Raw genomic sequence first — 288,358 nt, forward strand, 5'->3', positions numbered from 1 at the left:
ATCACAAACACAACACGCTTATAGTATTTCCTCGCTTTTTATTTTGCTTCCCTTCAATTTTTTTGAATTTGCAGTTCCACACAAACCCTCCCTGGTGTTCGCCGGTGTTTTAGAAGGTAACTATAGTCAGAGCTTGGCACAACTGTCCCCAGGCTACCTCCAAGCGTCGGCAGAGTGGTCACAGGGATGAGCTGGAGGTTTATAGTCCTAAAGTGGAGAGAGTGCTCCCCTAACCTCTGTGGCATGAACCCACTATATCTTTTTAATGAGACTCTCAGTGATACAGGCCTCCAGGCTGGTGGCTGTAGGGGACGGAACTTTTTCATACTAGCTTTACATATGCACAGCGATGGCTTTGAAGGTACATCGACACAAGCCACTAGGTATCAACAGAGGACCTTTGAACCAACACCCAACACAGTATTTTATTCATTTCAACCTGGGAAAGGTGTTTGAGTGCATATTGCATTTGCTTTCCACTTGCTCCAGGGATTTTATGCAATGTGCAGCATACATTATATCAATATATAGCACAGCGGTGAGTCTACTCGGAGATGTAAACACTTCTCTGCAATCCTATTTTCATCTGTGACAGTGTCGTTCTATACAAGTAATTGAACTGCAAGTTTTGCACGAGTCTTTAGCTTAGCCGTTGCTTAAGGTCTAACCTCAATGTGTCAGGTTTGTGTCAAATCCGTATTCATTTATCTTCATCATACTGCCTACATACTGGGTTAAACCCCAATGTGGTACAGCTCTTTTATATATTATAGAACTATTAAAGCACTGAACATATTAATTATTTACCAATTTTCATGTGGTGCTCTAAGGGTCGAGAACATTATATGACATTAGGAGGAGAAGGTCTTTCAGAACCCAGATCTTTTTACATGGCTGGATAGGCACAACCTATGCAAAACAGTGTTTTTCTTACTTCCTGAACAATACATAATTTAAGTTAAGTTCTTGGCATGTTTACAGAATTTATGAGTCTTCATTATTTGCACCTTTTTAGTGGAGAACATTGTGTAGAACATTGTTGATTAACAGACCTAATTACATCTTGTTGTGACACTCAAAAAATAAAAAAGGCTGCAAGGTGAATGCTGATAAAATTTCCTCAGAGCAAGCTTCTTTTTTTTTGCCTAGACTGTGTGCTGGAAGACATCTGACAGGTGGATATCCAACTAATTATCAAGCTAATCACGCAGCAAAACTATGAGTCATGCATCAGTATCCACGGACCCGAGCACTTGTTTTCGCCACCTTTCGTGACTCACGTGGGCTGAAAAGTGAGAAAAAAATAACAACTTTTGAAACGTAATCATCTGTTGTCGAGTGTCAAAATTTAAAAGGTGAGCCTTGATGGACCTGGAATTACAAGCAAAGTGGTAAACTCTGCAGCACTCTCTTTTGAAGGCTGTGTTACAAGAGTCGGTCTGTAAGAGCCGATTCAGTGTTGATTTGTTGTTATCTCTGAGTGCAGTTTTTGGGTGATTGCTATGCCAAGCAGCTGGGATAGAGAACACATCACTCTTCAAAAACGATAGCTGTTGCTCGGGCCGTATGCTTCAGCATCTGTGAGTGTGGATGAATGCTTTTGTATATGACAAAATAAATCCCAGTGACCTATTCACTTGGTCTTGTAAACAATTCAAAATTGGCAATAAAAGCATCCAGCATCTTTTTTTTTTCACACAACAGATTATTCGCTGTCATATTAGTTTTTATATTCTTTTGATATACTTTGTGTATTTTCAACAGAATTACTCAATAATGCTGGTAAAACTCGCCTCTAATAGTTCATGTTTTGAATATTTAATATTGTTTTGATATAAATATTACACTGGCGGGGTTGGATATGTGGTATAAATTTTAGGTATACTCTACATTCTGTTCAATATTGCTGCCAGAGTTTGGACCAGAGACTTAATTTGAAAGCTGTCCTGCTGTGCTCCCCTTTGGCTTTCCAATGAGTCATCGCTTGCATTTATAGTATGTTCAGAGGCTTTGTAGTCTAAGAGGGGAGCTGAGGTATTTTTAAATCTGTTGAGCAAGACAATAATTGATGAAAAGTGAAGTGAGACTAAAATAAGAATCAATTTAGTTAAAAAGATTAAACGAAGACTTGTCGCCGCCAACGTACTTTATTAGATTGGAGATAAAAAAAATAAATACTGGAAAAAACCCACCCAAAAAACCAAGAAATGTTCCACAGCTCAAAAAACTAAATAGAAACTAAACAATAAATTAATATGAATATCTGTACAATTTTTTTTAGTGTGGCTAAAAAAAGAAGTGTAGTCTCTTAAATTGGTCACTGAGAGTTTTTTAGAATTATTTGTATGTCGAATTATTTTTTTATATCCTGGAGGAGGAACCACTGGTTTCTGTTTTCACACGCCCTGCTTCCATCTTACGTCCTACCCACTTCCAATTTGCATCCATACAGTATATGAACAATAATCATTTTTTGAAGGTTACATGTAGCTTTGATCTTCACTTCGACCGCATATGCATAAACTACATAAACACATGCACCTGGTTGGGATGTAGCCACAGTGTGAGCTCTCCTAACCAACATACTCAAATTTAATCAAGCTCTCTGTGTACAGTAATTGAATCTTGTTAATGCAAAAGGAGCTCAACAGGCCTAAAAGGAGGTCTGCTTTGAATATGCTGGCCGGAGAGCGGATGGGCCAAAACAACAAATGGGATTACACTGTCTGGAGCCACTGCAACCACATCGGAGCAAGACTCCATGTCATCGTGGTTAAACATACGATTACGTGTTCCAAAATGAGGTGATTATAAATCTTTGTGCAGCAGGGGAAAGAGGTGCTAAAGTGATTGTCAATGATAACTTGTCATCCAAGACCCCGATGGAAAACCCCTGTTCAGACAAGACTGAATGAGACCTGATCCCTGTGAACAACTTCTATTATCTAGGACTGGTATCAAGAAAATCACCTAAATATTATATAAACCGCATATTAATGGGATTCATATCTATATCTATCAAATCTATAAGATACCAGATAGAAGCATTCATTACCAGCATTAATCTTGCAGCACTAAATTGCATTATTCTTTGTGCTCAGTTCAAGGAGAAAAGCCAAGAGAGTGCCAGCCTCTGCAGAAAAAATAGGGTACACTCTTGGCGCACTGTGTCAAATTATGAATAAATAACCCAACATGCTGTTAGCCTGGGGATAAAACACACACTATTAGCTTTCTCCCCCAAAAAATAATAAAATAAAGAATAAAAAAAAACTGTTATTCACCACCGCCTGAAACAGATGGCTGCATCGTCCTCTATATGTCAGGTCTGTCCAGCTCTCACAACCTTTGGCTGTGGTCTGAACGTTTCACAATTGCCTGCATGTGCAACACACACAAGCGTGCACACACACATACACTCGCACCGAGTATCTCTTTCTCTCTGGTGCACGCATGTTCTTCCGCTGTCTTCCTCTCTTTTTCTGTCCATCCATTCTCTCTTTTCCCTGGTATCTCCTCTTTCCAAAAAGCCTTACTAATAAATATTAATGTCAGCTCCCGTGTGGCGGGGCAGGGCTTACTCACAGCCAAATGATCCTCACACAGAATAATGAAGCCGCTGGGATCCAGGTGAGAGGACGGAGGGAGGCTTATGTAACTCGGTGCCTTGTCAGGTAGGTTTCATCCATAATTTAACACCCGGGGAAGGAGATTGGAGATATGGGAGGAGACGTGTGGAATTAGCCCCATAACCTGGGAAAGATGTGGAAATGGGGGAAGCAAATGTAATGAGAGAGAAAGCTCACTGGAGATTTAGTGCACAAACAGCTCTGCAGCCAAGTTTTGGGCATTTGATAGATGTGATGAAGTTTCAAATTCATCATGCATGTACCTGCTGAGAGCATTATACCTTCACTGCAAGTAAAACCACAGGATTTCTGCGTATTCATTGAATCAGTAATATCCCTCTCATACACTGTCCGTTTCTAGCGCAGGAATGATCGATACAAAGACATCAACAAACAACTGTCCAACACAGGGGATCCCACAACTCAAGCAATTCAAAGATTCTGCGTTTGTCTGCTCAACAAGTGTCCCCTGTTGACACGTATAAACAAGACAAATGGGTCTGACAGGCGATTTGACGGACGCAGTGGTTGTCAACTTCACATTTTCTGAAGATCAATCTGCCACACACAGAGCAGCCGTACACAGGCCAAACAATAGGGACAGGAAACACCACGTGATTATTGATCCACTTGACCTTTTGAAGTGTACATTTTGACCTTGCTATGATCACACAGTGTAGCTTGACAGATTTGAGGTCAAAATAAGCTGGTGGTTCATCTCTTGTTGCTTAAACCGAATCACACTCTTGGCCAGTCAACGTATTGCAACATTTGCTTACATGCTTACATTTACATAATGCTAAATGTAGTGCAAGTTGGAGGTAATTTAAGGTGCTTTACCTTAGTATTTCCATTTCCACTACATTTCAGAGGGAAATATTGTATTTTTTTCCCCCATATACTTCATATCACACTTTATGACACCTGCAGTTCCTTTCAAATTAAGATTTAATCCACCACTTCTAATGTAATGTAATTTAAACAAAGACAGACAGATACATTAGGTAGGTGCGTGAATTAGACATTACGCTAATGAAATACTCACAGAGGCAACTGCACCTGGTGGTTGGTTATGACTCACACAACAAAGATAAGTTTGAGAGTGAATCTCATGCGAGTTCCCTTCAACAACGGCCCTGTGAAAGAACCATCTACAATGTAAATGATTCATCAACACTTCATTTGTAAGTGCCATCTACTGACAGATCCAAAAAGTGTATATATGTGTGTGTGTGTGTGTGTGTGTGTTTGAAAGAGCGCGCAAGAGGTTGGATAACCTCATAGAATACTAGTTTAGTCAGCTGGGAACACTGTGCTTTGTTTGTGTGCAGATGTTTGTGTGTGTGTGTGCACCTAAAAGCCTGCATTTCCACATGATAATTAACATGGAGATGTGCATATTCATAATACCCACTAAATCTATACACATACAGGTGCCTTTAAGTGCGTTTCAATGCATGCATAATGCATCTATAACCTTGCGCATGTGTGTGCTTGCCCTTGTATCAATAACGCTTGCCAATACCGCGTGTGTGCACAGCGGTGAGTTGAGGGCCGCATATACAGCGAGGCCAAGGGCCAAGCAGGGGCCAGATTGATCAAAGGGCCCCTACAGAGCCCCGGGAGGCCCACTAATGGAGCTGTCATCATCCCACGTCCTTGCTGTCCAACAGCCTCCTCTGCTGTCACACACACATCACACGCACACACACACACAAACATACACACAGTGTTTACTGGTCTCGACAACTCAGCATTTTCTCCTCAGCTGGAGTCAGTACCAGAGAGAGTTCAAAGGCACAACTGTGTCAGACAGGCGAAACATTGTCATCTCGGCGGGATGCAAAAAATCAAGTAACGTAAAGGCAAAAGGCAAATAGAGCTGTTAAAATGTTACATTATGTGTTCAATACTTTTGACCTCAGGAAACTGAAAAGGTCATGAGAGTCAGGGCAACAGAGAGGTTCGCTAAGTCACAAAACACTTTACAGGGTTGAGGTTTTTTTTTTTTTTTTTGCAAATGTTACACAAGTCACAACAAGTATTTTTCAGTCTGTGCTTCTGAGACTGCTTTGTAGGAGGAACATTTGAATTGCTCTTGTATTACGGCTGGTTATTTCCACAGGCGCAGGACTAGAAATAAAGTGAACAGACTGTCTCCCCGTCTGTATTTCATTTGAAGGTAATAGTGAGAAGAATGGCTTAAACCCATTACGTATTTAACTCTAAGTTTTGCTCTTGTGTGGAGCAGATCCAAAAATCAAAAGAGAAGCTTGTATGGTTTAACCTACAGCCTTGGTGCTGTACAGTAAATCCCTGCATCCTCTCAATACCAGGTCAAAGCCTGGGGATTTTATGTAAGGTGGTTTTCACTACTTCAGCAGCTTGTTTTCCTCTTTGTCCTTGGAGAAGAGAAGCTTCCCTATGTGTGCAGGTACGGTGTGTGTGTGTCCATTTGGTCATTCAGTGTTTATTATTGACAAGTTAAGGGAGATAGGTTTGTCATGTTAATATTTGCAAAACATTTTCTCTCTGTTTCCTTTCCTCTCTGTCCCCTTCAATCTCATTCAGCTGACACTAAATGATTGTTATTATAATTTCACTGAGGTTGAGTTCAACAATATCATATTATACTACTCACAGGAAGTACAATAGGAGCTGGGGAGGAATCAGCTCTGTAATGTCTTCTATTCCTTCCTGAACTGAAACCGATTCCAGACACAGACTGCAAGAATTAGCATTTGCCTATCCTGAGGAGGGGATCTGCTGATTCTCAATTAGTCTGTCTCTCTTTGGCTCCTTCCTTTAGGTGTTGACAACCAGGCTCAGGAGTGTCACTGATGCTAATCTTAATTTAGGAAAAGATCATTTAGCAGTGGTTTGGACTAGACGGAAGTTGGTGGAAAGTTGTTGACATGGTGCAGCCCTACAGGCTGGAAAGCAGGATGTTTTACAATGATTTGAGAGTCATATTACTAGTTTCTATTTACGGTGTTAGTGACAGGAATGCTACTGTCTTGTCTTGTAGTCTATAAATATAAGTTATTGACTTGAATAAATCCATCCTATTCATTCATTTTGATATTTTAAATGTTGCATGTTGCACATTTTCATTTTTTTACACCCAAATGTTCCAAAGGATGGCAATATTGCTACTGTCATATCTATTTTCTGACCTCCTATATATCATAGCTATATTATTATCCACAACTTTGCTGCTGCAATAACCCACAAGGATCGATGAACTTTCATCTAAACCAATCTTATAGGTCACTATATGGTCAAGACCTTGGCCATCACATGTTATTTCTATGACAGATGTGGATCACACTAGTATCCATTCCAAGAAAACATCCTGCCAGTGAAACAATATCTAATAACCCATGAGTGCATCCAAAATACATAACAAAGTGAGTCAGACTGGTGTTGAATGGAAGGAAGTGAGCAAAATCGGTATCCTGCGGATACACTCCAAATGTCAGGTCTGGTAAGAAGAAGTCATGGCTGCCTTGACAGAGCAATATAATTTGAACCCAATTTTGTGACTCAACTAGATATATCTGCTCTTTTTCCTTCCGAGTGAGTGGAAATATCTGCCACTGTCATTTTTAGAGGAGAGGAGGGAGGAAATGAGCCGTGGAAAAGACGGATTTGGAAGATGGGATGGTGTTTGTGTGTGTGTGTGTGTCTGTGTGTGTGTGTGAGTGTATGAGAGGGAGATAACTTGTGCATATGAGCATCAGAGACTGTGTGTCTGAGAGAAATGGACTCAGTGTGTGTATGTGTGTGTGTGTGTGATAGACATATATACGATCTATACATGATGTATACTCTTCAAAAATGTAACAACATTTGTCATGGCGTGTGACGAGAGTCTGCGAGAGTGTGTTGTCATCCATGAGGCTCTGTCAGCGCTGGCGTGAGACTTGGGTGTCAGAGTGTCACCCGTCACTTGTCTTGTCATATCAGCCATGATACTGCCGCTGCGTCAATCAGCCATCTCTAGGCTGCGTCTGGGGGCCGCGGCAACAGGAGGAGAGATGACGCCTGGAAGTAATACATCTCCCTGTTGAGAGCGCTGGAAGTTTTGTGGGCCTTTGAGCACAAGACAAATACGAATGATGAATGAGGAGAAGTTATATACACGGAGGGATGTGTGTTTTTGGATCTGCAAAAGAGACAGGCAGAGAGGAACAAGAAGCGAGTGAGGAAGTGAGTGGGCTTGTAATGACATTTGACTGACAGTCGACTTGAAGGAATCATAAAAGATTCAAGTGGATGCACTGCAAAAAAAAAAAAGTACATTCCAGGAATGGAGGTAGGTCAAACACTGACAAACGATTCAGAGCGGTGACACCTTTTACCGATAGCCACGACACCCTCAACTCTTCACCTGAATCAAAACAACCGCCAGCTATTGTCTGTCTTCTTGCTGTCTGACTTCTCGCTTGCTTCCTCCATTTCACAGTAATGTCAAGGCTGCAAAAGACACATGAGGTATCGATCACGGCCCCCTCGAAAATAGCTGCGTATCAATGGTGAAATCGAGAGAGCCGGGGGGGGAAGAAAAAAAAGAGTGAGAGGAAGAAAGATGAGGAGGGGAAAAAAGCTGAAGGAGGGAAGGGGCATGTTAGGTGTAAGACGGGGGGGGGGGGAAACAAGGTAAGGAGATGACAGGGGAGGAGAAGAAGATGGGGAATGCGAGATGGGAAAATTTGATAAATGCTGCCTGTGTCAGCTGGTGCTCTCCTCCTACCGGGGCCAGGTGAATAGATCCACAGCCTCCCACCTGCCTCCCATCGACCGGTCAATGGGGAATCCCTATTACAGTTGCTGCCTTGCTGGCTGTGGATATGGACTTGACACAATGGACCCACGGGAGGTTATTGGCTGCACTCTCCTTCAATAACCGCTACCCATCTCCCTCTAGCTCCTCTCCATCAATCAGTTCTGTCAGCCGAGTTTGTGTTCTTCCCTGTTTATTTGTTTTAGCCTTTTTATCATGCCTTCTGTTTTGTTTTGTTTTTCCTCTCTCCCTTTCTTTCACGCACTCTCTCCATCTTCTGTACCACATTCCAGACATACCTACCTGATTTTCAGTGGCTTTTATTGCCTCAGAAGCTTCTTTTCATCTCCCCCCCCTCGCTGCCTGGCTTCTACACCCTCATTCAATCTCTTCCTCTTCCGCTCGCCCCCTTCTCCTCTTTTCATATCTCTATCACTGCATCCGCTGGTCCAATCCACAGCAAAAAAAGATTCCACAAAGCTCAGTATTTTGTTGCCAGAGAGACAGCAACCCACGCAAAAGTGACCTTTTCATTCATGCCTTACTTCCTGCTATTCAAATAAAGAGTGAGAAGAACATCGTATTGTGCCAGATAACTTCTCGCCTCACGCACACATACAGGCACAAAAAAGTAGGTACAGGATTCCTGCAGCACTCTCCAGTCAAGGTGTTTCTTTGCTAACTTCACTTAGTGTTGCGCTACAGGAGCCAAGGTTAAGAGCCCACTCATAAGAGGTGTGGCTACATCATGGGTCTTGTTTAGAGGAGTGCTGGTAGAAGAAATATTGTATGTGCTGTGGGGAGCTTGGTAACATACAGTACAATGGCTCTGTTTAAAAGGCTGGATGTCACAAGGTCATATTTGGCACATAAAGTGCTGTGCTGTCCTGGGGCTGTAATGTCAGGACCTGTTCTCCAGTAAAGAATTATTGATTTATTTTTGAAAGAAAATAAATCTACAACAATTCTGATAATCACTCATTCATCATCCAGTCATTTATCAAGCAAAAATATTTAACATTCACTGGTTTTAGTTTTGAACTATTGGTAAGACCAGACAAGCAATCTGTAGATGTCAGCTTGAACTCTGGGAATTCGTGATGGGAATTGTTCACTTTTTTTTTTTTTTTTTACTAATTTTACTATACTATTAATCAATTAACCAGGGAAAACAATCAACAAATTAATTGAATATCAAAATATTGAAAATTCTACGCCTTTATTTACCCAATAAGTATATTTTCCAAAGAAGCCTCCCTGTTTTTCTCTTTTTCTAATATAATTTACGTCCCACATCACTAGTTCCTGTACAACAACTGAGATTTGTTGTGCTCAGTTTTTATTCACCATTCATTTTTTTTAAAACTCTTGTTAAGATACCGTCAATTAAATTCAACATTTCCTACACAGATGTTTCACATTAAAAGCCCTCAAGCGGCTCCAAGGGCATAATCGCTCCCGTTCCCGGTAGGCTTTTCATTTGAAACATCTGAGGGAGGTGTTGAGTTTTATTTTATGTTTGAAAATCAGCAGCCGACAGCATTATTAAATTATGCACAATTTATCACGGGACCTATTGTAATAGGATAATTCCACTCCTCCTCAATGTTTTTTACCCAGTCTATCTGAATTTGGTAGGTTATTATTTGAAACTTATTTTGAGACATTATTTAAATATCCTCCTTTCATTGAGAATTTACAATAATCCCGGATACTTTGATAACATTTTTTTTCCTTAAAAAGCCACATTAAAATCTCTCTCTACAAATGACCTGATTGGTGCTGTTGACCACAGTCTGTCACCGACTGACCTGGTGTTATTAGAGCTTTCTTAGTCTGTTACTCTGCTATCAAAGAGCCAGGGATTACATAACTTAAAGTTTTCTTGTCTTACTTGACAGCACAGTGAACCCTTACTTCTCCCCCACCATCACCTTCTACACAAGCCTCAGGCAGTCAATATCAATATTCGGCTACAGACTGTACTGAACTCTGCACTGCATTCAGTGGAAAGAAAAAAAATAAATAAGTAAATAAAACAGTATGTGCGACCAAATCATGCTCATTCAATGAAGAGAAACTAGGACAGATAGATCCCCCCCCCCCCCTCCCTTTATTTATTTATTTTTTTCCCCCTGCAGTTTAATATATTCTACTGCGCCTGGCATAAAACCACCGAGCTCCTCTCCATCACTAGCAAATACAAGATTGAATTTTGGGGGAGAGAAGGGGAAGGGGGAGAGAGATAGATAGATAGAAAGATTGAGAGAGACACAGAGAGAGCAGGAGTAGGAGGTGAGGGGTGGGGGGGGGGGGGGGGGGGGGGTCGTGAAACCAGTAAATCTGTGCATGTAAGCGCACTGGCAGAGGGGATGTTTGATTTTCATATGCCCCCCATCTGCACGGAGAGATTGAGAGAAAAGAAACAGAAATAATAAGGAACCATTCAGTGTGACAATATGAAGCCTATGCTGCTGATATTCAATATTTCTTTAATGCTTTTAAAGTATTATCTTCTTTTCCCCGTTTCAAGGGACCATCACCGGGACACAAATGGGCTGCTTTTCCACAGTCGTATCTCCCTTTACCTCCTCTTTTTTTCCTCCCACTGTGCTCCTCTCCTCTCCCTCATTCTGGGATTATACAGTACTGCGTGTGATGTAATGAATCAGTGGATACAGTAAATATGGGATTGGGAGTGTGCTTGGCGACCTGACAAACCCCCTGCAACATCCCCACACTACTCGCTCTGCTCAATCTCCACCAAAGCTCTGCCAAGAAATAGAAACGAGATCTTATCCAACCTATCCCATCATACACTCCCCCGAACACACACACACACACACACACACACACACACACACACACACACAAGCAGACACACAATTTTGTTCCCCTATCATTTCACGGTGTCTTCCATTATAGCTCCTTCTCTCGATTTCACACAACTGCACACACATATGCGGTGTTGTATGAGCTATACTGTTTCTACTTCCCTACATGCACTGGCTAGAATCACACACACACACTCACACACACACACACATACACAGATCAGCACACATTCATACAATTTTAAACCTGTGATCAAATCACTGCATCTATTGTTAGGATACCAGAGACCAAAGACAAGACATTCATTCAGACAAGACATTCATCAGGAACTAAACAGTAACATTCCTCTTTCCACCACACCTGAAGAATGGTGAAGAAAGCGACTCGAAAATTCAAGTTGAAACAAATGAGAATTAAAATATTATGTCGAACACAACCCACATAATCATAAGCTAACATTAAGTTGTAGAATTTATATGATTCGGTTCTACCTCACTTGAATGACAAGACAACAGGTGGCTTCAGATTTGTTATAGTGGTACTGTACATTTTAAAAACAGCCATACCTTCATCCATGATTTTTCAATATGCTCTCACATATTATCTCCTCAGTTGTTTTGATGTCGTGGTTATGTACACAGCACAGCTCCCTAGTTTCCTGCATTTTGTGTTAACGAGGACAATAAAAATTGCCTAGTTTGTTGAGGGCAACAGGTCTGAGTCACGGTGCAGTTTATGAATGTCACCTGCCTGAGTACAAGGCACAAACTGTTGCACTTGAACACTACAAATTTTGAATTCAGTAGTTTACAGATCAAAAATTTAACAGTAGTTCGGATTTAAAATAATAGGTGACACTCCTACTGTGAAGATAAATAATAGGTAAATTTGATGGATAATGAAAAGTAATGTCTTTTTGAGACACAATATCTTCATGCTAAAAGACAACTTCACAGAACCATTACACTGTTTTTTGGTATTTACTGCAGCTTGGCTCTGATATTTGGATGCATGTTGCAAAGGCACACTGCAGAAGCAGAGAGGGAGATTGAAAATGCCAGAAAGGCAAGACGCCTGTCTCCAAAATAGTGACAAGTGGACAAATAAGTGGACATTGTTTTCCTTCCGCTCTCTCTCTCTTTAATTCTCTCTTTTTAGAAGTCTACTATATAACTTTGTTTAAACATCACTCAACAGGAAATTCACATTCTTTGTCCTAACATCAATACTACTGGTAACCAGTGCGTGCTTACTGTGTGAATGAATGCTGTGTGTCACTGCTGACTAAACCCAGTTCCTTGAAAAAGTACTATCCCTGAAGCAGGAGCTTTCTGGGGGCTGATAAATATGGAGCAAGCACTGTGGCACAGGTACTTTTAGTAAGTTATTTCTCTTATCAAAATTCTACATTCATTTTTAAAAAGTTGGTGGAATGAAGATAGACATCATAAACATAGACCGATCAAAGACTGGATTTGGCAGGAGGAGATCTCGTTATTGCATACTGAGCAGTGACCCCATTCATCTCAGTCTGTCCATCTTGCATAACTTGCTGCAGGATTTTCTAAACAGCCATCGTCATCACACTTTGCAGCAAACACAGAAACTTGGTGAGGTTGTTGGACGTAGGGAAGAAAAAGAGGCTTGATATTTACTGTACCACTTCTAAAAAACAAATATATCACCACCAATTAACAGCTTCATATTATTCATCTTCACTAAAAAATATTATAAGGATGGAGAAATGATATATCTAGTGAGGACAACTTCTATTGGCTTGTAAAATATTACCACCCTCATTCACAATGCATTCAACAAGACTTCAGCGGTGAAAGCTCTATTATGCTATAGTGAATAGAGGGAGTAAAGCTGTCTTCCTCTCTGCTATCTCACTGTCGTAGACTACATCTCCAGGCATTCTGAGTTTAGTTGGCATTCATATGACACAATGGACTTCATATCAAAGTATATTAGTGATAAATGCAAAAGAAAATAAGTCATGACACGAGGTGGAGGTTGTGTATATGTGCAGTTTTGTCCACGTGCGTGACTGTGTGTGTGTGTGCCTGACATAGTACACACTTCCGCATCAGAGGAATCTGCACCGCATCTCATCAGTATTCTGAATGAGTGTGTCCTGTTTCCATCAGACGCCTCATGCCTACCCCAAGCTCCCATCTCCATGACGTCTCCAGCACGTGTTGTATCCATGCGCAGAAGCATGCACACGCATGGTGTGTGTGTGTGTGCATGTGTTCAAAAGTCAGCTTTGAGACAAGTAGAAAAACTGCAATATGATGATGGCAGTAATAAAGCCTGAGAGCACAAACTATGGCTGTAATTTGTACTAGAAATGCAATTCACACAAAGACAGTCTGGAAAGTCGCTGTTTTGCATTTGTTTTCTGCAATTAAAATAAAAAGGTTGTGCTTACTTTTCTATGTGCCAAAGGAAAAAAAAACATAAATGTGAAACCTGTAGATGATTGCATTTAAATCTCTTGCTTTCAGATTTAACCTGAGGATTATATAACATAAACCCAGGTAGACTTCCCAGCAGTTCGTTGGGGAACTTTTTGAAAGGCACTGAATGCAAATATGTTTCATACATATGCTAATAAACTATACAAGGCATACACAGCTGAGCTCAGCTGTAAAACGGGAAACAGTGATACTCAAACTGGTGTTAAACTTTAACCAGTTGTTGGCGGAATTGCTGTATTCTTAACAAGGAGGAAGTTGTGGAAAATGCACTGTACCAAGAATTCTTAGCTCTGGTTAAAATAGCCACTGTAACAGGATTTGATGATGTGGAAGTGAACAATTTAAGGACTGCTCTTGAAAGTTAACCCCAAAAACCATGAGCCATCATGCAACTCAAACACTAACCAAATAATCAATGTTAACAACTTCAGTCACTTAACAACCGCGATCAGTGCACAATGTTAATGCCTCAGCCTTTCCCATAAACAGGGTCTACAATGACAGAACTGAAAAGAGGCCTGTCACACACAGAGCAGAGAATCGCAGGCCTGTGTAATTAGAATCGATAATTCCTTTTCCCCTTTTCTGCCACCGTTCCATTCAAACGACCCCTCACACATCGTCGAGAGAGCCTCCAAATCTCTTCAGGGTTGCGGTAATTGGACTGGGATTTTTGTTTTTTTTTCCATTCCTCCATTTCTTCTCATTGCACCTCACTTAAATCTCATCAACTAAATGCAGAGGAGAGCATTCTTTTTGGGGTAATTGTCTTCGACTGCCATGTGAAGTTTTCGCTGCCCTTTTTCAGGTGCTGGTATTGTTCTTTTTGGGCTGGTTAATTTGGGGAACGGCCAGAGCTTTTGGTCATTGAGTGCATGGGCGCCAGACAATGAGGGTGTCATGCTATTTATCCCCTTGGCTATAATGGAGCCTATTAGAGGCCTGAAACCTAATGCTTGCAGTCAGTAAGTGGATGAGCAATAGGACTTGGATTTCCATGTGTACTGGCTGGAATAATTATAGGATTTCTTCAGTTTCTTCAGTTGGATGGCGGATTTAATCACCATCAACCAAAGAGACGCCCATTGTGTGAACATTTTCATTCAAATTCTTGGTGCCTCCTCTATCTGTGCTTTTGAGCGAAGGTAATTACACCCTGCTGCTAATGTAATGGACTTCAATTGCACATGTTCAAATTCATTTTCCCTTCCCCGATAGTTGGTACAATTTTCTTGACGAATCCATCACGATTAAAATGTACATTCATCATCATCGTCATCATCGCCAGCATGGCCGCCAATATTGATCATCACTGTTACTGTCATTGCCGTCGTCATCACACTCATCGTCATAATAATTTTGACTGTAATCATCATCATTGATCAGCATTTGGTGTGACCATTGTAATCATTGTCATCATCACCATCATCATCGCTGCTGTCACCACCACTGCTGCTGTCAAGCGTAGGACTCGCATCACTTTAAACTTGTGAAGCGAATCACAGTCAGTGTCAGCCAGGAGATTGCTCTGGGACATTGTAAAGATCATGGCTACCTAAACATGTCTTAGCTTCCACAGAGGCACACTACAGCTGCACATTTCTATCTGTGGGTGTCACCCACAGAGACATAGATAATGGCGGTTGTGAATGGCTTCTCTGTCACCCTGCCATTCCCATCTCCCTGGCTGGGATTTAATGTGACACTTATAGCTATTGCATGGCTTAGCCCCCAGATAGCAGGGAACCACGCCTGAATAGAAATGAGATTGTCATCTGTCAGCTACACCCATCAAACCCCTGGAAGACTGACAAAGAGAGTGGGAGAAAGATTGAGAGATATACTGGGCGATGGAGAGGAAGAGGAGGAACCCCATACTTGCCTCTTCTAGTGGCCCCCCATCATTGATGCCCTTATCTGAAGACAGCAATGCTAGCATGGCTCAGATGGCACAGAATACAAATGTGAACAGACATGTATCATTGGTTGACATTGTGCAGGTTTATCACCAGGTGAGATTTTTCATTTGAACAACATGATGTAACAAACTGGTGGAGGGAAAAGAAGCAGCAAGTTTCCAGAGCGGGAAATTTTGTGAATCATTTGTGTCCCAAAAACAGCATCCCATCAAAAGAGAGTGTGAGTACCACAAAGTGATAGCTGACTAACAATATAATACAATCTTTGTTCCTTCCCGATCTGTTGCTCATACAGTGCAGTCGGCAAGTATTTGGGCAGTAAAACATTTTTACTCTTTTCTTTGTTTGGGCTGAACTCCAACACACTGGGTTTGTAATGAAACAATGACTACAAGGTTAAACTGCTGACTTTCAGCTTTAAGGGTATTTGAGGGTGTTCTCATCCATTATTGGATGAACAGTGTAGGACTCAGGCATTTTTATACATAGTCTCCATTTTTTGGACAATGCAGCAGGACAATGATCCTAAATAAGTGCTGAAACAAACTTTTTAGGGTCAAACACTAGAATAACCCTAAGTGGCCAAGGCAGTCTCTTGAACTCAGTCCAATTTGGCAAATATTTTGTTTGCTAAAGACCAGACTGAACATGAAAAGTGAAAATGGCTCCATACCTGGCAGAGCATCGCCAAGGCAGATAACAACTGTCTGCTGATGACTTCAGCTAGTCATTGACTGCAAATGATTTGCAACCAAATGTTGAATTTGATGATGTTATTTAAAGCTACTCTATCAAATGACTATGTTATGTGGAAGGGGTTGCTAGTAGTAACAAACCATTTGATTAATTACTGTTTGATTCTGCAGTGCCCCTCAGCAATAGGGAGTGTTTTAGAGTATTTTAGCTCACTGTTTTGGTTTAGCAGCCCACAACTTAACCAACTAAAAACTCATTTTACGTTACCTGCCCAGCAATAAATGACAGAGACAAAGTTAGCATCTAGCTGGTGAACATAGTGGAGTATTCATCAGTTAAAGATCCAGATATTTCCCTCAGGAATTGGTGGAGAGCAAAACAGAGATAAATGTAGGGTGTAAATATCAAATTTATGAGGTGACAATATGTCAGGTTTAACTTTATGCTACTTTATCTAATTACTTTTGGCCACCTAAAATTGGGTCACCATGTATAAAATGAGCTACAATTCCAATAACGTGACGTGAATTTAAAGACCTTCAAATTAAAGGTGAAAGTTAGCACTCAGTCATTGTTTAATTTCAAATTCAATGTGCTGGATTACAGATCACACAAAAGAGAAAATGTGTCACTGTCCAAATACTTTCAGGCTACCCTGTATCAGTATAAGACCAAGCCTAAGGAGCCTTATCCAAACCTCTTGAAGGTGATAGCAGAAAGGAGTGGGAGGCCAGTGAGACAAAATCAAATTAGCATCACAATAAATCAGCATTAGAAAGACAGTCAGAGTAAAGGTGAGGGAAGAAGGCCATGGATTTTCTGCCAGGGAGGCGACTTGCTGTCAGTCAGCTGCCCAGAGGAGTGCTGTATACGAAGAACAAAACCACAAAGGGACATACACACAAGTACAGTAGATACACATTTGCAAGCTGCATACGTAGGTGTGCACAAGCTACTAAACCTGCTTGTAACAAAAGCATTCACACTGTCTCATGCACACACTGTCTTCCATGCATTGATTCCTCAAAAATAAGAAATCATTGACTGGGGCCAAGTTGACTGGGTGTGTTGACAGGACAGTGATCGATATTGATGTCCCGAGCTAGAGTGAGAGCAGAGCTCACTTATACAGAATAGGTACCTTGAATTGCATTATTGCACAGCGCATACACAAACAGAGATGGACACACATACACATGCACACATGCATGTACCAGTTGGTAATTAGTCAGCCTGATAGAACATCCCATGGCAAGTGAGGACAACTACAGCTGAATTAGACCAGAGAAGCAACTGCTGCAAACACACACACACACAGGCGCAGACTTACACACAGTCACCAGGGAGGGTCTCCACACAGTATGAGGGCCTAATTAAGACAAAGAGATAATTGGGAAATGGAAAGGTGGGGGGGGGTCAGTGTATGTGTGTGTGGTTATGTTTATTTCAAAGAGATGTTCAATTACTCAGAGCAACCAAACATGCGCACAAACCCCAACAATGGTCTCCCATGGGGGGTCAGTTAGAAAAGGAGAAATGTACTGTAGGGGAAAGAGAAAGGACAGCAGGCCACAGATAAACACATACATGGGGAGGCAAAGGCATACACAAAGGGGATTTATGCCAAATTTAGCAAGAGAAAGGCAGATTGAGAGGTCACAGTGAGAGAGTGAGAGAGAAAGAGAGAGAGACGGGGAGAAAGAGGGATGGAGGGGGGGTGGGAGGAGAAAGAGAGAGAACACCTGATGAAAAATGAGGCTTCCTCGCAGACAGGCCTCAGATGACACCACACACTCCCAACACAGCAGAGCCTTGGGGATATACAGGGAATTTTGGGTAATGCGGTCCGACGTGCCACAGCTCAGTGGCCCCCTGACTGGCTGCTCTGATTGGGCCCACGAGCTCACGGGGGGGATGGGTCATGACAGAAGTTGCTGATTGGCTGCGGTGTTTCTGGAGGCAGCCTGTGAGACTGCAGCCTATGTAGGTTTGTCCTCAGTCTAAGGTCGATAAGCAGCTGAAACCAAGCTACCCAGCATTTATCAACAGCAGGAGATAGCATGGTTTCATTCCCCCGCTAAAATTGGACAAGATCTTGCCTTCTGTATCCACACAGACAAACTGTATCTTTTATCTGATAGCAAAATTTTAATATTTGACTTTAGGTCATCATGTTATCTGAGGATGTTTTTGCTGGAGTATATAGTCAACAGGTTCAGGTGTGTACTCAGTAACAAAAGCACTCAACGAGGTACTTATGGTAATAAATGCATCTAACTCCAAGTATCATCTCCTTGAAAATGTGAAAAAATTACCACCTTCATTGAATCACATCATTACACGAAAAAAACCTACTATATTATGCATCATTATTCACATCCACACACTCTTTTCATCATTTCTTCACTAAAAACTCACTAAGTAATGGTGGCAGTATGTGTTTGTATGCATTTATTTATATCCATCTTTTCAGGAATGGCTAGTTGAGGATAAAATCTAACCGAGGATCAAGAGCTTTCATAGATCACTTCTATGTAAGACATCCTTGCACATAAAAATATACTTATTATTATAACAGAATACATAGACCCACATTTACTTCAGTCTCCTTCACTGTACATGTCCTTCTCCTTACTCAGTGATAATATCTTGCAAGCATGCATACATTCATAACCTAGGGCGCCTTGCAGATTTCTGCAAACGCCTCAGAAATGCTTACCAGCACAACCATCAAGCACATGGAGTGATATTAGTTTAATGCAAGGCATGATTAATTGAAAACCAGAGAGACTCTGTGGCCTTGCTCTTAGTTACATTTAGATACATAGACACATCTCCTCAGTACAAACTGGCTGTCCTTTGGTTGCAATGTCATGTATCATGCATTAGCTAACATATTAATCACCATAAAGATGACTCAAATATAATTAGATTTTTCCCCCAGTGCATGCCTGATTTGGTGTTTCACTTCCTCGGTGTGAATTTGAGGTCATCTCTCTCTACAAATCCCCCAGCAGAAGTGTGTGCTCCAAGAAGTGTTAGGGGCTATCCCTCACCTCTTCTTATATTGGGAGTGTGTTTTGTACTCTCTCTCTCTCTACACCTCCATTTCTCTCTACTTCACAGATATGAATGGTGCTTTTATGGATGAGCCGGCTAATGAAGGATCCATCTTCTGTGATTAACATTTTCCCAGGCCTGGGAATCATCTGTGGGTTCAATTATCACTCAGGAGCCCACCTATTGTTCAGGTGGCATGCGCCTGCTAAGTGGAGGTTTATACCTTCAACATTGTGCATTAGTGCACATCAATTATGCAGGTGGCAGCAATTACATATTTATGTATTCTGATAATTACATTTTTAATACAGCAGATGTCAGCCTCATTCATAGCAGTTAATGAAAATGAATGACAGCCATTTTACAGTGGGAAGTTCATAGGAGTGCTGAAAATATGTGGCTGAGAGTCAGTTTTGCATGGGTGAGTTTGGCTGTGTCGTGAATGAAAATGATGTCTCCTTTATTGATTAGGAGAGCTTAAATAACATGAAGTTGTAATTTGTAGGGATCATGATGAATTTGCATAATCATGCACTAAGTGCTTTGCTATAAAATGGCCTCTATGCATACATCCCCCATGTGTGCATGTGATTTTCATTAATGGGGCGAGTGAGGCAGATACCAATGCTACACAGGAGATTCTATATAATACAGTACATCATTAGTCAACCAACTTTGCCGGGTTATGAGAGCTGTAGAATATAAAAATCAGCTCTGACCAATGCTGCAGCACTCTTGCATAACCAGATTCGTAAACTATAAAAGGAATAAACCCGGGCGAAAGTTTGTGGGGAGTCTGCATGGGGGGCGAAAACTCCTACAGAGTAAAAGGACTTTATACCCAAATTCACGATGGCATGTTGTCTAGTTACTGACATCTGAAAAGTGAGTCACCAGCTGTGAGTGGCATCCCCACAAAAGAAGCCCAGGAGAGAAATGGCAGCAATTCAACTGCAATTTGTTCTGATTTCCAGGGGAAACATTGCATTTACTGTCCAGTCATTTGGACCAACGCAGGACTCATCATCGTATCGCCCGTAGGAGAATGAGTCCACACACTAATGTGGTGGTCACATTTCCAGAAATATCTCTATTTCACTCACCCACCACAGGAGTAAAAATAAAATCTGTGCACATGGGCAACGTCATCACAAGCGGTAGCCTCTGAATACTGGATCCCTCTGACATGATTCCTGCTTTGAACTTTCCTGTCATACCTCATCATGACTGCAAACGCACTCGTATACCAGGCACTTCCTATACCCTGCGGTGTGTGAATTATTTGGTGGCCATTAGGAGGACTGCTGTGTTCCTGGGATGAGAATTGTTGTCATCACCGGAGATACTTCTGAGATCTACTCTAAATGCAGATTTCATGAAGCGTTTGACAAGTGCAAAGAGACTAGCCAGTGGGAAATAACCACAACTATAATCAAATAAACACAAAAGAAGCCTTCAGTTCCACTTAGCACTATGACAGGTGAGCTGACCACTGCTATGAGGACTTCATATCAATCCTCGGTTGACTTTTAGGAGGTAGGACAGAGAAAATCTGTGTGTATTCATTGTGCCTGATCAAAATGAATTTTTCATGATTTTCAAAAAGGTTTTTGTAGTGTATTTATTTGACTACCAAATGCCATAAATAAACAGGACTACGCTAAAACACACGTTAACACTTTAAACCAAACAGTTTGAGCCTCCATAAAAAGTCAATTGTTTCTCAAGCTATTGGCATATTTCTTTGGATTACACCATGTTGTGTTTGTCTTCATTTTTCATGCTTTTTCTTATTATAGCTTGTTGTTTCAAAAAAGTACAAAGTCATTTCTTGACAGACGATAAGATATTCTGAATACAGCCTTATCTGTGAAACTTATTGGCTATGAAGTGCAAAATTGGACATGACTCCCCTGGGTGTTTATGGAGCTCGTGCATCACATCCACTTGGCAGAAGAGGGCCCCACACAGACAGAGAAAACTGTGAAAATGAGTGTGATGTTAACGAGACATGCGGGGGCCATTGTGACATCCACAGATTTTTTTGGCTTCTTTTCACTCTGCAATGTCAGTGCTGTGTTGTTGACTTGCTTTGATTGCTGGCAAAGTTAAGGGCATATGTAAATGATTACTGATCGATACCTGCCAGCACTTGCAGAGAAACTGGTCCTCAGCTAGGGCTGCAATGCATTCCTGTCTATCAACCACGGACTTCTTCCCTAAATTGAAAATCCAATACTCGTTTATGGAGCTCCAGATATTGCGATTAATTAAATTTTCGTCATGCCGTCAGTCTTTCACCTCCTTTCCCCACTGGTGATTCATGGGGTGGAAAAGCAGAGTCCATCTTCCTTACTGTCTCTCATTCCCTTATCCTCCTCCCCCAGCCTTCTTGCTTGAGGACAGATTCCAGAATGAAAGAGATGTCAAAAAGAAAAGAAAAAAAAAACATTCAGAAAAATGACAGGCCCGTGTCAAAACAATTCACCCGTGGTAATATTTGTGCAAAGGAGCTTTAACATGGTGACAGAAATGCACATACAATATTCATGAGATGGATCTCAGGAGCTTCTCAGATGGGTTTCATGTGCGAGCTGATGATTGACTGGCTTATAATTGTCTTGGTCATCAATCGAGCAGTACTGACAAGGACAAAAAGGACATTCAACAAAGCCATGAAATGTGAGAGAATGCCAAGACTCACATTGAGCTAACAAGCCGTGCCAGTAAACAATGTTGTCCCAGTATTTGCATTATTTGACGAGGAAATTAACGCTCCAGAATGAGAGATGTGTAATAAATTAGGTAAACAAGAATCTAATCAAAAATGAAAATTATTTTGAATCAGAATATTAATCAAATCCTGCAAAGGATTGTGGCTGATAATCCACAAACATGATGGCTTTCAATTGCAGTTTATTCATCAACCCTCACTGCCTTGTGCTCCGCCAGCCTCCATGGTAAGGCTTCACTGCAACCTGTTGCCTTGGAGACAGTAGAGCTCCAAAACAGTATTGTTAAGGCAGTAATAAGCAGATGGACAATGTTTCATTTGCCGTCTGTTAATTGAAAATAGTGCCAAAGCTGTATTTGTTTCCTGACTCACTCAGACTTAATTGTTTTTCAAATAAATACTTTGACAGGTAAGAAGCTTATCCTATCATACAAACATTAACTTGACACCGGCCATTGCTTTACATCTCACTGTCTACAGCTGCCTTGGACATCATTTCAATTACAACTAACTGGAAGGCTGTCAACTTAGGCAAAATCCACTTATGAAAGATAGAGGAAGTCATTATCATGCTACTGTACCGCTAGTAATTAAGTAAAGCAAATTGCAACTGGTTATTATCTTCTAATTAAGTCAAAGTCACTATTCACCTCCCCCTCTCCTCTTGCATCATCATCAGCATCCTCATCACCACCAGTAGCACCCTTCTCTTCTGTCTCCATACTTTAACTGCCACTCTTTGTGCCCCAGATCCTTCATTGAGGCTCTGCTGCACATTCTATCTTTCACACTTTTCACAATTTAAAGTGTAACTGCACCCCCAGGTCTGAGCCTAACTCCTTCCACTGCATAATTTTAAAAAATGCTAAAAAGTGGGCAAGGGGCTGAGAGGAGGTTGGGGAGGGGGGGGTCTTGGCTGTGTGAAGCAGGAGGGCAGGAGTTGCTCAGCATGACAACCCTTGGCCAAAGAAAAATTATAATAATAATAATAATGAGAGGAAGGCAAACAGTGCGACGACATTTAAAACGAGCCAGAAGTCATTTGTAGATGAACCTGTCTACATTTAACTTTGTTTATTTTCACAGGAAGACGTTTTTAGCCTCAGGAGCTACCAGCAGCGCTGACCTGCTGGAGGAGATGTCTGTGACTGTCCGCAGGCGGAAGAACTGTTGGCAGCCACAAATCAACAGAAATCCTTTTTGCATTTCATCCTGTAGCTCTTTAAGTCTCTGGCTGTCTGTTCCTGCAGTTATCAGCTGGTAAAATCATGTTTTAAAACATTAAATCGCAGTGTAACCGAAACCTTTACTGAACCTGTCCGACCGCAGCTCTGCTCCAGCAGTGGACAGGTTCAGTTGTGGCTGCCAGCTGCTCTTTCTCCTGTGGACAGTCACAGACGAAGAGACCGCCCTTACAGCAGGCCAGAGCTGCTATTAGCTGCTGTTCACTCCTGAAGCTTAAACTGTCTTGATCAGCATATATTTGAAAATGAGCATGGGCAGAAAGGCAGTTTCACAGAGAGGGAGGTGGCCGTTATCATTTTACCATTCCTGACGTAGAGAACTCCCAAACGGTCCACTCTACGTCAGCATTGTCCCCACCTCTTCGGGGCTGATTTTAAACAGCAGATGACAGATTGAGCCATTTTCAACCCATGAAATGCCAATTTTTTTTATAAATTTGGTGTCAATGTCAAGATTAACACCAGCATTGATGTTTTTCATCACAGTACAGTCATATAACTTAGTTTATAGTTCTAACTATTTCTGTCTGTTTTCCCAGAGTCTTTTGGCACACAGTCTTCTCATGGAGCGATGTTAGTTCTTTCCACTGGGGAAACAAGCAGGAAATTGATGGATGAGTGGGCTGGAGCTTGCCATTTCCCAAATCACGTCCTGAGGATCTTAAAAGCAAGAGGGATGAAAACAGGATGGGGCTCTGCTGGTATCAATCTGCCCGCTGCCTGCCCCTGACGGATGGCCCAAACCACTATCCATAATTACCTGCTTGTTAACAGCAGAGAGAACACAGTGGACCAAGGGAGGAAGTCCCTCCACTCATACATGCTTTTCAGTCTCCAAGTGTCATCCTTTTGCTATGGATACATATGTGTAGAGCAGTGGTTCTCAAACTTTTTCACATCAAGGACCCCTAAATTGACATAAATTAGACCCCTATTTGATAAGATCTTCTCCCAGGGTCCCCCATCTGGTAAGATTTTTGCTTTTAGATGTTTTACTACAGAAAGTGTATCAAACCCATGACCAAAATAGTCATACATGGATGGATGGTATTAGAGTGAAAAGAAAACATTCCCCTTTTTGCTTGGGATCCACTGGAACCCCCTCTACGACCCCTGGGATCCTGGGACCCCACTTTGAGAACCACTGTTGTAGAGTGTTTCCCTCATTGTGTCTTGTTCAGCAAGATAGGCATCAGTCATCAAACTTTGGCTTAGGGACAACCTTGCTACGGTCAATGTAATGGAGTGCCGGCCAGCAGCTCTGGACTCACAGATTGATGCTGGTGTGCTGATTAATGCTAGGGCACACCCGCCCAGGTTAGTGGAGGCCTGACAGCTTTATTGATAAATTAAACACATGGCCACATGAAAAGCATAAATCTCTCAACTCCTCTCCTCGCTTTTTTCCATTCTTGAGCATTCCTCAGAGCTAATCTGAAGTGTTGGTTTGAAGTACTGTCAGCTTGGAAGCTACTCAGTCTCTGTTTGTTTTATTGGTGTCTACAAATATCAGTTTGGGATTAGAATTTGACGGCGGCTCAAGGTAGTAAAAAACAAGCCTTTCAAAGTTCACTGAGTTACTGGACTGGAACTTCTTGTTAAATTCAGAGCCAATGTTTAGTCCACTTTGATGTCTTGGTTCACTGGAATCAAATGTAACCCAGTGGATCTGAGTGAAATTGATGCAAAAGAACTTCCTTTAAGTCAAAGTTTTGACTGTAAAATCTGGTCAGGTCTACCGCAGCAAATTAGTGGCGGAACTGCCTATGTAGGTCACAGACACCCTTTTAACATCCACCATCGTTATTTGATCAGAGTTAACAAAGCTGATCAAATAATGAGCCAACTCAAGCAGGAGGGAAACAAATCTTAAACCGAGGGTCTAGACCCAATCCATCAGGGATCCGAACAGGACGAGAGGAGGAGCGTCAAAGGAAATTCAATCAAAGAGAACAACACAAGGACTCAGATAGAGAGATAATATCCACACCCCCTCCCCACACACACACACATCCCTCTTCACATTCTCCTCCATCGTCTCTCCTACCAGACAGATGGATGCACTTTTGAAGAGGAGTCCGAGGAAACTTTTAATGAACAAGAAGCTGGCTGAGGGGCTTTTTGAATTATCTCATGGTCGATAAGCACCCCACAGCGCAAATGGCACTGCGAAGGGCTTTGGTCAGATAAACAGCATCTTTTCAGACAGAGAACAGAGGAGGGAGCTGACACTTGAGGAGAGATTAGCAGGGTCTCTTTTCAGGGCTTGTCTGGCCCATTGGACAAGAATCGAAACCGTGAAAGAGAGCTCTAAGAAAAGGAGGAGGAGCCATGACAAAACTGTCTAATTCCAAAGATGTTTTCACCTTCATCTTGTCATGTCATGGTTACTGTCCATTTTTTTTAAAAAAAGAGATGTTCTAGGTGCAAATTTTGTCAATCAGTCTATTTTCTGTCCCTAGCAAGAAGTGATAGACTTTATATGATCTGTTTAGCATTGATGAATGAAGTTAACATGCTCTTTATTACATAAAGTTTGGTTAAATCATTTTGTCTAGTAATCTGTTCAAATATAAAACTGGGAAAAGTGTACTGCTATAGTCAAATGTTCCTGGTAATTAACATACTGTGTGCGAGATGGGAATCAGCTGGAGATCCTTTGACGCAATTCAACATCGTACATGATTTGCATTTTGGTTTGGGGATCAAAGCTCATGGCCTTTGACCTTTTGGTAGTGCTGTCACAATCTCTCTTTGATATCCTCAGATCAATTAAGGGCTCTCATGGGAAGTGTGGCAATTGCACCAAGGTTAGACATCAAAGGTGGGGGTGATTGATTAGTCGGTGCCCAGCCACGCAAAACAAACAAAGAAGCATGATAGATTCCCCTGTGTCACAACCTGGCGAGACTGAACACATTTACGCTCACACACCAGCCAGTTTGGCACATATGCAGCTTGTGTACACAAGCATAAAAGGTGAAGGAACAAAGAAACAAAGATAGAGACAGAATTTCAACCTACCTCTATGCGGAACGGTCCTAAAATTATCAGTGCCCAAATAAAAATCACAGGGGGTTCTATCATGAATAAACACGCACAGATTCCTGTGCCCACACACACATGCATATACACCTGCAGTCCTGCGTCCTGCCAATATTGAGAATTTTAATATCACACTAGACAGAAGACTTGCAAAGCCGCTTATTATCCTGTGATGGTTATTATTTGGCATTGTGGAGGGAGATGAAAAATGCATGCCAGCATTACTGTCGAGAAGATAACCCAGCATTGTAAGTCATCGAAAAACAATTGTAATACATTCAATGATTTTCTCATAATCTTAAATATGTTTATGGGAGGCCATTCATCAGCATTAGCGATTGTTAAAAAATGCAATAAAAATAAAAAATACATTGCGACAAAGTGTTTGAGTGAATTATGGAAGAGATGTTTGAAGGCGAGGGAGCGCTGTAACATTTCTCACACTGTGTCAGTGAGAGGGAGTCAATCTAAATTTTCTGAAGTCTGTGCCTTTAAATCAGACCTGCCATCATTTACTGCATTGCAGATGAGAAGTCAAGTCATTAGAGCCACCAATCGTACACTTCATTGACCCCAGCAGTATTAATGAGATCAACCTGTTCGCCTAATGGACAGCCTCCCACTGGGAGCTGGAATGGTTGAGTTTGATCCCAGCAAGACCAGTTTAATTGTCTCTGTGTGTCTGTGTGTTGTTTGGGTAGGAGTATGTCTGTGCAGCCCAGGGTAAGTGAGTGGTGAGCCTGGAGAGACCAGCCTCTTAAAGGGCTTTAAAATCTTTATTGACCTGTGAAGGTGAGTGTTTTAATGACCTCTCATAAGCAGGGAGGTATACTATGTGGTTAATGTGGTAAATGGGATGCACCCTTAATTGAGCTGAGCTCTGCACATTAAGTCAGGTGAGATGATATGCCCTGATAATTCTGAAGGAAGAAGCATTTTCATCTCAGAGGTTGAAGATTGAAGTGTGCATAGCTAAATGTGTTATTATAAGGTTCCTGAATGATGAGGAGTATCAATTTAGGGCAGAGTGTCTGAAAAATTCAGATGTATGAATGTTTTGCGATGTCAAAACGATGTAGATGACTTTGAGAAAATTACACCCTCTGTGATTTCTTCTTGTTTTCATTTCCCCAAGGAAACTACTTCACACTTTTCCTCAGCAAGCAGTAAACATAAACTGTCAGCCCGGATTTGCAATTTTACCAAACAAACTTCTATCTCTACGTAAAGCCCGTTAGGCCCAATCAATGCCAACAAACTGACACCCACAGATGAATCTGTTAGAAAAATCCCTTAGCCTGGAGAATAGGCGAGCAGAGTGCCTTGGCATTTCTAAGGAGCTATCCGTCATTGTGATCTGAGCACACGCCAGAAACAGATGATATACAAACATAATATCATTTGCTGGAGCTTATCATGCATGAAATATAATTTTTCAGGGTGGCGGGAGGAGAGAAAAGAGCAAAGAATGCATTTCTTTGGATCATTTCCATGTTTTTTAAGTGATTTGTTTTGTTGCTACATTCCTTTAATAGGCAGAGAGTAATGGTGGTGCTTTAATCAAAATGACAGAGATGTTAGCTGAAATCATGTTAATGCGAATTAATTTTATGGGCCATGTTGAATGTTTTACAAGAACATATAGTCATGCAGAAACCAATCATGGAGCTGAGTTCAGGATATCCTAGCAGGTAAATAATTTTTTAAGACTTGTTTTGGCTGTAAAATGCAACAGATATGTATGTTTGTTCTATTATTATTGAAATATTTAAATACATAAATCATTTTATTAATGGGCATGCATCATGGGCACATGAAGGGAGAAAGGAATGTCTGTTTCTGATAAAAAAAAAAAAATTTTCTCCTGAACTAAAAGTGCAAACTTGATGTAATTCAGATCATCTTAGCCCAGCCAAATAGTGTGAAAGACATCCAAGAGTCCTTCAGATCTGTGTTAGTGCTGCCTCTGTGGATTTAGTGGGTCAAGGGGAGCTGGGCACAGCAGGATGATATGAGCACTGTGGGAAGAGTGCAAGGTACCAGACAAGGTCTGAGGAAGGGCAGCTTTTGATTAAGGCCTTTCTACTACAGTGCTTATTTGGAATTTCCACCTGCACACTGCTGCTTTAATACAGCAAGGTTATAAGTATTGGCAACCCTGTTAGGTTTTAGCTCTGGGTCAGGAGCAGGGTGCAGGGGTGGATGGATTGCAACGAACTCTGTTGGTAGCATCTATTAAAACCCAAGCTAAGCATGACTTCAGATGTAGCTGGGTGTGTTTCTTTTCTGTGGGGCGCCTACTTCACCTAGATGAAGTTGCGTGTGTTATGTGTGTGTTTGTCTGGGAAGGGGAGCATCATTTATTGAGAAAGTGGGTCATTGCTGAAGGAAAGAAAAGGAATCGCATTGCAATACAACAAATTATAAACAATGTATGGGTTTAAAGGTCCTAATAATAATCTCTCCCCTTTCAGCACACTTGCATCATGTTTTTAAACTTTCTCAACAGGAATAAAGCTGCAACCATAAAATATTCAAAAGAACAAAGGCTCTTTCCATTAGCACAGCACACCATTTTAGCCATGCAAATCTCATCATCAAAGTCTGTCCTATGTAACTAAAAGCCCTATTAAGTCACACCAAGTTATTCTGTACGATAATAATTTAATTAAAGCAAAAAATGAACTGCTATCACCAGTCTATGGTGAATGCATCTCTGAACAAAACAATTATCTCATATTTCATCTACCTCTGTTTGGTATTGGCATGAGCTCCCAGTCTGTAAAACAGATTCAGATTCACTGGGCATGCAGTTTTGGGAACTGGGAGGGAAGGGGGAGAGGGGGAGGGGGGAATCTGGCTCTGATGTGCTAACAGATGATACCTGAACTCTACTGTTGTGGAATCCAAGCACTGATGCCCAGTCAGGGCTCAGCAACGCAGGCTGATGGACCACCCCATGGGGACGCAATAGCTGCCCAAGCATGGCAGACAGGAGAGAGAGACAGAGAGAGAGAGAGAGAGAGAGTAGGGAGGTGAGAAAGTTTAGCTTGGAGAGAAAGAAAGGAGGACTGCAGAGCAGAGCAACCAGAGGGGACAAGAGGGAGAGGAGGTACTGTAGAGTAAGGGGGCCCACATGTAAGACAGGACATGGTCAGTTACCCCTCTGCTCTACAGTAATACTAGAAGGTGGAAGGTAAAAGATGGGCTGGTTAAGAAGCAGTGGCATTGCTTGGAGAGTATGGCTGTTACTGAATCACAAAGAAATTATATAAATGAATGAAGAAATCGTCATAGAAACTTCACAGTGGGCTAGGGGGCAAGAGGCATAGCACATAAAAAACTTTTCTTTGATAAATCAATTCATTAATTAACTAATTCATGAAGAAATTAATTAACGATCCAAGGAATCCATCAATCCAACCCGCTAGATAGAAACTGACTATATTACACTGATCACGTAACACCCAGATCCACATAACATTTACCATTTCTTTTCGAATGTTATTATAAAATTCAGTGTTTCTGATATTAGTTGCATTCATCAGGTCACAATGGGGCTGCCTACTCAATTGTTAATGACACAGCCATCCCCAAATCACACTATTGTATTATTTGTCTCAGTTAGTTCCATGCAGTGACATTGATGTTGTACATATTTTTTTTTAATTTGGGAAAAAGAGAGCAGTGGCCTTGGATCAGCATTCAGTATGGGCAGATACCCTGAGGTGAGATATAGGAATGGGTATCGGGAGAGAAAAAGTTGTGCTGGTCCCTTCAAAGTCACTTATTTTTAGGTTTTTAATGACTGGCATACTGAGATTAAAGCTGAAAGCTAGTACATTCCTAGTTAATTCTAAGTATATACCCAAATCAACTCATGACTCACACTGATAAGATGTGTAAATTGAACAAATAACTCTAATCCAACTACCGCAAAGGTCATGTCCATGACTGATGAACTAATAAAAACTAAAAAAAGAGCCACTTAAAAGCTGCTGTGCTAAATTTAAATGTTATGACTCAGATCATCTAATGTGACATCAGTTAACTTTGTCAATGGCCTTTGATTGTTTTATACCACAAGACACCAAAGACATATGAGAGACTAAAAATATGACAAGAAGCCCAGTTTTTTTAGTGGATGGAGTGCTCACTCACTCCCTGCAGAATTAGAGACATTTTTGTGTTTTGTTAAAAAAAACAAAACATAATAAGTAGGAAGTACTTGGCAGGAAATATAATTTAAACTTCTGGAAAGTATCAAGAAACAACCATGCTATCAAGTACAGTACAGTCAAAAGTTTGGACACATCTTCCCATTCACTTGAATGAGAAAGTGTGTCCAAACTTTTGACTGATTCTGTAAGTTCAGCAGCCTATTGGCTACTGCTCCTCGCTTTTCCATCATTTCAGAAGCTCTGAGTCTAGGACAATGGCAATGAGTATGTGACATCTCAGACCTGGTTTGTTTGGAATCGGGCCTGATCAGGCAACTATGGAGATTACGGCTGCACTGTGGCGTGGCCTGCAGCTAAGAGTGTGAGCCCTTTGCCAACAAGGGCTGAGACAGAGACGTGACAGGAACCATTAAGGGGCTTTTCAGACACAAAATATTGCTCAGAAAATCCTGCAAACAAACAAAAAGTGTTCTCATCTGTTATCATATTGAAAGACGACATTTATGGCAAAGGCACAGCTTGCTCTTGACTAAGCAACAGTGTAAGTATGGATTACTTTGGATGATGTTTTCTGTTTCCTTTATTTATTTGATGAACCCAGACAAAACTACCAAGAGAACAGTGAGAACAACATTACTTTGATTAGTCTCAACATTATTATGCCTATACATAATGAAGTACATAATGTCACTTAATTATATCACATAACACTCAGAAAAAAATATAAAATAAAAACAATTGTGATGCCAGGCATATTTTGGGGTGTTGTACATTGTTCAACATTACCTCTGCAATTGTACATCTGGTATTGTTCCAAGGTAGCATATTAAAATACCTTGCAAGGGTGCCAGAAGTAGGGGATCTAAGGGGCCATTGGACCCCCCACTTCACCCTCCTCCCACATTCTTTTTAAGTCATGAATCACTGTATCCCTGTAAATGTCCCTATATTGCAACTGTTACAGTAAAAAGACATTTCAATCATTCCCATCCACTGATGAGAGAGGACCAAGCGGGTAGTTCCAGGTCTGAAAAGTGAAGACAATGCTGAAGTGCCTTAAACCTGCATTCTCTCTAATGGCCATCAGGGGGTGACTCCACTGGCTCCCAAGAGAAGTCTGATTGTATGGAAGTCTATGAGAAAATTACCCTACTTCTCACTTGATTTATTACCTCAGTAAACACTTTCCTAATGAGTTTATGGTCTCATTCGTCTTCTTCAATACAGCATGATGTTCATTTTCTAAATTATGGTCCCATTTAATTTAAATTTGATGATAAAGCAGAGTATGCTTTAGGGTGTCACTACATTGTGATTGACAAGTCGCTACCATGGCGACAACGTTGGTTAGGTAACGTAAACATGGCATAACCCCAGCTTCACAGAATATAGGCATAGGCGTAGCTGTAGCCATCGCTATTTCAGTGTTTTCAGTTCATGAAAGTTATTTGTAACATTTTGGTTGCCTAAAAGAGTTTTGTTCAGCATTTGGTTGTACTAATAGACCCTCTAAGGACTTGGATGTTCAGTTTTTCTGGCAAGTTCACTTTGTTTTAATGGTTTTAGGCCCGTTTTTCCCTAGTGAAAATTAGCAATAGCATTAGCATTATTGCAGTTAACCATAAACTGTAAATGCACTGTACTAACCAAGCTAGCGGCTAGCATTAGGGTCAGCGCCATCCTCTCTTCCAAATATGGTCACTTCTCATCACTTCTGGCCCCAAAAATCCAAGATGGTGACAGTAAAAATGCCAAACTCAACGCTTCAAATGTGAGTCCACAAACCAATGGGTGATGTCACGTTGGCTACGTCCGTTAATTTTATACAGTCTTTGGAGAGGACCATCTGACGTGCTGCTGAAATTTCATATCTAAGTGAAATGACTGTTTCTTAATTGGACACTTGCGCCCATAGGCAAAACATTCGGCGCGCAAGCAACCAGCCAGTCAAAAGACGTTTTGAAAGTTCATGTGAATTGGTTAGTTCATGATATCGCATTGAAACGACAGGTCCAAAACATTTCCTTTTTGGGTATATGCATCGAGGTGCTCCCAAAGTTTATTTAGGCTATTGTAGGCTATAAATGACACTTTCACACCAGCATGGTATGTTGATAATTTGCAAAGGTGAAGCAGTAATGTTTTTTTATTTCTGATTTATCGTTAAACAATGGATTTGGAGCAAGGCTGCTTACAATACAAGGACAACTTTAACATTCGTATTGCTTCCTGTTGTTACTCAGCCGTATAAGTGTTACTGTTCTGTAAACTTGTAGTTTTGGATAATTGAACAAAAAAGCTCTTATCTAGTCCCACAAGCATTAGTTAGCTGCTATGTGTTTGGAATTATACCGCCACCCTGTGGTGCAAGCAAGCTATAGTTACTCCGCAAAAGTTAAGTCAGTCTCCAGTTTATCTATCTCTACACACATGCACACACATACACACACACACTTTTTGGCCCCTGCATTTCTGAAATGAATCCAGCGCCCCTGATACCTTGCCAACCACTGCCAAGCTTTGAAGCATTATAGTACACTGTGTCCCCTGACAGGACATTTCTGCACAAAGCTCTGAATTTTAGTGGAAACATTAGTTAGAAACTTCTCTTGACATTTTCCAGACTTTTCTTTTGGAAATCACTCTAACCGGGCATCGGCACACATTTGCACAAGTCGACAAAACAAAGGCAAATATGGATTAACATATCAATGTGTCTACAAAGCGAAGAGGCTGAGCGTACGGGCTCTAGCTTCAAGGTGCTGCTTTCTTCATGAGTTTGGAAGCTGCAGCAGCAGTGCTCCAATTCCCCAAACTTGCCAGTCCACCTGATAAACTTTGCTTTTGAACAATGCAAACACAGGGTGGAAGCACACAAGGCCTTTGTGTTTCATCAGAACCAAATAATGTCACAGGGGAAAACGCCACAGAATGGCTAGGATAAGAAATTTCAATGTCCTAGTTATATTTTCTTTCCTTTTCAAGTGTGAATAAACACAGGGAAGTGTGTCTTGTGGGCATATCATTTGCTCAATATTTGTACTGTATGTCTGACATGTAACTATCATCTTTAAAGGTGATAGCCTGGCACCATAGTGTAAGCATACATCTGTCCTTGAATGGTGCATGTCTTCCACTTAAAACTAAAAGTGTGTCACCTCTAACACGTGGAAATGTACCTACAACCAGCTCTTTATTCCTCTTAAAGTTGCAAGTTTGTGACATACAATATAGAGTAGATATTTCAACTAATACATTTGACTCTCAGGTGTACGTGCCAAACCTCACACAATGAACAAATGCAATTATATTGCAGAGAATTTTATTGCAGGGAATTAGAATGAGGGATAGAAGGACAGAGAGACAGACAGAGAGGAACGAGCTGACATTTTGATTAAGGTGCCAACAAATTTTATTTGCAGTTTCAAAATGTCTCCTCCCTATTTCCTACAGGACATTTGAGGTTAGACAGGACAGGTATTCTGTCCCAACTTTAGCTGTCAGGCATCGATCCTCCCTAGATTACACATCAGATGCAGCCACAGTTCACAGCAAGACAAGTGTTATAAATTATGGAGTAGCCAACAGATGAAGACTGCATCTCCAGGGCAGATTTGCAATGTACCTAATGGTAGAACTCAATGTACAGTTTGAACTGATGTAAAGGTCAATGGTATCCAAAGCTTGGAGCTGGGATACTATTGACCTTGTGTAAATATCAGATTGAATGGAATTATTCAAAATATGGATATTTGTCTGCTGCTAAGGCAAACTACTTTTTTTTGCAAATTTTGCTGATGCCACATTACCAGTGTTCCATGTTACCCAGCTCCCTCTACTGCTCTATATAATGTAATTTGAACATGATTCAGAGCTAACTGAATGTGTTTATATCCATTTTCTGTGGACAAACAATTTACACTCTATTAGGCTTCTGAATAAGCCACTGAGTATGGCTGCAGAAATGGAAAATGGGAAGTGGGCCCCTGCAAACGTGCCAACTTTGCACTCTGGGAACCCTCTCTGCCTCAAATAGGCAATTATCTTTTGTCGTATTTACTGACTGACCCATCACCGATCACTCAGATTTAATGTGAATCACTCTTACCTACTGTACATTTCCGATTCCTTCTCCTTCCATATGAGCCTTTTTCCATTCTTTCCCAGGTGCCCACTCAAATTGAACGAAAGCAAGTAGGACAAGCAGGATTCGAATAATCAGCTAAACTAAATGGTGCAGAATTCCAGCTGGAAATCATGTTTGTACTGTACTGGACGACCGATGGAGAAAATTGGGGCACAAATTTGATTCCGAATCATCTTCTCCCCATGCACATAAAAGTACTTCAATTTATTCCAGTCAAGCCAAACATGAGTGGGTAATCATGTTTTGTTAGAGATGTGAGTTGCTGAGTTGAAGTAAACTGGAAAGTCATAAACCATAAATCGTCAGATGAGGGTAGATATGTTAACAGTCAGATTTATTCACATGGGGATAAACCCTGGGGTTTATCTGCAGCGAGATTTGTCACATCTTTGCCTGGAAACTGTGTTTATGTGTATCAGGATGTACTTTGAGATTATTCATGTATGGGTGCTTTATTCTTTATGGGTTAGAGTTGGGTTTCTTCATTTTGCCTGCCAGCCAGGAAATGAAACTATGCACTGCTTTCTGTGGCAAGGGGAAACTTCCCTTGCCAAAGACTTAACCTGATGTGCTGGGTGTCTCTCTTATAATTCCATAACCGTGTGCTGCCTGTTCCCCTTAAGCTGTGCCCTCTAGTATGAGCCTGAGAGGATGAGAAAGCCCATCTCTTCACCGCTCAGTCTAAATCTGACAGTCTCTCTTTGCCTTACAGGGTGATGAGGGGAATTTTTTTTTTTCACTCTTCCAAGAGGGAGATGGGTGAGTGCCATGCTCACAGCATATAAGAGGATCACACGGCGATGCTGAGGAGTTGGCCATTTCATGGCAACTCTCTGCCGTGACAGATGGGCAGTATGTTATTGCCATAGCCTAGAGTTTAAAAACCCAAGCTGCTTACTGAGTAAGTGATATGAACGGGGAATGAGATGGTGGGTGGAGCTACTGCAGGAAGTAAAAAAAGGAAGCAGGCAGATGAAGAAAGACATAAAGAAGGGACAAGATGAGAAAAGTAAGACATAAATACTGTAGTTTGACAAAGGGCGGGCAAAAAAAAAGTGTTTCTTTGAAAAGACTTATTCTATGCAAGATGAAGAGAACGCAACATGCCATGACAAGAACAGTTGCAAAAGAAGACAAAAAGCCAGAGAAGAATGAAAGACACAGAGTGGTGACTGCTGAAGCATGTGAGGGAGAAGAGTGAGGGAGAGAAAATACACCCAATCATATAGACAGCCTGGTGGGAAACTGTCTATGTACAGAGTGAGCACTAAATTAGTTTCCCACAGGGAGCTCATCTGCTGCTGAGGAAACCACAGAAAACCTTCTAGCCACACTCCAAATGGAGCCGATGATTTGACTTATTTTCTTATTGACAAATGATTTGCTGTGTCAGAATGGGAGGAAACCCATGGCTGCGAATGGAAGAGAATTACTAGAATATTTGCTGCTGAGCAATGGTAACATATTGTATCTGAGTCCTGTTTTAATATTATTAGTATTCATTAAAGGACAACTGAGATATAATGTTATAATGACCTACAGCTACATTTCAGAAGTGCAAACATCTAATGGTGTCATAAGAAAGACATGTATTTACCACACATTTATTTTATCTTGCTCTTCTGGTGAGGGAAAAAAAGTTATGATGCTTAGCAGCATGCTTGTGTATCCCTCTAGTCCTCCAGGTTTACTGCTGACTTTTATCTGCAGGTGTTCAGATTCATCCACCTCCAACTCTGCTACTGCTGCACGTCTACTAACTTTAGAAATAGCTTTAAAAGGCTGATATACTTTCTCTGCTCTCGTCTTATCCTCCTCTGTCAGATCTTTCCACCATTTATTTGTCAGATTGTCAATTACGTACTAATAATTGACAATAATCAGGAGTGGAATGAAATGTAAATAAAGGGGAGTGATACCACTCAACTCTTCAGATATCAGAGCTATACTGTGATTGTAAGCACTGATTGAATGCCTCTTAACCAACTGCAATGTGTGCTCAGCAGTAATTGTTGTATGGTTGCAGCTATACTGTGCAATCGTCAGGCTGGTGGAGACAGCTTTGGGACATTTGACCTTCTTATGATTTTAAATTAGGTACTTTGGTAAATGCGAAGCAAAAGATAAGCGTGTATTATGAGAGATACACCATACTTACATTGCAGAGGAAGAAAGAAAAGCAGGATAGGAAAGTGAAACATTAAAAGTTGCTCATCCCTCGGGACTATATTTAATATTTGTGTACAGCAAACAGGAGTTATTGGGGCGTTTGACAACAAGTGTTGCAAAGAGCAGCACCAGCAAAACAAACTAAACAGCTGTCCTGATATACTGTGGACTACAGTCATACTTCATTCCACTCTTTCATCTGCAGAACAGAAACTAAAAAATTATTTCATCCGTCCTCATGACATGACCAGTTTTATTGATAATGCAGAATACATCAGTAGGCGCGTCTGTTTGAAGACCTATTCTGTGTGTGTCTGTGTGTGCGTGTGTGTGTTGTTGGGCTAGGTGGAGGGCGTTCTGAGACTGAGGTAAAGTGTGTGAGTCATTGCAATGACTGTTGACAGGTGTATTGGTCATCTGTATTTGTGTGTACGTTCAACGGGAAACTTCACAGTTGCTGACGCCGCTGAGCAAAGGCTGGAGATACAGGCGATTATTTTGTAAAGCTTAGGTGTGATCCTAGCAAGTTGCTGCATGCCTCTGGAGCACTGACAGAATCAATACATCTAATGTAGAAATCAAACCCCAGCAAACTGAGACACTCGCACACACTTCCACCTCAGTGTGCATCCACTCCTGATGCTGCAGAGCATGGATCAGGCACGGTCTCAGAAGACCACTGAGGACTTCTGGTCCACTGACACACACACACATAGTCAAACACACGCGCACATACATACATGTATGCATGCGGAGTCCCATTCACTCTTTTCCACACACACATTTCCCCATCCCCTGCAGGGCAGCTGGCTCTCTTCAGCCTCCAATTTATTGTGAATTACCAGCTGTCCCACCAGCAGCCCCAGCGAACACCACAACTGATCCTCTCTCTTTATCTTTAAACTACTTCCTTACAGATTTTCCCTGTGAAGAAAAAAAAAAACAAACACCACCACTCCCACAACCACCCAAGAGAAAGTCATAATACTGCATGCACAGTGCAACACACTGCAAATGTAACAAAACAATGTGTTTCAAGACTTAATCTCCTGTCCATCTGTTCTGTCACTATTGAGAGGTAAGAAAGGAGGAGAGAGAGAGAGAGGGAGAGGGAGTGACAGGGAAAAGAACAAGGAGGGGAGGATGCAGGATATAGGAGAATAAGAGAAGCATGCAACCTTCATATGCTCCCTATGCATTGCAAATCATGCTTACGTTATGCAGCCATCATCTTTTATGCAAATTGTTTGAGTGCTGCAACAGTGTCTTATACATATTCATGCTGCAGGAGGAACATGGCACCTGTCTGCGGGCCGGCTGGTTACATTAAATCTCTGCGTTAATGTAGAGCATATGCAGAGAGGGCAGGGTGATTATGCACAGGCAGATGAGATGCTTTTTCCAAGGGTGAAGCTTGAAGGGAAATGACTTGCAATGAAACTACTCAACATTCTTATTCTTGATTTTTTATTATTGTGTGTGAAAATACTGCATGCTCATTTCATACATTTAAATACTCACTATGCCTTATTTGCATTTAATTTAATGTAGAAAATAGAAAAAAAACAACATACAGTAGTCCAAACACTATATTGTATGCTACCACACACTCAAATACACATGTAGTGCTTCTGAACACGGTGTTGCTGAATGTGGAGGTGTATTGGTCTGAACAGGTGAAGTAAGTTTCAGAGAGTGGGTGGGTAGTCAGTCAGTCAGCCTGCCAGTGGGAAGAGCAGTCAGACAGAGGTCAGGGTTGTCACGGTCCGATCACACCAGCGAGGGGATTTGGGGCTTGTCAACGGCATGACAGAACCAAAATGTGTCAGGATAAGGGCAACAGGCGGCCTCTGTCTTCCTGTGTGCCGCTGTGCTACAGACTTCCCTTTGGGGGGTGTCTGACTTCACCGACCACAGTTTTTGACTCTTATAATATGCCTGAACACAGACCGTTTACATCAGAAATCTGCAGAGTATGAGGCCGTGTTTTAGGATACATTGCATTGGAAGAAAGTCTATGGTCACATGCTAAGTTCTTCCTGAGCATATCCCTTCTGCTCCGGTCTGCAAATGAATGACATCTGGTAATAGCCTCACTGCCAGGTACGAAATCATGATCCAGACTCTTCTCATTTGTGGTTCCGTGATGGTGGAATTAGCTACTCAGTGCCACACAGTCTGCTGACTCCCTTGGTGCGTTCACTGAAAACTCAGCTTTTCTGCAAACATCCTCTTGAAACTTTAGCACTACGCTGATTCTTGAACTACTTTCATGCTTTCTTGTTGTTTCTTAAGCTACTTCCATTTGTTTTTTACTGTAATAATAAAAAAGAGAAACTTCTGTCTGGCGCTCTTTCTCATTGCACTTGTACCTCTCTTTCAGTCACTGTCCTCTAATGCTCTTGCCTCACTTGTATGTCAGTTTAGATTAAAGCATCTGCCAAATGACAATAAACTTGTCAATTTGTAGTTTGCCATGTGTGGGGGGGTTATATGATAGCAGAAACAATTTAAGTGCGTGGAAACCCAGTGAAAATCAATAAAAATGAAAACGAATAAACTAACAAACATGAACATGAGGGCCTGTGCACCATGTTTGTGCTACTTGGAGCCTGAATTTGGGTTATTGCTTCAGGGAAACTAAGAAAGTGCTAGAGGAGATCCTCGATAGCACCACCCCCTCCCCCCAACCCCCCCGCACACACACACTCGGAGACACTAACAAACACAAACAAATCAACACACACATGCATACACACAATGTCAGACTAACAAATCAACACTGAAATCCACAAATCCACAAAGCACACACACACACCATAGAACAGAACAATGACAATATGACTTACCTAATTAAAAGCTACGCTCAGCAAATTGGACAATGCAAATTGTGAGGACAAAAAAAAGAGGAAGCTTTCGCCGTCCTACACTCCTCCCCTTCGTTGCACTCCTCTCTTCTTGCTTTTGAAAGCCATCTCTGCAAATTTCAGGGCTGTGTAATTATCCCTCCGTTCTAAAGTAGACATTAGTGAAGACATCCCACCACTCTTACAGGGATCCTATTAAGACAGGTAATTAAAGGCGGCGCAAAGGAAAATTGGCTGAGGAATGCATATTGAAAAGAGCCTCAAATATGGGCAATAAATCTCCTGCCTGTCTGTCTTTAGGGTGCTTTTTTTGAGTGTATTATTCAGGAGCCTCTTGTTGGCAAAGGCCTGAGAGAAACATATGCTGACAGGAAGGGGGACGGAGAAGGTGGCCAAGTGGCGGCCATTTTGTAGGTGACCTACTTCTCTTCTGTTTTAATGAATAGAGGAATGGGAGGATGTGAGGAGGGTTTAGCTGTGCCTTGCCAAAGAAAGCCATTTGTCCTTGCTGTGCCTTCAGTATACAGTGTGGTACAAATATTTTAGAGCCCTTGGCATCCGCAGGTGAAAGCAATGCTTTTAAATTACGCTGATGCTGATTTATTCAATTCACACGTCAGCTACGGTAACAAAGGCATTCATCATAAGCACCTGATTTGCATTCTACACAGTGAACGAGCCAGGTTTTCTTCCTTGTCACACCAAATGATGTTTATAACACTAATCATATTATGATATTCCAATGAACATTTTCATCACCTAACACCTTCTGAAAGCTCTATCGCTGAACCGCTGATGAGTGCAGCCCCTCATCAATTGACTGAACGTTCAAGTGGAAAAAAGGCCCGGCTTGAAATCAAGGGCTTGGCGCAGCATGAATATTGACAAATCAGAGATGACATGGGATCGAGACGATGGAAGGCACGGCGTCGATGCGATTGTAAATGGAAACAATCGATATCGCGTTACATTCTGGAAAGAGGGGGTGATGAGAGAAAGCACTCCGATGCACAATCTAACGGATCGCTATTGAGGTATGTGTCGATTCAAAACCTACAGGTATAAGGACTTATAAGAAACTAGGGACCAGCAGCTCTGAATTGGAGCCTGGATTGGATTCTTATTTGGAGTAGAAAGAACTTCTCTGAACCCCCTTTAATATGGACAAATGACTCTCATTATCTTCTTCTCTATTGAATACCAGTTACTGAAGTAGGCCTTTAAGAAAGGAAATCTGATTCAAGAGGGCTCTCCATCTCTCCTCCTCCTTGCCTTTCTTTCGCTCCCTCCTTCACTGTCTGTTATACACAAGAGAGTGCAGCCTGGAGAATACAGGGATGCACACTTCAATTTAGAAAGCATGAATAAACAATGGGGTTTCCATGTGCTGCAGAAATTTCCCCTGGCGACGTTCACTCACACACTCTATAGCCGATACACTTGCACACGTATGGAGCTCACACTCGCTCCGTGGGACGCGCGCAGGCTCAGCAGAACGGATACTGATGCATATATTCGGTTTCATAAACACTGGCAGAGTGTGAGATATCTGTGCACGCGCTATCTGAAAATACTAACTTTCCTTTACAGAGATACTCTGTCACATATGAACACACATACACACACACACACACACAAACACAAACACAAACAAACTGTCTCTCAGACTTTGGCAACCACATAGTTTTATGGGTGGTGAAAGGGAGCACAAAATTACTTGCTCACAGCAGAGAACAGTGTCACAGTGAAAACTGCTGTGAACACAAATTTAGATAATGGTCATACACACACAAACACACACACATAGAAACACAAACAGCCTGAAAGTACAACACAGCAGAGATCTTTGTTGCAATCTATTTGAAGCAGAGTTTCCTTAAGAGAGCACTGAGATGGAAACAAACAGTTCCTGCAATAAAGCCTCCCTCAGTGCACAAATTAGGATAAGAGACTCAGCATGAGTTAGAAGTCCCTGTTTGGAGCATGTGTGTGCGTCTGTGTGTGTATGTGTATGTGTGTGTATGGGTGTGATAACAGTCTACTGTACTTCTTTGAGTGAGATTTGTGTTCTTGAGAGAGCAACAGAGAAAGAGAGAGAGAGAGAGAAAGTGAGAGTGTGTGTGTATGTGTGGGTGTTTGCATGTGTACAGTACGTGTGTGTGTGTGCCCCCTCGGTCCTGGTCCCTTTAATTCTGTGAGCTAAGATAATGAGAATTTTATCTGCAGCTCCTCTGAGGCGTGGGGCTCTGATTGAATGGGAGCAGAGTGTAACGGATGAGACGAGCGATAGCGGGCCGGCTAGGTTACACACAGGCAGGCTAACGCACCGCCAGCGTGCTCTATGGGGAAACATGGATAGTGTGTGCCAGCACTGAGGGAGGTAATGGAATGTGCTGTGTACCTGTGACAAAATGGGAGCCCCTTGGGTTGTGAAGAATGCCATGGCTGTGATAATAATACTCACTATGTGTCTGGAAATAGGACATGGTGCAACGCTGCACCACGCAACTCTTAGCAATGGTAAACCTTGGGCATGTTTATGATTATTCAAGCAGTAAACTGGCAAATAAGTAATTTTAATATTCTCTGTCTCTCCTCTGTAAAACACACACAACGCCATGCTTATACACACTGAACATCTTCAGCCGTACCCTTTTCTTGTAATTTCCACGATTAATCATTTTCCCAGCAAAATCATCTCCTTAATGGCACACCTGATAAGTCTGATGTCAGATTCAGTTTTGCAGGAAGCAGATAGAGAGCCGTAAGGTAAAAATTAATGAGATTAATCAAATTAATTAAATTGCGGTACTTCTCCTAAATGTGGAAAGTCGATGCAGCTAGACCTGAAACAGTCTCTACTGCTCTATTTCTCCAGTGAAATCTTTTTATGGTTATATCTAACAGTTTTATGTCGAAGAAGCAGTAATCCTAAAATCATATCTTGTTTAATTGGCCACCATCACTTTTTATCTATGACCCAGAAAGAGATGCTTATACAGTAAACGCATTGTACTTGCTCATCTAAATGTGGAGAAGAGGATGAGAGGAGATGCTTTGGCTAAAAATAAGTCAGTGTCTGCAAGCCGGAATGTAAATTATATGAGTATGTAAATTAGGGTTGTCAAATTATAAATGATGCTGGTTAAAACTGGAAGGACGGACCTGTCAGTAAAAGCAGAAACGTACCTTTCAACTTTCAATTTTAAGGTGCCTGAATGTTACTTCTAAACATACTGAATAACAAGCAGTACGTGTATTATAATAAGGTATGCATCTACAACTATGATTTCTAAAGCGCTGATTCTGTAGCACATACTGTATGTTGTTTTAAGGTTTTTTTTTCTGGTGAGTCATTTTTAATCTTTTTACTTTCTTTCAAAGGTGACATTGTCCTCTGTGTGTTGAACAGGTAACATGACCCTAAAGTCCATGATACCCCTTTTAAGTCCATTATAGAATGACTAATCTTATTCCATGTTCTCTTATCCCCCTTTGCTTCCCTCGTCTTCCTGTGATGTGGATGCAAGAGAAAAAAAAAGTTTTGAAATGACTTCACAGCTCACTATCAAACAAGGACCCATCTGCATCGAGCCTCTCTCTTTCACGGCAGCACGGAAAATTAGTCTCTCATAATGAAGCAGAAAAATTTGAGTTAGAAAAAGAAAATAGGTACAAAAGCCTCTCAGCTGACTTGTCTGGATATGAACTCAATGCATCTTTGCTTTTGTCTTGTTTGTCAGCTTTTGCGCTATGGGGTGCCTGCTAATCATCAAATCCACTAAAGTTTATGATAAACAAAAACACATCTCAGATTCATTACCTTCATAACAGGCTTTCACTTTTTTTTCACATTACCAAGCATTTCTTCGAATAATAGATCAGAGAAAAAACAAAGATGCGATTTAAATTGGTAAAAACCATGCTGGGAGATATTGACAAATGAGGCTAATGGGGAAAAAAGAATAGTCCAACACTTTCATTACAGAGCAATTGCTTGGCAGTATTAAGGTAACAATGGTCACCTTGGAGGAAAATAATTCATCATCATTCTAGGAATTGCAAACCTTCACTTGAGTAAAGGTAATGTTTGAAGGAGTATGGATGACTATTAAAGTGGGCAATAGGTGATGCTTAAGAGGATTTATTCATAGCTTAAGACAAATGTCAACAGTGATCACTCTAAAGATGAGATATGAGCTAGGCTCACATTTGATGGGCATAGACACATATAGTATATGCATTAAATATGGGTTACATAAAAGGTTTTTAGTGTTCCTCCCATTATGTCAGTAATAATAAACGCTTGTCACTCTATGTGTACATAGGGTGAGTATATAGCTTTCTCATTAAAGGGTAATCCATGAGCCTTCAACACACATTAAATGATTGGCAGAGTCAGTGCATTCCTGCAATGGGAGGAATATTGGAATTACAATGAATAGGGAAAAGCACAAATACTGTAGTTACTGTATCATAGAGGAAAGGAAGGAGATTGAGGAAATTGGTTTGTGATTGTCAGGTTGTTGGTCTTAATCAATCTGCAAAGTCTGAGTTCAGCCAGTGAACACTTGATCAACACACAAGGAAAAACTTTGACTTAATCCCAGCTGCTCAGAGGCTGAGAATAGACTATTCTGGTAAATACAGGATAATACCCAATATGTATGTTTCACAATTGTAATGTATAACCGACGCAAGATTCTACATTAGTGCTAACAAACTGGGTGAGAGATGTAGGAATTTTAACCTTGGTGGGTCTTATACACCTTGATGAGAGTTCAGAGTACGAGAAAAGCAAAACAGACACAAAAATGTGGTCATTCCATGCAAAAAAAAATTATAATGGAAACTGTCTCCAACTGATACCACAGTTCTGTTTTTCAAACCCAACAACATACTTTCAGGTAGAGAGATAAAATACAATCCAGGAAGTCTGGTTTGTTAACAGACCCATGAGTTTGAGGACTTACCAGATGCCAAAAAACTGCATAGTACCTTATAATACTCTGAGAGAGGATTTTCAATTTCTGGAAATTTATCACAGCAGTAACTATTTTATCTTTCGTCATCATGTTCACGAGGTTAACAGTAGAAATATGGCATTAATGTTACAAAGTAATCTGCTACTTCTGTGTGTTTGGACATAGTTTTCAGCTGCTGCCGCACCTTGCCAGATGACAGTGCACTGTAGTCCAGCAAAAGATGAAACATCAATTTCAGTTCCTTCTAACTAAGTATTTCTGGAAATCAAGTTTCGATAAATGTATGAAATATCCTCTTATATGTGCTTTGATATTGTTTTCTCTGCTGTTTGTATGCATTGCTGAACCCAAAAACCCAAAAGACAGAAAATCTTCTACAAAATTTAATTGCATTTTTTTTTTTACAGCATATTAGGACTGAAAACTTTGTGTCTGGGATTTGAAACTGTCAAAAACACTGCGACAAACAATGACATCTGATTCCACCCAGAGCTTAATTTACGACAGTGTGATGCTTGAGCACATGCTCCCATCCTACTTCTTATCACTCTGAAGTGACTGACCTGATGAACACTGCCTCGGGTCCTTTGGTGCAATGGGTTTTGTCATTGTGTTGCAGTTTGCTACTCAGAAAAGCAGATATTCCAGTGGTTCAATCCATGAACTGAGCCAACATTAACCTATTTGTAAGTTCAAACCTTTATTTTTTTTCAAATTGCCTTCAGCCTTTGTCTCTTTTGTTGTGGCTGTATCTACCTATAGTAGTGCATTAACTGAAGAATGAGGATCTTGGTGCAGCACTGCAGAAACAGCAGCACTGAGGTCATGTCCCCCAACAAAAGGTCTCATTTCTCTCTACAATGCAGAGAAAAACTGCTCTTCCCGCTTAGGGAACAATGTTGTATACCGTCTTGTGCAGTTACTTTCCTTTTTCTCTTATTGCATTTTCTTTACAGTACGCAGAACGAATGGTTGACTAATCAAGCCTGAGCAGTGGGATGGTGGTGAGGTTTTTACTGAGGGCTTTTAACAAGGTGGTGTCCCTCTCACTCCTGTAAGCTCCACTTTTACTAGATAATGATGTAAAGGTTGGGGACTGAAGTTCTTTATTATTGTGTGAGTTCTTAAACACTTGTTTTTGGGTCAAGAGTGTGGTATATCCACGTTGTACAAATTGGTATGTAAGATAAAACCTTAACCCTAACTCTAACCTTTTTTTTTCAACAAAATCCTAATTGCTTCTTTGGTAATACTTAAAGACATAGAGCTTTATAAGTGGACCCTAAGGGATAATACTCAATGAGATGTGCTTTTAATAATGCATGACACGGAGGCAGGAAGCCCTTCAAAATACTGCCAGGTTTTTGGCAACAGAGACAATGAAAAGGTTTCTTTTATACCGTCTTGATAACCACATTCAGTCGAGAGAGAGCAAAGCTTAGACTGAGATGAACACAATTCTCTTTTTTTTTGAGCTACAATCATATTTTTCTCTTTTGGATTTGCTCCAACACAGATTATTATATTATATTATTAATACAGTATTCACAAGCCAGTCAACAACATTTGAAAAGAATACATTTGTATAAACTTCCTCTTTTACTGGCGTCACACTTATGCCCACTCATAAAAAGGTATCCAAATTACAATTAGAGCCCAGATGCAAATTCCTAAATATGTATCCACACATGCTGTATCAAATGTGTGAATAACAGTTTGTAAAATATGAATCACAACTACAAATGATTGAGCTCAATAATTTGTCTTATATCCAAATGATTTCTTAAGACTACACAGCGGGCGATGTGTTAAAGCAATCTCTACTTGTTAATTGTGTTAAATCATAATTAAGAAGACAATGGGGGTACAAATTTAGTGTCTGCTCCATTGTTGTGAAAAGACTGTTATTTTTCACTTGTGAATATGTATAATGAGCACTGCTCTGCAATAAATAATATTAAGACAGTCGTATTGTTCTGGCCTTCTAAAATCAAAGTAATTGAAATACTAAGCTTCATCTCTGACTGCAAGCCCTAAATTGCAGATCCATTATTGTCTTCCATAGCCTGTTACTGTAAAAACAAAAAAAACTACTGGGTTCATAAGAATATCAAAAAAATTAATTGGTTTTGGGAAAGTTTTTGTAAGAACAGGGACTACAAAAGCATTGTTCTGTATGTATGGTACGCCTTTATGATGTGTGTGTTTGTGTCTATATATATGTATGGCTTGTCTCCCCAGCAGTATTTGGACAATGTAACTATCCAGATGCTAGACTTTCTCTGAAGTAGATCGATGCAAATGGCTCGCTGTTGCAATCACAGATGCCACAAGCAAGGACAGACAGGCAGCCAACATCTCTCTCCCGCTCTCTCGCTTCCTCTCACACACTCTCTCCGTGGCACAAAATGATCTGCCACTCTGAACAAGAGTCTGCGCTACAGGGCGGACGCTGGCATCCATTTATCAGTGCTGGGCTCATCCAGAATATTGTCTCTCCTTCTGGCAGGAAGCAAATCAAACAAACAGGAGGACAAATGGAGAGCAAGAAGGAAATCGGGAAGAGGAGAGAACAAAGAGGAAAAACAGTGAGACTTCTTTTGCCAACCACTTCAATCAGGTGAACAGATGTATGTCGAACAAAAATGAAAGGCTCAAATAAAAAAAAGTGAATCATTACTTATGAGATCTCAGCTGCAGAGTTAGGCCCATGACATCCTTTCTACAATGTTCCTCTCACTGCAAATCCCCCTCTCACTGCATTCATCTCTGCGACACCCTTTTCTCCCATCATGACTCCTCCTCCAACCCTGATTCTCTATCCACCTTCAATTTCTCTCTCATGTCTCCCTGCTATCACTCCCTCTCTCACTTCTTCCTCCATCCAAACCCCTCTCTCCTGAGCCATTCCACTTGATCACCTCTCTGGTCTCCTTTCCAGCTGCACAAAATAGATCAAAAAAGATCTGCGTTGAGATTCAGAAAACAATCAAAACTGCATTTGTAGATGTACATTTTACAGTACATGCATACATTGACCACTTTTGAAAGAATATCCTGAAACACCACATTTTTATGTGGTTTCATTGTCTTTTTTTTTCATATGGGTCTCAATGCCCCCCACCCTCCTCCAAATATGCAATATGCAGTGGTCTCGCCTGGCTGAGTCGGTGCCGGTGGCCTTGCAGACAGCTAGCTGTGCCCATTACCTTAAGCACGTCTGGCTGGGGTGAGCTAGATTAGGGGAGGAATGAATAAGGCTTCTTGACTGTGAGCGCCCGGCCACCTACCTATAAATCACCTGCTAACTCCCCACAGCCACCGCGCCCCCTCCCGTGTCAAAAGTCTCTGACCCAATCAAAATTTCACTGTTCTTCCCTCTCGCCCCTCCCTTTCTCCTTCCCCATTTTCCCTTGCCTTCCTCCGTACCTGCCTGTGCTCCTCAGCTTTTCTCTCCCTTCCTCACCATCTCCTTCACCTCTCACCATCTATCTCCTTCCTTATCTTTGCTTCACTCTGCTCTCTATACACTTTTCCATCACTCTCTTTCTGTCTGTCTCCAGCACCCTTTCAGCTGTCTTAACCTCGCAGTTATCTTCCTCTTGCTCTCTCCTGCATTCATGCACTTTAACTCACCGCCTTCTGTGTTATTCCTAGTCTTTCCTAGTCTCGACTTCCAATGGTCTGGTCTTCCTGCTGCTTCCAGTGGAGTGTAAAAGGAACAAAGATGGCAGCCTGGGTGGTAAAATCTGTTGTACTTTTGGTGTGAGCACTTGAGATGAAGGGAGGAAAGTCTAAGAAGTTTAACAAGAAAATGTTTAGCACTGTTTGCAATAGAACCCAACTGATAAATTGGCCAATATTAGCTCATTGAAGATACATCAGTAACAACGTACATGTTGACTGATAAATGACAAGAAATTGGAGTGCAAAAATGCTAAAGATATGTTTTGAAGATGTGTCACTATTCATTAGTTTGTCCAGCTAAGTAGTGATAAGCTTATTTTTCAACTGTAAAACATCCTGACCATTACATTTCTGTTATTTATTTAAGGGAACCTTATTTTAAAATGTTTATTTATGTTATGGATTGTGTAAAGAAAATTAATATGAAATTCTTTAAACTCTTATAAATATCAATATCGGTTTCTGCCTAAAAAATCCTATATCAATTAGGTGATAGTTTGATGTAGTATGATTATTTAGCACATAATAAAATGGTTGAGTGTTTTGTAGGATGGCAACAGGCTCTTACAGTTTTTATTCCACAATGCCTATTACCATTCAAAAACATGTGATGAGCTCAAAACTGTAGTCTACTCAAGTACCTTGGTTCTAAATGGAGGTGTTTGGTGATATTAGATTAAACTCTAATGATCCCTGTGGGGAAAATTGGGTCCTTACCACATAAAAGAATAGATACTGTGTGGATATAAATAAGCCGTGAGCAAACAGAGTGCATAAAACAAGTGGCTGACAACTGCAACCAATGGAACATAAATGATCATATAAACGCACATAAAAAGTGTAAAAATCTCTGCAAAACTGATAAAAATTCCTATTTTTGTCTGTGCAACAAGAATATACCCTGAATATGATAGAAATACTTGTTATATTGCTCAAAATGTGACTGAAATTAACAACATGACTTGTGAGTGAGTGAGTGAGTGAATGGGTAAACTTAACAGTAGATGATGAAAACACACAGATACTTAGCCGATTTTTGGAAATTTGCTCAAAAAAGTTCTTCGCTATCTTGCACTAATAATCATTTTAATGGGACCACTACATTAGAAAAATGCAGAAAAATATGCATATAGAGCTGTATTAGAACTGGACTGGGACATTATTAGGAGATTGTCTACTTTTTCCAGCAAATGTCTGCATCGTGAAACAAGACAGGAATGTGAACTAGTCCAACAGGCCTGGTTCACTGGTTTAAATCTGGCTGCTAGGCAGCAGTGATGAGAATCTGCAGAGTAATTTGTAGTCTGAGTCAGGGCATTAGTTCCATTTTCAAATGGAATACTCGCTGCTGTTCATCTGTACACTCAGAGAACCTCAGAGTTTTGTAATGAGGCGATAATGGAAAATGAACCGGGTGAATCTCCCTCTCTTTTAACTTTCTCCCACCATCCCACATTCTCCCGCACGCACCACTAAACCAGATACATGTGCACACACATACACACAAAACGCGAAAAGTTATCAAGTGCTTTTCCATTTCACCAACACTAGGGTGCTGGACTGATTGCATGTTGGCTGAAAAAAGAAAGTGACAAAGTGGAGGATGGAGAGGAGGGAGGTCAGAGATGGATGGATGAAGTGGTCTTGGGGGGAGATATAAATGGAAAGGCAGACAGTGGGAGAAAGAAAGACCCATCATCCAGTGCAGTTACTGCCCACAGAATGACAGCGCAGTTTGTGTGTGTTATTTGTGTCCTGGTGCATGTGTGTGCGATTGTGTGTGTGTGTGTGTGCAATTTGTTTTTGTGTGCAGGTGCATGAGTGACAAAAAAAGCACAGCCTTCTCCATCTGCGTGTATCATCAATATCGTGGCAGCGGACACAGCTAATTGCAATACGTCAGAAATAACAAATGCTTAGGTAACGCCACACATAAAGAGTTCTGACATCTGCATAACTAGAGTGAATGGACACTGCCATTGCCTTGGGAGCAATACAGATGTGTTGTAATTATGTCACTGGCTTAGTGATGAGGTACTATGGGTCTCATTCACCTTCCAACCCACTGTCCTCAATTAGAAACATCACCCCCTGCTGGCTTTAATGGGGACCTAAAACTGATGTAGGTGAAGGTCATTGGCAACTGATTCTTATTCTGACTCTGGTTTGAATTATTTGGACAAATTAAGGTAAAAGTGATAGATACCTTAGTTGAAACTGTCTCACAGCACATAATCATCATATCACCCACCCTACCGGGCTTCACATTTTTTTGTGAATCCTCTGCAAGTACACAGAAACACAGTACACAGTTTTGTCTGTGATGGAAAAAATGAACACAGGACAGGGTTGTTATCCATACCTGCCACCCACAATCTATCTCTGAAGATGCCTCTGTTTCACAGAAGACATCAGATGGAGAAAAGGAGGAGATAAAATAGTTTAGTCACGATCAAGCATTCCCTCCACGGAGGTCTGCTGAATCCCGCAGAATGGAGCGAAGCTAAACTGTCCCAATCACGTTGATGTGGACTTAATGAGCAGCTTTAAATTCGTCTGCCAATCATGCCGCCTTAAGACCCTGAATCCTCGGCCTGAAAGACTCTACCTGCGCATATCTGGGGGTAACTACATCAAAAGTTGATGGCGGAGAGTCCTACGGTGGCTCATTGGTATGAGCATAGGGGTCTGTTCAGCTGCATTAAGCCCCAGCAAGTTCATTAAGCAGCATGAGAGGGGAAGGACGAACAGTGGTGCAGATAGACTGCCTTGATCAATGTAGATGAATGTTCTGCACTGCTGCATGAGAGGCTACAGGGATAAAGTCTGAAGTGAATTAATGTATGTGCATTAAGTGTGTGCATGTAAGTGTGTGTGTGTGGGTGTAAAGAAAGAGAAGGAAGAAGAAGTGTATAAGCACAAGTGCGACAAGAAGTAATGCATATAGACACACAAAGAAAGTATGAATCTCGAATGCATCTGAGTGAAGCTCTGTGACTAAAAAGAAAAACAAGTTTGAAATTTCAATCAGTGAAAGTAACAGGCTAGGAGACATAACATAGAGAATATTTGCCTCCTTATAGTGGGTGTACCATTTTTCCACTTTTCCAGGCTGCAGTTCCTCTGATGATGGCTATCAATTTTGCGTTTTGGACTGCCACTGAGATGTCGGCCAGGTACTTCTCTCGGATCTGATAAGCACAGTTACACAAACAGCCAGAAAACACAATTGAGATAGCGAAGTGGAGGCACAACCTGACGCCTCTTCATCATACCGACGACAATGACAGGCGCTCTGATGATGAGCGAGGAAGAAATTCACTCATTTTAGTAGAAAGAGAGAGACAGAGGGTGAGAGCGAGAGGGAGAACAGAAAAAAAAAAAAAACACCTGTTCTGCCTGTCTCCCAGCCTGCCAAACTGTGTCCCAAGGCACTGTCGTCTCCCTAAATAAGAACACCTCGGAAAATGAAGGAGGGTGCTTGGGGAATGTAGGCGCTGGCAGGAGAAAAGAAACATATCTATTGTTTCAGAGAGAGAGGCATCACCAAAATGAAATGTGTACACAAAACACCAGGAAGGGAGAATGTGTGTGCACAGGGGGACACTAACAAGGTGAAGGAGGGAGTGAAGGAAGTCTATCCGTCTTTAATATACTTAATTTGTGCCGGAAAATCTCAGAGACAGGTGCTACAATATCATCTGAATGCATTTGGGTGCTGGCTGAATTCAAATTACTTTGTTTTTCGCCAAAGGAAAAGCGTGTGCTGAATGAGCCAAATTGCTACCTAAAGTAAGCACAACACAGAAGGCAGCACTTAAGTGTGAGTACAATTACGCCGAAAACACCTAAAAGTTGCTAATAACACATGTAACAAACAATACTCTCGGCAGGTTGTCAGGATCTTGGCAGAATTTTCAAGTCTTTCCCTTGAGGCTTCAATGCTGTATTAGATACCTAAGAACGAGAATCATTGTTCAGTGAATTCATTATTGCGTATTTGATTGTTAAATCAATAAACAATGAGAGGTTACCTGGATGAAGACGTGGCAACAAGTTTGCTAGTCCACAAACAACAGACCAAGCATTTGACAGCAGGGAAAATACCGTAAACAAAAACATCTGCTATTATTCAATTCCCAGTTGTGGCATATCTTGACCTGATGAAAGAGAAATGAATAAATCATGCTCCATTAAATGTCATTACGCCTGTTAGCAAAATCTAATTCTACTAAAGTTCAGCGCCGGTTTACAAATTGAATGTAATTGCCTAGAATGCAAATGGGCTGGGCTGTTGTTTGTGTGAATGTGAGACCAAGCAAGAGAAGAGTGTGACTGAGAGAGAGAAAGAGAAAGAAAAACAAAAAATGTGTGAGGGGAGGAAAACCTTCAAGCGCCAGCATAATGGGCAACACTTCACAGTTTTCATTCAGAAGTCTGAGGGGCTACAACGCTGGGGAATTGTCGATTGTCAAGGCTTTAAAAACTGATGGTTTCATTTCGGTGAAAAAAAAAAAAAGAAGAGAGATGGGGAAAATGTAATTACCCAGCGAGAGCTGTGTGGGAGTTTTACTGTTTGATAATTATCCCTCAAAGGCACGCTAAACTTTTCCTTAGCTATCTATATAAAACTCCACAGAGACGAACAAGTAGGAGAGAGGTCACCTAGCTCCAGGAGGGAACGGGGGTAGAAAAAGTGATGAGATAAATGTGAGAGAGACTAAGGATCAGATAAGTGCAGGCTTGTTGGGCAGCTGAGAACAAGAACGCTCTAGAGAAATACAACAGGAAATAAAATAATACATCACAAAGCACATCTTAGAGGACAAGTTATTGCCTTGGTAACTCACAAAAATGTATCGACTTGTAATGGGTTCTGTAAAAGTAAATGTCGAATTTTGGGATGAGGCATCAAAGCATGCAACATTTTGGAAATGGATGACTGAAGTAGTTGATAGTCCACTTTTCATTTCCCCAGCTCTCTTTACCGTGCTATCTGTTGCTTTTATAGATGTACAAACACACACACACACACATACACATAAGCCTGCACACATGCACACCATACGCAGATACTGTATTTACTGCAGCTCTGCCTCTTCCTCACAAACAAACACGCCTGCACACATTTGCACATATTTGCTGAGTTTCTACCTTGTCCATAATATTCTCCAGTGTGAGGCAATAAATTGAAAGCCTGACCTTATGGCATAGCTGAGAATAAAAATACATTTGACAAAAGGATAAACATTCAAAATCCAAATGAAAACAAATATGAAAGGAAAAGTCAGAGAGGGTCAGGTCTGTTTACGCCAGACTTCCTGACATTTTGTTGCACTGCCTTGCTCTGCAACTCAGGTTGGAAACTTTCCAAAAACTGTGAAAAACAGCATCTGAATATTTTTTTTTAGCTAAAATACACACAAAAAAAAGAAACTGCATGTACAGTTGAGGGTTTGACACAGAATTAAGTACAAACATTCACGATAGGCACACGGTCTCTCTTCGTGGGCTTAAAGAAATGTCACATGAACCTGAAGCAGCTTGTTTCACGTCATAGAAAAGCTTTTCATCTGAGTTGAGGCTGTTTCCATTTTTTTTTTTTTTAAATTCCGTAAGCTCCCAAAATAAACACCAAAACAAAAAAGGAACTGCTTGGATTTGTTACTGCTGGCATCTTTAGATCTTAGCCCGAGTAATACCCATTTATCTCATGGGTGTAGTTTGAGTTCTGTGTAAACCCACGTTCCCTCCCCCTTGTGCACAGAGCCATCAGCTTAACTTCTTTATCAGTGACATTAATCTTGATGATACACTCTTTCTAATTAATGGAGGATTGCCCGATGCCATAAATATGAGTGGTGGATGCGGATACACAAAGCAGATGTCAAACACATGCAACCACAAATTACCCTGTGCACAAAGCTACATACCTGCATACACAATGACTACAGCCATTTTTCCACAACTCTCCGATACACGATAGGATACGCGGTTTCAGTTCCAGGGCTCACTCACTAGCTTGAAAAATTAGATGCATCGGTGTATCATATGTATGTGTGTGTTATTGTCAGTGTCACTCTGTGTGTTTCTCCATTTGCTTGCAGGAAGCTGTTCTATTACGCTAGAGAGCCAATTAGCATGTCTCAGTTTGACACCCGTCTCGTCAGGACCAGCATGCTCATACATGTTAATTGTGGACTTGAACGGCCGCAGAGGTTTTGGCTGCCTTATTATAGCAAGAACATGTAACTAACAACCAGGGGGCTGATGTGGCCAAATCTCAGAGCCACCCACCCACTCCCCTGTCACTACCTCTCAGTCTCTCATTCTCTCTGTCTTCCTCTTTCCCTCCCTCCTTCCTACCCAGAGTTAGTGAGTAACGCCCCCAAGGAATGACCTTCCAGTGAAAGTTGATCTATCTTAATATAGGAAGCGAGGAAGCCACCACTTATCTTAGAAAACAAATGCTGCGTTCAGGTCACATGGGAACAATCATAAGAGAGACTTGACAATTCAAAGCCACCGCTTAAAGTGTTTATCTATATTCACCAATACAACATTGGATCTATTTTGTTTAATTGTCACATTTTGAAGATCTTGGTAAGAAAACAACAGATGAGTGTGATCAAGCTGTGCTGATAGCGATGCCCCATATTGGCAGGAAACACATGCAACATCAGCAAAATTCTGCAAGAGTGTCGTGAGAGCAGAGGGGCACTGGGGAGAAAATATGTTGAGGAAGCAGAGGCAACAATGACTGACTTTAATAGAAGAAAGAAACAAATTGTAAAAAGAGAAATTAACATCTGTTGAAGTCGGCTGGAAGAACTGACTGAATGGAGGGGGAGGAAGATCTAGAATTCAGAAAAGAAGGTGAAGGCATAAAGGAGGGAGAGTCTTAAAATATATCTGCAATCTGCAGTGAAATAATTTTCTTATTCATCCATTTTCAAGTCACACATCAAGTCTTTCAAAATGCCCTCTCACAAAAAAGTAGTGCAGAATAGTACAATTTGTAGTCCAAAAGCTTGTTGCCAAGGTGATATGTGATATGCATATAATAGGCAATGCTTCATTATTATATGATTACCATTAGAGCTACAAAAACACTTTGATCCAGTGTGAATACTGGACTGAAGTGCTGAAAAGGGTGGTCATAGTTGTTTCTAGAGTAAACTGATTGCAAGAGGGTTCAGTCACTGCAAACAGAAATGGCAAAACTTGGGGTTGCTTTCTGCAAAACATGAGAAACAATATTCCCAAAGATTTTAGAAGACAAGCGCAGCATTGCAGACTGTTAATGTGAGTCAAACTGAATCAGTTGAGGGCTTGAACGTTTCCCTTGGGGCAGCTGCTTTCCTCTGACCTGGACTGAGCATTCACCTTTTCAGGAAAGCCACTGTCTCTGACTTAGAAGGGCTAATTATCATCCTGCCTTCATCACACTCACATGTAAACCACTCCAGTGCACATTGGAGGTGACAATCTGACAAACCCAGAAGGACAACATCATCAGCAAACAACAGAGACAACATCTTAATGTCATCCAACTGGACGCAGTCCAGACCTAGGCTGCATTTTGATATCCTGTGCATGAATATGGCAAACATAAGAAGTGACAAGGGGCACACTCATTACAGAATCCACTGCCCACATTCAATGTGCTTGACTTAATGCCAAACAGAGCTCTTGCTCAGAGTTCAAGAGCTGAAACCCATTCTAATGTGGCACTTCCTCAGGGAATATGGTCATAGGACATAAACAAACACATGTTGACCAGATTTCCTATGATTGCTCACAAAGATGTAAGAGGGTAAAAGTTTTGAGAATTGTCCGGAAAAGAATCAGACCTTTCCACTTGTTTAATGATGGAAAAACAACATGATTGGAAGCTTCAATTGGATGGGGAATGGAAGCAAACAGACAACTTATGGACCACCTGCAAAATTATGGTCAATGAAATAAAAAAAGAGTAGGAATGAGACATGAAGGAAGAAAAGTCCTACAGCACTGAGAGGAAGGTCAGAGAAATGCAGGCAGATGTTAGAGAATGTCCCAAAAGTATTCTCTTTGCTGCAGTGTGTGATTCTCTCACACCAATCAGAGAAGGAGAGAGAGAGAGAGAGAGAAAACACAACAATAAAAGACACAAACAAGAAATACTCAGATGGAGGCAGACACATTTGCATACATGTTTATACTGTATATATGGGAGAAAACATGAGTAATAGACACAGACACATAAAGCCGTGTCATTGGCATCACGTATCATCTTCCCGCCACTGCTCAACTTGCAGTATTCCTGGCCCAGTCATGGAACTTTGCGAAAAATATATGCTGCTTAAAATACAGAACGCATCTCTCGGTGCCTCCAGTCTGCAACAGCAACTGAAACACACACACATACCTGCAATAGCTGCGTCAGTCCACCCAAGGACACTCAGCATGTCAGCTCTGATTAAGCCTGCACTCAGCCTGTAGAATAGACTTCTTAGGTGGGGGGAGATGTGTGGAGGAAAAGAAACGACTTGTGTCCAGTAATAAATCGCTGCAGGCAGCCGGGCTCTTCAGAGCCATGGCCCAGCCGACCCCCAGCAGATGCCGGCTGGTTTGGCCTGCCAGTTGCGTCCCGGCCTGTGGGCCAGCACCATCATGAGCGATGGCCGCGGTCCAAAGTGGGGGTCTGCCGCCACAGGCGCAGGTGTAGACATCGTTAACATCCAATAAGAAGAGAGCAGAGCCCTGCAGGTGGGGCAAAGTGATATTGATGGAAGCTTGTCTGCAGTTGCCTGGTTCACTGAGCAAATATGAGAATAAATATGGCCTTTTGTATAGCATGGGCCTTTCATTAATATTAACCAACAGCCTCAATGGTGCACACGAGTGTCCATTAACAGCGGTCACTACAGGTTGACTACTGCCATCTGTTTGTAGTTTTATTTGTGGTTGTTGTTGACTGTTTTACTACTCTCTCTGTCCTCTTTCAAATGACGTAGCCTGTATATGCAAAGCATGATCCAATATATTTTTCTCCTGCCAAGTCGGCAAAGTCAATTATGTTTGTTGTTTATTTGGAAGTTGGAAGATTATGTGACCATTTGCCAAGCTAGAGACATGATCAGCTGCAAATTAATCCTGGGAGGATTCATATTGTTTTGGCAAACACTTTTTTTCTCCTCATTGTGCTGGTATTGCCAGGAAATTGAGTAGTCGTGTGAAAAACAAGAGCATCTGAGACTAAACAGCAAAGGATAAACAAGGGTGGAAATGAACTAAATGATTTGGTTACTGGCCAGCTATCCATTCGTGAATTAGCTTTTCTAGGCATCTAACCTTGTCCAACATCAACCCAATTCTGCAAAAGCAGTCCCTTCCTTGTGTTTAAATAATCCTCATATCACAAGTTACAGTCTGACACAAAGCCTCCCAATGCTGCTGCCCAGTTCTCCATCAAGGCCCAATCCCATGATTCTAGGCACCTGCAGGCAAGTGACATCAGATAAGCTGAGTGCCTCATAGGCTAAAGCTTTAAATTCTCCAGTTTCCTAGAATTAATTCAAGTCATTCAATTCACTCATGGATTCAGACTCTTAGGAGGCAATGACATCATGTCCAGAAGCAGAGCACCAACAGATGAGTGGCATCTGAGCCAGATCTGGGCATGGATTGGGCGTGGATGAGTAGATCTATTCTTCTTACAGCAGAACATTCCCATTCCTGCAGTTGTTCCTGACTCTCCAATGATCCAGACCAGCTGTCTATCTGCACCTCAACAGGAGCCTCCTGTGGTGCTGGACTCTCTCGCATGAGCTGCTTGAGCCCATCGAGTGGATTTCCCTTAATCTGCTGTGTTTGAAGATAGCATTGTTGCTGCCACTGACTTCAGTTTAGCGGATGAGTGATTTAGGTGCCCTGTTGGTCCACTCAGGCTGTCTGCTCGTTTTAGAAGTGGTAATATGCTTCAGCTAAACCCCTTGTTTGTACAGTACATGAGAACATCCCTTTTTTTTAATTCCTTGGTGTTTGTCTGCTACGGTGACCAGAGCTTACAGTAAAGCTACAGCTACAGTCATTCACTGTGTTAAGGCATTTAAAGGTGCAGTGTGTAGGATTTAGTGGCATCTAGCGGTAAGGTTAAAGATTGCAACAAACTGAATACCTCTCTCCCCTTCTGAGCCTGTAGGAGAACCTATGGTGGCCACAAAACTCGTGAAAAGCACAAAAAGGCCCTCTACAGAGCCAGTGTTTAGTTTGTCTGTTCTGGGCTACTGTAGAAACATGACGGTGCAACATGGCGGCCTCCATGGAAGAGGATCCGTTCCCTATGTAGATATAAAGGGCTCATTCTAATGTAACGGATAAATGATTCTTATTTTCAGGTGATTATATACTAATTAAAACATACTTATGAATATTATATTCCATTTCTGCCAAGTCCGTTCCGCTAGTTGCTACTAAATTCTACACACTGCACCTTTAATTCACCTTTGGGTCAACAGGCCTGGATCATCCAGATGCCATTCCTGTACACTCTAACTATATGTTATCACTCCCCACCTGTGGCTATGCTGGTAGGCTGAAGTGGGTGCCAGTTTCCTGCCATTGAGGCTGGAAACCTATACATATAAGCCTATACAGCCCTGTGCAGGGTGAGGTCTGTGTAGAATAAAATGTTAGATATTGTAACTCTGGTTTAAAGTGGCACCCTATAAACTTATCACCCTGCCACTCTTTGGGCTGCTGCCAGTTCAGGTACAATGACTTTGTAAAGGCAGTACAGGGTATGTATGGTGAGGCCTGACCTGGTTCCAGCATCACAAGTACACACAAATTTCATGGAGGGTGAGGGATAAAGGGATAAGGGAAAGACATGGGTTTGGCAAGTGGGCAAGGAGGTCTGGAGTGAGGGGCAAATGTTTTGGTGTGGGATGTGGTCCGGCCTTATGGAGACCTTTGATCAACATGCTCATGTGTGAGTGGGACAAGGCTGGACACAGTGCTCCTGGGAACAGTTTTATGAAGAAGTTGGTGGAAGACTTAATCTTGAGAAAGGATTTGGCGGATGTGATGAAGCTGGAGAGGGTCAGGACATTAAGTGAAGGGACTGAAAGACCATGGGAGGCATGAAGCAATTCCATCTGGTCAGATATGATGAGTGTTCAGGCAATGACACTGTTGAGGATGGCATCTGTGAGGCGATGACAAGATGTTCCAGATGTGGGGTCAGTTGAAGATGGTGGCTGAAAATGGTGGGACTGGAGTCGGAAGAGGGTTGGAGGGCTGGTGCCAATTGTCTGAATTTCTGGAACGAGAAACAAGATAGTGAGTTAGCAACTGCATTATTGTGGTCTGGGATGTGATATGCTCGGATGATGAGCTGGTGCTGGGCCTAAACCAGGGTGAGTCTCTGCATGAACTGCATAATGTCCAGACAATGCGACCGGTCTTTGTTGATGATGTCTACAACAGCACTGTTGTCAGAGTAGATGACAATGATCTTCTTGGACCATTCATGCCCCCAAAGAATGACTGGAGGAAGGCGTAAGAGATGAGAATTCAGGTGGCCATTTGGCTGAGAACCACCTGCTGTCGTAGTAGCTGCCAAAGCCAACGGATGGGGCTGCGTCTGTGGATGTCTTCTGGCTTGGTGATGTAGTCGTCATAAAAGAAGGAGATACCATTCCATCTTGCATGCGTCGTCTAGCATGACATGGGCATGGAGACATGGAACAGTGGTGGCTAAGGATGGCATTGTTGAGGTGGCCTAGCAGCAAGAGTAGTTGGCGCTTGGTGCATTTGTGAGCCAGAGGGAATTCAAAATGAGTAAGGAAATCCCGTGGATTTTCTCAGTAGGCAAGGATGCTTGGAGTGAGATGGAGCCAAGGGTGATGCTGAAAAATTCCAGAGATGTGTATGAAGAGAGGGGAACTCCAAGTTTGTTAAAAGTGGAAGTCAGAGTGTTGAGACCATATAATGGGGGTGAAGACGGTGGCATGACAGTGAAAAAGTCCTCAAGCAGATGGATGACATACAGGATTTTGTAGTTGTTTGTAAGGATCCAGCAGAGTGCTTCAGATAAAGAGTTAAATATTTTCGGGCTACTCTTACACCAGAAGGTCAGACGCACTAAGAAGTAGTGATCAACTGCTACTGTCCTTGTAGCTACGCCAATTGAAAAGTGATTCTGAATAAGAGGAAAGGAGATAGCTGGGGTCAGAGATAACTGACTGTAAATTTTGACATGTGTAGGAGGAATCAGGCATAACCTGCAAATCTGGATGGATGCCAATGTAAAACCTTGGATGAGGAGGTTAACAAACTGGCAGTCTGGGTGGTTCTTTAAGGCAGTAGCTAGAACATTGATTTTAAATAGGGTATTGAGAAACTTACACAAGCCGTGCTTGTTGAATTATGAGGACAAGTTGGTCTAGCATACGCTCCACCACAGAGGGAGCAGAGATATCGACAGCTTAAAGCATTGCATCCTATGCCACTGATAACATCCTACCGCTCTGGTAGAGGACTGGTCTTCCTCTCTTATCCACACCTTTGGGAAGTGGGCCGAGGGTGATCAGCTGGGTGTAGGTTGGTTTGGGGGTGATGGACAGCGGATGGGCTGCGGGAGCCAGGATGCAGAAATCAACGGGGCTTCATCTGTTTGGAGCTGAGACACAAGGCAGAGAAGGAGGGTGCGGGCTGTGGCAGGAGAAAGAGAAGGAAATGATGGGTGTTGGTTTTGGCTGCTTGTGCAAGACAGATATCCATCACTGTCCATGCACATTCACTGTGATATTACACGTTCCCAAATTCATATTTATGTTATGTGGCTCTTTCATTGCTGGTAAACACGAAAACAAGACAAGAGACATCTTGTCAGTAGAGTCAGACCTGCAGGTTGTTCTCTCTCTCCACATCAACAGCAGCTCCCATGTCTCATTAAAATGCCTGAAGTCTTTTGGGTTTTTTTTTCATTGTTTGTTTTTCCTTGTACATCTTAAATGTAAGCTCATTTTAATTGAAGAAAATGGAAGATAATATAATGTAATATATTATACCACAATATAAGATATAATATAATATAATATAATATGAAATTGTTAAAATAGATAAGTCTCTGTGTACATATCCCATATGTACACAGAGGCTTCGGGGGTTTGGGTGGCTTCCTTTGAAGGGGTGCCGTGGTCTAAAAAAGGAAATCACCAGGTTTACAAGACAAGCCTGAGGTCAGCTCTGATCTCTGTTGGTTAAGGTTAAAAATATTATTAAAAATATTAATATTAATTTTAAAATATTATAAACAATCAGTATGTCTCCAGATGCCTGAAATAAGAAATTAATTTTTACAACTGTTTTTAAATTGTTAAATGAAGCAGTAGTAGTATTCTACCTGCATTCAGTGAAAAATTGACTTCAATGATTGTTACATCTGTGCACATGCACTCTGTCATGCACATGTACAGTCTTGGGTGCTCTCATCTTCCCTTTTCTGTCCGTTTTTCCATTCATTAAGACTTGTACACAAAAGACTGTGCTGCCATCTTTGCCTTGCCTGTAGATTCTTTCATCCCTGCCCCTGCAGTGAGTGGCAGCATGCTGAGCCCCCGGCTAGTCTGGCAGCAACTTGTTAAGTTTGCTACAAGGTTCCACCACAGACCTCATTAGCTGCTCACAATCACCTGGTGGCCTCACTTCACCGTGCATGTTGATGCTACATGACTGAGGTTGCCGCTTGGTTTCTCATAGATTCCTTTCCTCTGTTTTGGGACATACTTAGGCCTTGCTATATTGACACTCCACTTTAATAAGGAAGCATTAGCTGTCATATCTTAATTCAAGCACCTGTAAACCTTGATGTAAGGACACAGAAATAATGGTGCAAGGAGAAGTGTCCTTAACATCTCAAGTATTCTGGATAAAAGGAATTAGTTTGTTGGGGACAAACAATCTAAAAATTGCAATATCATGTAATGAAACAGCCACTAATTATACAACATTTATTTAGCCAGTCCACACAAAAAAGGTTTCTGTGTCACCGTTGATCAATGAGCAAGCTCATGCACACACATATTCATTACATTTCAGAAGGGCACATGTCAACAAATGCCTGTAAATGCATGTATGCATATGATGAATGTGAACAGACATTGATGTGTGTGCTAGTTCATGTAGACACATGCATTAATTATTTTTGAGGAGCTAATCTGGGATGGCTTTTAATTAAAGGGATTATTAAAAAGTGCCATACAGATATAAGACATGAGGAACTGTCATTGACTTGATTTATTTGTAATTAACCAATATTTGTTAGCATGCTTTTGGCATGCTGCCACTGCCCACATTATGTTGAAGCCTGTGGCCCTCTGTAGGCTGTACAATGATGCTCACAGTGTAGGGTCAATTCAGCTGCTAATAGAGATATTTCTGTAACAGATAAAGCATTGCACCTTCACAGAGTAGTAATGTTTATATCTACTGTATCTGCAGTAACATATGATTATGTCCTTCACACCCTGATCAATTTGTCTCATTCGGGTTAAATAACAGCAGCAGTGTATAGATTTTCTGGAGGGCCTGATAAATCACTGGTTGAAATTTCATGAGCATCTGCATTTCTTGTGTGAGTTTGGAGGTAGAGAGGCTGGCAGGCACATGCTGAGAAGGATGAGTAATGACACTGAATTGAGAGGCGGAGGAAGTAAACACACTGGGCTGTTGTTTCTATTGGACATTTCACCCTGGGGCTGTCGTCACAGCAACCCCTTCTCCTAAAATTTATTATAGTCTGCCTGTACCTCCTACTGCAAAAGCCAAGTAATTCTAAACCAAGGGGCCACAGAAACTGCGCTTTGCATTTTTAACTCCTGTTTTTCTTTCCTCTCGCTCTTTGTGTCTTATTTGTTTCTCCCTCCTGCCTGGCCAGGTATGGACTAAGTGGTTTCTGTCAATTGAATCAAATTGTTATGTGCTGCACACAGAACCATGGGACACTCCCTGCCTCAGACAAAGGCCTACAGAGATGAACACACTGTTCCATCTTCACAACTCACCCTTAATGCACAGGATGCATGAACTTATCATCACTAACTCTACGCTCTAAAAGCCAGAAGACAGAATCTAGATCCTTTATTTTCTGGCCCTTCTTATACTGCTAGGTCAAGCTACAGGGCTGGCCCATGGCCGAAGTCTCAGGGATGAAGCTAAGCCTGGGCATATCCCCAGCCCGGCTGCCTGCCAGCAGCCCCCACAATCCCAGGAAGTGGATGGAGAGGTTTCTCCCTTTTACTCTGTCCCTACCATTTTTTTTTGTGGATTTAAAGGTTATCTGCAGCCATCCTGTCTGGGGCCTCTGGCGAGTGTTTGAGAGAGCAGCCAGCCCGCCACAGGTGTGAGCGTTGCCGATAAGCGAAGGAGGGCTTGGAGAGGAGGCAATGAGTGAGGGGCGGGGCGGAGGGTGGCAAAGAGATATGGAGGTCTGGCGTGTCCCGAGACTGACCTTCATTCACAATATTGTACACAGATGGAGTGCTCCTGGGATGAGAAAACAAAAAGGACTGTTCCGCATGGCTAAGCCATATAGCAGTAATCTTCCCCACTTAGCAAAGCTGCTTTTTTTTGAGGGGAGACAGAAAATGAGAGAAAGACAGAAACAGATGTAGAGAGACAACACAAGGGTGGTAGTGGTGCTGGTTAGTGTACATAATAAAGTATTTATCATGTAGCCTTTTAGAGAAAGACGAACATGAACTTGACCTCAAAATGTTTTCTTTAAGGTCTGCCACTAATGTGAGGAATGAAGGATCAGGGACATCATCTGTTCTTCCTGCTTTACAGAGTGAAAACACAGCCATGGCTGGGACACAGCAGCCAATCCCAGGGCTCACTAGCTCACTTTCAGTGTGTGTAGCGCCTCCATTAATAACTAATAGGTGGAACATTAGGGGGAAATGGTGAGTATGTCTTGAGGGCTTACATTAGCCGGGCGTACAGCATCTCCTTATCTGTGTGTAGGACAAGAGAGGGAGAAAGACGGCATGCGTCGTCCTCTCTTTGACTTACTTCCTCCATTAACTGCCCTGAGCAGATAATTCAAGCTCTGCTAGAAGTGCACAGAAACACCACAGATGTATTCAGACTGCTGAGCATAAGTACATGTGCAGTCATTCAACAATGCAGGATACACAGGATACACCCATTGAGTACCAAATGATGTTACCTATATGCATGTGATCATATGTGATGGCCTGAACATGTAGGCAAATAACCCATGCGGCTGACTACATCCATGTCAATGCAAATACATGCAAGCACACACATATGCAGACACATGCATACTGAACATAAATAATGAGGAGCCTCATTATCATATAGCCAATAGTAGCCAATAATCATATCACCACATCATCTGCATACATGAAAACTAGTTAGATGCCATTGTGAATAAATTGTAACTCCAGCCAACTGCTATATTAAGTGCCTTGCTTAAAATTTGAGTGTTAGAGAGCCGCAAGACAACATGCATGCTACCTCACTACTCATTATCCACAAAAAGAAAGGCATAACTGCTCAATAAAACTCTATTCTAACACACATTCAAAATAGACTAACACCACTTATATAAGTTCAAATCCTTATTTTGCTTACCGATGAATATAATCACTTCTTGACAAATTGTCACAATAGTGTATTTTTTGTCCTCCTCAGCTGTCAGTTGTTCTTTCCAATGTCATGCTATTTCAAGGTAATTTAAGAGTTTAAATTGAATACTAACAGTGATGATTAAAGATGGCATTGAAAGCTACAGAGACATGAATGGAATAACAATCATTTTATTTGCACTGCAATTATGTTTCATTTACATAAGTAGGCGGGTAATAGAAAGAGGAGCTTTTGATTTGCATACGTATACAAATGTTTCCAAAAACATGACCTTTCAGGGGCTGTAGCAGAAGAGACTATGTGACAGGAAATAAAAGGATTCCTAAATCAACATTTTTGTTACATTGAGCGGAAGATTTATGCAGTGCTGGGAAAGCTACTACTGCTATTTGGTAGGGAATCTGCATAATTATAATAACTAATGATGATTCATGGATTGTTTTTCAGAGATCAGTGATGCACACACATTGTACAGTGATTGGGGAGGGGAGTTGCCCCTGTGCATTCAACTAGAGGGCACCCATTTTTGAAATACAACACTTAATGTAAACCAAACATGTATGTATACACACACACACACATATAGAGAGGAGAGAGAGAGAGAAAGAGAGAGAGAGAGAGAAAACCACTCTTCTATATCTCTGGCTAATTTCAGACTCTGGCTACACAAACATCATTAATCAAGCTGACTAAGATTAGTCACTGGCAAGCTCCCCTTCCTGTTTATTATAATTAAATCGATGTACGTGTCATTGCAGGCGTGGACCTGAACCATGGTAGGGGTGGTTATGCTCACCACAAAAGATGGGCTGAAAAACAAAAAAACCAAGAGAAAGCTGGAAAATACAGAAAAGGAAAAGGAGAAACAAGTGATGGAGGTAAAGTTAAGGCCGGGCGGTGTCTGCGCGTGGGCAGAATTGGATAAGGCTCGCAGATTGAAGACAGAGGTGAGAGGCGCCTTTTGTTGATCTGTACTTTAAAGATAACCTCTGGTGCATCCACAAGAAGGGTCCACGTGGAAAGGTTCGATTCAGCGCAGTTCAGATTGTGTAACCTCCCCATTCACAGCACAGCAGAAAACATCTCACAAAAGAAAGGAGACATGATGGAAAAGCAAGCTGGAGGCCCAGAGGAAAATAAAAACCTCCTTTCAAGAACTAAGCTATGAAAAAGGTAAACCAGACACATTTAAGCAAACACTCCCTTGTGTGAGTTCTACAGGCCAACTGAAACCTTACTTTGTATATTTCTTTCTCACATTGTGTCTGGGGTCCTCTCTGTGACTGTCAGGAAATAAAATTGTACAGCACATTGGCTTTACTCAAGAAACCACTGTGTGCTCAGTGTTATATGAGAGTGCCGCTCCAATATACACCTCTCTTTACATATCCAAGAGAGGGGTAGAATGGGGAGATAAGAGAGGCTGGGTGAGTGGGCAGGCATGCAGGAAGGCAGATATTTGATTTGTGCCTGATACTGGGGGGAGCACACAAGAGATAAAGTGAGTGAAGCCACTAAAAGTTTTTTTTTTTTTTTTTTTTTTGCAGATAACGTGACATGGTAATGGCTCATAAAGGGAAAGTAAATTGGGAGTGTGAGGTTTACGACCGTAGTGGATTGGGTGGTAGAAGGCCAGGCAAAGGAGCAGCAGAATGACAGTGCGTTGGGATTCATATCTGGGCAGAACATACGGATACCAGGCCTGCCATTAAGTTTTTTAGTCAGGGAGTAAACTCATCTCTGCCATAAAACTCCCTTTCTCTCAGGGATTTTGATAACCAGTCCTGAATGTTTTATGTACAGTGATATTCTCCAAAGTCTGCTCATGTTATTTCAATGAACAATGACTACAGAATCCACACAGATGTGATAACTGTACTTACATTTGGCTGTGTTAATGTACGGTTTAACCACTCTTAGGGGGTGAGCCCACAGATACAAAATTATGTCAATTTAACTTTGATTTCAACAAGAATGGAGCACATGTATTAAAACTCTGCATACAGCGAAACTGGACTGCAGATAACGTGGGTGAGATGATTGGCATTTGAATAGAGGAAAGTGAGAGGTGAACCACCGGCATGGTGAATAAAACATGAGGAGTCCGATCGGACCGCACCGACCAAAATGAGACAGCTATGTCTTTGTACTGCATCAACCCTTGACCTCTTCGTCAAATTGGTTGACATCACACACTGCACACACACCTGACTGCAGCATGGGAGTGTAATGAGGCTTGTGATTAGATGGGCTCCCATTTACAGTGCCGCCTCAAGGTGGCAAGTGTAGCACTTTCTTTCAAAATGAATACCACATTTCCAAAGAGGATGTTGCTGCTTGTTCTCTCTCTCTGTGGAGTTGGTCTGTGTGCATTTGCTTTGACGAATTAGAAGACCGATAGAAGCCAAGAACTACCCTTACCAGCTGGTTTTATTTGCAAACTACAAATGGTTTCTGTCTTGTGCTGTTAAGCAATTAAGCTGATGTCTAATGGAATGCAAATACAGTGCAGCGGCCAGCAACAGCAGCCGGTCTTCTCTGTGATGTTATCATTTGATCACAGTAATTATATTAATTTCTCAAAATCATTGTGGCAATAATTTATTGGTGTTAAAAATGCTACATGTAATGCTACTCAAATGACAGATTAAAATGTCATTACCAAACGGATATCCAGTTGGAATACAGGCAAAAATATCCACCACCACTGAGACCTATGGTTTTGTTTGAGAAGCAGTCTCGCCAGCTCGGTTGGGCACTTGGTGATACAATGAGAGAGGCACATGGCTGTCAACACTATCCTCAGGCCAACAGAGGGCAAAGATGGGGACCATTGCATCCATACGGAATCTCAATGACTAGACTTAGAGGAAAATTACTGGGGAAAGATATTCTGTCTTGTTTATTTTACACTCTCATTCTAAAAAGCTTTCCGTTTTTAGTATGCAGGGTCAGTTCAGAATCCGTCTGCAGAGAGAAAGAGAGATGCTCCTGAGGTAATGGACCCCCTGCGGACAGCCAAGAGGGCTCACAGGAGAATATGTTTACTGTTTTCAATTACATACTGTCAAGTGGAGCTTCATGTGCAGATTCCAGGCTCTGGGCGTTGTATGCAGGCCCTTGGCAGGCTGCTCAGCTGCACCCAGCCTATGATCAAGAGCCCAAGCTCTGCCATAAAATACCACAGAAACAGGCTTGGCCAGAGCTCCCCCATCTAACTCTAGGAAGTGGAAAGCCTGCCCAAGGCTGTAAGAGTTAGAGGCTTTTCTTATTGCCAGCATCCATAAGTATGCCATGGATGCAGTATTGGTGTTAATCAGATGCTGCTTTGGAGGGGAGGATGCGTCATGTGCTTTGTGGGTATTTGAGGAGGGATGTTCTTTGGTCAAAGTAGGTCGTGGGGTAAATGGCTATGTATTTTATCTTATGAGTATTAGGGCTGGATCCCTTATGTAGCTATATGCTAATGGATTTGCTGATGTAAGCGCATTAGTGGCACCACTTTCGCAAAGTCATCAGCCCATGGAAGTGCAGCCACGCTCATTGGTTTTACAGGGAGCAGAATGGAGAAAAGGGAGATGATAATATAGGGATGAAGTGCTAAAGTTTACCTACAAGTTGATGAATGCACAGTATGTACTGTGGTAGGTAAGACATGTAATTTCTTTCTATATTGGCCATTGTTGTGTTGTTGGCTATAATGTACAAAGTGATAAATGAAAGTAAAGCCTGAATAAATGAGTAGAGCAGCATAATGAATGCAGATGCTTTCATACAGGGGGCAGTTTAATGACAATCAAAATGATGTGAATCATACTGTATGCTTTGGCCTTCCCACTTACTACAACTAAGTAGAATAATTTTGGACTAACATGGTAGACAGCACTCTCTACAAAATCATCAAAATATATCAGAATATCTTTTTGGATGAATGGTGTTCATCTCTCCAGTAGACTTCCACAGACTTGTAAAATCTATACCAAGGATAAGCGAAGCTGTTAAGGCAGCTCATAACCCAACTCCTCACTAAGACAGCTGGCCTTTCCTTCAATTTGTCATCCATCTGAGAATAAGAGCCCTTGAGGATTCTGCATAAAAGACAGTCCAGTTTATTTTATACCTGTTAAGTGGATTGCTATTATGAGCATACATACAGAGGTAACCTTTTAACTCTGATAAGGTTAAAACAATGTTGGTTCTTGGAACGAGGGCTTAAATAAGCACAAGTTTTGCTGCTCGGTTTGAAGTCAAGGAGGTGGGGGCTACTGAGAGAAAATCATGACACTTTCTCAAGAGCAATAGAGAGAGGAGAGTGAGAGAGAAATTGAGAGAGCGCAAAAGCGGCAGCTCTCATTCTGTAATGGAACATGGTGGCGAGTGGCTTACCACATGTTGTACTGGTTGCCTGGAGCACCATGGCAACGGGGAGAGAGAAGATTGAGAGAGGCGGAGGTTCAAGGACTTCACTTGTTCCAGCAACATTTTAATTACTTTGGGCGCCCGCGTTTAGTGAGACAGATGCATTCTGGAGCTCCAGCAACAACTGGGAGCAAACCCCAGAGATTCTGGTGCTTGAGTTTTTTTAGAGCCTTTCTCCCCTCTCATATTTGTGAAATTACTGCAACAATTGGAAATACAGAGAGATTACAGAAGCAGACTGATAATGAGACAGAGAGAGAGAGAGAGAGAGAGAGAGAGAGACAGGGAGAAGGAGAAGGAGAGGTGGGTGGAGAGAAACAGCAAGAGTAGGAGAAAGACGAATGAGAAGGGAGATGAAGCAAAGTTAACATAGATAGAGATTGACAGTATGGGAGATACAGGCTGTTTGAAGGGGGAGGTTGGTAAGAGATATGAAGAGAAAGGACCAAGGGAAAAAGGATTGGGGGTGGGGAGGATTTGTAGGGATATAAAAGCTTCAATATTCCCTTTTTACATAAAAGTAATTATTTGGAGAATGTAAGGATGGAGAAGAGTTTTGCTTTGGATCGTCTGGCAGCAGATGAGAGCACCTATATCTGTATCATTGTTTGCAAAATGCTTAAATGTATATATATATATATATATATATATATATGCATGTGTATTTTTGTACGTCTGTTTTCGCATGTAGGTTCGTGTGTAAGAATATAGCAGCAAAAGCGCCTTTTTCTCCTGATGCCATGCCTAACACGATCAGCACTCATTAAGAGCTCTCCAGAGCCCAGGCACCTCACAGACAGAAACCCTCTCCAAAAGACAACCCCCGAACCCAGTAAACACACGGCTTCCTGCCTCTAAGCCTCTTCTCCAGTGTAAACAAACTGGCATCCACTTGAAGCACTGGCAAGGTTATTTATATAAAATGTAATCCAAAAACGACATCACATGGTTCTTCCTGCCTGCTTAAAAGAGTAATACAAATGGAATTTGTAGAAGTTTTATCTCTCCTTATCGTATCAGATCAGATATGTAATTTAAATAACATTTAGTATTACAGGGTTCAAGTATTCTTTTCAGCAAACATCTCAAATTAGATAACATAAAGTATAATCTGTCTTTACAAAGAAATCTACCATCATCAACCAGTCATCATCTTTTCATCATTTATTTTTGCCGTTTTGTAACTATCAGTTTATATTATCACTATTTTTAAAAAAAATCTGATTCATCTAATCCTGTTAAATACTGTATGAACCGTGACTGCCGAGACCGGTCCACAGGTGGATAATCCTACATCAAAATGCTACAGGGAATATTGATGTACCTTAAAATACCCTAATTCACTCTGTCACATACAGCACTTCAGCCTGGCTGCTGCATCTCACTGATGGTGGAAGAAGCAGCAAAAAAACCCCTCCCAAAAAAAAACAGGTGTCAGGAAAGGATCAATTTAGCTTTATGCAGTGGTGGAAGGTTGCTATTTTTCATCCTAATGTTAAAGTATGATCATAAGAGGTCATATGTGCACATCTCATGTGCATAGACAAGCCTGATAATGCGCTACGACAACCTAATCCATTACACCTATGGACGTTACAATTGATGCAGTGCTGTAATCTGCTGCTGCATGAGAAGAGGCAACGGAGCACATCAGGGGTACACAATCGTCCTTGTCTGCGACATGTTTCTTTCTTAGCGCAGGAGGGGAAGTATTTAGATCCCCAGGGATACGCTCAAGGATGAGAGCGGCCCGTGGTTGTCCCTTTGTTGCCTGTAATGGATTATTTCATACAAACATGCAATTGGGCTGCGTTGCTGATGGATAGCAGCCATTGTTATGGTAAAGTCACTCTATCGCCTTCCTTGGGTTCCCTATTAATCTCAGTCAAGTCAATGGCGCCATTGTGTAAAATTCCCCATTAAACCGTACCACCTTGACTACAATGAAAGTGTCAGTGCGGCACCTTCCAGATTCTTCCCAGGATGGAAAGAAAATGGAATGTTTTCCTAACAGATTACATGGATTAATGGATGTATTTCTAGACCTGTAAAGAGTGAGGAAAAGAAAAGATGGCTGTGTATCTCGTTTGTAATTGTATGAATGGTTTTTATTTGGACGGTTGATTGTCTGCAGGTGCAGGTTAAAGGTTACTAACCCCATTTCCTCAGTAAGAGTGAACCTGGCTGACCTGCTGTGTTAAACAACATCAGCATATGACCCTGGATTGAGAAATGTGGATGGATGGAGGTAGAGGAGAGGAAGATAGCCTGACAAGAGGAGAAAGAGACAGCCTGAGAGGGAGAAAAAGGCAAAACAGACAAAGAAAGACAGAGCGAGAAAGGTAAACTACAGAGCCACAGTCGGCTATTGTCTGCTGTTGCTTCACTGTGTGACAAGATTTCTCCCTCGGTTTCTGTTGCTCTCGTTTTTTCCTCTTGCTCATCTCTCATTTCTGTTCTCATTCGCTCCTTCCCCGTCTGTCAGTTTGTGAAGGCCCCACATCATTACTGTCAAAAATCACACTGCAGTGCCAATACAAAAGCCACACGCACAATATCACATATACAGGCACACACACTCGTACTTACCACCCACTCATGTGTTGAAAGAGAGTGACTTTTTTTCTCCGACTGGGTTCTGACACTCAGCAGCAAGCTTCTCCCAGAGGAATCCTGAGTAAGACAGACAAGCAGTGTGAACTCAGAAGAACTGGAGTCTTTGATTTCCCTGTCAGACACTTTTAGCCCCCTGGCCCCCAAAAAACACAGTTTGTCTCCATCTTCATCTGATTGTGTCATTGTCTCCTTTCTGTTTTGGTGTGCGTACGCGCTTGTTGCTGTGTCTATGCTCACGAATACTGCAGATTCAGTGGCGGTCGCAATCTGTGCACAAACGCTTTTTCCATCACCTTGACGCATCTAGCATCCTAGATAGCCGCGTGATCTCGGCGACCTTTGGCACGCTCCGTCGCAGAGACGTTTGTTTAAAAGGCCGTAACACAATCATCTCAATTTTGTGCAGAGGGAAAATTATTGTGAAGGAGTGACAAGAGGGAACGAGAGAGAACATTCAAGATCATTTAACTGCAGGGTTTGATGAGGAGCTAAAACCCAAAGCCTCTTGGAGTGAGGAGAGGCAGGTGATTAAACCCTGTCATCAAATCTCACACCTCCTTCTCAAGCCACAGGAAGCGGCTGGAGAGCTCTGATTACCATCGATGACACTCCACCCCATCCATCTGATCCCCTGTAAGAGGCTGTTAAACCCAAATGGGCTCCCTCGTTAAAACTGGTGTCAAGTAAATAATAGATCTTCTTATCTATAGGTGGGGGGACTGGATAAACATAAAAGCAAGCTTATCAAATCTAAAAGGTGAGCGGTTAGAAGGTGCTCTAATCAGATCTGGCACTGATTCCTCTCATATACTTCCCTTGAACTGATGGAGCTGCTCTACATAGGTTGATGGTTTTGCCTTGAAGAGGTAATGCTAACTATGCCTATTGACAATCAGACCAAAGCAATAGGTCTGAGTAATTGGAAGCCACTGATGTTTTACATTTTAGCCTTTTAGCTAAACCCCTTGCTCTGAGAGATTACACTGTCACCCAGTCGGCGCTGTTTCATCAGTAGTCAAAGTAGCCGAATTGAAGGGTGAAAATGAGATGGAGCCATTCCGACGCGCGCACATACAAACAGTAATATTAAATGGTAAATGCACACATACAAAGAGCAGTGGAACTTTTGCAGCACTGCAGAGGATGACGACATTCAGAGACACCCGCCGCAGTGATGTGCGGCCCCTAGGGCTCCAGCTCTAAGTGTCTCAGGCATCCACACACACATACACACACACACAGCCCATAACTCTGCTTTGCTGATAGCAGGCCTGGGGACTGTCTCCACTACCAAGGCTCACCCTCCCCCTTCACTTTCCCCCTCCAATACCTTGTCCCACCGGAGTCGTAAATCGCTCCAGTAGCGTCCGCCAAGAGCAATGAAGCCGACACGTGAGGACGAACACACGGCGTGCATGCAGATACACTTGTTCACACACGTTAGAACATGCTCACACGTATCGAGAGTGTATACATGCAGCACCCCAATCAGGTATAAACAACGGCACCAAATAGGCCGCATGATTAGTACAAAATCCCCACTAGTAAAGCAAGAGATTGAGATTTGTTGAGACTAATGTTATTGGGTGGGTTTCTAATGTACTAGCAGACCTAGTTATTAGTGCTTTAAAAGAAAAACCCGTAGAGATGGGATAGAGAGATGGGAATGAAAGTGGGGGCTGAGACAGACACATTGACAAATGAAGAAAGTGAGAGAGAAGCTCATTAAGCTAGCATGGTTGAGGGAATAGCCAATAAAAAGCAAAAGGATGATCACGAGAGAGCAGGAAAGAAAGAGAAAAACAGATGAGAGTGGAGACTGTAGAAGAAAAGGAGATAAGCGAGGGAGGATGAGAATAGGGGAGAAAGGGAATTGGGGGATGTTTTGAAATGTGGAGAGAGAGTTACAATGCAGTTACTGCAATCCTCTCCTTTCACATAAATCTGTCTTGATGTCAGAATACCACTGAGTGCAAAATATGAAATTTTACCCATTCATGTTTATTTGGATGAGGCATCTGGATGTTGGTTGTTTTTATTTTGTCAAGCTTCATTCAAAGTAGCAGCAGTCTTTTTTTTTTTTTCCTCTCTTTTTTTTCTTTTTACCGCTCCTGTCTGTGCCAGTATGAGTCTCGCAGGGTAGCTGACGTTCAGCTGCGGAGTCACTTTAGTGTCGGACTAGGGGAAAACAGCCGTATCCTATAACAGGTATTACTTTGCACATCACTCTTGCTTCAGTGCCAATGAATGGAAAAACAAACCACTCCGCTGAGTTGCCCACAGCTCATCATCCATTTGCTAGCAACAACAAAGTACGGCCAGAGTGGCTTTTTACTAAGAAAGTGAACAACCATTAGGCATAAAGTGAGCTTAGGTTAAGATAAATGTGTCGGACGGTAAGGCATGATGTCAGAATTGATACTTTGTTACAAACTGGGGGGGAAAAAAGGGGGAAAAAAGGGGAATTTAGATGAATCCAAAAGTCCTTGAAAGGTTTTTGAAAATGTTCAAACTTTCTCAGCCTTAGCTCTATCCGTCTTCCTTGTGTATTACTATAAATCGTGAATTAAAATGTTTTGCTTTTTGACCTCATAATGGAAGCTACAGGCCTTCACCAAGGACAGAAATATTTCTTTTCACGTCGCCTTCTTAATCATCCCACTGCTCACTGCCCTGAGAGACTTGTGACTTTCCTCTTTCCAAAATGTCTGACAGTAGCCCGTTAACAATTATGAAATACGCTTCACGGCGCTTTCAATGGCAGAGAAAAGACAAATTTCTTATACTTTAGGTGTTGAAAAAGGATCAGATTATGAGTTATATTTATATAGAAACATTTTCTCATACGTATAGCAGTACATTATTATCATATTGTTGTACTTATTGGCATTACTATAAACACAATCGGTCATGATACGTTGCAAAGTGCCGTATCACAGTGTTTTTATTTTGACTGAAGACCGACATGAAATCCACAGTGACATGGATATATTTCCACTTTAGTAATGCATTTGATGCATTATAAAGTTTTTATTGACCAATGAATCACCTAGAAAATGTATTTGCAGGTGTGTGAAATTAAATAAGTAAATTTTTAACAACCTGAATCCCATAAAGCTTAGTTGAGATTGAAATCTACCTTGAAATATTGCTCATGGCAGTGTGAGCTGCGTCCTTTCCTGTCTAATATGTTTATTGGCAATACTCGACTGCCTAGATCACCTTTATAATTCATTACGCCAAGATTAAGCTTGCCAGGAAATATTATAGTCTCGATTCCTTTATTAGCTCTTGCTGCAGAATAAAAAAAGATTACATTACATACATACATACTTTTGCTAGGACCTTAAATGATCACCTGTACATATTATCTTAAAATTTCTAGTTATTGGTGCAAAAAAGTTGTTTTTTTCTACTGTACATGTAGCTTGAAAACAAAACTCACAGTTGCAGATGAATCATCCAGTGGAGGTGATGGCTTAAGGCATCAATATGAAGAACTGTCGAACAGCGTCTAAAGCCACCTACCAGAGTTTGTTGGCTGTGTCCATCAATATTTGTAACTTTCCACAACCAACAATGTGCCAAGCATGCCTACTTTACACCATTGTCCAAGTTTGTACAGGTGAGAAAGTACAGAGGATTTTAACTTCTCTCATAAGCTCCCCCTTTCTTCAAACAACTACCTCCATCAATTTTCATATGTACAAACAAGTTCACCATGACTGCCTTTGAGAAGAAAAGATAAGCGCGCTAATCCCCATTTGAGCGATTATTGCTTCTCGCCCCTCCCTGTGACGGCAAGCTTATTGCCTCACCTCCAAGCGTGGCCGTTCGAAACAGTTATAAACACTTTTGCCTTTGGATTGGAGTGAACACCAGGTAGCACAAAACACTTTCTTTCAAGCACTCCAGGCTTTGCTGTTGCATAATAAGGATACACGCTGTTTCTTGGCACATTGTAACTACTTGAGGAGTCTCAGATTGTAAACCAGATTTATAACAGAGTTTTGAGAATAAACATTGAAGTTTTCAGAGGGTTGTGTGTGACTGAGGCATTAACTAATGAGAATACTAATAGGACAGTAAACAATAAACAGTGAGCATGAAAAGAGAGGTCAAGACATCACACTGACATATTGATTGTGAATATTCAGAAATGAATATGTCTGTGCAGTATGTGTTTGCACAGAGGGGATTTTTTTAGATTATACAGGTCTACTTGTTGTGCACTGAGGTTATGTGCTGCTTGTGATTCCTCAGAGTACAAAGCACTCATGCAACCACACAAATTCTAATATTATCAGTATGCTGTGAATGCCTACCAAGGACCACACATATACAACACTGTACTGTGCAGGATAAAAACCTGTTAACCCATGTTTATTTACTAATTTATTAATAGATTCCCAAAATAACTCAACTCTAATTTCCATTTCCTTTAGAACAACAATTTCTCTCCGAAGCAATGAACTCTATTAGGATATTGCTGTGAGAGCAATTCTTGAGCTCCCCGATACATCCGTTATAGAAAACAATATCCAAAACCGCAGTGGTCATTGATCCAAATGACACTGTTATTTACTAACAGCTGGAATTTGAATCTCATGAAATGGGAAAAAGGAGTCACAAAAACAGAAATATCAGTCAATCTGTTAGATTGTTAGAATGAGCAATAACTCAGTTAATAATATTATGCGGAATTTAAAGTTCTCAAACCCAACAAATGTTTCCTCTGTTGTAACCATAATGTGATGGTTTAATTGTATATCGACAAAGCAAACTGATATTTTCCATAAACAAAAATGATGCCGGCCGAAGAAATGCTTCAAATGGTATGGAACAGAATCTGCTGCAATATCAAATGCAATAGTATTTTTCTTAAGTAGTAATATACTGCAAGCAATGAATGAGTATAGAATTCTAACTGCCTGTAAGATTTACTTGGTCATGGTTAGAATGGCATATAAAAGGACTTTTAAAAGAGAGGGTTCAGGAAAAGTGTCAGCATTCCATTTTAGATTATTCAACTGAATCCACGGTCCCCTCCTTTTTTCTGCTTTATTCCACCACTCTCGTCTTTCTCTCTTTCCAGTATGCAAACTCACTCTTTGATCTCAAACAGTGAAAGGTGGCTTTATCTTAGAACAACAGAGAGACAGACGATCAGAGGCTTCGTAGACCTCAGAGAAATCTGGATGAGAATAGAAAGATAGAGGAAGAAAGACAGGAGGGTTTGTGGGGGTGGGAGGGTGGGAAGGTGGGAGGGAGGGACGGAGGGAGGGGTAGGTTGGAATGAGCTGGTTACAGTAGCCGAAAAAAAATTGTCGTCTCTAAGAGGAAAGAAGAAGTAGAGTTTAATATACACCTGGCTAAAAAGGACCTTTACTGAGCTTTTCTCCCAGGACTACAGCATTAAAAAGAAATGATATCTCTAATATACTGTACATATAAATGATGAGTACTAGCAAACAACAGTGCAACATTCTCCTTAATATAAATACTGTGCTAGCTAATTACCATATTATTTAAAAAAGAGAACATTAGCCACCCGTCAGCTGAAGGGCCACAGACTAAAGGTTCAGCCTACCATCATAAACCACGGGGATAACACTGCAAACTTTTGGACAGTTTTTTTTCTTTAAAAAGAACTTTAAATGTGTGGCACTAAGTTGTACACAGGAAAAGTGACAGAAGTATTTGTATGGAGAATGAAAAAGGGGAGCTTGCGAAAGAGGTTTAATCCTTGCCCCTCCTCCTTCACACACCTGGCCGATCGCTGTGAAAAGCAGCTGTGATTGTTGAATTGTCTCACTGTTTCAGAAAGTTACAAAAAATTGCAGCCCCTCTGATTCTGACATTAAAAAAAAAAAAAGATTTCAGACGCTGTTAGACAATACAACAATCACTTTTGTTTTAAGCATACTGAGGGCTTTACCACAGTAACGCTGTCACTTAAGACACAAAGAAAATGTTTTATATGTACGAGCAGAAACTGCAAATATGTATTTGTCCAAAACGGATGAAAACATACCCACCTTCTCTAAGTAAAGAGCTACAGCATGTAAAGAGAAGTCTATCCTGCCGGGTGAAAACAGAGAAATGAATTTGTTTCCGAGTAAACGCCGACTGTCCTCAACTGCAATCAGTTCAGTGAGAACACGACTCTTTAATGACACACAAATCCCCAAATATACGTACTGTCTGGACATATATATGGGTATGTTTGCATGAGCATATGTATCTACATTTTTTATTTGCTTTATTTTTATATTTCATGTCACAATCTTCATTTAATATTCTATTCTTTTACCGCTATTATATCGCTACTATCCATTAAAACCGAATGAAAAACGACTGAAATTGAATTGAACTGACGTTGAGAGATTCTTACAGAGACAGAGAAAAGACAGAGAAACTATAGGCTAAGGGTTTTTTCAAAGCAGAGGACAGCAAGATTGCCCTTGCAGTAGGACCACCTTATCAATTTGATTAGAGTGTGAAAGGACACTTAAGATCTCAATTGCCAACACATTAGTAGTCTACTCAGCCCCCTGCCTTGCAATCCAATGGCTAATGTTTGGGGTAGTGGGGGAGTTTAAAAAGATTATTTGATTTCACTTAGATATGCCCCTGCATGTGAAATCAAATAGCGATTAGATAATATGTGTGCTAAATATGAAAGGGCCTGCTTCATTTGAAAAATTGATTTACATTTCAAATGTTTTTGCCAAGCCAGAAACACAAGAGTCAGCTCTGCAATATATGTAAAAACATTCAGATGGCAGGACCTATTAGATTACAAAGATTACTATATTTCAGCTTCGCCACTGATATAGATTAAACTTTTAAGAGCCCTTAAAAACAGCTTAAAAAGACAAGCTAGGATGTAGATATGAGATAAAGTTTTCTTATTTCCCCTCTGTTCTTGTTGAAGGAGTGCAGCAGTAGGCAAGAAAGTAATAATAATTCACTCTGCAAAAAAATAATTCAGAAAGGATGAAGGGGCTGAGAAGATTTCCTATTAGACCTACTTTATGCTCAGCTTGAAAGCAGAGAGGACAAGAGAAGAGAAGAGAAGAGAAGAGAAGAGAAGAGAAGAGAAGAGAAGAGAAGAGAGTGGGCATCAAAAGGAAAGTATTTTCACTCTGTTTCCTCTATCGTTTGTTGTTCTGGTTTCATCGCATAACTTTTCAGTGCCGCTTTTTCACACTAAGACAATCCTTTCTAGGAGAGCTGGATGACAGTAAGCTTTTAAAGGGGACAGATATATATATGGAAGAAAGACCATCCCCATTGTTTGCCAGGACAGCTATTGTTGAGAATCAAAACTAAAATGTACATAGACCTTATATATTCTGCCACGTATGCACCATGTGAAATGCGTCTCCCTCTTCAACCACAGGACAGAATGAACACAACTTCAAATAAAAAAAAATTGCTAAACTTCTTTTCTCTGTGAGTGTTTTCATGCTGTATACACACGTAATCATCGGCTCCGCGCTCGTGAGTCGAATACCGCGCCGAGCCTCTACATTCTGTGACTCAGTCATCCTCAAAAAAAAATCATCCAGCAGTCAAAACCTCATTAAACTCCTACCTCTTTGACGTGAATAAGGGACTGTCGAAAGTTAGAGAAGAGGCAATTGGATTTGATCTGTCACTTTCCTATAAATACTTTCATTCAGGGCCTGTGGATTGCTTCAGCTGTGGTGCTCATCGCATTCAATTCTTCAGCCCTGGATCCAATTTTCAGAAAACTTATTGGTGAACCAAAATAGCAATGGATCTATTGACTGCAGATCTCCTGGTTAAAAAGGTATGGGAGTCTCTTGACAGGATGCTATGAACAAGGATGCAAACTGTGAACATGCATGCAGGAACACACAGACACATATATGTACACTCAGATGGGAAAAGGTGGGGATGTAGATAACTGTTCCCAAAAGTAGTTTGGGAGCTTTTTATATGTCCAATATTGGTATCCTGCTATATCAAACACACACACACACACCTCATAGTCTCATAGTAAGACTAATCATTACTAACATAGCAGCATATCCAGCCAATAAAGATGACTCAGATCACCAAGGGAACAGAGCAGATCTCCTTCAATGCTATTTCTCATTTTTTCCACTCACAGCCACTCTCGTCTGTCTCTGCTTATCTCTGACTCTCTCTTCACAGGTCTGTCTCACCAATTCCTCTTGTCCTCACCTGCATCTTTCTTCTTTTCATTCATCACTCTACCTCTTTTTTTTTTCTACCAAATCCATAGACCCACCTCTCTCTGTCACAGGCAAACCAAGCTCTTTCTCCTCATCTAAGCGAGCTGATTGGGATCCTCTTAGAAGGGGTAGCCGAGCTTTGACAGCAATCACGGACGGGATGTAAGCTAGGACTGGGAAGACACACACATTCCTGCACGCACCTATACGTACGCACAGAGACACACATCACAGAAAGGCACTTGTGCTAATATGCTGATGGCTGGCCTGGGGCAAGGGTGAGACCGGTCGCCATGTGTACAGTTCTCAGTTTTTATTGGTGTTTGTGATGGGCTGTGCTGCCTTCCCCGCCAAGGACAGGGAGGCAGGACTCGGGGGCAAGCAGAATGAAGGTGTTTAAAAGGAGGATATGTCAATAAACATATACATATATAAGAACGTTGGGTTGCTGGTGGTCATTTATTGAGATAGGACGCACATCTATTCATGCAAAAAGCAAGCAAGGGTGTTGAGTAATATAACAGACATGTCCCCACAAGATAGAAGAATGCGTAAAGTCTGTGTGTGTGTTTTTTGTTATGTTTATGTTTTTATCTGTGTCTGTGTGTGCCCGTTTGTATTGTGCATTTGCATTTCTGCATGTGAATTTATGTGTGTGCGTGTGTGTTTTTTGCTGGTGTGTGTGTGTGTATATATGTGGGTGTGCGGCTGGCTAGTGGTTATGTAAGACACTAATTGTCATGCAGTGCGCAGGGTGCAGACACTAAGCATGAAGCTTTCTCCGAGCCCACAGCATGAATATTAAAATAATTAAGAATAATGTATCCACGGATTCAAGGGAGAGCATGTAAACATCAAAACACTTTGTTTGCATAGATATATGCTCAGTTTTATGTATATATGTACATTTATTTCATCTTGCATATACACCTATGTACTCTTGAGTGTCTAACTGTATCTTAATGTGTCTTTTTTTTATGAGTCCTTGCCTGCGTGTTTGTAAGTCTAAAGTTTACATCAGAGGAAAAAGCAAGAGACGGTTGATCCTTAAATCACAGTGCCTCGAGGGCTCTGAGACACTAACACGGATGTTTGAATTAATAAGCGTGTGCCGCAACTAAACATGATTTCATGAGGTTTCAAGGACGTGTGGATGGTCCAAACATATGCGTGTAATATTTAAAGGCTCAGAATCAAATTCATTTGATGCTAAATCAGCTAAATCCGACAAATTGATGGCTTGTGTTGCTCTTATCTTTTAGGATAGAGTTCACGGTTGGCATAGGTTGTTCTACCATTTATTAGATGAAGCAACTTGGTTGAAAGATTTTGAAAGCTTTGGGATTTGGGTTCTTAATCGGTTCCTGTCATGATATCACAGAATAATTTAAGAATGGAGAGATTTAAATATGGATGAAAATATATCAAAGAGCATAAAGAATCAGATTCAGCATTAGTCAGAAAGAAATGTAATCAATTTTGTATGAGATGTTTCTTAAGCGATTTGCAGTCTGTGTTCGCCAAGACTTCTAAGACCTACCACAATGATGAGCGTTTGTGTCCCTCACTTTTATTTTGTTTGCCCTCTTTTGAACTCCAATCCAAATTATCCAATTTATCTGTGAAATAAGGTTGTCTTTTCCTGCTATGGGGCAATCTTTTGAATCTTTTAATTTATTGTACACAGGTTGCTACAGCCATTAGTCTTTGAGGCAGGAGACCGGGGTCCGGGTCCTGTCACAGACCTGCAATTAATGTTCGCTTGTATAATAACAGTAATCTTTTCCTAACATTTAAATGTTGAAGTCGCCTAACACTAACTGTACCTTACCGTGTAGATATGGGTCACCCTGTGACGTAGGGGTTAAGATGCCAACCATTAACCACAATGACCCCTGTTAATTCCGCTTTTCTTTTAACCAAATTTCCTGTAATTTCTCTATTGTTACATCCAATTAAGGCATACAAACGCCCCCAAAATATATTTAAAAAAAAAATACAGATATTGTGGAAAATTAGAATTTAAAACGTTGGCATTGAACATAATCCGGAGTCTAATACAGGTTAAAAAAAACAATGGAAAATGGTTGAAATAGTCATATAAGCAAGAAAAGCAATTAAACTAACTCTACACTCCAAGGATGTGCAAGTATAGTGGCCATAGCTGTTTGAGCTCCTGCCCTTTTGCCCTCTTTGGCTGAAGTGTAATTCTGGACCAATTAATAATAACAACAATAATAATCATTATTATTACTACTACTACTTCTTCTTCTTGTTGTTATTGCTGCTACTCTTATAATCATTATTGTGAGAAAGCCTGCCAAGCTCCTACTCAACAAGCACTTACATCATTATCGACAGACATTTTTTCCAGTCATTTATGCAGCAGTTTGCCACAAACAGGTTTCATGATCATTTTGTTCTTAATTTGTTAATTAATGGGTTTCATTAATCACAGCTGCTTCTGACAGGCTTGCAGTGGACTTTGGAATTGTGAGGCAACTACTGTAAGCTGCATCCAGTGGACATTCTGGGTAAAATGTGTTTTTGCATGTTTTTTTACTCATTCATTGTAATATGAATCACATATACTGGCACTTCACATTGCTGTTGCCAAATGCTTACATTTTGTATGTGTTTTTTTCCTCCTCCAGACAACCATTAACTTCTTAAACTCTTGGGGCGCTGGTGAAGAAATGCTAAACAACTTCTTGACAATGTGACATACAGTCAGAGCAATGTCTAGTCTACAAAACTTACACAAGTCATGATTTTTCTCTGTCTCATGCTCTGTATCTATCTCTCACCAGGACTTGGGTCTTGAATTGGCCAATAACATGCCAGAGCGGGGTGAAATCACAGCCCTGCAGGAGAGAAGAGAAATTAGGTGATCGGTGCTTCATTCGGGCAATTGCTTATGCCTGAGGCTCCCTGACACTGGGAGGGCACTCTGTACAAATTTCAGCCACATTAGGAGTTGAGATATCCAGGGAAGAGCAACTGGACTCTCTCCTTCTCCTTGGCAACTCAACTGGCTTGGTCTGATTAATTTGCCCTAGGTATGCTGCATTACCACATTCCATTACATGAATGGCTATCTCTCGGGGTTCACACAGTTCATATCGTTAAGTCTGAGGGAAAAAAAAAATGTAACAAGTCAGCAGAGATCAGCAAGTAATGGTGCTGGGAGTTTTACACTGGAAGAGAAAGAAAAAGAAGATGTCATTTTTTTGTTTCTTCTCCGTGCAGCCTGCAGGAATCAGATGACGTCCATGTCGAATTCACAAAGCCATTATTTTTTTTTTCTTTTTGTCACCAGTGTTCATGTTCAATTCATTCAAAAGGTGAGACAGCATTCACTCAAAGTCAATCACAGCACAGTGTCTCACCACCGCTCCTTTTCTATAACCACACAATTACAATATTTATGAGAACTCCTGCTGATGGAAAGACTATTTCGCTGTCTCTTCCCCCTCTCTCCTCCCTCTCCCTATCTCCTCTTTTCTTTGTGGCCCTCATTCTTTTCTGTGGGCTTATTTTAATGAAAAGTGTGGTGGTGAATCGCTCGGGCATTCGGCAGGCTTGTAATTTCCACAACACGATGATGTGAATAACTATGAGCTGATGGTCCTAAAGACACTGACAGCTCCCAGAATAAATACACTGACAAAACACAGGAGAATAAAGGGCAAAATCCTTCTTCATGTGGCCCCACTTTGCCCCTGAGAGCCTCTAACAATAAATCATATAAAATGATTGAAAAATGAAATGTTCATTACAATGACCTTAAACTGTAAAAGAAAAGCATGAGAGAACGAGGCAAAATGACTGTATTTAAAAGAGGAGCGAACAGAAGGGAACGCAAATGTTCCCATCAGGGTGAATATCTTATAATACACCTCCACCGGGGGAAGATTATTGATAGCGAGTGTATGATTGTGGGTGGGGGGGTGGCATTAAAAATACTCCTACCACCACCACCACCACCGCCGCTGCTTCTGCCGCACCGCCTCTCCTTCATTCCATTAAACCTCGCTACTATAATATGCATCAGAATTGCTGCTAGGTAGTCGTTCCCATGCTACAGCAGGCATGTGAAATCGCAATCATTTGAACTTGAGGGTTGTGTCCTGGTGAGAGATGACTTATTCATGGCATAGTGTGCGTACCAGGGGAAGATTATCTACCCATGGGGGCCCACCCTCCTACCAAGGGCATTCTACGGAAATGTTAACCTGTGGGGCTTCTACTCCCTCAAACAAAAGAGAGAAATATGAAAAAAAAAAAATTTCAGAGGGCATGGAGGTTTGTAATGTACTCACACTACAGGATGTGTTTTCCGTTGCACTTCCAGAAAGTTAGGTGATTCACAAGAGACAGATTTTAAAACCATTCTCATGATTAATGCAGCAGAGGACAAACAGCCAGATTTTTAGTCAGTACTATGGGTCAAAAACTTCTAAAATGCTGCATCCTACATTTCCCATGATGCAACCTATAGCATATTTTCTCGTTAGAGACTCCCTGCCTGGTAAATGTCTTTCAGACTCCATGCTTCACATATCATGGGTAATTATGTAACTGTACACACTCACAGGCTGAGTAGTACTCCATGCAATTAGTAAATTGACCCTTAGGTACATAAGCAGTGGAGTGCCCTTTAAAAAAGTGCAATGGGAAAGAAGGCGAAAAAGATAAGAAATGCTGTTGCATACTGTATAACTGGACTTGAAATCTGTCATGATGTTAGCTTTAACATCCCCCATTGTCAGTAAATGTTCAGAAGTGATGATGTAGTGTTTATTCAAATGTTTCAATGGGTGGAATAACTAGACAATCTCAAGATACACACACAAACAACACAGCAGAGTGAGACAGATCAGTGTGGAGAACATGACACTATAGTCCAGGGGCCTGTACTACAAAGCAAGTTCAACATAACTGCGATATCTTTTTGTTAGCTGGCTTCACTGAGCCTAACACCGGCCACCCAGATAACCAGTACTACGAAACTGGCTATCAACTAGCTCAGTCAACTCTGAGTTTTCCTATCCAGCTATGAGCATGCTCATGTGAAAGAGGCGAGGTTGTTCATTACAAGCGACATCATCAGAACCATGAATGAAGTACTTCATGATGATATGATATGAGATGAAATGGTGATACCAAGTAGGCTACCTGTGGAAAAATTCTGTTTTAGGCACAGCAAAAAGTTATATTCAACAAAGTGGAATGAAAACAATAAGCTGTAATTCAACAGAATAAGAAGATGTAGAAACAAAAGAACTAACTTCCAAATATTAACAGTAGCCTGAGGCTTAAAATACATGTAGGTATTATTATATATGACTCAGGAGTTTTTTTGCTATTTAGTTGGATGGTGAAGAAACCGTTCTGAATATGTCATGCACATAAAAAACTTAAAAGTAATACCAGACTGTTTCTGCTGCTGAAGCAAAGAGTGGAAAAGTAGCTAATGACTGATGAAGTTTATCTGACACAAATGTTGCATTTATAATGATGGGAGCCAATTAACAGTGTGTGGATTATTTTTCTAATAAAAGACAAGCTTTGGTTTTTATTTCCAGTTATCATCACACAGTCGTCTCATGTTATTCTGAGCTGCAGTGATGGAATCAGAGTATAAAATCATCCAAACTGTCAGCTGTCACTCTGAGGATAAAATAAACTTTGCGCAATTAAAATGCAGCTAAAATCATCGTTATGTGTTTAGTGTCGTAAACGATCTCTCTGTTTGTTAGAAGCTCTGTTTTAAAACCAGAGTGGAAATAGAAAGCCTGGAATAATAAAATGTTTCTACTGAACTATAAATATATATATTGCTCTTTTTTACTTGTCACTTTATTGTAAACTCAGGACTTTTGTTCATGTCGGGATCTTGTAGGAATGACTTTTTTTTTCCAGTGATCTGATTGGCCAGGTTGACAGGTTATCTGATCCTCTAAAGCATAAGTTACCATGGTGATGTAACCCAGTAAGACGTGAACCATTGTCCTGACCCTGAAAACCCAGGGTTAAACCTGAAGTTACCTCACTAACCCCAAATCTTGCTTCGTAGTACAGGCCTCTGCCTGTACTGAATATTAAAAAGACAAATACATCTGATTAACAAGAGCCGTGACACTGTTTACATAAAAGTTGGGAAACTCTTCCTCAAACTTGTCGCCAAGTGCTTGCTCATGAGCGAATTGTTGGGTCTCTGTAAATTAAAGAGTATGGTCCAGACCTGCTCTATGTGAAAAGTGAGATGACTTTTGTTGTGATTTGGCGCCATATAAATAAAAATTGATTGATTGATTGAAGTAAAGGCGTGGACTGCTGGTCCACCAAACACAAAGCTACTCCACAGTGCCTACTTCAGCAAATGTCAGATGAAGACATGTAAGATCTAAACACCAGCTTCTGAAGGTAAACAAGAACTTTACACAGACTTAAGACGAACACATGGGCGCTAGACACATGCAGCATTAAGCGTACCTCAGGTATTAACTTCAAATGACAGTTTGTGCACTCACCACTAATTGAACTTGTAGGGCTTTTTTTCCCTTCTGGAGGCGATTAAATGGGCAGCCATAACTGTGGAGACAACTATGCAGTAACATTCATGTAACAACTATGAAGTGACACAGTTAATTGCACTTAATTGCGATCACCTGGAAGCCCAGGTGTAAAACAAATTCTGATTAGATTAGATTTCATCCAGCTAGAATTAAAACCAGCGGGACTCTGCTTCTTGAGGCGGGAAAAGTATCACACAAGACAGTCAAATAAAGCTTTCTAGGCTTTGGCTTTCTGGGATAATGAAATAAACCCCCCCCCACACACACACACACACCACAACACGCTCACTCAGGCACATCCCTCATCATCACGACACAATTGTAGTCATTATGTATTGTATGTACATCCATATGTGCAGTAATCCCAACCGAGCTGAGGCAAGAGAAGTGCAGGTAATGGTGGCACCTACTCCGGGGACGGCAGCCATTTCATGGCTGGTCACTCTGGCCTCTCCAAATGCCTTGGTGTGATCGATCCACATACGCACTCTCTCTCTCTTCCTGCTTCTCCCTGCTTCCCTCGCTCTCTCCCAGGACATTTTACGCTGGCTTACGCAGTGATGCATTTGATTACACAGCACCTCACCGGGGCCAACTCATCAAAAACTTGATCCAGGGAGAGGCAGGTGAGGGAATAAGTTTGGTGAAGCTATCTCCAGTGGAAACGTGGAAAAGATAAACTCGGTTTAAAACTTGAGAAACTTCCAAGCAGAACATTTTAACAAATGACAAAATGTAGGGTCATACTATCAGGGTTACCAGCGTTAAATATGTACAGCAGATAAAAGGAGGCATAAAATGGGCACCAAATTCCCACATCTCCTTTTCCGCATGAATAGCATTGTTAAAAAATGTTTAAATGATAAAAAAGCGAGGATCAGACAATCTAGAGACTACACTATATATTCCAGATATATATTTTTAACAGCTTTGCAGCAACAACAGCACCTTGTGCATGTTACAGCTACAGCTAGTAGCTATTGTACACTCATGACAGCTCAGCTACCCCATAGACGCAGTGTCCTTCAGTTAGCCGTGTCACTACTTCAGTCTAGCCATTAAATGATTCAGTGGCCTGTCCCAGCTCTTTACTTAAACTTCTCACAGTGTAGGACTTTATTATTGATGAAACGCTGAGTGCAGGATACTCAAATATGCAAGATTTGCAAACTTCTGTCAAAATGAACACTCCTCTGTCCCGGTGCCTGTACTGTCATCATGAAATGGAGAAACTGGACTTGTGTGTGTGAGTGTGTACCGCTGTCTCCTCTACCTATAGTGCTTGGCAAAGATGACACCTCATTATAGTTCGCGTATCACCTTGGCTCAACCTCTGGCCCCTGGCATAGCTAGCGGACTACTGCACATTCCGCAGGGATCACTGCGGACCTCCTCACTCTCACCTCAAACACACAGACAGACAGCAGAAATAATTAGTTGCCCGTTAGATAACTTTTTCAGGGCTAATAGGCCTTTCTTAAACCTGTACGTTCATGTTCATAACAGCAGGTAAATATAAGAAAGCAGTATGCTGTAAATCTGTCTACATTCACACTAGGAAAGCAAGCAGGGTGCTCTAAGCTGGATTTGGTTGAGGAAACACGCTCTGTGAAATAAAATCTGTTTGCACAAATGTGATACATTGTGCCTGGGTGTGTACAGCTCTTGGTGAGAGAGCCGGGGGAATCGGCAAAATTACTTGTGCACTCTTTTGTAAATGGACAGTCTTCTGCTTCTGTGTCTCCCCCCGCTCTTTTGCACACACTTGCTCGCCTTCAATTTCCTTTATCTTAGGCTGTATGTATCTCAAGCCTTTTCTCTGATCCGTTATCTTGGTATCAAATCATAGGCAGGCACGTATGTATACACACATAGTGTCTCTCTCCCTGGAACAATGGTGTTCCTTGGTTGAGGGAGCATCCAAGCTAGATAAGGGCAGAGACTTGATCCCATCTTTGAGACACTCCTCTCACACAGAGCTCAGCTGTAATTACAGCCTGTGTCCTTGCTGACCATCAGTACCCTGAGCATTTGTGTCTGTGTTTTTGTGTTTTGCTGTAAATACGTACTGCCGGTTTGCTTTCTTTGAAATGTGAGTTGGTCCGATCTTTTTGCAGTGTAACTTTGTGACCACACATAGACAGACGCACAGAATGAAAAATATATTAGCTCTATTCTTGAATGCAAGAGAGGAGTTGACTCCAGGTGAAATCTATTATATATTTTCTCATGTTACATTATTAAATCTATTCAAATCAGAGCAGAGAAGATGTAGATAAAAACCAGCAAAGGAGTTCAAGGATATCTCAGGCCTGAGACAATTTAAGTACTGAAAGTCAATATAAGGAGACGACCTTAATGCTTTATTTTGTAAATATTCAGAGACATTTGGCCCATTGGTCACATTCAGCACGGCACTTACAGATATTGATTTTTCTTTTTCTTTTTTAACTTATAGCAAGCTTGAGGCAAGGGTGAGACAAGGTTAGAATCAATGTGTTTAAACTCTTTGCGGTTGTGGAACTGCATCATACTGCCACAGAAGTGACGACTGGAATCAGGAAACAAACACAAAATAATATTAAGAGGGGAGTAATGTAAGGAAGAGAGCATCAGTCAACCACAGATGCTGATAGATATGAAAAAAGGTAAAGAAGTTTGGTTGACAAAACTTTCACCAAAATGAGAGCATGGTAGGAAGGACTAGAAAAAGGAGATAAAGCCATGTTTATCCCTGAAAGAAAAGCTCCATTAATTCTCCGATGCAAACAATTTGGCACTGGAGGTTTTCTACTCATAGATGCTGATGTTATAGATGAGCTGGGTGGATAAAAGGTTGACTCTGATCAAGATGATTGAATGAAAGAAAAGGGAGAGAAGAAGGAGATAGAGAAAAAAAGAACCAAAGAAAAAGAGTTTTGATATAAAAAGGTTTAAAGCCCAAAATTTCATGCAGGTGTTCAAATCTGTGAGAGCACACATGCACAGCTGGATGAATGCATCTATGAATACACTGTTACAAGTGTACTGGACAAGCTCGTACATAAATACATATAAATCCTTCTCATTCCCAGTCTATTTACTGTATCTACTAGAATAATGATACCACTGCCTGCGGGCTCGTACATACATACTCTAACACAACCTAATACCAACAGAGCAACTTTGTTCTCACCATCTGCTTCCAACCCCTTCTTTCTCTCTGTCCTTCCCTCTTTTGCTTCTCTGTATGATTATCTCTCCTTCTCTTCCACCACAGGCAGAGGAAATAGACGGTTTTGGCCAGAGAATGTGCCTTTGTATGCAGGAGACTGCACAAAAGTGTTTATCATTTACACAAAAGCAGTGTCTGTGTGTATGTAGATGCGCATGTCCGTGTGTATATAGTCGTATAAAGCCAAAGTGTCTTTTGTAAGTAATGCAATTGGATTACAGTGGTGTAGACCTGCTGTTTTCTGTAAGAATCGAGGAGGCTTTTCAAATCCACAGGCCTGTGATTGAATTACCTTTCGTTCTAAGTCGCTGCCTGACACGGCAGTGTTTCCCCTATAATTGCACAGTCCTGGCAGGCCGCCAGGCCAACGAGAACCTCCACCAGGCCAAAAAAAAATATTTTTTAATGCCAAGAATAACGCCAAATATCCATTCACTTGGAAATCAATAATCATTTACGTGTGGGATCCTCTGTGCAGCGTTGTTCCGAAATGTGAGTCGACCTCTGTGTCATTGCCTGGGAAACTCTTGGTAGCATAGCTCCTTTAAGGAATAGGGCAGTGTGTAATGTGTCTGCATAGCAAGTGTGTGGTTGAGTGAGTGTGAGAGAGTGAGCGGCAAAAAAAATGTTGGTGAATGCAAGCAGAGCAGAGGAAAAGGTTAGCTGCAAGTTATCAATATGGCAGTAAATGTACAGCACAGTATTTCAGTTAATAAACGCTGCAGCTTCTCAAGACCAAGTAAAGTCTTGTCTGTTGTTTCTGCAACTGCTGGAAGAACGTAGAGGAAAACACCTTGAGGAAACACTGCACAGTGCAGCGGGATGCGACGTAGGTGTCCCATGTATGTATATTCAAACACGCTTGTGGACTCCTTGGTGGGCTAATGTGGGTATGCGGTATGTGCAGTGCTACCAAGCATGTAATTATCCTCCTGCAGAGGTGTGGTGTCACAATGCTGCATCTATGTTGATGTGTCATCGCCCAGCACTGCCGAGAACAATTACCAAGACTTCAGAAAATACTGAACAGCCTCAGGAAATTAGCCCTAATTTTGAAATTGCCAAAAAGAATAAACTTCTGTTCCTTTGACAGTCACAATGAATATGTGTCAACAAAACAAGATTCATCCGAAGACTGCAATCTAACCAAGGTTAATAATAGATTGGTACCATCTGGCAAACTGAATCAAACTGAAATAAACTGACTACATGAAGGAAAGAAAGGAAACTAATATTATAGTAAAAATAACAACATTCCTTGAAAACAGTCTTAAGAAAACAAACTGTAACTACAAGAGAATTCAGTTTGAAAATACAAACCGGGAGATTGCAGGGGGCAAAGTGTGTGACTGACATGTTTTCTGATCATTCACAATAACACTTTGAAATATGTGATTTTTACTGCAATCATGATTTTTATTTGTTGTCATTTTATTTGATTGTTCCTATGTGAAGTACCTGGGATATTTTCAAACATTTTTAGGCAGTCCAGTAGTGAGTCTGATGCCATGAGGGAAAGGAAGGGGAAAGAACGGTAAAGGCTAGGGGGTGTAACAGTACACAAAATCCTCGGAACAGTATGTACCTAAGTTTTGGGGCAAACGTATGTTTTCAGTACAGCAGAAAAAAAGAAAGGTAGAAAATAATACTTATATACATAAATATACGCCACAACTACTACTGAAACAGTTTAGTTGTGCTGCAGTAGAAAAGGAAAACAACCCTTCTGTTTCTTGCAAGGAGTCAGGACACCTGCTAACAGCTGTTATATGATGATTTATGGTCTAACTGTATATAAAGTAGTTGAAACTAGCTCAACCTCTAGCAGCTACAACAGTAACATGCTGCTTACACACTGATGCTTCAGTATTTATAATATAATGATGGTCCTATATAATAATATATCAGTCAGAGGGACCAAACTACTACTTTTACTTTTGTACTTTAACAACATTTTTCTCTCTCAGAACCAGTTCTTACGATGTGCTGTCTGACCACATGAGAAATAAAATGTTTTTATCGTTATTCTGCACGGTTTCACTAAAAGGAGTGAAAAGCTACCTTTGTGGGGGTATTGAGAAGCTGGGCAGGCTTTAAGGGGAGGGTAAGATATTTTTCAGCTCCTTTACATCTAATTCAAGAGGGATATACATTCTAGTGAATAAAAAAGAAGCCATAACGACTTGACCTCTTTTCAATCCATTTTTTTTTTAAGTTGAGTAGATTAGATGGTGAAGTCGTCATGGGAGGAGACCTCAATTTGACACTGGACAAAAGTATAGATCGCTCCTCTGATAGAAATGTTTCGAAAACTAAGTCAGGATTATGACTTGTGTGAGATTTGGAGGTTTACACACCCTAAATATAAAGAATACTCGTTTTACTCCCCATTGCACAACTCATATAGGAGAATAGACGACTTTATTATGTCAACATCTGTCATACATAGGTTGTGACTACTTACTACTACTACTACTTTTACATTATCCTAAATTTTAAGACTTAATATCCTCACAGACCTTTCTTTCTAAAAATTAACACCCCAACTGCTCCCTCTCCCTCTGCTCTTTGGGAATCCTTAAAAGCATCCCTGGGAGGACAGATTTTATATACCTCCAGGATAAAAAAAAAAAGTCACGTAAACACTTGGAACAATTGGAATCAGACATCAAACAACTAGAAAAGGAGCACTTTCGCTCCTAGATCAGCAGGCTTATATAAAGCTCTCACTAAGAAAAGAAATCAGTATGACATTTCTAACACTTTAAAAGTGGACAAGGCCATGTTCAGAATGAGGCAACACTACTATGAGTTGGGAGATAAAAGGTCACAAACTTTTGTCCTGGCAAATGTCAAACTCCTGTATTCAGCAAGTAAAGAAACCAGATTCTACTCTAACATATAACCTGCAAGAGATCATGGACTGCTTCAAAAACTTCTATCAGCAGTTGTATACATCAGAAAATGAGAATGGAGCTCCATATAGAACATTTCTTGAAATCACTGAAACTGCCCAAGCTATCAGAAGAAGAAAGGGATATTTTAGACCAACCAATAACCGTCACGAGTGCCCTCACCAGTTAATTAGGAAAATCCCCAGTACTGGATGGTTACACAGTTGAATTTCATGTAAAAAAAATTCCAACAAGACTTGGCCCATTAATGGAAATGCATCTATACACCATTTCATTGACAAGGGTGTGTTGCCTCCAACCCTGCAAGAGGCTCTGATCTCACTGATCAGAGAAAGACCCCACCCTGCGTAGCTCGTATCGTCCAGTCTCGTTAATCAACTCTGACTTAAATTTGATTGCAAAGGTTATTACCCTTAGATTAGAGAAATATCTCCCTTTATTAATAAATGAAGACCAGACTGGGTTCATTAGGAATATAATGTCAACTAATAATTTAAGACATCTTTTTCACTTTATATCTGAAGCAGAGCAGTCAAAGGAGCCTATGACAGTGGTACAGTGAAAAAGCATTTGATCAAGTAGAGTGGGTGTATCTTTTCAAAGTTTTAGAGCATTTTAATTTTGGGAAATATTTCATTAACTGTATAAGACTCCTCTATGACAATCCAAAAGCCAGAGTGAGTACGAATGGCATAGTATCAGATCCCTTTCCTATTGGTCGATCCACAAGATATTGTTGCCCCTTATTGTTCACATTAATGTTGGAACCCCTTGCTCAGAAGATAAGAGAGGACTTCTGGCTTTTGGTGGGAGACATAGAGCACAAGATTTCGATGTATGCTGACAATATTTTACTAAACTCTGTCGAAACCTGCTCTCTCATTGAAGGCCCTGTTGAGTGTGATAGATACCTTCAGTCAGTTTTCCGGCTATAAAATCAATTGGTCGAAGAGTGAGGTCCTTCCACTATCTAACTTGAACCCCCCTCCCTCTGGATTGTACCTACCTTTAAAGATCAACAGTTAAATATTTGGGAGTTGTTACTGATGGTGCCAAATTGAAGGGCATATTCTCAAGACACAAGACTTGTCCTACATCCCTTATTGTTTTATATCAAAAAATATTAAGACCTTCACAGCTAACCCAATCCCTAGTCATTCAGTGAAGATTTGGTAGTTCATAAATGTATGAAATGTGTGAAATAACAAATTTCTCACTCCCCCATCACGCTCAATAGCTTCAAGTGACCATTCCTTTGGGGTGGGTCACAGAAGGGCATAAAAAATAGAGTATCTATACCAAGGGGACACACTGATGTCTTTTGGGGACTTGAGAGATCAAATTCCAGCCTCACACTTCTTCAGATATTTACAGGTACAACATTTCATACAATCCAAGCAGGGAGGCTCCCTAGACAGGCCCAAGTACTCCCCATTGGAGTCTTTATTGCTCAAAGACAATCTGAGCAAACATATATCAAATATACAATTTACTATCTGAATATTCTAAGGCTAATACAATAACACTAAAAGAGAAATGGGAAAGGGATCTCAAGATCCAGATCACAGATGATCACTAGTGAGAGATTAATTAGCAATCACAGAGAATTTACATTAACACCAGTTATAAGCTCTGCAATTACAAATTTATACATAGAGCATATCTTACGGCTGTGGCTGGAGATTGAGAATAATCTTGGGGGATTATTATTAGGGAAATATCTTTATCTCTGGTGATTACAATATTGGGGAACTTGACCAATCTGAATATTCCCTTCTTAAGGATAAAGGGTAGCCAAAAGATGCATCACATCTAAGTGGATTCATGAGGATCTCCCTAATATTACTCAGTGGATTAATGAAGTAAATTCATGTGCTCCTTTGGAGAAAATAACCTATGCCATGAGAGGTAGGCCACAGCTGTTCCACAGGACTTGGGATTCATGGATGACTTAATAAAATCTATTTAATTTACTAACTATTTTTTATCTCTATCTTTACTTTGTGGGGTGGGAGTGATGTTGGAGGACCTGTCTATGTGTGGGAGGAAGAAATGATGTGTATGTAGGTGTTAAATGTATAATGCAATATCTCTTACTATGGCACTGGTTTGATATTATGTTGTGTGTTTTGTTATACTGTGAATATGGAAAATGGAGAAAAAAGAAAATACAAACCACTGCAGTATTGTCATGATTGTGCCTATAACTACTAAATAAATGTGAACTTCTGTGAAAAAAAAAGCCAGCTATAGTTTTTCAACCCAATACATCTAACTTTTTCTTTCACTTTAAGTGTCTACTTTAAAAGCATGAGAGTATAATAAGACATGAATCATCTAATGATGACATAACTGGCATCCCCTTAGCAATGGTAACTGAAGAAAAATGTGTGCTTTTCTCTTAACAGTAATTATCTACATAATTACAGCAACAACTGTCACGAAGTGAAGGTTTATTGAGTTTGCCTCGATCCCAACTTTGTATCTAAAATTAAATTGCACAACAGATGCTTTGATGCATACAACACAACTAAAATGAAGGTGGTTGCATAATATGACATTTAATTTTTTGGATGTCACTATTCCTCACTGGTGATTTTGTGTTACATTACCTACCCCATGATGTGTGATGTCCCTGACATTAAAGCTATTTTGTGATGCTTTTTCACTGGAAAAACATTTCTAAACCTGTCCCAGAAAACCACAAAAGAGAAAAGTGCAATTTTCAGTTCAATCTATTTGGTATGCTGTAGGTGTTAGACATACGACTTTCAGACTACGACAAAGAAAACATATATTCAGAAAGCTTGTGAAATCATTACCATCATACTATCATTTAGGAGCTCGTATGGTGATGGTTGAAGGGCAGTCTCCCTACGCGTTCTTCCACCCCGCTGTAAAAGTGAAATATTGCCTCACAGCCACTACTGCTGTAAGTATACTTATCAGTCTGTCTTGAGGTACTATCATCATTGTGTTTTGAATCAATAAATAATTTTTGGACTCTAAAAATGATTGACTGGTTTGCTGCTGCAAATACAGACAGCATATTGCTGCTAAAGCAACAAATATTCATACTTCCAAAACAAGTAAAACATACTTCTGTGACTTATTACAGTCCATTTTTGAAAATGTAGGGAAGCAGTCCGAAAGAGCTGAAGCTATAAATTTATAAAATGGTAAAACATCAAAAACTGTCTGTGCCTCTCACTCTCATATTTTCCCCACAAGAAATACAATTTATTTGCAAAATACTTGATTGATTTCACCATCTCTTCCCTTCTCTTACATTTATTTATTTCACATTTTCTGGGTCCATTTTTTTTCCATCTCTCACAGCTTAGTATTCTGACAAGATAGCAGGCTCTGGTTGATGCATTTCTCATGTGTGTTTATAAAAAAGGGACACTATATCCTTGCATATATGCCACCCTCAGAGCAAGGATAACTGGTTTTAGTAGTGGTGGAGGTGTGCGTGTTAGTTGTGTGTGTCCACTCTGTTATGGCAGAGCCATTGCGGCTGTCCTTCAGTGATGCTGACGGAGGATATAAATTCATTACTCCCTGAAGCAGACAACACATCATTCTCAACACAGTGGTGCTGTATTCACATACAGCGCATATTTCTGTGTGTATGTGTGCAACACTTCTGTGTGAGCGAATATACGCATGTTTGTGTGTGTGTGTGTGTTTGTGTGCGTATCTGTTTGCGCTCCCCAGTCTGGTGCGTGGGTGTCAGAACTGGTGAAGGTCAAGCAGATAGGTGGGGTCAGCTGACTGTTATTCAACAGCAGCCGTAACAGAAGCTGCCAGGAATATTGATTGATGGCGTTTATAGTAGACAGCTCCACTTGGCATGTCATTGACATAAAATGTAAGACTTCCACCCCAGTTGAGGAGCCCATGATTATCTGCCTGCATTCATCACACTTCCAGGATATGCTGTTTTCTGGACCATGAACTGACCACATAGTATATGTGAATATTGATCTGAAGGGGGTATTTGTGTGCGTGTGTTTGTGTGTGTGTGTGTGTTCTTGACCTTCCATGCCAACAAAATGTATTATATGTGGAAATCATCCGCAAACGATATAAAAGTGGAAAAAAAAACGCTAGCGACTCTGTGAGCATGTATTTATAGGCACTGCAGTGCTTTTTAGCTAAATGCGTCAGAATGATGAAATGTTCACAGGGAGATATGCATGTCTGTAGCAAATCTGATGGAAATGCTTCCAATAGTTGTTGAGATACTTCACTGAAAACCAAAAATATCAATCTCATGGTAGTGCTAAGAAAGTTAAGGAATCACAGAAGTCAGTGAGATTCATCATCTGGAGGCCATTTATGTCTTTACAATATTTCATGGCAATTTATTCAATAGTTATTGAGATATTTCAGTCTGGATCAAAGTGGTGGACCAACTGGCCAACTGACATTGCCATCCCTAAAGCCACGCCACTAGCGTAGCTAAAAACAGCACAACTGCCTTAACCTTACTTTAACACCACTAATATATACGCACAAATACAGTGCACATTCTACAACACACACAGCCACACACACACACACACACACACACACACACACACACACACACACACACACACACACACACACACACACAAACAGTTTCATAGATGTTTTGTATGGCTTTCAGTCTTAATTCAATCTTAATAGAGAGTAGCCACTGGCCCATATTAGATTATTCTGCTGTTATTTAGACATCCTTTTGCTGTGCTCATTTTCTACTCTTTCCCAGGTGATTTATGACTGGCAGTGGTATAAAGGATACCACTTCAAATGCACCAAAAAATGGCCTTTCCTCATCCGCCCAATGAAGTTATTCAATTGCCACCCAATATGGCAGGGACAAATGATAGCTATTAGGGTGCCAAGCTTCCAGTTGCACTTTGGCCTGAGCTTCTCACCTAGCGATTATGCTGGGCATTTATCAGGAGGAAGATGAAACTGACTCGAGGAGGATCTGATCACTGGCCAGAGTTGCTAAAAAGATCATTATTTTCTTATTACAGTTACTGGAGCAATATCACATTCTTTGACCCTGGAAATTTCACATGCGCTCACATATACTTTCTGTATTAAGCAGATGCACACATGCACATACTGTATAAAAAAGGGTTTAATACATGCAAAATTACAAATAGAGTTAGATGAGAAGTGTCCTCTGCTACTAATGACTTGAAGAGGCTCAAAGAGGCTTGAAGAGGTCAAAGTGCCAAGACAGATCAGAGACAAAGACTGTGGTATTTGCCCAAAATGTCATTGTCTTTGATGCTATCCACAGTCTGAAATGGGGGGAAAAAAAACTGAATGAGAACTCTACAAACAAAAGGTTTGTTTCTGTCTCTTGTGAGACAGCAAAAGAAAGATAGATAGATGAGGAAATTGGATTGAACATCTGAGTGGAACAGAGGACAAAGGAGTAGAGAGGGAGGTGAGAAATTGTGAAATTGTGAAGAAAGACGACATGTTAACCACATGCTTTACTGGTTTCAAAGACAATTTAATTAACTAGGCAATATAAAAATGCAATACTCTGCTGCTACCAACAGACAATGTGCATTTGAGAGCAATGATTTAATATAGGGAGCTACTAACTGAGACATTACCCTTTTCACCATGTTAATGCTTTCTTATTCTTTGTATTTGAAATTTCCTACAACATGTAACACTTGTGAAAGCTTACAGTAAGTGTTTTTTTAAAATCACTCTGCTTTTAACTGTTGCCCATAGTGATCTCGCAAGACGAAGTGTTCCCTTTGATTAAATTCAATTTTCTAAAGCGAGTTTCAAGTGTCTTCAAGTTGATTTCCATTCCATACAGTATGAATAGAAACCAAGGACTGCCTATGCAACAGAAAAAATGCATTCAGGAATCTGAAAAACCTATAAGGTTCTTTGGAGTGTGTATATTGGTGATGTAAAGTATACATAATTTTTAGTAAAGAGGCTAAAACGTGCAAAAAAGCAGTGTAAATCCTTTCAGGTGCTGCGTATTTATGTACATAACTCATGCACATGGAGAAAGCACAAAACTGCTCACACTTATTAAGAGATCATTGCTCCTAATCCCAACCTATTTCCAGCTGCATCACACATTTCTATGGCCACTAAATTACTAGAAGTCAGCTGCCATGCCTTGTGTTCCACTGATTCCCCAAAGCTGAGCTCACAGAGCCCCCTCATTCGAGGTAAGATGATGAAGTCAGTGAGATCCGTGTGCATCTGCCCATGTGTCTTATCACCCAGTTATATCCTTCAGTCTTTATTATGTGAAAAAAGCAAACAGAAAAGAAAGAGAGAATAGCAGAGCCCAGACAGGCTTAAAAGAACATCTGTTTTCTTTGCCAAAGTGTGCTTATGCTTGTAGGTTTTGTAAAACCATATGGCCTAAGCAAAAGTGTAGCAATGAGAGGAGGGTTATCTTGTAGTCTTAAAAGTAAAACATTTTGTACATTAAGTACAAAGACAGGAAGTTAACTTTTATCTGTTAACTGAGCTAAAAATTTACCTGTCACTTTGCCGGTTTGCACATGGTAACAGTTTTTTTTTTGCAAACGAAAATAACCTCAGAATAATGGGTTTATACCTGCAAGAGAGTAGCAGCATATTGTTAATTTCCCACCTGTGGAAACACATATGCAGTGTAACTGACGACATAGGCCTCAGATATGTGATACTACAAATGTGGTGGAAGAAATTCCCACCAGTGTCTGTGAAGGGAAAGTTTTGAACTTTTGGGGTGGCATGACAGAAATTATCCCAAAGGAATATAAAATTGTAGATGTGGGAGGTGCACCAAATGATGGTATAGAGGAAAGGTCGATTAGAGTTCATCAACAGGCTCCAGACAGTGGCTGTCGGCCAGACTCAGCAGCTTGGGGGATGTGTGGCGTAACAACCGCCGATCCTCTGGGATCTCAATCCAGGGGCAGGTTGGATAATGTGCTCGGCCGGGCGTGGTTTCCACATATGCCAGGGTAAACTGGGAAACCGCCTTCCAATCCACAACATTAAGGCTCCAGATATTCAATATAGAGTAGGACAAAGAAGCCAGATGGAGAGCAGTTCATCTTCTTCACTCAGCTTTAAATTAAATGGGATCAAAGAGAATAGGCTTGCTAGAGTGAAGTATAGTCTTCAGTTAAGTCCAACTAAATACAAATTAAATACATAGAACAAACTTATTTACCTAACTATCTGGATGAATAAATCAGTTGTTATGAAGTGCTTTATCATTTATATTCTTTGTCTCTGAGCCAATGACTGTTGCTTCTCCTTTGATCAATCGTTCATTCTCTCCTAATCTGCTCTCTTTATGTCTTCGATCAAATGTCATTCCTAAATCGTGTTTCTTTATGCTACATTGGCTCATGTTCTCATAAAAGAAAATCTAATCTGGGAAAGAACACAGTCACTTAGAGTGATGCCAGTGTGCTACATTACTTGAGCATAAACATATTTTAGCCCCATAAAGGCAATAAAGCTGACAAAATGTGAGTAAGTAAATTAAAAACCAGAAAATGGATGAAGACAAGGAATGGTTATATTGTAATGATGAAGAATTAAGAGCCTTTGTGTGTCTTATTTCTTTGTGTAATGCCAAGCTCTCTTTATTTTTTGGTGTTTCGTTATCTCACTCATTTATTTCACCCTTTTTGTCTCTTGACCTCTCTCTCTCTCTTCAATTGACCTTTCAGCTTTCTTATCAACGTCCCTTTCCTCCATCTCCTCCTCTCATATCTGTCTTTTTCTTTCAGGAATTTTATCATCCACTCCTCTCACGAACTCTTCCTTTCCCTTAAACACCTCCTCGCTCCCGTAATGCTCAGACTTTTGAAGGGCTTAGCGAGCACAGTGAACAGTAAACATTTTACAGCATTTTGGGGAACTGTAGAGAGGAGTCTTTTCATCTCAGTCCTAAAATATTTTTTTAATAATGTCAGTGACTCACAGCAAAGAGGTACACCTCCTCCTTAGTGGGGATATTTACAAAGTTGCCTCGCTCTCTTCTGCATGCCGTATCGCATGAGGTGTGGGTTGGTGCATGGTTTACAGAGTGGGAACACTTGATTTCATTTAAGGGTGAAGTGTTGAGGGTTTGTCAAGTGTTTATGAGTGTGTGTGTGTGTGTGTGTATTTGTGTGCCACGTGTGTACATAGGCATTCATGTATCTATATGTTGCATTGTAGGCTGATAACATGTTATTACTGCCATATTAATTATATATAATTAATATCCCAATTTTAGAAATTACACAAGTTTTCATTGAAAAGCAGGTTAATTGTGCTCCTGCCCTCTGTCTGTCACTGCATGTTTCAAAGCCTCATTTACATCTTCAAAGACCAATAAAAGCTAAGACATCCACATGCAAAATATCAGTCCTCGTTTATTCCATGGATGTATAATACAAGCTGGATACCTGACTCCAAAAATGGCGATTATTATTTTCAATGAAAATTGCTCACTGGGCAAGGAAGCCAAAGTTCTCTAGCTTTCCAGTTTGCTCCCATGTGATATGGTCAACTACACATCCACATTAGTGTTTCTCTCACTCTGCCCATACACTTTATATTGTAATCATGTCACGCACATAAAAAAAACTGCTTTTCTAGCTTCTGGGAAAGTATATATAGTATATATAAAACCTCCATGGATTTAAAATTTTTATTACTTAGAGTAATAATTATTAATTTTTGGCAGTTTGAGATACTTTGAGATAGTAAATACTTTATGGCGCACAGGGGATTTTTTTAGTTGCAGTACTGTGAGAACTTACCATTTGGGTTTTTTGTCCTATTGAATTCCTCTTACAAGCCCACCTAAAGGCAAAATCAAAGGAATGTTTATTTTGTATTGGTGGGGGTACTTTTAATAAATACAGGATATATAATTTTTTTTAAAAAGGGCACACACCTTAATATCATGTAATTTTGCTGTGCTGACTGACAACTAACCCTCAGTGGAGGCAACCAAGTTAATGTGAGTTTTAAAGATCAGAGGCAGATGCTGTAATAAATGACTACTGTCAGAGAGTAATGAAATCAATAATTTTGACAGTACTGATTTTGACTCCACTAGTGCATCCTACATGTCACAATATGAAACAGAAAAACAAAATTCCAGATGTGGATACTAATTAAAGGAAGAAAGCCATATGTATAGATATAACCCCTTACATAAACAAGACATGTGCACTGTACGGTGCATTATATCATCATAAAGTACTTCTCCCCAGACTATTGACCCTCAGCGTCTGTTTGTAGTTTTCTTCATCAACACTAATGAAACATCTGTCTGCTGTATTTCCAACAGAGGCGGCACAGTTAATTGCAAATAGATTACCCTACTAATTGTGTCACTTTTCAATGTCCGTGTTTTTTTCTTGAAACCTTTTACGTGAAAAAGGGAAGTGGTTCCTCTTTTGACCAAAACTATGTAAACAACCTTTTGAAATGTGTCTGAGAATGTACTTATCTGATTATAGAAATACTTGTATTGGTGTTTGTATTAGACATGTATGCTTGCCTGTCAACCATGTCTGTCTGTATTCTTAACTCGCAACCTTGTTAGATAGATACTGACCTCAGGAGGCTTTGTGTAGCCCCTGTCTTTCTTACTATTTTTCTGATAAGTAATCCTGTCTTCCCTTCGGCACTTTCTTTCATGAAATGTTTCATTTCTTTCACAAGCTCTAGCACACGTCCCTAGTTCAGAGGGCAACCCTTTGCACCAATTTCCTCCTTTTCTTCATGTGTGTGAGTGTGTTGGGGGATGGGGATTGCCTGGGGCAGACGGGGCAAGGGTCTCAGCGAGACGTACAGGACAGGAGACTGCATTCAGTGCTCTCACCTTTCACTCCTCCCTCAGCAAAGACAGAAGAGGAAGAAAAGGGAAGCAAAAAAAAATGTGAAAGAGTCAAAGGTGGAGACACAACATAGTGGTGGGAAGTGAAGTGAAAGAAAACGAGAAACAAGAAGAGGTGAGAGAGAGGTCAAGAAGTCGTGACAGACAAGCTGGGAAAATGAAGGAGTGGAGTTAATGAAACATAGAGTGGTTCACAGATTCAAGACTTTCCCTAGCTAAAGAAAAATTAAAGATGGAAGAGCAGCCATGATGGACAGAGATACTAGGGGTGTAGCAGTATGTGTATTCATCCTGAACCGTTTGTTATTCCCTCAGTTTGGTATGCTCTGTGACCCAAACAATTGCCCAAATGACCCATACTGCAAGAAAAGAATCAAGCCAACTGGATACAGCCCGAGATTGGAAGATGAAGGTTGATCTAGACCAGAAGCTCACCTTCCCAGTGGAGATCATTACAACCAGTCTCAGGTCCAGATCTGATCTTGTGGTCAGCTTCACAAAAGGCCCTGTTCGTCATAGAACTGACAGTGCCATGGGAGGATGTAGTTGGTGAAGTGTATGAACGCAAAAAGCTGAAGTACTCCAATCTAGCACCTGAAGCAGAACAACAGGGATGGAGAACACAAGTGCTCCCTGTAGAGGTCAGCTGCAGGGGTTTTGTGGCCACATCGACCATCAAGCTGCTGAAAGCGATGGAAGTCTGAGGGCAGGCCCTCCAATAGGCTATCAAGTCACTGGCAGAGGCTGCCGAGTGAAGCAGCAACTGGCTCTGGCTGAAAAGAAATGACAAGAACTGGGTGGCAAGATGACCCTCAGCCACCGTTGAGCCCTGCAGAGGTGTCATGGGCCTTGTCCACGAAACACCAAAAGAGAGTACCCACCTGATGACCCCAGTGAAGTGTTTACCCCTACCCCCACTGCTGGTTATTATTTACAGTCTGCATAAACGCAACTGAATCATTGACAGAAGAAACCTGGACTTGACTGATCCTCCTGAAGCTATGTTGCTGTGTTGGCCTATCAGTGAAACAGCAAGGAAGGAGAGTACCCCACCACTCAAGGAATGATCATATTATGATACTGGATTGTAAAACCAAGTTCTTGGAGCTCAACTCAACTGTCAAAATAGTTGAGTTGAATGCAGAACAATAATTTTAGAGCAGGAGTTCCACTCTGAATGTTTTGGCAGTGCATCACTTAGCTGTAGTATGCTCACGGAGCCAAGTTAGCCTGGTTAGCCAAGCTCATGTAGTGTCGCTGCCGTTGGAATGACAAACAAGAGACCGTCAAGAGACTGGACAATCCTCCCAAGATATGGAGCAAGTACAACACTTCAATTAAAATATGAGTCTCCCTGTCCACCTCCTCTCTCTGTGACAGTCGGCTCTTAAATCTGCCTTTGAGTGAAGCTGTTCGGAAACACCTTTGATTTCTGACATGGTCGGACTGCACGTCGTAAGAACGAGTTCTGAGAGACCATGAATTTTGTGTACCGTTACAGCCCCAAGAGATACTAATATCAACTTCAAACAGTACTCCATAACTGTCTGATATGAGCGCTAGTTGCTACAAATAAAGTGAATAAGATGAAATACAGTAACATGAAATGAATACAAATACAGGATGAAAGGAGGCAAGTGAGGAAGCAGAGGTAGAAAATAAAAGGGAAAGAGGGAAGAGAAAGAAGCAGCAGGAGGTAGAGAGACAGAAAAAAGGGCCAAACTTGACATAATCAGAAGAGAAGGTGGCTAGTAAGTCCATAGTAAGCTATATGGTAAGGTGACCCAGCTGACCTTCTGGGTATATAAGCAGGCGCTCGTGTAGCAGCCCAGAGGCACTCGGGGGATGCAAAGCTGTTCTGAGGTCAACTCCACAGGCACAGGCATGGGGCCTTTGCATTGAAAGGGCTGCCAAATCCCCAGGCCCCAGATCAGATGAAATTAAAAATGCACGAGCAGGAACTATACATCTACACCCAAGGCTCAGCTCTAGAATACACCGAACAGTCGGAGGAAGACAGAGGAAAGAACCAAGAAACACAGAAATGAAGAAAAAGTAAAAGATTGAGGAAGGGTAACAAAGGGAAAAAGAGGAAAGATGGAGGGGAGATAACAAAGGGAATTGGTAATATGGAGAGACATAATAATCTCTTTTCATGTAAACTAATTTTACTAAATGTGAAAAAAATACATTATTTAAGCATTTAATGAAAACTCATGCATTTACTATCTTTTAAATTACTTCTAGTGTATTACTTCTTAGTCTTATGGACCCTGGGACGCTGATGATGGGTGAACATATAAAAAGATACATTATCAAACATAATCACCTCAAGCATCATTGGCAAGGATGCATAATTAACTCTACTCATAAAGAGACAGGGTGAGACACAGAAACGATTATTTTTCTGTTTTTAACTTAGATTATTATAGCTTCTGTGATAGCTGTGAGAGTGTGCAGTTTTCTTAATGATCCGTGTGATATTTCAGGAGATCAAAGTACATAAATTCATTAACAGATTGGGTCAAAACTTGATTGGGCAAATGCAATAATGTATGCACACACACAAAGACACAAATCCTTATTCCGTGTATTCTCTTTCTTCAAATTAGATCTGATGTGAGGAGGCAAACTAAAGATAACATGACTGTACTGTGATAACATGACATCCTGATCCCAGCAGTAAGCATAAGTGAAAGAAATTGTGCTATGTTCAACTTTTGGCAAAAAGAAGAAAAGAAAACAGCATAAAGGTTAGAAACGTTAAATTATGTGTTTTGTTTAATGGTGAAGTGAGAAATTTAATAAGAAACTCTAATCACTACCTCAAACCAAAACTGTCACAAACAGACTCAAATAGCTGAAGCGCAACATGCTGCCATTCATTTTCAAAACAACATCCTGACGCCGCCTACTGCGATTCAAGACTCCAAAGCTTCACAGCGGTACGACCTGGAGAAAGTGAGAAACATTTCACTTCATACAAATGTTCTCTGTCACTGGAGCGACAACCTGGAGACAACCAATCACAGTTGTTTTGATTTACTCAGGAAACGGAAACACAGCTGTAAAATGCCTCAACAACAATGAAGGAAAGGTTGATTGTCATGTTCAACAGCTTCCATATTATATGAAATAACTTTAATGAGCTACTGGGACTTGAGCATGAGAAATGATGTGTGGCAACACGACACTCAGCAAATAAACTCCTTTGTCTTGTGCCAGTATAGTGGCGATGGGAGTAAATAACCGCTCAATCAGAGCTGAGTATGTGTTCAACGCTGAACACATCCGCAAGCTTCAGGCTCAAAAGAGGGACGAGAGAGCCTGCCACTTTAAGTCTGTATGTGTGAACGGGGGGAGTAGGATCTGCTCCAAAGATTGCTCTCAGTCAGTTTCTGACACCTGCCTGCTGCATGAAATTTCCTATGGAGACTTTAATATAACCTACCACCTAGTAAGTAGTCCGTAAAACGTGTGAACATGTTACAAGATTGTGAAATCCACAGCAAAAACCTTGAGTTTACCTTTCAAGCCTTGTGAATTGATTGTTCCTGCATTTGGAAGAAGCAGACATTGTATCACATTATTTCTTTCCCTTAATTTATTTTATTTGTAAATTTGGTCAGTGCCCTTCAACCAGGCTACTAGTATGAATGCTCGTAAGAGGAAAAAACTGCATACGTTCAGTGAACTAGTACAGAGAAAGAAATTAAATATGTATTATATACTGTACACTGAACAAAAGAGACAGAGAATTCATAGGCTTGGTTCTGAGACTGAAGAGACGCCTGTGAAATTCCCTGCACGATGTTACCAGGTTTGAGTCAGATATGTAAATCACAGAAGCCTGCATAGTGAAAGTAGTCACAGAGGCTCTGACTCACAAAGTACCTGTATATACAGAGTGACAGTAAAACTCTGCGTCCAGCACACTGTAAGCCTGCAACGAGACATGCGGTAAGCAGCTTAATGTCACAGCAGAACAGAGGAAAGCAGAGGTGGGGAAAGAGAGCGGGATAGAGGGAGGGAGGCATGTGGATGGATGGATGGACGAAGAGAAAGAAAAAGCAGGGATTTGGGCCTGTTATAGGATGTCACAGGATGGGTGAGAAGGGTGTGTGTGTGTTTGAGAGAGAGAGAGAGAGAGAGTGAGGTTGAAGTAGACAGACGGTGAAATGAAAAAGCCCTTCCAGACAGCTTGGTGACAGGCCTAAGTAACCCCCCCAAGTCAGTCTGCACATAATCCAGGTAACGTGGCACGAATAATAGATGAAACATCAAACAGCAACCCCCCTCGCAACCCCCGCCCTGCCAACCTCACACCTTCAGTTAACCAACTATGGCGTTTGCACCCCTGCCTGCCTGCCAGCCAGCCTATCCCATCCAAAATCCCCTTTCATGTTACCGCCGTGTAGCACGCTCCAAAAGCTTATCATCGTTGACAAATCCTCTTTTTTCCAATATGTTGGGAAAAATAAAACAGAAGAATTTTTATTGCATACATATTGGGGGGCGGGTGGGATGCTGATATGTTCATTATTTATTTGTTTGAGTGTGAGGTTGTCATACATTTATTTCCTTTGGTGCAGTGTGGTGGTAGCTAACATGCGGTGAAAGATGTATGGAGTCCCGACACATGGCAGGAAGACAAAGTGTTAGTGCTCCCACGGTGAGAATTTGAGGGGATCGTTACATAAACATGGGGCCCATTAAGTATGGGGAATGCAATTTGTGGAAGTGACAGATCATTCTTTCTATGTTGTCTGGTAATTGCAGATGCTGCATCATTGGGGCTGTGAGTGAGACAAATACAGGTGAGGAGCTTAAAAGTGGATGTGGTCAATGGGCGTGCGTGTGGAGAGTTGTTTATATGCCTGAATGTGCATGTTTGTGTTTACCCACTCTGTCATATACGCTGATGGTATGAAACTTCCTTCTCTCTTAGAGAGCTACTATGGCGCATTGCACCTTCTGGGCCCTAGTTAGTGGAAGCTGCTAACACATAATTGAAAGTGGCAGAGAACTGGCTGAGCACTGCTGGAGGTTGAGAGAAAGTGGGGTTTGATCAAGAGCTGGGGGTCACAAAGGGGTAAAGAAGGGAGAAGTAAGAGAGGCAGGGTGGATGTCCACCTCCCTGAAGTTACAGTACCTGCTGAGGTGTTTTTGATAAAGAATGACTGGAATGATTGGCGCTCAAGGTCTCTTTTCCTTCCTCTTTCCCTGACTGCTACACATATCAACACACAGACAGAAACGGGAGCGCACACGCACTGTTTTGGAAAGTCAGAATTTACCTCATCACAGCAGAGTCCTCTGGGCCTGAGGAGGGTCTCCTCTGCCCTCCTTTTTCCTACCTCTTCCCCTCCCTCTCTTTCTCTTTCCCTCTCACACTTTCTCTTCACAGAGCCCCAGAGCCGAGACCTTAATGAAGACGAATGCGAGGAATCAATTTGCGGCATCTTCCCTCCATCTGGCTGGGGCTCATCTCTGCGCCTCAATTAGCACAGCAGCTGGGGGAGAGCTCCTCCAAAGCAGTCCTATTACACACACCAGCGTCATGCGGAGCAGCTACAGGCTACAGGCATTGCTGAGAGAGGAATGCATTAAAATGGGAGGAATGTGCTACTTAAAGCTTAGCAGCGAAAATCTGTTTTTCTTCTGAACCAGGGAATGAAATGATAGCTTTGCCAAACTCCTCTCTGCACCATTAAATGTTCTCTAACCACCCAGCTGATGAACAATAAAGAGAATGAGATGTTTAAGTCAAGTATTTGCATCAGTATCTGTATTTCTGATTTGTTGCAGAGGCAAATTATCAAAATGTCATAATTTAACTCCTCACTGCATTTGTTGGAAAATGCAGAAAAAAATCTTCCACCTGTTGCATCTTCAGAGATAAAGCTGTTAAACTAGTTTTCCTATGACTGATTCATCACTGAGTATGAGAAAGCATATAAAAGGAAAACAGAACCACTTGTATCACTCCTTGCATTTAACTCTTCACAGCTTGATACATCTGTAATTTTTTAGCAGTTGGGTTTGTTCACGTGCTTGTTGGAAAATGCAGAAAAAAAATCTCCCACCTGTTGCATCTTTAGAGATAAAGCTGTTAAACTACAGTTTCCCTTTGACTTTAAACTGATTCACCACTGAGTATGAGAAAGCATATAAAAGGAAAATAGAACCACCTGGAAAGATCTGAAGAACACTAACATTAAAAAGCATATGTAGTACACAGACATGTGGGAAAAGCTACTAAAAATCCAGACTAAATCCAATATACTAAAAAATCACAACACATAACAGTGTTCGTACAACCTGGCAAGTTTTTAGGATTCACAGTCCTACATAAGTACCTAAAAAGTTAAGTGTATAAAGGTTATGTTGCTCATTGAACTGAAAATTTCTCTCTGGGCTGTGCTTAGTTGTTGATTCAACAGATACTGAATCCGAGTATGGCTGCTACAATCTGCTGTTTCTCTTGTTTATATATCAGTGTAAATCCAGTGTTACACATTGACTAAGGTTGACCAGATATTGACACTGCCACTATCCAACTGTCCCAGCTCAAACTGCTGGCGTCCATCATCCTGCATATCAGATTAGGGTGAAGCTAACAAATAAGGGCACAGCAGCATACTGCCAATATCTAGCTTAATCTTGGGCATTTACACTGTAAGCTTGTTATGATGACAAGCTTGGCAATGGATAGCTGGGGCAGATTTTAACACCAGACTAAAGAGCTCAGGCGAACAGAAGCTTTGTTCGTTGGAGGGACGGCTCGTTCTGAGGGGGGTCCACAGAGGCTCAAATGGAGGACACTCGGTGTGGCCTGGTGAAGAAGATGATCAGGGGACTTCTGGAGGCTATTTGGCAGGCAGAGGCCTAATTAAGTGAAAAAGAAAGCAAGTAAGCTCACTGTTTGCTCATTTGTTTGGCAGTAGCTTGCTACAGGGTAGATTAATTGCCATTAAGGTAAAAGAAAATTGAGACTCAGAGGAAAATTGAACTCTTGGATGAAGTCAAGCCTATACTTTGTCCAAACTAGACTTTTAAAAGCCCTATTTTGTCTAAATCCAGGTAAAGTGTTGCTTTTATAAATCAAGTCACTAGAAAATTTCCTTTCCTCACTCACACACACACACACACACACACACACACAAAAACACAATGTTGACTGAAGCTGTACCACCCTCTCCTCTTCCTATAGCAATGACTTAGTTTGGCAGTAGTGTGCACTGCATTGTTATCATTTTTCACGCTAAATGGTCCCTTATCAAACTGTGTTGGTGTACACGTTCACCTAATAGAGTTCCCTACGTAGGTCACGCGTGTGATTCACAACATGCCTGCACATTGCTCTTTCTGTCTCTCTACTCCTACTCTCTCACCCTCCCACTCTATTTTCTTGATGCTGAGAATTAACACTGTGCAGACATGTTAAAGCCTTAAAATGGAAGGGCACAGTCTGATTTTGACACTGCACAGCACACGGATTGTGATTTTAATGGTGCACAACAATATAAATGGAGGTGGTGTTTTAAGGGAAACTTTGCCAAATTTCAACCAGCGTTGTATAATTACAGTGTGGGTAGTATATGCAAATGAACAATGTTTACCTTCACCTCCATTTGCTGGCAAAAGTCCGTCAGACTTTGGAGATCTGCCTTAGACTAAAAACTACGGTGAGGATCGTCATGGAGAATGGAGACAGACAGGAAACTATGCACTGCAACAAACTTTGCAGCACTTTGGTAAATCTGACTTTGTTTTCTGACAGAATATTATATCTGACTTTGCCAACTCTGAATACAGAACAGCCGTGACTGTGTTACCTGTAACTTGCGGCTGCATCCAGCAGCACCGTGCAGCATGCGATAAATTTGCATTGATCCACATAATGTGACTGACTCCAGCGCACTATTTGTGTTATGATCCTTGCACACCAGTACGATATATCCAGACTCGATCAGGACAAATGTTTTGTAAATGAAAATAAGCCTCAGTAAAGAGTTATAATGCTGCTACTCACTAACTTTGTCTTTGGTGCTCTGTTGGCCCAAAACACACCAGTAGAGTCAGTCAGTCTGATTGGACAGGGTGCGCGCAATGCATTCTGGTTGTTGTAGGATTCCCCCTTAAGAGTGGTATGGGGACTCTCCAGCCTTTTTCTTAGTTTTCTCTAGTCATAGGGCACCAATTTCAAAAATAATTGCACATTTCTACTACATAGGTGACCTTTTTTTAAGAAATCATCATATTCACAGTGGTGAATTTTCCCTTTAAGTGTAAATGGGAGGCATTGGGAAAGAGGGGAAGGCAGCAGGTGAAGAGGCATATTATGTACACACAGCCTGACTCAAACATATATATATATAATGCTACATATATAGATAGCCATGCAGTGTACAGTTTGGCTTCAAAAATCTCTCCCCTGCAGCCTGTGACTCACACATACAGTTCCTTTAAGAGCGTGCCCTGCAGCGATGGATACACACTCCCCTGGAAGAGCTGTACTAAGCTCTACAGGGATGAGAGATGGGGAAGACCCCCTCATGCCAAAAAAGAAGAGGAGCCTCTGACGTCCATGGTTGTGTGTTTGTGTGTGTGTGTGTGTGTGTGTGTGTGTACATGCGTGTGTGTGTACACGTGCTGATGAGTCAGAACGAACACTGAGTCCTGCCTCTGGGGCATCACTCCTTCCTGGCAGCGGCTGCATCAGCATCAGAGACAGTGCAGTCAAATGTCAAGCATACTACCACTTCTACACATCTGTATTTATATTTCCATTGCACATTTGTGTGTGTGTGTGTGTGTGTGTGTGCGTGCAACTGTATATACTGCAGTTTAAATTTAAACAGGTCATTTGTAATTTTATCCAACTGGTGTTCTGGGAAATAACTAATTTTTGCTCACATCTGTCCCAATTTTAATGTAACCAAACTTTCTTCACACAGAGCACTTAATCATAACAAAACATAGGCTTCACTTTGGTTTAGAAGCACATCTGTAGGATCATTTTAAGTTGTTGTGTAACATTCTATTGGTGAATAAAGATCGCACGCGAAGAAAGGCCTTGAGGCATGTTCAGAGTTCAATGTAACAAGTACAAGGCTCAGTATGTGCATTGAACCATCAGGATGCCCTTGATAATGATTAAAAAGGCCCAAGAGGAAGAGACACTGCATGATACTTCCGCTGTATGTCCTACCATGCTCTCTGGCCTTGCCACCTCCCCCAACCACTCAACAACTGAGCGGCTACACGCTCTCTGAAGTCAGTCCACACCAATTAGCCTTTGCTATAAGCTGTGCCTTCACACTGTCAGTGCAGATCACCTGCTAGTTACACACTGCCTATTAAAGACGGAGATGACTGAACATGGAGGTGGATGAGGAGGGTGGCTGTAAAGAGTGTTGCTTGTCTGTTTGTTGCCTGTTTGACTCGAGAAAAGAGATACATCTGCACCAATCTTTAAGAAGAGCTTCTACATCTCCTCAGCCTTGTTTGTCAAATTTAAGGTGAGAAAGGGAGAGGAAGGGAAAGAGACAATGTGTCTGTTGTGTGTGTGTGTTTGTATGTGCGAATGTGTTTGAGAGAGGGAAAAAGAAAAGGATGATTAGTCTTTGTTGGTCTGTGTAAATAGGGGCATAGAAAGTAGCCACAGGAAAGCTGCATCTCTGCTGCCCCTCTCAGGTGATGAAATGTAATTGCACACTGTCTGCTGGGAGTTCGAAAGGTGTTTTACAGACACTCTCACCAATTTTCCTTCACTCCTCACTCCTTATCTTCACTCTGTATCCTCAACAATTCTCTCTTGCTCCCTTTCCTCCATCATTTTGTGATTTTTCTCCACTGTGTTCCCATTTTCATGTTGTCTCTCTCATAGCTTCGTCACTCTCTCTGTGTCTCCGTGTCCTCCGCTCCCTTCCCCTCCCTCTCTTTCTGCTGCAGTACTGTGTAATGGATGCCCATGGGTTATGCGTACCTGCTGCGTACTATGAGCTCATATAATCTGTCAGAGATAAGTCAGCATGTGACATGAACTTTGGTAAAGAAGGATTAAAAAAACATAAAACACTCTTTTAGATAAGGCAGTGATCTACTTTTACAGTTGTACAGAAATCTATGAGCAGTAAATGAATATGTGCTCTGTCATAATGTTTTTCTCAAAACTCTATATAATTGAACTCGAGTCACATCACTGGGCTAAGCCACTGAAGTTCCACTGGAGACCAATAACGAAGACTGCTGGTGGTGACAAAATCTATTAAAAGCTGAAAGCTTTTTGAGGCATGTTTTCACTGTAGCCTAGCATCAAATTAAAGAACTGCTGCATATTCAGAAATCAATCCCTAAAATTCCATCAGAATTATGCTAACCTTGGTAGTGCTAGGTTTGAGACTACAATTAGACCAACAAGTGCTAGACCAAACTACAAAAAAGGTCACTGGCAGGTGCCTTCTGAAACAGCTACACACCCATGTTCCACCCACAGGTGTTTTCACTTATTTAAATTGAACTCTCTTTTAGGACTGTGTGGGCATGTAAAGTGGTTGACTGACATCTCTCTGACCCTCCTATTAGTACTGTTGCACCTGTTTGGATGGGAGATGTTAAACCTTCATCATTGGTATTAGTTTGTGAAGTTTGGTGACCTCATGTAATTCCAGCATTGATCTTTGACGATGGGATATACAGTACTGTGCAAAAGTTTTAGGCACCCTAGATGTTTAGATTCTTATCCATTATGCAATACCATCAGGGAGGTGACTGATCGGTCCCAAATTTATTCATGACATGACAATGACCCCAAGCATACAGTCATAAAGAACTATTTTCAGCAACAAGAAGAATGATGAGTCCTGCAACAGATGGTATGATATGGCCCCCACAGAGCCCTGATCTCAACATCATGGAGTCAATCTGGGATTACATGAAGAAGCACCTGAGATGGCCGAAATAATAAATCCACAGAGGAACATTCTTTCTCCAGGATGGTTACAACAACCTTCCTGCTAGTTACCATGAATGTTAAAGTGTACCGAGGAGAACTGCTGCTGTTTTAAAAGGCAAAGCTGCTCACAGCAAATATTGATTTGATTTGGGTTTCTGCCATTCACTAAACTTTGTCAGAAGTTAGTTGATAAATTAAAACAATTTATTGCAATATTTTTATAAGCATTCTCACTTTACTTTTAGTGCTTAAAACTTTTGCACAGTACTGTAAGTCAAAAACTTTGTGCCTAAAAGTATCCACCCTGATCTCTCTCTTTCCTGGCTTTTTGAGGTGGTGTAGTAACAGCATGCTACTTCTTCCTTTGCTATTCAGAGAGGATAAATATCAGGCTTAAAAATTCAAGTTTCTTGCTTGCTCACTTCTCTGTAAAGAGAATGGGTGCAATGGTGCTGTCCTTAGTGCTGAAACACATTGTCAGAACATGCTGGCTGGGCCCAGAGCTGTCCATGGTGCTGAAAACTGAAACATGTAGAATGACCAAGTTTGTAGCCATATTAACAGCTCTGTGGAGCTAAGTCCCACAAAGTTACATAAGTTAATACTTTGAGTGTGACATATGTGCCATTAAATGCACTACCCATTAAAATTTTGATGGCATATTCCCTATAATCAGATGGGAAAATTCACTTTCTAGTCCGAGACCATTTGTGATAAAGGCAAAAGGTACTGAAAATGTCTGTGCTGGTGCTGTGCTTTGCTTGGGTAGCAGGAGCTTTACAGCAATGCAGTGACAGCACCATAGCTAAGTACAGAGTCTTGGGAAGATGTACTTAGAGCTTTAGTGGCGTATGCTAGACAGCAAAAGCTGACTGCGGAGTACTGAGCACCGCAGGGATGCCAAAGGGAGACACGAGAGGGAGCAAGACAGAGGGAGAGGAGGGGAAAGAGAGGAGGGAAGGAGGGGGATGACAGAGGAGCTTCCATTACTAAACAGAGGGAACATTAAGAAGATTTAATTTGCCTAATGACAAAGGCAGATCCCTAAATGGCTGCGCACTATATTGTAGTGAAGCATATTCCATTAATGCAATACATCTCTGAATATTTAGGTCTGGCTCCCGCAGCTTTTTTTTTCTCACTTCAGCTTTTCCCTCCTCCCTTTTAGCTTTTTGTTTATACCCCTCTGTGCCAGTTTTTTTTTTTTTTTTTTTTTTTTATTACATAATATTGCGGACAAAAAGTACATAGAGCCTGGTGCATGTGCATCCATGCTCTCTTTTCTGTATGTATCTCTTTCTCTCTCTCTCTCTCTCTCTCTACTCTTCAATCCCCTTTCTCCACCACCATCCCAAACACACACACACACAGACAAAATACACAAAGCAAATAAGCTATTATTCATGCACAGATGCACACTAAAACGCACACAGACACACACAAATATCCGTAACTATAACAAGCAAATGCAAATTCTTGTCTTGTTTCACACACACTCATTCAAATCAATGCATTATGTGATTAACATCAAAGCAAAGTTTACATACCAAGCTGCAGGGTGTGGGTAAAGCTTACGCATTCATAATTGACGCCAAAGTACACAACACAGACTCACACACAAAGAAAAGGGGCCTAACTTAATACTGCCAAAGTTGCCATTACTTCAACTGAGCTAGAGGGCCAAAATCCAAAAGAAATCCAGATATGTATTTGCTTGCAAGGCAATATAAATTGATGCATTTATAACTCTACACATACAAGTTCATGCACAGAATTCAAATGCTTCCTGATATCCATAAAACCAGAGTCAGAGAAGAGGAAAGATCATTACTATACACATATGAAAGCTGGATTAGCATATTTGTTAGACTTTGGTTGGTGGGTTTGTGTTTTTGTGAAGCTTCATTTGTTTTAAGGTGGTGCTCCAATTTGTTGCACGTAAGCAGCTCATTCTTCTTCGTTAGCAGGCTGATAAGTAATAAGTCAGAGGACTTTGTTTTGCTTGGCCAGAGTCGTTTGAGGGCTATAACTCTCTATCCTCATATTCTTCCCTGTGTAGCTACACTCGCCTTTTCTTTTCTTTCTGGGATGTCCCATGTGACCTTGCTTTCTGCAGCCGAGTTAGAGATTAGAGATTAGATGGGGGAGAATACAACTGGGGGGATTTAGATTGTTAAAGAGAATCTGCGGTTTTAAGCAGGGATGCCAAAGAGAAAAGAGAGGTCTTAAAAGATACATTAAAGCTGAGCCAAGATAGTACTGGGTGATGAGAAAAAAGGAAGCGGGAATAGCCTAGTGTGTATGCATGTGCGTGTGTGTGCGTGCTTGCCTCTTTGTATGCCTTCGGGTAGAAGTGGTGTGAGGTCTTTCGTTTTTATTCCAACATAGTCGTTAATCCCCTAATTGTTCTTAATTACCTGATGGCTCTAATTAGGGCCCTTGATAGTATGAGAGAAGCGACCCTCCTGGTTGCTCTGAGCGAATCATAAAAAAAGACCCCTTGCTGACTGAAGCCCTCTTAGGAGTTTTGTCTGTGTATATGATGGACAACGGAGAAGAGAGAGGATGGAAAAAATCCTGTTTGAGTGCGCCAATTTGTTGTGAAGTATGCGGTGGAGTTGAAAAATGAGTTGGTATTACATATGACGAGGGTTAGGTGATGATTGTTCATGTGCATGTGGGTGTGGATGAGATGGAGAGACAGAGAGTAAAAGTGTGATGGAGTGAGTGAGCAGGCATATGTTCACTTTACTTTTGTCCCACTCCTCTTCCTTTTCACCCTCTTCTTCTCTCTCTTCTTCCTTCATTTTTTCTCATAATAATGATGAGGGGTTGACATGGCAGTGGGCCTGCTCTGTTAACCAGCTTATGTAACCATGCCCTGGCGGCTTGGAGGATGTGCTGACAGCATGCTTTCTCAGCGTCATTAGCAGAGTTACACAGCTGGCTCCGAAATAGGGGGAGGGGCAAGGGATACGGAGGGATAAATTAGAGGGAGGAAAGGAAAAGAGGAAAGAAAGTGTGACTAGGGAAGTTGAGATCAGAGCAGGGATGGAGTAGAGGCTGAAGATAGGGGGGGTTAGGGGTGTGGGAAGAAAAAGGAGGATGCAGGGTTGCCAGGAGCTATGGGACCTCCAGGAGGTCTATCCCAACTCTTCCAGCTGAGCAACTAACTCAAACACTATTCACACACCTCAAACACACATCTTTTTTCTACACTTACTCAATTTCTACTGCAGCAATGCAGTAGGAGAGCCTCTGTTCCACCTATTGTTTTTGCCTCAAAGGAGACAGACATAAAAGAAGCAAAAAAAAAAAAAAAAAAGGAAAAAAAATTGCTTTTTTCCCATCGGGCGCTCATACAGCATGCTATCGTGCCCCACATCACAGGCAACAGAAAAGCAATTCACATGCAAATACCAATCTCCCTGTGTACTGAACACAGATTAGAAAAACAGCAACCTTGCATCACAGACCCCGAACAATGTCAGGGAAGAAGCGTCAGATAACACAGATGTAACGCGTGGAAAACATCTAACGGAGATGGAAACTGCACGACAGAGGGGGTTGTCAATCAAAATGTCTGAACTCCAGCACCCTATGAGGATCAAACAGAGTATCAAGACAATGTAACACATGGGCCAACTTTTTTTTTTTCTATTCCTTATTCACATTCTGCAGTGAGAAGAACTTGTGCAGTGAGCGGTTAGCGCAGTCAACAAACCCTTTTCTGATTTGGCTGTAAAGCTGCCATGTACGTAAAATGAAATGCCACAACAGGAGTTGAATCAGCAGCCAAAATATCTCGGAGGCAGTTATGAGCAATTTAAATTAAGCTACAGCAGTTATCATTTCTTGGCCACAGAGCAGGGTGGTGATAAGAGGCACACAGGCATCATAACAAGGACAACTGATGATGGAGAAAACTGAGTAGATGGGGTGATACTAAAACACACACATATATTTTCAACTCTGTTTTTCTTTTTTTTTGTTTTAATCCAAGATAGATAAACCCAAACTCCCACAAAACACAGACACACTTTCTGTCTCTCTCCCCTGCGTAGTTTAGCACAAGCTGCTTGGCAGCTGCTGTCTGTTTACGTGTTGGTATTCAAGCTGAGTATGATTGGTGGAAGGCCCAGTCCACCGAGAGCTGCGAGCTCAGGGCCTGGATAAACATCCGCTGGGCACAGCACGGAGACAGAAAGAGAGGGAGAGAGGTGGAGGATAGACTGCACATCTCCAACACCCTCACCACCGGCAACAGCAGCAGCAGCAGCAGCAGCAGCAGCAGAGGAAGAACAAAATCCCTTTTCTTAAAACTTTGATGCTGAAGGAGATGCTGCAGCAATCCAAGGACCCTCGTCTTCAACTGTTGATAAGACAGTTGGATGAAGTTTTGGGTAGAGTAAACTTGAGGAAGTGGGAACAGTTGAGGAATCTAAAGATGTTTTTTAAGAAGCAGAGTTAGTACGGACAAGAGGAATGAGAAGAGAAGTGAATATATGTACAGTACACGGGCAAGAGACACAAACAGAGAGACCGACACAAACATATGCATGTGTTTGGTGCAGTGTATAAAGCTTTAGAGCCCTCATCAGACAGTCAATACCTTCAGCTCAGACAGCTTCCGGCTTTCCAACCTTACATCTCCTGTCTTCTTTTTTTTTACTACTTCTCACACCCTCTTGCCTCAGGTAGACGCACATAAACATTCTAATTTTACTTTCCTCTCTGTGTCTCACTCTCACCCCATTTCCCACAGTCTCTGCCTTCATTTCTTCCATTCGCTACCGCTCCCATCTCTGCTCCTTTCGTCTCTCTCCAGAGGGGGACATCAGTGGGACAAGTGCCATGTCATGTTTTGTGGTTATATAACATCTGTTTTGTTTGTCTGGTTGTGTGTGTGTGTATGTGTGTGCTGTGTGCTACAGTGACGTCACAGACAGATAACAGGCTTAACTTTGACGAGCCCCCCAGATGCCTTAGGGCCGTGCAGTGACACAGTTTCACCTCAAAACCACAGAAACATCCCACAGCAGCGCTTAACACAGAGAGTAAATGCTTTGGGCTGATGGTGAATATGACATCTCCACATACACACAAAGAAGACATAAGAAAAACAACTAAAAAGACTGGAAAAAACACTCTAGGTGAGTACAAACTCATTTGCTTGCTCATGGAGTTCCATCCATAGAACCCAAACAATATTTTGTCAGCTGATATTGGCTTATAGCAGATAGATGGATATAACTGCATAAAAGTTTTATAGGCTGCCTTTTCTAATGTATGTTTGACCTTAATTTTCAATCATAGAAATTTGAAATATCTTATGCTATTTAGGTGTTAAAATGATTTATTATATATTCGTTATTTTTCTGTGACGCTTACTGTTCACAATATAATATAATTTTGTACTGTGTCTGTCATATTTGATAGGTAAATTTACTGTTCAGTGGTAAAATCTCCAATCATTATACACTATATTTTGGTCATAACTGTTTAACAACCAAATCTGAGGTGTTATAGCAAAATGATTGTTACCCTGAGTAACTTTTGAATAAAAAATCAGCACATTTATTCTCATGCAAATAAAAAGAAATAAAATGCACCCATTCTTAATACAACCATTTCTTCCCACTATAATCTTGCTTGTTTGGGTGTGATCACAGGATAATGTAGGCTAACTTAAGATATAAATTGTTGTGCAATCACTGTTACATAGTCTTTAACTTAAAGAGTTGTTTCTATGAACAACAGTTTTAACATATATATACGTATAACATTTTCAGCATGTCACAGTCATATGGAGGATAAGAAAATAAGAAATATGTCCTGTAACTGTTAATATACAGTAAGTGAGTCATCCTGGCAGATGTTGCAATAGACTTTATGAGTAACATTATGATGTTTTTCATCATATGTCAAATACACATTATCCCTTATCACAGACCTTAGTGTGTAGAAGGATTTTAGAGGCCTGAAGAGGTAAAAGTATTTTACAAGAGAAAAAGCAAAAATTTAAGATAAGTCAGAAAAAATAAACATAATTTTATGTTCCAATGTTTCAATTTCATTTGGCAGACACTTTTATCCAAAGCAACCTACATGAGATTTAATACAACACAAGCAAGGATCTAGTCAGGAGAGAACAACACGAGTAAGTGCCATAAAGCTAACTTCAGGTCCGATAGGACATAGGTGCCAATAGGCAGTGCATAGAGGCAATGCATAGAGTGCATAGAAGCGGATTTTTTTTTTTTTTTTTTGTAAGTCCATCAGGTGTGGAGGTGTGAAAGAGCTGGGTCAGATTGAATGGAGTAGTAACTCGTTCCGTATTACAAAGATATGGAATTAGAGGGGTAGCATGCTCATGGTTGAGCAGCTACCTTCAGAATAGGTATCAGTACGTTCAAATAAATAACTTCAAATTACAACTACTGAATGTTACTTGTGGGGTTCCCCAGGGCTCAGTGTTGGGACCACCATTGCTTACTTTGTACATAAATAATATATGTGAAGTTTCTACAATACTAAAAGCTATATAGTATTTTAGTATTATATATATTATTTGCAGATGACAAAAATATATTTTGTTGCAGTAATAATTTGGAACAACTCTTGGACACAGTGGAAAAAGAATTGAAAATGCTAAAGAGTTGGATTGATGCTAATGAACTAACACTGAATTTAAGATAAACGAAATCTGTGAACTTTGGGAATCGTTTAACCAACTCAAACAAGACACTCATGATAAATGGAGGAGAAATTGAAAGAGTGCCTGAAATTACATTTCTTGGAATAATAATAGATAATCACTTTTGCTGGAAGCCACATATTAATTATAACAAAGCTAAAATATATAACTAATACCGATATATAACATATTGAATGGATATGGGATGGACGATCAGAGAGGGGAATTGGCATAGTAAGACAGGGTACTGGATGTGTAGGTTGTTTTTGATTTGTGTTGTTTTGTTTGTTTCATACTGACTGTTTCATTCTTGTTTTTGATCTGAATATTTTATTTTTGTTTGATTTGATCGAGTTGTGTATGGGGTGGAAAGTTGGAATATTTATGTTTAACATTAAGATTATTGATAAAATATTTTAAAAAAGTGGTAGGACTAGATAAGTATTGACTTCTTCCTACTCCTTTTTGGACATGAAATATTTATTTATGTTGTTTATTAAGAGTTTGATGTATATGTTTGCTGTTAATTTTATTGGTTATTCTTGTTTTGTTTTCTTACTTATTTTTTTAACATGTTCGAAATAAAAATCTAATCTAATCTAAATTAATCTAAGAGAAGAGTCTGGCTAGCGATTTAGGTCCCTGTTGTGGTGATACTACCAGGCGCCTTTCATTGGCAGAGCATAGTGAGCGGGTGGGAGCGTAGTCCTGGACGTAACAGAACTGTTTTTATTTTTGTATCCATTTAATCATCTAGTGATCCCTTAGATTGTTCTTGGGACCCAATCAACTGGTTTAGGTTACAGATTAAGTATGCACTTTGTGACGGCCACAATTGTAACAGTCAGTTAAAGTCAAATATTTTACTAATTTCTCCATTGTCAGAAGTGGAGGCCTATGATTTTAACCAGCTCTCTCAAAGTGAGTTGAAAAGTGGACAATAGAGCGACACAGTGTTGCCTCAGGGCCAAAATACTGCCAAACTGGCGCTAAGGCTCCTTCTAAGTCGGTTGGTACTCCCTGTGCTTTGACTGCTGAAAGAACATCCCTTGAAGAGGCAAACAGAGAGAGAGAGGATGATAGATGTGAGAAATGCTACTGATTTTCTATTCTGTGTGTGGAATGCCGCCTGTGTGCGCATGTCTTCTGCAAATTTTTGTGGTTTTCTTTTTTTTTTTTTTTAGAGCTTCTTTTAAGTGGCACACTGCAGGCAAACACAAACATCCCTGAGGCTGGGGTGGAGGGAGGACTTGAAGATGGCACAGAGAGAATCGATTAGGACACACATACATACACAAGAGGGCCCCCAGACACTTCCTGGTTGGTACGTGTGTGCATGCACATTCCCATAGACACACACACACACACACACACACACATACACATACACATACACATGAATAAATGTTACACAACACCTACCCCATCCCTTGCTCTCAGGAACTTGGCCTCTCTCCATTTATCATTCACAGCTTTCTCATTTTGTGCAATTTTCCCTGCTCTCTGTTCTATCCCTCCCCTTTTCTCCTCATCCCAAACCCCCTGTCTCACCATTATTTTTCACAACACATGTGAGCAAGAGAGACACTCTTCCCTGCTCTTTCACTCATCCCAGAATGGATCTTTTCCCTCTTTTTGACTTTGATAAATCATTCTCTCTCCCCCTGAAGAGTCCAATAATATCTGACAGAATAGCTACTTGCCATGCTGATGTTTACCAAACTAACTATCCATCGCCAGGATTGTGCTGCTGGGTGCAACGTGGTTGTCATTCACTTGGCTGAACCGAGGGTACTAAAAGTTAAAGTGGGGTTTTAGCTGCCAATGGCAAAAGTAAACACACCACAGTGAGCCAAAATAGTGACAAAAATGTCATTGTTAAGGAAGTGGAATGGTGACAATGTCCTTTTACAATACCTTCAGTGTTCCTCCTTAGAGCCAGTCTGTAAGTTAAATTCTTCTAGACATTTCTGACATACTGCAGCAAATGGTAGCCTACATCAGTTGAGTATTTTCACTTTGCCAACTCACCTCCCAAGATGACAGAAAAACAAAAACATTAACTAGGATACTTTGAGCTCTGGCTGTGTGGCTGTGCTGGTAAAAAAAAAAAAGTCTTGATTCGGTCTGTTGCCAAGCTGCACTTGCCGTGTTTGTAAGGCCGCTTTTCAGAACACTCTCTGTTTTGTAAATTACTTTGGATAAAAGCGGACGTTAAATTATAGATTAAGCACACACCAGAACTGCCCTTGTGATGAAATTATTTCTTTTTAAGAGACGCTGGCAGACACACAATTGACGTTGGCTGGCTGACAACTGGGTGCAGGTGGTCAGAGCTCAGCAGTGTTTGATTAGGATTTCTACATAATGAGTGGGTACATGCACTTGCATTCAGCCAGAAATTCAAACAGATAGAGACTCGTACATACAAACTGTCTACCTTTGCCAGGACTCTCCATTAAGTACACTAATTTCTTACCCCTTTCAAAACTAAATACTTGACTTTAACCCTTACCCTGACCTTAACCCTGAACCCAAAATAAACTGGTAAAGTTCTGGAAACCACTTTTTCATCCCCAGAAGATAGCTGTGCTACCAGGTTTTGGTCCTCACAATATGACATACGCAAGAGCACACGCACATGCACACACACACTGTATTTGGTACAATGTCCACCTATTGGTATTCAACTCGTGGTGCGGCCTTGCTTTGATCTTTGTCCCACTCGTGTTCTCCCTGTCAACCCCTCTGCTGCACTCTGGCTCCTATCACTCAATTTACCTCAAAGACAGTTTGTCCATATTTTAGTCTGATTTGCATGACAGCCTTGGTTAAGCTGTCCTCTAAGTCAAGGTGGAAGTGGGACTGTTTGACAACTTGATCATATTAATGCAAACTGGATGCGGCCAACAAAAATCAATAGAAGGCAGTGCTAGTGACAAACGCTCAAAATCATGTAAATTCAGTGGTCACAGAAAGGTTCTTGTCAGTTTTTTTACAACTTACAACAGTTATTAGCTCTGTAACTCTCATATGCTGACATGACATGGAGTGAAACCACAGATGATCCACTATAATGTCCTTTTACAGATTTATGTAGTTCGTTCAGTCTGTCTACTGATGTACTCAGTGATATACATCTGAATGGGATTATTTCACTGATAATAAAAAAACAGTACATATACTCTACATTTAAGTTGTTTTGGCTTCATCCCAGCACAAACAACACAAATGAGAAATCAATGCATCCTCCCCATCACTACCTTCACCATTGGGAATCACAAGAAAACAGCCCACAAGTGGATGCTGGTATTGAAAAAACATGGTATTGTGTTCATGTAAAAGCAGAAAAATGCCAAATTACCGATGGCAGTGTGCATGTGCAGCTGACAACGACCTCCTAAAGGACCCCTGGAGCTCCAATTTAAAACCCACTTTGAGCACAGTGTCGCTTAACAATAGAGGTTATTACATAACTTGCCAAGCAACAGGAGCAAAGTGTACTCTCAAGGGGCCGTTGTGTGTTGTAAAGCATGCAGACGTGCATATATTGTATATCTGATGAAAGTGAAAGTAGAGATAACAGAGACATTGCAGAGTGCTCTTCATCAATATGTGCTCAACTGTGGGTTCTTTCCCGTTGATCTATAACAATAAAAAGGCAATTCTGAAGTTAGACGGGAAGAGCATTGATCTGACTTCGTGAAATATCAACTGCGCATCTAGCCACACTTGGCTGAGCCTGGCGATCGAACTTTGGCAAGTCATGAGGTGTGTGTGTGAGTCTGTGTGAACATGTCCAGGTATGTCCGCATGCGCAGGAAAAGATGTGAACCGCAGACCACCACACACAGTATCAGGCTATCCAATAAAACTGGGATTATAGGAATAAGATTGGTGAGTGAAGTGATGGCTGCTCTCTTTGCTTTAACATTACAGCATGGAGCTAAGGCAATCTTTTGGCAGTGTACCCATGCAAACTCTGACAGCCTTGCCCCTGAGTCGCCCATGCCTGGGGAAATGTGCTGAGTTAAGAGTGCTTCATTAAACCCTCACGCACACATATACAGACACACACACACACAAACACTCCGCCTCCTTCAGCCCCCATAAATGTGCAGGTGCACAAACACACACAGCACAAAAAAGTATACACAAGCACAAAGATGTACACACATAGATAGGGCCCTTGTCGCCTGCAGTGAGCTCGCTGGCATACTTCCTCCACCTAACTGTTATTGCATTAGTTGTATAATATAATGATGGGCAAGGTTTTGACTGTTTGCCATCCTTGAGGGCCTAAAGACATTGTAGGCGTTCACACAGCAAAGAGGGACAAACCAAGGTCAGGAAGGATTGAGGCTGACACACGACTATGTAAAGTAAATTAAAATGAAGTGTTGAAGCAGGGCACACAAGGAAAAAAAAAAAGACATGAAAGGAGTGGGGAGGAGGTTGGTGCCTATGTGTGCATGAGGAATTCAGAAAATCTTCAGTATTGATTTGATTGTGTTTGTGTTTACATCAGCAAAGTGTTATATAAAAACTTATAGACTGCAAGGACTACTTTCCCCAGAGCCATATCAGCTTTGTGTTTATCAGACAATCAAAATGTTTTAACAACTAGTAAAATATAAATGAAAAACTCTCACTGATGATGAACAGCCATGACAGAAAGTGTGCTGCATGGCTGTATCTGTCTGTAAGTATTAAGCTAATACTTAATCTAATCGTATCAAATCGACTCAAATCTAGTCTAATCTAATCTAATAAACACTATGCCAGTGTTTATATAGTTTTAGTAAACATTTTAGTGACTTGCACTATTGAAATATTAACTTAACGATGTGGAAAAGCATCAGCGTAGCACCAAAATCCAACCCGCCTCTATAAATTATTATACAAAAATTATAAGTAAGAAATGTTTTCCATTTGTTCTTAACTCAACAGAGAAAAAGAATAACTATAAAAGAAACAATGTCTCATATCTAATAAATAAAACCCAAACTCAAGAGAGAGAGAAATACTTTAAAGTAAGTAACAGATTCCTGAAAGCCAGTCTCAGTGGAAGCTCACAGTGCATTAGTCTCAATAAGAGTCATATTTTTTGGTGTAGTAAACAGTGTAATGACCAGAAGGTACAACCAGTAAATGAAACAGATTAAACAACCTACTAATAAATACATTAATATAGAGGTAACTATTTATAGAGGAAAATAAGATAAATCTAAACTCAGATGTTTTAGACATTAGTTTATTATGTTGCACAGCAGTCAAGTGTGAGTGATTGGTAATTGGTGTTTACAATTCTAAGGCCCAAAAACATCAAACCCTGCAAGGGTCCAACATTGATTGCTCTAATCGATCCTTATTAGCTGTTGTTCAAATCACTGAGTGCACTTTTTCCTTTTCTTTCTCTTACTTTTTCCTCACCCGCAAGCCACAAACAACAAAGCTAAACTGCCAGTTGTTTTTTTTTTTTTTTAATCAGATATGTTGTTAGAGTATAACGTCATTTCAGGCAGAGTACTGAAGTTGCATTAGCGGATCAGATGTTTCATCCATGATTCACTATCAGTGACTCATTCACAGCTTGGCTACCAGCTGGTATTCACATATTCACGTAGGTCTAAGTTGTCGGTATAGTTGATTTATCAAACATTTGGGGGGGAAAGTTCTCAGAGCAGAAGCCTTGTTGCTCCTTGGATTCTTTGAGAGCTTTCTCAAAGAGCTTAGGAGGTTGAGATAAAGTTAATTCCTTGACAAAAGTGTATCTGGTGGCCTAATTAATCCGATTTACAGCAAAAATGGTTGGTTAGTTTCTCACCAATATTCTTTTGTGTACATATACACAAGGCACAAGCCAGCGTTACTTCTTCTAAGTTGGCTTATTGTGTAAGCCAAATGTACAATTACTGCATGTAAAATGAAATAATATAAACTTGAAGCTTTAATAGTTGTGTGCATAATGCATGAGTGAAACACAAGCTTTTATGTGGCCCATGTATACAGCTGTATTGATTAAAATAGATGTATCCATATTTTGAATGTACTGAGAAACCAAAAGATATAACAATATGAGATGCTGCAAGATTTAGATGTTTTTTTTGAGGCTCGCACTGAAGGAACAAGTGACACAAATCATAATCTTGAAATGTACTTTATCGCATTTTGAAATAACATTAACTTACTGAAGGCATCACTAGACCTTGCCGGAAAGAAAGATCATTTTCTTCTTGTTTCCACAGAGAATGACAAAAACAATCTGCCAGTATCATAAATAATTTTTAAAAAGCGATGATGTTTATTGGTAACAGCAGAGGTTGTAATCAGATGATAAGTGATGATGACACATTACTGCTATATATTACAATTCTTATCTCAGCTCCTCAAGGGACCATATCGATTGTTTGAGCACTGGAGTTGAAACAATGAATCCCTTCGCTCACTCCTTTAAACAGGTTTTTCTGTGTCAGAGCAGGGGTGCAAGTCAACTTCTATTGCTCTTTGTTTCACCTCTCCTGCTTCTTTTGCTGTAGGAAAGTGATAAGGGTTGAAGAAAGTCAAAAGAAGAAAAGAGGAGAAAAGATTTACGGGAAGAGAAAACAGGACTCAGCTGTGTTTCGGCATAGTACATTTAGATGAGGCGACTTCTAAAAGTGTCTTTTGATGGAATATAAATGAAACTATAAATCATGTCAAATCAAATTTGTTGAAGTTATTGCATTGCAGTGTGATGGGCCCTCCCGTTCTTGTCATGGCCTATGGGCTGGGTTATGACAGTAGCAAATGAAGGATGGAAATTTCCAAAGAAATGTACAGTAGGGTCCAAAAGTCTGGAAAGACAATGAGTAGGCAATTTTCTTCTTCTAAGATGGAGATTTATTAACAAAATTTACACAAGACACATGCATAAATATAAATACAGACAATGCACTGTCAAATTGGATTATTACAACAATAACCGTATCTATAAGTATAGGTTTAAGATGCAACACTGATGCTATTCTCATTTATAATTGTACTGGCTTAAAGAGTTCCAGACAGACTTACAGACTCATGGATGGTATAAAAGTGGGTGAATAAATGAGTGATCAACCAACTTAAATATGTGAGAAGGAAATCACTTCATATAGTGATAAACTATGACGGTTCAAGGATTCCACCATCTAAAGAGGCCATGTATGTGTGTGGATGTATGGTAAGAAAACCTTGGAAGCTTCGACCATTAGCATAATAATGTATGATGAATAGATGGTACTGAGGGCAGTGTGCATTGAAGACTGACGGTAGGGCGGCAGTGTGTTTTGTTGGCACCCTGCCAGAGCACTCAGGGGTCAATTAGGGCATTTCAGCTGGATTTTCAAACAGCACAGACAGTCGGTAGGAGTTCTCAATAGGCCTTACACACCTCTAATTCCTTTGGGTCCACACAGGCAATTAAGGGTCTCTAGGTGAAGCAGGATTGGTAGAAACAGCTTTTTCTGCATCCACATTGCATATAGTGTAGTGGAATTTGCTTCAGTGATCCAACATTGGTTGGACATGGTTGCTGTTTTAGCTTATTTCTGACAGCAAAGAAAGGGGCGGTAGGGGCAGAGAAACACTCAACATTTTGTAAATGGGAAGTTCTGTGTAGGCAGAGTGGTTCACTGGCCAGAGAAAGGTTGCAACTTCTTCTCTTGTTAAATCTGCTTTGACAGTAACTCTTCTCTGAACAATAGCATGTCCGAACCAGATGTACACTTGCACTGACAGGGTTGGCAACCAAGCGTGTTGACCCTTGTCTTTTGTACCACCCTATATTTGTTATCAGCCAAGCATTACTGATTCCAATTAAATACAGTTCTTTTTAGTGCCATTTTACAATTCATTGTTTGTTTTCTTCAGTGGATTTAGTGTTAGGTTACTCTTTAAATCTGGCACAAGCCTAAAAATTCCACTTTTAGCTGAGAAATGGTGTGTAGATAGAGCCTAACGTTACCTTACACATAGAAGAATGATCTTAAATTGTTCCACAGTGAGGTTTACAGTTGGGAAAAAAAGAGCACTTGTATCAGATTGATCGCTACTCGATGTTGGCCAATATTGAATCTAGGTGTCGGAATTGGCTTTGAGGGATAAAACGTCAGATTGGTGTATCCCTACTCTATTATCACAGATCTCTTACTATTATATTGAGACATGGAGTATTGGGTATTTTATTTTAAGATTTGAGAGTAGTTTCCCCTGATACAACACAATTTATGCTTGGCTGGACATTAAATGCTTATTCTATTCATGTCGCTAATAAGCTTTATGGGACTTTGGAACAAGGAGCTGCACAGCACTCAGATTTTTGGAATGAAACCCATCTCTGAGTCTGTTTCCTTAGGTCTGATGACTAAAGTCTGCAGGAGGGGGAGTGTAGTAATGCTTAGATGGGACACCCTAATGGACTGAAGGTTCTCCAGAGAGAGTCTTGGTGTATCCAGATGTATCTTGTCAGATTTTGTCCCATTTCTCTCATATACTGTCTTGGGTACTCTTAATGCATGAAGGTGTAAGTGAGAGAGCAAGAGGGGTGAAATAGTTGTGAGTTCTGGCTGCAGGAGAAGGGGGGAAAAAGTCAGCCTTATCCACCACACGTCACACTTTTGTGTACGTGTGTGTCACAGTAGTTTGTTTGTGTACACACCCACTCAGGCGTCTTGACAATGACAATGTATGGCACTGAAAGCCTGCAGCCACATCCCAGCTAGAGCAGCATCCTGCATCACTCTACTTCCTATGTGGAGAGCACAGTTAGAGGACACAGCCACACACACACACACACAGACACGCACACTGTACAAACACTGTCACAGGAAGTTGTGTTAAAAGTGTAGAGGACAGATGCATACTCAGCTGGGGAGAGTAAAGCGAAGCTAAAAGCATCGAAGGACACACCTAACACTATAGTCAGAGTCAGAGCGTTGGAGAGGGAAACAGGAAAGGAACAAAATGGACAGCTAATGGCAAGTAAATCAGGTAGCAGAATCCAAAGCACAAACATCAACTTCAACCTTGAAGCTGTGCCACTAAAGATCTATTTTAAAGCCAATCACATCAGAAAAAAAAAAAAAAACGACATCAACAAAAAAGTCCTGGTTAGAGCGGCGCAAACGTCAGACCATCTTCAATGCTTTCCTTTCTAAGAGAAGTAATTCAAAGTGATATGTAATTAATTTCTGTTGATTAAGAAATTAAGGTGAGAAAAAGGGAGAGGCGAAGGGGGGAGGGGAGAGAAAGAGCTGATTTGAAATGACCTTGGAAGAGGACAGAGCAGGTGTTTGTTAGTGGGTGGATGTCTGTGTGTGTGTGTGTGTGTCCCTCTGAAAATAATAAGAATCTGTCCAGGTGTTTGCTTAGCTTGGCAGAGTAACAATGCATCAGATATATAAAAAAAATAAGAATACTTTCTTATATCGTCTTCCTACTTAATTTTAATTTTGTGGTTGAAATGTAACTCAATGTGAGTTACCTTAGTGAGCTAAAGCATGTATTACCTAAACCACATTACTAGTCCTTACTATACATAAAGTATAGGGATGCCACCCAAAATCTGGTTCTGAATTGAAACCGATTCTAAAATTTCAAGAATCCAGGTTATTTTTCAGGTTGGTCCTTTCATCGTTACTTTTTAACATTTTGGTGTAACTCGAGGTCGCGCATCTGCAGGCAGTGAATCACATCAGCGGCAGCAGGAGTAGAACAGAGGAAAGGATGAATGACTGATGGTGACTGATGTCTGTGTTCTTCATTCTTTTTAAACTTCACTCAGTATTTTGATGTCAGGAATATTATTTATTTTACTGACATCAGAGTTCAACTGAGATACTATTGAGTTAAAATAGTGACTTTCTGAGCTAAACATTTCTGTTGCTGCTCTAGAAACAATAATTTGTTATATTTAAAATATAAATCAAGTCTAATCCTGTTCTTTAATAATGAAAAAGAACCAATAAGAGTATCAATAAAGAATCAAAACTAATTAGGAGTATCGATAAGAGAAGTAGTATCCATAAAATCCTAATGATACCCATCCCTAATAAATATTCTACATGCTGAATACACTTCAATACAATTTTATATACCAGCATAGCAGTGTATCAACTGCAGAAATTTTAGCATAGCACTCATACATAGCAGAGTCCATTGCTCACTCAGTACAGATGACTTTTCCTTCAGCTGAATCAGTGCATTCTTCCGTCTTTTTAATTAAAAGAAATGTCTGAAAAGAAGGGCTAAATGTACTTTTTTTCAAACTGCAAACCTGCGAGGAGTGATAAAGTTCACAGAGTCGAACCCACGCTGTACTCCCTTGTATCTATTCAGCAGGCAGGAACAACAGTCTGTTCCATCAGTGTTCACACAACTGGCTTTACCACAGCCGGTGTGTATTGACTCTGTGGCCTTCGAGTCCATTGTGCACACACTTTTCTGACTCATCTCACCCACAGATGCATTCAAAGACATTGATTACTTCCACTGTAGCCCTCCCATTTTTCTTCTTCTTTTCTCTCAGTCCAACCCAGTCTCACAGTAATTTGTGAAATAGTCACGAAATTTAATCTATAGATTTGTTTACATGTACACAAATTTGTCCATTTTTTTCATGACACTCAGCACGACTTTCAAACTAATGTATTTGTTTCGTGACTGCACCACCTTTTTTTTTTTTCAGTCAGTCGGGTGTAGGGAGCACAGAAGCTGTACTGTTTTTCTCATTTGTTATTCAATTTAACTATAACTACTACACTACTCAATATTTAATCACAAGATTTTAGCCTTGGCTTTGCTTTTGCTTTGCAGTAAATTGTCAATCTGGTAGTAAATGTACAGTACAGACTACAGTTCGTCAGTTAATAAATGCTGCAGCTCCTCAAGACAAAGAAAATACTCATCTATCGAAGGGGGTTAGCCCCGAAGTTAGCAACAACGCGTTAGCTTAACTTGACCAGGATCACTTAAGGTGGACTGACTTTTAAGGTGGACCAGCAATTCTCATTTTAGTGTCAATGGCAGCTGCTCCTTAACAGAGAACGGAAAAATGTCTGGCTGATGAGTCTCTGTCTTGAGTTTTTCACGCCCCCACATATGACCCCCCCCCCCCCCCCCCCCCGCCGCTCCAAGGCAGTCAACGTAGGGGAAACACTGACAGTTTTAGATAACAAAAGCTAGGGAAGAGCATTGTGTTGTGGGCGGATGTAGCATTCTCAACAACTGTTTTAGGTTCCTCCTCGATTAATATTGAGCCACATCTTCCAATAAAGCATTCATAATGGGGTTATCAAACTGGAATTTACATCTCACAGCCCTTATTTAATCCCTGCACTTGTCACTTTCATGTATTTCATCAAACTGGACTTTAGATTGTGTATTTCATTCAACCTCCACTGTTACATAATTTAATTATTTATGCACATGTCACATTTCATTTTTGCTCATCTTCATATATTTCATACGCTTCATTTCTTTGTCCATAGCACAGCCCATATTTCCTTTGTACAGTCTATATTTCATTTCAAGTTTTATATCCCATTTAAAACTATTATTATTACGGCTGTAGTCAACCAAAGAAAATCTTGGTCGTCTGAAATTGTACATAATCTTCAACTAATCGATTAGTCGATTAGTCAATTCTCTGTTTTGTGTCTTCAGGTTAGGCTAACCTATTGTTGCTAACTTTGGAGTTACCCTAACTCAAGCACCTCAGGCCTTCCTCTAAGCCTGTAGTAATGCCCTAGACTGTCAGCAGTCTCTGAAAGGTGAGTCATTTTGGTCACTAGTTCCACTGAAAAGAAAAAAAACAAACAAACAAACAAACAAAAAGCTTAATTTTATATAATGGGCCTTTGATGTGCTCTCTGAAACTAGGCCTAGAGTGGCTTGTGTCCATGAAATGAGAAAATTAAAACTTTGTCGTAGAGCTAAATTGTTGGAAAGGTCTCAGCCTGGACAGTAACATATGTCAGTATGAAGATTCTACATGGTTCCTGCTTTGAAAAACTGACCTTTGAACCTTGACCTTGGTGCATGTTTGAAGGCTTACAATTCAGCAACAAAAGGGGCTTCAGACATGGGACCGACTGCTATAGAGAGCTCTTGACCTCAGCTATCATGTGAGTACAGTCAACAACTGGGGACACTGTCAAATATGAATAAAATATGGTTAAAATTAATTTCCACCTATTTAACAATTCAACATTTAAAACCTGATTACACAAATGTGTTTACCATCCACTTAAACTCCTCAGTGTACTCTCAATTCAGTATTTATAACCTTCAGTTCTGGGAAAAAACACTATTATTTCTTAAAAACTACAATTCCCTAGAGCTGCGCCATGCAGCTTGATACAAATCTACACCATAGTTGTAGTTCTTCCGGTTTAAGGTTGTAAATAGGGTTATAAAAAGATATACAGTATCTACTATCAAATATCTAGTACAGCCAAACTAGTAATTACACTGCATCTAGATGATATGTGTTAAAAGTTAAGATGTTGATTTATTTCAGATATTTTAGCCAAGACAGGAGTCGAATGCACCACCCACCCACAATACAACAGACCAACACCATGACCATTTTCCTCTGATGTCACACACAGGGTGGGAATGATACAGCTCCTCCACACCACCTGGACCTTTCAAACTCCTGCTAATGCAACGCCAGTAACACACTGTTAGCTTAGCCTGTTAGCACCTGCTACCACCAAAACCAGGACAAAATATTGTTATTAAGTGTTGAGTAATGTAGTGGTTATAGTTAAAAAATGAATAACTAATGAGAAAAAACAATACAGCTTCTGCGCTTCCAAGTCCTGACTGACAGAAAAAAAATGTGGTGCAGGCATGAAAGACAATTCCAGTTGAAATACATTAGTTTGAAAGTCATGCTGGGTGTCATGAAAAAAATTGTGTCCATGTAAACAAATCTATAGATGAATGTACAAAAGTATAAACAAAAGGCTGTCTATTGGCAATGTTTACTGAGGGTGTGCACTGGAGATATAGAGTGGGAAGCTGTTGTAATAGTTGATAATTCTTGTGACCTTACGGTAGCGTTGGTGATTTAGCTTAAATTAGTTAATATACTTTGCTAGACTCTGCACCTGCTAGCTAGAATGTATGTGGTTGTTGATTAGATAGCAGTGATTGCCTGAATGCCCTTTCTCCATGCTTGTATTATTGAGTGCATTGTTTACATGCCATCCAGTTACACTGCATTAAGATTATGCAATTAATAGTGGTTTAAGATTTAGTGCATATATATACAGCATATATGGTTCGCCATGCATTGTGTATGATAGCTTGAACAATGTTATTGATTTCTCTTTTCAGAACCATGCACACATAATGATTTGTTTTTTAATGTTGCTCAAGTTCATTAAAGTCTTAAAGAGAGATAAGTCTTCTGCGTCTGTGTTTTAACAGAAACACCTGGAGCAAAGTTTTGGAAACAGAACCAGCCCTAGAGAATAATTTTTCCACAGTCCTTTGTTCTAGCTCTCACTAACAATTAAATTTCGTGACTATTTCATAAACTGCCATGAGACTGGGTTGCTCAGTCATGTTCTTGCCTTCACCATTATTGTAAAAATGTTTCGCTTGTTTATACTCTCATTCAAATTCTATGAAAAGGGACACTTGGTGAGGGAGAGGGGCAACAGTCCCTTTTGTACCCTTATCTACTCACTCCAGTTCAGGCAGCTGACGCCTGAGGACTGATCCCAGCTGGGAGTGTAGATGCAGGAACACTGACCGGACATAAGGCCCCTGGATTTCTCTGAGGGGCAAGGGGAGGGTTGGGGAGTCGGGGTTGGCGGATGGCGGATGGGGTCGCATGGGGTTGGGGAGTAGTTGCCCTGTTATATGAGTCCAGACACACTCTCCTCTTTTCCAAGCAGCTCACATTCCCCAGTGGAACTCGCCACACTCCTGCACAGCCAGTATCCTAAATTAACAGTCTGGGTCTGCAGACAGTGGCAGCAAAAAACAGACACACTGTTCGAAGCCACAGAAAAAGAACATACAGACACACACTGCAGCCTCACTATATTGTGAGTACACTTCCACTGACAAGCGAACCTTATCAAGTGCACTGTTCGCACAGTTGCAGTTGTGATTGAATAAATACTGCATGAACTTATAAATAATACTGACACGAGCCTCCCAGTGTGCGATAAATTACTGTCACTACATGGGTCCTGCTGTCACACCTGCAATGCACCCTTGTACTTTGGTGATACACTTGCAGTCACACATTACCTAAACCCTAATCCTTATTCTAAACCTCACTACTCCATCTTTAACCCATACTTAACAGATTAACCCAGACTAAACATGACTCTGATTTTAATACTAAACTTTAACTGAAAGATAAATGATGTAACTTTCATGTTTGGGTCGTTATTTCACTTCAGTGTCATTCATATGCAGTGACAATATCACTGACCGACCAAGTGACGGTGACAAAGTGATGACGTTAAATGAACTGGCACTGTTAATGGGGGAGATGCAACCCAACAAACCTGAATAACATTTTAAATATCAGAGTGGTGAATGTGTCTTCAACCTCATGCGCCATTTACTTGACCATACTAGAATAAATAATGGTGATATACAGAGTGAAACAGACAATTCCTCAACAAGATATACAATCCTTAATTAGCCTTGAAAAATAGCCACAGTCATAAGAAGAAAGTTCAAACTGGTTCTCACAAGAAAGGTAACAAAAGTAAGCCAGTAAGTAAGTAACTTTACTTATATAGCAGCTTTCAAGAGCGTTGATGTCACAAAGTGCTTCACAGAGGAAATAAAGCATAAACATACATACAGACATAAAACACAATAAAAAAAACGAGATAAACAGAACTTAGTAAAATTACACAAAGGCAAGTCTAAAGAAATGGATCTTTAGCTGTTTTTTCAAAAGGTATCCACAGTGTCCACAGGTCTTAAATACAAAGGGAGAGTTCTAAAGTTTAGGAGCCACAACCTCAAAAGCATAGTCTCCTTCAGTTTTAAGCCTGGATCAAAGAACAACCGGCAAAGCCTGATCAGAAGATCTTAGAGACCTGCTGGTGACACAGGGCTGCAGTAGATCTCTAATACAGGCAGGTGCCTGACCATGCAGAGCTCTATAGGTGATCACAAGAACTTTGAATTGGATTCTGACTTTGATGGGGAGCCAGTGAAGAGCAATCATTGCAGCATTTTGGACCACTTGCAAAGGATGTTTTGCTGAGGCAAGTGAAAAGAGAGTTACAGTAGTGATGATATAAAAGTATGAAATAACATTTCAATCTGCACTTGACACAATGGGACTGAGCTTTGCAATGTTTCTCAGCTGAAAAAAAGAACAGGAGTGGGTCAGACACTTGACATGTTGGTCCAGAGTCAGAGCCTGGTCCATAGTGACACCTAGATTTCTTATGGAAGATTTAACCAACAATGTAAGAGACCCAAGACCATCCTTTATCTTTGGGACAAGACTTGGAGGGGCAGAAATAAGGATTTCTGTTTTGTCTGCATTTAGCTGTAAGAAATTATCTTTCATCCAGTTTTTTATTAGCATTTAGGCCGTTATTTATAACCGACAATTTAGCTATGTTTTGGGGTTTAAATGAGACATATACCTTTAAAGTGGCTTATTATCTGTGCAAGAGGAAGCATATACAAGGCAAACAGAATAGGACCGAGGACTGAACCTTGGGGCACACCACAATACAGAGTTTCAGATGAGGAGGCGAAGCTGCCAACAGAAACTGTGAAAATCCTATCAGAGAGGTAGGAGGAGAACCACTGCAGGGCTGACCCAGAGATACCCACCAACTGCTCAAGCCCCTCAACTATACGGTGGTCCACAGTATCAAAAGCTGAACTGAGATCCAACAGCACCAACGCCGAACATTCTCCTGCATCACCATGCATCAAGATATCATTCAACACTCTGAGAAGAGCTGTTTTTGTTGAGTGCAACCAGTGGAAGCCAGACTGAAACTTATCAAAGATATTATACGCATGTACTGCACTTGTGAGCTGCTTAGCAACCATTTTTTTCTAAAATTCTGGTTACAAAAGGCAACTTGGAGATGGGCCTGTAATTTGGGGGCAGAGAGGGATCAAGGTTTGTTTTGAGAAGTGGTTGAATAACAGCTTGTTTGAATTGAGCACGACCAGATAACAAGAGTTGTTGATTATGGAGAGCACAGCAGTTCCAATAGAGCCAAGGACATTTTTAAAGAGAGATGTCTGTAAGATGTCAAGGGGGCAAGAGGAAGTTTCAATACAGTTAACCAACTTAGCAAGATCTTGGACTGTTATTGGAGAATAAATGTCCAGGATTGTAGGCCAAGAAGTGGACGAGATAGTGGGGGAAGCTGAGGGGAAAATGTTTGATCTGATGTCATTAATCTTGCCCACAAAGAAAGAAAGAAATTTACACAAGATTAGAGAAGCAGGTAGCTCTGGCATCCTTCACCACATTATTGAAAGACATTAAATGTTTTTTTTTTCTTTTAAAAGATAGTGGACGTGTAGTTGGGTGGATTTCTATAGGTGTTTGACTCTCCTGTAGTCTCTCTTTAGGAAGCGAATATTGCCATTTATCCAAGGGGAGAACTTGATCAAAGGAGCCAATCTAGTTTTAATAGGGGCCACTTTATCCAGTGCTGAAAGGCAGTGTTCATTAAAAGATTGCACCAAGTAGTCAATATCACTGTGCAGAGTAACAGAGTTAGAATGGAAAGTGTCGGAAAACTTTGCAGCAGAAAGGTGGTTAAGGATGTGAGAGCTAATGATACGCCAGCAGAGTAAGGAATCTAGATTAAATGACATATCAAATAAAATACAGAACAAAAACAAGGTCCACAGTATGCCCTCTGTTGTGTGTAGGGCCTGATACATGTTGAATGAGATTAATAGACTCTGTGATATTAATAACACTTGAGGCAAAACTGTCAGAAATATCATCAACATGAATGTTAAAATCACCAGCAAAGATAAATCTGGATAGCTTGAGGACAGAGGACAAAAAGTTAGTGAATTCAGTTAAAAATGATCTGTTCAGGCAAGGTGGATGGTAGACTACAACGCAGTAAAAAGAATTAGTATGTCCAATTTTAATCATTTGAAGTTCAAAAGAAGAGAATGACCCAGTGCTCACCAGGTGACAAAAAAGAAACACACATAAACTGTACAACACATTGAACACAGACAGATGCTAGTCAAACAACGATACCATTGATTTGTGTACATACGTACACATACTGGCACACAAAACACACACAGACACACACATACACTCTACTCACACACCCCCAATTCTACATGGCATGGTAGAGAGGATCAATGTGTCAACACAACAAAGCCAGGGCGGTGGCCTCTTCACGGCATGACAAGGTGGGAGATATTGAGTGCCTGGCCCCTGATCCCAGTGGTGGAGACAGACCCTCCGGGGACGAGAGAGAAAACGGAAGCAAGGAGATGGAGAGACAAGAGAGCTAGAAGAAAGGGAGGGCAAAAAGTATAGGGAGGGAGAGTAATGATGGGAAAAGAATGAGACAGGGAAGACGAAAGGTCTTACAGGCATAGTTTAAGAGGGAGAGACAGCTGAGAGGAGGGGGAAAGGTAGATAAACAGTACTGTATGAGAGAAACTGTGTGTGTGTGTGTGTGTGTGTGCCTGCTAAAGCTGACAGACAGAAAGTAAAAGGAAGAGAGAGACTGTGTGTGTGCATGCACGTATATGTGCATGTCAGTGTATGTGCACGATTGAAGCAAAGTTGAACCATGTTCTTCAACTTAATACTGCGTGTGAGTGTGTGTGTGTGTGTGTGTGTGTGTGTGTGTGTGTGTGTGTGTGTGTGTGTGTGTGTGTGTGACTGTCCCTTCAGATGTCAATTTCAATTCATCTCAAGTTGATGTTATTGGAATGACAAGACACTTTATATGTTGCTACAGCTTCCGCTAAATTCGGTGTTTATAAAAAAAGCATCAAATAGTCAACACTGTCACAGTCACACAGGTATGTACAAAATCCTTCTCCCTGTAGCATTTCAGTATACAACAGCATAAAAACGGTAATTTACAAGCATTAAATGATAAAACAATAATGCAAAGAGTCATTATAGCAAAGTGCCTGCTTTGATCATCACCTCTTTGGTGTTTTTACTTGCTTTGCTTTTGGCTGCATATTATCTTCAGATTTCACGAGTGAATGAGCACTGAGTTGATGTATTCGCAACCATGAACAAGCGTATACAAGATTCAAGATTCTTGATCATTTTCTTGTGTATTTGCATACACAAAAAAAAACAAATGCTGTTCCTCCCAGCCCACAGCAGTGTAACAACAGAAAGGATAAAGAAAGTACATGTCTCAGTTCGATGTAGACAGCTCTTGCATGTCAACGAGTGAAATAATCCATTTTGCTGTCCAGAGAACATTAGGCAGCATGAATGTTGGACCTGCTGGTTTGTATGGGTTAACAGTTAGCCTAGCTTGCACTCCTCCATGCTTGCCCAGCTTCCACGTACTGTGACACTGCTTTCGATGTTTCCTCTCCGATGCAGCTCCAGGCAAGGCTATGGTCTCCTTTGGGCCCATTGGGCAGAGCAGACCAAGCACGCTCAGCTGATTTAGCTCCCAGCCAGTATTTCTTGTAGCAAAAGTCTTTGTTACAAATGTCCAAAACAAACTGATGATCATAGATATCTTTCCCTTGCAGTCCACACGATGACACGGACGTAGACGTAGACATGGACAAAGACACTGCATAGTTGGGACTAGGAGAGGCCGCCACAAACGCTGTCACGTTGCCATCACACCAGTTCATGGAGAGAGAGAGAGAGAGAGAGAGAGAGAGAGAGAGAGAGAGAGAGAGAGAGAGAGAGAGAGAGAGAATACCACCAACAAGGGCCCCTTCATTTCTCTTCTTATCTTCACAAAATAAGTCTTCTGCTTCCTCAGTGCAGTTTCTCCTTTGGAAGGTTGGTAACAGTGGCAGTTAGCAGTTGACAGGTAGCTAGTTGTTTTGATTTAAAATATATATCCAAAGATGATATTTCCTCTTCTGTTCTTGCTGATTAATGCTGTTACGTCTTCTTAAGTGTCTTTTCTGAAGATTATTTGAGGGTTATTTTGCAAAATGTCCCACTTTTTACATCCAAGTTTGAGATGTATTCAGGAGCCCATTTCTGGTGCAGCCACTCTCTCTCAGAGTGTTTTTAGTTTGATTCTATGTGTGCATGTAAGTGTGTGCGCTATCAGTGCTCAAACTGGTAGATTAAGTCAGGAAAATTTTGATTTACATGCTGATAGATACTGAAGAGTATTTATTAGTATGTAAAACAACAGTGTGTAGGACTTTATATGGTAAATACTGTTGAGTGAGTGTCTCACAACCTCTTTTTTATTTCTAGGGGGTGTTTCTAATCTTAATTTAAGTGCATAATTTTAATGTGCATGTATCTCTGTGATACAGGAAGTGTACTGCCGCTGCAGTAGGAATACATAATGTAATACATAATATCTATATGAGCTTGCATCTGAGGGCTATGGGGGCTTACTCCCCACTACAATACTGCATTGCGGAGGATTCCCCTGGAATCCCTCTACTCTCTACCAAGCATAGAGAACATTAAAGATGTAACTGCTCTCTGTCCAACACTCTCTGTCTCTGTTTTAGACATACTGTGCACTCCCTCTCTCTCCCTCCGTGCATGTTCTGTGTGAAGAGACACATGGGCATTCAGGTGCAGACACAGAGAAGGTTGTGTTTGTCTGAATGAATATTTCAATCAGTCTGTCTGAGTTAGGAATAACAATGAATATAAACAAAGGTGGCATCTGCACGGGTATAACAACACAGCTCATACTGAGTGTGAAGATATGCATAAATGTGTGCAACTGCGTGTGTATATGTGTCCGCGTATGTTTATTGAATGCGGCTGGCTTCAGATCCTGATGGCCCAGCTCTGGGAAAAAGAGAGAGAGGGATTCAGGGAAGAAAGGATAAAAACGAACGGGTCCAATCCTCTGAAGATGATGACTGTGTGTTTGTCAGAGTGAATTTATTTATCACAGATGCAAGGGAAATTAGCATTGAAATGATTCCGGTGACAGAGTCGCCCTGGATATCTCCGATGGCAGACACCCAAAATGTTTATGTTTACAGAACTCGAGGGGACAGTAGAAAGGGATGGTGGTGTGAGAGAAAGAACGAGGGAGAGAGAGAAGAAGAGAGAAAGAGACTACGCAATATGGGGAGATAATAAGAGAGGTAAGATTAGGTAGAATAAAAAGCCAGAGTAAGAAAATTGGAGGAAATGCTGAAAAGAGATAAAATATGTAAGAAGACAGAGAAAAAGAGCGAGACTCTAGAGGACGAGCTCCACTGTAGAAATAGTTGAATTGTGAGTCACGCTTGATAAGGACTTCAGCTGAAAAAGAGTGTGCTCCTCCTACACAGAGGGAGTGAGAAAAAGAGAGCGTACAAAAAAGAATAGCAGAAAAAGATACTTTTTATGTAAAGGAGAGATAGTGCCTTTAGACAATAGATGCTGGGGGAGAGCAAAAGACGTAAGGGGGGGGGGGGGGGGGGATTCAGAAAAATAATAGTGGAAAAAGTTTGGAGAAGAAAAGCAAAGAAGCATGGTCAATGCAGTGAAAGACATCAAAATGAACGCTTCCAGGAAGAAGTAACAAAGCAGAAGGGCACAAAGGAGTGAGAGAATTAGGCAGACAAGGTGGGAGAAAAGAGCCAGTGGTGCAGTTGAAGGCACAGGCAGGTATATAAAGTATAAAGTATATGCACTTTCTTCTGTGCGCATAATGATCTAATCCCACCTATCAGCCTTTTTATTATTAACTAGCGTATCACAGTAGGCCTTCCTCCTGAGCTACTGCTTCACTGCTGGCTAAGGAAGTGGAATGAGAGATTGAGGGGAGAAATGCAAAACAATAACCGTGTCGGAAGAAGAAATGGATGAAGAGAAGGAGAGAAGGGAGGGGAAAAGAGAGAGGAGCACAGAGAGCAACAGTGTGTTTCCATGGTAATAGATATACTAGCGGCTAAATGTGACTATTGATGTGAATGTGAATTCCTGCAATCTATTATAAATAAATATCTCAATAGAATTTTCTCACTTATTGCACCTAAGCTTAATGTCAGGGTCCCTCATCATGATCCCCACCCCAACCAAATTCATGAAAGTGTATTATGTGTGAAGGCTTCCCAGGCGGCATCCCATCAAGGCAATCTAATTGCTAAATGAAATGTGTGCTTTCACAGAATATGATTCAAGTCAAAGTTTCTCTTAAGATTCATGAAGCTTAACAGAATGTTTGGGTAGGATTCATTAATAAGAAATGGAATACCACTCCGCAGATAATACTCGCATCGAAGTGAATTGCTATGATATCTGACTGTGACTAAACAGGGAAAGATGGGGGAAACATTATTCATTATAGAGCTAGTCTGTAAGCAAATCCATAGGGGATCTATGAAACCCTTATTAAATCATGCAATAAAGCTTCAAATTAACCACTTAGCCTCTTCATTTGTGTTGATTATTCAAGAAATCAAAAGCTTTGGCTAATGCTGTTTTGGGCAAGGCAATCAGGCAAGTAATTGTTCACTGTACACTGGCCAATATTATCATCCAAATGTGTACTAATAACATAATCAGTGCACACTCTAATGCAGAATTACAGCAAACACAGACTAAAAGTGAGCTCAAGCTAAAAAATTGAAATGGCTGCACAATACTGCATTAACAGTATGACTTTTTAAACACATAAAATCAGCTACGTTTACTATGGAAGCCTATAGGGGACTATATTAAAATGATAATGTAAACATGAAAATGAAAAGGTAATTCCACAGTAGCATTGTAACTTTCCACATATGTATGTGTTATCTGAGTAAAAATGAAAATAAAATGCAATAATCCAAATTGCGTTTTCATTTTCACATTACTCTTATGAGCGCATCCCGCTGTACGGTTCACAATATTCAAATGTGAATTCATATTTGAAAAATTAAAACACAATATAAACAATGTAGCTAATGTTCCATTTGTGCAAGCATTATTTAAGTCACAATTAAAAGGTTCATCAATGATGACAAATGATCTGAAGTCTATAGTTTTTGAATGTTTATTAGACTCAGTAGTAGTATTTCCTTGATACGATTGGTCTGACATTTACAAGGTTTCCTTTATATTCTCTCAATATTTTTTGAGACGAACTCTTCAGTGTTCTTTGTCGATGTGTTTTTAAGCATAGGATTTCAGATAGTTATACTAAAATGAGGTTTTTAAATGCGGAAAAATGAATATGGGCTGTCAAATTCACTCAGTCAAAGTCGATCAAATAGATTATGTGCTGATAAAATCATTTGATTCCTTTCAAACTTTGATTTGAAGCGCCATTACTGAGTGTCAAGTGGTGCATGCATTATTTGGCAAAACTGATTGTTGCTGCTGAGTAATGCATCCCCTATGATTTCAGCTTCGGTCATTTTTAAATGTATGAAACTCACACTCTCTGTCGAGCCCAAATGGCCCAAAATATGTGCTGGTAAAACCATTTGATTCATAGCTCTCCAGAAATAAAGTTAAGAGTGTGGATATATTATTCGGCAGCGGTGTATTTTATTACCTGCCAAGAACTGCATACCCTCCTTATTCAGGTGAGTGGTACATGTATGAAATTCATACTGTCAAGCCAAAATGCCCCAAAGTATGAGCTGGTGGCAGTGTTTGATCCTAAAGTGTTGGAAAAGAAACTTAAGAGGTGGATGCATTATTCGGCAGAGAGGTGTATCTTATTACCTGCCAAGAACTCCATTCCCCTGTTCTTTCAGCCAGGAAGACTATCCCATGTATGAAATTCACACTGAAATTCGCAAACCAAAATGTGTACTATACACTCCTAGGTCTCCAGAGAGAAGTTGTGTGGTTGCAGTAACCACAGAGGTGGTTTTGCCTTTCATGGTGCATCCTGCATCCTCTCTTTCATTCACTCACCTATCCACCAGCAGCCCGGTCTCTTCAATCTGTGTCCAAATAACACAACTTAACACTTTCAAATTACATGCCGCGCATACAACAAAGTCCAATTTTGCATGCAGGTGATATGTCAAACCTTCCCAGGGAAGTGATGTCAATATAATGCGACTTTCTTTGAAAAAGCAGCAGGAGAGCACTGTTTGAGACCACCAACCAGTCAGGCATTTTAACCAGAGATTTTTAGCGTCATGTCAGGACATATTTTCCCTATTTTATTGTTTTAACCCAAAACATGATATTTCCCTAACACTAACCAAGTGGTTTTTGTGCCTAAACCTAACCAACAGTGTTAAATGACAGATTAACAAAGTTAAAAATGCAGAGTTAAATTGGTGTATTACCTACACACAAAATTGGGACTTTGGCATATGCACTGTATGCAATTTGAAAGTGTAAAGTCATGTTATCTGGATGCAGATTGTGAGACCGGGTTGCCACCAGATGCCTCCAATGAGTAAACCTGGAGAGGATGCAGTTCTTGGCAGGTAATAAAATACAACTCTGCCAAATAATCCATCCACCGCTTAAGTTTCTTTTCAGATGCTTTAGGATCAAACGCTGTTACCTGCTCACAGTTTGGGCTGTTTTGGCTCAACAGTGTGAATTTTATACATGTAACATTCACTTGGTCTGAGAAAGGAGGGGATGCAATTCTCAACATGTAACAAGATACACCTCTGCCAAATAATGCATCCAACCTGTAACTTTTATTTCTGGAGATCTATGAATATGGGGCTTTTTTCTTATCTTTATTCAAGAGCATGGTCTTTCCACTTGACAGCATGATTTATTGATTTCACATTCAGATTTTATAATTCTTTCCTTCAAGCCCTGCCCTCACACTCAAATAGCCCCTATTTGCTCTTAGATTTGCACTGCTTCTGCTCAAACTGTATGCACTCAGATATATTGTTGCTTGCACAGATCTCCTGCTCTAGCTTCAGCCCTTCTCTTCGCACTCAAATATGCATTATACTCCCAAGTAGGTGTGTACACGGACAGCTACTGACACCACAGACACGTAGTAGTTCAGTTTATACTACTTTCTGGAGTCCACTTGGAGGACACATTCCACACATGTGCAGTAGATCGACGTCTACAGGAAGACAGCGTAGTGGCACGGTCGCAACACATTGGAGGTAAGCAGATGTCCACACAGAGCTTATGTGTACACCCTCTGATGACAAAATTTAATTCATGCAGACCCTAGCGTACCCTTGCAAACTCAGAAAGTATAATTTCGGCTTCAGGCTGCTTCCGTGTGCTATTGAAAGGTCTGCTCTCGGATTTCTGCTCTGCTCAATAACCTCGTCAATATTCCCAAACCAACAGAAAGTCAGGTGGAGTGTTGACCAATGAAATGATCCCTGTCTCCTTGCAGGCATGTTGGCTTTACTTATTAGATCATCCTGTATGGGCGGTTACTTTTTAACCAGGTTCCAGGACTTTATGTACCTCCCTTGCTTTCCTTCTGTGCGAAGAGAAGGGCTGAGGGTGGAGCAAGAAATCTGTGCAAGCAACACTAGGCCTATATCTGAGTGCATACAGTTTGAGCAGAAGCAGAGCAAATCAAAGCGCAAGCAGGACCTATTTGAGCGTGAGGGTAGGGTTTGAGGCAAATAATTACAAAATCTGAACGTGAACTCAATAAATCATGCTCTGAAATTGAAAGACCACGCTCTTGAATAAAGATGGGAAAAAAGCCCCATATATGAATCAAATGGTTTTATCAGCACATGCTTTGGGGCATTTTGGCTCGACAGTGTGAATTTCATACATGTCTCAACTGGTCTGAGGAAGGAGGGGATGCATTTCTCAGCAGGTAATAAAATACACCTCTGCCGAATAATGCATCCACACTTATTTCTGGGGATCTTTGAATCAAATGGTTTTACCAGCACATATTTTTGGCCATTTGGGCACTACGGTGTGAAGTTCATACATTTAATAATGACCGAAGCTGAAATCATAGGGGACGCATTACTCAGCAGCAACAATCAGTTCTGCCGAATCATGCATGCACCCCTTAACACTCGGTAATGACACTTCAAATCAAAGCTTGATAGGAGTCAAATGGTTCAATCAGCACATTCTTTATTTGATTGACTTTGACTGAGTGAATTTGACACCCCACATTCATTTTTTTCGCATTTAAAAACCTCAATTGAGTATAACTATCTGAAATCCTATTCTTAAAAACACATCGACAAAGAACACTGAAGAGTACAAGAAATAGAGAGATTAATCAAGGAAGCCTTATAAAATTCAGACTAATCATATCAAGGAAATGCTACTATTGAGTCTAATAAAACACTCAAAAACTATAGACTTCAGATCATTTGTCATCATTGATGAACCTGACAAAGAATGTTATATCATTTTTAAACAGTACTTTGCCTTAAAAATCATTACAATGTCTGATAGGCTAGTTTTCCCTTTAGTTGTACGCGCTCCCGTGAGGTGCATGCAGTTCTCAGCAGGAAGGCAGAACTGGGTATATAGGTAGCCTATGGTGTCCCATGTACAGAGAATGATTGATGTCCTAATTGAAGACCCACCTTGATGACAGATTGCATTTTCATTTTCATTTTAACACCATAAGAGCATGGTGACATGTAAGTGTAAATGCAGTAGACTGGGGGCGCTGTTTCGCTTATTGCATTTGAATATTGTCCACTGTAGAGCAGGTTAAGTCTTTGAAAATGAAATGTCAAATGCTGTTTACATTTTCATTTTCAAATTGTTAGAAATTGCATTTTAATTTTAATTGTGACTTCAATATTGTTTGCATAAATTAAAATTAGGTTACATTTTTTATATTGTGTTTTAATTTTGGAATTTGAATTAACATTTGAATATTGCCCACTTTACAGCAGTGTACAACTTTGAAAATTAAATGTCAGTTTTGCCCTTTTCATTTTAATATCGTCGTAGAACGCCTTTACAAATATGTGAAAATGAAAATGCAAATCAGATTATTGCACTTTCCTTTTCATTTTTACTCAAATAACACATAGCCTACATATGTGGAAAATTATAATTCTATTGTGGAATTAGCTTTTCATCTTCAAGTTTACATTATCATTTTAATATAGTCCCCTATAGGCTTCCATAGTTTACCTTAGGTTGTGTTTAAATGAAATAAAGCAGAAGTAGTAAAGTAAACAATACTGGCGTACAATCTTATGAAGCTGAGATGCTACGACGTAAATCCCTCACAGGCTCAGACATACCATTTATCCCTCTGATTTTGCAATTAGGCAGCATATTAAAAAGAAAAACACTTGCATATTTTTATATGAAAACACATGCATGAATAAAGTAGTACAATAGATAAACAACTCAGGGGGCTACACTCCACACGTGACTTGACTTCACAGTAGACTGCAGTTTTTTTTCTTTGTCTCACATGGTGTACATATATATATATATATATATATACATAATATGGTGGATGCTGAAACAGAGGTAAGAAGTTGCATAAGCACAATGCAAGTTTAACTCTGTATTCTTTGGCTGCTTCTTTTGTTTGTTATCTGTGTTTCATTATGGTAATTAACCAGTGTTTTATGAGCTGAGGCTGAATGTGTAGTGACTCGCTCCCCCTCTCACTGCAGTGATTGCAGCAATGCTTGGGTGTTGGGAAGAGGAGAGGATGTTTCTGGGTCACCAGCTGCCTACGTTTTCTGCAAACACAGCACTGCTAGACCTCACCAGCTGTTTTCTCTCACCATCTCTACCCCTTCGAACTTCCTCTCATTTTCTCTATGTCTTTTCTTTTTCTCGCTACATGTTTCTCTATGCTGTTTTGAGATGCTTGCCTACGGCTAGAGGACAATTAACTGTCTCCTCTCTTACTACTTCTGTGTGTAATTTTTTTTTTGTTGCATATTAATAGAAGAGAGTGAGGGCGCGAGACAAAGAAGGACAAACAGAGGAGATAGAAGTAGAAGACATCTTTTCTTTGATTTTGGATGCGGTGTCATCAGGAGGAAGTGTTGATCATACAGCTCAGAGAAAAATATGATTATTCTCTATCCCCAATTCATTTAATTACCACTCTGTAACCTTGCAATTGATGGGGAGATGGAAAGAGGGAAAGAAAAAAAAAAGAACTACAGAGAGGATAAAAAGGAGACGGAGAGAAGGGGAGAGAGCAATAATGCATATGGAACTGGGATAAGAGTAATTGGACAAGAGTGATAATTCTAATCCTACAGCAGTTAAATATGCATAAATGGGATTTAATCCATGGGGTGGCAAATGTGTGGAGCCACCTTATTTGGTAGTAATTGTGAGTGTGTTTTAATGTATGTCCCATATAATGTATGAGCTATTTAGAAATGCTAATGCACGTAGTGTCTTTGTGCAGGGGGGGGTATGTGTGCCAGCCTTTATTTTAAGGCCTGCTCACGGGTCCACCGGTGGGTAGGTGGGTGGGTTCATACAGTAAGTGTGTTTAATTTTGTATGTTTGTCTGTTCCATCGCCCCTAACCACCACCTGTGTATTTTTTTCCTCCTATAAAAGGACATCCAAAAGCAGAGTGAGTGGATCTCTATCTGTACTCATGAATATGGAGAACAGTGTGTAAAAGCAGGTGTGGAGGGAAGGGAGCAGAGTTGAGTGGTGGAATAGGAGTTGACGTTGAGTAATTACAATTTAAATGCGTCCCCCCATAACTGATGAATGTGCTTTGCCAAGTTCTCGCAGGCCTGCACTCCAAATATAATCTTGATCAATATGTTCTGGGCTCTGAGCTAATCTCTTCATAGTCCGCACGTACAGTACTATTCAATCTTTGTGTTTTGGAGATAAAAGATCAAACACAGTCAAGTACGGGGATTTACGCTTGGAGGTCACATGCACCCACGCACAGATATCCACTCAGATGAGCATCACAATCATGAAGTTAGAGCTGACACATGCATACCGATATACAGGAGGGAGCCTTACAAACTTTTGCACCCTTTGGATAAGTGATACATTTACTACTTTTTTTACTGTACACAGAAACACAGATAAACACATGCAAAGAGGAGATAGTAACACTTAAAGGCAACACTGGGGGGCAATTTGAATTTAAAAACAAGAGATCAATCACTCTCAAGCAAAGATTATCATTTCACACACGCGCTTTGAACCAGGCCTGGTAGAAAATGTTAAGCACTCTGACAGCAGCCAATATGCCCTTGAACACACTTCACACCATGCCACAGTTCAGTAAATCTACTGGGAACAGTTACAGCGAGCTACAGCTGCATCACCTCGCCATTGCACGTCTCGGCTCTTCAATAACGAAATGAAGAACTTTGGTCTTTAAGAAGTCAATATCTCCTGAACCTCAATCACATCAAAGCACTTTAATCCTACGTGACCCTGAATATAGATATTTTCTTATCAGTCTCAGACTTCATATTGCTATTTTCAGCTGGGCTAGCACAGCTGCACACCATACCTCTGCACTACCTCGTGTGTTAATTAAAAGTTTCTAACTTGATCACAGCTAAATCTTAACTGAAGGTGGTATTTATTGAAATGCACTCTGTCAGATGATTTCCACCAAATTGGCTCGCTACTTTTGAGTCAGTCACCTGTTGTTTGAATGCATTAAACTGTTGAAATGGAATCTGAGATATAAAAGCAATGTAAGGACTCAGGAGGAGCTGCATTCCTTTGGGTACATAGTTATTGTACTGAGCACAGAAAGCATGTCTCTGAATACTATTGCAAACCTATAATGATAGGGGACGTGACAACCACTACTTTGCGAAGGAAAGAAGCATCAGACAAATAAACCAGGACCTTCTGTAATAGTGTAGGAATAACACTACACTTGAAATTAATATTAAGTACTCATAAAGTTAATGGGGATGCCACCTCCATTAAGGTAGGAGGAAAAAGAATTAAATTAATCAGTCATATCTGAAAGTTGTAAATTCTGAATACAGGGACCCCTGTCTTCTGATATAAAGGAAAAACACAGATACAACAACTTGGCTATAGATTAAATTAATATGAATATGTGTTAATATATAATTAAATTAATATTGCCAACAGAATGAATGAATGTTAACAAAAACGCAATGAGGGGCGAAGACTCTAACTGCGGCCAATAAAAATGTAATTTTTGAATAACTCTTGCATCAACTCTGAGACAGAAGCATGGTAGATGGTTTTCCTACTGTTTCCGTGGTGATGAAGGCTTGATGATGGGCAAACTTCCCGGAAAGCACCCAGCAAGGCGAAGCAGACACGGGGATCCGATCCAGGTCGCCAGAGTGACAGCCAGATGAGAAGCGCTGCAGCTTCAGTGAAGCGCTCTGGTTCAGAACTTTTTCAGGAGAGTGAACCCAGTCTCAGACTAGCTGAGGCCACGTAGTGGACACACATAGCAGGGAGGTGTTCCAGTCTGGGTGCATTCAATGGAAGGCTGCAGAGTTGGATGCATGGAGCTCTACACTAATCAGAACAGTCCTTGGAAAAGTTTTTAAAAAGTTTAATTGTGATAAAAATAAGAGATTACAAAAATAATAGATTATTCAAACAGAAAACAGTGTGCAATGGCTAAAGATACTTGGCTTGTGGCTTAGTCATCTTTGCAGTCTTTTGCTTTCAGTTGAGTCTCTTTTTGGGGTCTTTAGCCCTCAGAAGAGATGAAAAAAATGCCAAGCCATCCCAGCTGCAGGGCCGAGAGGAACACAGAAAAAGCAGCAGCAGTCAGCGAGCCAAAAGGCAGAAGAAGAGCCCCAGACAAAGAGTTGTAAAACTTCTGAGGGACCGCACTGATTACTAATTAATTCCTTTGTGTGGAGAGAAAAACTGACCTTTAAAAAAAGGGGAATAATTTTATCCTTATAGAACATTTGAAGACTGCACTTGCAAATTGAATACTCACTCATTCTGTTGTCAATGTTGACATATCATGAGAACCAGTGAGAAAACACTTAGATGTTGTGATATTGATTAACCACATAAAATACAGAATAAAATCATTAACTCTTAATTTCCTAATCTGCAATTAAATCTAGTAAGAAGCAATTGACCAATAGCTAAATAATACACTTAACACTGATATCAAGTAAATCAAATGCAATAATATGTGTTACTTATAATTTAATAAAAATGTATAATTTAATAAACTTATAACATCCTTATGGTTTTAGGTCAGAGGTCATTAAGTCTGTGTGTGTGTGTGCTCCTGCACGTAAAGAATTGAGGTCTGTGTAAAGAAATAATAAATATGTGTTCTGAGTTTTTCATACCACAGAAAAATGTGTTATTAACCACCCAGCCAAATTTGAATGATTAAAAAAAATCACCAAGTACACAAAATTAGGTTTCAAAATCGTATTCTGAGCTCTGAAACACAGGGGCCGCTCCCAAACTGAACAGACTCTGAGCATCTGAACCTAACAACGCTCATGCCGAACTCCCTTAACAAATATATAATTTCAAATTGGCCTTATTTGTAGGTGTAAGACATGGATGATATTTCAAAAATAAAGTAACGCTAGGAGCCACTGTTTAATTCGGCACGTATTTTGTAGGTAAATGTGGACTTACTTCAGTAAAAATGCAACTTAAATGACTAGTTAACAAGCACCATTCATCGTTATGTTAAATTGATGTTTTCAATGAAGTTTGGTGCCAACGTTACTCACTTCTTTGCTGAAAAATGCCAGTGAGGGGCTGGATGTAGCAGCCACAGGAGTCTGGCTGTAGCGACAGTGACGGAGTAGCGCCCACAACGCAGCCCGCGGCAGCAAAGGTGAGACTGGACAGAGTGCAGGCAGCCACACAGGCCGCAGTGCTGCACCAACAGAGGAACATAGATATATCCTCTGGGTGGACTAGAGCTTTAACTCAGACTCTACCTGTCAACAGACGCTTCAGCTGGGTTTGAAATAACTCCTTGAGCACTACTGTTGACCAAAAATGGCCCCATTCACCAGTAACAACCCGGCTGTGCCGGCCAAGAGGGAGCGTAAACAAATGAGGGAAGAGAGAAGGGCTAAGGGCTAAGCTAAGACTTACCCCTCACTAGCTAGTCCTTCCCAGCATTTTCCTCACCAATGTACGGTCTCTGGTGAACAACATGGATGAATTGCGACTGCAGATCACCACTCATAAAAGGATTATGGACTGCAACTTCATGAATTTTACAGGACCATGGCTTAACAGCAGCGTCCCCAATAGTGGCATTGAGCTACCGAGGTGATACATCCTCGGGGCAGATACAACAGCTAATGACTCTGGTAAGACCAGAGGTGGAGCGTGGGGTGCGCAGACATCCATTATCGAGAGGCACTGCTCCTCTAACCTAGGATATCTCATAGTCAAATGTAGACCTTTCTATCTGCCCAGAGAGTTTACACCTACTGTTGTGACTGCAGCATACATACCCCTGGACACTAAAGCTAAGCTTACAATGAAATAATTGCATGCAGCCATCAGCAAAAAACAGACTACACACCAAGCCAATGCTAAGGCACTCTAGTTCTTCTGTAGTGTAAGGGGAGGGGTCATACTAGTCACCTCTCCACATCATGGATGCACCATTTTAGGCCCGCCCAAAAAATCCTGAACACAGAAATGGTAAAAGGCAGTGTAATGGTTTAACTCCACAATTCAGTACAACATAGTTCACAGTCTTTTCACATGTTTTCAGCAATTATTTTCTAACATGTATAACGTGTTTCAAAACAAATCTCTGATTTTCCTTTACACGGACTTTAAACTTTTCTTCTGTTGCTGGATTCCTTTCCCTACAATAGCTATTGGAATATTAAATTAAAAAAGACAGCAGAAAAAGATGGTACAAATCAATACGTGTGATATCAGCATGAGGACAGGGGGAAATGACATGAGCACAGAAATTAAGAATAGGAACTAACATGAAAGGGGTCCGGCGTAACAGGAAGGATGAAGGAAGGTTGGAATTAGGAAAAGACATGGAGGATGAACTGTCAAAACCACATAAGCTCTGTCACCATGAAATCCACACTTTCACCAGCTCACTTTACCGCTTAATCAAAGTCTAGCCTGAGTGATTACATGGCCTTTTTTTCATAAAAGTGCCACTATTTAAAAAAAGCTCCTAATACTGCGCTCTAGGAATCATTTCTAATTTATTCTCACCAGTCCTGATCTGACAACCAAAGCTATTATAGAAAAGTCAGCATGATGTGCTGTCAGAAGCCAGAGAAATAGATGTCATCCACAGCAATAAGCCTGTAATAACTACCGTCAAATTATTTTCAGGGCCTAAGTAACTTTTCCCTCATCTCCCCATTTGGCCCCTAGCTCCTCTTTTGCAGCTTGTAAAATGCTTATTATCATAATTGCATAACTACGCATATAGCATTTGAGATGTTGAATTGAGGCAATATATGCCTCTTCTCATCATTAACATACAAGAAGATTACTGAACTCCACTCAACTGCACAAAAATCATCATCTCAAGTGGACACATTTTCTGTAACAGTTGTGACTAATACATCAGCATACATGTTCACACACGCACACAGTCTGGTTGTACTGTACAACAAGCAGTTAATTACAACACATTTGACGGTTCTTGGCATTTATATTTGCCTCTCCAAGAGGATTATTCAGGTGTGCGCGTAAATGAGTAAGTGAGAATGAGTGAAAGAGGAGACGAGAGGAGAGGGAGAAAGAAAGAGCACTTGGTTGTGTTTAGGGTGACTCACTGTAGTGAAAGTGACATTTTGGTGAGATGTGCACTTTCCAAAAGCCCTGTGGGGGTGCAAGGGGCATGCCCAGCCATGCCAGCCTACTCTGCGCAGTCACATTTTATCCTGACACTAAGCACAACAGGCAGGCCAGCCTATGCGCCCAAACACATTATACTCTTTCCTATCTAACACTCAAACGAAAACACATTAATTTTATCATACCTGACATAAACACAATACCCTCTGATAATCTAACAAAAAAAATGTGCCCGCACACACACCTTTAGCTGCTGCACTGTGAGATCACACAAATGTGTCCCTTCATGCCCTGTGGTAGTCCATCTGGGTACTCTTGAGTTTGAACTCAGTTTGTTCCATATAGGCACCACATAATGAAGACTTCATGCTACAGTATGAGCACAGCCAGCTGCCTGTGTTCTACATACCCACAGGGTCTTGGTCCGCGGGCTGGCACATAAATTTAGGTATAGACAAGGCTGAGTGACAGAGTATGAATGGTTGTAAAGTGATGTGATTGAACAGGACAGTGGTTTCAGCACAGTGGTTTTATGGAGGGATTGAGTGAGAATATTGTATGTTTTGAACTTTGACACTCTGTTACAGAATCATCTTGGGTGGATTTAGAGAAGCTGAAAGGCTATGAGGTGCTTTCAATCCCAATGATACACAGCAGGCAGCAGTATTGACTGAAAAATATCGTTTGGTGCAGAGAATACACAAAACACACATACCAATCAGACAGTCTGCTATCCCAGGGGGCTAAGGGGGGACAGTTGATTCTTTCACACTCTGACAGAACCTCTAGTACCAAAATGTCAGCACACTGTTGGGGGACTGAAGCAGAAAAGAGCCTGAAGAGAGGCCATAAAGAGAGAGAGATGAGGGCCAGGGGTAACATGCTAACCGAAAGTCAAAACTCCTCTGACCATAGGTTGGGGTTAATGTTACAGCTGGGCTTCAGTGCCCTGCCAACAGTGGTAGTAAACAAACTATACATATAGGTTCTGACCTAAAAATGTCAGATATTAATACTGAATGTTGTCTTCTCTTTCTCAGTATGTCTCCCGTTGTGGCTGGTACAGTAGTTTCCTACACTAGTCAATAAGAAATTACGAGGGTTCGCCAGATTCATCCCAATATATTTCTTGAAGTGCCTCAACTATCTTGTGCTACAGGGAGCACGTTAACTGTCTTAAAGTAAGTACGCATTTTAAGCAAATGTATGTCAGTGTCCAAAGTCAATCTAACCAATTAACTACGGTGACATTAATGTTGGAAAGAGTGGCATTAGTGTCAGTCACTGGGTACCAATCAAAACACATTAGCATTTCTGCTGCTTGAGCTGCACTTTTAACAACCGCACTGAGCTTGAACATAAGAGGAAGGCATCAGATGAACTGTAAAACACGACAAGAAGCAGCAAGGCAAGTTCATCCATCACAACAAGGTGATTTTTTTTTTTTTTTAAATAACACAAGCCATGGGACTTGGTCGGGAGCCAGATGGATGTGCTGTGCTGTCAACAAGAGCTTTTATTATTAGCTGATGAGAAATAAAGCCCAGTCCATTCTAAGGTGGAGAATACGCAGGGTGATTTGATCTCAAATATGATAAATGGGGATACCCTCAGAACAAGCTATACATTAATGAAAAACAAGGTTCCATTTCACACAAGGTTTGTCCTGTTATGGCGTTAGATTGGTAAGTGTACTCAGGCAACTTGTGTAGTTGCTTTGGTACCCAAATAGACAGCTAAGGTAAGGGTGGTTCAACAGAACAGCAGGGCAGCAAGACAGGCACTTCGGTCATCCGGAAGAACCTGTGGCTACAACACCACCGTAGCCACAAGGAAATGGTTTGAAATGGTTTGACATTTTGAAAAGGTACACTTCTCGCTTTTTGGCTGAGAGTTACATGAGTAGATTAAGGACCTTAAAGGAAGATAAAACTATTTCTTCTTATGTACTGCACAGACCCTGATGACACAAGCTAAACTTCATGTTGGGGGTCATACTCTGGCAGATGACTGAAGACTGCCCCCCTGGCACTGAGAGTCTGGTCTGAACATTTAAAAGGAAAGCTGCGGTTCATTGTTTGAAGATAAAATGTCATTGTGAGCGACTCAATATACAGCTACTATGTGGCTGCAGCCATGATGTAGACTCTCTCTGTCCTCCATTTTATTACTTCAAAAGGTGGCAAGAGTGATATGCCATGACAGCAATATGGTATGAAGAAATGATTAATGCTTTTGCAGCACAGCCCAGGAAACTTCTTCACTATTGGTGAACACTGCCGCTGGCAAGTAAAAGCTACAGGCACAACGCCCAGTCTGGTCCAGTCTCTCAAGGTTTGGCTCTTCAGAGGGACAGAGTAATGGGTCTGGGACTGTCAGTGGATGTTGTGCCGATTATCAAAGATACATGGGTGCAATCCGTCATTTCATGTAAGGTTTCCATAAGTGGTTTGGGAAAGGGGTGAAAGTCGCTCATTGGCTCCATCCTCCATCACAGAGTATCTCTCACAGAGTAATGATACTATAGCATACAGTGTCAGTGTATAGGTGTCATCAGTCTCCTCTTATCATGCAGTACTTGGACAGACGTTCGAAAATCCTCTCCTGAAATGTTTTATAGGGAGCTGGGAAGAATTATTTTCTGGAGACAGTATTGCTGTCTTTAGATCTTGGCAAAGAGTGTGTGATCTGTGTGCCATTTCGGCCAACAGCATTCTGAGGAGATACCAATCCATCAAAATATACCAAAATATGTCCTTCCTGTCCAAGAACATTAAGAACTCATTAGGCCAAGGATGATTCAGCGAAATATATTCTGTCCTTCTCTCAAAAAGGGAAGAGACAAGAGAGGTTGCACTACTGGAATCCTGTCTATAACACAGAGTACTATATGAAGAGTATATACCATAAGAAAGAGTAAATACGGTCAACCCAAACAGACTGTGATAGAGACAATGTCAGCAGGATGGTGTACTATCAATTAACAAACACCCACTGTCCAAAAGAGCAGAAATATTGCCAAATAATAATGTCCTACTAACAAATAAAGTCTTAGAAACTAATTTCAAAAATATTTAGTAATATGCTTCAAAAATGAATTGATAGAAATAACTGAAAGTCACGTTTTCACCTCCTGCTCAAAAAATAAAACATTCTGTAGTCAAGCTGATTACAGACAGACAGAGTACAATAATTTTCTAACCCGTAATCAAAAATTGTTATTTAATAGCATATATTTTAAACAAAGGTTACTGATTTTGTGGAATATTTTCTCTTGCAATGATTATGAAATAACACTGTTCATGCTTCAGCTCCCAGGCTGTGGTCAGAAAGCACAGTGGAAACTTTGATTTCTGCTCCAGGGCTGACGTTGTTGCTAATTTCAGGGTTAACCCCCCTTCACCTTACTCAGCAGTTGGCAAGCAAAACACAGGAACCTGGCTTGGATCTTGAGAAGCTACAGCATTTATTTACTGAGAAACCGTAGCTCAAACTGTGCATTCACTGCTACATTGACAGTTTGACTCTGCTCAAATCACGAGCAGCAAATTCTCACAACACTGTTCATTATGTTTGATTATTGTGTCTTTTGTATTTAAATTCATGGTAAACATCTTGCAAATGCAGTGCTGTTCATCAACAGACTCACACAGATTTTAGAGCTTCTAAACAGCATGTGAAGGCAAGAGTCAGCATCAAACTTTTCTGCACTTTTACCAATAAGGAAAATTGGATGTAAATAAAACAAGATATCACTGTAATAGATTAGCCCAAGCAACTTACAAGTCTCTGTCAGTTATTTATCCTACTGAAATGAAGGGAAATGGCTGTCTCAAAGGTAGGAGAAACACAACAATCTACAAGATCACACTCTGGAAAATGTATTGCGATTTTTTGAAATGAGTAATTATTAGATTCATCCCCTTCTATTTGCAAATATCCCAATGAGGGAAATTCAAACCACTGTTCACAATGTTCCTTCTGATTACTACTGAAAGCTTTGGACCATAGGTGGGGTTTGACTGTACAATGATTAATAGGTATATTCAGAGCTTTGCGTTCACATTTCGGATGTTATCAGACTGTATAAATGTCAGCAATACTAACTTTTTATCTCTGAAAATGATCAAGGAACAAGGACAAGGCCTGACAACTTAACACAGTGTCATATGTAACTTCCAAGAACGCTGGACACCTAGAGAGCACAAACTTTAACATCATGTCTTTTCAGTAAGTTGTAATACGAACAGAAAAGGCAAGGAAAAAAATAAAACCCAATCACCTCTAGTGTTAACCATTGTACAAGGACGTTGCTGGGCTATGACCATCTTCTTAAATTTAATGGAAATAGTTCTATGGTTCAACAAGCACAATCAACTACACAGTGCTAACAACCTTGCTGACCAAGAATGTTCAATTTGTGCTTCTTCCCCTTGTTCCTTTCTTTATACACAGGCCAGAAGTGTAGGCATACTACATATGCACACACCACATACACACATTGGTCTAAGACTCCAGAGACCCAGAGCGCCCTTTCTCTCTCCCTCTTTTTCTAATCCTGGCAATTAGCGAGAAATAATTAATGATAAAAAATGAAAAAGTTGAGGGCAGAGAGCCTTGAAGATAGAGTTCTGCACCGTAAGCATTCAATTCCCCCTCTCAAGGTCCTCAAGGTCCACTGCTCTCTGGCTCTGATCCTCATACAGCTACTGGGGGATGCTTGAACAAAGGCCTCTTTGATATCAGCCCACCCTCCCTCTCTGTATTTCACTCTGTCCCTACATCTTATACACGCTTTCGTTTTTCTTTTCCTGTTTTCAAAACTGTCATACAACTTACTTATTCTCTTACTCTCTATCTTAATCTTCTCCCTTTCTCTCTCTCTCCCCTTAATTTCACCCTCCCAACACCAAGGTTGTGGCCTGCCTACTAAGGGTCCATTTGAAATATTTCGAAGGTTATACCAGACATCTGCTGTACCCCCCCAGAGTAAGGATTTGTTTGATTGCCTCCCTGTGAAATTAATAAGAGTAGCCATTAACAATCTGGTATAAATAGGAAGTCCATAGATGTGTAGCTGTGAAGGGATGTGCGATGCAGCTGAACCTTGATCATGCAGTGCAGCGATGGAGCTATAAGTGGTAGTAGGGGAATGGGGAGGTTGTGACCTTGTGAAGTCACTTCGGGGCCAAATACAAGTGTAATGTGGTCTTGTGATCAGAGAGAAACTGCAATGTCATCCCAGGCTCAGGAGCAACTGTGATGTGATGTCTGTACAGGCATTCTTCTTAATATTTACAATTGTGTGTAAACATCTGTATTTTCCCCACGGAAATCAATATTCAGATGTGCTACCATGTATGTTTGCATCTTTGTGTGTGTTTGCATGCATGTGTGTGTTTCTGAGACAGACGGACAAACAGTTGAAGAGAAAATGTCACAAGGGAGACAGGAAGGGAGTAAAAAAAAAAACACTCCTAAGCACTCCTGCCCCCTGGTGGTAGTTTGCAGTAGCACCTCTGACTGTTAGAGGAAGGCTGCGACTGAGTTACAGTAGTAGAGGGACTGCTGTATGAATAGTCTGGGGGTTTCTGCTTATTGCACCACCTCTGCCTCCTGAAGGATGCCTTTGATCTTTGCATACATTTAAATTCCAAAGAGGCAAAAATACCAAAGGGTGGTAAAGCTCCTTCATTCATAAATGCAGAGACTGGGATTTAGATCTTGAATTACAGAGAGAGTAGGCATCATTTCATAATACTCTTGGAGCAAATTGTGTTTCATTTGCTAGATATTTCAAACGCTTGATGTCAGACCTTGAATATTGCCATCATAGAGATGGTTTATTTGCCAATGGCAGTCATAATTTAACACAAATTTGAAGCATGCAGATATACCAGTAAAAGTCAAAGCAGTGTGCTAGATTCCCTTTCTCACCCTATCTTTATGGAGACATCTGTTTGTTTCATCTTGTTCAAACCACTACACACTTTTTAAGCACAGGAATTCGATGCAGGAAGACTGATGGTGCATGTCTGCGTGAAAACTAAATTGAAGTAGAGAAGGCAGGGGAGGGATTATCACAGTATTAGGAATGCTTGAAAAAACTGCAGAAAGGCATTCGATCTGGTGGATCAGAGTGAACACTGTGTCTGTAGTTTATGCTTTTGGCCAGCAGATGGCATCAGCAGTTAGTGCAGTGTGTAATGGTGTGGTGCAGTGCAACCAACCTGATGTTGCCGCTCCCTTAGGTCAGTGTCTGTGTTAAGGAGACTACATTTTGGGAATCTGCTTGTGGCAAAGATGAGGTTTTCTCATTTGGATTAAACAATCTAGGTTCCAGATATCAGGGAGAACATTACAAATCCATGCACTTAGTCCAACTGTATCCATTTCTCTCACTCCCCATCAGTCTCTGCTTGATATTTCAATCCCCTCAACAGCTAACCCTCCCACACACTTACACTCACACATGCATCCCTGTCAGAGTATCTTTGACCTAGCTGCTCACTAGTTGCTTGTGTGTGTGTGTGTGTGTGTGTGTGTGTGTGTGTGTGTGTGTGTGAAAGAGAGGGAAAGAAAGGGAAAGATCATTAATACACATGCTAACGAGCATGGTAAAACTTGTCTGGGGAATCAATAGAAACATCAGAAGGAGGAAGAGGACGATTAGATATTGACTGAGGTAATGGGGTGAGGTGAGAAAAAATTGCATTTAGCTAACTGGTGTTTTCATCTAGCAGTACTAATATGGCCAGTCTAAATGGGCGGTGAAGAGTGTGTATTTATGCTCTGAACTGTAAAATGTAAAGACAGTATCATCATGAGAATAAAATGTAAGAAGTAGTAGAATATTGTCACTGCATAGTCCCTGCTATATAAGATAGATACATGTAAATATTTGCTTTAGACTGTTTTTTTTAGATCAATTTATGAAAGTTTAATACAGCCAGCATTCATAAAATGTTATCAAGCTTTGAGAAGGCACTATTTACGACTCATGCGTGTGCTCTGGGCTGTGATGCAACATAAACATGCTGACTAACTCAATAATCATAATAATGTGAATATTTTTGTTGTTTAGTTATTGTTATGCATTTAGAAATTCAACAGTTTAACTATTTTGCATCCCTGATAACTCATTTGTTTTACATGCATTTAGTTAATAAATTAATGTCCCTTTATGTAAGTGTAACCATGTGTTTTGTTAAATGCCCCATATGCCCTCCTTGATCAAGAGCAACATGCTCGCGTCTCTTTTCTCAAGGCTGGGTTGAACAATAACAATCGCTGGCCTAGAGTCACTAGAAAGCAACACCAAAAAAGGAAATTCAAGAGCTCACCATCCATTCAAGAAACTGATGAAAAACAAAAATAATTCATATTTTGTTTTTACAGCCTAATGTGCTGTAATCTGCCTCTAGCCTGCTCCCGACATCTATGACTCCAAAAATATGAGAAGTCATAGGAACAAACACAACTAGTCATCTTGTTGAAAGCCATCACAATCATCATCATCATCACTGTCACAACCACAATGCTCCAATTTCAGCCAAGATTCAGAACTTGAGATAAAGCAGAAACAATAAAAGAAAGAAAGAAGAAAGAAAATTAGGAGGACATAGACATTCACTTGGAAATATGGATTCATGGACATATGATTTCAATGGATTTAACATGACGATACAGATATGTGTTGGTATCTTTTCCCAGTTCTTAACACAGTTAGACAAAAAAAAGCATAAAACATGTGAAGTTCCATGAGAAGATTCAGCAATACAGACATGAAGTTGCCCCATTCTGTCAAATCTTTACATAACTTCTTATTTCTTTTTTGTAATTCATTATATTGTACGTTTTGGTTCCTTAATGCATTACAGCTGATTCAAAAGATGAGACCAATAGTATAATGTAATATTACGTATACTAAACCATGCTAGGGGGAAGTTGAGAAATGCGCTTGTATTATAGGTATTGCATATAGATTTTAATGACCCCATTGTACTGGTAAAATGTACCATCATGTTAGTGACTAAAAAATCATGCAACTGCACTTCCATGGTACTGTACCATGGAACTGGTTGCCAAACAGGTAAACCTGCCAATGGCAACCATTGCCACTCTCAATAACTGTACAAAGGCACACTTTAAACCTGACAGCTGTTACTTCCCACACAACTACAGCCTCATACTGTGAAAATGTCAAAGGCCAACCAGGTACAACAACACGAGTGTGTAGAATAGTCTATTAATAACATTTAATCAGAAAATTTTATCCTCAAAAACTACCATAAAGTTTAAACAACTCCTCTCTGACAGTCTCAACAAAAATTGAATCTCATAATATAATAAAAATAGGTTTTATCACACGGCTGGAGTGAGCTGTTCTGCTCCCTTACATTTCCAGAGTGTTGCTGCAACTGTAATAACAAACTGAAACTAAAAAAAAATCGTATCTACACACCTGAGACCCGAAATCTCCACACCTTGACAGGACTGCTCCTCCATGAACATTTTGCGAAGTGGCACAGACCTCTGATGGATACTTTAGGATGCTTTTCTTCTCTGGGGCTCCAGTCACCCGGCAGTTTGACTTGAAGAAGTCAAATATGACACATACCATCACCTAAAAAACATAAATAAATAAAATTAGGAGCCATTTTGCTTTTAGCATATAACCTTCCATTGCTAGCGCGTCACACCCCAGGAGCCAAGGCACCCATGCCTAATCGTGTTAGTATAAAAAGATCATGTTTTTCTTGCTTACACTACTTTTTTCAACAGGTTAAATTACCTTTACCACGTTGTAACTCTTAGTTAACAGTTAGCAGGGAACTAATATTCACTTTTAGCTTCACTTATTTCACAAATTCTTCGCAATTTGGTGGCGACAACAGTTGACATGCAACACGCAGTAAAAACTGTAAAACTAACAAACGCAAGACACTTCTTTAAGTCGTGACTAAATTGTTACCGCAGATTTGCGGAACTCTCGCGAGATTTGTACGCGTTGTTTCTTCATTGTGCGTGTTTTACAAAATAATTGCGTTTTGTGATGTGATGACGCTGTGGTTAAGGTCTGGTTAGGTTTAAGGACAAAAAACACTTAGGGTAGGGTTAGGGAAAGATCATGGTGTCGGTTAAAATGATCACTCTTGTGAGATCTTTCGCGGGTCTGGGGTTACCATCTATAATAACCTTTTATGATTACCATGAATGTATGCATTTACATTGCTTGCAAAGCTGTTTTGGATATGGTGAACAACTTAAGGTGATATCAAGCCATTCAGTTACAGATGGGTGATATGATAGGCCTACAGGTGTTTTGCATTGCACAATTAGGCAATTAACATCCCATGTTCTATATGCATGTTGATTAAGCAGCATTTACAATCACTAGTTCATGCTTATTTACAGTAATGTTTATTTACAGTAGCCTATTTTTTCATATTACCATATAGCCTGTGATATTAGAATTGTATAATCCTAGGTGTATATAGGCTAGGTTCTTGTTAATGAAGTATATTTATGAAGATATAGGCTACTGGTAGCAGCATCTTTATCTGCAATACTACCCACCCTGGTATTACTTAGAATAGGATAAAAAACAAAATTTGTGTCATTATCCATCACTACCCTAAACTGGAAGTCTGGCCACGGCAATAGCATTGCCAGGCAGAGTGCAGCTGCAAACCACAGCACTGTCATACAATCTGGACCCAATAGTATGATCTTGCTTGATAAAAAGATTCAGATGTGGAAGAAGAAAAGCAGAGAAGTGCTTTCTTAGTATGACAGTGTTGGGAATGTGTCCTGCTCAGGTTCTTGTGCAAGTTTCAGGGAGAACCACAGAGACTGTGACTATTCTGGAGTGAGGCAAATACAAACCAGTCCCAGATCCCAGATCTGGCAGACAATGTCTGAATATAAATGCAAATTATTGTACATTGCTCAACTCTGGTGGGAGTGGGAATCTGGGCATCATCTGCACTGGTGAGTAATATGGAGGGCCTTGATGGACTACAGTGTCTCCGAGGTTTAGCCCCACAGGTCTCTGCAGGTTTTAGCAGGGGCCAATCAGACTTCCCCATTGGCTGTACACACTTACTTACTTACTGCTCAGAACTGGCTTCTTAAGGTGGAAGAACATGCATCAATGCATCCAGCTTCATCAGACTGATCACTGGACACCTTAGGAGCCCAGCTAGTCCAACTTTCCAGACATTAGGGTCCTTTGGGTGGTCCAGTCTTGTCTTGGAGAAATAGTCAGAGCTTTTTTGACCCCTCTCTGCTGACCAGTCCTGGGGGAGCTCCAGTTGATTGTGAATCCCAACATGCTCAGGTGCAGGTGATGATGAGGTCATCTTGGTAAAGAAGACACCACTGGGTTTGAATGCCGCACCAACACATTTGGAGAGTTTGTAGGGTGATGAAGTGGTCAATAGAAAGACATACTGAATACAACTGAACATAAAAGTAAGGGACTGTCATGGCTGTAGTGGTAAAAAGCTGCTTGGTGGCACAAGCTCCTGTAGAATTTTCAGTGTGGACGTGATAAAAGGCAATACAGGTATGGAGGCAGTCAGAGGGTCAGAATTTCCCCTTTCTGTTTTCTTTTGCTTTTGTTTTGTTTGATTGTTTGTTTGTTTATTGAAACCACAACATAGCTGGAACTGAGTAATTTGTCTTTTGCAGGTGTAAGGATTGGCTGAGTGGTGGAGGAAGGACACAGAGCTGCAGGAGTAATCTTCACTCTGTGTATGTTTTATTTGCGGATTACACCAGAAAAATAAAGCAGTTCAGGCTGGTTTTGAGTGAGGAGGTGGAAAACTATTTACAAAAAAATGAAAAAACAAAGATAAGCATATAAAAACTTGTCAAAAGAACTTAAAGGAAAACCTAGGCTAGTGGGCAGGTAGCACATGCTGCAGGTCTACAGTTGAACTGATCAAACTCTCTGCCTCTTATACAAGAGGTCCCTCCTTCCACACAAACCACAGTTAGGGTGAATCAATTAAGCAATCTAAACCACATTTCTAATTGAACACAACATGGACAATGTCTACACATTAATCTAGTTTTCCTAACATGGAAATATCAACACATAAGTTGTTCAGGATACTTTAAAAGACTATCCCCTATGATAAAAAAAGCTCCCTGTATTCCAACCCACATGGCACAGTCTGAGATCCCCCTACTATGAAATCCTTTGGATTCTCCCACTTCCTCTTTGGCAGTTTGGACCAAACATTTGAGTAACTGAAATTGAATGTAAATGAATGTGAATCGAATGTATTAATAGATGAAATTGTGTGTTTCTTATTTCATAACACAAATATTATGTGTGTTCATAATGTCAATATGAGTGTCAGGTTAGCATGCTAAACTGTGCTAGCTTAGCCTTAGAGGAGTGGGCTACAATGTCATGAAAGAGTGGTGTGATGGTAAGTTAGCTTAGCTTTACAATGAGAGCTGCAGATCTTTTGTACTTGTGGTGGAGTATATTACAGACCTGCCGAAACTAAAGTGTTTGTGGCAGCTATGCAACCTACTCTCCAGAGGGCATGGGCTAGGCCCATGACGGCCCCTTGAGCAACAGTTCCTGAATCCTGCTAAGGAGTGCGCTATGGTCCATGGTAAGTACACCAGCAATGGTGTGTTTGTGGAACATGACAGACCTGTGTTTGCCCATTTGCACCATTGCCACCACTCCTAATAGTCTGTCAAAGGTTATGAAGCCAGAAAGCAATCGATAACATTAACACACACAACAATCACTAAGGCTCTCTTTCCAGTGGTGGCAGACAGACAAATGAGTATTTCTCCTAATTGTCCACTCTCTGTAGAGGAATGATTTAGAGAAAAAGCACTTACTTTCTCAGGGAAAATAGAAATTTAAGAAGCCTGTATTACCTATCCTGAAAATGGAAATTTGGACAGTATTTTATTAAAATATCCAATGTGACTGGTGCCACAAGGTTTCACCAAAACCACAAACAGATTATTTGATTATTTATCAATGTTTTTTTTAAATTTATGTTAACCTTTCCTTAATCCAAAGAGTGGAATATATTTGTAATATTCAGTTGTTTAGTAAGAATTATCATTCTTATTATAATTTAAAATAATTCAATAAAACTTTTTAGTAGAATTCACTCTCTATGTTTTCTTGGACAGTGTTTCCCTGCTGTGCTGCAGCGTGATCACAGTAACACAAAGAGAGAATGTTTTATTAAAAAGACTGTAGACTTTGAGAGATACTCACTTGATTTGTCTAACTCAGACTTCTGAAGTCTCACATTGAGTTCACATAAACATGTATGTATTCCTGCAAATAAGAAGGACTGTGGATTTGGTCTCCCATCATTAGCATTAGAAGAATCTTAGGGATCTCTTGATGGCCAGTATGAAGCAAAAACGGTTTCAATATGAACACCTGACTACTGTTTTATGACAGAAAATTTGGAAACCTATTCTATAATAATTAAACATTGCAAATGAACAGCCACACACTACTGTTGTGGGCGTTAGAGTTACTTGTTTAGGGAAATCTCCTTGGCAACAACTGGCAGTTTGCCATTGCGGTCCATTGTCATCTCGCGATGCTGATGCTGCCTGAGTGTTTCCTTTCTTATTTCTTTCTTCCTTTCTTTCTTTCTTTCTTTCTTTAAGGCTACGGCGTGAATGCAGCATCACCACTCATGTGCCAGTGCGCGTGCCTCCAGCCGGGTGTCACGAGGCTAGAGCGTGTGCACGAGAACACGTGCCTGTATGTGAGCGGTGGTGCACGGTGGGGGCGCATTGGAGGGGGGGGCGCTGCGCCGCATGTCACTTGATCTCGAACATCAGAGCAGATAGATAAAGCTAAAGCGATTAAATGAGAGGAGGGCTTTGCGTCACTAGAAAGGTGGCTGCCCTGGATATGTGAATGGATTAAGAGAACTACATGAATGAAAGAACAATGAATGAAAACTATAGAGGTAATGCCTACTTTTAATTCGCCTACCTTTTACAGCCCCATCTAAATCTTGTTAAAGGAAAAGTGATTGGATACACTACAGAAAGTAGTCTCAAACTAATGTCAATCTCATGAGGATGTTTTCAAAAGAAAACACAAATGTGTGTTCTTTTCTACATTTTGATGTGTGTCTGTGATTGTTTGCTTTGTTATAATTATTAACTTGAGGTCAGAGGTCATAGTTTACTCACTTTTTAAGCTGATAAGGGATATTTATAGCAAACTTTTACTTCACTGTATTAGAGTCATCATTTAAACATTTGCTTTAAAGGGGAACAAAGCATCATGTTGATATGCTGGTTATATTTTCATTGTTATGATCATTTAGTGAAGGCCATAGTTTTTGCTCCTCTATCACTGCCTATATGCTGAACCCAAGAGGCTTTCAGAGCCAAAATACTTTAAAACTGTAGTTAATTTTGGAAAACTAACCAGATTCCTCCTAGATAAAGACGACTTGTAACAAAATGTTAAGTCAATATGAGACTTCTTCTACAGTTCAGTGTAGAGTATATAACAGATATATACAATATGTATCGTATGCTATAAAGAACTTGTTCAAATATCTTTCTTGAAGCTTTCTACTACGTCCCTACTTTCTAATTTGCCATTTTTAGTTTAAATCATTGTGAGTAATAAATGGATAAGTTGAAGATACTCTTTGTCTTGTAAGGTTCTTTTTAGAGCATGACATGGGGGTGGTATGACTTATTGTTTACTTTATACGACACATTTTTCTTTATCTCTTGGTAACTTAATCTGCTTTTGTTCACACTGATTACAATTTATCCACATTTGCTTTTCAAATAGTTGTTTAAAAAAATAGGTTAAAAAAATACACATAATTGTCCTTTATTATCATTAATATAATCCTGCATAACCATTTGAGTTTGGTCCCGTAGCTCATTTTATAAAAATTGTGATAACTATCATGCTACCAGGTTTGTTTCTGATTTAACCTGGCACTCAGTGTCCCAGGCATCAGCCACTTCCTAATTAGATGGGGAGAATAAAAACCAGCAGTGTTCTGGGTCTGGAGTAACAGGATCTGAAACCCTTGTACTGTATTGATAGCTTTACCACAGCACACTACATAACAATTCACAAGAAGGTTTCAGTTGTGGTGCCTAAAAAGGATTTTGTGTTAAGCTAGATATTGTCATTTTACGCCCAAAAATAGGAGCCAATAGCAAGACAATGTAGGGGACAATAAAGAAATCAGCAAAAACTATGATAAAGTCATTGTAAAGTGATTTGCCACTGAATATCATTGTGATCCACCATAATGAATGAAATATCATATTACAGTTTTATGTACAGTAAGATAAAATAAATGTTAATATATAGATATTTTACTTTAGGAGCTACATACCCCAGACCTACTATGCTTCAGGAGAGTATTATATAGGAGGTAATCACTTAAAGCGCACATACCACAGAATACCAAAGAAATACAAGAAAAAGTAGTGTATATATAGTATGTATAGTATATACCATAGTGTAGTATATATAGTAAATATAGAGTGATGCTAAAAGGGTCAAAGGATGATAAGGTCAACATAAACTCATTTACTACCAGGAATATTTAAAACACCTTATAGGAAATATGATAAAGTGACATTGTCTGTGTGTTGCTCGGTAAGCACTGAAGGGAGACCTAAGAGAAACGGGTGTGTATGTGTGTGTATGGACGGTGGGGGGGTCAGAAGATTATAAATGGATAGAAAGAAATAGTCGCCAAAAACAGCCCCCAACTACCCCTACCCCAACCCCCACCCCCCAGCCTGGGGTTTGAATTAATGTGTTTCTATTTTTGGCTCTCCCGTGTTTCCAGGGGAAACCTAATGACGCAATGACGTCAATGCAGGTCACCAGCAAGAAGCAGACTGGAGGAATTGAGTGGCTTCCATTAGAGGTTTTGCAGCATTTTCCAGAGAGGAGGGAGGAGGACAAAATGGATTAAGATTAAGAAATGCACAGCAATAAAATAAATATAGACCGAAATGAATGGGAGGTAATGCGACTGACGTCTGGGAAGAGAGAGGAAGGAGGGAGGGTAAGAGGGTGGAGGGGGCTGGTTGGGGGGTGGGGGTGGTGGTGGTGGTGGGGGGGACCCTACTGCTGCATATCAATGGGTGCCGTTCAAATTCCCAGGGATTATTGGAGGGAAAAAGGGGGGGAAGAGAAAAATGATGCACGCTTCCTCGGATCGGTGATGACTGGGTGAGCCCATTCTATTTTTATTATTTCCTCTTTGCTTATTGTTGAAGTGAGTAAAACAGCAACCTGCCATTCTGTTTGTGTGGTTATAGACAGTGTTGCCATATAGAGAGCCATTGAGAAATTCATCCCCGAGTTTGACGGTGAGGCGTGAGTGGCCAGTGTTTTCTCCGGAGAGACGTGTTGATGTGTGAGGATAGAAGAAAAAAAAAAACAGCATATAAAACTAAAAGTGTCTTCGTGCTGACTTCCACTGAGTTGATTGCAATTCTTTATCATTAACCGCAGCGGTGGACGTGCTCCGTCTAGAGCCCTGCTATTCCGATGCAATACAAATTCTGCATCCATCGATATATATTCACCGCTGAGCTTTTACAGAGAGTGTGTGCGCTGACGGGAAATGCATTTTAGTGTCAATAATTACAATTTTGAGGACTAGTCGTGATCTCTGGAATATTAGAAACACCATGAGAGGATCAAGGCAATACTTGCGAGCACTGTCGTCTAATTGCAATGCCAATCACTCAACATCTTACATCATTTTGTGTAGTAAAATGTAAACAATTCCTGTGAGTTTAATTAGAATCAAGATATCTATAGCCTAGAAATGGAGCTGGTTATACATCATTTGCCAATCGGCTACTTTTCATAGCCGGGCAGTGTGTGTGTATGTGTGTGTATGTATGTGTGTATTTGTGTGTGTGTGTGTGTGTGTGTGTGTGTGTGTGTGTGTGTGTGTGTGTGTGTGTGTATGTGTGTGTTTGAAGGGGGGGTGGGGGGGCAGTCGTGCGCGTGGAACCTCGAAGAAGTAACGTTACTTCTTTTAGCTTGGAATAGCGAAGATTAGACCGTTCTTCTGACTCGCGCACGCGCGCGCGCACGCACATACAGATATTGCCCACTCGGCAGGCTTTCAATGCGTTATGGCAACAAGTGCCAATTCATGCACGATCAATTCATCTTCAGCCTGCACATCCCATCATGATGCCCAAAAAGCCCGATTTTTTGAGAGAGAGAGGCGGAAAGGGGCAGAGAGACGTAATATGGCTGTGTTAGCAGTTTTTATTCCGTTTCAATGTTTTAGTTTTGATTTATGGTGTTTCTGTCATTTTATTCTACAACCGTTTAACCTTTTTTTTATATACCAACTCCACTTTTTCTTCTTTTTTCAAACTGGGCTCCAGTGCAGGGCGTTCACCATGCAGCGAGAGCTGGTTTCAGCACCATGGACAGATCACAGTGTATTTCAGGACCACGGAGAGCGCTCCCCCCACATTCATCGTGTTAAGGCCGATGGGCAAGTGTCATGCAATCCTCTTTGAATACTGGACTGACCATCCTTTGCTGTAAAGGTGGACCCACCTCAGCAACTTCTATTAGACATAGAGCTTGAAGTAGTTAAGGCCCTGCAGAGCAGCCATTGCGAAAATAGAACAATTTGAAGCTGTTAAAGCAATCGTAGATACACCACATGTTATTTATTTAGTAATTAAGTAATCAAAACACCCATTTCTTATCGGTGTATAATGCATTCCATTGTAAGCGGAATACGGGACAATGTAGGACACATTTAGAGAAAGAGCAGCAGGGGATGTGACACTTTTTTCCCCCCACATATGACGCATGTGGTGAGGTAAGTGTGGCAGATGCCTACGTGTACAGATGGTCCAGTCTGCTGGTCCCTATCCGCTCCTGGCTTGACGTAACACCCATACAGGCATGGGCCCCATCATACAGATGTGGTCATGTGCTGTGCACGCCTCCTCAATACAATCCACAAAAAGCCCCCTTTTAAACCCTCCTTTTATGAACTTGTTCTTTACTGGAGCATGAAATTTCATGATGTAGGCCTGCACATTGAATGGATTTACACTTGCAGTTTAGCTTGTGTTTAATCCTATGTTGCAGGCTCCCTCCTCCCCCCTATTTCCTAGATTTGAGTAAAGAGTTTAGCTGGATCCTGAATTTAGATGCAAAATTTTTATATAATTTTTCTACGTGGTTAATGATGAAAACTAAAGCTGCAAATAAACTCTCAGGATATTTGTAATAACGATTGCTAAAGATTGCAACAATTAAAGGTTGCATCTGTAATGGTCTCTCTAATATTGCCCCAGTTTCACTCCTCCTGCTCTATTACATATATAAGACATCACTGCAAAAGCATTTCAGCAACCACATTTTTTTCTCTTAAAATTGCATTAGAGGTCAAACTAAGGGACCACATGAATTGCTTAGACAAATCATCAAAACAAGGTCCTCATTTACATTACATCTATTTAAGTTTCTTAAAACAGAGAGGACAAAATATGAGGTGGAAACACTTCATTTGTGATATGAACTTTCTAAAACATTCATCATAGTGCTATATAGCCTTAATGTCTTAATAAATGACAATGAAAAACCATGAATTCATTTGTTTCTCCAGTTCGTTACAACAGATGGAATATTCCTTTATTATAAATGCCCCTCAATCAAGATACAGTTCTCATCAGCTGTAAAAAAGATTAAAAAAAAACAAGTTATAATGACAATAGCCTCACAAAAAGTACACCAGAGGGACTAAATACACCCTCAATATGGTGAAAATTCAAATATTTAAACAAGTTAAACTGTTAAACGAGGGGAAATTGTGATAACAATGACTAAATACTGTTACAGAATGTCATAAAAGAGCATTTTATTGTAATACATTATAAACAATGTTGAAAATGAGATAATCACAAACACCTTTGCTGTTAGGATGGAAAACTTCTCTGGGAAATACCCAGTTACACCATGTTAATTGAAACCTTCTATGAAAGAGGATGTAGGCCTGGATCTCTGGCAGGTGCTGGCTTTGCAGGCAATTATTTTGCTATGATAAGGGTGTGGCATGGAATGACGTTTAGAGCAACCACCAGTATCACTGAATCCACTATTAGTATGAAAGATGATGTGTGTTTTCTGTTGCTTTCTGCATATGGTGCACTGGTATATGTGATACAATGGTAGAATGTTTCATATTTTCTGCTTTTTCTTTGGTTTCCCTGTAATCAGTAGGTACTATAGGAAGATATTTTCTCCTGACATGAATCAGCTGATTTGATGGGGTGTGTTTAGAGGTGTTTTTGTTATATGTTTGTGGCTTAATTGGCTTATTCAAACTTTTATGTCGATAAGTGGCTTAAACATGGCCTTAGAGGTCTGACATATTTAAAACTGATGAAGTGGAGTTTTGAATTATCTGCACTGAATGTCAGAGAATTATTGCTGCTGCTGCTGGTGGTGGTGGTGATTTCTAAATCTAACTCTGAACTGGTTGAGTGAGAGTTGATAAAAGGTGGAGACAACAGTTTAAGGTTTATCTTTCCAAATGCAAATATACTCGCCAAGTGGAACTGAAAAACCAGTACTTCCAGTTCCTGTAGCATGTCACACAGTATATAGTCACCCATATTTGTGGATAAAGCAAAGCCAAAATTGTGATATTTGGCTGATTCAAATGATGCCTCAATTTCATATTTTGGGGTATCATTTTTGTACCTAACTTAAACTAGACACCTACCTCTAAACTAGAGGTAGGTGATGCAGTTTGAGAAAAGAAATATTTTAGTAATGTGTTTCAGGTTGTCAAGCAGGTGGAAGCTTTAATTTACACTCAGCTACAACAGTCAGATAAGTTGAAGAAATTGTTTCATGTAACTATAATGTGTAGTCCCCAATATCAGGAAAGGACAACATTTAAGCTGTATTATGTTACATAGTGTTACATACAGTATATGGTTTCACACATTATGGGGATATATGTGTGTGGACATGTTAGCACTGACTTTCAGCTTGAGAAACTAAATTCAAAGGAAATGGAAATTTCAGTTTTCTCTGAATCAAAAAAATGATAATTAATGACAAGTCATGTTGTATTCTGAATGAAATGGCCAGTGCACAGAAAGTGCAGATATGTTGATGGTGAAGGGCAGAATATATCACACAGAGGAGTTTACCACCCAAAGAAAAGAGAACACCTAAACCCTTTAAGGACTGGACTGCACCAGCTTGTTGATGTGCAGAGATGACCAAGGTCAAAAAGGAGTATGTGGTACTCATGACCCACACAGAAGTCACATCTCAAGAGGTGAAAGGACCAGGTGAAGATGCCAACCTGTCAGGTGTATCTCTGTGGCCTGATGGCTGAAGTCTTAAAGGACCACAAAATGGTTGCACACCTGTTTCGCCACAAAGACGTGACAACTTTGGACTCTGGAAATGTGCTGAAGACAACAAAGACCAAGATAGTTCCACAGTGATCAATACTGTGACATGACATCTCATTTTTCAACCATTTTAGCACCTTTAACTTTTCATCTTTCCGGAGACTGAACTCCACTGTAGGGACTACTTTTCCCACAAGATGTCTGGATCTCTCAAGTTAATTTAACATCTTCTAATGTGACTCTTGGACACATTTTAGATGGTTGCAGGTCAAAAAAGTTCAGCAATTCCGTATTTAAAATGTTCTGGAAATAGCTCTCTAGATATTGAACGTGCTGCATTCGTTATCTTTTTCACAAGGGAAGTGGCAGCTTCTTTTGTCAAGCATGTTCCAATCCTCAAAACTCATACATGCTTGACTTGAAAACTCATACATGCTTGACTTGGTTTGGATAAAGTTGGATCAATTGTTTCTTAGATATGGGAATGTCAAAAATGAGGGAAAAAAAATTTATCTGGAAGTGTACCTAAAAATGTTTTTCATAATTTAGGATTCATCTAAGCCCTGTTCTTTTCTCTTGCTAGTCAATTTAAGTACTTTCTGATCTCACATTAACAACAACTACATTATGTTTTGATTCAATTAGAATTCACTTTATAATATGTTAAATCCTCATATTCTGCAGTACAACAAGGCCCACATTTACATATTTAAATTGCAAACAATAATACACCATAAATGTTCAGTTAATCAGAATCTGAACCTCTTAAATGTAGTTTCCTGCTGACCAGGAGTAAATCCCAACTATATAATAGCAGTTTGGTTGTGCACAGTGTTGCTGCTGGTGTTCTGAATGGAGATTAGATTAACAAGAGTCTTAAGACTAACTAGATGGTCTTTTGGTGAAGTCATGACCAAAATCTGATGGCTGGTGAAAGCCTTGATCAAATGTAAGACCCCTCAGGAACCTTTAATCATTTAATTATGATAAAATCACACTCTTGCCCATTTTACACCATATGTGTGCTGGAAATCAGTTGGAACCAGGAAGTTCCTGTCAAGACCAGCTGTCAACATTATGATATTATAGAACGTAGTCTCAGTTTAGCATCCAATGATGATGATACATGAATCTAAGCAGTGTCCAACTCTGCTGAGGGCTAATTATCTATGAAAATCCAGCCACAATATTTGTCTTTATTGTTTCAATCAGGCTGTTTGCAGCCAGGGTGTCTCCCTCAGCCACTCAGCATGCATGCACATACAGTTTACAAATTGATCCCAACCAGATAAACCTGGAAAACATAATTAATGAATCCCTCTTGGTGTATTGTAAGCCCTTTTCTTAAAAAAACAAACAAACAAAAACAAAACAATAACCGTAAGATATTTTGTGAATGGAGCCCATTTGTCTCTCAGTTCATGATTCGTCATCCGAAAACTTGGTGGTCAACAGGAAGGCTTGTTTGAGCTATTCTGGACGGAGGGCGACTCACGAAGTGAGTCAAGAAGTGAGCGTTCAGACAAAAATCTGTTATCTGAGTGGACCAGTCACTAAAACCTTTTTTTTCAAGAAGCTTAGCAGAAATAAGCTGCAGCTGTTTATTGAAGTATGGATCCTGACCTTGACGTGATGAGTGACATTGTCTTTACTTATCTAGACTTGATTTTACTTATAGAGCACTAATCGTCATTCCTCAGTTGGTGAGGTGAAGTAACATTTGGCTCAGAAAAGAAAGTCACAAAAATGTTGTATTGCGTCTTTTTGAGGCTTCATTTTCATGTCATATGGTGTATTTAACAGGTTTATCAATTAAGCATTACGGGGTGGAAGAAGCATGTACACATTTAATGTTTTTATTCTCCTCTTGATACACTGGTGGTGTCTTTTAATGTTCTGTGGTTTACCAAAATTAAATGAAACTTGTAAGCAGAGGGACATATTTTCAGTTAAACACTGTACCATGCACAAATTGTACTCTTTCAAGTGTCCAGGTGTTGCCATCCATATTGAAAACCTCCTGCTTAAAAGTGCACTGATGGCTCATTTTCTTTCTGTAGATGCTGAGGAGATCGCTGCCAGATTGTGGGATCAAAACCTTGTCCTTTGTGGGTCTTTTTGCGGTCTGGGCTTGCTGTTCCTAAGGCAGTAGCCAGGAAGCCCTTACCCCAAAAAGTATCTGCGCTGGATTCTGGCATCTGCATCAGACACCGCCTTTCTCCCTAATGGAGCAGTGAGTATCTCTCATCTCTGTGGGTGTTTTAGAGTGAGGCCACAACTCATTTGTGGCACACACACAGTACTCTGAGGTACTTCAAGATAATCTGAGTGTGTCAGTTGTGAAATACAAGAATATGATTTTAATAGGAAGCTTTTTAGAGGCATATTGCAGGGTGTAGCAGAACGTATGTCTTAGCCAGAGCAGGCAACCTGAGAAAAATCAGACTGCAAAGAGTGTTCTGTGAAAGAAACAGACAACCAGGTGTTACTACTTTACTAGATCAAACAGTGTAAAGCTACACTTCCTAAAGTTAACCCTAAAATCAAAAATTCTGTTCTGGAGGACACGTTAATATAGACTTATGTCAGTTTTAAGTTACCTCACTGTACACAACAAAGAGAGTATCATTAAAACTGTATATAGCATTTACTGTGAATACACAAAATGTACTATATCTCTTTTAATAGGAGAATCCAGGTAAAAAACATTAATCATTTCCCATATTACTTATTAGTCTATACAAATAACAGAGAAGCAGCTGGAGACAAAGAGCGGCAGATGTTGATTTTGGAAAGAGATTCAGTGGGCTTTCTCTTGTATTTTGTACATTTACTGTATGCATATGACAAATTCTACCTTATTTGTGTGATATATTTCTAATATCTCTTCTTTTTTCATTTAAAACACCAAGATTTGACTTCCCAGCAAATGTAGATCTTTCATTTGATGTTATTTTTTTCCTCACCTGGAAATTGTTATAAAAATTAGACACTAACAGGATTTTTTCAAGCAGTTGTGTGTGGACGTGGTTTTTATATCACATCTAAAGAGTTTGAACCTTTTTTTTCTGTTTGCTGTACATACATGAAGGATTTAGCATATCTCTGATCAAGGATTGTATTTAAAACAAATTGGATGTAAAGGATTTGTATGTCGTTGCTTTGAAGCTCATTACTCTATAAAATCAAATTCAGTTATATTACAGAAAGGCATTTTAGATTATATACTATATAAAATTATACTTAAAAGAAAAGAAATATTTGATTAAATTGCATTATGTCATATGTGTTAGAGGATATCTGTTACATTCATTTCTATTTTTATTAGAACATAGTCATGAATGGAATGTACAGTATACACCAGGTCAGATATTTATGGAATTACCTCTAGAAATAACATAAATATAATGTGAACAAATGAGATGGGGGGAAAATGAATGCGTAGCTTCAAGCCTTTGACGTACTATGTGTTACGTAAACGTGATTATTTATCAAAAGCCGTGAGCACACACAATGTGGTTTTTGTACATCAAAACCTGAGGCATTTTCTGCTTCCTGTGCGCTGACGAGGACACTTCACTTACCACACACTAACCATGTGACTTCATTACACAGGGAGCACGTGTGTGTGTGTGTCTGCACTGTACATACAGTACACAAGTGTACTGTACATGTGATGGTCCTTAACCGTATTGTGAGCAAATACAATTAGGAGCACATGTTAGTGAGATTATCCAGATGTGTTGTGTCTCTCATTAAAACCACAATGACTATTACTATAAACTCATCATATCTTCTCAGCATCTTTTTACGCCTAGTTTTATTTTATTTAAATTCTCATCTCCTTCTTTTCTTCAAAGTAGCAAAGTAGTTTGCAATTCACAGACTCGTGACCTGGACATTTTTCTCTTTATTGTTGTGAAAAAAAAGCAGAAATAAAATGAAGATGAAATATTGTACTGTCTTGTTGTAAACCTTTCTTTGACATTGTTTGCTTGCCTCACAGTGCTTCACAAGTAACTGATATTCAGTCTTTTTTTTTTTTTTGATGATACACATTATATTACTAGGGTGTACCAATACAAATGTTACAAGTATTATGCCAGAAATTTTAAAACTGAATGAATAAAATAAAGAACACTATTAAATAAAAGTCCTCACTAGAATTTATTTATAAGGTCTTAAAATAAAATCAAACATTTTAGGCACAAATGCACCACAGATACAACTGAAGCCAATCAAAAAGGACAATACACTTCTTATTTATGTCTAAAGGAAAACAGATTTTTACATTCCAAAAACAGCACCAACTAACCGCAGACTAAATCACCAACTCTTCCTGCCATGTGGGTTGCTATAATATCACACAGACTAATATGAGTGACATGTTTTCCGGTGGACTGGGCCCCCGCATCCGTTAATTGACCTAACAGATCTCCGACTGACCTTCAGACTGGAGCTAGAGATTCCCAGTTAAATCACGGCCGCGGCCCACAATTTGTGTGTCACACATCGCCCTGGGAAATAGGGCAGTGCCTCATCCATGCCGTCAGATAGGGATGTGGGTTGGTGGATGCACTTTTGCTCCTCTCCCAATTGCAAAAATTAAAATTGGTAACCACAGGCAGAAGACAGTATGAAGAGATCACTGCACAATATCTATTTTTTCATATCTGTAGTTTTGAATGTTTAAAATATTTGGGAGGAAGTTATCTTTTTTGGTGTTGTTCATGTTTTCACAATGACATAATATAACATTTTTGCATGAGCTGAACGTTTTTGATAAAAATACTTTTAATGAAAGTGTAATGACTAAAGATACATTTGGAAATGTCTTTTGCCATTAAGCATGGTGAGGAGAATATCAGTCAAAAGACAAGATTAATTAAAGAATATTACCAATAAAAAAAATGAATAATCAAATGAAACATTAGAAGTGAGATAGGAAGAACATAACTTGCAAGTTGCAATGAGATGAACATAAAATGAAAAACATCAAAAAGAATTGTTCAGTTTGGGTAAAAGGAGACTAAATTCTGGCAAACAATGGAGAGTCTTGTTGTTCAATATCAGGATCCATAATAATACAAAAACATAATTAGATAATCTATGAGATCTATGTTGCGTTTCACAGGAGATGCTTTAAGACTTCAGTTAAAAGGAAATGAATAAGGAGGGATGGCTTACACTGTTGAGAGACACTCAACACAAACTAGTGAGCAGCTCCTCAAATGAATCTTTGGGTGAGTAAAGCCCTCCAGAGGTTGTTTTGCAAACTGCAACCAAGAAGACGCCGTACAGCTCCATCACAGAGACAAACAAAAGAGAGTTCAAAAGAGCGCTGAATAAAATTCAAAAAGTGTTCCAGTAAAGTTTTCACAATTCCCAGCTGGAAAGAGAATCTGTTTGCAGCAGGTATTCTCCCCCCCTCCCTCCACTGCACACACACACACACACACCAAAGTTACGGTAAAAGACATTTAATATGAATAATCCAACACCTCTGCTGTCTGCGGACAAATTTGTTTCTCTTGGCATTTGGTCTTCCAAAGTTCTGGTCTGTGTTTTGGTTCTAAGCCTCGGTGTTTTTTGGCACTGCCAAGTATTCTGTTTTAACTCGGCAGGGTGATCAAATTTAATTGCCTGAAGCATACTCATAAAACTGATGTGAGTTGACTTGAGTTGACTCAGCAGAAAATAAATCTTGTTCCAGTCAGTCATGCTGCTGGTCGGACTGGCAACATTATGTTGTTTTTATTCAGGCCACTGGAGATGATGGAAAAAAGGGATCAGTGGAGTCAGGCAGAAGTTCTGGTAGATGTGTCTCATTACTTCCAGGAGCAACCAACTGCTGATATTATAAATACGACTAAAAAAATTTAATAAGCAGTTGTGTTTGCATCTAAATTAAATGACATAAGTTAAATGTAATAAAATGGCATATGATCCAAATAGAGTCAAATAAGCAGCAATAAAAGTTACATGAATGTGATCATATTAACAGGAGAAAATGATATCATTGCCGTGCATTATGACTAAGGATTCACCTCAATACACCACCTGATCTACAACATCTAGTGGAGCTAGAAACCACATCATATGTCTGGGTTCAAATTCTACAACATATTTGCAAAGAGTCAGCCTTTTATTTCATTTAAGGAACTAGAAAATCAGATTTAAGCCCCCCCTCCACTCAAAAATGTGTTTTACTTATTGTCCCTTCAGTTGGATGTTTGAGCTTCACTGTGCAGAATGATGTACGTGCAGAATTTGACATTAGAAAGATGTTTTCATTCATCTGCTGAAGAGGGAAAGTTTCTCTGTGCACCCCTTAAATCTTTCGTTTACGAGCGTGATTTTGTGACATTGTAGCTAGTTTGGAAGCTGCAATGTCATCAATCATGATCTCATACGCAACTTACCTACGTGTGATGTGGAAACCTGAAACCTCTGGCACACATAGGCTACACTGAGACTGTGCTTTTCAGTGAAGCAGTGAAGTTTTGTGTCCAGCTGTTTAACTCAGTGAGGGAGAGGAAGTAGATGTGCTTGATTTTGTTTCATGGAAAAAAACATATCAGACACAAATTATTACTCAATGCAACTTATATTTATAAAAACATCTCTGGTGGGAATCTTTAAAGTTAGTAAAACTATTTTGGTTTGAAATAGTCAGACGTTGAAAAGGGATTAATGAACTCTTTTCTTATAGTCAAATTTGGTTAATAGGTAAGTGACACCACACAAGACCACACTAGATAGCCTACCCTGCATGGGCGCAAAAGGTTTTATTTTATTGATTTATTTATTTCTTCTTAGTTGGCAGGATTCTAAGGAAGATATTCAGCTTTCACAATCTATAACCAATGTTTTGAGATTAAAATCATTTGGGTTGCGCAACTCAGTTTCGAATCAACTGTACAACCATCCTCATTCTTTAGTGTCTACAATTCTCATTTTCATGTGTGTTCAACCACAATCCATTAACAATTTCCTGTTTAGGCGAGTCATCGCCTACAGTATTTGTTCAGTGGTGAACTGAAAAAAATGTTTAACAGAAATGGGATGGATGACTGTTTTCATTTTCAATGAGACACTAAAAAACAGACCAAAAAAAAAAAAAAACTGGGTCTAACAAAGTCGGCCCAGTGCCATGTTGACTTACTGGAATTGACCAAAGCAAGTATTCCAATAAATCACTCCTCCTCAAATTGGTCTCCCCCATCATCTACTTCCGAAGCAAAGTATTTCCATCTGCATCACACTGTTCGTTTGTTTGAGTGCAGTAGGCCTGACGAGATGGGCAAAAAAGTTTGATTTGGCAACCTTATTGTAATCATTATATGATTCTCGCTCGCTCAACAAAACTATTGACATTAATTAAAGTTCTGGGAATCCTGTGCCACTGGGTCGCCAACTACAGAAATGGGTCCAATTAGCATTGAGTTATGGGGGGGGTTTGTAAAAAGGGCAAAAGATCATTGTATTGGGACAGTTCATGGCTCAGTGATTGATAAATATGAATTATCATCTACCCTATTCACAGAGGAAAAATGTTTAGTTTGCATAGTTTGTAAGTTATTAGTTATTAGAAGATGAATGAAAAACCTCCTTTAATCTAGAGTGATGTAGAATAAGATGTAAAATTTCCTTAGAAGAAAAAAACAATCATTAATGCTCAGTGATATAATTTTTTTTTAATGTTACATGATTAAAGGATAGCTTCACAATTTTTCAAGTCTGTCCTAAAATAATAATCAGGTGCCTAAGTGAACCTTGACCCATGTTTTTTTTGCTGTAATCATTCCTCCTGTTCATACTGGACATTCAGTGATCCCTTCATAATGCATTTTCAATATAAGTGATGGGGGACAAAATCCACATCCCAGTTTTAAAGTTTATTTGAAGCTAATATGAGGCTTCAGCCATTCAAATTAGTCAAATCAAGTCAATATCTTTCCAAGTTACAGTCTTTTTAGTGCCAAATTCCTTCTCTTTGTTACCATCCTTCCACTGCAGCTGAACAAGAAAACACTGTCTGTCGAGACACAAAGGGGGAGTTTTTAACTAAAAAGAATGTAACTCTGGAATATATCCACTTTATTTGACTAACTCAGACGACTGAAGCCTCATTATCTTCAGATAAACTTTTAAATACATTTTAGCTCAAAAGGAGGACTGTGGATTTTGTCTCCCATCACTTCACCATAAGAACGTTTGGAGGGGATCTTCTAATGGTCAGTATGAACTAAAGGAATGATTACAGCGAGAAAAACCTGCTTCAGTGTTCATTTGGGCACGTGACTATTGTTTTAAGACAGTCTTAAAAAATAGTGAATCCATCCTTTAAACTTTGCATGCAGTTTCTCACCACAGTTTGTGCATAACAACTACCAATGCGGGGATTCCCTCAATAAGATGTGGGAGACCACATCCTCCATAAAAGGTTGTAACTCAAAATCCTTAACTGTTGACAAGAGCAGTTTAACGTCAGTATACATCTCTGACTGGGGGATTCCACATATTTAAGTGTGTTTTGGAATATCTGTGAGGCATGCAAACAATGCGTGTTGCTTGGGCTACTGTGTTATCACCTCGAAAACAAGACTGGCTGCTTATTTTTGGTGTGTGTCTTTCTGTGTTTGCGTGTCTCCTGTTTGCCTTTTACTCTCGTTTGCTTTTATCTTCTACTGGTGAATTTTTGCTCTCTCTGCTCTGATGTTCATTCATAAATTTCCAGCCTCTCTATCACAAATTGACCAATCCATCTGACTGCATTAATGCAAACTTTTTTTTTTGTTTCTTGGTGGCACTGGAAACAAAGCAATTGGTGACACTGAGAAAGTGCTTAATAACCTTCTGAGCCTTCTGAACCCGTGGAGAAGAACTGCTCCCCAAGGCGTTTGATTTTCTAACTAAGCAGCTGGTTAGTCCTCGTTAGTATGTCCATAAACTGTTGGCCTCTGAGTCACAAAGGCAATAAATCTAGACTGGAATACCTCAGGGGGCTGACGTATCTGTCTATGAAGTAAGCCAAAGCTGAAACCACATCCCGCTTGCTTTCTAAGGTTATTGGTTTTCCTTGTATTCACCAAGGCAAAGGCAAAGAGAACCTTGATCTGTAACCTGTCCTCTCTGGGTATCTTCCAAGCCTGATAGGTTCAGCTTCAAGACTCTTTGGGTTAGCCAGATTAGCTTGAGTTCATTAGTGGCCTATGAAGCTATCCATAAGGGGTTAATGTCCTTTTTTCATGTGTGATACAGGCATGAAACAGCCTCTTTAGCTTTCAGCTAACAACATACTGAATTACTCTGAAAAAAACAACAAAACATTCATCACAACACATTAGCCTGTTGGTCTATAGCATTAGCAAACTAGCATTCAAACATAAGCTAGACTCCAAGTATTTTGCTTAGTTAACAGGCTGCTAAACTAAAAAAAGGTGTGTTATCTTCTAGCTAATCTAGCTAGTAATGCTAAACAAATTAGTCGCCATTCTGACTTAACTGAGTTAACAGCTACACTTAATTATGAAGGTCTTAGAGAAGTGCAATAAGTGTAAGAAGTGACCTTTACTAGACAGTACTTTGTAAAGAAGAACTTCTTTTTAGTGCCAGACACTGGTGACACTGTTCAGTGAAGCATTTCTCTAACAGGGAGCTTAGTGTGAGAATGACCTGGGTTGTTTAACCTTGAGGATATAAAGGTGACGCTGCTCACAGACAGTTCGACTTTGCCGTCATGCTGTCGGTGGTGTTATTTGAGATTCCGTTGTTGTTCACAACAAGAGAATTCCCATTGGAGAAACACCAAATTAAGATAGACAAAGAAGAACATTCCTGCTGTATGCAGTAAAATGGAGAATGTATTCTTTTTCACACATACAGTAATTACATACACGCTCAAAAACTTTGTGGTAAGAGCGTCAGGCCTTCAGACAGAACTTGAAAAACACCTCCGGAAACCACCAAAATTAACAAACTGTTATTATGTTTCCATTTTTCACTTATTGTTGCAGCTGTTGCCAATAACAACGGCAATACAGACAGTTAAAAAACACGTCATAGGCACCACATCCCAGCAAAGACAGATTTCATAGTTCTTGTATATCACGTAGAAAAAAAAAAGATAAATGCATTCACATGTAAAGAGAAAGCAGGGAGGATTTTTAAAGATCTTGAGCAAGATGATGATGACTCACTGCCTTTATTCTGAATGATAAGACTCTCATTTAATATTGCAATGCATTTCACCAATGCATTGCAATACATGTATAAATTGGCATTTACATACATGTTCCATGACTTTTTTGTCTTCTCCTGTTTTTCTTTATTTGTTTGGTTGTATTCTTGGGTTTTAGTGGGTTTGCATGGTGCCAGCACAAGCTATAGTCTACCTACGCATTTTCCAGTATTTAAAAGTTAAGATTAAATCAAAGGGATTATTCAGCAGACAAGCATGCGTACAGGAACGCTAAACTAAGAACACAAAATATGTGTGAGTTCCAAGTAACTGAGTCACAGTAATATACTCTTTTTTATATAATCTTTTTTTTTTAAATGGCATTTACTGTGAATTTCTTGCATAATTTGAATGCATTATAAGTTGACCTGTAAGGGTCAGGCTCAGGTTTGAGTTGGGGGAGGAGAGAGGAGGGGAATGGACCCAGGCAAGATTCAAGTTCAGAGCAGACTATTTAAATGGGGGAAACCTGCAGAGAGGCATTTGTCATCTCTGTCATTCAGTGTAACAGGAGAACAGCTACGAAAAACACAGGTAAGACTATGATATGATTATGATATATATTGATATAATATTTGTATAGGGGGCCATTATGGTGCAGAAAAGAATAATAATATTAATTCAAGTAATTCTATCATTTTTTCTTGTATAAGCAAAGTAAATGAGGAAATTATGAATGTTAAATTACTTTTAAAATCTAAACAAATTCATAACATTTTGCTTAAGAAAAAATATGTAATATGTATGTAACAAGAAATACTGAACTTATTTGCAGAAATGCAAAGAACATTTTGTTAGTTATGGTGCAGATTTTTGTTATGTTTTCTTACGTACTTTGTTCATTTACATTTATTTATTCTACCAGGATGCGCATCCTTCTGGCCCTCCTCTGTGTCTCTGTTGCAGCAGCTCCTGGGTGCACCAGTCTTCCTACAAAGGGAGAATCTACGAGAAACACCATACAGAGTATCATAAACATAGCCCAGATTACCCTGGTCCACATTAAGAAACTCAGAACAAAGGTATGCGTATTGCTTCATATAAACATAGTTTAATAATGTCTCACAGTACAGTCTGTCTGTCTCAGTCTGTGGTTTAAAGAGAGTCCAGGACATGTATTAAACTCTCCATCTGATTATTATTATCTGCTTTGTTACATTTCCAGTAACTTGTAAGCATTACAAGCATAACTAAGTAAGCATAACTTTACTGTAAATTTTCCTTATAGCACAGTCATATAATAGTAAAAAGGAATGCATTACATTAAATCTCCCCCGCAGCAAAACTAAACAACATACTGGCATACAGCTAACATCTTCTTCTTCTTTTCCTTAGTTGCCTGTGGCTCCTCAGATAGAAGTCATCACTCCCTCCATTGAGGGACTAACTAGTATCAGCCATGACCTTGGACTTTTGGATAATGCACTACAAAACCCTTTCACAGAGCTTCTCAGCCAGATCCAGGCTGATGTCTCCAGCTTGGAGGGACGGGTGCGTTCCCTCGCCGTGACGATGGACTGTCCCGTCGCAGCCAGACCAAGAGTAGAGAGCAGTGACAATTCGTTCCCTGACAGCCAACTCTACCTGACTCTGACGAAGGTGCAGCTCTACCTGGAGAAGTTTCTTCACAACAAGGACAAACTCAAGGTCTGCTGACAAATCAAAACTCATGTCACAGGTATGCCGTGTCTTCCCATAATGCAAAAATAAAATTTGCACAAATAGTTCAGTGTAATTTGTCTTTGCACATATTATTTTTTCCTTATCCTTCTGTCTTTTGACTCCTTTCACATAGTACTGTAAAGCATGTAGAAACATTTTCAAATTAATTCTAAATACTCAAGTAATAAGGATCTTGTTCTGGTTGCTATAAAATGTTTTATATAATACAAGTAGCTTTGTGTTTAATGTTCATCCAACAATGATTTGGTAGACTTTTTGGAAACAGATGAATTTTACATGATTTTTAGGTTTATTTATATTATTTGATATATTTAAATGTTTATTGAAAATAGTCATAATAAAAAACCCCGAATTAATGGCAACAGATGTCTCTAACAGTATGGTTTACAATTTAAAACATGTTTTTTTAATATGGGTATGGATATGCGATAATGTGCAATTTTAATGTATGAAAGCTTTTGTGAAGAAATGTATGGAAAACTCTCATGAATGTGCAATGTTGATGGCGTTTCATTTGAAGTGCACTGTTTATTCTTTGATATGATACTTTATAAAAGCCTTGAGCAGAAACATGAAGCTTGTGGTCAACAACAAGGATGTTAAGCTGACTTTGCAATAAAAATTTTAGTCAATATGTGTTTGTCTGTTTCTCATGAAAAAAATGAAATTTGAGAAGAAAAGGCATTTTTTAAATGATCTTCTTACTTGTGTGTTACTCTGAAAACAAATCTTATGTTGTTTTAAAGTCTGGTCATCCCCCTGCCACACAACATTACACCACTGGAGGAAATAAAAATAGCAAATTTAGATTATATTTTTTAAAATGATAATATTCATGTGCTGTCTAAATAAAAACATTAATATAAAACTGATGATTAAACTTTCAGGAGGACATTTCTTTGTTCAATTAGATAAAACAATGAATTATGAATCAACTTCAAAAGGGATGGAGGAAATTAAAATATGAATGATGAATTTTAAATATAATGTGTGTGCTTCATTATAGTAACATAATGTGAATGTTACAGAAACACATGACAAAATATAAGTAGCAAACTCAACACAGGCCTACACCAAATAGCAATAATCAAATTTTAAATTTTACAGATGTAAAATAAGGATTTTGTTACTTAATCTGTGCATAATAATTTTCAATTCTTTCTTCAGTGAGTAATTAACCTTTGTCAACATTTTAATAGAAATTTCTTCAGACACTGCAGTTACTTTACAAAATAGGATTTATAATACCAAAAAGCAGGCATGGTATTAAATAAATCTAAACAGTGTGGCGAGATATTTCTCTGTAGGTTACTAGTTAGCGTTTCGGCAGCATAGCCATTCGGGTGAGGCCCAAAATGTGGCAAAGTAAAGGTTGAACTCTGACCCACACACACACTAACATCATCACGCATCACTGAACACCTCATCTTCCACATGTACGACAGACAGAGGTGAGTATAGTGAAAGTTGCATTTGGCTCATTATATTTTTAGACAAAGGCACATCAGATCGTAATTTTAATGTTATTATTCCAATATTAATTTGTGTTATTATTAAACACAAACAAATTGATTATTACAATAAGAAAATATATTAATTAAAAGATGAATTTCAGAAAAGGCCACTGAGAATCCATCCCTGCTCTACAGGCCACAAGTTGTTTGGGGATGTGACAGAATAGGTATTGATAACATGCACTCAGCAAACTGAAAACACTGAGAACAATGATGGCAGCACAGACAATCATGTTGTATAGAAAATAATTGTAAGAAAAAATGCACACATCCACTACCAAGTAATTACTGTGTAAAACTGGAAATTAAACTACACAGTCTTATTATTTGACTTTTCAGTTTTCTGTTTTTTATTTCAACAAATGAAGCTAAACATAGCTAAATTATTGATAGGAATAAACTGGATTACTGGATTACAAGACTATTCACCGCAACATTTATATTATCATTTGAATAAAGAGCTTAATTTTAATTATAAAATGGATGAAGTGATTATATGTCATAAATAGAATGACCAACAAAACAACACAAACTAATGGCAGGAATATACAGTATATTGCTGAATATATTATGCTAAATTTATAAATTTGATTCCATTTTTTTCTCCTTTTTGTGTGTGACTTGTGGCTTTCACAACTCCCTTAATTAATTCCCTCTGGTTATGTACAAAAGTGAACAGAACTTGGATATAAATCTAAGAATACATATCAGTTAGTTTTAAAACAAAAATGTGTCTTTCAGTGATCTGAAACTGTAGGATATCTTATAAAAGGGATTTAATGACATGTGTATACTTTCATGGTGCTGTACAAATACTTAAGGCAGAGCAGGGAAAGTGGGAGCTCTGGTGAGAAACACAAGACTGCATGTACATGTATTATTTATGCATGTATGTAGTAGAGAATGGTGGTTATAAAAACATGAGTGGGATAGTAAGATGATGGAATATGATATTACAGTCCCTGTGAATATGAGTGAATGTACATGCTGAATGTCTTATGTGTATGTTTTATGTTAGCATGACATCTACCTAGATAATATTGTATGGGAAGGACTATAAAACTGCTCCCTTGAAAGCAAAATCCCACAATACAAGGCATAAAATATAATAAAAATAATTATTAAAGTCTTTATCAGAATTAGAAACAGTCCAATGGCTAAAACTGACAATGATATTAGATATTACATGCAAAGCTCTGCACAACTCTGCTGAGAGATTAAACTGGCGAGATGATCAGCTCAGTTAAAACATCTCTGGTATTATTTAATGCTTCAGTATCACTTCTTACCTCTTTATTTGAGCTGACGTTGTCCTCGTTTGTCTTCATTCAGGGAAAAAATTAGTCTAATCTAAGTACTCAACCCCCTCAGCTATCAAGGTTCTTGCCCAACTCCCATATTCTTGTTATGTCATGTTCATGTGTGTTATTTTTTTCCCTTTTTATGGTGTAAAGCATCTTTTGAGTACACAAAAAATATTATAAATCTTATCTGATGATGTATAGCAGCACTTCTCCACTGAAATAAAGAAAGCAAAGGTCTTGTGTGAATGTTTTATTTCACATTCTGTGCAGAAACCAAATCTCTGGTAACAAGTGTAACAGCTGTTCATTCATAAGCAAGCATTATTTGACAATAAACTCCAAATAAATGTTGTTAAATACTGCATATCACTTAAAGCGTAACCTTGGTCAAAATTGAAACAAGAAAAGTCAAATACTTGAGAATGCTTATAAGGAGAAAAACGTCCTTACTCACAAAAATAATGAATAAGCTGCAAGGCGAAGCCATTAAAGTGCCTTCTCTTTGAAATAACTTACTTACATAAAACATTTTAAAATGCAGTCAAACCAAACTTTTCCTTCCTCCCCTCCCTCCCCCCAACAGTTCACATTTTGGCTTTGAGCAAGGAAACAGGCAGCGAGTTCAAGAATCGTTCCAGCATAGAGAGATACTCTTCCCGGTGGCATCGCATGTGAGCTGCATGTATCGACTCCTTCCACTTCCTGCTCTCCACAGCCACGCCCCTCTTTCTCCAGAGGTCAATAGTCTTTTCCATGGCAACTGGGTCACACAGGGCATCATTTTCACAGAAGAAGAACAGGGCCGGCGCAGTAATGGGGCTGTTGTGGAAAACTCGGACGCTGTTGTCGTAGAAGTCTGCTGTTTGGGTTTTGAAGAGCCAGAAATAAAACAAGGCGATGTTTTTGACCAAGCCCTCAAAACTTGGCAACAGAGTCTTGCCGAGGCCTGAACAACAACAAGAGACAACAGAAAGGGTAAATATAATATAATAAATAAGATATAGATATACTGTATATATATAAAACACAGTCAGGCTGAGTATCAAACTTCAATACTTTATGAGTGCAGATGGAAATGTCTCTAGCACTGAACACTGAAGTTGGCATTGAATGCATTGAATTCCTGATTTAAATAATAATTTTGCATTTTTGACTGTATTTAATATATCAACTGATTTGTATTCAACCTAAATACCGATGCAATTAAGAAGGTTGGCTAATTTTGTTAAATAGAAAAAGTGGTATTGTAAAAAAAAAAAAAAGAAAATAAAGAAAAGTTAAAGGAAAATTCTGGTTTATTTCAACCTGATGTATTTCCTATGTATGTGGCCATTGTGGCTCTATGTGTCATGTTAATCTTGCTGTCTCCAGCTCTGTTATAGAGATTCTGCTGATTCACAAAAAGACGGATTGGATATGACACACAACGATAAACATCGGGGCAAACTGCTGAGACTAATACATCTTTCCAAATAAAAATGATTCGTACATGAATCACTTCAAAAGTTTGTTTCTGAACAAAAAGTAAACACAGAAACTGGCTGCCTTTAGCAGCCATTATGGTTAACTGCATAGAGATCTATATCCAGGGCAACTTGCCGGCTAACCGAACCACCCTGCATATTCATCCGCGCACGCCAGTTTGTTTACATGTATGAGAATGACTTTCACCACGGTGACTGGCTGGCTAAGTGTATTTACTTGAGCCAAAGTACACAGAGATATAACAAATAGAAGAACAACAGCAAAGACTTGAGGCAGAAAGCCAACAGGACTGTCAGGTACGTTTTTTTGTTTAAGTTCCTCAGAGTGAGGTACTTTAGAAAATACTTAGGGCTCCAATGCAACCACACCGCCCTGAGAAATGTGACTTAGACACACTTATTATTTTAATTTACTGCTGAATGTATTTTATGTAAAATCTGCCTACTCAGTTCTCTGAATGCTTTTTCAAAACCTTCCCCATAATGCCGAAGGTATAATTCCAGTGAAGAAATACAATTTTAATTTAAGTCTTTGCCCTAAAAGTATAATTCAACAATACAGGCTGTAAACATATTATAATAAGCCCTAAAATACTCACCATGTGTAACTGTGTATAATTGCGTAATAGCTAACTCCTACTCAGGACTTTTAAATCCCCAGATTTGACAATTACAGTAGTCGATCGACATGAAATTAATCAGGAAAATTAATTACAAAATAAATCCAAACAATAACCAGTTCCACCTTGTCAAAAGCTAAAATTATCTGTTTTAGGACACTTTTGATTGGACAAAACAAGCAAATTGAAGACACTGCCTTGTGGTCTGGAAAATTATGATGATTTTTCACAGTTTTCTGATATTTTACAGATGAAAATGAACACATAAAGTCTTTAATTACAGCCTTGTGTCTTTGTGTTTAATGAAAAACATATATAACTGTTTGCAGGCACTATCCTAAAGTAAGTTAGAAACAAGCTGCCACAAAAAATTCCTGGACTTCTTACAAACTGGAGCAGTAGGTCAGCTGATTAATGAATTATTTAAAGATCTGATGTGCATATCCATCACAAAAGTAACCTGAGCCCCAGTGGGCCTGTGGCAGATCCGTCTCACTCACCTATTGCCATGTGCTCCAGAGTGCCAACCACCAAGCTGTCATATATGTGCCCTATCACCCTCTGAGAGAGGTCTGCGTGTTCTTTCGGTCTCTGGGTGATATGGATGAGTAACTGGGTGAAAGTGTAGCCACCGATGGAGGAGGCGTAGACCAGCACAGGCCTCCCTGAGAACTGAGGCTCCTCCAGCACCTTCAAAACCTGCAAGCCATAATCAAGCCCCCATGGAGGCCACAGGAAGTGTGATGCACTGCTCTGGACCAAGAGGACATCCATGCCACTCTCCAGATACATATCCGTGTACTTGGCCACCGCCCCCGGCTGGGCACCAAGCCAGGAGAGGAAAAGGAGAAGTGGACGGGTGTTGGGCGCTGAATCTGACTGGTGTGTGTTTTGGGAGGATAGGGGTGTGTGTGGGAGTGTGTTAGAAAGCAAAGGAGAGGAGGAAGTGTCAGCAGCAGGGTGAGCTGGATGTGGATGGGATGAGCTTGGCGAAAGGGCACTGGGGAAGTTTTTGGCAGAACACAATGTCTGGCCTTCTGCCTCTGGGACCGGAGTGTAATAATGAGTTATGCCTTTGCATATCTTCCTGGTTATAAACCTTCCTCCACTGCATTGTTCAGACTTGTTTGCACCAGTCCTAAAAAGGCTGGAACAACAGAAATAAGGTTAAAAGATTATAGATTTACATAGTTTACACTTCATTATTAACTACTCAAACTGTGAAGGAGTACTTGACAATTCCACTACATGGACTAACCTGAAGGCTGTAATAGCATCGCCCTTCATATATTTATAGCAGGTTCAGCAATATCAAAGCAACATGTTATTCTTTTACCTTATTGACAGCGGCAAATTCCCCATTTTATGACGCTTTATGAGATTTCCACGGTGCCGACAGCCGCAGGTCCTCCGAGGAAACGTAGCAGAGGGATAATTTGGGAACCTGCTCTTCGCTTGTGACGGACTCTATTTCCTCACTGATATATTTCCTCTAGCCCCGCCCACGTGAAAACGACGACGGAAGCGCGCGGTCAGATAAATGCTCGCCCCCGAGATACTGTGCTCGCACCACTGACGTGTCCCAAAACGAACCGGGAGTGATTTTTATCTGTGGAAAGTTTTATTCTAGAGTTAAAAATCCACATTTCATGCCTGTCTAGTTATATTTTGAAAATTAGGTGACAAACCTGTCTTTGTTGCAGTGTTTTAACGTTATTTCAATCATTAAATGAATTTCTAAAATTTTCTTGGGTGCTTTGTGAAAAGATGTTTTCATTTTGAATATTGAGGACCTCTATCAGTACTGACTTATTCTTTATGCTGTGTTTATTCACATAAAATAACTATGATTTTATAGCCTAAATGTGAAATATATCATCACCATCATCGTCATATATATATTGGTCCTTTTTTACTGTAGTATGTTGGTATGTAAGGAATGCAGTTGCATAATTTGGCCACAAGAGAACTCTGTTGTCCACTTGAGTTCAGCTATTTAGGGGAAACGCTATCTGATGGATTTCTGTCTCAACAAGTACACTTTCACCTCGTAAAGAAGGCCAGAAAAGAAACTGCAGATGGAAAATTTTTTTGGCTTTTTTGGCTTCATGTTTGTCTTAAAACAGCCTTCATTATGGCAGGGGGAACACATCCTGACAACTGGGATGGTCTCAGTCAGATATTGTTCCACTTGTGTTAATGAGAAAGGAAGTTCACATATCAGGTATGCAAATACTGCCGACTCGTTTCCCCACAACAGGAAGGTTCTCTGAGTTTCAGCCTTGTATCACTGAATTTGTCCATTATAGAAGGATTTGCATCACTTTGATAGAGGTGTGAACTTCCTCAGAAAAGTGATAATTCTACTTTATGTTTATTACTGAGGTCGTAGTGGGTGGTGGTGGTGTACTGGAGTGTATTTTAGTGATATTTTGTCTCCTTCATTTATGTAAATGGGGTGGACAAATTATTAGGAAGTTTTCATTACAATGCTCAATTGCATTTCTAAAACTACAACATACTACAGTAAAGTAAAAATAAATTAAAATATAATAATTAAAATATGACCAATGAGGCATTGTGTCTTTTGATAATAATCACATATTTAGGCCATAAAATCACAATTATGTGTATGTGAAAACAGCATAGAAGTCACTATTGATAGTGTTGATTGTGGGCCATAACATTCAAAATGTCTTCTCACAAAGCACCCATGAACATTTTAGACAATGATTTAACGATTAAAATAAAAGTTGGTTGTGTTAATAAAGACATTCCACTGATAAAAATCGCCACTAAAGCTAGTTTTGGGCCTTATCGCTCTCCGTAGCACTCAGTGGTACGCGCATAGCATCTCGCGGGCGGGGCTACCGGCTCTCTCTCTCCTCTCTCTCCTTCTCCGCATGCCGTGAACGCGCCACCTCTCTGCCACTAACGTGCTGCTCGCTCCCGTCGACCTAACTTTACTTTCTTTCAACGTTTATTTAAGATTCTCGGAGAAATCATTGAGGGTGAGCCTCAGTTACAGTGATGCCGAAATAATGAAATGATGCCGACTTAATGAAAGAAAACATAAATAGACCAATAAATGATTTACAAACTTAATTTTACAAGAGTAAAATGTAATAACAAGCACCAATAATACTAACCAATAGAACATGGAGAATTACACGTTGATTGGCACACTCCATTGCAGCTTAGACGGAGCTTATCTCAGTTTATTTATAGCTCAAAGGAGCTCATGGCCAACATATCGTGGCCAAGAACCAGCTATTACTGTGTCTGTAACGTCACAGAGACCTGCCACTGCATCTAAATACGGAAACATTGCAACATCATAAGGGTCATTTTGATTTGACCCATTAGTCGAATAACTGCAATATATTTTAGCGCCACAAGATGGAGCCAGAGACTAACACTGTTACCCAATCACAAGGCAGAAGATGACTTTATTACTCCGTAGAGTTGAGTATGATGAATATGTCCCTCAGAGCTTTTATGATTGGTATTCATTAGTTGGGAAAGTGGTAGATATAGCATACAGTTTCAACCTCAGAGAAATTATTGTTACATGTAATAATTTTGCTTCATATGGTATATTCCAGGACTGTGTTATGATGCTACACCCTCCCCCCATCCCCATTTTTTAGCCCTTGTTCCTCTATTTCAGTTCTTCATTTCATTTTATATTTATTCATCAGGACAACTTTAGTAAACTGCCCACAGAACGGTCTAAATTTGTGCTCCTGAGATGCTAACGTCAGTTGTTTTAGATAGCTGAAAAAAAACCTACTTTTAACCATGAAACTCCATTTTAGCAGCACTGCAAATATCCTGATGTGATCGTCTGCATTTAGACAGCTCAGTGGGAAACAAGAAACGCAATATCTTCAACCAAACCAGTCAGCTGCCAGAGAAATACAAGGTAAATGTTTCAAGAGTGCTTATGAATTTTACCATGATTTATGATATTTGTGGTTTTAAAACACAAAAATGTCTTTCCTACCACATTCATTAATTCAACTAAGTGTAGCTGGCATGCTGTAAAAGTGAGCAGCGGTTGTCATGACAGTACTCTGTGTAGGTGACCGCCACACTTTCCACTCTTTCACATACAGGCAGCAAAGGCAGGTTTAGGTCATCACATTTCTCTCTCTTTTTTTTCCCTTCTTCCCCTGGATCTATTTTCCGCAGTCATTTGCACTTCCCCCCACCAACAAACACACACGTGCACATGACCATACACACACACATACACACACTGTACTTCTATCCCTGTGGGGACCCACGTTGACATAATGCATTGCCCAGACCCTTCCCCTAACCTAAACCTTATTCTAACTTTAACCCTAAAAACCAACCCTCAAACAGCTCAAACAGCTCATTCAAGGTCATGACCGGCCGAAATGTCCTCACTTTCCCAAAGAAGTACTCACTCCCACTACAACTCAAATTGGTCCTCATAAAGATAGACACACAAGTACACACACACACACACACACACACACACACACATTACCTTGTATTTTCCAGCACTGCTGTTCCAAAATTTGACCTTCTACATGAAAGCTGCAGTAAGTAAGTTTAATGTCAGCATTTATTTTTGGGTTTGTTAGAGAGTTTACATGCACATTAGTATCCTAGTTATGATCCTGTTTTCGGTATCCTGGTTATAAACATTATATTTTTGTATCTTGAGCATGTACACATGGAGCTGAAAAAAAAAAACAGATTCCTCACCTGGTGGTGAGAGTGTATGTTTATTCCTCTGGTTTGCTCCTGTGTGCATACGAGTGTGTGTGAGTGTCAGAGAAAGAGGCTGAGATTGCCTTTGCCTGACTCAGCATGATCACTTTCAGACTCAGTCAGGCAGAAAAATGTTTGAGTCCCACAAAAACATAACCCTCGCCCCCTAGGCCATGTGCCTCTGGTACCCTCAACACTACACGCCACCCTTTATTCACATCTTACGTCACCCTCTTCATCACCCCCGTTGTCACCCCCCTTGTCCCTGCTGGTTTTCCATACATTCTCCTCATCAAAACCCTACTTTCCTCCCAGCAAAAGAAAGCCTCCATCACTCTTTCTGACCACCCCCCACCCTTATAAACCGGCAAGGCCCTCTCACCCGTCTTCCCCTCTCAGCACTTCAGACCACCCCCATACTGCTGCTACACAATCCCCGGGCCTTTCCTTTTTGCATTGTTTCTCCATGGCCCCTATTGTCAGAGCAAAGAGAGAAAGATGGGAGGAAGGGGAGGTGGAGAAGAAAAAGAGGGGAGGAGGGGAGAGAGGGAGAATGTGCCCTCTCTGTTCCCTGGGCATGTGGAGTCCACCCACATCAGGGTGTGGAAATTCCATTGCAGCTTCCTGCTTTTTCTCCCAGTCTTTCACCATTACTCCTCTCATCTCTGTCATGCTTTCTGCTGGCATCATGTGCCTCTCTTCATGCATAGGATGAAATTACACCAAGCATGTCTGAGGCATTAAAACTCTATAAGATTTAATGATTTACTTAAACTTCTTTGTATGAGCAGGTAACAACGATGCCCTTTGATGCTAAATGACCCCAATGAAACCGTTTAAAATGCAGGTATTGGTGCTTTTTAACGCCAATGTTGGTGTTATGAATGAGAATTTATTCATATACAACTACAGGAAACATGCTGAAATTTGCAGTTTTATGGCTATTCATGCTTGGAAGGTGTAACAAATTATAATGAACCAAGAGCAAAACAGTCTTGAATGGTGCTTTTATCCATCAGTTTTTTTTTCATGTGTTCTTCAATGGTATGAACACCTGGTAAATGGCACAACTCCATCATGTTCAGCTTAAGTCATAAATTAAAATATATGAGCTTGCCGGATTAATGTCCAAGGGCATGAATCCATGTGACTTGAAGTCTTGCTTTGCTAGAAAACTGCGGTGTGAACCTAGATGAACTAAATAAAAACTGAGCAGGTAAGCTTTTCCATAAAGATTGGAAATGTTATTGTTAGTTACCCGCATTAAATGTTTTTTTGGCCACTTGGGGGCAACGTAACAGGCTGTAAACTCAATATTGACATGCTACAAATTTATAAAGTTGAAATGACAAACATGTTAGCAATTTCACACGTTTGTACAGCTAACACAAAGCAATTAGCATTGATTTGGAATCATGTTTCTGGCCACCTGATGAATCTAACACTCTCCTTTTAGCTCTGGTTTGGTCTCCACCAACTCCTGTTGGCAATAACTTGCTCTTTAGCTACTAAATGGTCCACTACGTTCAACAGATAGCTGTTAACTTTTTCTGTCCACTCCATGGTGCTGGGCTGGTAGTGAACAGAGAATTTACCAGCACTTTTACAATAAAAAAAACAACAGCTGGAAACAAGGTTGATGACTGCGGTGAGACTGAACCAAAGTGGTATACAGTTGCGGGCTGTAAAACCACAACAATGAGGTAAAAGTTGCTAAAATGTGCTGTAGAGCTAAAGGGGACTGCAAAGATGGGTGATAATTCTCTATGGGTTTGTCACATTATACACAGTCATCTGATTCATTGTTGATATAAAAATATTGATAAGCTTTAAGCATAACAATATAATATTACGCAGAAACAAGGACGCAACATTAAGCTTGACACAACATTGAGCATGTTCATCTACCATTTCTTTATCTCTCTGCCTTCCATCAATCTCCTTCATCTATCCATCCATCTCCTTCCACCTTCCCCCCTTCTTTGTGTGAGGGCTGTGATTTGCATTCATAACGTGCTTAGAGGCCGTCGTAGCTCATGTGTGACACCTGTCGTCTGTGGGAGGAGCTTTTTTTTTCTATCCCATCAATTTTCCTCATTGGTATGGAAACCACGTTAAATCCCCAGTAGGTGCACCAGGCTGATGTATTAAACATACAGTCATTGATTACAGATGGCATACCTGCATCTCACTGGACCCAAACACATGTCAGTTAGATCCCATCACTGTTTGAAGCCACTAGATGTCATTGTTAATTTAGGTGCGGTTACACTGGCACTGATAATACTTTGATTGGCAGGGAGGTAACAGATTACATTTTATTACAGGACCAAAATGCACTGATCGACATTTTACCCACTGTTGCTAATCAGCATTACATTGGATGGATTTCAATACTTCTGCTCAATGATACATTATCAGTTAACTCTCACAGTTGAAGCAAATCTAACCATGGGTAAATCTCAATACAAACAAAATGGATGATGATTGGATCAAAGCTTTTTAGGACTATGGTAAGGGCCATAGCATGAACGTGATAATACACTAATAATATGTTCGAATATATAAATTAATGGACATAGTAGAGGGATTATCCTTCTTCACGTTGTGGCATTCTTTGCCTTTGCCTTGTTTGTTACTTTTGGATGTCAGGACACCTTGTTGCGTATTATCACTTACTTAAAGCTGCACTAATTTATATTTTTGTCTTGTAATAATGTGTCAGACTATGGCTATGTGTGAGTGAAAGGTGTCGCTCATAAAGACGAACCACAAAGAATAATCTCCCCATGCTGCAGTTCCCCTCAGCTCTTCCCAGTGTTTTAGCATATTTCTGCTCATTGTTTTCATTTTACAGCCTGAAACTTAACTGTCATTGTTCATTCTCACTGCTATCATCGCTGTCATTTCCTGATACAGCAGGCAGCTATTTTCAGCAAAACAAAACTCTCTGATTAACTCACTCTACACTACTTGCTCGCCACCAAACGGCACACAGACAAAGTTAGCGACTAGTTGGTGAACAGAGTGGAGCGTTTAGCAGCTAGAGAGCAAGATTCTTCCCACAGGAGTTGGTGGAGAGCTAAAGAGAGAGTGAATATTGTAAACTGGCAAGTGTTTGCTTACACATTCACCATATCAGTGTGTAATGGTGATAATACAGTATGTCAATGTTGTGTTGACAGCTTGTTGTGCAAGAGTCCAAAAACATGAAAAAATGGAGGTTTAAAGTGTGTTCAGACTAAACACAGACTGACTAATTTCAAGTGAGTTGACAATTTTCGTCACGTTGAGTCTTGATGGATTGTTAAACTGCGCACTCATCACAAAGACTCCATAAAAGGCACATACTGTAGTACTGTGTGTACTCTGTTGTGAGAGCAAAGTGAGGTTTATTTATATCAGTGGTCTTTCTGTGTATCTCTCAAGTAAATGCAGATGGTTTGTCAACCAAGGTCATCTCTGATCCTCATCTAACAGCCCTAATCAGCCATATCGAATCTGCAGGGAAAGCTGTCTGAGCACGCATTCACAAAAACACGCGCATTACACACACACACACATATATACACTCTTCATTGAGCTTACACATACCAGAAGCAGTTGCATGAGACTTGCAACAGAGACAGAGATGTTGTGTTGCATGTTAAGAGTTACTAAGTCTGTATTGGATTTTTCCTACAGTCAGATTGTCTTTATGGATTTTTTTAAAGGTCATATTTACACGATGACTGCTGCTGTTCCATATATTAAGACCTTGAATAATGACATGCTCCTCTTGGTTTTTGGTGAATTGTAGCCTATAGTATGTAAACATGAAACATCATTATCAAATATTCATAGATGTTAGCATATGGTTGCAGAAAGGCACGCAAGTCACACTCTAAAAATAAAGGCACGACTCATACTCATATAAACATGTTTCTCATAATCAAAGCAAAATTATACCTTTAGTCCAATCATTTTGTAAGAGCAAGACTAATCTGTTGTAGATAATGTTTTTGGGAACTATGGGGTCTTGACCTCACTATAAAAAGCATGGGAAGGATCCATACAGCTGGCAGAGTCAATAAACTATTCATAGTGTCCTTTGTTTTTTTACTAGACAAAGAGACTTTCTTTGATCGTCACAATCTGCTATTGTCTGGCACTTTCCGTGTGCTGGAGCTAGTGGACTGTACAAGGAGAGGACATCACTATGAAGTCACACACACACACATGCACACACACATATACACATACACTGAATTCTTGGTGTTCTCTGGGGGACGCCCATCTGCTCCACAGTGTCCTCAAGACACCAACCAGACCTGTGAAAGCACAAAACGTCCCTTTAACACACTGAAGTCCCCCGCCATTAGTCACACTGATAACGCAGTAATGCAGTATGTGTAAAGGTGCATGATACAGAGGTTATCTTAAATTAGAAGTGGACAAAATGTTTTCAGTAGTCCAGCAGGATACTGGACAGTTAAAATAAGCTGGAGTTGTGTGAGCCTGATAAATGCACAGTGGAAACAAATAATTAACAGATGCAACTAACTATTATTTTTTATCTGACAATTATTTTCTCTATAACTATTTAATTGTTTTGTCTACAAAATGTCAGAAAATAGTGAAAAATCTCAATATCCTAGATCTCAAGGTGACGTCTTCAAATGTCTTGTTTTTTCCAACCAACAGTCTAATATTCACTTTACTATCATATAAAATAAAAGATAAAAGCAGCAAATGTTCACATTTTTGCTTGAAATTTTACTCAAACAATAAATTATCAAAATTTATCAATCAACAGATACTGTTGACTTTCTGTCAATCATTTTATGGATTAACTGATTTACTGCTTTAGCTCTAATTTCCATGTAATTATATTTGGGGCTGTATCTTTATTTGTTTCTAGGAAACATTTGAGAAGATATCTGACACATTTGAAAATAAATGTATTTGTTCAGATCATGATCATTCAATTTTTACGATGTTTAATATTAAACTTTTGCTCAGTCTCTGCCCTCAGTTATGTCTTATGTTTGTATTACTGCAAAAGCAAAATGAGAAACGACAGGAACACAAGAACAGTTTAACGACATGAATAAATAAAGACTGAGCTCAGAGAAGACTGAAGATCTGTAATCAGAGCGCACACACCCGTCTGTTGTTAAATCTGCCTCCTCAGGCGCAGTTTAAAGATCATCTCACTCTGTCATAACTTCATAATACTGAAAATTTTAGGTCTGCGCTGCTTCCAAATGGGGACTTTTTTTTTTTTACCCATCATATAATTCATAGCTCTTAGGCAAAGCTTACATGCTGGCAAGGGGAGCTTGTGTCTACAGTTATTAAAAAAATGATTGGATGTCGTGAAATCAGGCTTTTAACAAACTCGTAACAATATCTATTGTCTCTTATTTTAACATAACACTGTAGATTCTGGGACCAAAACCTTCAAAGACTGAGCTTGTTCCTTCTCCAACTCAGTTTAGTATGACAGAATCATTCTGTGTCAACCCCTTAGACGTTGCAGTATTAGCATATTGATGTGCATTTCTGGTGTTGAGGATATACATCTTTAGACACTATGTCCAATCTAAAATCCAATTATTCTGTGTAAAATCATGACAATACATTGAATTCTAAGTAGAAGAAGAAGGCTTGCAGCCCTGTTATTACAACACCAGCAAGGAAACTAGTCTTTTATCTCACAAGGGTAAAAGTAAAGGTGGTAAGAATAGCAAGGAGAGTCAAGGTCAAATATGTTATTAAGACTGTCTTGCCAGTGCCGGCGGGACTGAGCCGAGCTGGGGAGGGGGCTTCATCACAGGCAGGAACGCTCAGTGCACCATTCAGGAAATTATGTTTCTTTAGGCTGGGAGGTCACTGATTGTTTCTATATTTAGGAAATTCCTGGGGATCATAAAGGCAAAGGATCTGGGGAATATTGTGCCAAAGTTGGTTCACAACAGCAAACATCCTCTGACTGGACACAGCAGATTTCATCAGAGATAAGTGAGGGAAAGCTGATTGACAAAATAATGCTTAAAACTGTGTTAAAGGTGCGCCTCTCGAACCTCATGTACACTTTGGGATGCCGTGAGTTATTGTGTGCATGGGTGGGGTGGGATGAAAAGTAATTACACAGATGGTTTAAAGGATAATTCTAGTTTATTACAACTTGGATCTTATTTTTGTCATTTTGGCAATTTTTTGAGAGCTGGGAAACCTGCAACATCACGAAAACAAAGAAAAGTTTAACAGAGAAAGTATTACCAGAATTGTATGTCATAAACATCCGTCACAGTTTAACTTCCAACTTCCAGATTCCACTTTGTGGTGGTTGAAATATTCTTGTTTACAACCTGCCCGTTTCTCTTATTCCTTGTGTTTTTTTAGCTTGTCAGACTTTGTTGCGGAGATGTCACCATGTTCCCAGATGAGACTGTTCTGCAAATACCTCAAAACGACATTCGTTAACGTTCAAGTGGCAAAGCCTTCTAGCGTCAGTAGCAATAATGAGTCTTGTCTTTCAGGAACAAAGAAGTTAATTGTGTGATGTTGGTGTAGAGCTACAAAGTCTGCACTAGTTGGTTTCTTTTAACCATGACCACAAACGTTCCTTAACCAAGTAATTTTTGTGCCTAAACCATAGACTATATAAAGATGGACTTGGCGAGGTGTAATGTCAGCCATTGGTTTGAATTGGAGCCAGTTTGAAGCCTAGAGTTGATTTTTTCCTTTTGGAGCCAATACCTTCCAAATAAGGAGTGCGGGGTGTTGCCTTTCACACTCCGGAAACACGCCCTGCTACCTTGGACCAAAGCTAACGCTAGCTTACTGGGAACACTGACCAGTACTTTAGCTAAATTGTGCTAACATGGCAGGTGTCATAATCAAGTAATATTAAACTTACTGAAATATTGCGACAATTGTCCAACTCAGTGTGAGTCCCGGAGCTGCGGAGCAAATTGTCAATCACAGCTGTCAATCAGTGGCCGCACTTCAGACATCAAAGCTACTATAAGTCTTCAAATCTTATTAACGGAGCAATAATTTCCAAAATGACCACCAACACACTTATTAGAGGGCCCAAATAGAGACCACAGAGATAGAGACCATTTAGAGACCATAATGACTCGTTGAAAAAAATGATCGACTTAGTATTTCTAGAGAGAAGTTGCTATTTCTGAATGGGAGTCATTTGGAGCCAGGGATTTCTGGGGGCAGCATCTAGTGGCTGTCAGTGATATTGCACTTTAATGTAATTCCACACTGGCCTCAGCCTCAAGCCATGGTAGTTGCCGCTCAGCCGTGGTAGTTGGCCTAAAACATAAAACATACTAAACCGATAGGGTTGTCAGATCAGGAAATTCTCATATGTGGTTTTCTGGAAGTTAATTACAAAGAAGGCATTTTATTGTTAAATTAGGAGGACTTGTTCTATGAGATCTCAACAATTACTTTGGTGGGTGCAATGTTATCATAACTAATAGAAATGGTGACCAAAATTACAAAAAATGAGCCCAAAATTGTAATGAACCCCAATTATCCTTTAAAGCTTGACATAATATGAACATAAGTTTTGCCTCTATTGGGTGGTGGGTGAGTCAACATTAGCATAACATTAGTCATTCTCTGTCTAAATATAGTGCCTGAAAACAGCTCCATTCAAATTTGACCAGCTTTCTGCTTGTGTATGTCTGCACATACAGGTGTTGTAAAGCTGTGCATGTAATTTTCAGCATGTGTGTTTGCATAGTCTGCCCAACTCTGCTTCCCAGTGTCCGCGGCGCTGGGTGATCTCCGCTAATGAACAATTTGCTCAGTGAGGTGTGACCACAGGCATTGTGATGGGAGCCACACAGTGGACTACTGATGCAGTGAGCGAGAGAGATAGGGAAAAACAGAGGGAGAGAGAGAGAGAGAGAGAGAGAGAGAGAGAGAGAGAGAGAGGGAGAGAGAGAGAGAGGGAGGAAGAGAGAGCGTAGAGTGAGGGAGGGAGACTGGAACTCAATTCCACACAGACGAACCTACACTGGCTCAGAAAGACAGTCTCTCCTGCAGCACACACACTCACACACCGCCGGCTGTGGATTCTCCATCTTATTCCTCACATCTGTAGGTAAGCAGCTGACATGTTTTCATCTGCCTGTACACATTTCTCTACCTTTCTCCCTGTCTCTCTACATGTGTGTTTTAATCATTAGGTCTATATCATGGAATAGGGATGTGTGGGTCTGACTCCCATATGCATGCTGTGACACGCTGAGACAGGAACTCTAGATGTAGCTATAGGTAAACACACGCACGCACACACACACACACACACACACACACACACACACACACACACACACACACACATATATACTGTATTCCCTTCCTACTAACACATGTAAGAGGGCTTGTGGTTGATCTGGGTGCAGTGATACTAATTACAATCAGGCTTAAAGAGATCAGAGGGAATCATTCAGGGGTAAATCTATAGGCAAACATCAATGTGTATATGTTGGTGGGTGTGTTTTGTGTGTTTGTCAGTGTGTCATCTGAGTACAGCTAAGTATCTATGACCATGTACGAATGTTATGAATATCTGGTTTAGATTAGCTATGTTATACATGTCTACTGCAGAGGGATGTACAGAATTATGCATGCATGCCTGTTTAAGCAGATGCAAACATGGATTGGGTTGTGTGTGTGAGTGTGTGTGACTAGGCATTTGCATGTGTGTGCAACACACTCCTAAAAGCAGAACAGCGGAGTCCAATAGGTGCTCAAATCCAAGGGATTAGCGAGACGTCTTTGGCTTCAGCTGTCACCATGGCAAAGGCAGCCGGTGGAACGCCTGTGTTCGAGAGCGTCCTTTATAATCGTCAGGTTCACTGCATTCATCAGCTCTGGAGGCTAACACAAGCACTAGCCCGGCACAATTAATGTCACTCTCAAGGATGTAGAATATGTTTCACGAGTGGTCAAAGTGGGGTAGTAAAGAGGTGGAGAAAAAGAGGCATGGAAGATGTTTGTGGAACCAAACAAATTTGAGAAATAAGAAAATTGACAGATTGCAGAAATCAACAGGATTTTTCAGGAAAAAAAAAACACAACTCCAGAGGCTGTTACTACTAACTTGAAAGTCAAAGAGAAATTCTGCATGGGGACATTGGAATTGTAAGATTGCATCACCAGAGGAAACACCACAGATTAGAATAGCTTGGCATTAATCTTGTTTGTAAATAGCACGCTGAATGCTGCTGGGTTGTAATGCAGGATAGTACGTAACCTGTTGGAGTCCTGCCTGTGATGCTGCTCTTGTGGACACATGACCAGGGCATTTGGTTATTCTCGGACATGAGAGCTGCTCTCATTATGGTCAATAATGCCCAGGAACTATCGACCTGCAGCTGGCCATACCATTTCTATCTGTTTCACAGACTTGTACAAGCTATGTCACAGCTCACAATTTAGCTACGGGATGTAAAACGTTATGAGGATCAGCTTGAAATTGGTCTGTGACAGAGGTTGCATGTAGTGATGAAACCCCAGAGAACTAGTTTCACTCAGCTCTATGGAGCTTTATTGCTTCTTTGAGCTCACTGTTTTGGTTTAACTCTCCTGTTTTGGTTCAGTCAGAGTGATGTGAGAACATTTACCACCTTACCAAGAATAATCATACACACTCAGATTTTAATTTTAATTTGTGTCGTTCTTAATGTGCATCTTAACTAGATGACTGAAGATAACTGAAGATAATTTGCTATGACCATTAATGACACCAACATTGATTGATAGATAGACAGACGTTAAGTGCTCTAACACTTTATAAAGCCCTTCGAATGTGCTGCTTTACGCAGAATAAATCCCTGCTGGCTTAAAGCGGCCAGTCAGATTGAATCTGTGCAGTATTGACATCCCCCTTGTAGCGTCAAAGTCAGGGGAGGACAGCAGGAAAAAGCCATAAGTTGACTCCTTAGATGGGAGATAGAGGCTATGATGTTAAAGAGCTGCGATCAAAAATACAAGCCTTCAGCAGCACGTGGGAGGATGCACATGTAAATACACACTCAGATACAAGTGCACCTACATATAACCATGGAAATATAGCAGGGTGAAAACTAGTGCTTGTAAATATGCACACCCACACAGCAGAGTCAGAAAAAAAAACAACCACTGTGACCCATAACAGTAGCCATTTGCAGGGAGGTAAATTACTCCATTATACCGGACTATGTCATTGATCCTCAGGCCTTGCCGTGCTTATAGCAGGTTTGTTAAAACGTAATGACATTGGAGACAGTCAATTTGTCTCCATTTGTGACACCCCTTGGTGTAGAGCCTCTCCATTTCAATCACTCAGGAAGGATACACACCTCTAATTCAGTCACCACATTTCTCCTTCACTTCTCCTTTTACAGCTTTCTTTTATCTTCCTTACGTTCATTATTAAAATACTGTACTTCTCTCCTCATCTTTCTCTCTCAAACGCTTTACTACAGTGGCCTTATTATTAGCACCAAAGTGATCACAGAGGGGCCTGTAAAGCTGTGATGCTGCTATCAGATTAATTTAGAATAGAGAAATTTCCATAGAGAAATACAGTACAGCAGGTTGAAAGCCGATTGAGATCAAGATGGCTGACGGTCCTGAGAGAAGAGAGGAGAGAGTGGGGACACACACACACAGAGACCAATCTGAAAAACAGGAGTCTGTTTACAGAGTTAATAAAAGAGGCTCTGGCAACAAACTAAGATGGGCATTAGGCAGACTGCCTCAGAGTTTACTCTCCCGGACTAAGAATGCCACAACTGCATGTCAATATGGTGCCTCTCTCCCTTTACTTTACTGCCCTTGTCTTTTGCTCTCTGCCCTTCTTTTCTGCCTCTCTTTCTTTGTCTTTGTCAGGAGCAGTGAGACAAAACGCCAGCAAAATAATAGAGGGGACTTATAAATTCCCCACACACACTTTTTATAGTTCCTTTCCACTTGCTCTGCTGCCTGTCAAACCAGACAATGCCTTTACTAGCAGCCATGTATTTGATGTGGTGACAAGTGGTGACAAGTTAAAGACCTCTATCTCCAATTATAGTAAAGCACAAGCGGTGCGGTTTTTAGATTGATTGGTGGCTACATGGCTGCTGATCAATTAGTTTGCTTATTTGTTTCAAATTTTTAACTTTTCTACTAATGAAATTGGGTAAGTTCTGGACAGAGTTTATGAGAGTTTGTGATGGCTAAACACTGGTTCTGCATCGCTCAGAAAACTACAACTGTTTTCTTTACATTTTAAGTATTTAAAGCAGCATTTTTATATCATTAAATGGATCACATGACTACTTGTATGTGAAAGGGGTCGTTCGTAGAGATGAACCGCAGAAAACTATAAACCAACTCTGCAGCTCTCTTTATAGCATCTTTTAGTTCACTGTTTTGGTTTTACAGCTCGTGACTCAACTGTTTCATCCCTCTCATCTGCATTTTTTTTTTTTTTAAACCCTAGCAGGCAGCTGTTTTCCACAGAAACGCTCTAAATACTGACTGTAGGCTAGTTGTCCAGCACCAAACTGCAGACAGACAAAGTTAGCAGCTAGTGGGTGAATATAATAGGGAATTTAACAGTTAAGAGCCATATATATAGCTCAGGAGTTAGTGGAGACCAAAACAGAGCTAAAAGGAGAGTGACTATTAGACTTATATTAAGGTGGCCATAAGCACAACTGCAAATGAATGATAATGTTTAATGTGTAAATAAGCAACTGTTTGCTAACATGTTCCCCATGTCAACATAAAAGTTGATAATGTGCCATTGTTGTGTTTATGGCTTGATTCTGCTGCCCCTGAGTGGCCAAAAAAAGTCAGTTAAAAAAAAAGTCTCCAAAATGAAGCAACATCATAGTGTATTGGGAGATACAATGGGATCTAGGAATATAGCTTATCTTAACTTAGTATATGGAAATAGTTGCATAATAAACTTTTACAAATCCTTCATCAGGGCTTTAAAATTGTAGTCAATTGTAATTTTATGTCCAAGACGGAGCTGCAGTGAATTCTACCTTCACTTTTTTGGAGGTGGAAGACTGAAGACTTAAAACTAAAAACATCTATCTTTAAGAAAACACTCTTGCATGAGTGCCATGCCAAGATGAGTCAGCCATCAACAAAATACCATCTGCTATATTACTTGTGTCAAATCAGACAACGTAGGAATGGAAAGTCTTCTACTTGCCTAGGTAATTGAAAAGAACAGCTTAGTATGCACTCAGTTCTGCACAGAACTGCACACGTGGTGATGTTTTCATAACAAGGAAATATTAGAAAGAAAGCCTTAGTGACCCATACCTACAGTACACAAAATCATTCTGATTAAGTGATTCTACAATCAAAGATAAAGGGAAATATCCTATAAAGTAAGCATTTTGAGCTCTACGTGAGTTTCCTTTTACCACACCAGGTGATACTGAGCAAATGTGATACTGTGGGGTAATGTTAGCCAAAATAAATTATACATATTCCCCGCTGTCTAAATAATTGATCAGTTATGCGTCAAATGTACAAAAAGGCAATCAGGAGTTAGAGATAATTTGCCCCAAGCTTAACAACTAATTGAACGCTTCTACAGATAATAAAATGAACTTGATTCCACAGCAAGCCATCTTATACTTTAAAGGCAGCATTAAATAGTTTATTGGCCTTTCTATAAACCTTTAGAAATTGCTGGCAAAATGTCTTGAAGAAGCCAAAAAAGTGTATCTGTGTGGGTGTGTGTACCTGCGACAGAATAGTACATGTGGGCGAACAAGCACCGAATTGCGCTAACATGCAGAGTCAGATTTAAATTAATCTAGAATCATATCTCTGCACGCATGAAATGTGACTGTGAGTGGGTTGGTTGGCGCAAGCTTGAACAAACAGGCATCTAAAAACAACCTCACCTCATTGGAAACTGATTTCGTGCTGTTCAGTCAAAATGCTAAAACGAGGGAGTGTGTGGGAAGCTCTATGTTTGACCCCCCTTCGTAGTGAGTCTTCATATCTCAGCATCTAACTGTGTATCCAGGCTGGTTCTATCCCTCCAGGCAGGCACAGAGGGGGAGATAGCAGGTGAAGTCCCTGCTCTCCTGATCAGTGAGAACAAGACTGAGACTCTTATGGCAGTGGCTGATTGATCTCGTGTGTGTGTGTGCATGAAAGAAAAGAGAAAAGAACTCGAGAGAGTGGAGAGTACTGGTGTGGATTTGAGAAAAAAGTGAGTCGTATATAAACTTGTCAGAGACATGAACAAAGGCTGACAGTGAAGAAAAACAGGGAAATAACATTCATAAAGAGAATGAGAGCATGACAGAGAAGCTGGAGAGAACTTCACTGTGATTGCGGTTTTCTGTGAATATTGGTGTTTTTTTTTGTCACTCTCGCACAAACAGATCTTTCTCCCTCTGCTTTAAAGACAAAATAAATCTGAGATTGAAAGAGAGCAAGGCCAAAGGAGGAGGGGGAGCCAATGGGGGAGTTAAGTACAACTAAAGCATACAGGTTGTTGTTCTCACAGGGGAAATTCCTTTGGTTCCCTAGTCTTTTCACTGAGGCAACAGGCTAGTGACTTTGAACCACTCAGTGCTCCACAAAAGAAAAAGAGGTCCCTCTATTCTTGTGCTGGAAAGCCAGACCCTAATTCTTCACTAACCTCCCCCAACCCTACTCACACACACACAAACACACACTTTATTTCTTGACCACTCCTCGCTGAGTAGAATACATATGCATAGAAGGTTCTTTCCCTAATTGGTCAGTCCGTGTAGCCGCCCAACAACTGTGACACAGTATGCATGTGAGCAACAGCATGACATAAATACTGACCACCACATCTAACAGGACACCACTAATTGTGGGGTGTCCGTAATATTTAAGTTCTTGTTGTGATTTGTGGTGGGTGACATATTTTCAGCTTGCTAACTTCGGCAGTCGCTTGTAATGGGTGGTAAACTTGATTCACTTTACAGTCTGAAAAAAAAAAAAAACAGCTGAAAAGCAGGTCACACTCTGAGAAACTGAGGCTTAGCCTTCCAGAAATGTTCGATGAAAAGAAAAATCAACAGATGCGAATCCCACCAAGTTTTTGTCAACTCAAACTTAGTTGTGCAAGAATGGACTGAAAGTGTGTCACTCAGTGTCCTGTGTGTTCTTGTTTTCTAGGCCATTTTGCTGGAAAACCAGCTAAACCCGCCTCAGAGAGCTGAAGAATGGAGAACAACATGTGACCGATTCGTACACCACTGTCGACAGGATGCTTCGCCTCCACCAGACCTTTGCGCTCTGCTTCTGGTGTCTTTTGCTACTTCACAGGCAGGCTCTGGCTGACGAAGAGGCCCTCTGGGGACCGACGCCATCAAGAGAAAATCCACCTGAAAATAAGCAGAGCTCTTACTGGTGGACTCCGTCTCTGCCAAAACTCCCGCCCCTTCCCTCACTGCCATTCCATATCCCCTTTTATTCCTCGGAGAATAACGACAAGACTACTGTGTTGACCACAACCACCGAAGGGCTGACAGAACCAATCGATCACTTGCGAGACCACTCGGGTTCGGGGGAAGGGAGCATTTTTGAAGCCTCTGAACCACCCACCACTTCGACTCAGGGGCTGCTAACCAGTGTAACAAAGATAAGGACAGAATCACTTCCCACAGGGACATCAGATTCTCCACGCAGCAGCATAGCGCAGAGCGACAATGATACTCTTGTTTCAGACTCCTACTCTCCCACAAGCAGTTCTATCGGAAACACTGTGTTCACCAACAGTCCCACGAGCACAAGCGCTCCTGAACAAAATGCAACACATACCCACTCACCACAGGGCTCTACACAAGCAGCCAAACCCAGCATGGGTACCACTGCACAACACCTCCCAGAGGAACACACTGATAAAGAGGAAGCGGAAGAATTCTCAGAAAAGATCCCTTCCACAATCGCACCAGAAACTACAGTTCCCACTGCCTTGACGTGGGCAGTGGCGCAAACCACAACAACAAACCCAGGACTGGTGGAGACCACACTGACCAGACACCCTCTAGGACCTGTTACTCCCCCCATGTCCCCACAAACCACATTTGTCACAACACCACAGGACCCCACTGTTAGTTTGAGTACTGAAGCGGCCACAATGGTAAAAATGCACCCCACTCAAAGTGAGACTGACTGGGGCTTCTCTGAGGCCAGGTCGAGGTCCATGGAGGAACAGCTGGGGGTAATCACCACTACCATGGGGATCGATGACGAACTACTGCCAGTATCCATAACAAGCACAACTCAGAGCCAAAAGGTTAACTTCCCAATAACAGAAGGTAAGCAAAAGTTAAACAATCAATAGTGGCTGGATTGACTCAATAGATGTGATCATTCATCTGCAGGCAGGTCTTAAGTGTTCAATAGATGGCTGTCAAAAGACAGACAGTTCAGCTTGATTGATGACATTTCTGACATGGTAAATAGTCAAAGGTCGGACATTTGCAAAAATCCAGATCATGTTGAAACTCTGTCAACACTCATTAAGTACAAGTCTGGAATCAACATTAACATGACTGCATTAATGAATTATATGTTGGAATTTATGCATATTTAGCTTGGAGAAAGTATCTTAAAGGTATATTTCAGATGTTTTACTTAGTGGTGGTTTTAAGGCATGTACATTAGCTCTGGCTACTGATCCTGTGGAGAAATTAATCCCAGCAACATGGCATCTTGCAGAAATCCAAGGTAATCCAGGATAGAGCAACCAAAACATGTATAAACAACACACTACAACAGAATGAAACATCTTTCCAATACTTGATTCTCACAGACTATTCAACAAAATAGTTTTATGACACAGTAAGTCTGACAGGAGAATAAAGCATCAGAATTTGTTGTGCAGTCAGTTGTGGGTGGTTGAAACCTTTTTTTGAGTGATGCATTGTTGTTTACTGGTCTCATCCATTCCCTAAATTCATTTTGAATTTCACAATCACCACCAGTGAGTAATTCATAACACCTAATGTAAAAAAAAGTCTGAAATATCCCTTTAAGAGTCTGTAACGAGTTTTCAAGCTGCAACTCTACTTCAATATTGCATAAGCCATTACCTCAGTGAATGGAAGGAAAGAGTATTTGATTGAATGCTGCTTAGTGGTGGTTTTGTTCTCCACAGTGCATGAAAAGAGAAAAATGATGAGCTAAAACAGCTACTGGTAGCTGGTGGGTTTCTTCGAGACTTTGATACAACATAGAGGCAATACCTCCTTCCTTCCCTGGCCCATCCCCCAATACTGGTGGCAGTCTGGTGTCTGTATGCTTAATGAGTCTTCAGAAGAAGATCCTCCTCCAAGTACAGACACATTCATCATGTAGGGTCAAAGGCTTGGCCAGAGAATGATGACTTGATTATTCACAGCCAGGGAGGCTCAGCGTCCATCTTATGAAACCTTGATGGTTTGGTGGATACATACATATGGTACTACTGCATGAGTACGACACAATGATATTCTGTTTGTGCATTAGTTTCCATATTTTCATGCTGTCGACACAACAAAAGTATAAATGTAATTTTGCAATCAACATTTATTTTAGTAAATAAATAAATACACAAGCAAGTAGGCTAAAACTATTATTGTAAGGCAATTAATCCCAACATACTAATTATGGTATATAATATGTTTATTATTATTACCCCTTTTCTGCAATATATTTGGCATCATATATGATATTTACTGTACTAATGCCAAAGTACAGTACATGTTAAATGTTTCTTAATCCAATTATTTTAAAACTTTTATTTAACTTGAAAATTGTGTTGTATATTTTTAGTTGCTTACTACAATAGATTCATAAATTAATGTCTTTTTTTACATTAGTCATCACCTCTGTTTCTTAATATACAAAATCATATTAGCTTTCTCCCATATTATATTTTTCTTATATGAAGTCAGAAATAAATCTCACGTTCAGAATTCAGACACTTTTGGACACAGTCAATGTGTTTTTGCGTTTGCAGTGTTGGCGTGCAACCATTCCAGATCTTACCTCTCCCATGCTATGCTTTATGCTGCCTGCGCAGGAACTGGTGTAGTGTTTTGTCTGTGTCACCTGGTGTTGTGTCTACACTTGTTTTCGGTTGTGCACCGTGTGGCGGCATAAAGAGGAGGGGGCTTGGCCCTGGACGGGGAAGGCTGCTGTGGCCTTGTATCAGTATTCCAAGCGCACACTCAGCAAAACCACCACCTCTCCTGTGGGACCATCCGCCCGCCAGTCGCTGTTCATGGATGCTGAACATGCTTCTTGCCATTTAGTCTCCTCCCTCCCCCCTTTTTTGAAATCTTTTTGCCTCTGTACAAACACAAATCCCTGTCATTTTGTGCTATGGACAGACATGTCAGCCATGGCTGCTTTGAAAGATAAAATGTTTTGACAGGGATGAGAGAAGCTTCTGGTTGTCCAAGAAGGATGGAAAGCTAACAGAAAAAAAGTGCATTTATGTACCCTTGAAGTCAGACTAGTGTAGTATTCACCAGAGTCTTGCAGTGTTTAAACAACACCTTGCCAAAGGACACAGGAGGAGACTAATATGAAAATGAGAGCACGGCACCCCTGCATTATCATACATTATCCTAATGTGAATGTTGTATCTGTGTGCTGTAATTTACTTTAAAGCTGCACAGGGTGAATCATTTCACTACTGGAGTTGTGAAACACCTTCACAAATGGGAAATGGCTGGGTTTCCATTGATTTAGAGAAGATTTGCTATGTGCTATTGCCCTTGAGGAGGCTAAGAGGTAAAAAAAAAACAACAAAAAAAAAACAAAACAGCAATGCTCTGCATCTGTGTCACATTCTCTACGAAGGGACACTCTGACATCCGATAGCAAGGGCAATTATGAGAGGAGAAAGCAGAAAAAGGAGGGAAAAAAGAACCGGGGTTGAGGATGGTGAGGTATGGGGGTTGAAAATATAGGTTTTCTAAAGCATCCCAGATAGCTGTGGCTGTAATATTTCTTGCAAAAAGCTTTCCTTTATCCTGCACCTTCTTTCCCCTCCTCCCATCTTTTCCATTACTGTATGCTGCACTAATAGACTGTGGTGACACTAGACCCATAACACACTCCATTAATACCTGCAAGGATATATTGTGTCTGTGATAAGCGCTGTACCAAACAGCTAAATTGTAGCCATTGACAGTTTAATTGATTATGGAAATAGTTTTTACGCACACAGTATGTGACATGAATAAATGATGCCCTTGTATAGAATTTAAATGAAAAAAGGACAATAATGCAAAAAAAAAAAAAGAAGACTGTGATGACTTTAATATTATGATAATCCTCTCATAATGACTCCTTTATCCACACTGAATCTGTGAGTTTTAAAAAACTGGATGGATTAGGGCAGTTTGTTTTTAAGATTTGACCCACAGCTCTCAGGCTGAATGAACCACAGGAAAAGACCTGACTGATGCAAATCTATAATTATAGAACAATCAGGATTACTCCTGCCCTTTATTCAGACTGCTGTTAAAGCAAGACATAAGAGTATAATGGGGTTCAGAAAATGCCACAAATCCCTTAGTAACCATCTTGAAAATGAGCCAAAACAGGAGCAACGTGATGTAATTTTGTGCAAGTACATTAACTCAAGATGAGGTATCTCAGTCATGATATCCTATTTTAATGCATCTGATTATGAGCACTGCTATTCACACACTCTGCAACAAACCCACACATGCCTTCTTTCACAAACTCACTCAGGGCTTACGTAGATAAAACAGAGTGTAATGGACGGCAACATTATCTATGATTTTATCTAGTAGCTGAAGATAATGAGGAGCTTCTGAAACACTCCACATTCTACTACATTTTAATAACATATACCACACCAAAAATGGCCGTCATTGCTATATTTTTGCCCGCTGTGGGTGATATTTAAAATTCAAATTAGACTAGATCTCACGATGAAAACTACATTTTCATCCTATGTGCATGTGAAGAAAGGCTGAAAGAAATTATGTATGGACTAATGTATGTACTAATTAAGTAGACACTTAAAATGTGAATTCAGCACTAATGTAGAAGTTGTTCAAGAAGTAAAATGCAGATAGTCCACACACACCTTCTTCTCTCATCCCTTTCTGCTTTTCATTTTGCTCCGTCAGCAGAGTCTGTGTAAATAGCTGGTCATCAGTAATTTTGCTTGTGATGTACTAAAGAGATGAGTCCCACTATTTGGATATGAGTGAGTGAGTGAGTGCATATGTTAATTGTCCTTATGTCTCATTTGTGGCAGATCTCGTTAGCCGTGGTAATTAAATCCAACACTACAGTGTGTCTGAACTGCGTATCTGAGATGCTGCAGTGAAATGATCCGGCTGCGGTATCCGGTGTCTCCGTCCAAGTCACTCGATACACTTAACAAACAACTTAATTACAACACACTGTGAAACAAAAGCATTGAGAGTTTTAAGTCAGACTCTGTCAGAACTCAACTTTCAGGGTATTGGGGTTTTGGGAAAAAACAAGTTTTCGCAAAAGATACTGACTTAAAAAAAAAAGGCTAAACTTCAAATCCCAGGTTTTCAAACTACACACGGTTCTACCAATTAGTAATCTTTTGTTAAGATAAGGTACATACTTCTCCTTTTTGAATAAAATTACCAATTTGTACACACTCAAAATTTTAAGGTTGTGAGTCCAATTTCAGATGTCAAGTTTTGAACAGTTCTAGCCTGATTATCACATTGAATGACAGACTTGACTGCAGACTTTAAGGCAAAAAAAAAAAAAAAGAGTTGCAGGCCTCTGACTTAATCTCACCTTGAAATTTGCTTATGAAGACTGGTGGCTTTAATAACAGCTTCAGTATATTTGTGCAGGTGTGCACACAGTTGTCATTACTCTCCCTCTCCTTTTGGACAAATCTCCAGCTGTCTGGAGGTCAACAGTGCAATAAAGTGACAAAAAAGGTTTTGCTTTAGAGACTTTTTAAACGTACAATTAAAGCGAGCACTGTGTACATGACCTAGATTATAAGATAGTAGCTTACTTTACCCCGTAGCTGTTATGATTTCTTTGTAACTCATTATTCCCCCCCAAGCCCCATGCCTTGCTATCTTTTATTAATATTAATTCTGAAGTTACAGATTTACTCTGTACCTGGTATCTCACGCTTCATCACAGTTAGCTCATTGGTTTTTCCCAACAGGATCACTTCCTGAAAATTGTCCTGACTCTCAGCTAGTTCATCATTCATTTATAAGTACTGTACTGTGTTGTAAAGCACACAATTCCAGTCCAAAGGGTTGACTGTGAAAACATATTTTGTGAGTGTACCAAAGGGAAAACAAAATGATGTGGCTCTGTCATGCTATTCAATCATGCAGGCATTACTCTCGCATTCTCTCTGTCTCTTACTTTCTTTATCTCTTTCTCTCTCTATGTGTTCTATGTGCTGATATGCCTTTTCTTGTTTACCTCAACTGTGGAGGTAAACAAGAAAAGAAAAGGCATTTCATAAAGACAGTTGAACAAGAGGTCCTGGTTCATGATAGACCAGGGCGGACACACCCAAGCACACACACTCATAAACAAGCACACACACATCGGGATGTCAATGTAATTAGACTACAGAGGGCCAGACTACTGTGTTATGGATGACTGGCTACAACTAAGTGGATGATAGGCCGATCCATTTGACAGAACTGGGTTAAGAAATACAGTCCTTCTGCGTTTTTTGCAGTGTGAAGTCTCAGATGTGAGCACAAGAAGGAGAGGGTTAAACTCTCTTGTTGGCAGGCTCCAGATTTGTTAATCTGTTTTTCTTAGACTTCTTTGGAGCTGCAGTGTTGTGTAATTTAAACTGTATTCCTGATCGCTTTGAGATCGCTTGGAGGTTAAATTGCCTGTGTCTTCCCAGAGCTGCCAGCTAAAGAAGATAAGGCGGATGAGGATGAAGAAGGTGTGGTTCCTTCAGCTGCAGACGGGGATGGTGACACGGAGTTGGCAGACGTTTCCACGCCATACACTAAGCTGCTAACAACATCCTTGCCACAGAGCACAGGTGAGCAAACACATCCGTTAAGATGTAAACAAACACTGCAACTAACTTCAAAATCCCATGGCTTTCAAGCATGTATTCACACTGTCATACTGTTACGAAGGCAACTAAAATGACTGCATGCTGTACTTCCAGAAGCCATCCCGTAGTCTGTAAGTAAATCTGTCAAAAGACGAGGAGAAACAATTACCCTGCATCCTTTGCCTGAAGCCATTAATTGCTTCCAAAGGGAGGAGAAATCTGCTCATTCAAGCTGTGAACTTCAGAGAACAGGAAAGATAGGGAACAATGCCCACCTGATAAACAAATATTTCACTGTTCTGCTTCTCAGATAAGTATTCATTGATCTGGCGATAATACCTGCCTTTAAAAAACTGAAAAGACATACAGTTATTGATTAAGACTAGCCAATGACAACCGAACACTTAAAGTAGAGTTACTGCACATGGTAGTTTCAATACATTTTTAAAAAGTGTGAATATTTTTCCTGTTTTGGGTTTTTTATCCATGAGGACATGATAGAAATGTCAACTGGCTCTTTTAATAGATTTGTGAATCTATAAATATCATTACTATTATTATTATCAGATGTATATAATCCCTATAAATCTGTATATAATTGAATATGTGGAATATCAACGGACAAAACCTCATAGATGTATAACTTGATCGACATGAAATTAAAATAGGTTTCACATTTCACATGTTGCCCAGTTCACAGGAGCAGATGTAACCCACATTGCCTCGCCCAGAATAGCAAATGTTGTCAAGTGATTTTCAAAAATAGATTTGTCAAATGTGCCACTTGCTGATGATGGGACGCCACGGGGCTCACTAGTTTGGTTTGTCACGAGTGAGTGAGTGAGTGAGTGAAACTTAAGTGTTATTACTCTGTCTGCCATATAAAGGTGTCGTCCCCGTAGCGAAAATCTGTTATTGAAAATATCAGCTGCACATAAACAAATTTGCAATCATCATATAGGCTTTCTTATTTGCTGGAGCAGGTGTTTTTCACAAACTGCAGCTGTTTAGGAATAAGATCAAACCTCAGTCTCGCGGGCCCCAACACACACAAGTGGCTCCTCCTCAGTATGCGCCATCTAACTTCTCCATGAGCTCCCACTAAATTGCTTTTACTGAGGTGAGCTAAATTGAAAATGAAAGCAATCAGGGGAAAACTAAATGGAGTCCTCAGTTTCACGATGCAGCATCAACACGTAGCCAATTAAAGATGAGTGTGGGGTCGTGGTCTTTGTAACATCAGAGGAATCCCTCACCTTCATTACCTCACCTGATTTAAGGTGCCTTAGGTCAGGCCTTTCAAGATTTATTAGCAAAACCCAAATAAATGAAGAAATAAATAGCCTCTGAGCACTAATAGTGTTTCCACTGAGACCTAAATGAAAATTCTCCTCACAAGAAATGATCTGTGAAGCACAGCGTCTTATATGGGTTTGTTCATTTTCAGCTTATTACTGCTCATTTATCTTTTGGAATGTGTGGAATCGCTTTGTATTAATAATTGACTAAATTGTCTCAAGACAGGATCTAGGATCTGCAATTCTTCTAATTTTTTACCAAACCAGACATCTACAGTAATAGTGACTGTAATCATTACTGTACATATGCTGCAGGCATTGTGAAAGAATGTGGGATATTGTCATGTAGACGTACAATTTGTCAGATGGTCAGAACAGACTAAATATAAATATGTTGGTACAGACATTCATGATTCCCTGAGAATTTTTACAACATTAACTTAATTTAGTGCCGTTAATTTAGGTCAAAATTTTAACCCAGTACCTGAATAATTGACATTCCCATAAGGCCTCAGCTGTACTTGTGTGGAACTCCATCTCCAAGTCTTTAAAAGATTAAATGAGTTCAAATAACCTCTCAGTTGGTGTCCACAGAGGACATTGTTTTCAGTCTGTGTCCGTCTGCTGTAAATGTGTAACTGTCCCTAGCATGAGAGACTTGTTCCCACAGGAATGTGTCAGATGACCGAGCAGCATGCGGCGGAACATAACGCTCTGATCCATCCTTGTACTGCAGCCACCACATACCAAACCCTGTCCAGGCCGCTCGGCCGGGCTCGGCAGCTCAGATGTGACATTAATCGTCATGAGCGAGGCAACAAAACATGGCACTAATTCAACTCCCAGTCTCATTTTTCCCACTCTGCCTGACTTAGTGGCATCCAAATCATCACCATCGCCCTGGAAAGCAAACAAACGGACAGACAAGTCATTGGGATAACAATGTACTGAACTCCACCTACTTTATCACTGGTCCCCACATTCAAAATGCCTGCAGCTGCGTGTTTGTCTTACGCTCCAGCCACATTTCCCACACAGTTACAGTCTGTTATGATAGTATGACATCGTCAGTGCAGTCGTATCTGAACACTGACATAGTTAATACCCTCATTTAAAGCAGCTAATGTCATAATTTTAAACATGATTCAACATACTGTAGCTCTTCCTTATTTTCCCAATATAACACCTGAGTATCAATGAGATAGCTTTCCTGCAATTTATACTGAACTGGACTAATATCCTAAGTAGTCCCCTTATTATTGTAATGTAGGGCTGCAACTATTTATTATTTTTTGAACAACTTTGAGAAATTGGCTTAGTGTTTAGTCCATAGGATGTAAAAACATGTTGAAATATGTCCTTCACAAGTTCCCAGAGTCAAAGATATTGAATTTACAATGATATAGAACAGAGAAAAAGTGGCAAACTGTCACATTTGAAAAGCTAAAACCATCAAATATTTGCTATTTTTACTTGGTAAATTACTTTTTACTTTTACTTGATTATTTTTCTGTCAGTCAACGTATTTGACATCATATTTTTCAGCACTATTTCAAATAAAAACATTTGTTATGGGATTTCCAGACTCCTTTGGCATTGCTGTGATGCTAAATCAATCACTGGATGTGAAATTCAGTGGCTCCCACTTGTCATATTAAACATCAGTATGGAACAGGATGTTTAATCCATTTGCTAAACTGACTTAATGGTTGCACAGCTTGTACTTTCCTGACAGAGCTGCAGCAGTGTGTGAATGTGTGACATATCTGAATGCACTGACTGATGCTCACACAGCTAATTATATATAATATTACTAATATAGTTGAGTACAATTATGAAAGATCATAATGAGAGGGATGCATAAGGGAGGCATCTTGACAGCATTTGTTTTGCTACAAAAGATACATCAGGGCTTAATTAAAAAACAGTGCATCAGCGCAAAAAAACCAGCCTCTCAAAAACTCATCGATCTGTGTTTTTCATCCTGTTCCTGTTGAGGATGCTGTGAAGCATCAAAAGACAACTCTAATGAAATAAAACTGCTGTGTCGTGCTGAGAGATGCACTGGCAGTTGGTGGTGGGGTCATATTTCCTCGAGCTTGACGTTTTCATTACAACCTGGGACAATGATTCAGCTCTGGGGTCAGGAGACGAACGAGGAAAAATGATAAAGACTTTGTCAACAACTGGCAGGCGGCAGGGAAGTGCTAAAGCTTATGCGTAACCACTTGTGAAAATCTTCTGTCACTCATGAGGATCTGAGGCAGAGAGAGAGAGCATGACTTTGCTCACAAAGAGGTACTTCAGTACAGCAAGTGTCAGCCGTACAAACTCCTGCAAATTCACCTATATACAGCCCAGTATAAACACAAACTGACACAAATTGCGCAGCTGACATGAATCCAAGTGAAAAGGGCTTCAGGCTGTTTGCATCTCAGCATCATCACGGTAATGTTAGAGCACTAAAAGCAGACACAACCATTTCACTCTCCACCTAGAGCTGCAGACCTACACATGTTTAACATAATGGACACTGCACTGTCTTTCCGTGCATTGGATCTGTACAACTGGAAAAACAGGCAGAGAGCAGCTGAAGCAGAAAACATGAAGCATGGGTATGAGACTTGTAAAATTCAGGGCAGTCAAAGAGAATCGTTTCCAATAGAAAAACTGTCCCAGTTTAAAAATAACAAACCCACCTATGGGAGTTTCCCCTTTTTGTGGGTGTTGAAGTGGGTGTTGAAAGGAAATCATAAACAAAAGAGCAAATTATGAGGCCAGGACAGGGTGGGATAGGAAATACAAGGATAGGAAACGCAAGAATGCAACCTATAAAAGTTCATTAAAAAGGCAGATGAGAAGGACTTGAAACAAAAATGTTAAACCACATGAGTTCCGCTTTTAGTTTTATTTAGGAAACGAATAAGATATCTTCAATCTATAGGCAACGATTTAGGGGTTTTGTGGTGCTGACGTCTGCACATTAAAGTTCTTAAAGTGGCACATAACAGTACCACCAGATATAATGTATTCCCCAGGCTTCGCTAGATGTATTTAAATTCCCTGCAATGCTTTTGGCTATATTTAACCACATTTTACACAAAAAAACCACACAACACAAAATTAATGCTAAATGTTGTCATGAGCGCATACAGCACTAAACTTGCCTGCTGTGAGATTTACTACACTTTCATATGTCCCTGTCTCTGTGGTCTATTAAAGCGCCTGGTTCTTTATGGAGGAGTGATTGTCTCTGATAAGCCTGCAGCAAAATGACTGATGAGCCCGTATGTGTGCAAATGACAGAGATGCAATTAGAGGCTGCTTCTCTTTTTTCCCCTACATTTGACTACTTTTTCTGTGGCAAGGTTTTGAAGCTGCCATTATTAGACTAAAGGTCTCAATATGTTTTTTTCTGTGGTGAAAAGATAGCACGCACACGGTGACGGTTATGTTTTATGGAAAAGAACAAGCTCCATGATGTGAAGCTCACCGATGTGCAGACTAGGAACTGAAAGAAATGTTTGTCTTTTTGCCCATCTGTGAGGCATTATACTGTGTGAACAGACTCGTGCTACATCCCATTCAAGTTGTCCCCCAATAATTGAACTGCACAAACAAGTACGACGCAGATGAGCTTTGCAGGTGTCTCGGTAATGTTCATGCAAACACATATATACATGGTTACCTCTTAATTTCCAAAGCTAGACCACTTAGAGTCAGTCCTTTCCTCCACAGTGCTAAAACATGTCTAACACAATCATAATTAACTGCTCTCGCATGGAAACTCAAGATGGTTTACGTAATCCAAGAGAAACTTGCTTTGTGGTTCTGAGTGGGCTGATCTCACACATGCACACACGCCAGCCCAGTTTGAAGTTGCCTTCTTACAAGCTTTTAAACAGGATTAGCACATTAAGAGGAAAGCACGCTTTCACCATCCTGGATGTGAGCCAGTTTGTTCTCTTTGATTTTCTTGTTCTCTTCCTTCCTTTTCAGCTACTATTTAAATATCTATCTGTAATCACGATAGGACTGAAATTCTGCTTTCTTTTTAGGCATTACTCCAGAGACTCCACATATTCCTCTGTACACTGACGACTGGATGACGGACCCAGTGGACAGCGACGTCACCTTCCTTCCAGACTGCAATAAAGAACGTTCTGGGATCTGCAACCTCTCTGACACCTGGGACCCCACAACCTCTACCATCAAGCCCACACAAAACACCACTGTCATGAACCACTCGAGCAACCCCTTTCTGATCCCAGCTCCACCCATGTTGGTGCCCTTGTACACTGACTGGAACAGTGCCATGGCAGCCTGGGGCCTGGCCTGGGAGGCACATGTTTATGGCGCCGGTTGCGTCTTTGCGATGCTGACGCTGGCCTCAGCGCTCAACCTGCTCTGCTTGCCTCTGCGATGTCCATCTGGTTGTGGCTACTTTGCTCTGGTTAGCCTGTTTCTACTAGCTGCTGGTAGTACCAGATCTTTCTTGCTCCTGTATGATGCCTACGGTCACCAGGACCGCTTACCCTCCACCGAGGCCTCACTGATGCTCTATGAGGCACCATTTCCCTGCCTGACTGCAGCTTTTGGCTTGGTTTTCCTTCTCCTTTCCATGCGCTCAAGAATGCAGCTCTCTTACTCAGCCTTCCAGAGACCCTGTTTCCTGGCCTGCCTGGTTGTCCTGCACTTTGCTGCTGCATTCGGTCCGGTGACATTACAGAAGTTCTACCAGCAAAAGCCTCCCCTTTGCCTCTTTCTTTCACTAATCTCCCGTGGAGCCTTTGTAGTTCTGGCAACATTTCTGTCTACTGCCTATTTTGTGTTCTACATCTATGTGAGGGCAGACTCGAAGCACATCTACCACCTGAATAACACGTCTCCAACACCTGCTGAGCGATACAACCGTTGTCCCTTTGCTGAGAGCCGGGACTGGGACCGTGCAGCTGTAACCGTTTGTCTTTCAGCACTGTTTTGTTTAGCCTGCGCAGGACTGCAGCTATATGCAATACTCAATGCTATGGGTGTTGCTGGTGGAGAGGAGGTCTTCCACCCTTGGCCCTGGTGGGCTTTTCAGTTTAGCTGCAGACTGTGTGAGCTAGGGGTTTGTCTCACCTTAGCCTTGGTGGTTGCACAACCTGTCTACTGCTCTGACCACCTTCCAGCTGCTGGAAGCTGCTGGACTGAACTGTTGGCGTCCAAATCGCCAATCCTGCCTGGGAGCTACCAGTGGACCCTTAGCCAGCAGGAGAAGCTCGCCATTGTTGACACCGTTGGGCTTGGAGAGACAGAGAGCCTTCCTCTTTATACTCTTATGGATGAGAGGCTTGGTCGCAGTCTTAATGGACTGGATCTCCTGTACCACAGCAACCGGGCCTTGGCCTACAGAGACCTGGACTTGGATTTGGACACACAGGGTTCAGAAAAACCTGAGGACGGAGGAGGCGGAGAGCCATCAGGTGGATCCTCCTTTACCAGTGACTCCACTACTGACCTGCGGCCACCTTCACCCATCAACCTGCGTCGCAGCATAGATGAGGCGCTCTTCAGTGAAGCCCTCTTTCCCATGAGCCTCTTCAGCCCTGCCAGGCCTATTCGCTGCAGTGATCTATCCATAAACAACCACTGTGCACTTCCCAGCAATGGCCTCTGTGATCCTCTCTCAGCTGACCCTGGCCTTTATAGGACCTCTTCCTGCGTAGAGATGGCCTCTAAACCCCAATCCTCTTGCGCTAAATCTCAAGGAGATCCTGTTGTAGGCGCTCCACCATCTCCCTCCCTGTCCTCCTCCTCCAGCTGTTCATCTCCTGAACGTTGGAGGGGCAGTTCTTCCTCTTGTTCCCTGTACCGAGCCTCTCTAGGGGGCTCATCACTGATCCTCTGCCCGAGCCCAGAGAGACATGCTCGGCAGCTTCTACAGCAGGGGGGCTTGGGCCATGAGGCTTCCTCTGGCCATCAGGGTTCCACTGACCCACAGAGAAACTATCATACACTGGGTGCGGCATCACAGGAAAGCCTGGACCTCGACATGTCATCTGACGCAGACCGATCAGTGCAGGAGGAGTTCATCAGTGTTTGCAGACAAATTGATGCTTTGAGCATCTGCAGCGAAACTATTGATTTATAAAGACAGTCTGGTCACACAAGGGTTACATCGAGGACTTGCTAAGAAGGGTGCCTATTTTGTGCAGCAAGTTGACTGTCAAGATTTATACAGCCTATTTGATAGTGCATGGTAGCTTTTACATACATGATAAAATACCAATAGCTGCCAAAATAACTTTTTTTTTTTGGAGGTTTGAAGAGCTTTCTTATGTGGTCATTAGTGAATGTCTATGAGGGTCTAAGTGCCAAGAATGTCAAGAGCCAAAAGGTAATTTGTAACTTTTACATGTTTGATAAAGGTTGGTGAAGTTTGATACAGTTAAAAGAACAGTAACATTTAACTGAATGGAGGTATAACATGAATTTATTTGTACAAATGTTTTTATTGCATTCCAACATTCCAATATAGTACTGTGACTGAATTAAGCACTTATTAAATACTACTGAAGTCACACGCTTTCAAATCTAGCAGAATATCATTGTAAATCTCATGTTGAACAAATGGGATTAAAATTAAAGGTTTGTCAGACTATAAACTCTACATACCAATGAGCAACACATTTTACTTGCAGTAATGATGCAGCAGTGCCCTCTACTGGTAAACTGCACACTGTGTTACCTTCTCTTTCTACCTGTGTCATCAATGAATTGTGCTTCTACAAACTGACTTGCAGAATCTTCTGACTGGCTTACTAAATTTATTTATGTTCAAACGTAACGTTGCTCTACACACACACTGTTTAATAAAGTTTGTTTTATAATATGTGGCTTGTTTTACTCATGTTGAATAAGACAGGAGTCCATACACAGTTTGATTTCTTTATTCTTTTTTTTTTTTTTTTTTTTTTTAACCATATTGAACAGCAAAAGCAACTTTCCTCTGTAGAGTGTTTTACTGTAAACATATTTTGACGTGATATTCCTCAAAAAATCCTACTGGATTTATTGAATACTGAGTTTTTTCTGTCCATCTAAAAAGCTCATTCTTTCTGTTTTGGTTGATGGGTACAGAGGCTATCAGTGTGTTCTGACTACTGTAGCTATAACATAAGAAAAAACAGTCTAAACCTAATATCTCACTTGTAACAATACTTGTGCTTTTTAGATGGACTAACCGAACCCAGTACTTGACAAATAAGACATTTTAAAAACCTGAATTCTCTCTTTAGGTGGGAAACTGAAAACAAGCAGCAGTCATTTACATCTGAATAGAAGTATATATTTCTCCATATATTCTCATGTACATTTTCTTGCAATACAGTCCAATTGCAAGACTTTTGTTAGTTAAGTGAACCTTGTGCAGGGTAAAGCACATTAGCAGGTTAGAGAAAGCAACTCAACTCTTACAATCTGGGGCATTTTATTAAAAAAAATTACACCTGGCAAAAAGGACATCCAGTATGAAAATGTTAGAAAAGCCTACTCCTACATTAGCTGAATGATAACAAACACAGCTATGCTGATTGAAAGTAAGAAAAGGAGGCGAAAGGGTGTATAGCATTATGCACTTCGATGCATTTTCACTGAGCTGTGATGTGCAGCCTTTATCCATCCCTGTTTCAAGGCATATCTCCGGTAAAAAGAAAAGTAATAAATCAAAAATAAAATAAACCTATCACAGAGAACATATGCCACACTGTGAGAGCGTAGGAATGAACAAGTGACAAGCAACTTGTCGCGCTAATTTTGGTTTTGACCTTACAAAAGAAGAGTGTCAGAGGAAGTATAAATACACTTGGCAGTATGTATGCAATTACAATAAAGCGGAATATAAATACAGCCATGTTTGGCTTAGTGAAAAAACAAACATGCATATCAAAAACCCTTCATGCTCAATTCAAAGCCCCCAAGACTATACAGATTTAATATAAAGGTTTTTTAAATCTAAAAGTATTCAAATTATGGACAGAGAATTTGCTATTCTCCTCCTTACTATTTTTGATTGGTACATTTTAGGGGTTTTCTTCCTTCTTTTAAACATACCTACTCCTCAGCTTTTGGTCCCTTCTGTGCTCAACATATGAACACTATGAACTGAGATGGGACACTGTTTATTTGGCTCAAGATGTCTTTGAGGGGGAAATGAAAGTCCACAGTGGCAAAGACTGTGGGTCTGAGTTTTGTCTACTGATTAAGGTGAAACTGGAGGATACAAAGTCAACAGGGTAACTGCCATGGCCAATATCTCGTACCTCGGGATCCACAATACATGACGTAAACAATATGTGCTGAAATATAAGCAGCTACTCTTCATCAAGTAGTTTATACCTGTAATGACCTAAAAATGCAAACCAAAAAACAGGAAAAATGAACAACGTAAGATTGCCATGATATACCGACACTCTGCACATTGAGAGACAAGTGTTTTTGTCTTGTTTTCTGCACACACACACTAGTGTGTTTAAGAACTGGGATGTGTGAGGCTTCCGACAGGGAGCTTGCTGGTTAGCGTGGATCCCAAAAAAGCCTTAAAAAAAAAAATAAAGGATGCTGATGGGATCTGCACCATTGCTGTTTTAGACTCACCAATATTAATAGGACAAAAAAACAAAAACAGTGCACCTTCACTTTGTTTGTCCCAATAAACATTTTAAACTATAATCGCACACTCAGACAAACACTACCCTTAAGTCACCAAACACTCACGCAGTCCATTCTCTCACTACTATCAACACGCACGAAAACAAAAATTGGGATCAGCTGCATACTCAAGATATAGGTGTGTATGTCATTCCGCAAACCCTGATGCGCCGCTTCTTGAGTGCAAAATCCCAGGTGTTCAGAGAGTGGGGGGTGTCAGTTTGAAGATTCTCACTTAGCTACGATGCCTCTTTCTTCCCCAAAGCAGCTGGTTGGGATCAGAGAGAGAGAGAGCAACCGTGGATACAACGCGGGGGAGGGCAAGGGTGGTGTTGTCGGTGGTCCATATTTTAGCAGAAGTGGCGATTTAACATTTGGTCACTGTTAGATTGGGTATGTCACATGCGCCGCCGATCTGCACTCCGTTCAGTAAAGCCGTTTCTCGTAACTGTGGGGGTGAAGACAAATAAAAGAGATATCAGCATTTGCTCTAATATAAACAAGTATTGCTGCTGTAATTATGTTTACTGCAATCCTGTGAACACTGTTTACACAATGTTTTCTGAATGTACTTGGCAGAAAACTCCTAACTTGCATTTTTTCCCCTAAATGTCAAGTTGGGGCCAAAACTTGAGTAACACGAGAGAGAACTTGCATTTGTTCTCTTTGTTAAAGCTAGAAAAAGATCATATTGTTTCTGCTGGTCAAGCTGCTTATAATGCTGATGCTGCTTTATCCACTACAGTGTTGTACAATATCAACGCCTGACATGAAGTAATATCGGAGCCCAGCTGTTTCTTAGCAACACACTGATGAAATCTTCTATGAGTCAACAAAGAACGCAATTTAGAGTTCCTACTTATGTCACCTGCCCCAGTAGTGGAAAAATTCAATCTAACTTCAGATTTTACGTGACGAGTGTGTTTCATTTTTACAACTGGGAACAAAATGCAGGACTGCTGCAATAATAAATCTGTTAATACTCAATGCGGATACTCCTCTGATGTGTCAGAATAAGGTGTGCATGTATACACTAGTGCTGTGATTAAGTATGATCATGTATTGTTTAATGGGACAAAATGTGTTTTAATACTTACGAGTGGAGTCCATGAACTCCTCCCTCCACCTGTGCAGACATGGTCCGCTTCTCAAACTTCAGCTCTCCAGAGTACATCATAGAACTGTGAAAGATGGAAAAAAAACATGTTAAATATAATAAACATAACAGTTTACATCTGTATTATATTGAGCCATTTACACAATCTAACCATCAAACCCAAACTACTCACCGGAGAACAGAGAGACTCTTTGCCCCAATGTCCTGGCAGCCATGTTGAATACCAGCTATCAGGTAAGGTACAAACTTATGGATCGAGCCCTTGTCCTGGACTGACCCGGATACGCCCTGGGCTACCTTCACCTTGTCGCCCTCGCTGTGGAAAGACATCACTGAGTCATTATTCCTCCAGTGGGATCACAGTATTGTAATAGCAGCACTTTGAATTTGGCTATTCGCTACTTTTGACCTCCCACGCACCTAAAATAGCGTTTCTGGCTGCTCGTGCTCTTCTCCATAGCGTCCAGGGAGCCCATACCACGGTATTTTTTCAGCCGCACACCGTCTGAGAAGAAGTACTCCCCTGGAGCCTCAGTGGTTGCCGCTAGCAACGAGCCCATCATAACTAGAGTGGGGAGAAGGGAAAGAATTATCTGTGTGTTCTCTATTACCCAACTTGACCTAATCAGTGCTGGGACTGTTGTCATGAGATTAACAAGATGTATGAAATATGAGGAATTAGATAAGGTCTTCTTTTCACAACGTTACGACATTCTGTGTGTCATAATCTTTGGACTCTCACCAGTCGATGCTCCGAGCGACAGAGCCTTCACCACATGGCCCACGGTCTGAATGCCGCCATCAGCAATGACTGGCACACCAAAACGCCTGGCGTATTCTGCTACCTTGTACACGGAGGTCCCCTGGGGCCGCCCACATGCCATGACTACAAGGTAGAACACATTTTTAACGTGACTGCCATCAAAACAAATCACACAATGTTCTCAGGTAAGGCAGATCTGAACTTGAGACGTACACGAGTTATGTGCCAAAATAAGCTGCATGAATTTCACCGATTAGTCTAACAGAGACATTTCAGGTTCATGTCCTCTCGCTGCAACATGTCTCTTCTATTCTTGTTGGTGAGCGTGACCCAGTCTATGCACGAAAGACCGGTCCCCATGGCAACCCAGAACGGGGCCTTGGCAGATCACCATGACAACTAGGAGTGGTCTCAGGGTATTTGTCACTGTTGGCAACTGATAGCCTTTTCTTCCCAGTGTAGCTCATAGCCAGATGAAGAACAGGTACAGAATGTACTACAGCTGATGATTTATGCCTCTAATTATATATTTTTTTCTTTTAAATATATTTAAAGTCACAGCTAGCAGTCATATATAGTCACAACATTTTATTCTATATTGACATAGTGCTATACTTTAACCTTTTATGTCAAATTAAATTCCATTTCTGCTTTTCCAGGACTTTGATAATGTGTTACAGTGTTGAGGAGATGGCACTGAATAATAAGGATGAATACCTTCCTGTGTGATGCAGATGGAGCCGCAGCCCATGCCGACTCTCAGGGCATCCACGCCAGCATCGATCAGATTCTTGGCCTGGGCTGCTGTAACCACTGCAGATGGGGAAGAGAAGAAGAAAAGTCTGGAAAAGTGTGCAAGCTAGGATATTTGATTTAAAAAGGCATTAAAAGAAAGCTGCCAAAACACATGGAGAGTTACTGTATGTGTACAAAATCAAAGTCCTTTCACCAACACTTAATTCGCATATTTTCTTTTCAACAAACTCACCATTTCCTCCCACCACTTGCAAGTCTTGATACTTCTGTTTAATATAATTTATCATGTTGATTTGATACACCGAGTTGCCTTGTGAAGAGTCCTAGAAATGCAAAAACATATATAGTTTAAGTGCAATGATGTTAAGAGTACAGTAGTCTAAACAAACATTAAGGGCTAAAAAAAAATGCATATTATTAACACAATTTTCAAATGCAGGCAATTTTCTTCATACTGTCTTCAGATTTAATTTACAACACATTCCTGCTGTTGATGTCATACACTTTCCCACATTTCCAGTTAATAAGAGGAACTAATTAGAAAGTTTTATGTATTTTTCAGCAACCTGTGCTGCAACAAATATCTAACATTCATGATAAATTGGGACCGATGATAAGAGGCCCATCAACAGCTTCCATGCATCAACACGCACCAGTACGACAACATCCACTCCAGCCTGTACTAGCAGGTCCAGTCTGTATTTGTCATCCTCCCTGGTGCCGATGGCAGCGCCACACAGCAGCTGTTTGCGTGAATCTTTGGAGGCCAGAGGGTAGTCCCTGTTCTTCTTCAGATCTGTCCTGGCGATAATGGCCACCAGCTCGTCGTTATCATTTACAATGGGAAGCTTTCCTGTTTACAGAGAAAAGTGAGGTTATTAAATGGCACAAAAAGGAAAACGTCAGACAAAAATCAAATAGAAGTTCAGGTACACAAGCTGCATCAACTTTCTTTTTTTTTCTTTCACCTTTTTTGCTGCGCTGTAGAATATCATTGGCTTCTTTCAGAGTAACACCAGCTGGAGCAACTACCAACTCCTCCCTCTTTGTCATAGCCTAAAAGAATGCAAGCACAATTAAAATGTTAAAATATTTAAATGAATGATGCTAATACAGAAATGTCTAGAGTGATGGTAAGACAGTTTCTTAAAAACTCGACATGTTACAATATTCACCTCCTCCAGAGGTTTGCCGTGGTCTTTCTCAGAGAGGAAGTCGATGTCTCTGGAGGTGACAATGCCCACCAGCTTGCTGCCCATCTTGCCTGTCTCGGTGACAGGGATGCCAGAGAAACCATGTCGTACTTTGGCCTCAAACACATCTCCAACTGTGTGGTTTGGACTCATCACAACTGGGTCTGTGATGAAACCTTGCTCAAACCTCTGGAAACAAGAGAAACAAATATCCCTGACATGATGAGTGAGCACAAATCCTGAGATAGTTTCACATAAAATAGTGTACTTGAACTGTTATACGTATTTGAATGTAGGATAATTAGTTTACCTTAACCTTGCGGACCTCATTGGCTTGGAATTCTGGTGTGCAGTTGTGGTGGATGATGCCGATACCGCCCATTAGCTGCCAATTTTTTAAAAAAAGGAATGATATTCAGAATTATGCAATAAAGGAAAATCTGTACTCTTTCCATAATTTCAACAGTTTGGGAAAGCAGTTTCTTACCGCCATTGCAATAGCCATAGCTGACTCTGTGACAGTGTCCATGGGGGAGGAGATGAGGGGGGTTTTCAATGTGATCTTCCTTGTCAGCGCTGATGTCAAGTCCTTTAAAAGACAAAAAGGAAAAAGGAGTGCACATTTTAATAAGAGTTTGTTTCTGTCATTTTGAACAGGATCCACCAGGGGGCAGACTAAACTTAAGAGATATACAGTGTACAGTTGTGGTTAATGCCTCTAAAATCTGTTTCAATCACACATGAGGGCATAACTTCAAATGACATGAGGACAGTGAGGGCAATTTGAGCAGAGTCAAAAAAAAAAGAAGTGGTGTTTTGTTACTCCCTCGCTTGAAGTTAAAGTCAAGTCTCTTGTATTTGAAGAGCGCCAAATCACAACAGAAGTCATCTAAGGACACTTTTCACATAGAGCAGGTCTAGACTCTTTAATTTACGGAGACTCAAAATTCCCCCATGAGCAAGCACTTGGCGACAGCAGCAAAGAAAAACTCCCCTTTAATGGGAAGAAACCTCAAGCAGAACCAGGCTCTAGGTGGGCGGCCATCTGCCTCGACCAGTTGGGATGAGAGAGAAATATAGGCTACATTATTTTATTTAAAGCACATCATTAAGCATTCATCTATGGCTTGAGGTGTCCGTAAACTAAATGAAATGCATGAGCCATTTAAAACAGTGTCCTTCCTCACAGGGAAAGAAACCTGACACTGCCTGGAAAAATGGAAATGAGCCATATGACAGTGTCTCCAACAGCAACATTAACTCTCACTTCTTACAGGTTCCCACAACAGCCAGCACCACACTTTTGCTATCTGCAGCTGGGAGTGTGAAAATAAAGGCATTCCTTGAACATGGGAAACCAGCAAATGAGTTCTATGGTGTCAAAGCTTTTACTCCTTATCTGAGACAGACATAAACTATGGAGGCGACCCGCTGCTTTTCTCAAGGGTTCACGGTGAAGTTGAGACAAATCACCTAACACCCACTTCTCCATTTGGAGAGCACAACTGCACTAACCTGCTAGATTCAACTGAGAGTTTGGAAAGCATGTCAGGAACATCACGACCCCCCAGAGAATTTCCCACAGAGGCCCGAAGCACACGTGGCCCCTCTTCATGTTTAACACCTTTCCAAGTGCATGTGAGCTAGAGAGGATATTAGAAATTTCAGTCTGGTCTACGGAGTGACCGTCTGAACATGAACTCTATTCAAAGTTGTGACTCAAGCCAAATGTGGGAGCATTTGTGTTATTCAAGCTTGAATAGACTCACTATCCAGTGAAAAACTAGGGCAGACCAAGACTCTGTAGAGAACCAATGACAACATGGCGAAGCAGACAAGCATCTGACACAACGATGAGAGCTCTGCTTAACTCTGGAGGAAACGGGGAGAGATTAGAGATATCAATTAAATTAAAACCCTCTGAGATGGATGAAGCAGAAGAGAGGGATTTCATCTAAAGCCCTGAGATTAACTCTCCCATCATCTGCTGAGAGAGCTGGATGAGCAACCAGCCAGACACAAATGTAAACACAAGGGTGAGGGAACAGCCAGTGGGTGACCACGTCGGGCAAAAATAGCAGGGCGGCAGCACAGGAGAAATGATGCAGATGGTTTTAAATGGGCAAAAACAAGACTACTTCTGTACACACTCCAATTATAAAATGAAGTTGAGGTCTGGAGTGGAAAGGTTTGCTTAGAAAAAAGAAAAAAGAGACTCCACTGTAATAAGGCTGATGGTTTAGGAAGTGGCTCTGCCAAGAATGGTCTGTCTGCTGACAGAGGCACTTTGCACATTTATCACTATGTCCATAGCTGCAACAGAACAAATAGTTGAATTGTCCTTCAAAATACCAAGAAAAGTCTCGGCTCAGATGAGACAGCTACTTGCGACAATCCTCTGTAACAATAACAGACCTTGCATGCCCTTTTGTACTCTGTTACGTCCTGCGCTCAAAAAAGAGAAGTGTACTTACCACTTCGTCTGAGGTAAAGTCGATGAAGCCAGGTAAAATCAGGAAGTCACTGAAAGACATAAGCAATAAGCAAAATGCAAAGTAAGGGGTTGATGGTGGCAACTTCTAAAGCATCCACACTGCAGTAAAAATGCCAGAAGCTAACCAGTTCCTCATGTTTATACCAATATGAATAACCAATAATGGTAGTAATTTCTGCAAAATATCTCCAAGCAAAGCAGAAAATGTTTACCTACGTTATGAGTGGCTCACGGCAAACAGGGTGAATTGGAAAACAATCAAATGTGAGTGCTATTGAACACGATGGGTAAACAACAGAGATGTGGTTGTGATCAGCAATCAAGTGCTTTTTATCAGGGTGTAATTAAAGATGTGTGATACATTTCATTACTGTTGCTGACAGCCACTTTTTAAAAAGAAAAATTCTAAGATATGTTTTTGGGGCATTTTTGCCTTTAATTGACAGCTGAGTGGAGAAGCAGACAGTAAACGGGGGGGGAGAGAGAGGGGCATGACATGCAACAAGAGTCCCCAGCTGCAATTATGTGGGATGCCCTGTAACCATTCGGCTACCAGGACGCTCCAGACAGTCACATTTTTAAAAATAAACGTGACCGATGACCTTATTGTCTTTGGGATCATTTTCTACTTATTTTTTTCCATTCTTTAGAACATCTTCAACTAGGACAACACCACACGTTGGGGGCTGCAACCTATTGTTGGATGCCCTTTTATGTCTCTTCATGGTTCCCAGAATATTGCAAAGTGGCATACTGGCTGAGTACAGACACTGAGTGAGGCAGGGTGCGTCCTGTTCTTGATAAAAAAGCTACACTGGACCTCTTTCAGCTCTTGGCCTGTATAAACACAATGAAGTAGAACGGTTGAGGGGGAGCAAGAGCTAGACACAGGAATGACGTGTTTGTTTTTCAACCAAAGTCTGTACGTATTTTGAGGTTTTACAGATGGGTGTGAAAACAGGCAGGGGACAGATGGAAATATGGGTGGAATAAGGGAAGCTTTGTATGCCGGAGGATGTCGGAGGGGAGTGGAGAGGAAACTACGAGGCGAGAATAAGTTAAACAGGTAGATGGTGAGCGGTACAGGTGGACATAACTGAGTCTAAATGTGAGCGGGTGTCGAAAAAGAAAGTAACACTAACAGATCCCTCGGTGTGGGTGTGGGGAGAGTCAGAAATAGACGCGCTTGATGGGACAGGAACTAGATTGGAGTCCTGTTTGTCACTTCAGAGTCTAAACACCCACAGACATCAACGTAGGGACAAGCAGGAAGTTCAGCACACATCTGGTAGCATTTAGCGGCAACCACAAACCTCGGGCTGCATCTACTGACTCAGGGTCAGCACTGAATCCTGAAAAAAAAAACACTGGCTTGGTGATGCCTTATTATGGTTTTCATTTCACTGTTAAATGTAGGCAAAATATCTGGTGATAAGCGGGAGCATTTCAAACTATTATGAGAAGCCACAAATCGGTCTTCACCTGCTTGTAAAGAGGCCTGTTCTTGTCTTGGCCTGGACATTAAAGAAAATCTAGGACATTGTATGCCCACACCCAAAAAACTTGAAAGCCTCTGAAAAACAGAGAATCCAGTGTTTTGTAATTGTGGCAGCAAGTTTAACAATGCAAGTATCCTCTGTACTCTTACTAACGTCGCTTTATTTGGCTTTTGTGTCATAAGTGTAACAACAATCAGACAGACGTGGTTCAATGCCAGCCCTATGCCAGAGGTAATTGACTGTGGTTTACATGACTCTACTATCATGATTTATTGGAGTTGGGTTTGGTTTTGCCACAAAATGTGCCCTTCAGGCTTTAAGAAGATGACGCAGATTTTACGGTAGTTAAAAGTCACAGATCTGGACCGTGTGGATGCTCTCTATCCACTGCAACTGAGAGTAAGAGCAGAAAAGTCCACCAAGCCTACAGATGGATTGCACAGCATATAATTGTGTAGTTTATAGTTTAAATTATATGCTCCAGTTGAAGTTCTCATTTTGTGTGAATGGTAATGACATATGACCCAGTATTTACCCAAAACCGACAGCCTGGGGCTTTTGTGAGAAGGGTGCATTTGAGGCATTTTTAAAAAAAAGAAAAACTTGATTACAAGTAGATGCATATTACAGTGTCTACACATAAGAAAAACACTTCCTGAGATTGTTTCATAACAACCAGGGAATCTTACAATTCGTACACTTTTACTTTTGATGGCATTTCAGGCGTGCTGACAGAGTTAAAAAGTAGATTAGTTTGTGAAACATGTTTACAGTCCTGTCCAGGATGTGATTTTTTTCACCCTCCCAGTTGAAGATCACAATACTTCAGGAAGTTGAGTCTCTCACAAAGCTGTTTCTGTCTTCCTGTGTGTTTGTTTCACTTTCTCTTTGTGGCTTTATTTCTTCATCTTCTACCAGGCAATAAATAATTAACTGTTGACCCTTGGAATCAAAAGATATGTAGGGGAAGTGGTCTGTAAACCTAACAATAAAATTTGAACTCCTACTACTTTTATCTGTATTTGTAAGACACTAGTTAAAAGGTTGAAACAGAGGACAAACGGTCTGCAAAGACTGAGTCATCCTAAAACTGGCCCAATCCACCTCAAATTCCTCCTGTGACTCACATGGTTGTCATGTGAGCAACCTTTCCTTCGGTCGTGATGCACTTCATTACAGGGTAGAGAGGTTATTCAAATCACACGCGGACACACTAGAACACCATTATGTTTTCTATTTAATTAGCTTCAGTAAAGCAGTAGTAGCATGATTAGACCGAGGAAATTGGAGGATTTTCTCTTAATAAAACCTTCCAATTGTATTTGAGTCACTTAAAATATCAGTTTTGTCGGCCGTGCGCAGACATTGATGCGGTTACGGTCAATTATCTACCATCTATAATTACACAATAATACATTAACTAATGGTCTTTCAGGGAACGCTGAGAGGGCATCTTAAGCGTTGACTGCAGTGGTTATTAGGCCCTGTGGCAAACACATTCAAAAGGTGAAGCAATGTGATGAATTTGGGAGATTTTTTTTCAAATGTGGGGGCAAATGCAAGATAAGAGGAAATGGCATTTTTCTCAGTGTCTAACAACCACTACAAATGAGTTGATTCTTTCTAAAGGCATAAAACATTAGAAAAGGGTGTTCAAATGGATTAATCAAAAAGAAAAATGACAGTCAAAATGCATGGTGAGTTAATGGACAAGCATTCCTTCATTTGTCACCAGAATGCTTACCAGAGGTGAGTGAGGTAAAGTAAGAGGTGGGAAGTTATTAGTGATTGATTAGTGCTTTCTTAAAAATCAGAGCGAAGAGTTTGGAGGAAAAGTGCATGGGCTGTTTTGTGACGTGTGTTGCATACACAAGACAGGTCATGCACTTTTGATGGTTAGTTCAAGTTAATAATGTAGTTATGTCCACTGGAAGCAAATTTCATCCCCATGACCAAGATCAGGTTGAGCATTCCAACAAGCCCTCTATTGACATCTGCACTCATGCACTTTCATGACACTAGATTAAGATTTTGGCATGGTTTGTTTAAATGAATGAAGAAGCTTTAGAAGGACAACCATTTGCTTCCCCCTTATGAATTCACTATTTGGAGAGACACAAGAGATTTTTAAAAAAAACAGCACAGTTTCAACATTGTTTGAAGACGACTGTTTTACTCACTTGTAAGTCAACCCATCTCCTTTAGAGCATAGCTCTTCAGCCGTATGACCATCGGAGACAACGCACTGTTGGTCAGATCTGCTGGTTCAAAATGTGTTGGCCATTACAAAGCACTCGTGCGTACACTTCACCTACCACTGCGCGGTGAGGTGAGGTTTTAAAATCAGGAGACCTCACTTTGAATTACTTTAATGTCTTTACTGAGACTGTGTAGAAAAGAAGAAAAAAAAACAGTTTGTAATGTAGGAAACTTACTTGTACGTAAGACCATCTCCAATCGAGAAGAGCTGCTGAGCTGAGAGTCCATCCTCAGGGACGTAGCCTGTTCCACCACTGATTAGGTAATCCGCCATGCTGTCAAATGATAGAGAGAGGAGAAACTTCTGTCACCTGTGCAGCCCAAGATGCAGATGAAGATGTGCATCTACAGCAAGTTAAATGCTGCTTTGGAAGAACACATCCAATTTGCAAGCAGAGCTTTAGTGACCTTCTCACAGGAAGACATAACCATAGCAACATCAACATCCCCCCAGCCAGCCTCAGGTCAGTGCGCCTGCGCGGCAGCTGCGAGATGCTACATCTTCCTCTCCTTGCAAAAACAAACCATTAATAATCCTGTAAAAACGTGCAATAATGCTGCTAACCACTAATTTTTGTGATTACTGCAGCGAAATAGCGGGGTCATTAATTAACATAGCATCACACATTATGTACCACAAACACGTCACTGTAGAAATCCTAATGTGGTTTTGTGACAGGGCAGATTTTCTGTCTCTGCATGTAAAATACTAGGACCGTTATTATTTTAACAACAGAAAACCAGGATCAGGCAAATCCTGGCCGGGTGACCCACTAACATTCAAGTGAACCGCTACAGCGACACGTTTTCGATCTTTTAAGACATTATACTGTTATGGTAAAAGCGTGTTAACGAGAAACGGTACAAAAAAAATGTCGTCTTAACGTCGTATTGTCTCGACTTGAGCGGTAACGTCTACTGGCCTGGTGACCCACATTACATTATCGGTAGCTAACAAACATTAGCAGCTTTGCGAAGCTTTAGTTAACACAATACTAGCTATTCAGACCTGTCTGTGCTGTTTACACAGCAAAAAACACCAGCGCAGCATCCACGCGGATGACGATCATATCTGTTAGCCCCTCGCATCTCTCATTCTTCACAGAGATCCATGTCTGGTTAACCATCGCTGTGTTTTGGAAAACGACAACGTCAGTGAAATGTTTTTTTTTTTTTTTAACGCTAACATATCTTGTCACCACGCATTGCGGTCTAACTAACGTAGTCTACGTATATTTTAGAGGAATAACGACACCAAAAGTTTAAGTTTCATTACAATAAGTGGTCTTTTTGAGTGTTGAATGCATGCCGAATTGAAGAACGGCTCATTTTATATGGTAAATGATGTAAAATAGTCTTCTACCTAATATAACGCCTTACTGACAACAGAGACAACACTAATTTGGCAAAGTTTCAAAGGAATTTTGGTGTTAACATATGTTGGGCTTCGTGCCAACAGCATGTGTGTGTGTGTGCATGCAGATTGGTATATATCTAGGGCCATTGAGAGGTGATGGTATTTTCAGTTAACGTAAATTAATAATAATAATAACGTTAAAGTTTATAGCAAATCATCCGGAGAGCAGTTAATGCCAATTCAGATTTATAATTCAACGCTAACCACGCCAAACATTACACAATGTTTTATGTCTACCTGACCGTTAATGAACCGTTAGTCACAGGATTGGAAATATCGTTGTTACAGCTGCCAGTATAGTTTACAATTAACCAACATCCAGTGATGTAGTTAAGCCGTTAAATTATAACATTAAATTAACAGGAAAGTTAAGTAAGGCTTCGTGTAAATAATTTGACATTGCTTAACACAATTATTTGCGTTTTCACAAGCACAAACGTTAACGTTGCTTGATTTGTACGCTTTTACCGTGAATCCGTTGTCTTCACAGCTATACTAACGTTTTAAGAACGTTAACGTTACTGGTAAATCTAATGTAACGTTGCATTATGTTGGGCACGTTTCGTCACAATTTTCATGTTTCCTCGTTAAAATGTATATCGGCGTAAACGGACGGATAAAATACATTCTATTAACGCCACCATAAAACTGTCACAACTGTTGCAGATGTGTTAATAATCCACAAAAGTAGCTAAGGTACATACAACTAAACTTTTGCCAGACCATACATGAACTGTGGAAATGTGTCCAGACTACATGTGGGGCTACAACTGACTCGTTAGCCAATTTTTTTTCCCAGGACGGCGAAGTCATGACCCGCCCTACTCTACCTCTGACTGGCTAGTATTCGTTGCCTTCGTTGGTTAGGTTTACGTTTGAGGAGTGAGATTGGTTAGGGTTGCGGTAAGAATATCAGGGTAAACCAATCAGAGGCGGAGTAGGGCGGGTCATGACTTCGCCATCCTAGGAAATGAGAAATCTCGAAAAACGTTAGCATTTTGCATTAGCAGCTTGGTTATTTTAGCTTGACTTATTCTTTTATTTTACTGATTATTATTTTGTCTGAGACTTTAAGGCAAGCATATCCGCTCTCAAATTGGTAAGCATGATTTTAAAACTATGTAGCTCCCTCGCTAGCGATAACTCCAACCTCTTTTCCTTGTTCATGATGTCACGTTAGCTAGCTACCTTGTTGAGCTGATGCCCACGTTGACCAAAGGGAAGCAACTTTCCAGCTGCGGGTCTAAAGAAGTCGGGTAATAGAAACGGCGATAGATGCAGTAATTCCCGTTTACCTCGAAGAACAAACAAGATGAAAAGACCGGTCGTTCGTGGCTCCAAAGATGTAAAAGTACGGGTCGGCAGTAAAGTGAATCTGAAGTGATTGCCTGTCGCTGTGTGCAGACAGTGCGTGTTGCTGTTATGTACTCGCGGCGGCGTCACATCCCCTCTCCCCACAGAGGCGGGTTTAACCCTCCGCATCCTGCTTCTGGTAAATCAGGAAAGTACCTCTCACTGCAGTGTGCAACAAAAGTGACTAGTGCACGTGACAATTTTTACTACTGAATAGTCTGCGTTAGGAGGAAGCTGCTTTTACGTTTCTTTTATCCAGCCAAAAATAGTACTATTTTTGGTATTGCTGGTCGAAGTGTCATAATAGTGTAATGAGAAAAGATTCAGAGCAAAATATAGATTAGTGTGTCTGATAAAAATCTTAATTGATCAGTCCTCCTCCAGCCCCAAATCGTTATTTGCTTATTCTTACTCCACTTGGATGTTTGACCTTGACTATGCAAAATGATGTACTGCATGTGCAGAGCTGGAAAATCTGAAGTGTCATGCCTTTAGGGCCATTTTTAGGATGCACCGATCCGACTTTTTCAGTCCCGATGCCGATACCGATTCTTGGGCTTTGGGTATAGGCCTACCTAGTACCGAGCCGATACCAGTGTTTAATTAATAAGCTGTTTGCCTCACTGTGTGGACCAGACATGGATCATTCTTTTATATGTAAGGCAAAATCATGCTTGACTTAAACATTCCTTTGCTAACTAAATGTAACAAATACACATTTACTGAATTGTCATTTATTAAAATAATGGTATCCGATACCACATCAGCCCATTGTCACTGATACCCGATCCAGCTATCTGAGACAGTATCGGACCGATATTTGATGTCAGTATTGGTATCGGTATATCTCTATTAATTTTCCTAAAGAGAAACGTCATGTTGAATTTGGACAGCACTGTCTGAAATTTTGGTCACATGTAAATCATCTAAATTGGATTAAGTGTATTGAAAAGCTGGTCAAACCACATTTCATCCACATGATAGTAGTTGGAGAGAGCGTGCAGACTGCTAGCTGCATGTAACAGACTAAAGCATCTCATTTAAGATCCTGTATTTTCTTCTTGTCTGATAACATGTTTAAGAACATAAAATCTTGATGTAGATCAAATTCACTTTCACTTTTTTGTGATAATTCTTTACATAGATGCAATACACTATACAAAAGTGGACAATAACAATAAACAATAAACAATAAACTTCCTCATAAATTGTGCACCACAATTGGCTGCTTTCAGTGTGTACAAGCGTATGTCGAGGAAAACAAGTACAACCAGTATGAGATAAAGGAGTTCTATTTTAGGCTATGCATCACTGAGGAGAATGCTTGTTACAGTAGATACTGTGAAAGTTTTATTTACTGAGCAGTAATCTCTCACGCTGTATACACTCACTTTACTTTCTGGCAAAGAGAATATAAAACGGCACATGTAGTTTTTCCAGCATGCAGTGCACACACATGTACATTCACATTACTTGACGGTATGTCAGCATGCCGCTCTTGTCATCGAGCTGTCAGCTGCATAAATGGTTGGAATGAGCTGCTGGCAGAAAATCGCTGTTGCTTTCTCACAACTAAAAATATGATGGCCGATATCTATTATCACCACTACAGCTCCATGAATCAGAAAGCTCAAATTAAAACATTTCACATTCACACATTTGTGATTTTAACAACATTAAAAGCTATTTTTACTTGATTTACAGACAGCCAGAGGCCAAATATATGGCTAATAGGCTGTTTTAGGGTGATTTGTGATGGAGCTGCTGGAGATGGCATGATAAGCACAACTGCATATTCATCTGTCAGAAGTTACGGATTATGATTCAGTTTTAGGATTATGGAGTCACCTCTTAGAAGTTTTTGTATTTAGTGTCACCTTTTTACAGTCAGTCACATGTCAGTCAAGTATGTGTGACATAGTAGTGTGTTTATTTAAACTGAACCTACAGAATTGTGTGGGTGTTGACTACAGATGTACAGAATAATTTATGTTTTGTATTATATAAACTATATAAGCTGCATTGACAGACAAGAAAAACAATAGGCGTTACCATTGTATTGCATGAGTTCTTTGTTGATCATGCCTTGCAGGGAGGTTTTTACTGATGTATATTAAATACAATAGACAACCATTTGGTCTTCCCTGTGACCCAATATGCTTCACAATAAGTAAGTCCTCTCTTCTTCTATATTAATCTTAGGTAAGGATTGCTTGAAATGTCTGGCAAGGTGACTCGAGGGGGATCTGTTTCCCACTTTGTGTTTGTGTCAAATTAAATGTGGGTCATTGCAGATATAGGTCAGTGGTTCCTTTATGCGCTGTAGCTATTCTGAGCAGTTGATTCAGCCTTGTTTATCCTCCCTGCAGCATGCTGCACACCCCTGCCTTGATGGTGCATCACAGACTCGTTGGCGTGTGCGAGGGGTAACAGAACCAAGTTAAAAATAGCACCTGACAATGTAAGATTTCTATTGTTTTAACATCTGCTTGTAAGCCAAGAGCATTATCTACAGGGCCTTCAGACAACTCCAAAAGTGAAGTGTGTAATTGAAAGCAAGGGATTTAACCTCAGGGGCATTTGCAAACTGATCTAAATGCAAGTGTGTGTGGACCGTGTAAACTGATCCGATGCCATGAAGTTAATTTACATGTGCAGTCTTATGAAGGCACAGCCGGTGAAAGTAACTATACAGCATGAAAGACAGAGAACTGACATCCATCATTATTTTTATTTTAATGTTGTATATTGAGTGAAACTTGAAATTATTGTGGCATTATTAAGTCTTTCTTTTTTTTAAGCATTACTGATCTTCGATTTGTAATTTTTGCAAAAAGTGGCCTTTTATTACATTTCTTGCAGAGCTCTGGCACTTGCTGGTGAGAAATTAATTTGCATCAGGCGAATATGCAATAAGAAATAGCTACAAAAATCTTTTGTGACACATTCTGTAAACATAATAAAACATATGGATGTATTTCACCTTAGTATAGTTTGAGTCTGACCTAAAGGTGGCTCATTCTGCGTATACTACCCCAGTAACTCACCTCTCTGGGCCTAAACCAGCCTGGATACGTGTGGCGCTGTATCGCTGGGCTGCAGTTTCATGCCCATGGCCATGTGAGGTTTGCCGAACATAATGTTCACCCTCCCGGGATGATACACTGGTACGTGGGGGCTGAGTGTCTCCTACAATTCTTCGATAGTCCACTTGTTGGCTCTTCCTTGCTTCATCGGCCCCAAAGTGCTCATACTCATGCCCCTCCATGGTTGATCCGAGGTCAGTCTCTAAATCCAGTGAGGTTGTTGCCTTTTAGCCTTGCTGTGCAGCTTTTCAACAGATTCTTACTCTTAAACAGAACATGCAGGGTCAGTGGAGAAATCCACCAGCTGAAGGTTACATTTGGACCCTGATTTCTTGAAACCCTGAATTTAAATGAACTTCACATAGCCCGAGTTTAGTTGAAGTGGAGGAGTTACAGTTAGCGGAACAAATGAAAACTCTCCATTTGTTTCTAAATATTCTTATCTGAATTTCAGTATCTGCTCTATTCCTCTGCAGCTGCCTTCCAGACTAGATATGGAGCTGTATAGGTGTTCCCACAGAGAGAAAACAGAAAAAAAAGAGCTGTGAGGCTACTCCGTCTGTCCCTGCACAGGATGCACCTGCCTACAAAAAGGCACCAGCCACCTCCAGGCGTGTCAATAGAGGGCGTCACCTAGGAGATTCTTCCACTGAGAGGGTGTCGCCGTGGAAATGATGTCAGCAGCAGAGCGTTGTCGTTGTTGTGGAGAGGCTGTTGTGCTGATGTCTTCGAAATGTTGGAGGAGATTTCCTGTCATGAATGCAAAGGGTAATGAAAAGGGAGAAGAGCACAGCACATGCCCCTATACCTCTATGTGGGATAAAGCGGTCATTGCCCTGAGCGTTTCTCTACACGTTGAATGGAGTGAGTGGTACTGTCCTGCTGAGTGCCCCATGAAGCTCTCTCTATGTCTTGCTCCCTTTCTATGTATGGGTTAATCCTGCTTTCTATCAGAGGCACCACGTCAGTTTCACAAAGAGGATTTCAGAATTAGAATGAACAGGACTAAAGACAGGCGCTGCAAAGTGAGCAGCACATTTTTACAACACAAAAAGCAAGATCATCACTGTATTATTTTTATTTATCTCACTGGGCTCCTCTAAAACCAAATACACGCAGCACACATAACAGTACTGGAAACATTTGGCACAGAGTGATGTTTTTCATTACTCTTGAATGATAAATTTAGCTCATCACACCAGGACCCACGGGTATGATTTGCATTGCTTCTCATGCTTTGTGCAGGCCTCTTAAGTTTCCAGTGTGTAGCTGACTAAACTTGGGACTGTATAAAAGGAGTATGTATAAAAACAGCTCTGGTGTAACCAATTCACTCCCTAAAAAAAGTCAAAGGGTGAGTTTAGACCCTGAACCCAACACAACATGTACTTGTACTACTCAGAGATGAGTGAAGCTTGCACCAAAGTGTCAGGAGTGTTACATAATCACGCTAAATGGTTTCAAAACCATTTTGTTTTCCAAAGAATATCCCCTATGGACTGCTAGCATGTTTTTACACACAGCACCACACTTTACAAACATCGAATTGGTTCTGTGTGACATCAGTAAAGGCTGTGAATTCATACCTTAAGTGGGCTATGCATGCAATGTATAGAATGTATAGTACCTATTGACTCATCCATTGTTTTTTTGGTTTTGTGTGAAACTTTGGTACAGTTTAGCCAGTGGAAAGGATTCTCCTTTACACACACACACACACACACACACACACACACACACACACACACACACACATGTACCATCACTCCTTTCAAAGGGATCACCTCCAGGTGACTGACTGTTTGTGACAGTTGGTGAGACGTTAAGATGGAAAATCCTCTTAGCCTGTCCTCTGAGGCTCGAGTAAGTTCCCCCACTTACAACTCATCTTTAACACATGCTAACGGAAACCCCTCACCCACACAATGCAGATAAAAAAGTAAATCAGAAAACTGACTTTTTGTACCAAGGACATATTCTAAACATGATATACCACAGATCAGTCGCAACATTAAAACCACCTGCCTAATGTTGTGTAGGTCCCCTTCATGCTGCCAAAACAGCTCTAACCCATTGAGGCATAGACTCCACAAAACTTCTGAAGGTGTCCTCTGGCACTAAGATGTTAGCAACAGATCCTTTAAGTCCTGGATCGGACTTGTTTTTCCGACACATCCCACAGATGCTCGATTGGATTGAGATCTGGGGAAATTGGAAGCCAAGGCAACACCTTGAACTCTTTGTCATGTTCCTCAAACCATTCCTGAACAAGTTTTGCAGTGTGGCAGGGTGCATCATCCTGCTGAAAGAGGTCACTGCCATCAGGGAATACTGTTACTATGAAGGGGTGTACTTGGTCTGCAACAATGTTTAGGTAGGTGGTGCGTGTACAAGTAACATCCACATGAATGCCAGGACCCAAGGTTTCCCAGCAGATCATTTTCTAGAGCATCACACTGCCTCTGCCATCTTACCTTCTTCCCATAGTGCATGCTGGTGCCATCTCTTCCCCAGGTAAACAATGCACACGCACCCGGCCATCCACATGATGTAAAAGAAAACGTGATTCATCAGATCAGGCCACCTTCTTCCATTGCTCCATTGTCCAGTTCTGATGCTCATGTGCCCATTGTAGGCACTTTCGGTGGTGGATAGGGGTCAGCATGGGCACCATACGTAGTAAGCTGTGATGCACTGTGTGTTCTGACACCTGTTGATTATAGCCAGCATTCATTTTTTGCAATTTGTGCTACAGTAGCTCTTCTGAGGGATTGGACTAGATGGGCTAGCCTTTGCTCCCCATGTGCATCAGTGAGCCTTGGGTGTCCATGACCCTTCCGCTGGTTCACTGGTTGTCCTTCCTTGGACCACTTTTGTTAGGGACTGACCACTGCATACCACAAACACCCTACAAGACCTGCAGTTTTGGAGATGCTCTGACCCAGTCATTTAGCCATCACAATTTGGCCCATGTCAAAGTCGCTCAGATCCTTACGCTTGCCCATTTTTCCTGCTTCCAACACACTGACCTCAAGAACTGACTGTTCATTGCTGCCTAATATATCCCACTCATTGACAAGTGCCATTGTAATGAGAAAATCAATGTTATTCACTTCACCTGTCAGTGGTTTTAATGTTGCGGTTGATTGCTGTATATAGATTTGTAATGAATGGATTGCCGTGGTGATGCTGCTGTCTGCTCTGAGTGTCATACCTTAAAACCATGTAATCTGTGACATTAAAGGGTTAGTGTCACATGCAGAATGAATGAAAGGATCCCACTTTTAATTTCACATGTGCATGTCCTCCTCATTCAATTACATTAATCATAATGAACCTCATGTGCACAGTGTGGATACTCATTGACTAGCTGAGACAAATCAGAGTCATAAGATTTAACACAAGGGTAACCATTCCCTTGTGTGTGTGTGAGAGAGAGACAGTGACTGGTCACTGAGGATATCATCTCTTAGATTATGTGAATCTACACTAGAGTTGTAATTCATTCATTGGGCTACTTTTATACAGCACAGGCCTCTTCTCAAAGAAAAACACTACAACTCTGTCACTGAGTCTCTGTTTTTTGTGTTTTAAACAAGCACCAATTCTAAAATGTTATATACAAGTAGTATTTTCTTTACACTTTGCAATCATTTGTGAGTTTTATTGCAATTCAGAGATTGTCATCTTGTCAGAGGTGTGTCATCTCATTTTGGAATTGAAATTTTGAATTACGGTACTTCTCATACAGATAGAGAGGGGACAGAATGAATAAAAACAGTAAAGGTGTGCTGTTTCTGGGCTGCTCCTACAATATTACACAATTCAAGTCAAGTCAATGATATTTACAGGGCTCAAATATTTACAGAGCCCAAAAATCCCAAAATTGTCAAGTCAATTCAAATGATTTTTTTATGAAGCACACAACACAGTCTATCTTTAGACCCTCAGTTCTAAAGGAGGAAAAAAGGACAAACAAAACAAAATGACAGTATTAGGTAGATAGATTGCAAATATATGAGGAAAATGCACCCAAGAAAGTGTTGAGCAGCTTCCAGGTACTGCCAAAACCGGTAAGACCTGGGTCACACCACCTCCTCTGTACTGCAAAGACCTGGAAATGGGACAGACCACATAGGCTTTATACACAAGAGACAATTTACCGCTGACAGCTTTACAATCTGTACAACATAAATGGCCCTCTATCTTTAGACGCTCAATATAGGTGAGGAAAAGCTCCACAAACATATCCTTTAACATGAAAAAAGAAAAGTCAGAAAGAGTGACAGAACATGTATCTACTTCATGTACAGAGTAGACAGACATAACAGTGCTAGAATTACAGTATGGAGAAACAGATTTACTAGATTTATTAGATTTTACTGTGTTTTATTATCTGTGCAAATAAACTCTAACTCTATTACAGACCTAAGACAAAATATGACACAACACAATACGTATTTTATGTGTTAAAGTGCAGTTGTGGAATTTTACCTCTTACACAAGCATGTAAGGCTGTGTTATGACCTCCAAACTGTTATGCACTGCCATCTAGTGGTTGCAATATTTTATTACATCAAATGCCATTGCTGTAAAATATCCTGACTAAGGCCTTTATGAAGGTACTCAGTTTTCTTGTTGTTCATCACAGATATTCTGTCATAAATGTTGTCGTCTCTGTCTTTGCAGAAACTAAATTGTCAAGTTTAAAGAGTTAATTAAAGATTTTAAGAGTTACCTCTGATTCACAATCTTGTGCTTTTTTCTCTCTTCACCATTGATTGCCTGTCTTCACTGGGCTCTCTGCCAAACAGTCTATACTGCTTATTGTGTTGTTTTCAGCACACTTAATGTGCTAGACAATTGTTTCTCTTGGTGATTCAGCTGTTTGAGTCTAGGCACGGAAATGAGTAACAAAAGGATTTAATTTGCGCTTTTGGAAAAGTAGTACAAACTATTGGCTGCCCTCCAGTTTCTGCCGAGGGAAAAGAAGTTTCTGGCAGTTGTGAAAAGTGCAGAGTATCAATTTCTCAGACAAGAAAGCTGCTTACGCAACTTGCTGCTTTTTTTAATATCCTCTGGAAACCTAAAGACTTAATTCTCTGGAGAGGAAGCATTCTGAATGATCAATAAGTGCGTAGTGGAAACTGAAGGAACTGTGTGGGGTTGTCTGTGCTAATGTGGTGCAATACTCTCAACTTCTTTTGTCTGCTGTTTATCTTAGATTTAGCCCTGCATCTGTTACATTATCCGCTCACTGAACTGAAATTGTGGCTATCTCGGCTGAAGTAAAAGTCAACTCAAAAAACCATGACAAGCCCTAGGGGAAGTGAAATCATGACTGTTATGTGAAAAAGATAAAACAGGGCTGCTATTTAGCTTTGCTTAGTCTGCTGCTCTGGGAAATTTCCACAGGAATCTTCACTCTGGCAGATGGGTAAACTGGAAATCCCAAGAGTGTTTTTTTTCTTTTTTTTTCGGACAGAAGTCTAGGTCTTCTAACAAGTTTATACATTGTGGATGGGGTAGGAGCAGGTCTGAGCCAGCCCATCGAAGTATGTGCCTGACTGTGTGTGTGTGTTTGTGTGTGGTTCAGGGAACATGACCAATTTCTTGGTTAAAGCCCAATCAATCTTGTGCTATGAGTCAGTAATCTCTACAGGTCAACTTAAATGTTAAACAAACAAAGACCTCTTTGTCTCATGGCCAGATCCAAAACAAGGAAGTGAAAACGTTTCATGAGATATTATCTAGCTCTAAACCCTCCTTGTGCCCCGTGAGATGAAAATACTCTCTCTTTGGTATACTGCATAGAAAGTGTTTAAAAGCTGAATACAAACTAAAACTGTAACTGAAACCTAAGAGAGCACTACAGACACCATCACTGATCCACCTTATTATTTCTGGGACTTTTGTTCTTTTTTAGCAACCTGGGCTTTATATTTATGCCATAATTTTAAAAGTGACAGACATAGATGGCTTTTTTAGACTTGATATATTTAAATTGACATCATTTAGTCAAACCAAATCATGTCAAATAAAGGTTTCAGTATTTCCTCAACAGAATATCATTCCTGGCTTGGAAAAAATGCTATGAAAAATCAAATTTACAGACAAATAAAAGGGTTTTGCGTTCCTCAATTTAGACTTTTTAAGAAGTAATGACAGGTACCTGTGTCCAAGGCTCAAACCCACATCATGAATCCAACTTCCTCCAATTTACCCCCCTTTATAAAAAATAAAATGCAGCAAATTGAAATAAACAACACGTTTGAGAGTCTTTGCTTTTGGTATCTGGTGAAATGTTTAATTAATTAGGGAAGTCATGGCCTCTGAAATCCTTGCTACTACTCTGACAACTGTGAAGTGCCTTCTGTCCTTTTCTTTCCTCTTAATTGTCCTCATCTATGACCGTAATGCGGTAAAAAAAACCAGACCACATGCTGAAAGCTTTTTGGCTGAATGGACACACATTGTCTGAATACGAAAATGCATAAAAATTAAATGGAAAACCCTAAACTTTCCACCGGCGGTCTACAGTGAAAACTCAGGAAATGCCCGCTGTTGCTTACAACGTGATGTCACTCTTGCGCATACTAAGTCCAGCGCTTGACAAGATCGCACAACAGAAGCAGAAGCAGCAGCAGAGAGATAGAGCCAGAGAAAGAGACAGCACCCGTGTGTCTATCAGCTCCAGTAGGATGAGGAGTTTAACAACAAAAAGCCGTCTGTAATTATTGATTGACAGAGTATCAGCGGATCCAAAAGGCTGCCGTATTTGTTGGGGGAAACCACTTTTCAGCTACGAAAAACAAAGGAAGAGAAGAAGAAGGAAAGACACCACAGAGCAGTCGAGTCTTTTGGTATGTTGTTATGCCTGCCGTGTCTTAGGCTTTTTTAGTTGTCTAACTGGCGTAGCAATGATTCAAGCTTGTTTTTGTGGTCTGTGTCGTTCTCAAAACCATGTCCCCCTGTCGCTGTTTAGCAGTTGCGCTCAGATACATCAATTACGCGTCAGCATTTGAGTCTCAAAGTCTTAAATCGAAGTTAGCAGTACAGCTAACCTCAAATGCCTCGTAAATGATACCAAAATGACCAAAAAAATGTGTTACAACGGCGATGAAAGAGTAATTGATGTTTTGTATCAAATGAAGACAGACTGAATGACTTTAACACAACTGTTACGAGACTTTAATACTGTCCGCAACTTAAATGGGAACTGTTGTATCATAATCTGAATTTAAGTCTAATGGGGTCTGCTTTGGATTGCTCAACATTGTAAAATGGGACATTTCCAACAGCCTATAAATACACCACTAATGCTTGGTTCTTCCTGTAAATGTGGTCTGTGTTTCCCTGCAGACAAATAGTCTCCACATACAAGCTCCTTTTACTTAATTATCTACTAATTACTCTACTGAAGGACACGGTGTACTGCCATGATGATGAATTTAACTTGAATGATGTGGTAAAGATTAAAACTGTACAAAAGTATTGGACAAAATGTATCTGTGCTTGTGTGACTTACATGTAGATTGGTCACCGAAAATCTGTAACCAATCTTTAAAACTGACCATTTTTATTTTTCCACAGCTGATTGTTTTCTACGGGAGCCATGGTGGCGGCTGTGATCAAGTTGTATTTAATTGGAACTGCGCTACAGTTCCTTGCAGTCATTTATGGAATAGTGGACTCCTTTGGTGGTCTCATGTACGTCCAGGACCATGACTACATCCTGGAGCTGGACCACCAGACAGAGAGGCAGCTCTCATCAAGCAACCACGAGAGGGGATCTTCTGTGACTAAAAACATCGGCTCCTGAGGGAAACATCGTGGCATTTTGGTCCCAAATTAAGGAAAAAATGGCAGCTGGATGGACATCCTGGACACTTGCAGTGGATCAAGAGGCAGTGAGACTTTCTGAGAATTATACTGGTTGCATTGCTGAGTACCCACGTCATTGTAATATCCAACTTGTTGGATGCATTCTCCACTTTGGAAAAGCTCTGCACCAGCCAGTTTTTGATGGATGGATAATCCCACAGCATGCTTCTGTTTGGTTTACTTTGTACCATCTGCTGTTAAACACTGTAGCAACTGATCTGTATAAGAACAACTACAAATCTGAAACAAACGTAGCAGCACTACTGAACAGGCATTACTGGTTTGCACTGAAAAGGAGAGCGTTTTGTTTTTTTATGTTTAATGTCATTGTGTTTGTTTTGAGTGTTTAATAAAGTGAATGAAACCATTTTCGAAGTGTTGTAATGAGTACAAGCATACTGCGGCCACCTCTAGGAAACAGAAAGAAGTTAAAGATAATTGTCTGTCTGCTAACTGGAAAGGTTGTGGTTGGATCCCTGGCTGGTCACAAGTATCAAATGCACTGAAAATTTTGCTAAAATTGAGCTCAGTGGTTCTCAAATTTTTCCATGTCAAAGACCCCTAAACTGATACCAATTAGACCACGGACCCTCATTTGATAAGATTTTGTCCCAGGGTCCCCCATCTGGATAGATTTTCACTTTTAGATCTTTTATTAAGGAAAGTGTATGACACCCATGACCAAACCAGTCATAAATTCTGTCATTATGTTACTTACGGATGGAAAATAAATTATTCCTCTTTTTGCTGGGGAACCCCGTCAAGGACCACTGTCCCCGGATGCCACTTTGAGAGTCACTGAATTAGTGAAATCAAGGTTGATACAACAGAATCTTGTTTATTCCCAAAGTGCTCTATGCTCCCCATACAGAACACAACAACACAAATAAACGTAGGGATATGTTAAACCTTATGTTCTCAAAATAACTGATCCACAATATTTTCTTTAAAACAAAAGATTCAAATAAAACAAGTAACCAATTTGTCACTTGTTTTATCCTTTATCTTTATTTGTCTGTCCTTTCATACTAAACACTACTAGACACTTAAAAGCAGGTTTGCAGAACATACAGTAGTCAAGTCCTATCAAGTTTGTATTGATTCAATCAACATCACACGTCATGTCTCAAAAGGAATTACAAGCCCTCAAGAGCATTGTGTCCCATCACAGTCTAAGAAGCAATTCAAATAAATTGTTTTCTTGTTAAAGGGCTTGTTGCGCAACAGAACCCAGGAAGTTACAGACATTACTTGGTCTATGAGCATTGACAATAAACCAAATGACTGCTGGATGTGTAATGTGAGGTTGCTCAAAGGTGGCCTCAGAGAATCGTCACTGAACTCTAAGGAACTAAGGAGTAACTTATTCCTTTCTAGCTAACTGTTTTTTTATTTTATGGTGAGGTCACTCTTTGATTCAGTCTCACCACTCTTATCAGATCCACATATTTCCTCAAGAATTTGTCAGGACAAAAACAGAGCAAAATAAAAGCGAAAACTACACTTACAGTAAATTTTTAAGGTAGATGAGACCAAAACAGAGCAAAATAAAAGCGAAAACTACACTTACAGTAAATTTTTAAGGTAGATGAGACACATGTACAAACACACACAACACGCAAAATAGTCATGCTGAACTATCTACTCTGAATCATCCTGGTCTCTGAATGAATCATTAACATTTAGCAGTGGTGAGTAAAAGCTCAGCTGTGACACACAATACAATATCGAAACGATAGTGATTCTGACACAATTATGGTTGAGTTATACACCTCATAAACGGTGCCAGGGAGTCTGTCGGCTTCCTTGAAAGCCCTCTCATTGGCGTTGTTTCCAGTGACAGTGGCATCTGCACGTACACACTCTCACACAACAATAGTCATCGGAGGTGAGTTATTGCGAGGCCAAACCGTTTAATGTTTTGATGTGTTGCCCTTCTTCAAGTACAATAGCCTAGTAGCAGTTTCCTGTTTGGCTAATCTGACATTTTCTCACTATGCGTGTGGTTTTCCTTCTTTCTCTACATAGTATGTGTATTCCCATTTATTGTTCCAGCAATTAAACATCTGGACAAAATTCAAATGTAAAATATAAAATGCAAAGTATCAACATGAAGGACTTTGAAGAGTCGAAAACAGAAATCTGAGGTGAGTCTCTTCATCCTCCTCTACACTGTGAGAAAGACAATTAAAAATGTTTTGTGTGAATTTATATCTAACATAGTATATATTATTAGGCTACTCATATCTGAGCAACTGTTAGAGTAAAAAGGAATTAACTCAACATGTAGGAAAAAGTAAACTGTCACATCTTTGCCGGATCAGCCCACAGCAAAAACCACTGTGTTTGATCAGTGGCACAGTCCATATCGCTCTCTGTTGATGCCTAAGATAAAATAGATGCTTGATTTACTTTCAGATATTGCTTTGAAAGAAACAGAAACTGTAGTGTAGTGATAAAAATCATAAGTTGTTCGTGCGTAAAAGCGCACCTGAGAGTGAGATGTTCACCTAGCTGGCAGCACTGCAACGCATGCCGTCCTCTTGCGTTCAGTTTCGCCCACTACAAATGAAATCAGAGACAAAAAATGTTCTGCTATGCTGCATTCAGGCTTATTCCTGCTTTCAGAGGTGTGCGAGAACTTCCCAGTTCCGACTATTACGATTACATTTTTTTTTCTGCCTGCTCATAATCCCTACATTTTTGATGGCACATGAACGCATCGTAAATGAATAGCCTCACAATTCTCCCAATTGTAAAAATAAGTCACTCTGAATCCCACATTTTTTCCCCCTTGCATTGGTTGCAGGTGGCCACAGGTGCGTTTCCATCAAATACACTTGAAATGCAGATCTCCCAGCAGCCCAGGTCACCTGGATGCGGGCAGAAACACCTGTTGGCGGAGGACGCACCACTTCACACAGCACTTTTTATGTTAATGACCCGTCCAAGCACTTCCCACCCCCCACTTGCCTTTAGAGCGCAGCACTAATAACCCAGTCAGTATCGGCAAGCATCACGGTCACTGGTACTCATATTTACAGCGTGGTTCCACCTTTTTTTCGCATTGGATATGATCTGGAGACTTGTGGTCCTCAGTGGGACGTGCATCCTTCTTTATTGTTCTGTAGCATGGGGCAGAGATGGAAGAAGCCGCGGGGGGAGGACGGTGACTTTCCGCCGCACTCAGCAGGATGAGAGCCAGGGCCAAGTGCGCACACGTTCCAGGAGGGACGCCAGCACCTCCTCAGGCGCCTTTAAACCTTCTCACGGTCATCCTTTCACCTCCTGCCGGCTCTCCCTGACCCCAGCCGAGCACAAGGTTCTGGATGACAATACACATGAGGTGAGGTGTGTTTGAGTAATGTGACATTGTTCTGCATTGTTCTGTATAGTGAGTAGGCAGGAAAAATGTCCATCAAACAAGATATCTGATCTTTTGAATCTTGCAGTCCTGAGTTTTTTGAAACGTGAAACTTGTCATTTTTCCTATCAGTATCTGTTATCTTTTTTTGCACAGTTTCAGGATATATAAGGCCAGATGTTTATAGGAAAATAATATAAAGTAGATGAATTATGTGACCCCAAAACTGCTTTCAGCCTGATTGTGGGACCAAATGACCTTATTACCACTAGATTAACAGGTGGAGATTTATTTATTTTTTGACTTGATAGGTGATGTGGTCATATATGTGTGTGTGTCTCTTTCTCTCTCTCTTATAGACAGGTTTTAATGGTGATGATGGCTCCTATGTAATTCTCACATGGGTGGGCGATGGTACAGGAGTGAGTATCATAGTGCAGTATAGCACCCATCAGATCATCCTCATTCACGCATCATGGTTTCCCCTTGTTTCTTTTGAATTACCTTAAAGTTTGACTCAGAAACATCCATGAATGTTCAGACTTTATATGATTTTTGCCTAATCTGAGGCATAGCATGCATGTTTCATTATTTCAACTTCACCTTTTAAGCATAAAATTATTTTAACTTTTGTAAAAATATAGATTTGGAATATATAATTTCTAAACAGCCTACCAGAAGCTTCTTCCATACTTAAAAAAATACTGAAGTATCTCTTAAATTAACATCACAATTGTCTTATTTCCTTATTACACACATGGTAAAGGCTTAACCATGTTGTTGCACTTCCTAGGTAGTCCTGGTGCTGTCAACAATTAGTGCTCCGATTGAATCTTTCTACGATGGAGGCTCGTCACGACTTTACCGAAGGTGAGTTAGTATCTGATAAGAAATTGCAGTGTAACATTAACAGCACATCCATCCCACTCTGTGCAGAACTCATGCAGTCTAAGCATGACCTTTCTTTCCTTTCCCATCAGTACGGATTATGGAAAGTCCTTCCATGACATCTCCCACCGCATCAATAACACCTTCATAAGGGAGGAGTTTGGAGTCAGCGTGGGACCAGGGAGCTCTGTAAGTTTATGGTTTGGCATCTGTTGACAAGATGGGACACCAAGCTTTTTTTTTATGAGTGTCTGTACTGAGTTAGCTGTTAGACTTCCTTTTGGGGAACTGTGTTTCATTTTCTTACACAGGGAGTAGGGTGTGATGTTGCCTCACAAAAGTGTGAAGACATCTTACATATTGCTCAGTTGCGTAACAGCACCGCAGTCAAACCTCACAGTGTCATTTATTCAGACTTATACATATACACACTTTAGCACCAATAACAACATCATACAGTGAAATCTTATATAGAAGAGCTGAAATCTCATTATCTCAGTCTCTGATTGTTGTACTTTTTAAAGAACAGTTTCAGCTCAGATTGAGGAGAATGGGAGGATGATGATGACAAAAAATTAGATTTTTCTTCCTTCTCTTTTTCTATGTTATTTCCTCTTTCAGACATGTATATTTATGAACTTTGGGAAGCTAATGTTTAGGGCAAGATCAGTGTTACAAAATATAAAAGATCTCTGACATGCAAGTTGATTTCTGTTGCCAGGAATTCTGCGTTGCTAAAAACAAAAGCTCCCTCCAAAAACACCTTTTGCTCCTTTATAAACTGTTTTCTTTCAACTAAATATTCCTCAATTAACATTGTGATTTTGATGTTTTCTTCACTTTAATTCGTTTGTAGCAACCTGTCACCACCCTCTCAATCACCATCTCACCATCTCAACTTCGTTTTTAATTGATTTCAGGTGATACTGACAGCTGACATACCAGTGGTTGACCATCCAGGAGGGATCATTTTCACCTCCACGGATGCCGGTGCGACCTTTAAATTTATTCAGCTGCCCTTCCACCTGGCTCAACCAATCACGTACCACTTCCTCAACCCTGATTACCTTGTGGCCCTCAGCATTGATGTGAGTCACACAGCTGACAGCTTTCTTTTTTAGTCTTTTAATTGTCACCTCCCTGCCAGTCTCTCGCGCTGTTTATTCTGCTTTTTAAGGTGTGTAATATTCTGGGCTACAGGTTGTACTCGAACACAAATTTACTTGATCGACTACACGTAGCACACACACACACACACCAAGCACACACCTTAAAGTAAAGGTAAACATTCCCCTTTTGCTCTCTGATTTGCAGGGCAGTCTGTGGCTTTCTCTGGACTTTGGTGCTAAGTGGACAAAAGTTCATGACGGAGTGCATTCTTTCTCCTGGTGAGAATAAACACACACACCAAACACAAAAACCCCCAGTGTGCCTCAAAGAAACCACATGTTAGAGGAGCCATATTTTGTTCACCAATAATATTGTAGACTTTGCAAATATGTAAATGAAAAAAAAATTGTAATTGTACTTAAATGTAAGGCAAATTGCTTTGAATGAATATGTTGTGTATGTTGGGTTCTGGAGAAGAAAAAAGTCATGGACATTTTTGGTGTAATGTTTTTTAACTTCCTCTTTCCATTAGGGGGAGTGGCATTGATTTGTTCTTCAGCTGCAGTCAAGTAGACACAGGTGAGAGGCTGTACAAAATGCACTTTCAGAGTACCAAAAAGCTTAAAAAAGAACACTCTTTGGTGTTTTATTAAAGAAAGCAACCCCACATGTACCTCAAATCCCAGATAAATACTAACAGAAATGTTTGTAATGTTGTTTTGCTGAATGTCATGTGAAACACGTTGTGATGCAAGACAAACTTCAGAAACTTCTTACATTAAAATGAAATCTGATCTACTCTAATCTTATCCAAAACACCATTAAAAATGATCATGGTGGTTTTCAGTTCATCTAGTGTTTTTATTGTCCCCTAAGAAAAATTCTTTGCAGCAAATCTTCATAAAAACATTAAAAAAAACAATCATAAAAAAATAATCAAACAAGAGGAAACACTAAAAAGTGTAATTACACTACACACAATGCAATATAAAAGCAGTAAAAGGTTAGGAGAGAATGAAAGGCTATGTAAGGAACTGAGAGGAAGTTTATGGTATGACGTGTGTTATTGCACATGGAATAAACAAAAATTAGAACCTGTTGTACCTAATTTTCAGAAACCTTTTGTTGATTTAAAATGCTGCTGCTCGCTGTGCTATCCAGCGTGTGTTATCCAGCGGATTCCTGCTCCGTAAATTCCCACTTCTTGCCCTTTAAGAATGGTGTGGGAGACTTCAAGTGTTATCTTTATTAAGAGAGTAGCCATGATTCATGGCTCATCAACCACAAGCCAATGTGATGACTCATTTTCATGAAGTAGGTCAACAACAGCTATTATGTTTGAATGTATGTCAAGATGTAGGGCTAAAATGGAATCAAATCAGAGGAAAAAAATTGCAAAACAAGTTGCAAGATATTTTGTTCTGTCAAGGTACTTGAGTTGAGTGTCATGAATTTTCAATTAAGCTCACTAATATTCGTGTCACTGAGTCTTGCTTCTTGTCGCTGTAGTTGAAGCAGAGGAGAGGGGAGATTTACAGCTGAAGAGGACAAAGGATTTGGGTAAGACCTTCACCATAATCCACGAGGACATCTACAGTTTTGGCTACATCGGAGCCTTTCTCTTCTTCTCTGTGATGGAAGATACGGTGAGATGTCACACAAATCATCCTCTTCACACATAAACATACAGACAAAACAGCTCTCAAGATAAAATTGCACCCGTTATATTTTGTATCCAAATGACACTAATACTTTAACATGAGAACTTGATGCAATAGCAACACAATGCTCATTCTGTACATAAATTAGTGTGAGTATTTATGCAGTGATGTTTGCTTCCAGAGATCCCCCCGTGTCATGTATTTCTCATCAGACCAAGGTGACACCTTCAGTAAAGCACTGCTCCCTTCTGCCTCCACTGAGCAGGTGAGAAAGAGACATTATTTTTGTAGATTTTTGTATTTTTGTATTGGTTATAATAACAAAATTGATATGATTATCAATTTTTTGGTAGCAATTGAAATGTGTACCTAGTGTAGAGTATTGACAACTGTCAAGTACTGAAAGCTGGCATCAAATGTCTGGTTTGATTTGTAATCTTGCTTACTTATTCTTGATCAGAAAGTTCCTTATTTTACTCAAATTTCTGCCAGTTTTAGACGATTTTATCTTGGCAAAGTTCTGTGCAGGTGCTTGTGTTTAGACATTAAACATTTCAGAACTTCATATTTCCTTCAGTAAAAACGAAACAAAAAAAACAACAAACCACATTTGTATGGAAAATGTGAAAACGATACCCTGTTCTAACACAGGAAATGAGCATATATTATTATTATCTCATGTCACATTTTGAGTCAGACCCAGGTGGGGGAAGTTTTTAAGCTCTTCCACCAAATACTTAAGTTGCAGAAACATTTTGTGATGGTTGAGACACTAAATGGCAACATTTCCTTTTACAACACCGACTGCACACACATTTGTCAGTCTGGTGAAATAGCCACCCACACACCTACAGACACACGAACACACATTCACGCCCCCGACATCTTGCTGACAGCGCAAACAACACACACACTCTCTCTCTCTCTCACGATGATTAGACAAGGTTTATGGCAAAGATTAAATTAGTCATAACAATACTTTCCCTTTTGTCGCAAATCATGATTTTCTCACCAACATGTGTTCTGTCTCCTTTGTTATGTGTGTGTGTTTCTGCAGTTTTACTCCATCCTGGATGGAGATGAGGATATGCTCTTCATGCATGTGGATAATCCAGGAGGTAACTGACCAAAACACATACAAAAAAACAACACACAGACAGTTTATACCACTCCCTTTGTCCATATTTTCCACTCAGGAGACACACACACACAGGCTCACACCTACAAAAAAAACCTACCTTAAAAAACATGCTTGACACATATTTGCAAATGTTGTGAGCACAACATGACTGAATTTATAGCTCTCTCAGCCCCTTTTGTTGTAATGGAAAAGCTCAACGGTAATGACCGGACTGGTTTCACAAGTTCTCTCTGTTGCTGACAAATCATACCTAGTGAGTGTTTGTGCATGTAAGTACAGCTGCCTGGTCTTTGTTCTTCTTTCTCTATGTCTCTCTTTCTCCCTCCCCCTTATGGTCTCATTCCCACTCTCTTTCTCAATAATGTCCATTTCTGTTTCCTCTCACGTTATTATAACCTTTTTTTTTTCCTGGCTGGTGCTCCAGTTAATCCTGTAAGGGTAAGGTGATGGGACTTTTGTGCTGTTTAGATAAATAGGGGAGATATGGGGTAGAGGGGCTTTATCTTTTGTTGGCTGGAGGGAGGGAGATTTAGGTTACACTGCAAAAGCTGACGAACATATTTTTGGATCAGGGTGTAACACAAGCACGCACACATAAACAGACACACTCAAACCAACACCTTCCTCAGCTGAGCTCGTCCTTCATGGCTTTAGCTGACACGTGTGTGAGCCTTACACGGTTAACAGATGGATGATGATTTACCTTTGTTATGTTAGTTTTAAAAGGGCAGAGTGGCATTACCTGTTCCCAAGTGGAGATAGTTTAAAGTGCTACACATACAGGACTGTCACTACATTCAACTACAGTAAACAAAAGACCATCATGAAGAGCTTCTACTCTACAATTTTACAACTTGGCTTGGTTTGGCTGGATTGCAGGGGTACAATTAATGATTATTTTCATTATGAATTAATGTGTTGATTGTTTTCTCAATTAATTGATTGGTTAACTGGTCTATAGAATGTCAGAAAATGGTGAAAAATGTTGATCACTGTAGGTAACGTCCTCAAATGTCTTCTTTTGTTCAGACCAGCAGTCCACAACCCAAAGATATTTAGTTTAGTATACTTTAGCATAGAAGACTTAATAAACCAGGAAATATTCACATCTGAGAAGCTGGAATCAGAGAATTTTGACATAAAAACTCAAAATGATGAAATGATTATCAAAATAGTTGGCAAATAAGTGATTAATCTGCTGATTGTTGCAGTTCTACTGCATTGCAAGTAAAACTTTTATAGATTGTGTAAATGGCAGGTGATACCATGATGGAAAGGTCAAAAGGAAAGAACAAATCACTTCCCTTATTTTTGGTTTCTCAACTAGAAGTATGAAAACAAACACAAATGTATACTGAACAAGGAATTTGGATGAAGTAACCTCATCCTGTTTGCACCAGAAACTAGAAATGAAATCTTAATTTTGAAATATACCAACTAACAACGGAAAGAGACACAACCAATCATCTGGACTGTGAGCTAATACAGCAACTATACTGAGCACTCACAGTTACTGTTTCTTCCTGTTGCCTTGTGTTTTAACCCAGACACTTTCTTTGGAACCATGTACACGTCAGATGACCGTGGTATCTTGTTCTCCAAATCACTGGAGCGCCACCTGTTTGATGGACAGAGGAAGAGCGATTTCACCAACATTACTTCACTGAGAGGAGTCTACCTCACTAACAAACTAGATGAGGGTAGGGTTTTCCACTGCTGTGTCTTGCCATCCATCTACTGAATATTTCCACACATTGTACACGTTTTTGGATGGCCTATATTGTAACAATTTTGGCACATTTTTATCTGATGCACTTGGTGTATATTGAGTTTTTTTTATTGTGCTCACAATGACCTGTATAAAACTGCAACAGGCACATATCATGGCCTTGAACAAGAATCCCAAGTTGATCAGTGCCTTGCATGGTAGTTTCCTGCCACCGGTGTGTGACTGGGTCAATGAAACGCACTTTGGCGCAATATGAATGTATATAGTCCACAGTGGATTTTTCTATTCTGCTTTAACATAGTTCTTATGGAGCTCAAGTAATGTCCTTTTGACACATTAATAAAGCTGAGCTACAAGCTGATATATTAGTATTAATCTCCTGTTAGCACAGTGCTGTGCTGACAGGATGAAGATGGTGTTATTTATATTGTTCTTAAACTAAATCAACACTGCATTAGTCTGTCTCTCAATACTTTTCAACTTCCCAAGCCTGTCTTTGGCATACAGCCCCAAGCCCATTTATCCCTATATTCATTTATATAAACAAGGTGACATAGTTTAAAGTTCAGTAATCTCTTAAAGCAGCTGGACGCTGTAGCTTTTAGCAAACAATACTCAAACAAGACTAAACTGCATTTGTTGGAGACTATTTTTTTGCAGTGGATTAATATGTTATTTAGAATTAACAGCAGCAAGACAGTGACTATACTGTGTGTGTTCATGAAAATGAAGAAGCATGTTATTCAGTGAAAAAGGTGTAGCTCATTTGATGTGTTTTTAATTGTTTTTGGACATCAATGGAGCTATATTGCACAGAGAAATAGCTATAAAGTATAAGACTTTGGCTAAACAGACAATACTTAGTAGGATCAATTGATTGGGTCTTTTCATGTGAGTTGTTAACAAAAGGAAAAACATAGAATATCTATGTTAATAGACACCTCACCTTTCTTTACTTAATTAAAGTTACAGCACAAGAATAATGTGAATTATGGTTTTAACAATGTTCTTTTGTTACAGATGGCCGTATAAGATCTGTGATTTCCTTCAATAGAGGAGGAACGTGGAGTCAACTTAACAAACCTGAGAATGTGGAGTGTGGAGAGAAAGTAAAAAATGTGTGTGACATGTAGAAAAAAAAAAAATTGGCATTGGACATTACATTCTTCGAGTTAGTTATTGTTCAGCGAATCATTACTATGTGTCTGTTTTTCATTAGTGCAACCTTCATATTCACGGGGAACACAGTCGCAACAACCGAATCGTTCCCATGCTTCCTCTGTCTGAGCCAACTGCTATCGGTCTGGTTATCGCTCATGGTAATTATAGAGCATTTTACCCACATTTATTTCAGCACAAGACCTTTTGTTATATAGAACAAACGAGGCCAAAATTTAAACACGTGGCGTACTTTCCTCTCCTCTCCTCCAGGTACTGTGGGTGATTCTCTGTCATCGTCACAGAATCCAGATGTATTTGTTTCCTCAGACGGGGGTTATAACTGGAGGGGGACATTGAGGGGTCCTCACCACTACAGCATATTGGACTCTGGAGGTCTCATTGTGGCTGTGGAGGCCCAGCGTGAAGGACAAGTCAAGACTATAAAGTACTGAACAGATATCTTTATACTTCATACACAGTAAAACACTTATATAATAGCAGCTATACCTATATTTGTTGCAGTTTTCTTCAAATAAAGTGTTCTGTCCTATTCACTATGTGATGTATCCTGTTATTTCTTGTCACCAGGTTTTCCACAGATGAGGGCCAGTGCTGGAAGTTCTACAACTTTACTGAACAGCCCTTCTTCTTTGCAGGCCTGGATTCCGAACCGGGCACCAAGGCCATGAATGTCAGTGTGTGGGGCTTCCGGCCCGAGGAAGATGGCCAGCCCATGTGGGTGGCTGTCACCATTGACTTCCAGAGCCTTATTACCAGAGAGTGTGAGTCAAGATACAGTAATACTGTCTGCTAACATGTGCTTTTTCTCCAGAGAGGTTTACAGGAACTTCACTTCTTAACTTTGGCGCCATGTTCCTCTTTTTTCATTTCTAAAGCCTGAATCATCAAACAATTGCCAGAAAATTCTGATTCTTTGACAATGGGGAGTTTACTGGACCCTCTGACAAACTAAAAAAAAAAAAAAAAATTAAATAACTCTTTGCGTATATGAATTTTGTTTTGTATCATATTTGATACATCCGTAACAAAAACATACAGAATGCATAATTTTTTAACCCCTTAAACTCTTAGAAAAGAACATTTTTTCGATATGTACGACAATGAGATACATATTCCGTAGCTGCTACACTGAAGCTTCATCATGCAGCAATGACATTACCCAACGACAGGACTGACAGGGTGAAAGAGGAACCTCTCAGTTGGTTTGGTTCATTTTTTGGTCCATTGTTTGTTTCACAACCTCTTTATTTTGCATTGTGGTAAGCATGAAAACAATTTCTGCCCTTGTTCAGACAAAGATGGACTGGACATTTCCCGCAGTAGTTGCTTGTGCAGTGCTTGCATCTCTGTTGGGTTGCCCACATTGAGAAATGGTCAGTCATGCTTTCTCACATCAGGTTTCACACTAGAGGTTGGCCTTTTGTGGGGAGGTGTTCCTCCTGCTTCTGGAGAAGATAGTGGTCTGCCACACTTGATTTTGCCCTTTCATGCACTTGTAAGTGAGGTGCTAACAGCAGCCTGAAACCTTCACAGGGCCATGGGTTTCTGCCTGGGCTGCAGTTTTTTCTGGTCTCTTCTGTAGAGGTTCCATGCATTGATTACTGCCACCATGACAATGTGCCACCACATGTGCATTTACCATCTTCAGGGTCTGAAGTTGAACTTGTGAAGTGCAGATAGCTTATCAAGACGGTGACATCCTTCCATGAACTTGTATGTTTCTGACACATTCATCTTGCAAGTCTTCCTCATCACTACCATCTGAATTTCTCTCAGTACACACTGCAGTAGGAGTCCATTCCTCTTCATCGTCATCATCTTCTCCTAACTGCTCCATGTCGCTTGAATCACCATCCATAATCATCTTCAGGACATCTTCAACACTGTGCTTTTTTTAAAACCATCTAATAGTATAATCTATTGTGTATTTCTTCTCTGAATTGGTCAGTTTTTAGTGAAAATCAATGAGCAAAAGACAATAATTAGTAAGTGAGCCTTGGCAACATCCAACTGGTCATCGATCATCGTGATCATCGTCATTTATAAAAAATACAATATAGGCTACAAATATCTCAATTTATACTCTAAATATATCTAATTATGTCATTTAAACCTTTAATTAGTTTCCTTAAATCATCAAAAGAGTGTATGTTGCTTTATGGTATGCATAATGCATTAAATGCAATAAAATGACAATTGATGGATTTACAGATAAATTACCTTATATACCTGCTGTATCTAATAAGTTACAAAATATTAAGTAATTATTTGTTGCATCAATCCAGTAAGTATTCCTTTTGAAATATCAGTAACAATTTTAATGTTTTCTTACCTTAACTTTTTTCAAAACTGGCAAAATTATCCATGCAAAACCACACATGGGTCTCAATTGTAGGTCTTTTGTTGCATACCTTTTGCACCCTGGTGGATTATCTGGGAACTGCATCTATCTGATTTTTTATACATCAGGTTTTTCAGGGGGAAAATCACAAAAAAAAGACAAAAAATTCCCACTGATGATGTGGAGTTCTCAAAAACTCATGTATCAAATGTGATTCATTTGAACTTTGGACATATGACTCAGCCAAAAAACATCCATTGTAGCAAACTATTGTGTCATATTTTGGCTTTTTGCTCTTCTGCGTGTATTGTGGTCCTTGACTTTTCTTCTTTCATTTTCTTAAAACTTATTTCTCTCAACCAGCGTGTTACTGTTAGTCATGGGATCTGCCCTCAGAATCTGATAACAGTTGGTTTGCTGTTTGATCACTGTGAATCAAATCTGATCAAACAACACCCACATAGTCCTGATTAGCTGGATTTTGGAGAGTTAAACTCTAAGTAAATAGTGTGTTGTTGTAAATAGTGTGAGTGTTCTTTTAGTTTCACTTTTTAATTTACTTACTTATAGAGAAAGTAAAAGATTTGAAGCCAAGTTCTCAGGAGCGTTAATATTTCCCCTGCTCTGTCTTGCTGTTGCAGGTTTGCAACAGTTATATTGTTTTGTGTTTGTAGTAGTAATCCTTGTTGTGAAATGACAGCACAGTTTTTACAGCACTGTTAGCAACACCTACAGTAAATGTTTTGGGAACTTGGATTTAGTATCATCTCATTGCAGGGCTGAAGAGTTAGCTCCAGGAATTTCTTGAAAAATTGTGTGGAGAAGAAAGGAAACAAAAGCAAAACCCCTGACAGTGGCAACACTTTTAATAGAAAATATGTATGTTAACCATTGAAGAAACCTATTAGGGGTGCATTGTTTGAAATGATTGTCAATGATTGTCATGATCTGATTCCTCAGGTAATGACGAGGACTATGAAGAGTGGTTGGCTCACTCAACGGACAGAGGAGACTCAGAGAGAGATGGATGTGTCCTGGGTGTCAAGGAGACTTACAGGAGGCTAAAGAAACAATCCGTATGCAGAAATGGTCGAGGCCATGTGGTGAGGAAGAAGCAAAGCCCCTGCCTGTGCACCAGAGAAGATTACTTATGGTTAGTCAATTTCTTTGTGACGTACTATAAGAGCTGCACAGATACCGTCCCAAATTGTAAAACCTGTTGGCCTCTTAACAAGACTATTCAGAACACAAGCTTGCATGGGGACATGTTTTGGTCTTTGCAACTAAGACAGCATCGATAATATCCCCTTGCAAAAACCTTATCTGTTCTTCTCAACAGTGACTATGATTATTATCGTCATGTGAACACTTCAGAGTGTGTGAGACAACCCAGCTCTGCAAATAAAACCTTGGAGATCTGTCTGAACGGAGAGGAAGATGAGCTCCTGACAACAGGGTAATGGTCACTTCTTTTTAAAATGAGCAGACATACATCCTGCACACTTCACTGACTATGTGCACTGTTTGTAGGTACCGTAAGGTCCCGAGCGATAGGTGTGAGGGGGGATTCACTCCTCAGATGGCAGAACAGACAGTCATCAGACCCTGTGGTGTTAAACCCAGCCCTGGTCCACCTGCCAGATCCAGGTCTCCAGTCACACACTTTGACACACCGGTCAGTAGGTTTGCTGTTCTAATCTTTGTGTGTTTTCACCTTCAATTGTTCATGCTCAAGTTTTTAGGAAGATAACAGCTGCTACATGTATTTTCCAGCGAGAGAGGCTGGTGTTGATACTGGTGTGTACAGGGGCAGGAGTGATCGTCCTGGTAGCTATCATTTCCGCCGTCCTTGCTGTCAGGAGAGTGGTTTATAGAGACAGGTGAGCTAGACACAAGCCTGTAATGCATGTACAACGTCATGAAGCATATGAGCTGACCATAGTTTCTTGTCTCCCTCTGCAGGACACCAGTGTATCGTTTCTCCAACCTCCAGATTCAGGATGACGACAACTGCATCACAGCTGATCTTGAAAGCGCAACCAGCAGCAATGGCACGGCCTGTCAGCAGGACTCAGATGATGTAAGAGTAACTAGCATTCAGATCACCTTATAAATTGTTTTGTATTGTTTTTAGCTCATAAAATCTTTCAGATGGTGTGATTCTCCCATGTAATCATGACACTTTTTTATCCTTTTTTTGACAGGATCTTATTGGATGACATACACATTTTAGATTGAAACCAGAGCCGTGCTGAAAAGACTGCCAATTACGTTTTGTTGGACCTGATATTTTAATGCGAGCACCCTCCATGCCAGGTTTTGTGGTTTTGAATGACATGCATGAAAAGGTTAAATGTCTTTATTTATTGAGCCAACTTCATTTCATTACTTTAATTTGTTCAGTCTTTGATTTGTACAGTATTTTTTTTTAACTTCAATAGTGTAAGGCAGTGAATACTTTCTTGATTTTATTCGCATCACATTTTTACTTCTGTTCAATGTGAAAACAAACATGACAATCCTGAAAATGTGCATTTGTAAAAAATAATAATGATAATAATAAATACTGCTGCCTATTATTTTGTGCCAATACTGTTGATGTTACATTTTAAAATATTCCCTGAGCAGATGAAACGCACAATAAACCTTTGCTTTAAAGCTTCTGTCCATTAGATGCCACTGGCGGCGCTGTAACGTCTTCCACCTGCTTCAAATCGAGCAGAGAAGAAGAAAGAGTAGGAAGTAGAATGACAAAACAAAGATCTCAAATAAGGCCAATTGAAAAGATATCCCACTCTCAAAAAAATAATACTGTCAGAACTCTTGCTATACTTCAGTGTGGAACATAATGTACACATGTGGGTTACTAAAGAGGTGGTTCATAAATTACATGCTATGTCTGAACTTGGTTCAACAGCTTGGCCCTGGGGGAGTATTCTGCATAGCAACAGCCATTAATGATGCTAATAATGTAACTTTATTGCTAAATTAGCAGGAGACACCCATGTTGCTGTGTTACTGTGATTAATTAAATGTAATATTTGATTGATTAAAAGAGCTAAAAATTCATCATCTCCCATAATTCCTAAAAGATTCATTATTAATATTTTATTTTTATTGGTATACTATAAGTATATCACCCCTTTAACTGAACTGTCATCATATACTAAAACTTAAAAATAATACCCAGGCTCAAAAATTGAATGCGTTACCAACTAAATATAATCTAAAATAACCCCTTCCATTATTTATTTTTATTAATGTTATTTATTTACCTTTATGTTACTAGCCTACTAAATGAATAAGACCTTGTAAAGGGAATTTTGTTGTCATTTATTTTTTACTTTGTTATGTTTGTTTGTGGCTCATTATCTGCTCTTTATGAATGTGATATTTTGTTGAGATTAGATTATTTGTATAATTTGTTTATTGGATTCTGCTTAGTTTTATTACAAAAACAATAAATAAAACCTTTTTCTTTTTTATGTGCCAAATGTTGGTTGGTTTATGTTCTTGGTTGAAAATAAAGATACGTGGTGGCTCAGAGATATCATGTCCTTTCTGAAGCTAGAGAAGATTAGTGTTAATTATTTGATTAACTAACACACACACACACACAGACACACACAGACACATATATATGTATTGCACAGTACTTTAATTATACTACTATTATTATAATAATTATAATAAAAAAAGCCAAAATAAATCATAAATACTTCAATAAATACTTTACTTCCGCCCACATGGCTGCTCAGGTCTGCCCGCTAGTCCGTCTTCGGTTTCTTCGACAGAGTGGGACCTCTGTCTGTGTCCCTCTCCTCTAACCAGTTCATCTGTCACCACTTGCTTCACTACTAACAGTTTAGCCTATCATACTCCACAACAGCGGATTTGTGGTTACATTGGCTGTTGAACAGGTAAGAGCAAGGTGTGAAAATTCATGCAGGGGGTTTATTTTAACGCTACATACAAATATTAGCATTATTGAGCTTCCGCTTGACTTATTTCGGTGTCAGTTAGCAAGCCTTGGCAGAGGTGAGGAAGTTAACACAGCAGACGAAACAACGTAGCGTTAATTTTAACATTAAATGTTACATTTTAGGCTAGAAAATGTAGCTTCCAAGCTATGCACTGTATCATACAGTCACCTTAAATTAGGTTAATGCATCATTTGGCATACTGTCTTGTAATAACTCATTCAGTGACGCTAAAATATCCGACAAACTTTTAGTGGTAGCTAGCAATATCGCTCATTTCAGCTGTGAGCAAGTAGCTGTAATATTGGCTAAAGTTAACGTTGACATAGTTCATTTTTACATGTAATATATCGTTAGCCGTTGCGCATTACTCCTCTACTCTCCGTAAACATAAATGAAGCGGATGTAAACTCATAAATTGGTTGTATGTTTGACCAGTACAGGTGTTAGCAGTGGAAAAGTGGCTGGAGGCTCGCCAAGATGGTCAGGGCTGGCGGTGAGTAAACGCCTTTATTGCTATATTGTTACATTTAAGTTACACGTTAATAGTTTGTAAAACCACGAGGAACCTTTGTGTAATGTTAATCTAATCCAAATGGTATTAACGTTATTTGGTTTTAACTGACGCGTTTATCTATTTGTCATTGTCTGATTTTTTTTAATTTTTATTGTAAAATTTTTTCAGGTATATTGAAGTTGGCAGCGCTCATCTTTGCATTCCTCCTAGCTGTCTTTCTGGCTTTTCAACTGCTGGAGATAAATATGGATTTTAAACTGAGCAATGTGATTGGTGAGTACAAGCAAGTATGAATCTCATTAATTACAGCTTCAGAAAGTGCCTTTAGCAGATATGGAGAGGAAGTGAAAGAGAGTATCATTTATAAAGGACGCAACAAGACACCCGGTTGTTTAGTGTTTTTGAGTCAGTATTTGTGGTAGTGACACTAACTCCAGCCTCTTTGCGGCCTGAAGGTTTCGTTCACATAACAGAAACATAACATAATGTTCTTTTTGTTTATAGGAAAATCTTTGCCAGAGGATGAAGGCTGTAAGTATGCTTAAACTATTCATATTTCATCTTATTGCTTTGTTTTTTGTCAATGACTGATCTATATCGACACACTTACCTTTTCTTTTTCCATCTGTCAATACTAGACAACACTTGAATGGTAAAAACAAACTTTTTTTTTGCAACTAGATGATAGAAAAGCTGTGGACAGATTTTAGTGTGTGTTAATCTAAGCTCTAGCTTGGCATTTAGAATGAAAATAGATTCCTGTTGTATTAGTTTAAATCGAGCAATAGCTTTTTGTTCCATGTCTGCACCTGTTTGTGTGTATATGTGGTTTGGCTCCTTGTTACCTGATACTGTGCATCCTTTTCGTTGATGTGTAAACTGACTTTTCTATTCACAGCAACTAAGCCAGTCAGGCACAAGTGTGGGCTTTCCAAGGCATGTCCTGTTGGACACTTTGCCTTCAAAATGACGAGTGGAGCAGCCAGCGTAGTGGGGCCCAGAATCTGCCTGGAGGACAAATTGTAAGAGGATTGACGTCTTCAAACTCTCAGAAAAACTTCTTATACTGTTGAGCGTTTTGGGCTCACTGGTTTACAGTAGACCAAAACCCAAACTGCTTCCAGTAAAGGAGACACAGTTTGGCAAGCCGAGATGTTACTACACAGACCTGTTATGTGAACATGTTTATTATGTGTGTATTATCTTCAGGCACTGGGATCAGTGGATGTCATCAGTTGTTTTTGTTAGCAGCACACCTCAGCTGGTGCTTTGTTTAAATTAAAATGCTTTTTATATACAGTAGAACAACATGTTAATTGAGCTCACTGAAACAGTATAGATTTCCACAAATGCGTGGTTGCCATAGCAACTCATTAAGAGAGCTGTAAAGCCTTTTAAAACAAGGGAAGGTTATTTTCTCTGAGCTTTATTTCATAGCTCAGCAGCTCTCACTTCAAAAATTTTAAATAAAATTGTACTGCAGCTGCCTTCTATGGTGGGAAAAGTGGTGATTGAAGTGCTGAAATTGATTACTTTGATTGCTATATTCATAAACAATCAATCAATGAAGGCATTTATCAAGCAAGAATGACAAACATTCACTGCTTTCAGCTTCTCAAATTTGAGGTATTATTGCTTTTCTCTATTCTTCGTAACTGGAAATGTTCTATCTGGGTTTTAGACTATTTTTTAAAATGTTTGTTACAAAAGAAGCAATTTTGGACTGAGGCTGCAACTATTGATTATTTCTGAAAATAATGAAAACTGCTGTTAGATAATTTTTTTGAGCCCAAGGTGACATCTTTAAATATATTGTTTTGTGTGATGAAAAGTCCAAAACCCAAAGAAATTTGGTTTACTGTCATGTACGATGCATACAAAATTCAAATCCTCACATTCGAGAAGCTGCAACCAGCAAATTTTTTGTGTTTTTTCTTTTAAAAGTGAGTAAAACAATTTGTTATTTATCAACGTAGTTGCTGATTACTTCCCTGTCGATAGACTAATTGAGTAATTGTTGCAGCTCCATTTTTGACATTTTATAGATTTCATTTTCAATCACTAAATGCGGAACTAGCTTGTTGGTTTGGCTTTGTTGACATGTTTCATAATAGTTTAAACAGTCATCTCAGCTAATTACAGTCCTGGATGTAGTAATGTTTGGTAAAGGTGGCATATTGTTGTGCACATGCATGCATGAGTCCAGGAACTTTTGTAAGGTTAAATATTTGCCTGTTGCTTCACTGTATATCAAGGAGTGTCTTTTCTTCAATTCCTTGTGCCTCACATGTCAAAACTACCCTCATGGACTCCACTTTCATTGTCTCGTTTTAGATTAATGAGCGGTGTGAAGAACAATGTGGGGAGAGGAATCAACATCGCCCTGGTTAATGGTAACTTCATCAGCTGATGTCCAGTAAATTTACAAATGAGCTGCTGCTGATAAAAAGACAGTACTGCAGCATTGTTACACCAGTGTCACAATGAATGGATCCATTGAAAAAGACAAATGATAAGCCTTTGCACAGGAGACAAATGTTGGCTCTACTCCAAATTGATAAACTATATTATTACCTGAAGAACAGGTTTGTTCATATCAGGCACAAAGGCTTTACTGCCACATCTATTTAAAAACAAACATTAGTCATTCCTAGTGGTAAACCTATGGTACATGGTAATGAACTACTACCCAAGATTTTGTGCTCAATGCAGTTAAAATGAATTGTGTGTATGTTGCTATTAGTTAATAAAGTAATAAAACATTTCCCCCCACAGGGAGAACGGGGGAACTTAACAGGACACAATTCTTTGATATGTGGGCAGGAGGCGAGTATATTTAAGAACTTTCTTTGTTTTTAATTAACCATGTGTAACCCATGTGTAACGGTTAACTGTATCACCCTGTAGAGGTTGCTCCCTTAATTAAATTCCTGAATGAAATTGAAGATGGGACAGTCGTGATGATGGCCTCATTCGATGATCCCTCAACAAAGTAAGCACGTTCTCACAGTGAAGTCGTCTCTGAATTTGGCTGCGTTGCTTCACTTGTTGCCGGTGTGGCCATAAAATAAAATGAAATGTCTTATCATCTTTCGTTCTGTAGACTCAATGATGAAGCCAGGAAGCTAATTGCTGATTTGGGTAGCACAGCTATCAGCAATTTGGGTTTCCGGGATAACTGGATCTTTGTTGGAGGGAAAGGCATCAAGACCAAGAGTCCATTTGAGCAGGTAATACAACCTCAAAGACACATGTTTATGTCTGCTTCCTTTAAAAAAGTAATACACCACATTTACCAAATGATGAGGAAAACATCAACAGTCTCCTTGTCTTTATACATCTGTAAACATTTCATTTTAAAGCCGAGTATACACTGTGCAATTTTGGGCTGTCCCAGATGAAAGGAGATAGAAACGTGGCGATATGTCTTACGTCTACTAATCAACTTATAGGAATGTAGCGTGAAATGACGCACTGATCAATGTGACACTGACACTAAACCAAATGACAGTGGTAAAACGAGCAAAACGAAATGTTTGGGATTCCAGTAAAGAAGAAAATCTTGTTGAGTTGTGGCAGCAGAAGCCTTGTTTATATGATGTGTCTTCCAGCTGTTATCATGACTTTGCCAAGAAAGACGTAACATGGAAACTTCGATTCTTGCTCAACTTCATTGTTTACTACTTTAGTGCCGCAGATGGATGATGCACGCGGATGACGTTTTCTATGTTTTCTTGTATATTGACTCGTGTCATTTCTTACAATTCAGCAGGTGTGATCATTGTACCATCTACTTTCATCAAACTTATAAGATTGCTGAAATCTCACAGTCTCTAGGTGCCATAAGGGAACAACTCACTCCAAAATTGACATTTCTGTCATTTTCTTCTCACCCTGACATCAGCTCAAACTACTGAAGTTTATACTTGGTTGAGACAAAAGAAGATATTTGAGGTTGTCATCTTGGCTTTCGGAATATATATATATATATATATATATATATATATATATATATATATATATATATATGTATATATATATATATATATATATATAAAAATTTATAGACCAAACAACTAATCGATTAATCGAGAAAATAATCAACTGATGAATGGATAATGATAATAATCATTAGTTGCAGCCCTAAAGCGTTCACATCTAACATGTTTGGTCAACTCAAAGGAATTATGGTGTGTTTTCCATTATCAAAAATGTTGCTGATGCCATTTTGGCAGAACAAAAAAACAACTATCTTACTTCATTTTTACAAATTTTGATTTGTTTGTAGTGAGACCGTGTGAACTTGAACTGGACCAAAAATAAAACACTGATAAATCTTTTTTTTTTTTTGTTTGGTGCAGAGCAAGTAAACTCACCCACAGATGAGACTTCAGCCTTTTTTTGTTTCTTGTTTCTGGAAATGTGAACATCTTGTACTTCCAGAACTAGAAGATAGAGATCTTCATCAATAATCATCAGTAATATGGACATAATGACGAAGTGGGTAAAGGCAAATAATACAACAGCTAGAACAGTTCAGAAAATGACATCACTTTACTGTAACGTAGCCTTTAAAACCAAGGAAAGACAACACTTATGAGTCACTAATCATTTATATGCTTGTCATGGCACTAAACATCCCCACCCTGCTCAAGTCAGTTGTTGGGCAGTATAATATATTCTTTCTGTTATAACCTCTTCATCTGCTGAATTCACAGGAAGGTCACCCTGCCTCGTGGGCTTGTCTGACCAGGATACTGTATCTATTGAGTTATATTAACAAGGAATGCTATTTGGTTTCATATTAAACACAATGTGTGTGTGTGTATGTGTGTTGTTTTCACCTCCTCAGCATATAAAGAACAGCGCAGATACCAACAAATTTGAGGGATGGCCCGAGGTTCTGGAGATGGAAGGCTGCGTGCCCCAGAGGCAGGACTGATCTGAGCTCTCACCTTACTGGTCGACCGCACATTTCTCGTCCCGCCCGTCCACTTCGTCCCCCTGACATTCCTGTCCTCATGAGACTTGTTACTGTTGCACTTGTTTGGTCTGAGAAAGACCTTTTTCCAGTCCTCATCCTACCAGAACATCTCTCCAGAAGATATTAGCAAGGAATAGGCTCAACCTTGAGCATTAAAGTGAAGCTTGGACATTGCACTCCTTCTCCTTTTTGGATACCATTTCATAGTTATGTGATATGGATGTCAAAGCCCAGATTTTTTGGGCTGTACCAAATCAACATTGCTTGTACCTTGCCTTAATCTCATGATCCTATTCACATTTTTTATCAACATGACTTTGTGTTTCTGTTTGTTCCCTTCATTTTGACAAAATGATTATTAACAGGGTTTAAAGAAATTCTTTGCATTATTCTTTAACCAAATGTACCAAATTCACTGTGAAATGTGTAAATATTTGTTTAGATGAGGGTCTAGACTTGAAAGATCCTAATTTAATGAGCAATAATATAATTTCTTAAAATAAATTGTACTGTTAGGAATGTGTGTGTGTGTGTGTATGTGTGCGCGTGTGTGGGAATTAAAAGTTGTGTTACATCTAGCAGTCGTAAGTAGTTATTTTTGTAAATACGTATTTGCACTGGCATGTAGTTTTCCATGTGCATATACAGTTATCAGCTGTGGATAAACTGCAGGTCATAATGTCCACTGAACACTCAGTTTCAGTATGATACGTGGTGTTAATCATTACCATGTCAATCTTGCTATTGAGCAACCACTTAAACAGAAAAAATAGCCTATTCCTTCCTCATTTCACTTTTGTAGCTGATGTGGTTGACTGAAAGAAAACCACTAATATAAACACGCACTTCTGTGTTATCCACTCATCAATTTTTAAGTTACATATGTGTCACATGTGACAGTTTTATTTTAAGTTTAGACTTTCTGTGGAAGTCCTAATAAAGTAGTAACCACATTGCTTTTCATAATACATTCTTTAAGGTAAAGAAAAATTGCTAACTCCATTAGTATAACCATAATATGAAATAGTACAGTTACACTATAATATTGGACATGTATTAACTTGTTTTTGCTTAAAAGATGAGGTAGAAAATCTAAACAGTCAAATGGTCACCCATGTGGTCTGATTTTAAAATAGCCTTCTAAATATTTCCATTAGATATTCCTATGTGGGCCATCTTATGTTGAAGTTAAAGCTATTTTGAATAGGTGTCTTATTTTTTTACATTCCACATCTTCAGCTGACATTGTTTATCGGTCACTAACAATTTTAGTGCGCCAGAAAAAATAGCTGTGAATCGTAGACCATCATTCACATATCAAACAGTGTTCTGGAGTAATGTCAAACAACACCATCTGCTCCCTGGATCATGTTACCCCCTCTAAGTCTTTCTCTGGTGTCTTTTATATTCTCTCTGCTCCATGTCTCCTAATTTTAAATGCAACACGTTATGCTGTCAGATTGTGCAAGAAAATGATCATTTGTGGCAACAACCACTGTCACAGAACTGCTGTCTTTGTAGTGACAGGCAGGTGGCGCCATTGCCTCATTTAAGTCGGCGTGTGTGTCCTGTGGTTTGTAGCATCTACAGTATATTGTTGTCTTTATAGCTGCGCTTCAGTAATACACTACATTATATTTCTATAAGTGGACTATCCTTCTAATTTTTACCATAATCATCCTGTTGTGCTTTGCCTGAGATTTTATCAGCAGTATTAAATATTCCACAATGAATTTGGTTAAATTTACCCTAACATTTAATTTCTTCCCACTACATAAAACAAATGGTAGCATCAAGAACAATTCTCAGAATAGATGCTGTCATGAAAGAGTGTGAATACGTGAGATTTGCGGCTTTGCTGAGGCCTTTGTGTGTGTCCTTAATACTGAACACGGGCCTTTTTTTGTGTTTGTGTGTGTATACAGTATGTATGTGTGCATTTGTGAGCTACTGTTCATACTGTAAAAGGATGGCTTTGACCTAAAATTTTCAGTCCTCCCACTCAAAGTGTATTGTCATTGTAATACCTCAGCCTCTCTTTATCTGCACACTCACATAGTGTAGTAATTCAACCATTCTGACACTTTCTTCCATTATAATTTCAGTCACTCTTGTAAACACTCTCGCACACATTCGTGAGTACACGCTCTCGAGCTTGTATGATGCACATGACTCCTTTCAAGGTTTGTCCCTCTGCCAGCGCAGTGACCTTCTGAGTTCCCCTCAACACAGAGCTCTTCCTTATTCCCAGTAAATGAAAAAAAACACCGTGGTGCTCTGTGTTTGATCTCATCTGAACTCCATGCATGACATCCCTCTGACATTTTATACGTGTTTATGTAAGGGGAGCGTTTGTTTGACAGCAGTTCCAGTATCTATGTTATATTTTCTTTTCTCTTTTCCCAGTATGGACCCTTGCATGAGGCCTGTTATGTGAGCTTTGCATATCAATACGTTGTTGTTTGTCTTCGTGCAGTTGGAGATGTATGTGCTCGCGTGCGTGATACCTTCAAAAGTATGTTCGTCGGTGTTCGTGTAGGCTGTGCCTCCTCTGAGCTCCCATGTTTCTGCACTGAGAGATGAGGTGTAGGAGTGAATCGTCTCCAACTCGTCTTATATAACACACGCTATATGATGCATTATGTATGAACATAGAATATATCCCATCGCATAAACCTCTAATGATGAGACAGCTCGCGGTAGCCTGGGGGCTGAGCTGCATAAACACAGGACTGTGAGGATAACATGCTCTCACGAAATGATTTTTTTTTTTTGCATAGAACAACACCCAAGGTCTCTCTTTTTTCCATTTGAGTTTTTTCTTTCTCCCCCTCTGCATGCTTCCCAAAATAAATCAGTCCACCACACAAAGGTGCTTGCCTCTCAAAGAAACTATGAGGGGCTCAACTTTTCTCATTACCCACTGCCCCAGTGTGACCTCTGACCTCTGAACTCAGGCCTTTGACCCCCTGACCAAGTCATTCTCATGCTTCTGTTTGCTCCAAAACAAGCTTCAAAACAACTCCTCTCTCCCTTATTTACCATGAAGCCTTTGATGAAAATGCAATTCCTTTCCTCCAACTCCTTTTGCTCTAATTCTGACTGAAACACACTCTCATAGCCTCAATTACACAGCACAACTGACCATATCTGTCACAGTGAATGTAAAATAAACACTCACTGATGACCATGTCTTACCATCGATCAAAATGCGCACACCAACACACTCCCTCATATATACCCACCACCTGCCGCTATCCCTTCTCAGTCTTCCTCCGACCTTTGCCCTTTAAGTCAGCTGATCATAAAATCCCTCAGTGACCTCAACATCTGAGCAATGACCGTTTTAAAAGAAAAGAGGCACTTTATCTGTCTCTGAAAACAAAGTAATGTTCATGATTCAGAAACCTGAAATCTATCTATACCATACATATCGCAACCTCTGGTGTCCAGAAGCTGTATTACAACAATCTTTGCTCATACATCAGTATTTTTGCAATATAGTTTCTGGCCAGCAGTGGCAGCACTGAGCGCAATGCTGCTTCCTACTCCACTGACTCTCCACATCAACATCAGTTTACTCATCATGTTGAATACAAATCAACCTGTGCAAAACGTCTTATAATGTCTTCTGTGGCTCTCAAGTCTGACAAAATAACCTTGGGGGTGTCATTAGTGTTTGGGCTTGAAGACTAAACATTTATAACAGGAAACCTGTGTTACAATACTGATGATGTAGAGTTTGAAAGATGTACAAGGCAGGTAGGGTCTAACAAAGATGCTGTCAAGCTGCATTATAGGATCCAGTATTTTTGGAGATTTGTCCACACTATAGGGATTGCAAGTCAGGTTACATTGTTCTCTGTTGCATTGATTTTGACTGTTTTTCAAGCGGCTATAATCAACATTCCTGTATTAATAATGTATCACATGACTACTTGTATGTGAAAGGGGTTTGCTTGAACCCACAGAGAATTATCATCTGACTCTGCAGTCCCACTCATCTCTACGGAGCTTTACAGCGTCTCTCAGTATTGTCGGGTTGTACGGATGTTTTTAGCCACAGACAGCAGCTGTTTTCAGAAGAAAAAAAAAAGTGCATTTAAAACCAACTGTATGCTGCCAGCATAGCACAAAACTGCAGACAGACAAAATCAGGAACTAGCTGGTGAATATAATGGGCCTTTTATCAGCTAAAGAGCCACATATGAAGCAGGGAAAAGTTTTTGGAGATGAAAAACAGAGCTAAATAGAGAGTAGATATTGGACTTACATATATCAGGTAGCCCGAAAAACAACTACAAATGAATGTTAATGTTGCAGTGTCTCTGCTAGATGTGTAAATAAGCAACTGTTAAGCATATTAACTTGAAGGGTTATATGTGGCTTGTTTCCAATGCCCCCAAGTGGTCAAAAACTCAGTTACTGCATGTTTAATTATGTTTCTTGTGAGTCCCCCAACTTTATACAAAATCTCTGGAGTACTCCTTTAATGGAAATAATTTCCTTGCCACTGGAGAAAGTCATTTTTTTGGTTACTTTACACCCACCTGCCAGTGATTTTCATTCGTCTGATAAGTGCGTCTGCTGCTTTCCGTACATAAACAGTTATTTGCGTGTTCCTATATTGTCTGTAGGCTGTGACCACTCCCCTAATCTGTCTCTTATCTGATGCCGAACCCCAAACAGAGCCCAGCCCTGTTGTTTACTTCCATCTTTGCACATTAACCCTTCGGCTCCTTCAAACTTTTATTCCAGAACTGTTTTCTTTCAGGTTCCTCAACCCCCACACTCGAACCCCCTTCCCCCCTCATTTCAGCAGTGACCTCACTGCCCTTGCTTTCCGCCCCAGCTCCAATCCTATAATTGCCTCCCCAACACACACACACACACACACCCACACACACACGCACGCACACACACACACACACACACACACACACATACACACACTGATTCAGACAGCTGTGTTTACACTCTGTGGATCTGTGGGAACTTCCTGCTGACCTCAGCACAGACAGACAAACACTACGCTGGCCGCAGACACTCAGCTGGATCGATAGCTGATCATGTGGATCTTTTCACACGTCCCTATATTTCTAAATGTGCACTGGTCACACACAGTCAGTCAGACTGAATGATTTAAAAAAGAATCTGACAGAAGACAAAAAAAATATGTTTTGCTTGGCTGAACATGAATGAAGTATGCCTTAAGTCGTACTTCTTTGTTGTTATTGTGACAGTGGAGGTTTTTTTTTTCCTAAGACCTCAAAACTTGGCCAAGTTTTTACACTAATGACATGCTCAACACTGGAACAGCACTAACTTTTTCACCCAGACTAATGGCTAACATGGCTCATAGACAAATAGACGCACAGTCCCTCTGGTCTTGTCTGTGAAACAAAGGTCTCATTCAGTCATCATTCTGACTTTTTCGGCTACACCAGGCTCAGAAAGTTGAGGTGGATCAGATTGCTGCTGGTGAAAAATAGAAACGACGCAGCCCAAACAGTGCTCCGCAAAGTTATGTTGAACTCATTCAGATCATTTGAAGCATTGTAATTATCACTATTGTCATATTGTGTAGAAGCCAAAGCCAAGGATGTAAATATTATCTTTCCAGGCAGCATAGTATTTATGTGACTGCATAATGCATTCAGGCTGCACAATATTGTGATTGAAATAGAAACATAAAGTATTTAAGAAATGGTGCTGGGGATGAAAAATGAATAAAATAAGATGAGCATCTGCAGTCCAGAAAAAAAAAAAAAGTTTTCCAAAAAAAAAAAAAAATCCTCTCTTAGTTGTGGTTTGCAAAAATGAATGGTGTAGTCATTTTTCTTTTAAAAGCCTCAGAAAACACAAATAGACTTTGAAACTCAACACTCAAACCATCATGAACAAGATGTCAACAAGATGTTGCTAATCTACAGTTCAATGATTGTTGTATGATCAAAAACTCAGAACATAAAAGCAACTAAATGGACCTTGACGCAATTAATATCTTTAGATTTTATTGTTGTCCAGTCTTAGTTGTTGTTGTCTTGACAACAGGATCCAAACCTGTGTTTTACTTTTTAGCAGAGGGGCAATATTTTAGTGAACATTTGGGTAATGGGATGTCCCTTCGAGCCTCTTGCAAATGCAAAATTGCAGTGGTCCAAATTGCACTTTTTGTTAGTATACCTACTTCCGTCAGCTTGCAAGTGAATGTACATCAGAGCACATAAAGGCTGTCTGGAAGACTGTTATCATGGCCCATGGACGTCCACTTTTGTTACCACAAAGTCTGCTTCATTCATTATGCAACAGTGCCTACAGTCTAGACAACACTCTGCTGTCCTCTCCCTGTGTTTCCTTTACAGAATAATGCACAGTGCATTTGACATTTCAGTTAATGTTTTGTTTAATATATGCATGTTATACATTCATTTTCATATTTTAGAGGCTATGAAGAAAAGCAGATGAGAACTTCATAAAACCTGCTGGTAAAGCAGATCCTCATTTGAGTTGATATGTGTTGCATGTGTGAGAGAAACAGTTCCAAACAAATCAGTGACTTTGACACAAGTGACTACACTCTTGTGTATGTGTTGCCTTATAAGAAGTACCAGAATGATTACATGCTTACTCACAGAGCCATAACTACTCCAGCTGGTACTGGGAAAGCAGTGTGAGCAGAAAATCACACTATGTTTTCTGGCAAGCCAGTACAGCCTTTTCTCATAAATACAGCCACCTCATAAATTTCACTGCATCAATTTGCATCTAGCATGCCCTTCACTTCACAACATATACTTAAGTACGACATACCATAAAAACTGATGCAGAATTATAAACAGCGCAACTCTGAGCTCCTTGAATGTCATTCCAATGAGTCTTTGTCATCACAGCGTACTCTCAGTCTGTTTGGAGCCAAGAAATGCATTTCTCCGCGTAGCAGCCGGGACGTCGCCTGTTTCGAGCACTAAGATTAAGATTAAGGTGAGATTTGCTTTTGGGTCCCCTTCCATTAACACAAATCACATTAGTTCAATCTGAAAGTGTTTTGGAATTGGCCCAGTGTGTGTACATGGAGAACGGTCATCCTAAAGACATTATGCTTTCATGCAGATTTAAAAGATAAAAACAAGGGAAACCATTTATTAAACAATCAGATTTCTTTTTGGTACATTGGAAACATTTTTGTACAAATATTTCAAATGATCTACTGATTCTTATAACCCTGCCTTAGACTACAGTGGGCTTTGGGTGGGATTTTTAATTTCCAAACCTTTTTTATAATCCTAAACTCAAGGAAGAGTGTGTTATGTTGTCATTTTCTCCCTAATCAAAAATGTCAGAATTACCCTCAGCCTCACAAAAGGTCTATAGTATGTCTATATTTACTGTTGTTATTGGCATAGAATAACAAGAATCGAACTGCAAGAACAAGAATCACAGATAAGAGCCAGTGGATGGAAAGAATGAAAACATACTATGCAGTGTTAAGATCTTGGTTCAGTTGGTCTTCAAGCATGTAGAGTTGGACATTATTAAACTGCACTAGCAGCCTTGTGTGCAACCTCAGAAACATAACCATGAAGACTATGAAATAAATGTGTCCAAGGGAGCCCCCAGAAAAGGGTGGGACCCTAAGCCACAGGTCGGCCCTGCCTTGTGGTTTTTACTGTAAGCAGTGTGTTAGATGGTGTCCATATGTGGAGAGAGAGGCCTCTGTAGTTGTTTCTCTGGATATACTGTATATGTCTACTGTCACTCTGCAGTATGGTAACATTATCAGCATATTGTATTATTTACTACATTGCGAACCAGATGGGTACATTTTGCACTTCTGGAAAAATTACTTTCAGTTAGTGTAACTTTAGTGTCTGGTATTCTTTTACAGTGTAACTCTTGGTTACATTACAGTGTAGTAAATTACACCTTGTGACTATCTTTATCAGTTCTGTCTGGTGTCAACAACTATTTTGAATTCACAATAACAGAAATAATGTGCATTCATATGACAAAAGAACAAGAGCATTAGAGCTGTGAGTCAAGGGGAATATGATTCATGCTCATCAGTACGCTTGAAGGATTTCCTCTTATTGTACCACTACCTGTTTTCTTAGAATGACTTAGAAATTGTTATTGTCTCCTAATCCTGCACTTTCTTTTCACACAGGTAGTGGTACAAGAATCAAATTATCATACAAGGTGTTAGAAGTCAGGATGTGGCTATATGAGATCACACAGATCAAATTTTGATGCACTTTTTGTAACCTAAATGTCCTTGCATGCTAGAAGGTATACTGTAATACGTACAGGTATAATTTTCTCTGTTTGCTATATATACTGTATATATTTTTTGATGTGGTGCTACTTACATGGTGGTTTTACTTTACAAAAAACAATTTTCTAAATTAAATGGTTTCTATATAGGAACTGTTTTGACTGGACAGACGTTAGTTGAGAGCAGACTGAGCAAACAAAGTCCCCTAATGGCACCCATGTTGCTTTACCATTTGTGCGTGCATACTTTGAGTCCTTGCCAAGCCAACTGTATACGTTGTAGGTGACGGTATTTCACAGTCTCCCCTGCTGTACAAACGCAGGACTGTCTGCTGTGTGTTTTTGCTTCCATAAAAAGGATGCAGGTGTGTCGGTTTAACCTAACCTGCACTTCAAGGAATGCTCCAATACACACACACACACATACGGATCATTTTTGGGGAAATTACATAGACTTACACTCATTTCCTGGAGACTTACCCTAACCCCTAACCATAACCACTACTTGCCTAAACCGCTAACCTTAACTACTGAGCCAAAAATCAGCTTTTTACCAACTGGGGACACAGCTTTTGTCCCCACTGGCACAAGTCGCCCCTGATCAACCGGTCTTAAGTCTGGTGTGTGTCCCTGAAAGTAGGCCAAGTCATACCCCCCTCCCCCCGCATATACACACACACACACACACATAGATCCAATATGAGTTGTGTTGCCTTCCACTCCCAGGTGAATCTTGGTAAAAATAACTCTGGGCTGTTCTCAACTATGAGGGCCGTCGAGTGTCAACAGAACCTCACACCCCTATAGTCTGGAGTTGTTTTCATCCAGTGGTTCCAAGTGTACATACACACATGCAAAAATGTACACACAGAGCACTTCTGCATGCTTAGTTTCAGAAATTATATTTATATGACATGAGTCAGGGAACTGAAAGTTAAACAGCAAGTTGCAGAATATGCAATGTGGGCATGAAAACAAGACAAGATGCTGTCAATCTGCTTTATATAGTATATGCATGTAACATCTAGTGTTTTTATGCACAGCTTTACTGAAAAATATCTTCTAGAAAAACAGTATTAGTCACTGCTGATGCCTTCCCTCTAAGTCATTCTTCCAATGTTGATGTGTTATAGTTACACAGGGAGTGGAGGTCACTGAACCTTCAGAGGGTGTTGCAATCTCTCTGCTCAGGTGACCAATGAGAATCCAGAAATACCTGGTGATAGCAGAGTAGAGGAGGGGCTGCAGCGCTTGTTCTGGCAAAACAACATTTTGGTGTGTGTGCGTATGACAGAATGTGTGTCAGAAGGTGTGGTAAAGGGGGTGGCTGTGATTAACAGGATTGATAAGGTGATTGAGAAAAACAAAAAAGGTGGTTAGACACATGACAGGGGCGCGTTGTCCCGTCAAACTCGTTCTAAATGTTTTGCATAAACTGTGTGATTCAGTGTGTGTTTGTTTTCAACCTGTATCTGTAAAGCATGTACGTGTGTGCGTGTGTGTGTGTGTGTTTGGGTTTCATTGTCTGCCTGATTGCACGTGTATGTCCACCACCACAGAGCCATATGTGTTTCATTTCGGCACCAACACAATCACTCTCAGATCATTTTTCATAACATCTCTGATCTCTGCCCCTCACAGCAAATGGCCTCCCATGTTACACAAGCCGTGTGGAAACGCAACACCATTTGGCCTAAAGCTGTCCAAATATGGCCCGCAGCCCATTTGGTGACGCTTGCCCAGCACGCCTTGAAGGCTAGCACAAGAAATCGTTCATCATGTCCCTAATTCAATCAACAGCAATTTCATTACTAGAGCACAACAAAGATAGATAACGATGGTTCTCATTTTCTCCGTTCTGTCTTTTCAAACCATTCAAGTGTTTTTAAATGGCAAATGTAATTACCAGCAGCACATCTTGTGCAAAATGCTAATAGCAGCCAAGGACAAAACCCCCTCTGTCTCTATTGGCTAGGCACGGGGAATGTTTTGTGAGCCAAAGAATCAACTCATTTAGACTCTATTTGCCTTTATTATGTGACCTCAATATCAAGCCTATCATTTTCTCAGCCATTGTTCGAAAACCCCCACCGCTGTTTCTCCCACTCTCTCCCTCCTCCAGTAATCTGCGTCAGTTTGGTGATAATTATAGCTTACTGGAAGAGATGTGGCTGGCTGTGAGCGTTGCTTCTTGTGCAGAAAAAGAGCAGGAAAAACAGGGAGACTTCCATTTTTCCTTTCTCCTATGGGAGACAGAGAGTGCAGGACTGTTTGGGTGACTTTGGGAGGAAAACAGGCTTGCTGCTGCTCTTGTCTCCTTTGATTTTTCTCATTTCGGTTTCATTTCTGGCCAAAAAGCGGGCTGCAGGGGTGGATGGTTGCTGCTGTAATGATTCGATCCCCTCACTCAAACAGTTAGACATATACTCTCCCTCACACACTACATACAAAATAACTAGCTGCCCACTTAAGTGCTGTGAAGGGAATGGTGGTAATGGTTTCCAGTATGTCTCTGAGAGTGTGCCTGCCCTCCTGATACTGAGCAAATGTCTGCTTCACATACTGTATATGCATGTGTGTGTGCATGTGTGTAGTCTCTAAGGTTCTCTCTGATCCTGTTACACTAATGGCTGCAGTCTTGCCATCCTTTAATGGCATACAGAGTTCACCAGGGACGGATGGATGACACAGGAAAGAATGAGACACACAAACACACACATGCACATTAGCCCGTCACATGCATGCACATAGTGTATACACACGTGAATTGTATGAAGCAACAAAGGCACACATCTCCATTACGAGGGACTGTTACTTAGAGGGCCATTTAATCATCGAGATAACATGTCTTTCTCGCCCGTCCTCGCAAGAAAAACAACGGTATAGGTCTAAAATTCATGCCGGTAAAAATGACCAACGATTATGTTTACACCATCTAGCAGCCGCAGTAATTATGACCCGGGGAAGTGACGCAGTTCAGATGTGACTTGATAAGATGATTTTGCTCTATTAGTAGGAGGCAGGTTGAGTGGGTGGCAAAAAGTGAACTTTACAGTAGGAGACCACTATTCATTTCCATTTTCAACTGCGAGTGTCATGTTTCCAACCACTACTTGGGACATTTTTTTAAAAACCGTAACATCACGGTGTTTACTGTTGCCATAACAATGAAGGTTTGCACCACATTAAGGAAGAATTAACCACATTTAAAGGGATCATTTTAACCTAAACCATGATCTTTCCCTAACTCTGACCAAGTGGTTTTTGTGCCTAAACTTAACCAAACCTTAACCACAGTGTTGACGCACCATAAAATATAATTAGTTTTTAACACTGACTTGTAACGGTTTTGGAAAGCGGCATATTACAGTCCTATGGGTTGTTCTGGAGTCCATTTCTACAGTCGCAGATGTAACTATAGGTCATTTTTTTCCCCGGTTGAATTTTAGACCTACAGTATACTGTTGTATAATTAAGAGGATGTGTTGTGTCTTTCATCTAACAAGGTCTAGCAGTTTAAAATCCTGAACAATCTTTCTTCTTCATCATATCCTATATGTGGACTTCTACATATGGTATCTGCACTAGTGTACAGTATGTTTCTCGCTTCCTAATATTAGGAATATTAGGATTTCAGGAGAGCACTATGATCTCTAATTATTTTCAATTATGAAGGGAAACTACAGATGCAATGCAGATATACTAAGATCAAAGCTCAGCAAGTAAGTGTTCCTCATAAAGGGGTGTTTTCTTTGTATTTTGTATGCTCCTTTGGTTGCAGTTTGCATACTTCCCCTATATTCCTATTTTTAGCTTTCTAGCTCCCTGACTGCTGCCTTGGAGGAAGTGGGATACATTGTTGTTGTTTATTTGCCCAACACTGAAATTGTATATATTCACATCATCCCTCTGTTATATGGGAGCGGTGGTAGCCTAGAGGTTAAAGAGGGAGGAATGTGGTTATAAAGATACTGGCTGGTATCCCAGGATTGGCTGTGAAGATGCATTGTAGAGGAAGAAAGTGTAATGATCTTCTGTCCTTCAATAAACAATTTTAAGATCCACTTGAACAAGACGCTTGATCCCTGATTTCTTAGGTAGATCTTAAGTTGCAAGCATTATTAGACATTGATTGTGCTTAGTAGATACTGTTGTATTCCAGTACACTTTGTTGGCCAGTTCCTTACTCTAGGACACTTAAGCAGTAATGTTGGGCTCTGCAGATACAATCATCCATCTTATCCTACTCTTATATAGTAACACACTACTGAGTAATGTGATTACTTTTTCAGTAACAAGTAATGTAAAGGATTACAATTTAAAATTCAGCAATTATACCTCAGTTACTAATCCCAGAAATGTTCCATTACTCCAACAGTATTGCTTCCACTTGTTCGCTGCTGCTTCTGGGAGTTTGATGGAGGGTTGATATCATTTTTGTCTGTGTATGTTCAATGTTTTGGTTGAGTTACTGTAACTTGGTGCAGTGGCTGGAGGAGGTGGGAGGCAACTCCTCTACCAAAAGACGAGAACAGTGCCTCCTGGAATTTCCAACTTCGTCTTATTTACAGGTTTTGTCTTTTTAGCTGGCTTGCCAATGTTATTTACTGGTACGTCTCCATTCAGAAATCACCTGGCTTGGTTCAGAGGTGGAGGGTGTTTGAACCCTGCACCTTCACTGAGAAAATGGAGCTTCTGAAGTGCTGCATGCAGTCATGCAGGCTAAGAGCCAGAGCCAAACCAACAATGAACTGATCCTACTTACAGGTTTTGTGTGTTTATCCAAAGCCTCCAGAGAGTAGTTCAGTGTACACTGTAAACTTCTTAAAGAACTTTACTACAAAGTCAAGAGGTTGTGATATGCAGCACAACAATCTAGTGAAGCTCTGTAAACCCGTGCATGTGCAGTAGCGTAATCCTTACAAGGAACTACTCTCTGGAGACTGAAAATATGATCGCTGTTATCAGTCTTTGGAGCTATTTCTGAACAAACTAACACGACCATAATCTTTGTGGTGAAGTAATATGTCACCCAGTGCAACAGTGTGGTTCACTGATGTGTTTTCAATAGTTCTTGGGCAATAACAGAGGAATAAGATACAGTATATCAGGCTTTGGATACACAGACAGTACTTGTAAGTAAATCAGTTATATTTATAGTACATTTGTTTGGCTCTGCACATGAGATTTGTTAACAATAGTAAATACTGTAAATACTTTTTATAAAAGGCTTTACATGTGTAAAATACGGATAATATGACATATGAATGTGGTGGAGGCTGTAGTTATTTAAAAAGTACCTTTACCTATTTACTTCTGCTATTGATTAATTAGTTAAGTGATGATTAATGAGTAATTAATTATATTTTTCAAGTACCTTGCTCAACACTGCTCATGAATAAAAACACAGCGCCTTGTTTGTACAGAGGACTAACAATGTTTCAGCCTCTAGTAACCTGTTGTTGTTAGACATAAGGCACTCCTCCCTTGGTGATAGAGAAACGGTTGACTTGCGTTTTGCAAATGTTGACATAATTAACAGTTTGACCACAGACCCTGCAGAGAGAGGAAAGGCTCCACAACGGTCATAAAACACAGCTTAGACTGAAGAGCGGCCTACCAGCACTTGGTCTAATAAATTTGGGTATTTGGTTGTAGTTTTGTGTGTGAATGTGTGAGTAAGACTTTTCCACATTTTTCTGTGTACATATGCTATGCACAGAAGTAAAAGCACATGATCAAACACACATACAGATGAATGTTCAGTGTAGTATGTCCATAGGAGTAGCTCCAGCCTCATCACGTCCAGGCTTTCGTCTCCTAAGGAGTCAGGTTTATCAGGTATCGAGCCAGAACTGCATCGTTACATGCCATATAAAAAGCTCAGGCCTGGCTTTCACAGCAGGAGCTCATTGTTACTACCCCAGATCCTGGCTCACAGCATTACAGCAGAAGCCACAGGAACAACTCAAGAGCAGAAGAATATGACACAAATAAAACACACACCAAAAAAACAGTTGTATAGTTGTTTTTATTTCATTTAGATACCTTTTTCCTGGAAAGCTAACCAATGATTATCAGGCTGTGCTTTCTTTGCAATTTGCTTTTATAAATGTCAACACCTGCATGTCAGCTGTGTACTATAAAGAAACCCATATCGGCAGGAGCGACGGCATCAGCAGGATTAAGTCATCATAACACACCAAAGATATGAAATAGCTAATTATTTCATTTGAATTGTCGTACCAAAGAAGGTGACCTTCTAAAAACAAAACAGGTGGTACATACATCAACACTTCAAAGTGGATGAGCAGTGATCATTACTCCTGGCCAGAGTGTTGTTTCTAATTTTGTCCTCTTGATGGTGTGTCCTTGTTTGTTTATCAGCTCTTTCCAACCCATGTTTCCATTTCCAGAGAGATACGCCTGTGCTATCAGGCCACTTAGGAACATCCAGGACCCTCAACCAGATATTCTTTCTGTCACTCAATCAACACACACACACACACACTCACACACATACTATTCGATCCCCCATTGCTATCACAACTGTGAAGAGTGTGCATCTGTCAGGTTTTGTAAGATCTCCCGCTAATCCAGCTCCATTGCTGTTCATCTCCCTCTATCCCTGTGACACTTTCCAAAGTACAGCACACCTTTCTCATAAACTCATTCATAATGAACCTTTCATAATTCACCTGTATGTCCTTATGAGAGGTAGCGGTGTTACCTTTTATAAAATCTAGTGTGTTGGCAAGTAGTTTTGCAATTCTTTCCAGTTCTGCATGCATTTTTTTCCCCTCCCATATCAGCTACACTTCATACATTGTACAACAGGTGAGGTTGGTTCCCAGTGATTACCTTAGTAGAACAAACAATATATCTAATTTGCTTAGGGAAAATTGCCTGGCCTTCTGGAAAGTGAGTAATGTTTGTATTGTGTGAGACGTGGAAAAAAATCTCCAGGTGGTTTGTTCTCACTGTTTAATCTGAGTCTAGACATCAGCAGTCATACTTCGATGGAGATGAATTGACGTGAGGGGCGATTAAAAAAATATGCCACATACTGATAGCAAGCTGTTAATGCATTGTGTGTAATATTATGTAAGGTTTAATCCATATGAGGAGCTCACTGAAGCACATTTTCCTAGTATATATTAAACCAGTATATGGGAGGAGCACTTTCAGTTTGAAGTAATAGGTTTGGGTTGTTATTTATAAAACTTTTTTTATCCTCCGCAATTTCCCATTCTCATCCAGCTCACATTCTCATTCACTGCCTGTAATGAAATCGCCCTGATAGCCTTTCATTCATCAATTCCAGAGTCACTAAGCATAATGGTAATGAGGCAATGGGTGATGTCTGCTTCTCCTCCCGTTGCCTATCTTAACACTCTCCCGTTATCCATCTTCTTCCTCCCTGCCTTCTATTACACGCCGGTCACTGCGTCTTTAATGGAGTGAATCTCAATGTTGTTAATTACTAGCTTTTTTTCCTTCCTCAAAGACTTGAACAGATAATGCTGAATTTATTAGGTTTTATGCTTGATACACTTGCAGGGTGAAAGGTGATGATGATTCCAGGGTCCCACAGCTAAAGGAGTCCACAAAAATGACACTAAGATGTATGAATTGATGTGTATTTTATAAATGTAGCCCCCCTTAGTTACTCTCACTACGTCTGTCAAGCTTTTTGATCTAGCATGGCAAATATGCGGTTTTAAGGTTAACAGTGGTACATTTACCACTCTAAATTTATGCTAAGCTTTGAAACAAATGGTCCTTGACTTCTGATAGAG

At 40.2% G+C, this 288,358-nt stretch overlaps 7 protein-coding genes and 1 long non-coding RNA gene across 31 annotated transcripts; 5 read left to right on the top strand and 3 right to left on the bottom strand.

Annotated features, from left to right (window-relative positions):
* Positions 1–21,043: 21,043 nt before the first annotated feature.
* On the bottom strand, positions 21,044–162,466 carry LOC121891219. 12 transcript variants are annotated; one of them, XR_006094061.1, is made up of 8 exons: positions 162,272–162,466; positions 161,942–162,103; positions 83,200–83,256; positions 72,138–72,221; positions 51,560–51,658; positions 21,951–22,050; positions 21,551–21,803; positions 21,044–21,389 (listed from the first exon to the last, which is right to left on the bottom strand). XR_006094061.1 is itself a non-coding variant. In XM_042404045.1 (7 exons), exons 2-6 carry the CDS (start codon positions 162,098–162,100, stop codon positions 21,970–21,972), a joined length of 480 nt encoding a protein of 159 aa, XP_042259979.1. In that variant the 5' UTR covers positions 162,101–162,103; positions 162,272–162,466; the 3' UTR covers positions 21,044–21,803; positions 21,951–21,969. The 12 variants fall into 12 exon arrangements, 8 of the variants coding, with proteins under 8 accessions (XP_042259979.1, XP_042259976.1, XP_042259980.1 ...); XM_042404045.1 differs by having other exon boundaries at positions 21,044–21,803; XM_042404042.1 differs by lacking the exons at positions 21,044–21,389; positions 21,551–21,803; positions 21,951–22,050 and adding exons at positions 46,422–47,279; positions 48,417–48,574.
* Positions 162,467–183,623: 21,157 nt separating this feature from the next.
* Positions 183,624–185,065, top strand: lepa (leptin a). Its single transcript, XM_042403854.1, is given in 5 exon segments — positions 183,624–183,685; positions 184,017–184,096; positions 184,099–184,148; positions 184,150–184,173; positions 184,487–185,065. Coding segments are annotated over 4 exon segments (474 nt in total). The 5' UTR covers positions 183,624–183,685; position 184,017; the 3' UTR covers positions 184,808–185,065.
* Positions 185,066–187,887: 2,822 nt separating this feature from the next.
* LOC121890456 lies at positions 187,888–193,037 on the bottom strand. Of its 3 annotated transcripts, none has more exons than XM_042402725.1 (3): positions 192,906–193,037; positions 190,257–190,903; positions 187,888–188,598 (listed from the first exon to the last, which is right to left on the bottom strand). In XM_042402725.1, the coding sequence occupies exons 1-3, from the start codon at positions 192,914–192,916 to the stop codon at positions 188,237–188,239; spliced, it is 1,020 nt and encodes a 339-aa protein (XP_042258659.1). In that variant the 5' UTR covers positions 192,917–193,037; the 3' UTR covers positions 187,888–188,236. The 3 variants fall into 3 exon arrangements, with proteins under 3 accessions (XP_042258659.1, XP_042258660.1, XP_042258658.1); XM_042402726.1 differs by having other exon boundaries at positions 190,257–190,455; positions 192,906–193,036; XM_042402724.1 differs by lacking the exon at positions 192,906–193,037 and adding an exon at positions 191,093–191,255.
* On the top strand, positions 192,748–223,850 carry prrt4b (proline rich transmembrane protein 4b). Of its 4 annotated transcripts, XM_042402717.1 has the most exons (5): positions 192,748–192,767; positions 193,614–193,681; positions 208,678–209,822; positions 215,417–215,560; positions 220,935–223,850. In XM_042402717.1, exons 3-5 carry the CDS (start codon positions 208,769–208,771, stop codon positions 223,007–223,009), a joined length of 3,273 nt encoding a protein of 1,090 aa, XP_042258651.1. In that variant the 5' UTR covers positions 192,748–192,767; positions 193,614–193,681; positions 208,678–208,768; the 3' UTR covers positions 223,010–223,850. The 4 variants fall into 4 exon arrangements, with proteins under 4 accessions (XP_042258651.1, XP_042258650.1, XP_042258648.1 ...); XM_042402716.1 differs by lacking the exon at positions 192,748–192,767 and having other exon boundaries at positions 193,542–193,681; XM_042402714.1 differs by lacking the exons at positions 192,748–192,767; positions 193,614–193,681 and adding an exon at positions 202,529–202,615.
* Positions 223,851–224,330: 480 nt separating this feature from the next.
* impdh1b (IMP (inosine 5'-monophosphate) dehydrogenase 1b) lies at positions 224,331–241,923 on the bottom strand. 6 transcript variants are annotated; one of them, XM_042402718.1, is made up of 16 exons: positions 241,466–241,923; positions 235,825–235,923; positions 235,570–235,650; positions 231,871–231,919; positions 229,884–229,985; positions 229,707–229,781; positions 229,379–229,585; positions 229,172–229,259; positions 228,857–229,056; positions 228,436–228,526; positions 228,165–228,260; positions 227,427–227,570; positions 227,105–227,249; positions 226,857–227,000; positions 226,665–226,748; positions 224,331–226,015 (listed from the first exon to the last, which is right to left on the bottom strand). In XM_042402718.1, exons 1-16 carry the CDS (start codon positions 241,684–241,686, stop codon positions 225,994–225,996), a joined length of 1,848 nt encoding a protein of 615 aa, XP_042258652.1. In that variant the 5' UTR covers positions 241,687–241,923; the 3' UTR covers positions 224,331–225,993. The 6 variants fall into 6 exon arrangements, with proteins under 6 accessions (XP_042258652.1, XP_042258653.1, XP_042258656.1 ...); XM_042402719.1 differs by having other exon boundaries at positions 235,570–235,647; positions 241,466–241,921; XM_042402722.1 differs by lacking the exon at positions 241,466–241,923 and adding an exon at positions 238,361–238,534.
* A 5,967-nt stretch (positions 241,924–247,890) lies between these two features.
* On the top strand, positions 247,891–249,755 carry LOC121890868. Its single transcript, XR_006093957.1, has 2 exons — positions 247,891–248,367; positions 249,098–249,755. It is a non-coding gene; the product is annotated as an uncharacterized LOC121890868 (long non-coding RNA).
* Positions 249,756–252,244: 2,489 nt separating this feature from the next.
* si:dkey-159a18.1 (sortilin) lies at positions 252,245–265,394 on the top strand. Its single transcript, XM_042403557.1, has 21 exons — positions 252,245–252,734; positions 253,112–253,174; positions 253,546–253,622; positions 253,733–253,829; positions 254,561–254,728; positions 254,955–255,028; positions 255,283–255,329; positions 256,260–256,396; positions 256,593–256,676; positions 257,469–257,529; positions 259,100–259,252; positions 260,302–260,399; positions 260,501–260,600; positions 260,713–260,887; positions 261,031–261,224; positions 263,765–263,957; positions 264,144–264,260; positions 264,335–264,479; positions 264,578–264,684; positions 264,767–264,884; positions 265,009–265,394. The coding sequence occupies exons 1-21, from the start codon at positions 252,462–252,464 to the stop codon at positions 265,021–265,023; spliced, it is 2,496 nt and encodes an 831-aa protein (XP_042259491.1). The 5' UTR covers positions 252,245–252,461; the 3' UTR covers positions 265,024–265,394.
* Positions 265,395–266,614: 1,220 nt separating this feature from the next.
* fam3c (FAM3 metabolism regulating signaling molecule C) lies at positions 266,615–272,863 on the top strand. Of its 3 annotated transcripts, none has more exons than XM_042403560.1 (10): positions 266,615–266,724; positions 267,223–267,280; positions 267,470–267,574; positions 267,806–267,832; positions 268,200–268,323; positions 269,636–269,694; positions 270,077–270,127; positions 270,209–270,293; positions 270,405–270,531; positions 272,154–272,863. In XM_042403560.1, the coding sequence occupies exons 2-10, from the start codon at positions 267,265–267,267 to the stop codon at positions 272,241–272,243; spliced, it is 684 nt and encodes a 227-aa protein (XP_042259494.1). In that variant the 5' UTR covers positions 266,615–266,724; positions 267,223–267,264; the 3' UTR covers positions 272,244–272,863. The 3 variants fall into 3 exon arrangements, with proteins under 3 accessions (XP_042259494.1, XP_042259493.1, XP_042259495.1); XM_042403559.1 differs by having other exon boundaries at positions 267,228–267,280; XM_042403561.1 differs by lacking the exon at positions 266,615–266,724 and adding an exon at positions 266,819–266,842 and having other exon boundaries at positions 267,228–267,280.
* Positions 272,864–288,358: the final 15,495 nt, after the last annotated feature.

Source organism: Thunnus maccoyii, chromosome 23 (assembly GCF_910596095.1).
Source record: "Thunnus maccoyii chromosome 23, fThuMac1.1, whole genome shotgun sequence".
Lineage (NCBI taxonomy): Eukaryota > Metazoa > Chordata > Actinopteri > Scombriformes > Scombridae > Thunnus > Thunnus maccoyii.

Bases quoted from the DNA above. Each gene is read 5' to 3' on its own strand.
- fam3c (XM_042403560.1), top strand. The intron at 268,324-269,635 runs GTAAGAGGATTG...GTCTCGTTTTAG, and splicing joins ATCTGCCTGGAGGACAAATT to ATTAATGAGCGGTGTGAAGA. The intron at 270,294-270,404 runs GTAAGCACGTTC...TTCGTTCTGTAG, and splicing joins TTCGATGATCCCTCAACAAA to ACTCAATGATGAAGCCAGGA.
- impdh1b (XM_042402718.1), bottom strand. From the start codon at position 241,686: ATGGAGGGGCATGAGTATGAGCACTTTGGGGCCGATGAAGCAAGGAAG. The intron at 229,986-231,870 runs GTAAGTACACTT...TGTCTTTTAAAG, and splicing joins ACTTTACCTCAGACGAAGTG to GACTTGACATCAGCGCTGAC. The intron at 227,571-228,164 runs GTATTCATCCTT...TCTACCTTGTAG, and splicing joins CATCTGCATCACACAGGAAG to TCATGGCATGTGGGCGGCCC.
- LOC121890456 (XM_042402724.1), bottom strand. From the start codon at position 191,118: ATGGGGAATTTGCCGCTGTCAATAAG. The intron at 190,904-191,092 runs GTAAAAGAATAA...CTGTTGTTCCAG, and splicing joins AATTTGCCGCTGTCAATAAG to CCTTTTTAGGACTGGTGCAA. The intron at 188,599-190,256 runs GTGAGTGAGACG...GTTGTTGTTCAG, and splicing joins TCTGGAGCACATGGCAATAG to GCCTCGGCAAGACTCTGTTG.
- LOC121891219 (XM_042404040.1), bottom strand. From the start codon at position 162,100: ATGGTATGTGTCATATTTGACTTCTTCAAGTCAAACTGCCGGGTGACT. The intron at 83,257-161,941 runs GTGTGTAGATAC...TCTCTCCTGCAG, and splicing joins GTGGAGATTTCGGGTCTCAG to GGCTGTGATTTCACCCCGCT. The intron at 72,222-83,199 runs GTGAGAGATAGA...TGTCTTACTCAG, and splicing joins AATTCAAGACCCAAGTCCTG to GATTCCTCTGGGAGAAGCTT.
- prrt4b (XM_042402717.1), top strand. From the start codon at position 208,769: ATGCTTCGCCTCCACCAGACCTTTGCGCTCTGCTTCTGGTGTCTTTTG. The intron at 209,823-215,416 runs GTAAGCAAAAGT...GTGTCTTCCCAG, and splicing joins TAACTTCCCAATAACAGAAG to AGCTGCCAGCTAAAGAAGAT. The intron at 215,561-220,934 runs GTGAGCAAACAC...CTTTCTTTTTAG, and splicing joins ATCCTTGCCACAGAGCACAG to GCATTACTCCAGAGACTCCA.
- si:dkey-159a18.1 (XM_042403557.1), top strand. From the start codon at position 252,462: ATGATCTGGAGACTTGTGGTCCTCAGTGGGACGTGCATCCTTCTTTAT. The intron at 252,735-253,111 runs GTGAGGTGTGTT...TCTCTCTTATAG, and splicing joins TGGATGACAATACACATGAG to ACAGGTTTTAATGGTGATGA. The intron at 253,175-253,545 runs GTGAGTATCATA...TGCACTTCCTAG, and splicing joins GGGTGGGCGATGGTACAGGA to GTAGTCCTGGTGCTGTCAAC.